The sequence below is a fragment of the Lathamus discolor genome, chromosome Z (genome assembly GCF_037157495.1).
Source record: "Lathamus discolor isolate bLatDis1 chromosome Z, bLatDis1.hap1, whole genome shotgun sequence".
Lineage (NCBI taxonomy): Eukaryota > Metazoa > Chordata > Aves > Psittaciformes > Psittacidae > Lathamus > Lathamus discolor.
Genome location: NC_088909.1, coordinates 93,263,511 through 93,551,868, shown reverse-complemented (window position 1 = coordinate 93,551,868; position 288,358 = coordinate 93,263,511). Strand labels below are relative to the sequence as shown.

At 39.2% G+C, this 288,358-nt stretch overlaps 4 protein-coding genes and 1 long non-coding RNA gene across 17 annotated transcripts in view; 3 read left to right on the top strand and 2 right to left on the bottom strand.

Moving 5' to 3' along the window:
* Nucleotides 1–84,594: 84,594 nt before the first annotated feature.
* Nucleotides 84,595–165,457, top strand: LOC136004617 (integrin alpha-1-like). 4 transcript variants are annotated; one of them, XM_065661236.1, is made up of 31 exons: nt 84,595–84,974; nt 113,474–113,594; nt 116,486–116,598; nt 117,543–117,631; nt 117,724–117,838; nt 118,452–118,579; nt 124,566–124,714; nt 126,438–126,588; nt 128,552–128,717; nt 132,918–132,991; nt 134,185–134,329; nt 135,505–135,647; nt 136,141–136,284; nt 137,724–137,978; nt 138,399–138,529; nt 139,300–139,463; nt 139,655–139,791; nt 140,748–140,858; nt 141,424–141,509; nt 141,711–141,846; nt 142,805–142,885; nt 144,549–144,625; nt 145,293–145,382; nt 146,429–146,531; nt 147,655–147,768; nt 149,401–149,505; nt 150,882–150,986; nt 151,561–151,653; nt 153,090–153,206; nt 153,842–153,920; nt 165,397–165,457. In XM_065661236.1, the coding sequence occupies exons 1-30, from the start codon at nt 84,800–84,802 to the stop codon at nt 153,884–153,886; spliced, it is 3,663 nt and encodes a 1,220-aa protein (XP_065517308.1). In that variant the 5' UTR covers nt 84,595–84,799; the 3' UTR covers nt 153,887–153,920; nt 165,397–165,457. The 4 variants fall into 4 exon arrangements, with proteins under 4 accessions (XP_065517308.1, XP_065517307.1, XP_065517306.1 ...); XM_065661235.1 differs by lacking the exon at nt 165,397–165,457 and adding an exon at nt 164,465–164,593; XM_065661237.1 differs by lacking the exons at nt 84,595–84,974; nt 165,397–165,457 and adding exons at nt 90,680–91,537; nt 92,708–92,798 and having other exon boundaries at nt 153,842–158,012.
* Nucleotides 165,458–166,429: 972 nt separating this feature from the next.
* On the top strand, nt 166,430–234,837 carry ITGA2 (integrin subunit alpha 2). Of its 2 annotated transcripts, XM_065663197.1 has the most exons (30): nt 166,430–166,591; nt 186,030–186,153; nt 195,164–195,273; nt 196,394–196,485; nt 200,127–200,241; nt 200,651–200,778; nt 201,878–202,026; nt 203,022–203,172; nt 203,585–203,750; nt 204,938–205,011; nt 206,364–206,502; nt 208,352–208,497; nt 209,194–209,337; nt 211,397–211,600; nt 212,385–212,521; nt 215,044–215,183; nt 216,161–216,309; nt 217,352–217,462; nt 218,022–218,104; nt 218,916–219,057; nt 220,807–220,899; nt 221,443–221,519; nt 221,619–221,702; nt 224,537–224,639; nt 225,470–225,580; nt 226,099–226,203; nt 226,492–226,605; nt 228,840–228,929; nt 232,391–232,507; nt 233,266–234,837. In XM_065663197.1, the coding sequence occupies exons 1-30, from the start codon at nt 166,546–166,548 to the stop codon at nt 233,353–233,355; spliced, it is 3,534 nt and encodes a 1,177-aa protein (XP_065519269.1). In that variant the 5' UTR covers nt 166,430–166,545; the 3' UTR covers nt 233,356–234,837. The 2 variants fall into 2 exon arrangements, with proteins under 2 accessions (XP_065519269.1, XP_065519267.1); XM_065663195.1 differs by lacking the exon at nt 166,430–166,591 and having other exon boundaries at nt 185,954–186,153.
* LOC136005591 (molybdopterin synthase catalytic subunit) lies at nt 206,327–246,682 on the bottom strand. 8 transcript variants are annotated; one of them, XR_010608805.1, is made up of 10 exons: nt 246,593–246,682; nt 245,589–245,724; nt 244,583–244,736; nt 243,050–243,173; nt 222,161–222,261; nt 214,673–215,104; nt 212,838–212,990; nt 211,588–211,647; nt 210,397–210,545; nt 206,327–206,471 (listed from the first exon to the last, which is right to left on the bottom strand). XR_010608805.1 is itself a non-coding variant. In XM_065663198.1 (5 exons), exons 2-5 carry the CDS (start codon nt 245,707–245,709, stop codon nt 241,805–241,807), a joined length of 468 nt encoding a protein of 155 aa, XP_065519270.1. In that variant the 5' UTR covers nt 245,710–245,724; nt 246,593–246,682; the 3' UTR covers nt 241,766–241,804. The 8 variants fall into 8 exon arrangements, 2 of the variants coding, with proteins under 2 accessions (XP_065519270.1, XP_065519271.1); XR_010608807.1 differs by having other exon boundaries at nt 211,588–211,644; XR_010608804.1 differs by lacking the exon at nt 212,838–212,990.
* Nucleotides 246,666–250,125, bottom strand: MOCS2 (molybdenum cofactor synthesis 2). Of its 2 annotated transcripts, none has more exons than XM_065663200.1 (4): nt 250,022–250,125; nt 249,502–249,623; nt 246,864–247,010; nt 246,666–246,753 (listed from the first exon to the last, which is right to left on the bottom strand). In XM_065663200.1, exons 1-3 carry the CDS (start codon nt 250,031–250,033, stop codon nt 246,884–246,886), a joined length of 261 nt encoding a protein of 86 aa, XP_065519272.1. In that variant the 5' UTR covers nt 250,034–250,125; the 3' UTR covers nt 246,666–246,753; nt 246,864–246,883. The 2 variants fall into 2 exon arrangements, with proteins under 2 accessions (XP_065519272.1, XP_065519273.1); XM_065663201.1 differs by having other exon boundaries at nt 246,864–246,967.
* A 26,117-nt stretch (nt 250,126–276,242) lies between these two features.
* Nucleotides 276,243–288,358, top strand: part of LOC136005593 (uncharacterized) — an 18,022-nt gene continuing 5,906 nt past the window's right edge. The window contains exon 1 of the long non-coding RNA XR_010608810.1: nt 276,243–276,324. This is a non-coding gene — a long non-coding RNA (uncharacterized LOC136005593). The remainder of the gene's footprint in view (nt 276,325–288,358) is intronic.

Sequence of the window (288,358 nt, the reverse complement as noted above, 5' to 3'; positions counted from 1 at the left end):
AGAAGTTATGATGAAAATTCAATAAAATGTGGTGTTTCTTGGTCATAAACATAGCATACTACTGTTCATTTGCAGAGATAGGAAGCTAGATTGATGAGGAAATAAAGAAATCCAGCCACAAAACGAAGCCCATGATTTCCCTCCTTTGCAGATGATACTAATATCAGAAATAGGAACTCAGAAATAATAGCTATATTATCATAAAGCTAAAGACCTATAATATCAGAATATCTGTATATTAATTTTTAGATGGAAAGAGTAATATTACAGTTAACATTTCTTTTATTCTTAAGGTTATGTGAATTATTGAAAATGAAAATATATAAAAATAATAATAGAACAAGCCTAAAATGGTGTAATTACATGGTAATGGACACCAGTGGAACATACTTGTCCTTCTGGGACTTATTCCCAAACCCTTTTCTCACGATATCTCACAGGTCTCCAGTTCTGTGCCCGCCTGTGCAAATTTAGCCTAGTTAATAAAAAATTTAGTCTACTCAGTGATGGATGGCATAGATCCTGCACATTTCATTTGCTAGTGCTAGTATAAGAATGAAAAGGGGTGATCCAATAATCTGGGAAAGACTGATCAAGAGAAGGCTAATATCATTACTATCTGTTGCACGGCCTACATCAGAGTTCAAAATTTCCCAGGAAACAAACTTTGGAAAGTAGATGATAGAGCACATGAATTTTCCTGGCAAATTGCCTGAGGATCTCATCCTGTAAACTGAGAATCCCCACTTCAAAGAGCAATCCCTTTTCTAAAACAATGTATTTTCAGAGTTCATGAAGTTTTCTGTTATCTGCAAGTATAACTATTTCTCTGCTACCCTATCTGCAGACCTGCTTAGAGCCTCGCGAACATACGGTGAAGCTTATCCACACCTGCAAATTTTTATGCTGCACAAGCATAGGTGTTGGGACCATGTGACAATTGGCCAAATGTCTTTTAAATTTTGCTCATGTTTTGATAAACTTCAGATACAGATTGCCCTGGCACATTTGATAGATAGCTATGTATCAGCAGAACAGAAGTGATTAGAAGGAACTAATGATGCAGTAGGTTAAATCCTGCCTCTTTCCTCAGGTTAGCTTGTGTAGTTTCTATTGTGACCACCCAAGAAGTGCAAAAATAAATTTAAATAAACCCCCTATATACTCCCTACATATTTAGGTCGTATAATGAGGACATTTCTGAGATCTTTTTATCTGAGTAGATTGGTCAAATGATACTTTAATGAAGTTATGTACATATTTTGAAGGAAATCGCACACTGTGAATACACTATTATATGTTCCATCCAGCTAAAATAAAAAGTGCAAAAAAAGAAACATGCATTTCCTTGATGCATCAAACATCAGAACACACACACACAGAACATGAGCATGATCACAGAAATTAAGACAATGTGATTATGTTCAAAGTTGCTGACTATTGATGGTCTGATCCACCTTATACTATCTCGTATTTTTACACCATACTTGTATTTTGTAATTGCAAATAAGAGTAAACTGTAGTAAAATTAAAGACTGGACTGACATAAATTTAGAAGCATAGTCATGCACCAAAAAAAAACCCAAAAAAAACAAAAAAACAATATTTAAACTTTGTGTATACTTTCTACATTATTTACATTTCAGGATATTAATATTTGCTTATGCTCTAAAATCCTTTACTGTCTTTTGTTATGTACTCAGGTGCAGCTATCATTGATTTCAGCAGAACAGAGAAACGATTGAGATATTCCTCCCTCTATTAGCTTCCACTTTCTGTTCTATGCCAAAGCAAGACTTCAGGATTTGGCTTATTAAAACTGTTCTACTAATGCACAGGAATGTGTTAGGAGCTCAAAGTACTACTGTGTGAAATTATAAGGCTTATATACACAGAAGGTCAGCCTGAATTATCATAATGGTCCCTTCTGGGTCTTAAAATCTATGAATAATAGGTGTCTCCATCCTAGCATAGACTGCTACTTCATCTAGTCATCATCACATTTTCAGTAGAGGCGCGCACCTGACATTTCAGTGGAAATCTAATCCCCTTTCACCCTTCTAATTCAACTCATTACATAATTACACAGGAGAAGAAAAATTTCCTTCTAACTTTTGTAAGCTATAATACTATAAATGAAAGTAAGACACTTGTTTCCTTTATGCTGTAATCATATTTTAATCCATTAAAAATGTATCATTAAAGTATTGTACTTCATAAGTTATTAGCACATGCGGCTGCGTTTAGTAACAATGTGGTTAATACTAGCAGCACATTTATGAATCAAACCTTAATTGGGCTTTTTGTGATGGAGGAAAATTTTTAGCAGCTAGGTAGCCAAGAAATGTTCATCCACAGTTCATATAACCTTTCCACAAACTGATATTACAGCACGGCTGCACAGAAATACGAGACTGAATCTGAAGGATATCTTCTCTGGTACATCAGAGTATCAGGAAAGCCTACACCAAGTCAGAATGCAAAGCTTTGCTATAAATACTTCTGTGTTCCAGGATTTCTTTTGTTTTCATTCTGTTTTTCCCAGTGTTGGAATGCTGCCATATCACACTCTCAAAATTAAGTATAAAAGAGCCATGAGCTGAAGTGAATTTTAGCATTTACAAAGATGCAAAGAGGGCAGTGACACAGTGAGATGCATACCCTTAGAAAAGTTTAGGGAAAAGTATGCGATGAAGTACCAGACTAGTCAATGAAACAGGGACAGAAGTGGTCAGCCAAATTAACCACATCTTCACCCTTCTGCATCCTTCTACCATTATTTCAAGACAAATTCAGGAAGGGTGATGAGCTGTGCAAACTTCTTAGTTAATTCTCTCAGCACACCTTAACCCAAGGAATTAAAAATTATGTGAACTCAGCAAGCTGGTTTGCACAGCCCTAAATATTAGAGATGAACTGTAGCAGCTCCTATTTTCCTCTGTATGGAGCCTTCTTATAGTATACTGATCCACTCAAACCACTGCTGTTGTGTGAGGGAGAATCCATCTTCTGTGATACAGCAGGAACTTATGCCACAACATTCTCTGTTAGAAACTCTGGTTTTGTTATTCTTTGTTTTCTTGTTTCTCATAACACAGTACTATTCAGAGCAAAAGTATTCTCCTTACATCTAGAAGGCAAACTTTGGGTATAACTGAAATTACTGCTTTCACTTCCCTACCATTTTTGCTGAATCCACTGAAAAAAGCATGCTAAACACATATATCAGGTGTCAGGAAATGTAATTGGACTGACACCTGCAAACAAAAGGGACTGTAGGTATGTATGAGATGCAGGCAGCCATCTGGACAGGGACTGCAATTCCATTCTTTATATAAAAGCCTTTGCACTAAGTTCCATAACAGCTCCTCAATTCATAAAGCTTGGTGACATCTGACTTCTAATTTCTAAAGAATGTTTATAATTACCACAAAGAAAGCATCTCATTTCTAGAGAATCTGCAGAATCCCTTCGCATCAGGAGCCAGCTCTGAGAATTCACTGGGCTACAGGCTCCTTTAACACATCTATACTGCCTTCCCTGTGCAATTCCAAATCAAGGTAAAGCACTCTAACCACACCTTTCCTTTGTGCAAAAGGCTGATTGTTACTAAAGAAAGAATATCACAAGAAAACGTATCTATAAACCTAAACCTGCATTTCATTAACTTTCAGCAATATGCATACTATTCATATCCTAAATGTGGGCTTATATAATCCAATTACTTTTTTATTTTTTTCCCAAAGAGCTCTTAAGCTAAACATTTATCTTCAGATGTCAATGACAGTAAAAGGTCTCATTTGCTCCCAAAGTCTATTAAGAACTGTGAAATTATTACCATTTAAATGGACAGGTTTGACAGCCTCTCTTTGTTTTCCCTTGGACAGTACAGTCCCCTTACTGTCCCCTTGGACAGTACAATCCCCCATGGATTTCTACTTTTATTTATAGAAAAAAAAACCTTGGATTAACCACCTAAAAAATTGTATTGTCTCTGTGTTTGTATCATTTCTCTATCTGATAGATATCCTGATAGTGATTTAACATCTTTCTGGAATTTATATTGCAAAGACTGGTTGTGAGTTATCATAATTACTTTTATATTTTGAAAAAAATATATATGAAAGCATCAGCACTTTCTCTGTATGCACATATGCGTGAAAATACATATATGTACTGACACACATACATACCGTCACACAGATGAAATCCATTCTTCCACAATCTCCTTGGCAGAGCCCAAAAGTGAACATATTTAAAGGTGATTTAATAGTGATGTTAACAGTTTGGATATTGACAGATTAGTGCATTTTAGCATGAAAAGCTGCCTACCAATATTCAAAAAGACATAAAATGAAAGCACCTTTTCTTTCCAATGGCAAGCAACGTCATCCTGCAATCTAATACACCCAAACTGAATTAGACTACTTCACTGCAAAGCACCACCGAAATTATGTCATCTAACAAATGCGTACAATGAGCAATTGACCTGATCATCTTAGAAATCCATATGTGCTAATGGAGAAAAAAAACCTGGGATTTAACTGGGGAAGTAAGAGAGATAGCCAAAAAAGCACAGCTGCATGAAGTATGTACTAAGGAGCCTTGGTCTCTTCTGGAAACCACAGAATCAGCGTGGTTTCTGCTTTCAGCCCACCACTCTGGGAGAACTGCCAAAGGCAAAAAGAACTGTAGGATGATAGTGAGGCTGACTGGAAAGGAGGAAGACAGTTAAAATGAAATAGGTTTTCTCTCTGAGAGGGAAATCTGCCAAGCACAAAACTTGCTGGTAGGGTCATCAAATGACGAAGGAAATTTCATGGGCCAATCACACCTCTCCTCCCAGATGGAAACTGGGGAAAGGATCCCATTTCCTCTGCAGTAAACAATGGCTAGAACTGTTGATTTTCTGGGCTCTGTCCTGGAACCAGGATTTGGCAAAATATAGTTTTTTGCAAAGGCAAAGCTTAGGATAAGGGTCTGGAATAAAGATAGCCAGGTGTTGGGAGGAGTAGTTCAGGAAAAAGAGAAAACCTGAACTTAGGGTGAACAGCTACATCATAACTGATCATGAAGACTCAGGCAGCATGTGTGATGGACAGACCTCTTGGCTGTTGCTGGGGGGGAGGTGGGGTGGGGTGTGCACTGCTCTGAACACACACCCCATGTTAGAGATGGTAAATTTGTGCGTAGAAAAGGAGTTGATAATTAAATGCTCAGGGAGGCTGTAGCTCCAAAACAGGCAGAAAAAAATCTGTGTAACTGGAATTAACCACTGCAAGACAGGTGATTATTTCAAGTAGAGGAATGTAGGCAAAGTGCCTGAAACAAGTAGAACAAGATTCAGGCCATGACACTACTGCAACTTCTACATCACTCCTCTTCCCAAAAGGCAAACTGGGAAGGTACTGTGCTTCCATGCTAAGCAGTGTCACTTGGGGTCTCCTGGAACCAGGACTGGACAAAAATAGGACACTAAAGCAACAATGGAAAATGTTATTAAATAGTCATGCTGTTATGTCTAATAAAGAGATTACTAGATTCTAGTGGGGGATTTAGAAAACATGTTAAATGCTAATTTATTTTATAACTTTTGTATATATGAGGGAGAAGGATCTCCTATTTTTTTTTTTTCTTTTATTTCATTCCTTACTATGAAGCCAAGGGCTGAATCACAGCTCTGTAACAAATTGTGCAGCACTGTAAGATTGAATCTGCAAACTCTATTCCAGAAGCACTTAGTACGTGCATAAATCAATTTTTTCTCTTAAACAAAAACAACCTTTTATGCTTCACTTGCAGAAGTTACATTTGAATAAATTCTGCTGAGTGGGATTTGGAGGAGAATTCAGCTGCTAATAAACACAAGAAATATCTTAAAATAAAAAATAATGCAAAGTACATTTTATTGACTCATGCTGTGTAGACCATAGGTACTATTCAAAGAAAAAAACAGATAAATTTTAAGTAATACTTTTAAAACAAACATACCAAAAATGATACCAAAACCAGGAACCTGATTTTTGAAATGTAGATACTGGAAGGGTATGACTATGGAAAAAAGAAATAAATAAAAAAACCCTGTAAACTGTAAAGTGAAAACTCTGACTTAAACAATATTAAAGGAAATTAATAGCTGTACCATTATAGCTGATATTAAAAATGACCATAAGAAGTTTTCCTTGTTCATAATTTCTAGCATTTGTACCACAGTGGCAGCACCACTAAGAGCAGAATTACTGTCAGCGTGACAGAGGAGGAAGTACAACAGATCTGCAGGTGACCTTGAATATGCGGGTTTTTCTGATCCAAGTACTTCTGACTATACTTCTTTGCTATGAGACTTCTCTAAAGCCAAGAGGCTCTCTTTTTCTATAGTGCTTGTCAGAGGAAAACGAATACACAGTTTTAGCAGTCACATAGGCTAAATTAACAATTTTAAAGCATCTCTTTAAAAATTAAAAACTTCCTTGGTCCCAACAATACAGTACCCCATTAATTTCAGTCACCAATCTCAGTTATTTATTTCCAATTTTATAACTGCCAGTGCTCTTATCTTTGCTTAATTAGCTTCGATTTCTAATGTTAAATTCCTGCATTAGATTAAAAAGGCCACAGTAAGCCACATGCTGTCTGTAAATAAGATGAGTCTGTTGTGAAAGGTTCATATTCAAATGCACACTGTTGATGACTAGGAAAGCTACGGGTAATCAAGGCTGTAAATCTGTCATTGTGACATACAAGTAGTGCTTAGCACAACACTTCTTAGTACAAGGGCAAATATGAAAGTGGAAAACTTGAAGATGAGCATTGTGAGGAAAACAAGCAAAAGATTTCAGGCACTCATTGGAGATCTGTGTTTAGCTTAGGGGAGTTAAACCCTGCATCTGAAAATTTCCAGCTTGGATTCACTACAGATACTGTGATAAACCATTTGTCTGTTGAGAATCACTGTCAAAATTGATACGGCTTGATAATTATCTCATCAGAATGAGCAAGCATTTTAGTTGGACAGATAGGACAGATACTGAAAGGTATTTTGTATCTGAAAATCTCTGCAAACGGACAAAGTGAATTTGATATGATGATATTCATGAGTCCTTTTTATTTATGACATATGCACACCTGGCTGGGAGAATTTTGCTATTTGCTCCATTTTTGTGCTTGAAATAAGTGCTATCTTCTGCCAATCCTACTAGTTTTTAAAGACATGAATACATATTCCCAAACGGCTCAACAGATTTGAATTTTATTAGAGTTTCTGCAATATACATAGGGCTGAGTAGGGATAACTGGAAAGGCCAGATCAGGTTCTGTATATGCCACGTAACCACTTTTATACATTTATAGGAACTCATGTTCAGTGGCTGAACAAACCACATGTCTTATGTTAAAGAAAGTAGAGAAAACAGATTTGTGCAGAGTGAAAATCTGTTGTCCTCCAGCATGCTGCTGTATTTTATTACATGCCTTACACAAAAGATGTTATGATTTTGTATTTCATGACTACAGTGAAATTCCTAGCAGCAATACCCACTCAATCACGCTTTCAAAGCTGAAGTTTTATGACACCACAAGAATCGCCTGTAGTAAGGTAAATCACTGAGAAAGGCTGAATTACGGGGACTTAATAAAATGCTTTAATGTCGAGCTACCTATGGCCACCATATTCTTTGAGGGCAATCTCCACTTTAATTTTACTTTCCAGCACCCTTCAGCTTCTTCACAGGTTCACACAGGACTTTTTGCTGCCCATCCAGAAGCAGTATAAAGTATAAAACAGAGGCAATACAAGCTACCTACAAAATGACTTATGAACAAAAACATTAATAAAAAAATTCATTCTCCTGTTTGTCATACATTGTCTATACACATACAGGAAAAAATACTGTGGAGTACAAGCTGAAATCCCCATGATGAGTAGTATCTCACGCCTCAACTGATTTTACTGATCTCAGTGTAACTGAAGGTCACAGTATCAAACTACTTTTTGCTACTGCTATTTCACATAGACAGTTTTCACAGCAACTTGGATGATAATGTGCCCACATTGGGTTTTTTGTTCAAATTAGTGGTCCCCTCCTAATTCGGCAAGAAAAAGAGTATGACACAGCTGTGAGTCATTTTGCATTTGCAATTTTATAGACAGAAAGAAGAAGGGTCCATCTAACATTCACTATCCATCACTTGATTTACCTGAGAAGTGGAACAGACATATCTGGACTTTTAATAAGAATGCCAACATGATCTGAATACCACATCCCACATGATTCTCTAAAATTGCAGGATTGGTATTCACACTGAAGAGAGTGTGTGGAAATACTTGCCGTGGAAATACTTGCCATAGAAATACTGTGAAAAAATACTTCTGCGGTGACTCAGTTTTGACTGTCTCTAATGATTCAATACATTGTTGAATATGTAGAGGACAAGAAATAAGTCCAGGTTAAAGCGGCCTGTTCCAAGGACAGACTCCTGCATGGACAAGGCAGAATAAATTTCTTCTTCAGACCAGAGAAGCTTATGAGATTTATACATACTGACCATCTGAACTAATCCAATTATAAATTTTACGCCTATTTCTAAAAGCAGTGGTATTGTAGGCTGAGCTCTTGGGGCAGCCATATGGAGATTAATGCTTTAACCAAATTATCTCAAATCTGGCAATTCAATGATAAGGCGTTCTTGTCTCTGCATATCTGCCTGAGGAAGACACATTATCACCAAATGTTATCTTAGACCTGTCCTGAGACTCTGAGTGTACTGAAATTATACGGGTGTTTACAGTGTAGTTGCACCCATAAGATATCTGCTAAGGAGCGACATGACAGCTCAAAGCTCTGTGGAAGTTCTTGAGTTAATGCTCCCAATCACAGCCTAATAAAAGAAGCAAAATCTTCTTTGATTCATGGAGCAAGTGACCAGTAGGTGATGGTGCCTCACGAACTCTATGGACAGTTCTGTTTGCCATACACCTTTTGCTTCAGAAAATTTAGGTCAACTAGATTTTCATTTTTTTTTTCTAGCAGACTAAATTGGGTCATGTTCCTAGAGAAGTGGGTCATTTTTTCCTGTAAATAAACAGTTTCATGCCTGCACATCTTTAGTTCAAAGGCTCCATTGTTTGTACTCAAAACTGCACAATTCTTTTGCTTAGCCAAGAGGCAGTGATTTTTTATTTATTTATTTATTTATTTATTTTTATCCAAAGGGCAGTCTTTAGCCTGACCCAGTAAGACACATGATGTTTTTCAGTACATGACAGTGAAAAGTGTCCCTCTTCTGTCTTCCTATCAAAACACTGACTGGGGACAAAACCCTTAGCCAGTATTGATTGATTTGCTCCACTGACTTCAACAGAGCTGTTCTGATTTGTATCATGTGGGAATCCATGCTAAAAAAGATCAGTGTCCAGTGCATAAGCAGAAAACTTTTTGCTAATTTTTAAACACGCCACAAAATATTTTTCACAGATCTGTTCAGGTGAAAGTAAGAACCATTATGGGGAGAGCACTGCAAATCTCTTGACAGGGTATTCTACCTGTAAAGCTTCAAGCCAGACTAATGATTCAGCAGGCAGGGCTTGCTTGATTTATATAGGATGGTTCAGTTAATTTTTATAACAACTAATCTAACTGATATCATCTTCTCTCCTAGTTTTGGGGTTTTTTTTAAGATCCAGGCTTAACAGTGTTATAATTTACATCATCATGAATGAAAACATGAGTACTCCCATATTGCATAGATAAGTTTACAATGAATTGTTTACTTGTCTAATACCCATAAATACAGTCAGCATTTGAAGTTCACATATACGAATGCTATGTAAGGGCCTTCTTAAGCCAACCTTTTCCCAATCCTTGGCATTCTTTTAAACAATATTGTCTAACGTACACAAGAATTTTTTCTCTGTGTCTCTTAGCGTTCCACTTTATGTCTCACAGAAAACCCAAGGACTGAAACATTTTTTTTTAACACACGGCTCCCTTGCTCTCAAACTAATGTTTTTTTCTCACATGTATGTGCCTAACAAACCCCAGAACATCTACTGTCTTTACAAGTTAAATTTCTCTACGCTATTATTTTTTTTTATTATTAAGAGAAATTAGTTTATGTTAGATACGAACAATTCCAAATGTATTACTATCTCAAATTTCAGCAAAGATTAGCAAATTAAGCATTTTAAAAGAGCATCAATTATTGAACAGGTAACTTATTTTTTTATCATAGGAATAATGTTAATTTTTATTTTGTGAGAAATCTAGTGCTACATTATTGATATAATTTTTTTATCTTCTGTACTACTTTACATGCTTCAGGACAGACTACATAATATATTTAATGTGTAACAGCAACCAACACAAATATTATTCTTACTCTTTAGTCATAAATTTAGTCTGGTTTTAATGTCCAATATAATTTCTCTATATATTACAAGCTTGCAGAGAGTCCTTCCAATCTGATTTTTTTGTGGGTTTTGGAATCTGCATTTGAATAGAGACATGCCAACACACATTGATTTGGAAAGTCCTTCCTTTATGTCCCAGAATTTCTCAGCTTCAGAGATACTCCAGAGGTGATTTACCATATTTTCAAGAAAAATGAAAACTACATCTGATTAATGGCATTTCAGTTTGCTAAGATTCTGTCATTGGTATCTTGGTAATTTTGGTAAACAATAAAAAAACCTCTACTGTTGGCAATGTTTTCTAAATTAATTAAAAAAACCCAAACAAACAACCCAAAACCTTCCAGCAACTTCACTGTGTCTCTTTAGTGATTTTACTCTTAAAATATTTATTTAGCTACTGTAATGAATAGGAACACAATAACTAACATCAGTGAATCTCTATTTCAGAAATGCTTCTGCACCAACATTAAGCTTTTTTCTTTGCCAAATAGCAAAATATCCAGTGTATCTTTCAATCAGTAAATTACTCCTTTTCAGATTTCTTTTATGGTATTGATAAACTTATGATTTTTACTACATTTACTTATATGTAAAAGAGGATATATGGCAACATATGAACGTGTATATGTTCATATCTTATGGATATGAACATAAGTGGCATGTGTGGATTAGAGTGAAGGGGAGTAAATCCTCAAAAGGAGCACAGCTCATCCTCCAGATATTTGTAATGTACAGCCTCCAGCCTCAGATGATCACCCACACAGACCAGGGCAACGTGTTCTCAGATGAAATCCTCTGGCAAGCGTTTTCATGACGTATGTTTTTTACTTTGAAAACATGGTTCTGTATTAGTTTAAAATGGATTTTTCAGGTTTCTCATAATGGTATTGGACATTCTCATAACATGGCTAGATTAGACATCAGATGTATGACAAACTAAATGACCAGACCTCATTCCAAAAGTATATGAATCAGTATTTTTATCAGAAAACTGATAGCACCACTAGGAGAAACCAAAGTAACAAATATCTGCACATATAAAAGACAAAGAAGGAAGCTGCACAGCCCTAAAATTCAGCACTGGATTGTTTTCCAAAATTAGGCATTGTACGCATCTATTTGCCTAACTCACAACTAGGAGATTGAAAAGGTATTAATATGAAGGTACCAGCTCTTCAACTGGATGCAGTGAAACAGAACATAAATAAAGTAGAGGAAGGAGATGTAAAGCCAAAATGTGTCAAAATGACTACCCAAAATTTTGCTTACATTTCCTTCCATTTTTTTGGTGGTGATTTACCAGAAAGAGGAATATAAATTCTGAGACACTCTTCAGAATGAAAGTAGCTAGATGTGAAAAGAAAACAATAGTGGGAGAGAAAAGAACTAAAATGAAGGACTCTACTAGAGATAATTATGAAACTTTTAAAGTTCATAATTATAAGTTCTCAGAATTCCATTTAAATGCAGGATAATGTGAGATAGGAAACAACCAGTATGGGACTACATTCACAAAAAATTAAATCATTACCTTGTTTTCCCTCGTTCTTTCAAAACTGGAACAAGAAAGACAGCAACCAACGTCGTCTCAGGATATGAGAAAAGGAAAAAAGGAAGAAAAAGTAGAATTGTGTAAAAAATTACCAACAATTTTAAGGTGGACTCAGCATGGAACAAAAATTCCAAAATGTTAGTTTAAAAGACAAGAATACTACTGGCAGCTTAAGTTGAAAAAATGGTATAGGAAAGATTTTGTACTTATGTAACTACATTTCCAATTCTGAAAACACACCAGGACTATTCATCAGCTTTGGTAAATTTGTGAGGTTTATGCCTCTATCAACACTATACAGTCCAGTGTTGATCAAGACCACTATTAACCAAAATCAAGTTATGAAATTAATACTAAATATCTATTTAACAGCCTGCCACAAAATATATTGTAATAGTACTTTTGGTCAACAGTCTTATCATGCTTTTACCAACAGTGTGATCAATATGAGCATTATATCTAGCCTACATTTTCACCCACCACTTCAAAAGCTTCATAAATCATCAACTTTTATAACTTCTTGATTACCTCCTAATGTTCATACAAAACAAGGATAAAAACAAAAATCACCCTCTGATGAAAGCATGCTGAGCACTTGAAAAACTTTTATTAAATGATATCCAGTTAGCAACACCCTGTTGGGCCATCACTGTGTAGTGATGATTATGGAGTGCTCTTTCGCATAAACTGAATAAATCTCATAAATTCTTGATGGAGGTGCTTTAAAATATCAGCTATTGACCAACTTTACCCCAGCAACAGAAGAGAATTGATTTAGTTTCCCTCTCTTCTAAGAAATTTTATCCCTAGCCTGGGGCTTGGGGATTGTACAGCAAACAGATCAATCCCATGTACTTTCAAGGGCTGAAGAAAACTGTTCACTCTATGTCTGGGTTTCCTGAAAGGTCTGCATCTTGCTACCTGATTTAGTGATACTTGCCCACAATATGACAAGAAAGGGGGATGAGAGTAACCCATATTTAACATCAAAGAGAGTTCAGATAGGGATGATTAAAGCTGAAATCATCAGGCCAGTTTTTATGATGAGGCTAGGCCTACAGTGGACATGTTAATAGAATTCCAGTTCCACTCCAGCCACAATTCTCCCTATTGCTTCCCTGCTCTGCCTGGACTGTTCAGCGAGTGTGCAGAGACAACAGACAATGCTGCACATAACACACGTGATCTCTATGCATACAGACAGGCTTCTTGGGCAGTGCAGCTGCACCCAGATTGCAACCTGAAGACAGAACAAAAACAAAACACCATTGTAAAGGAGACACTAACATAAAAAATGCCTTATGTTGCTGTTCCGCCTCTACAAGGTTTACATTGTAGATTTATTCCACAATACTCTCTAAACTTGCACAAGGTGTGAGAAATACTTTAGTTTGCCCACAGCCCTCAGTGAATTAAAAATGTTAACAGCATTTTACCCAGTGCAAAATTTATTTACCAATAAAGATATTTATTTTGCTACATTTAATTACTATTTCAAATGAAAAACTGAAATACCTCTAGAGCTCGTCATGCTATTATGTCTCTCTCTTTCACATCTCTACAATGCTGCTTTGTTAACATACTCTGTCACCACACTGAAAGAAAAAAATCCGTAGACAAATGCTACTCAAAAAAAGTACATTGTGGTAAGATAACTAAACAAAACCAGGTGAATTCAACTGCAGTAAGAAATCTCATATCTCATAAATGTTGTCCTTGCCATAATACGATCTCTCACATTTGGGTAACATCTCAGGAATACAGAAAGCTTTTTTAGACACTAAGTCTACAAGCACATGTGACCACATGAGAAGGACTTCTGGCTTCCTTGGGACTGACAGTACATCTGAAATTAATGGACTTGTAAATGAGACAGGGCAAAAAGATGCAAGTTGTCTAACACCTGACTGAATAGTCCAATGAACTCTGAGGCAGGTGCTGAGGGGCATTTATAAAATGCTTGTGTGGAATTGTTTTTCCTTATAATAGAGTCCACAAAAGTCAACTTATCCAGTGGAAAGTCTCCTACATGAGCAATGAGAAACACCTTGATAAAGCCCCAAATGAATGAGGTGCACACTGAAGCCTCTCATGGCTGTTTATTGATCCAGAGACCATTGCCCAGAGACATGCAACTCCTGTCTCACAGAGCTTGTTATTTCCCTTTCACTCCCATCTTACCACAGAGGATGGAAATAAACTTAAATGCAGGCTTTCAGGCCTGTGAGCATATACAAACACGATTCTCATTATTCCCTTCAATTTTACTGAATACAGAAAACATTGAACCTACTTGAAACTGTTACAGAAGTAACACAGTCTGGTACTCTAAGGTGGTTCTTTCACTCAGAAAACACTTTTTAATAAAGTGGCATCTCCAATATTATACTGTCTAATTCATTCTTTCTACATGGGAGGAGTTCTCATTTAATCAAAACTATTCATAGCTGACAAAGGTCTTTGGCTGTCTTCCTACCAGGCATCCATACCCCCCAACTTCCCATCAAAATATACTGGGAAAGGAAAGAAAACTAGCTCTATTTTGATTCAGCAGTCCCCAGCTGAGGGTGTAACCCAGCAGACAATTAGTTTTAAATTTTCTGTACTCCTTGTACTTTGTACTGCCTCCCACCTGGGGATTAATCCTTCTTCTCCTCCATAAATATGCATCAGGTGGCTTAAAATGGCCTGGAGAGGTCTGGAAGGGCATATGCCAAAAGAGCTGTAGTGTCACATTCAGGAGGCACTGACTAGTCCTTTGTGAAACCTACCATCTCTGGGCTTTTCCTCCAGAAACAACCTCAATGCTGTGTAGAAGACTGTATAGGATTAAATTAACTGCAAGTCAGTAAACTGTGTTGTGAGTGGACATTAAGGGGAAGATTCTCACATAGTTACAAGGTTACACTGTGAACAGAAATGGAGAAAAAAATGAATGTAAAACATTTTTCATAATACCACTGCACTCAGGTAGAAAACAGACAACTAAAGAACAGTGGCAGAAAGCATATTCTTCCAAGCTCACTTCTGCCAAGGGAACAGCACCCTATTTTGCCACAGAAATGCTGCACTTCTTTTGCTTCTCTCTTAATGAGACATCTTTTTATTTCTTTAAATGTAGCACTATGTATAACATGTATTTCCTCAGCTATTTGTTCGAGTCTATGACTAGTCTCTTTTATCCTTGGAGAGGCCATAATATCAAGTTCCTAGCAGGATCACCGCGAGGGAAGACAAGGTTTCAAGTTTAACAAGAGGCCCAGGCATATGGGGAGAGCATAAATATATCTGCTGCGTTTTTGTTACTGCTTGCCACAAGTCGGCTCAGACTTTCTGTGGGCATGGAAGAAGCAGAAACCTAGAAGTTTTCAGTATGCCTGCAATATGGTAGGAAGAAGATTCAAGCTTTCTGCTTGTTAAAATGTAGCTAATAATTTACAGCCAGGGACAGTCAACAAACCCTGAAAAGATGGGGGGGAGGGATTTACCAGTGCAAAATCTAACGGCTAATAAATTTTTTACTACTATCATCTACACCAAATAAAGGTATCAATAAACTAGTTTAAATACAGCATCAGTTTTAAGAATTCTTCATGGAAAAGAACAAAACAGAATGAAACTTTAGCACACAGCTTTAAAAAATCAACAGGGCACAATATAGTCTGAACTAAAATTTCTCAATGCCATGTAGTGGGCTTCTGATAAAATCTGCTTTTCAGTATCTGAATAAAAGCCAGATTCTCTGGAAAATATATTAGGATATTATCTTTCAAAATCTTTAATTAATTCTTGTTTATAAAATTCATTTAACAAGCTAAAATGGAAATTTTATTTTGTCTGAATACTCTTGTTTTAATACTTGCACGCACGAGGTAATGGTTAAGTCATTCCCTCTCTTCTTTGCACCAGCTGGTTACACTCCACAATTTTTCAAAGCTATTCACATATAGAAACTCCATTAACAGGTAACAATGCGTGGAAGAACATCCTACACCCTCCTTTGTAAAATGCTTCTCTCTTCAACTGAAGGAGAAGGGGAGAGCTGCTGTGACAAAGAAAAAAAATAAAAACCCCACAAGAATAAACAAAAAAGGGCAGCTCATGAGATGCTGTGTTTCAGATGTAAAAGGGGTATGGGTCACACAGATTATGTGTGGATAGGATTCTCCCAAAAGTTATGAATGCTTTGAGTACAGGCCAAGGAGGTTCATATCTGAACTTCCTCAATAAGCAGGAATTCTAGAATCAATAGTTTGGGATTGGTACATTTTCTTTTAGCGCCTTCATAGGCACTATCTGTCACAAGACAAACAGTCATCACCGCATGCTCACATCTTTCAGAAACAGGAAGTAGTCCTCCAAATGCCCATGTAGTAAAATTTGACTGTGGGATTTTCTATTACTTAATGTTGACTTAACATGAGTTCTCATTCCCAGAATTACTCAAAGCTGGTCATTTTATCACAATAAGCTGTGTTCTACCAGACTTGCAGATGGTGACCTGTAAATGAGCATGAAGTGTTTTGGTCTGTTACTCCACTTACCCTTACAGCCTAGTGAGAGTACTAAAGAGAAACCATTATCTGAAAAGGTGCCAGGTCAGTGCAGAAATGAAAAAGAACTGCTCTAAAACTTGTGTCAGAGAAATGTGATGCTTAGTCACAAGAATTTCTTTCAATGTACACATGACATTTGCCCCCTGGATTCATATTGGGAACAAGGCTGACTAACGTTTTCTAAACATCCCAGAAACCCTCTCCAGTTTAATTCATTGCAGAGGACTCGTTCAGGAGGAAACAAAACATTTTCTCAAAGTCTATGCCTGGCACAGCATAACGGGAAAAAAAAAAGGAAAAGACGATTTAAAAAAAAACCCAACCCGCTAAAACACAGCGGTAAAGGTCAATACTCCCATCTTGTGGCTGGCGAAGAAAATGCACATATCTAAATGAAAAATTGTGTTTCACGCAGATAGTTTATAAATAAAAATTACTTACACAGAATTTTTCTTCTAGGACATAATTAATTTTGGTTCTTAGAACTCTCAATTTTCCACTGAGAGAAGGAAAGATGTGAAATTTTTCATCTATTTTTAGCCACAAGACATGGAACTTTAGTAGTAGTAGCAAACACTTAATTGCAGGAAGTTAAAAGGGTGAAATACACTTTTGCCATACTTTGAATTCAGTGTCTCCTGAATAAAGGCAGGGATGTGGTGGAAGTCCACAGGCCAGTGGTGCTACTGATACGTGACAGAGCAGAAAGAAATTAATTCACAGCACCTGTATGCAATTTATACAAGTCTGATTTCTGCAATTCTATATGTCTCAGAAGCAGGGACAAGTCTCACTTTTCCTATTTCTTCCAAAACATTTTTCTTGATTTGTTAGCTATCTGCATAAGGCTGAAATGAAGAGCATGCGGCTGATGCACCTCATTAAAGGTCCTGTGTTAGGTATCCATGTATTCTACCTACTTCCAGGAATTACTGCTGAATAAACTTGTTTACTGTATGACTTCAATGCGTCCATACAAGTCCTAAGATAGTATGTAACCTGATCCCAGATTAGCATCTCAAAGCAAAAATACCAGTAACTTATAATGTGTGCTAACAATGTGCGTAACAGTGTGGGAGTGTTTCTGCTCTGTTTGGAAGGCACTGACACTGAGCTCTTTATTTAATGTCTGGACACAGCCAATTCCTGACAAATGCCAAACATAAAGTTTCAGAAGATAATGATCGTGGTGGAAGCACAGCTGGAAGCGTGGTCGTAAATTTGACAGTTACAGAAGTGATGAGAGAGGTAGTATCATCTTAATGAGAAGAATCAAATATGGATGTAAAAAGCTTTCTAAAGAAGCTTGAACATTATTTAAATATGCTGGGTCATGTAATAAAACTAAACATATGGAATGGGAAAATTTAGGGAACATTAAGACTCCAGCTATCATCTATCTCCCCATGTGATTGAAATGAGTCCAGGGCCCAGCCCACTGACTTAGAAATGGGACTACTTGGAAATATGTGAACTGTGCATGTAGTAAGGGGCTCTGTCTTACCAAAGTGAAAACAGTGAACCATAGCAAGCTCTCCTACAGGTTAACAGCACTGACAGCAGATGAAGCTGACCCTGAGAGTAAGATCAGTGCTCAACAGACATGGTAGATGTAACATTTCAAAGCAGAAGGTCATGAAGTACATTTTCAAGGACAGCACCAACCAATCAGGATGGCACTAACTGTTCACTAACAAGCCTGCTGGCAAAATATCTCAGCAAAACTGCTCGGCTAAAGTTTCTAAACCAGGAATTACAGCTCCTCAGATGAATGAAGTCCTCTGAGGGTAAATTTCTTCATAAAACAGACACCCAAAGCAGTGTAAATTTAAGAGAGAGGGAGGACAAGACTGCAGTCAGGGCATCTGAGGATAAGACGAGTAAAATGCCGTATTCATAGGATACAGACTGTAAAGAGAAGACACATGAAGAGAATGACAACATCTTCAATTCTCTGAGCTACCCTGTAAGTGAACAGACCAAAACTCCTCAAAAGCATTAGCAATTTTGGTTAGTGTTTCAGTTTGTTGGTATACTTTAGTTTGAATAGTACAGGTTGGGGGTTGACCTGCTGGAAAGTAGTGAAGGCGAAAGGGACCTGGGGGTCCTGGTGGATAGGAGGATGACCATGAGCCAGCAATGTGCTCTTGTGGCCAAGAAGGCAAATGGCATCTTAGGGTGCATTAGAAAGGGAGCGGTTAGTAGGTCAAGAGAGGTTCTCCTCCCCCTCTACTCAGCCTTGGTGAGGCCGCATCTGGAATATTGCGTCCAGTTCTGGGCCCCTCTGTTCAAGAAGGACAGGGAATTGCTTGAAGGAGTCCAGCGCAGAGCCACAAAGATGATTAAGGGAGTGGAACATCTCCCTTATGAGGAGAGGCTGAGGGAGCTGGGTCTCTTTAGCTTGCAAAAGAGGAGACTGAGGGGTGACCTCATCAATGTTTACAAATATGTGAAGGGTAGGTGTCAGGATGATGGAGCTAGGCTTTTTTCAGTGATATCCAGTGATAGGACAAGGGGCAATGGGTGTAAACTGGAGCATAGGAAGTTCCACGTTAACATCAGGAAGAACTTCTTTACTGTAAGAGTGACAGAGCACTGGAACAGGTTGCCCAGGGGGGTTGTGGAGTCTCCTACACTGGAGATATTCAAGGCCCGCCTGGACAAGTTCCTGTGTGATGTACTGTAGGTTACCCTGCTCTTGCAGGGGGGTTGGACTAGATGATCTTTTTAGGTCCCTTCCAACCCTTGGGATTCTGTGATTCTGTGATTCTGTGAGACAGAAGCTGTTCAGTGCTTATCGAAAATTGTGTCTGATAACAAGTAAACGGTATGAGAAATGTTCAGTATATTTAAACATGAGTGAGGAGTGTATCTTACAGTATGAAGGTGAAACATATGCTGGGCTGTACTAACAACAGTGTGACAAACAAACATGGAAATGGCCATGCTGCTGTACTATACACTTGTGAGGCTAAATGTAGAATACTGGGGTTAGTTTTAGACATATCACCCTATACAAAGAGATACTCATAGACCTGAGAGAATCTAGAAGACAGCCAGCCACTGTGATCAGGTACTAGAAAACACGCAGTTAGAGTAGCTGTGGGGACTATGTGTGTATGTGCCTGAAGAAGAGGAAACCTAATTCCAGATTCTACTACTGGAAGGTGCATTCTGAAAGATACGAAAGGAGAAAAAATAATGGTCAAAAGGTGCAACAAGGGAAATTGTAATTGCAAAGAAAAAAAGTTGTCCATGATGTCCATGCTGAAGCACTGGAAGAGGTTGTTTACAAAGGGTGTGGAGCACTCATACTTGGCATCAAAAAAATCAATCCGACAAGGCCCTGAACAACCTGATCTAACCTTGATATGTCCTGCATTGAGCATGAGCTTTAAGTGACAGGAGTCTTGCACTGAGTCTTGCACTAAGCCTAACATGATTTCTGTTCTAAAAGCTTGCAGTAGAATACCTTCAGAGGTTACTATCATCTGTTTTTTTCCGTGGCTGAATATTTTAAGAGCTTAGGCATAATGCTGTAAGAAATATTGTTAATAAAGCTTAAGTCAGGAAACGTTGTAAATAGAAGTCATTGATTTTTCCACAGTATAGATACAGCACTCTGAAAAGCAATTTGCACAGCTTCTCTGGCAGTCTGGTCTAGCCTCACAAAAGATCACATCAACTGTACCCCAATCCAACACGATAGCCTTTGTCCAACATGGTAGATGTCAAAGATAAACTGAAGCTAATCATTTACTTGTTGACTATAGGCTAAGGAGGCTACCTGAAAAATTAAAAACTGATTTTGTCATCAGCAGAATTAGAGAAGCTTTGTTTCAGAAGAATTTGTGTTCTTTGTTCCCCCATATTATGCAACACACATCTTCTATACCCTCACCAGGGAAAGAATCAGCAGTAATGTGGCTCATCTGAAGGACCAGTCAGCAGCCATCTGCTGCCAGATAAAAAGTGTAACAGTTGAGTTCTGCCTCCACTTTGTTCTGGGAACACAACAACTTGTGTTCCACCTTCCTATCCAGCTGATGTATTTGTAAAATCTATAGAAAAACGCTTATTGTTGAGACTTCTTCCCTTCTCTTGATGTGATTGAAATTAGCTAGCAATTTCAAATTCTAGGGTGTCGATACATAATCCTTGTCTTCTAGGCTCAATACAAATATTTATATTGCTATATATTTATTTATTTTAATCACAGCATTCATTGAATAGAGACAGGCAAAAGACACCTGAGAAGAAATTCTGACCGTTTTGGGGGGGTTCTTTGTTGTTGGGGTTGGTTTTTTTTTTCCATTATAAGTCAGAACAAAAAAAAAAACAATTCTGACATGAAACAGAATTTTTCAAAATGCTACTTTGGGTCAGACAAGCTGTATTTATCGCTTGTCACTTATTTCAAGTGACAAGTAATTTGAGCTGAAGACTGTTTCATTTTCATATAGCTAGGAAATGCTGAAAGACCAGAAAAGGTCAGAACACTTTAACTCTCTTCAAGAAATTTTTACAATTTTTTTTTCAGATTAAGATTTTTTATATAAATAGATTTTCTTGGAGAGTTCTTCCCATACAAAGTTTTACATCAGAAAAATAATGCACAACTGTAATGTGCTACAGTTAAATAGATCTTTTAATACATAACTGTTATTAGAGGTAGTAAGTGTGCTACCTTTGTAACAGTGCAATTGACATAATAGTCTTCAACCTGAGGCAGATCCTGAGGTCATATCTTCAAAATTTATGTGCATGACTTTCTACTGCAGGTATTGTTGAACTATAGACATCAAGTGGGGATATAGATAATCACCAAATTAGCTCACAACTGCTTCCTACAAGTACAGAATTCCAAAAGGCTTCCTGCTTATTGAACTGTGTTATTAACTTCTTATGGTAAGAACAGAAATTAAATTTAATTGCTAAGGAACACCATAAAGTTTCAGATCTTCAAATGCAATGTGAATCCTGCGTTGCTAACCAGGAGTGTTGATAATGATACATAGTAACTGTATTACAAAAGTTCACATTGGTCATATAGAGGTAGATTATGCTTCTATGCAACACATGGAAGCAAACTGCCATCTGCCTTCTGCTTATCAGGTATGGAATCAGAGCCTTAATATTTTGGGTTTGGTGAAATCTTCATGTCTATGTTCGCATGGGGGTGTTTTTATTTTTGCTTTGTTTGAGTTTTTTTCTCCAGTGGAACAAAGGTATTCTGTAAAACTGGAATGGGCAGCTGACAATGTTTGCTCCTGCCCAACATGCTACTGGGGATTTCCAGACTTGGTCACTGTTTGGACTGACATTTCAGAAAATAAAAAAAAATAAAAATAAAAAAATATGTAAAACTGTATGCCTGTGTTCTTCTGTGAGACAAGGTATTTTTGGTGCTGAGAGCATAGAGATACCATTCCTCTCTCTTTCATAATCTCACTAGGTCAGTGTTCAATGGGTCAAGAAGTTTCACTCCATCAGAAATCAAGTATTCAGCAACTCATTTTTAAGTACACCACTCACAGTGGCAGGGTCAACAACAAAAATGCAAGCAGTTTTCCACTATTCCTAAGTCTACTTAGGAAGATATTTCTTGGAAAGTCACGAGACTTCAGGCAATGGACATAACTGAAATGAGCATCCTAAAGTGGTGTCTTCCTAATGATTGATTATTGCGTATTTTAGATTTGTTTTCATATCTAATCATGATTGTAGCTTCTCTTTTGCCTTTTGTTTGTTTGCTTGTTTTGTTCTGTTTTGTTTGGCGTTTTTTATGAGAGATATCTAAATTTAGCTTTTCATCTCATGGCTTTGTGTTTGTTAAAATTAATGGAAATAGAAACAAAATCTTTAAATCTTTCAGGTGTGACTTACTTCACCTCACTTCAGATTTCTATAACATGGATTTTACATCTGAGCCTATCCTTGTAAGCTCTCTCTACAGTCAGTGAAAAGAAACAGATACCTTAAAGACATTATTCATCTGACCAGTTTTTTAGAATGGCATTACTGCATTACATTGTGGTCATCTCACAGAGCTTAGGGTAGCTTAGGCAAAAATATATCTACCTGTACCCAGATGAACCCTTCACAGTAAGGAAACTTTCACTAATAATTTTCTATTATCTATGTGAACACAATGCTATTCCTGGGGTAATATTATCTGGTGTAGTAAAGGGGTTACTATTATTGTTCACTGGTTTATTTTATTACTGCCCAACTGAGCCTTTAAAGTGAAATAATTACAGTTTTCCCACAGCATCCTCATAGATAAGCTAAGGAAGTGTGGGCTTGACGATCAAGTAGTGAGGTGGATCGAGAACTGGTTGAAAGGAAGAAGGCAGAGAGTTGTGGTCAATGGCGCAGAATCTAGCTGGAGGTCTGTGACTAGTGGAGTTCCTCAGGGGTCGGTGCTGGGACCGGTGCTGTTTAATATTTTCATCAATGACCTGGATGAGGGAACTGAGTGCACCCTCAGCAAGTTTGCTGATGACACAAAACTGGGAGGAGTGGCTGACACACCAGAGGACTGTGCTGCCATTCAGCGAGACCTGGACAGGCTGGAGAGTTGGGCGGGGAGAAACTTGATGAAATTTAACAAGGGCAAGTGTAGAGTCTTGCATCTGGGGAAGAACAACCCCATGTACCAGTACAGGTTGGGGGTTGACCTGCTGGAAAGTAGTGAAGGGGAAAGGGACCTGGGGGTCCTGGTGGATAGGAGGATGACCATGAGCCAGCAATGTGCTCTTGTGGCCAAGAAGGCAAATGGCATCTTAGGGTGCATTAGAAAGGGAGTGGTTAGTAGGTCAAGAGAGGTTCTCCTCCCCCTCTACTCAGCCTTGGTGAGGCCGCATCTGGAATATTGTGTCCAGTTCTGGGCCCCTCAATTCAAGAAGGACAGGGAATTGCTTGAAGGAGTCCAGCGCAGAGCCACAAAGATGATTAAGGGAGTGGAACATCTCCCTTATGAGGAGAGGCTGAGGGAGCTGGGTCTCTTTAGCTTGGAGAAGAGGAGACTGAGGGGTGACCTCATCAATGTTTACAAATATGTAAAGGGTAGGTGTCAGGATGATGGAGCTAGGCTTTTTTCAGTGATATCCAGTGATAGGACAAGGGGCAATGGGTGTAAACTGGAGCATAGGAAGTTCCACGTTAACATCAGGAAGAACTTCTTTACTGTAAGAGTGACAGAGCACTGGAACAGGTTGCCCAGGGGGGTTGTGGAGTCTCCTACACTGGAGATATTCAAGGCCCGCCTGGACAAGTTCCTGTGTGATGTACTGTAGGTTACCCTGCTCTTGCAGGGGGGTTGGACTAGATGATCTTTTTAGGTCCCTTCCAACCCTTGGGATTCTGTGATTCTGTGATTCTAACTTTAGGTGATTTGTGGGCTATCATACTGTCTGATTTCTGCATTAATTGTATTTATGGCAGCATGTTCCTATGTAGGAACAAGAACAGGATTGTCCATAGTGAAAACAACAGTCTATAAAAACCACCTCTGCACAGGTAAGACAAGTGAAAAGCTGGAGAAAAAAACAAACAAATAAATGCAAACAATATGCACTGTAACACTGCAGACTGCATTACCCTTTACAGTTCAATGGTTAAGTACAGAAGGAAAAACCTAGACAACAGAAGGTGGACTAAACAGATGAAAGGAAAGAAAGGTATGAAGGAACCAGATCACTGAATCCCTGATCTGCTCAGGGGAAAAAGCTAGTCAGAATTCTAGAAAACACTGTTAGAATCTGTTTCTGCCCTGTTTAACCTATGTTAATAGTTGTTTCACCAGCTTCATTGTCTGCTTGGCTCCTCCCTCCTGTTTCTCTCCAATAGCTTATCTGCCAGACTGAGAGAATTGCCTGGGTCCTGACTTCACAATGCTGTCCAAGACTGACCAGACAACGACTGTATCTGAGCCTGGGATATTACAGAGCAGTGGGATGGAATAATTTTCAGGTTTTTCTCCCAAACTCAGCAGCACAGACTCACCAATTCTAGCAGTAACTTCAACAAATTTGTTTTTTAATTTCAGAGTGTATCACAAAATGACCAAAACTCGAATAGTTGCAGTCAATCCTATATACAACAGAAAAAAGCTGTATCCTGGTCAAGAATTGACTAGCCAATTCTTAGCCATTGTTGGTACCATGGCAAAGGAGGAAAGTGACCCTTTTTGCCTACTATCAGCTTAAAAAAGGGGTAGAGACTTCATATATAAAAAAACCTGCATACATTCTTTCAGAGAGCAAATGGCCATAGCTGTAAAAACACCTAGAAACAGGAGTTTGCCCCTGCAGTAGTGACATAACACTGCAGTACCATAGACTTATGGAAAATCTTTTCAGATTGTTCTCTTCCTTATCCTACACAGCCAAGGAACTCAATTCAGCAACAGTTTCCTCCATCTTTCATGGGAGCAGGAGAGGGATGGGATTTGTTTGGAGCAGTTGTGGTTTTTTCCCTGCTGAAGAATGAGAACTAACTGTAGAAGCCCATGACCTAGACAAAGAGCCTAGAGTCTGAAATGAATGCACCCTTTACATTGAAGTATGATTACAATCAAATCCCTTCCATCTGGAAAACTTTGGATCTTACTTGATTTTAGCTGCTTTAGCGGATCCACTGATGAAAATACAAAAATCAAAGAAAATGCTCCAGCACCAGACAGTCCCAAAGATGCAATAAATAAACCCAATTTTCATGACAGACTACATACACAATTAAAAAAATGGGAGGTAAAATTAAAGGAGCTTTCACTCAACCATGTAAAAATGATTCTATGTATGAAGGAACAGCTGAAGGCAACTGCTATTCAGCCACTTAAAACAGGTTGCATCGGAAAGTCTGGTAAGAGCATTTCTAGGTCTCTCTTTTATGGTGGCAAAACTTCAATCACGATTTGAGATTTGCATCCAAAGAAAAAGCATTTGGTCTTCTCTTTTGGCATACACAACTTTCATACCTAGTTCTCACACTTAAGCTTTGTCCTATTATAGTCCAATGCCATCCATACAAAAATTATTAAATTATTTTGTGTCTCCCCTCTAAGGAACTCCTGCTGTTGACTGAAGACAGAAATTTATAATTCCATGTCAAAAACTAATAAGGCATATCAGCTTCTGTACTAACATATTGCATCAACCTAAATGGGATTAACATACTTAGTAAGCAGCTTTTAACCCAAGCCACCCAGCAGCCATGTTTTAAGGAACACATTTATTTTGACAGTTTTGAAGAAACAGTTTCAGATTCATGGATTTGCTCTGTTATCATTCTTGTCTGAATATTTCTGGTACCCTGCCATTATGAATAAATTTAGAGGGTTTTCTGATCGTAGAGTTGTGGTTACTTTCAATGTTAGTTATGATAAATAATTTTGGTTTTTACATGATGTAGCTATTTGGAAAAACTTGGCATGTAATTGAATCAATGGTGGTAAACAGAGAAAAAAAAGGGTTTTGGGGCAGGAGTTAGCAGGGCTTATTGACAGGGCTTTAAACTAGTTAGGAAGGGGGGAGGGGATTTAACTGGGCCTGTTGGGGACAAGCCCAAGAGGAACATGCTAGGGATTGAAGGATGGCGGGCTAAGGAGGACTATCAATCTCTTGTTTCACTTGTGGGAAAGGATAGCTCTTTAGACCCTGTCCCCCAGGGGAAAAAGGGTACTAGGACTGGCTCCCTGAAATGCCTGTACACCAATGCACGCAGCATGGGGAATAAACAGGAGAAGTTAGAAGTCTGTGTGCGGGCTAAAGGTTATGATCTAGTGGCGATTACAGAGACATGGTGGGACAGTTCACATGACTGGAATGTGGTCATGGATGGCTATGTCCTTTTTAGGAAAGATAGGTCAGCAAAGCGAGGTGGTGGAGTGGCTCTTTACGTGAGAGAGCAACTAGAATGTATTGAGTTCTGTCCGGGGTCGGATGAGGAGCAAGTGGAATGTCTGTGGGTACGAATCAAGGGGCTGACTGGCACGGGTGATACAGTTGTGGGGGTCTATTACAGACCTCCTGATCAGCACGAAGGAGTTGATGAGGCTTTCTACAGGCAACTGGAAGTAGCCTCGCGACTACATGCCTTAGTCGTCGTGGGGGACTTTAATTACCCCGATATTTGCTGGAAGACTCACACAGCCAGTCATTCACAGTCTAGGAGGTTCCTCGAGTGCATTGATGATAATTTCTTAATGCAAATGGTGGACGTACCAACTAGGGGAGCAGCGCTGCTAGATTTAGTACTCGCCAACAAGGAGGGTTTGGTCGAAGTGGTGACGGTCAATGGCAGCCTTGGCTGCAGTGACCATGAGATGGTGGAGTTTAGGATCCTGTGTGGGAGGAATAGAATACCTAGCAAAGCCACAGTTCTGGATTTCCGAAGGGCCAACTTTGGCCTCTTCAGTCAACTGCTAAGGGAAGTCTCATGGGAAAGTGTACTAGGCGGTAAAGGGGCTCAAGATAGTTGGTTAGCATTCAAGGACCGCTTCTTCCAAGCTCAGGATCGGAGCGTCCCAATGAGTAGGAAGTCAAGTAAGGGATCTAGACCGGCGTGGTTAAACAAGGAGCTGCTGGGCAAACTCAAGTGGAAAAGGAGAATCTATGGATTATGGAAGGAGGGGCTGGCCGCTTGGGAGGAATATAGGACAGTTGTTAGAGGATGTAGGGAGGCAATTAGGACAGCTAAGGCCTCCTTGGAACTCAATCTTGCTAGTCGGGTTAAAGACAATAGAAAGGGCTTCTTCAAATACATAGCAAATAAAACTAAAACAAGAGGCAATATAGGCCCACTGCTGAACGAAGTGGGTGCCCTGGAGACAGAGGATATAAAGAAGGCAGAGGTGCTGAATGCCTTCTTTGCCTCTGTCTTTACTCCTGCAGACTCTCCCCGAGGGCCCCGGATTTCTATAGCCCCAGAAGGAGTCAGGACAAAGGAGGAGTTTGCTTTGGTAGATGAGGATTGGGTTAGGGATCAGCTATGCAAACTGGACATCTGTAAATCGATGGGTCCGGATGGAATGCACCCACGGGTGCTGAGGGAGCTGGCGGAGGTCATTGCTAGGCCACTTTCCATCATCTTTGGTAAGTCGTGGGAAATGGGCGAGGTGCCTGAGGATTGGCGGATGGCAAAGGTCACACCAATCTATAAGAAGGGCAAGAAGGAGGACCCGGGTAATTATAGACCGGTCAGCCTTACCTCCATCCCTGGAAAGATGATGGAACAACTTATTCTTGACTCCATCACTAGGCATATCAAGGATGAGGGGGTCATTAAGAACAGCCAACATGGTTTTATGAGGGGGAAGTCATGTATGACCAACCTTATAGCCTTCTATGAGGAAGTGACTAGGTGGAGGGATGATGGTAGAGCGGTAGATGTGGTTTTTCTTGATTTCAGTAAGGCATTTGATACTGTCTCCCACAGCATCCTCATAGATAAGCTGAGGAAGTGTGGGCTTGACGATCAAGTAGTGAGGTGGATCGAGAACTGGTTGAAAGGAAGAAGGCAGAGAGTTGTGGTCAATGGCGCAGAATCTAGCTGGAGGTCTGTGACTAGTGGAGTTCCTCAGGGGTCGGTGCTGGGACCGGTGCTGTTTAATATTTTCACCAATGACCTGGATGAGGGAACTGAGTGCACCCTCAGCAAGTTTGCTGATGACACAAAACTGGGAGGAGTGGCTGACACACCAGAGGACTGTGCTGCCATTCAGCGAGACCTGGACAGGCTGGAGAGTTGGGCGGGGAGAAACTTGATGAAATTTAACAAGGGCAAGTGTAGAGTCTTGCATCTGGGGAAGAACAACCCCATGTACCAGTACAGGTTGGGGGTTGACCTGCTGGAAAGTAGTGAAGGGGAAAGGGACCTGGGGGTCCTGGTGGATAGGAGGATGACCATGAGCCAGCAATGTGCTCTTGTGGCCAAGAAGGCAAATGGCATCTTAGGGTGCATTAGAAAGGGAGTGGTTAGTAGGTCAAGAGAGGTTCTCCTCCCCCTCTACTCAGCCTTGGTGAGGCCGCATCTGGAATATTGCGTCCAGTTCTGGGCCCCTCTGTTCAAGAAGGACAGGGAATTGCTTGAAGGAGTCCAGCGCAGAGCCACAAAGATGATTAAGGGAGTGGAACATCTCCCTTATGAGGAGAGGCTGAGGGAGCTGGGTCTCTTTAGCTTGCAAAAGAGGAGACTGAGGGGTGACCTCATCAATGTTTACAAATATGTGAAGGGTAGGTGTCAGGATGATGGAGCTAGGCTTTTTTCAGTGATATCCAGTGATAGGACAAGGGGCAATGGGTGTAAACTGGAACATAGGAAGTTCCACGTTAACATCAGGAAGAACTTCTTTACTGTGAGAGTGACAGGGCACTGGAACGGGCTGCCCAGGGGGGTTGTGGAGTCTCCTACACTGGAGATATTCAAGGCCCGCCTGGACAAGTTCCTGTGTGACGTACTGTAGGTTACCCTGCTCTTGCAGGGGGGTTGGACTAGATGATCTTTTTAGGTCCCTTCCAACCCTTGGGATTCTGTGATTCTGTGATTCTGTGATTTCATGCTAAATAACATATATGCCCCTTCCCTGTATGAAGATTTGTTTTCTATATTGCAGAAGTATCTATCTTGACACCAAAAGTAAACAGTGAGTTAAACCATGAATGAGCTTCCATAGCAAGATATAGCCTATCCTGCGTGTTTCTCTTCTACAGTAAGATGAGACAATGGTTTTTATGCCAGCTGAAGATCTCCTTGGTAAAAAAATATAAGAAAATATTTACAAATTTATGTTCTTGCACAAATACTGTGTTCCATGTCTGCCCATACAAATCCATGATTATTTGGCTTCTGGTTTACATGTTATTGCCATTCCATACAAAAATGCCTTAGTTGTAACATGAAAGTTTCTTTCTTTTCTATCTGCAGCGTCCCCAGACACAGCCACTTCCTGAAACAACTTCTGCTAATTAATGTTTTCTAAATTTTTCACTATCTGACATTGATCTGTACTTACTTCTGGGTTAGATATTCTTCCGTCATTAGAGAGTGGGACTTTGCCTTTCAGGTTAAAAATAAAAAAAAATTGTTCAACTTTTAAAGTGCAAAATAGTAGTGATGAATATTTTGGGCTTCCAACAGGATTTTGAGTTGGTAATCCAATAATTAAGGTTTTTTCTTCTCTTATGTAAAACAGACACCTTCTAAAGCTCTCTTTTTTCCCAGCGTGATCCTTGATATTTTTTAATATAATAAAAAAAACACTTGAAGGAAAACACTGTTCAAAAGTTTAGTTAATCTGTGTTGTGTTTTAAGACCAGTCGGCAACTCAGCCACGCAGCCCTCGCTCACTCCCCCCACTTCCTCCCCCAGCTCTCAGGGGGATGGGGAGAAGAATCGAAAGAATGTAACTCTAACGGGTTGAGATAAGAACAGTCCAGTAACTAAAGTATAACACAAAACCACTACTGCTACCACCAACAATAAGAATGATAAGGGAAATAACAAGGGAAGAGAATACAATACCACCCACCGAAACGAGCCCGACCAAGAAGAGAATGTCCTTCCGGGTAACTCCCAGTTACCTCCCCGGGCATGATGTGTTGTGGTATGGAATAGCTCTTTGGCTAGCTTGGGTCAGGTGCCCCATCTCCGCCTTCCCCCCAGCCCCGTCAGAGCACGAGACCCACAAAGTTCTATGGCCAGTCTAAACATTTGATGTCATCAGCTCTGCTCCCAGGCCAAAAGCCAAAAACACAGCGCCACACCAGCCACCAAGAAGGAGAAAAAATTACTACTACTGCTAAACCCAAGACAGTATCCACCCCTTATTCGATACCATTCATGTCATGCTCAGATCCCACATTTTCAATACCATGGCTGCTATATACATACATCCACATACACACACAGACAGAGAGAAAGAGATCATTTCTTAGTGCATGGACCAATCCCTATAATGCCGCTGAGTCCATTCGGTCCATGATGTCAGGTTCCATCCCTTGTAACAGCCTTTCAGGGCAGGAAAAGCTATGTGCAGTGTTGGATCGTTGTTTGCAGATGCTGATCGTTCCTTTACCGTAGAACTCGTCTGGTTCTATCAAAGTTCACTCTCTGTTGGGATTCTGGTCAGAGGGAAGTCAGGGCCAGTCGCTGGTGACCTTAAGACATCTAGTTGATGGGCTATAAAAGTATTACAAAGCAGGCAACAGCATACAATTGAGTTAATTTTCTGTTTTCCCCTAAAGTCAAATTCCCTTGAGGTATACATCAGACTTCCCCATCTTCCCGCATTACCCACCAAGTATATCCGGGTCCCTGAGCAAAAGCAATCCCACGAGTGGGTTTGCCTTTACCTGAAGCAGGAATAACCCAGACTGTCTTCCCCAGCAAATCCTTCATGTGCACCACAGGAACTTTGTCCCCCTCTACAATATGTAAAAGTTCTGACCGGGCTGGGCCAGCCCTGTTGGCAGATCCTCTAGTATTGACCAACCAGGTGGCCTTTGGTGTGTATCCCAACGCTTTAAAGTTCCCCCACCCATTGCTCTCAGTGTGGTTTTTAACAGCCCATTTTACCATTTGATTTTCCCTGAGGCTGGTGCATGGTAGAGGATGTGATATACCCACTCAATGCCATGCTCTTTGGCCCAAGTGTCTATAAGGTTATTCCGGAAATGAGTCCCATTGTCTGACTCGATTCTCTCTGGGGTGCCGTGTGGCCACAAAATCTGTTTCTCAAGGCCCAGGACAGTGTTCTGGGCAGTGGCGTGGGGCACAGCGTATGTTTCCAGCCTGGTTTCCAGTGGTTGCTTCCACTATGGTAAGCACATGGCGCTTGCCTTGGCGGACTGATGGAAGTGTGATATAATCAATCTGACAGGCCTCCCCATATTTATACTTCAGCCATCGTCCTCCGTACCAAAGAGGTTTTAACCGTTTGGCTTGTTTAATTGCAGCGCATGTTTCACACTCATGAATAACCTGGGCAACAGTGTCCATTATTAAGCCCACCCCTCGATCACGGGCCCACGTATACGTTGCATCTCTGCCCTGATGGCCTGAAGTGTCATGGGCCCACCGGGCCAAAAATAATTCACCTTTATGTTGCTAATCTAAGTCCATCTGAGCCACTTCAATCTTAGCAGCTTTATCCACTTCTTGGTTGTTCTGGTGTTCCTCAGTGGCCTGACTTTTGGGTACATGGGCATCTACATGGTGAACCTTCACCACCAGGTTCTGCACCCTGGCAGTGATATCTTGCCACAGTGCAGCGGCCCAGATGGGTTTACCTCTGCGTTGCCAGTTGCTCTGCTCTCATTGCTGCAACCACCCCCACAGGGCATTTGCCACCATCCATGAGTCAGTGTAGAGATAAAGTACTGGCCACTTTTCTCATTCAGCAGTGTCCAAGGCCAGCTGGATGGCTTTCACCTCGGCAAACTGACTCGATTCACCCTCTCCTTCAGCAGTTTCTGCAACTTGTCATTGAGGACTCCATATGGCTGCCTTCCATCTCCGATGCTTTCCCACAATACGGCAGGACCCATCAGTAAACAAGGCATACTGTTTTTCACTTTCTGACAGTCTGTTATATGGTGGTGCCTCTTCAGCACGCATCACCTCCTCCTCTGGTTACATTCCAAAATCTTTGCCCTCTGGCCAGTCCATGATGACTTCTAGAATACCTGGACGACTGGGATTTCCTGTTCAAGCTCATCGTGTAACTAGTGCAGCCCACTTACTCCATGTAGCATCAGTTGCATGATGTGTAGAGACCCTGCCTTTGAACATCCAGCCCAGCATGGGCAACCAGGGTGGCCAGGAGGAGCTGTGCTTCAGTGCCAATCACTTCCAAAGCAGCTCGAACACCTTCATAGGCTGCCAGTATCTTTCTCAGTTGGGGTATACCTGGCCTCAGATCTTTTGTATCCCCAACTCCAAAAGCCGAGGGGGTGACCTCGAGTCTCCCCTGGAGCTTTCTGCCAGAGGCTCCAGGTAGGACCATTCTCGCCAGCTGCGGTGTACAGTACATTTCTTACATCTGGCCCTGTCCAGACTGGTCCAAGGGCCACTGCATGAACTATCTCGCATTTAATTTGCTCAAAGGCTTGTTGTTGCTCAGGGCCCCATTTAAAATCATTCCTCTTCCAGGTCACATGATAGACAGGGCTTACAACTGAACTGTAATTTGGGATGTGCATTCTCCAGCACCCCACAGCAACCAAGAAAGCTTGTGTTTCTTTCTTATTAGTTGGTGGAGACATTGCTGTTATCTTGTTGATCACATCTGTGGAGATCTGGTGACATCCATCTTACCATTTTATTCCCAAAAATTGAATCTCCTGTGCAGCTCCCTTGACCTTACTCTGTTTTATGGCAAAACTGGCTTTTAGCAGGATTTGGATTATTTTCCTCCCTTTCTCAAAGACTTCTTCCGCTGTATCGCCCCACACAATAATGTCATCAATGTATTACAGGTGTTCTGGAGCTTGCCCCCATTCCAGTGCAGTCTGGATCAGTCCATGGCAGATGGTAGGACTGTGTTTCCACCCCCAGGGCAGTCAGTTCCAAACGTCCTGGACACCCTTCACAGAATCACAGAATCACAGAATCCCAAGGGTTGGAAGGGACCTAAAAAGATCATCTAGTCCAACCCCCCTGCAAGAGCAGGGTAACCTACAGTACATCACACAGGAACTTGTCCAGGCGGGCCTTGAATATCTCCAGTGTAGGAGACTCCACAACCCCCCTGGGCAACCTGTTCCAGTGCTCTGTCACTCTTACAGTAAAGAAGTTCTTCCTGATGTTAACGTGGAACTTCCTATGTTCCAGTTTACACCCATTGCCCCTTGTCCTATCACTGGATATCACTGAAAAAAGCCTAGCTCCATCATCCTGACACCTACCCTTTACATATTTGTAAACATTGATGAGGTCACCCCTCAGTCTCCTCTTTTGCAAGCTAAAGAGACCCAGCTCCCTCAGCCTCTCCTCATAAGGGAGATGTTCCACTCCCTTAATCATCTTTGTGGCTCTGCGCTGGACTCCTTCAAGCAATTCCCTGTCCTTCTTGAACAGAGGGGCCCAGAACTGGACGCAATATTCCAGATGCGGCCTCACCAAGGCTGAGTAGAGGGGGAGGAGAACCTCTCTTGACCTACTAACCACTCCCTTTCTAATGCACCCTAAGATGCCATTTGCCTTCTTGGCCACAAGAGCACATTGCTGGCTCATGGTCATTCTCCTATCCACCAGGACCCCCAGGTCCCTTTCCCCTTCACTACTTTCCAGCAGGTCAACCCCCAACCTGTACTGGTACATGGGGTTGTTCTTCCCCAGATGCAAGACTCTACACTTGCCCTTGTTAAATTTCATCAAGTTTCTCCCCGCCCAACTCTCCAGCCTGTCCAGGTCTCGCTGAATGGCAGCACAGTCCTCTGGTGTGTCAGCCACTCCTCCCAGTTTTGTGTCATCAGCAAACTTGCTGAGGGTGCACTCAGTTCCCTCATCCAGGTCATTGATGAAAATATTAAACAGCACCAGTCCCAGCACCGACCCCTGAGGAACTCCACTAGTCACAGACCTCCAGCTAGATTCTGCGCCATTGACCACAACTCTCTGCCTTCTTCCTTTCAACCAGTTCTCGATCCACCTCACTACTTGATCATCAAGCCCACACTTCCTTAGCTTATCTATGAGGATGCTGTGGGAGACAGTATCAAATGCCTTACTGAAATCAAGAAAAACTACATCTACCGCTCTACCATCATCCCTCCACCTAGTCACTTCCTCATAGAAGGCTATAAGGTTGGTCATACATGACTTCCCCCTCATAAAACCATGTTGGCTGTTCTTAATGACCCCCTCATCCTTGATATGCCTAGTGATGGAGTCAAGAATAAGTTGTTCCATCATCTTTCCAGGGATGGAGGTAAGGCTGACCGGTCTATAATTACCCGGGTCCTCCTTCTTGCCCTTCTTATAGATTGGTGTGACCTTTGCCATCCGCCAATCCTCAGGCACCTCGCCCATTTCCCACGACTTACCAAAGATGATGGAAAGTGGCCTAGCAATGACCTCCGCCAGCTCCCTCAGCACCCGTGGGTGCATTCCATCCGGACCCATCGATTTACAGATGTCCAGTTTGCATAGCTGATCCCTAACCCAATCCTCATCTACCAAAGCAAACTCCTCCTTTGTCCTGACTCCTTCTGGGGCTAAAGAAATCCGGGGCCCTCGGGGAGAGTCTGCAGGAGTAAAGCAGAGGCAAAGAAGGCATTCAGCACCTCTGCCTTCTTTATATCCTCTGTCTCCAGGGTACCCACTTCGTTCAGCAGTGGGCCTATATTGCCTCTTGTTTTAGTTTTATTTGCTATGTATTTGAAGAAGCCCTTTCTATTGTCTTTAACCCGACTAGCAAGATTGAGTTCCAAGGAGGCCTTAGCTGTCCTAATTGCCTCCCTACATCCTCTAACAACTGTCCTATATTCCTCCCAAGCGGCCAGCCCCTCCTTCCATAATCCATAGATTCTCCTTTTCCACTTGAGTTTGCCCAGCAGCTCCTTGTTTAACCACGCCGGTCTCCTAGATCCCTTACTTGACTTCCTACTCATTGGGACGCTCCGATCCTGAGCTTGGAAGAAGCGGTCCTTGAATGCTAACCAACTATCTTGAGCCCCTTTACCGCCTAGTACACTTTCCCATGAGACTTCCCTTAGCAGTTGACTGAAGAGGCCAAAGTTGGCCCTTCGGAAATCCAGAACTGTGGCTTTGCTAGGTATTCTATTCCTCCCACACAGGATCCTAAACTCCACCATCTCATGGTCACTGCAGCCAAGGCTGCCATTGACCGTCACCACTTCGACCAAACCCTCCTTGTTGGCGAGTACTAAATCTAGCAGCGCTGCTCCCCTAGTTGGTACGTCCACCATTTGCATTAAGAAATTATCATCAATGCACTCGAGGAACCTCCTAGACTGTGAATGACTGGCTGTGTGAGTCTTCCAGCAAATATCGGGGTAATTAAAGTCCCCCACGACGACTAAGGCATGTAGTCGCGAGGCTACTTCCAGTTGCCTGTAGAAAGCCTCATCAACTCCTTCGTCCTGATCAGGAGGTCTGTAATAGACCCCCACAACTGTATCACCCGTGCCAGTCAGCCCCTTGATTCGTACCCACAGACATTCCACTTGCTCCTCATCCGACCCCGGTCAGAACTCAATACATTCTAGTTGCTCTCTCACGTAAAGAGCAACTCCACCACCTCGCTTCGCTGACCTATCTTTCCTAAAAAGGACATAGCCATCCATGACCACATTCCAGTCATGTGAACTGTCCCACCATGTCTCTGTAATCGCCACTAGATCATAACCTTTAGCCCGCACACAGACTTCTAACTCCTCCTGTTTATTCCCCATGCTGCGTGCATTGGTGTACAGGCATTTCAGGGAGCCAGTCCTAGTACCCTTTTTCCCCTGGGGGACAGGGTCTAAAGACCTATCCTTTCCCACAAGTGAAACAAGAGATTGATAGTCCTCCTTAGCCTGCCATCCTTCAATCCCTAGCATGTTCCTCTTGGGCTTGTCCCCAACAGGCCCAGTTAAATCCCCTCCCCCCTTCATAACTAGTTTAAAGCCCTGTCAATAAGCCCTGCTAACTCCTGCCCCAAAACCCTTTTTTTTCTCTGGGACTGGTGTATCCCGCCTGTCACCAGCAAACCAGGTGTCCCATACAGCAGCCCGTGACTGAAAAACCCAAACCCCTGCCTTTGGCACCAGTCACGTAGCCATACATTAACCTGCAGAGTCTTCTTATATATCCCTTCACCCTCGCTTGCAACAGGTATGGAGGCAAACACCACTTGCGCTCCAGACCCTTTAACCAGCCGTCCCAGGGCCCTGTAGTCTCTCTTCATTGCCCTTACGTTCCTCGTAATAATTTCGTCACTGCCAACCAGAAAAACCAGCAGTGGGTAGTAGTCAGACGGCTGCACCAGTTCAGAGAGCTTCTTTTTAACATCTCTAATCCGAGCCCCACAAGTCATTACCATAAAGTACAATGAGACAAGCACCTTAGCCCAAGGCCCCCAGCTGATAAACACTAACACAGCAAATACCAGCTTTAAGTAAGGTACAATATGCTGAAACTGTGAGATCAAGAGAAACAACTTTGAGAGCCAATATATCAGCATTGTGACGAGAGACTATTAATCCAAAACAATGAATGCTTATTCCAAATACGATTAGACACACTCTGGTCAGATCTGTCGTTATCTTAACCCTTTGTGCCCCACGCTGGGCGCCAAAAAGAACTGTCATGGTTTAAACCCAGTCAGCCACACAGTTTCTACTCCCCTATCCCTCATTCTTTCCTTTCCACACTGCCCCCCCCCCCCCCCCCCCCCACCGCAAGGAGAATCGAAAGAATCTAACTCCCATGGGTTGAGATAAGAACAATCCAGTAACTAAGGTATAACACAAACCACTACTGCTGCCACCAATAATAATAATGATAAGGGAAATAACAAGAGAAGAGAATACAACCACTCACCACCCACCAACTGATATCCAGCCCAACCGAGCAGGGATCTTCCCCTTCCAGGTAACTGCCCCCAGTTTATATAGTGTGCATGATGTGCTGTGCTATGGAATACCTCTTTGGTTAGTTTGGTTCAGGGGCCCTGTCTCTGCTTCCTCCCAGCTTCCCCTCCTCCCTGACAGAGCATGAGACTCACAAAGTCCTTGGTCAGACTAAACATTACTTAGCAGCAACTAAAAACATCGGTGTTACCAGCGCTGTTCCCAGGCTGAAAGTCAAAAACACAGCACTGCACCAGCTACTAAGAAGGAGAAAAATGACTGCTACTGCTGAACCCAGGACAATCTGTTTCTACATAAAATACAAAATGAAGAAATTCCATCCAGGAAATCTGATTTGGTGCAGCACAGTTTGGAGATTATGAAATAACTTCTCTGCATATTTGGCATATCATAAATAATGAGTCATTGTAGTAATTTATTATTATTGTCAATATTAGCATGAATAAAATATTGCTCTAGAATATGGCTTGAATGTTAATTTAATTAAGATGCTGTTCTGTCACTATTTTACACAATTTAAAAAACTAAGTAAGTTATTGAAACTGTTTCTGCTAAGAATAGCTGCAAATACTGGGATTGAACTAAAGCTGGTTTCAATGAAATTAGGTCTCTTGAGGTGGACTAGCAAATAGAGCTACATATTTTTCAAAATATCTGCAATAGAATAGGACCCTGGATATTTCAGTTATCTTATTGTTACTATTATGGTCAGACTGAGCTACACACTATCTCACTATTACTATGCTATTTAAGTATCAAGTCAGCAATGCTTTAATGTCAGCATATCTACAGTCAAACACTACAAATCAGGAATTCTGAACACTTAGGAATTTAAATAACATTGGCCGTAATCTGTTAAATTAGTTAATTATAAAAGCACAGAGATCCTGACATTTATACTCATGTTAATTAAGTCATGATAGGAAAAATTTCAGTTAAGATGGGTTATATACTCTCTTTTTACTACTACACAAATATCTGGGCACAGGATGGACATCACAGTACAAAGCCCTCAGGAAAAGAGAGAAGCTAATGGAAGAGTTCTGCTTTCCAAAATCGGATATTTGTCCTATCTAAAGGTCCACAAGAAGGTCTTTCTAGTGTCTTTGAGAGAGCTATGGGCCAGTTGTTCCCATAGACTGGACAAAAGCTTTAGGCTGTGCATTGCCCACCAGTAACAAAGAAGTATGACACGCATGGTAACTTCAAGTGCCTAGAAGGTGATTCCTTTGAACTAAAATGCCATTTTAATTTGAAGAAAAGTAAAAATAAAAAATAAAAAAAAAAATCACAAGTAGGATATGTAAGAAGAGCTACAAAAGGATATCTAAGGATCTACACATCACTGATACACTTAAAATTCTGATCCTGAAGACATATAGTATCTGTGTCATCAAAATATTAAAGTCACATTTTTTAGTTCTTCAGGATTGTGTATGACATTCTCAATTGTCCTTGACTGCTCTCACCAAAGTCTGAAATATGCTTAGGCACAAGAACAGCACTAGTGCAAATTTCCCCTCAGTATTCTGTTTCTATGCTTCAAAGGTGAGACAGAGAAAGGTGAGGAAAAAAGAACTTATCATCTCTGACACTCAGCCTCTGGTACGGGAGAACTATCTCTTCTGCTCGGAAGGGGTCTAAAACTGAACAGTATGCTGGATGCAGTTTAACAAATGCCAAGTGGAATGAGTATTAATATAATGGAGAATTTTATAAATTAAAACACTGAGGATATGGTACTTCAAGTTACAACCACAAGGTAGCAGAATAACTTTAATTTGAGCTATTTATAGGATGTAATGGATGACTGAACAGATAAGAAAAGCATATATTAAAAAAAAAAAGAAACCACCACACATAGCTCTCTCCTCCCACCCTTAAAAAACAGCCCCCAGACATTCCTTACTGACATAAATGGTAACATTCAGCTGTGCCTAGGAAGTTCAGTGATGGGAAAATCTGAGTAATGTGTAACGCAATCTCATTAAAGACAAAGATGTAAAATTTGTATTTCATAACCCATGAACTGCAGTAATCTTTTTCTCCTTAAAATTTTAAGAGGGAAACAAAGATTTTGGAGATTAATATCATAATCAATCAATTCTGCTCTAGACTTCTAAGGAATACTAGCTGCCTTACTGTCTATGTGGGTGCAATATATTGCAAAGTGAAAAATACTACTATTTGGCGCTTTTTTTTTCTATTTTAGCTTGTACTTCACCTCATGTTACTTTTGCACTTCAAAGTTAGGTTTCCTCAAGGGTCTAAGCTCTGAGGCACATTAGATCTTAGGAATCATCTTCTATAAGTATTTAGAAACAGATTTTAGCTGCCATACAGAACACTTTAAAATCCTTCACTTTCATGGACAGTGGACAGTTCCACAACAGATCTCTTAAAATCATAACATTTGGTACAGGATTCTGAGCTTTTAACTTGTTAAACATTTATTTCCATATTTTACTAATTGCTTAAAATCTTTCCCAGTTCCCGTGATCTGGAAGTGAACAGGCAATTAGCTTCTGTCTGGTATCAATCTGCACAGGGTCACACAAAACCTTCACCTACAGGAAGTAAGAATTGCTAAGATTATATTACTGATTATTTCTTATCTTCAAATTCTGGACATAGCCAGATGGGCCCATCCGATCTGATCCTTGGGGTGATGATATTTTATATGCATTATATTTAGCATAAAAATCCTTGCATAGCATTTGGGCATGATGGCAATCAAAGACATGGGAAGCAGAAGGGCAACAGAATGTAGTTACAAATCTCATGTGAGATTAGCTCAAAGAAAACTAATAGGGAATTAATTTTTAATTTATTAACTGCCTAATACAAATTAAACCTGCTGCGGATTTTCATGCAAGCGATCATTTTAAAAGATATTTTATCCATCTTTGCTTTCAGTATAACCAAACTCACTCATGTCTGGTGCCTGATTACAAAACCAAACACACACACAAAAAAAAAAAACAAAAAAGGAAGAAAATTAGATTTCTACTTTCTAAAGAATTATGCGCATTTGAATGTGATTGACAACTGTTTTTACGGCTATAAACCTTATGCACAAAAAGGAAGGCTTCTTTTCTTTAAAAACAGGGGGAAATTTTCTTTCATCTTTATGTAGTTAAATTGTTGTTTCCTCCTGTGATTGTCCTTGAACATGAACATGAATTGCTCTTGATCCACGGCTTACATGGAAGAGCAGATTAAACAGTTTTGTCCAGGGCAGGCAGGGGAATATTCAAGGCTGAGGATTCCTTAACGCAAACTTGTGAGTCGTGATATGTGGTAAATGTCACTGATATGCTAGAAACCAGGAAAAGAGTTATCTTGTCACCTTTAATTACCATAAACTGAAATGAATACTTGAACTTAAATTTAAATGTAGGTAATTATTTACACATTTTCATCCTATTCTGTGTTCCTGAGTCACTCCTGCATGGTACTGTCCAAAAACTTCAGAAAGATTTGAAAAGTTTTGTCATTTACTGGACTTTTGTTATCATTTCTTTGCAGAAAATCAGATATTTAAGTTTTATCAAGGTTAGGGAAAAAAAAAAACAAAACAAATAAAAAATAAATCAGGAGAGAGTTAGACACCCTTATTTTATTGGTTGGCAGGTAAGAGAGGTGAAGTGGTGAAGTGTTACATTAAGCAGTCTAGGAAATGGGGAAATAACTTCTGATTAAATGCAGGTGCTGAACTAAAAGTTGCTGCTAATCACACCCACTGGATCCTGCTTTAAAGAAGGAAAGAGTAAAGACATGACCTCCATCCACTCACCATTTACTTTTACCATTTATTGCACATACATAATTCCTTATGCATAAATACTACAGTGAAATAACTTCAGTCTTCTACAGATGTTTCTACACATAAGCAGGGTATTATAAGGAAAAAATAGAATGTCTATTTGTAAGAAGAGCATAAATCAGAAACAGCAGAATTAGGGTCATGAAGCAGCAGAACCCTAGTAGACATTAGAGATAAATAATTGAAAAAAGGATAAAAGGAATCCATTTAAACATGCAGAATGCAGAATAAGCATTAAAATAAAATATATTTTTAAGATATCAATATAATGCTAAGTGAAGGGTTAAATATGAAGTTTTGTGCTATGATGGCCTGACTGTAAAAGAATCTGTCTTTGTTTTGTGATGACTAAAAGGCTGATCCAATACCAACAAAAATCAAATAAAGGTTCCCCTTAACTTCAAGGAGTTAGGACCAGGCTTCAGAAAATAATCAGGTACCGCATTATTTTTTTCCTGTAAGTTTTAAATATTAAAATTTGATTTTGTAATATTTCAGCAAAACAAACCAAAGCAAAAGATACAAGAGCTTTTCTAGAATTTGTTCTTGCATATATACTAAATGAACAATTACACATTGCTCCTTTGAAATGCTCATAAATCAAAGAGTTCTTACCCCATAACACAGGCACTGTTTATCATATCAAGGAAGAAAAATTGCTAAAGGGGTTATGGGATGCTATCAGAAAGGCATCCAAAATTATATATTACTGACCACGTTTCATGTTTGTGAAACCTTCAGTGTGTTACACCTGGAGCCAGTAGGGTTATATATTTGGAATCCAGTCTCACAACTGAGTGGGCTGTTTGGTTGAACCCTTTTGCCTGCACTGATTTTCACTGTAAGGCACTTGGGGTTTATCCATACGTATTTTGTTTTAGGCTGAATAAATGTTTTCTTTTAGAAAAAGCACACATCATGTCACCAAAATTCTCTAATGCTTTTGTTTTAAATATCCCAGTGAAGACACCTTGTATTCAGAGAACTCTGATTACCTACTCTGGGTAAATGAAGCCACTACAAAGCAGCACATTCAAATTCCTATACAAAAATCTTACTTCTAAGCACCTTCACTTTAAGTTTTCATGTGAATTAAATTGTGGTTCACAGGGAGACAGACAGTGATACAATGAAGATCACTATTATTTCATGGAATATTACATCAGAAGAAAATGAAAGACTATGAATATTTGTGGTGTAAATTTCTTTTTCAGGCATGAAGTATTTTATGTATATATATTATATATATATATGTATAAAGTATGGTAAATGAAAATTACTTACTGTATTCAATAAACATTAAACTTTGATTCCTAAAACATAAGAACATTCAGAAGCCATTGTGGATGACAGCAAAAGTCTGTCAAGAACACAGCCTGGTCTCTCTTAGGGTTCACAGGCAGATGCCTAAGTACGAGTAAAAACAGGGCAAGGATATACATCATGTTTCCCTAAAACCTTCCAGCCTTCAAGCATTTTCAGCTCTTCAAGAGCTTGAAATGGTTTCTGCACATTTAGTAATCTCCAGTAAATTTCTATTCCATTAAATTTTCCATTTTCCTCTTAGACCCATGTTGATTTTTAATATATGTAATATCCTTGCAGGGAGTTGTATTAATCAGCTACTTATTGCGTGAAGAACTACCTCTTTTGCTTGTTTTGAAACTGATTCCAACTGGTTTTCATTTGATCTTCTCTCACTCCTTCCATCATCCCACCTACAGCATTATAGAAAGTGAATCAATAATACGTAACATAGCTGCAGCACAGGATCTTATTACAAGTCAGCTGCTAAGGACAGATTGCTCTCATCTTTCAGAAGCAGAAAACAGGATAGCTGAACTTTATGCTAATGTAAATATATGAGCACTATAACGAACTCTAAAATTGGCTGCTTCTTAATTTATGAGTATATACCAATTGGTAAAGTCTATACTGAAGAAATTACACATCCCCTTTGTCAGAAAACCTCCCAACTCTTTGTCACTTATTTCAACAGAAATACAACTGAAAATACCAAGAATTCATTCTGCAAAAATAAAAAAAGCATAGGTTCTGTGAATTATTATCTTACTCCTCCACCTCAATCATTCCTAGCAATAGCACTATAGGAAACAGAAGCTTGAGAAACATGAAGTGCAAAAATCTCCAAACTCAAATTACAGAGCTTGATAGCCACTGCAAAGGTTGGACTCTGCAAACAGTAGGACACTGCCCCAAAGGGTAAAAGCATCTATAACCATTTGATTTGCTTACCCATAATTTTGTGTCGCTACTTGACTCAAGGTTTTACAGTATTTTTGTACAACAAATAAATGACCTGAGCCCATTTCAACTACAATATGTGTTTAATATATAATCTTCCTAATGTCTGGAAATATACTCCATGGCTGTGAAGGCAAACAAGTCCAGGGGATATTTTTTATTAAAAGAGAACAGCAGTAAGTATAAGTGGGTAAACGACAGCATTATAGACAAGAACTGAAGGGAGAGTAACAAAAAGGACACACCACAAGAGTGATCCTCCCTGTTTCACTGCATTAAAATTCCTCACCTAGAACCAATAGAAATCAATTTTCATTAACATCTGCTAAAGTGCTATTTTAAACAACAGCAAGATATGATTTGAGTCTAACACTTTTTTGGATTTATCTTATTTCACTTTGTTCAGTTTTGTCTCTGTGTTACTATATGTTGCTACTTAAACCAGTTTGCCTTGTTCTAGCACATTGAGTTTAGAAATCTCTTGGTTTGAAAGCATTTTTAACAACTGCAATTGCTTGATCTGGCAGTGCTAGAAAACTTAATTTAAAAAGCAGCAAAGAAGAGTTAGTCTGCTATTACATATATTATAATTATATATAAACATTTATATATATAAACATTTAAATATTTTTTTTATATTTTATATATATTTATATATATGTATCTATATATATCAGGGGCTACCTTCTTACACATAGCCTGTTCCAGCTCCAATCTGGAGTCTATGGAAAACTTTCAAATTGCTTTAGCTGGAGGTAGATAAATTTTTCTCTTGAGCAGATCATCAGCTTGGGAATCTGTGGCTAAATATGGAGAGCATGACAAGAAGAATGTCTCTGAAGCTGAAATCTGACCAAATTCTCCCCACAGATAGAAACGCACAATTCTCAGCAGTCATTAAAAGGCTTCATTTCTGAGACAGAATTACTGTCATTCAAAAGCTTTTGTATTTCTATTGATTCTGCTACTTTTTTCATTAGCATGTAGTTACTTTCAAAGAGATTTTTTTTTCTTCACCTGTCCCAAGCCCACTAAAGCTAATGAAACAAACACCCAAGTTCACATTTCACTTTTTAGTTACTTTCGCATTACTAAATATTACTGTATTATTCAGGCTTATATAGTTCTTCCTATTGTCTTGTGGAAACATTTCAGTTTGTTTGCTACCTTCATATATTGCTGAGCAATTTTGAAACATGTTCCTGTGAAAATAAGAAACGTGAAGCCACCTGCAACAGTGCCACATGTTCACAATGCACCTATCTCTTTTATAAGTGGAAGTCACCCCTCAATTAGTTAGCAGAAATGTTGATGTATCTCCAGAAACTCAACTCCAATATAACTTCTAAATGTTCTCTGAGACACCACAGATCCTTATTTCACCTAAACAGTTTTCAATAAATCATCTTATTACTCATATTCACCTTCTGCATTTGTTTGTCTCCAGCATGCTCCTTTTTCATTTACTTATTTTGCTTTTTCACTAACTGTAGCTGTTCCAGCTTCCCTTGCAGAAAACTAATCATAAGCTACCATGTGTCATCTCAGTGATACTAATTGTAATAAGTTTTTCTTTATCATCTGCCCTCTGTTACTTTCCCCAGGATCTTCTGTCTTCTTCAATAATTCAACACATGCAGATGCTACAGGTTTTTGTTATCCCAAAATGTAATACAATTAGATTATTAACCTCTGCTTTAAGACTACTCTATAGCTCCAAATAATCGTATTATTCAAAAAAGAAGGGGCCATTCAGCCTCAGGCCAATTTGTCTCTTGGGTAATGTTAATTGGGTCAACAAGGTTGTGTCCCAGCTATAACTGAGAGCAGAATTTGTCCCTTTGCAAATGTACAAATTACCCTGGCTTTATATCCCTATTTTCTTTGTATGTGTAAACATTTTTTCATGTACAATTGACCATGCTAAAGCTTCATTTGAGCTTTTCAGCTGCAAAAGTCAAGGTAAGGGAGCAAAACTCTTTGAAGTATATCCTCCACAGCTGTTTCATCGAGAAAGCAAGAATAGGCACTACATGGTAGACCACAGGAACACTTCACAAACTGCATATACTTATTGTGATCTTGCCAGCATTGTGCCACACAAAGTGCACCTTCCACATAATAAGCCTGCTGGATTCACTCCCACTTCTTGGCAGCCCTTTGTCACAAACTATTAAAAAGGTTTTATATAAAAACCAAAACAAAATGAAAAAAAAAAACACAAACACACACACACAAAAAAGAAAACCCACAAAAAAAAAAAAAACAGCAACAAACACACAAAAACCACAAAACCAGCCAGGAGTATTCTATGAGGATCTTCTTGAAGCTACTGAAGGAAATAAGAGGCATCCCTATTGGGACTGTTCATTGCCCAATTCTTCCTAAGAGTGTCCAGGAAAAAGCAGCTGGCCTTTCAATTACCACTTACTGGTAAGAAAAGAGAGCTACACATTTAAATTCTCTGAAAAATGTCTATTTAAAGGTTGGCTGAGTCATGAAATAAAATTAAAAAACAAACAAACAAACAAAACAAACACACAACAAAAACAAAACAGCAACAACAAACAAATAATAAAAAAAAAGGAAAGAAATTGAGAGTAAAGGAGAAGCATTATTATGTTAGTGAATAAATGAAAGCTGCATCTATATACAAAAACTATCACTCAGTGCTTGCTTTAGTTAGAATATTCCTGAACTACATGTCTTTGGTGCCCAGATGGAGAAATCTGGGTTAGATGGATCATGGTCTTGACGGAGAGTATCAGTGCTGTCATAACCGTCCCATTACATACTACGTTAAGATCACTCACAGAAATGCTTGAACAAATCTCAAATAAATGTTTCAAAGGAGGGTATTTGAGCAACTGCATCTTAATACATGTGCCAACAAATTGGATAATTTTATAACTTGAAAAACAGCCCTCGTGTAACACAGTTCCTACTTGTTCAGTGTGCTTTAGCTCTCACCAATATTTTACCATCTTTATATCTTTTAAATTTAGCTGCTGAACATGGTTTTCAAGATTACAATGCTGTAAAACATTACCAGTTTGTTTCTTTTATTTTCAATACCAAGTTACAGTAATAATGGTTTAAATCTTTGGGGTTTCTGCTTTTTGATTTGCAAACTCTTTTGATTGTTTTGTTAAAAGAAAAAAAAAAAAAAGCGTGCTCTATTATTATTTATGCTACTTTTTAAGTGACTGCTAAAGTAGTCCATGTTCAATTTATTTAATTTTGCAGATTTTCTTTTGAAAGACAGCCATCAGCATCAAACTTTTTTTCAAATATTGAGGCTCTTAATTGCCTAATTATTGTTTCTACTTTCTCATTGTTCTTGACATAGAATCATAGAATGTTTAAGGTGGGAAAGGACCTGAAGATTACCTAGTTCCAACCACCCCCCCACCCCCCCGTGGGCAAGGACATTTCACACTAGACCATGTTGCCAAAGGCCTGTCCAGCCTGACCTTGAAAACTGCCAGGGACGGAGCATTTACCACTTCTCTGGGCAACCTGTGCCAGTGACTCACCACTCTCACAGTAAAGAACTTCCTCCTTATATATAACATGAATCTTCCCTCTTTAAGCTTAAACCCATTATCCTTTGTCCTATTGCTACAGTCCCTAAAAAAACCAAAAAACAAAACTCATCTTTTTTTTTCTTCCTAGATCTTTCTGTTTCACTACTTAATATAATTTTCTTTCTGTCAACCATCTGCTTACTTTAGTGAATTCTTCCTTCCTGTATTCACCCATTGTATACATATTACCCCCTTGTGTCTTCACTTTCTTTCCCATTCATTAGACTACATGCATAAATTCCACCTACAAGTACAAAAAACACAATTTCCATTTAGCTATTTCCCTTAAAATAATTCAAGCAACTCCTGTGATATCAGGTTAGCCATAAATCCTTTTGATGTTCTCATATTGATAGAGCCATTCACTTCATTAAAAAAAAAAAAAAAAAAAAAAGAAAGAAAGAAAGAAATGAAAGTTAAGAAAAATATTTACAGCATTCTTCATTAAACATATAGTCATCAACAAAAGTATTTCTACCACACGTTTTATTTTGCTGTTGCTTGGTGCTGTTGCTGTTTACCAGGGCTCTTAAGAGCCCTGCTGGAGTCCCATCTCTACGTTATTTACAAACATAACAGAAAATTATGATCCTGGCTGAAAAATTCTGCAGTCTACAAAAATCAACAGATGGGAAGAGCCAGATGAAGCAGTACAGCCATCAAGGATACCGTCTTATCATCCTAAGCAACCATCTGCATGTCAGTAACACAACAATTGCAGAAGCTTTTGTAGACATTATAGGGATAAAAAATAAGAAGGATTTGGCTGGAAATAGAGGCCTTTTTATCTTCCAAACATAAATGGCAGAATTGGGAAAGCTCTAACAGGCTTGTTTGGAAAGTCAACAACAATAGCAGCTGAAATCCTGGGGCAACCAAAGGTAGCGAAAAGCACTGCAACTGCAAAACATAAAATAAAAGATAAATTGCTGTAATTTAGATTATTTTTTTTTTTTTTTTAGTATTTGTAAATTGCCAAATAATTGCTGTGTTGTAGGTGGATCAGTCTACCACTCTAACAGCAGAAATCCAAATACCTATATTTCTGGGTTTTTTTTTCTGGAGGATAAAAGTGCTAGTTAAATAAAAAAAGGTAATAATTAGATAGGCTATTGACAATTCATGTTTCAGATCAACACATTCAAAATTAACAGTCTCACGGCATATACCACAGCTTGAAGAACTCAGTTGTCTATAAACTTCATGTATACATCAGAAAGGCAGAAACAATATTGGTAAATAACACTGGGTTTGGTTTATCATATCCCAGAGCTGCATATTATGAAAGGACAAGTCTTCACATTGCAGCCAGCCTTTTCTTTATTCACTTTCACTTGTTGCACACAGTGTTGGCATGTTTCTCATGTCTACCCTTTTAAAGCATTTTTGTGTTTCCTCTTTCTTTTTGAACTGCCTGCCACACTGCAGTATTTTTTATTTCATTCTAAACAAAGACATCCAATTTCACCCTGCTTAGAGACACACTGTGGTGGGTTGCCCCTGGATGGCAAATGCCCACCAAAGCCACTCCATCACTCCTCTCCAAAGCTTTATAGCAGAGAGTAAATATAATGAAAGGCTTGTGGATCAAGATAAAGGCAGGCAGAGATCACTCGTAATTACTGTTATGGCCAAATCATACTCAACTTGGAAACTAGTTTAATTCATTACTAAACAAGTCAGAGAAGCATAATTCTTAGGGGAAAAAAAAATAATTAGGGAAATAAACCTTTAATTTTAAAACAACTTTCCCCCACCTCTCACTTCTTCCTGGGCTCAACTTTGTCCCCATTTTTCTCTACCGCCTCACCCCCAGCAGTGCAAGAGGACAGGGAATGGGGGCTGTGCTCACTTCATCACATGTCTCTACCACTCCGTCCTGCTCAGGGGAGGGCTCCTCACACTCTTCCCATTCTCCAGAAAAGAGATCCTCCCACAGGAGACAGCTCTCCATTAACTTCTCCAATGTAAATCCTTCCCACAGGCTACAGTGTGGGTCCCTTCCATGGGTTGTAGCCCTTCAGGAACAGACTGCTCCAGTGTGGGTCCCTTCCATGAGCACAGTCCTTCAGGAAGAGACTCTCCAGTGTGGGTATCCCCCTGTTCTGCTGTGGGGTTCTCAACATGCTGCAGGTGAATATCTGCTCCACCATGGACCTCCATGGGCTGCAGGCAGATATCTGCTCCACTGTGGACCTCCATGGGCTGCAGGGGCACAGCCTGCCTCACCATGGGCCACACCACAGGCTGCAGGGGAGTCTCTGCTCCAGTGTTTGGAGCACTTCTGCCCCTCCTTCATTGACCATGGTGTTTCTCTCACATACCTTCACTTCTCTCTTTAAACTGCTGCTGCCACTGTTGCACAGGGTTTTTTCCCCTTCTGAAATGCGTTCTCCCAGAGGCATTACCACCATCACTGATGGGCTCAGCCTTGGCCAGCAGTGGGTCCACCTTGTAGCCAGCAGACATTGGCGTTATTAGACATGGGGGAAGCTTCCAGAAGCTTCTCACAGAAGTCGCTCCTGTAACCCACCTGCTGTCAAAACTTTGCCATGAAACCCAATTAACACACACACCAAACCATGACTGGTTAGGAATACCATGAGTACTCTTCACTCTTGGGAACCTGTGAAGTATGTACCTGAAACTCTAACAGGTCTTAGAAATATACACACCTCTTGCAGTCTAATGCAGAAAAGAAATTATCTTTTTGTGACCCATAGTTCCACAGAATTCAGTTCATTTGCTCAGTTTTCTGCCTGCAATCCTATGGTGTTCTTTTCATGGCAATTTTTGTATTTCCCTTCCTCATGTCCCCTGCATAGGCAGTTAGACACCAGCTTGCTGTGTGTGCAGGTCATTGTCCAAGGAACCGTATCATACAGTTTCTCAGACAGTCTTTTAGAATGTTTGAACTGGCAACATTGTTCTGATATTCTAACAATAAGAAACGATTTCCCTGATGATCTGTTTTGTTTTTATTTTGGGAGGGCCTTGATGTCATTTAACCTTTAAAGCTTACAAGGGACTTCTTTCATAATAGGATTTTGTGCGTGATTACTCCCAAGGCTTCTCCCCAGGGATTATCTTTTGTGCAAGTTTGTTAGATACATCCATGTCTGAATGGTTTCGCTCTGCAATTGATTGCCTGGTCTCACTCTGATGTCAGACTGTAGCTGATACACATAGGAGTTTGCTGTGTCCCTTTACAGAAAACAAAACTTGTCTCCTCACCATTTAGAATGACTGAGAAGAGCCCTCTATTAGAGTTTGCAGAGACTTCTTTGCTCACTATGCTGCACTGCAGGTTTTCCTGGAGGAGAGGTATTCACACTCCTCTCTGGTTTTAGTCAAACCATCTGTAACAATAGAAGAAAGCTGATTAAAAAGATGGGAGTGGGGAATGACTGCTGTTTGTTTAGCTTTCCAGCCTGTCTCAGTATTTCCTGCACATTAATCTTGTGTTTTCAAGATGCAGAATACACAGAGCAGCATGATCATGTAAGCACAAACCGTTTTCCCACAAGATGTTCAGCTGGTATCTTCAAAAGGTCCAATCTGCATGCTTTCAACTTTTGCTGTGTTTGGTTGCAGCTGAAAGAATTCAGCACCTTCTAATTCTGGCCTCTAAAATCTCAAATACAGTAGAGAAAGTATTAAACAAAAATAACCTTGAACCTCACGCCAGCTGCTGCTAGGTCTTAGAAACATATATGAGGTGGCCATATGGCAGCTGCAACTAGAACTTATTTGTCTGACCAGTAACTGTAAAAGACTGATACTCCACAATTCCAAACTTAAGAGGCTCCATTTCATTCATTCTGCTTTCCACATGTTTATCTAAAGTACAGCCATACCATCCACAAATGTAAATGGAGCTTCCAAGCCTCTCTTTACTTCCTGTGGATTGGCACCTAAAATATAACCTACCATTAAGCTAATACTGGGAATGTCTTTTCTACCACTGTCCACATTTTAAAATCCATCCAATAAATTTAGGTGCTTCACATGGTTTCAGAGCTTTGTTTTCTCGTAAAGTTGCTACCTAAATAGTAAGGTCTTTGGTATCATGCACAGAAGAACAAGAAAGAACATTTCTTTCATTTGCCCTCCCTTTTCCCTGAGATCATTTTATGGCCACACAGTGGAGCATTCTAGACTAAGAAGTACTTTTCTTTTGAGATGAATTTAATTTCTAACACACTTTTTTCCCATCTTTTTCTTATGACACAGCCTTATTAATATTGATCCCTACCCTTACTACAGTAGCTGATGCACTATCAAGAAGAAAAGAGTTCTTAGGCAGCCATGACAAAAATCAATCTCTGTTTTTAAGCCACATTCATTGTCCCAGGTTCTGAAGTTCAAAGAAAATGGCTAGACCAGATGAAGGTAAAATCTTGATCATAAAGTCTATAGCACAGTCTGTGAAGAACAGTATTGTGCCTCCTTATTTTGAAGTAGTCATTTTATACTGCCTGCAGGGTTATCTGAAGAACTATTTTATAGCACCATCTCTTGATGTATTACTACAATAAAACATTTGTTTAGTTTATGAAGTAATACCATTTGTTAGGTTTAGCAGTGTCACACAATCTAAACACAGTAAACTCACAGCATTTCTTAATTTGCCAGGTGCAGTTTGGAAGGAATCTTCTCATGAAAATGAAAGCTTCTTTCATTAAAGTCCTGATTACTAAGATGGGCTGAAATTTTCCTTCAGCAACGTGAAGTATGTGGAGCACACTGACATCTCTACTGAGAAAATAGCTGAGCCAGTTGGAGGCATGTCCTCACTCGCAAAGGTCAGCCAATGTGAAGTGTAACAGCTATTATTTTGGGCTTTCAAAGACTGGGAAGTCTGTACACTGTTTTTTCCCTTCTCTCCCTAGAGAAAGGATAAATACCAAATGGGCCCAGCTGAGATCTGTAAACTTCACAGCTAGAGATGGGGAATAAATGAGCTCACATCAGTGGTCACCACAGATTTTTGCTTCAAGATTAATTTAAGGACACCTCTTAATGTGGGCCTGTTTTCCTTTCTCTTTTTCCCCTCAGGAATATTCAGCTATGGGATTGTTTGTGGCTTCTTGCCCTGCATTTGATATCATCTTGCTTTCTTAATTTTTATCAGAGAACTAGCTTTAAATTCTTTTTATATCTCCATTGCAGCCTTACTTGTAGAGAAACTTTCTACCTATTATACTGAATTAATATATGTCCTACCCCAGCCAGCCCAGAGTCTGGCCCCAGTCTGGGTTGGTAGCTGTGACTGTTCTTAAGACTTAATGCACATCAGAACACAAGAAGTGTTGTCTTAGATTCATACTGTACTTAATCTTAAAATATGGTGATCCTTCAAGTGCTCCTGTCATCAGACAGATCTTGAAAGGTATAGTAGAGGCTTTAATCATCCCCTTGGTATTCAAGCAAAATGCTATAGTAGATGGTCCTGACTCATCATTTTGTCATGCCTTGATGCAGATATTCTCATAATCCTTGCAACAGTAGTTTATTATGGAGACATTATTCTAGTAGTATGTTTGCTTGTAAACTCAGCTAAATATGTGTAATGTTGAAGCAGGTTTGCAGGCAGAGTGGAGAGGTTTTTTGTTTTCTCTATCCAGTAAACAATCCAGATGCAGAAGGTTTAATTTTGTGTCATTACTTAGACACAACTTCCAACAAAATGAATAAGAAATTAAGATTTTGCTGTATAAACTACATCTGCAAAATCCAACAAAGTGCTCTGAAGAAAAAAATCAAACTGTTCTGTCCAGCTAAGCAAGGTAGCAGGGTATATTTGAGCAGTTGATGTCATCTCCCTGGACTTGCGCAAAGTGTTCAACACTGTCCCACATGACATCCTTGTCTTTAAACTGGTGAGACATTAATTTGATGGATGGACCACTCGGTGAATAAAGAACTGAGTGGATGGCCACACACAAAGCGTTGTGGTCAATGGCTCGATGTCCGGCTGGAGACCGGTAACAAGTGGTGTCCCTCAGGGATCGGTGTTGGGACCGGTCTTGTTTAACATCTTTGTCAGTGACATGGACAGTGGGATTGAGTGCGCCCTCAGCAAGTTTGCCGATGACACCAAGCTGTGCGGTCCGGTTGATACACTGGAGGGAAGGGATGCCATCCAGAGGGACCTTAACACACTTGTAAGGTGGGCTGATGCCATCCTTATGAAGTTCAACCATGACAAGTGCAAGGTCCTACACCTGGGTCGGAGCAATACCACGCACAGCTACAGGTTGGTCAAAGAAGAGATTCAGAGCAGCCCTGTGGAGAAGGACTTGGGGGTGTTGGTGGAAGAGAAAATGAACATGAGCCAGGTTCAGTGTGTGCTCGCAGCCCAGAAAGCCAACCCTATCCTGGGCTGCATCAAAAGGAGTGTGACCAGCAGGTCGAAGGAGGTGATCCTGCCCCTCTACTCTGCTCTTGTGAGACCTCACCTGGAGTATTGTGTGCAGTTCTGGTGTCCTCAACACAAAAAGGACATGGAACTGCTGGAACAAGTCCAGAGGAGGGCCACGAGGATGATCAGGGGACTGGAGCACCTCCCGTATGAAGATAGGCTGAGAAAGTTGGGGCTGTTCAGCTTGGAGAAGAGAAGGCTGCGTGGGGACCTCATAGCAGCCTTCCAGTACCTGAAGGGGGCCTATAAGGATGCTGGGGAGGGACTCTTTATCAGGGACTGTAGTGACAGGACAAGGGGTAGTGGGTTAAAACTTACACAGGGGAAGTTTAGCCTGGATATAAGGACAAAATTCTTTACTGTGAGTGTGGTGAGGCACTGGAATCGGTTGCCCAAGGAAGCTGTGAATGGTCCACCCCTGGCGGTGTTCAAGGACAGGTTGAACAGAGCCTCGGGTGTCATGATGTAGTGTGGAGTGTCCCTGCCCATGGCAGGGGGGTTGGAACTGGATGATCTTAAGGTCCTTTCCAAATCTAACTACTCTATGATTCTATTCTATATTCAGTCTAAGAGAATGAACACATTAATGAGTTTAGCCTGCTGCCAATACTCCTGTTTAGCTGTGTTCAGAATGCTCCAAATGGAAAACTGACTTGCAGCACTGCTTTCTTCCATTGAATACCTGTGTTTTGTTCAATACCAGCCTTCTTAAGGTCTGACCTTCAAACTTGTCCCTTTGCCAGCACAGAGCTAAATAAAAAAAAAAAATTCAAGGAAGGTATTTCTAGGAGAGAAAGAAAATTCACGTTTCAGTCTGTAGTGGAAAAGGTGTTACTGATTTAGTGGCTGAACACTATGGTTTTCATTCCATTATTCAGCATTTTGCCTGCATAGCCATACCTGCTTTCGACCTTTACCTGAAAAGTATGAAAAGTATGAAAAGTATGACATGAAGATCATTGTTGACTTGGTAGAATTACCAGCAATACTTAACATTAATTCTATCACTGCTGTTTTGGGTAGGGACCTTAATATCTTAGGACTTCAAGACAAGCTTTCAACCAGAAGCACACAGTAAGAGGTAACCAAAGGCTTAACTGCTACTTGCCTATGATATGGTGTTTCTATCCTATGTCACCACCAAGCTGGCATTTCATTCCGTATTTTTTAGGTTTTGCCACATAGGCCTCTTGGTAACTTTTATTTTCTATGACCTAGAAGCCGTTCCATAAAAGACATTTATTCTGGGAATGTCATCTTGTGAAGGGAGCAGATGTTATTGATGGTAGCAAAGATAGCTTCCAAAAGAGCAGGAAAGAAAGACAGCTGTGGTTTTCAAGTCCCTCACAACCATCCCTAAAATGGTTTGACATGTTGAGGGAAATAGCACACACTTTTCAAAGGTATAGAGACACATACTGCAGCAGTGGAAAATTTCTCTCTGCATAGTGCACAGATAGTCATTATGAAGCTAAATATTCATAACAGCTTCATAAAACAATTACATTGTGTACCGTTACCAAATTACTTCAAGGATTGCAAAGAAGAATGAAAAAACTTTACTCAAATGCAGGCTAAATCGCTTTTTCTACAGAAAGCACCCTCAGGAAGAACACAATTTATATTCATATGTATTTTTTACCTGTCACTCTTTCAGCTTGATAGATGTCAAAATACCACATTTTTAGTAGACTTGCAAATGCTGGGGAACTTACATACACCCTGTGATTATACGCCGCAGAATCGACAGCTGAAATGCCAAGTGGCCATTACAATGCTCCTGGAAACACTATTCTGCCTTTGTGGCAAAAATTCAGGTGCTTGTCTTCAGCTGCAATTAGCATTTAATGTTCAGAATAGGTTTTGGTTTCTCTCCCTCGCTCCTTCTTTTGCTCTCTTTTTAGGCCTATTGATACAGCCAGAACACCGAATAGGTTATAATTTCAGACAGGCCAGCAAGCAGGTGTCCTGGTATATTATTTCATGTTATGGAATTTCTAATCCCTTTTCTGTTAAGAAAGGGCATGGTAAACTTTCCAAACTCATAACCTTATAAAGATATTTAGGAAGTACTGGCAATGTATCAATAAGAGAGAGTGAAATTAATATTTATTTGAGTAGCAGGGCTCCATTATAATTACTGATAATGGAGTGACTAAAATGTTGCAAAATCTTTTAGCCCAGATTAAGCATATATTATAGATAAAAATTATAGATAAAGTGACAACTGTTTTCTACTTACAATGCCTGAAAATTATTACATAGAAAATGTACATTAAAAAAAAACGATTTTTTTTTTTGTTTTTCATAAGTGAAAAGAGAGCCAGTAGATGGCAAAATCAGCATCTGTATTATCTGTAGCTTTGTCTGTGGAGATATTACGTGGACCCTGATGTCTAAAAAAATAATCTTAATTTAATCTTTTAAATCAACTCTGGAGATATACTAATTACCTGCTGGTCTAGTGTCCTGGGTTCAGCAGTAGCAGTTATTTTTCTCCTTCTTAGTAGCTAGTGCAGTGCTGTGTTTTTGATTTTTGGCCAGGGAACAGTGCTGATAACACCAATGTTTTTAGCTGCTGCTCAAATGTTTGGTCTGGCCAAGGACTTTCTGAGCCTCATGCTCTGCCAGGGAGGAGGGGAGGCCGGGAGGAAGCAGAGACAGGGCACCTGACCCAAACTGTGGGCTTTCCGTACCACAGGACGTCATGCCCAGGTTGTAATGGAGAGTTACCCGGAAGTGCTGGGACTGCAGGGTTGGAGGAGGTATCAGACAGTGCTCGGCTGGGGGGAGTGGGGTGAGTTATCAGTCAGCTGGTGTTGAGGTGTTGTATACTTTCCCCTTGTTATTTCCTTTATCATTATTATTAATGGTGGTAGCAGTAGTGATTTGTGTTATACTTTAGTTACTAAACTGTTCTTATCTCAACCCGTGGGAGTTGCATTCTTTTTGATTCTCCTCTCCGTCCCTCCGGGAGCAGGGGGAGGGCAAGAAGGGGGAGAGTGAGTGAACGAGGTTTGTGGTTGGGTTTAAACCACGACATCTAGGAAGATCTGACATACCACTTCAGGGTGACCAAAATTGCCAGCTGCAGTTCTGCTACATAAGGTGTTTTGTACTACAGTGGTATATATTATAACAAGCTATACCATGTACATGGATTTTAGAGGTGTTCAGTTACCATTTAGGTAGGCAGTAACTCTAGAAGTTCCATTTAAAATGTTGTACATCTTCTTGGAAGTTTTGTATCATACATCAGCGTACTCAAACTTTAACAAAATCAGTGATGTATCTAATTGTTTGTAAGTCACCTAAAGCACTTTAGCTAGATGACACTTTACTGTAGTCAGGAAAGAATATGTCTAATCAGAAACTCATCACTGTGTTTTATTGTTCACAGGTCTGACAGCATAGTTTAGAATATTTTACCGTTCCCGAGAGTACCTGTACTTGATAACTAATGATTTCCTAAGTCTAGGCAAAACACCATAAACTTAATACCATCTTGATTTCTTCATCACTTCAGTTCTCACTTTATTTTTAATGGCTCACATTTTGGAAAAGCTGAAGTAAGAAACCAGTGCTTTATAGAGAGTGAGTGTTTGAAATACAGCTGACAGATGTGAATGAGTTTTAAGTTGTGATCAGACCTAAACAGTCAGGAAGATGAGGACAGATTTAATCACCAAACTTCTGTAGGTTTTATGTATCCTACTCTGAGCCATTTGGTTTTGGTTAGAGATCAGACAATGACATGGATTCAGTGGAGCGATAGTCTGATTTAGCGTGATGGTTCCTACATCCATTTTCCTGGTTTATTGAAAGGCTGAGAATAAAAATTGCAATAGTTCCTTGGGATCTGTATAAAAGCAAACACAATGATGTAGGACATGAAAAATCAGGGCCTCCTCTAACATCTCAAAAATAATTGCATTGTTGTCATTTTTCTTGCCAAATTGGATTCTTGTGTAAAATACAAGAGATCTGACAGAATCTAAGCAATATTAGGGTATTTTTAAAGAAATTTAAAAATAATTTTAAAAAAGAAAAAAGAAACAATACAGTAATAATAATGGTCTAGCGTTGGTATTGGATCAATAAGAGATTTTATGTTACATTCTAAAGCTCTCATCAAAAAAAAAACAAACCACAACCCTGTTGAAACTGATATCAGTATGAATAAGAACTACTTCAAGGTCACTAGTGATAGTTCCACTATATTTAGTCTGTTAGATACTTACTGTGTATCATTATGAAACCTAGATATAGTCAATAGTTGCCAAGATTATTTCTATTCATTTATTATTTCTATTTATTCTATACCCTGTTCAAGGTTGCAAGTATCTAGACAATCATGTAAAGTTTGCTTTGCTTGGTCTGGCTTTTAAATCTACAACTCAGGCAGTTTCTTGCAAAAGGTAAAGAAGAGGAAGCACAACTACTGTAACTGCAGGCAGCTTCTCTGATGTAAAGTGTGAAAGAAAAGAATAAGCATACTTCTGAACATTTTTCTGCTGCAGATTGTAGAGGAACTGACATGAAAAAACTAACTGGCTGGCTATTTACAATATAGCTCTCCGTCTTCATGTTACACTTTAATACACACTTTCTCAAGGAGATATGTTTTCATGTGGCTACAGTGAAGAAAATGTCAAATAATTCCATGAATTTCCAGTTATTTTAATAAGATTTAGAACAGTTACCAAGAACATAGGAGAGATGACAGACCATTGCTTAAACAAAATGCACATCATCCCAGACAAACTTTAGACATGTTGCTTTGATTTAGCATCATGATGCCTGTTAGAACAGTGAAATCAATTGACCTTTTCACATGCAGATTTTTTTTTAATTCAGATTGTATATTATTTCCTGCCAACACAGACTTCTGAGAATCAAACTGTTACCGTACCACCAGTCAAGATTCTAGGAAATCACAGAATCATAGAATCATAGAATAGTTAAGGTTGGAAAGGACCTCAAGATCATCCAGTTCCAACCCCCCTGCCATGGACAGGGACACCTCACACTAAACCATCCCACACAAGGCTTCGTCCAACCTGGCCTTGAACACCGCCAGGGATGGAGCATTCACAGCCTCCCTGGGCAACCCATTCCAGTGTCTCACCACCCTGACAGTAAAGAATTTCCTCCTTATATCCAATTTAAACTTCCCCTGTTTAAGTTTTAACCCATTACCCCTTGTCCTGTCACTACAGTCCCTGATGAAGAGTCCCTCCCCAGCATTCCTATAGGCCCCCTTCAGATACTGGAAAGCTGCTATTAGGTCCCCACGCAGCCTTCTCTTCTCCAGGCTGAACAGCCCCAACTTCCTCAGCCTGTCTTCATACAGGAGGTGCTCCAGTCCCCTGATCATTCTCGTGGCCCTCCTCTGGACTTGTTCCAGCAGTTCCAGGTCCTTTTTGTGTTGAGGACACCAGAACTGCACACAATACTCCAGGTGAGGTCTCACAAGAGCAGAGTAGAGGGGCAGGATCACCTCCTTCGACCTGTTGGTCACGCTCCTTTTGATGCAGCCCAGGATAGGGCTGGCTTTCTGGGCTGTGAGCGCACACTGCCGGCTCATGTTCATTTTCTCATTGACCAGCACCCCCAATTCCTTTTCTGCAGGGCCGCTCTGAATCTCTTCTTTGACCAACCTGTAGCTGTGCGTGGTATTGCTCCGACCCAGGTGTAGGACCTTGCACTTGTCATGGTTGAACTTCATAAGGATGGCATCAGCCCACCTTACAAGTGTGTCAAGGTCCCTCTGGAAGGCATCCCTTCCCTCCAGCATATCAACCGGACCACACAGCTTGGTGTCATCGGCAAACTTGCTGAGGGCGCACTCAATCCTACTGTCCATGTCAGCGACGAAGATGTTAAACAAGACCGGTCCCAACACCGATCCCTGAGGGACACCACTCGTTACCAGTCTCCAGCCGGACATCGAGCCATTGACAACAACTCTTTGTGTGCGGCTATCCAGCCAGTTCTTTATCCACCGAGTGTTCCATCCATCAAATTGATGTCTCTCCAATTTAGAGAGAAGGATGTCATGTGGGACAGTGTCAAACGCTTTGCACAAGTCCAGGTAGATGACGTCAACTGCTTTACCCTTATCCATCAATTCTTTAGCCCCATCATAGAAGGCCACCAAATTGGTCAGGCAGAATTTCCCCTTAGTGAAGCCATGCTGGCTGTCACCAAGCACCTTGTTGTTTTTCATGTGCCTTAGCATGCCATCCAGGAGAATATGCTCCAAGATTTTACCAGGCACAGAGATGAGACTGACTGGTCTGTAATTCCCCGGGTCTTCCATTTTCCCCTTCTTGAAAACGGGGGTTATATTTCCCTTTTTCCAGTTGTCGGGGACTTCACCTGACTGCCATGATTTTTCAAATATGATGGCCAGTGGCTTAGCAACTTCATTCGCCAGCTCCTTCAGGACCCGTGGATGGATTCCATCAGGTCCCACGGACTTGTGTGCGTTCAGATTTTTAAGATGGTCTCGAACCAGATCCTCTCCTACAGTGGGCCCAAGGTCTTCATTCTCACAGTCCCTGCATCTACCTTCTAAGAACTGGGTGGTGCAGTCAGAGCCTTTGCCAGTGAATACCGAGGCGAAGAAGTCATTCAGAACCTCAGCCTTCTCCAAATCCTGTGTAGCCAGTTCTCCCAAGAGCTTCCTCAGGGGGCCTATTTTGTCCCTAGTCTGTTTTTTGTTTGCTACGTACCTGTAGAATCCCTTCCTATTAACATCCCTGGCTAGGTTTAATTCTAACTGGGCCTTAGCCTTCCTAACCTGGTCCCTAGCTTCCCGGACAACATCCCTGTACTCTACCCAGGCCGCCTGTCCTTGCCTCCATTTTTTATAAGCCTCTTTTTTCCTTTGAATTTTCCTCAGCAGCTCCTTATCCATCCAAGGAGGTCTCCTGGCCCTCCTGCCGCACTTCCTTCTAGTTGGGATGCAGCACTCCTGAGCTTGTAGCAGGTGATCCTTGAATATCAACCAACAGTCTTGGGCCCCCCTGCCCTCCAGGGCTATATCCCATGGAACCTTACTAAGCAGGCTCCTGAAGAGGCCAAAGTCTGCTCTTTTGAAGTCCAGGGCAGTGAGCTTGCTACACGCTCTTCTCACTGTCCTGGGGATCTCAAATTCGACCATCTCATGATCGCTGCATCCAAGGCTGCCCTGGAGTACCACATTCTCAACAAGCCCTTCCCTGTTGGTGAGCACAAGGTCAAGCATGGCACCTCTCCTTGTCGGCTCCTCTATTACTTGCAGAAGGAAGTCCACACAAGTCTTCCACACAATCGAGGAACCTCCTGGATTGCTTGTGCCGTGCAGTGCCATCGTTCCAACAGATGTCAGGGTGGTTGAAATCCCCCATGAGAACAAGGGCCTGCGAGCGTGAGGCTGTTCCTATCTGTCTGTAGAGTGCTTCATCCACAGGTTCTCCTTGATCAGGCGGCCTGTAACAGATCCCCACAGTAATGTCTCCCACAGCTGTTTTCCCTTTAACCCTGACCCACAAACTCTCTATTGACTGCTCAGCGGTCCCCAGACAGAGTTCCACACTCTCCAGCCTATCCCTAACATAAAGGGCAACTCCCCCTCCCCGCCTGCCAGGCCTGTCCTTTCTACAGAGCCTGTAACCCTCCATTCCAACAGTCCAGTCATAGGAGCCATCCCACCACGTTTCTGTGATGCCTATTATACCATACCCCGTAGATGTGCACACATCTCTAATTCCTCTTGTTTGTTCCCCATGCTACGGGCGTTTGTATAGAGGCATCTGAGACGAGCTCCAATTGAAGCCGGCTCGTTGGCTGGAGCAGCTGGAATATCTCTACATTGTTCCAAGCATTTATTATAGGTGCTGGCAACTGACTGGGTGTGTTGGGATGGAATGATGAACCCTCCCCCAACACATCTAGTTTAAAGCCTCCTTGACCAGTCTGGCAAGCCTCCTACCAAAACTGTTCTTCCCCTTCTTTACCAGAGCAGCTCCACCAGCCCCCAGTAGATCTGGCCTACTAACTTCAGTCTTATGTTCAAGACAAATAATATTCAATAGTACTAAAGACAGACAAAATGACTCAGTTTCTCTGGACTAGAGTCATAGCTGAGTCTGTCTCTGAAGCAGGACAAATTTACATGCACTAAAACCATAAAACCAATATATTTTCATTAAATATAGGCAAAATATTAATTCAAGTAACTTGAACAGCCTGTTGATTGTTTTCTTCCTCCTCAAATGGAAATGCCCATTAGGATGATGTTCTTTGTTAGCTGATACTTCTCTTCCATTCTTCTTCATGCTGAAGTTCATTCATAGCTCATTCTAATTGACAAGCACAGTCCTAAACTTCCATAGCATGCATTGCCTCCCTTATAGTGTTATGTTTCTCTGTACTTCTTTTCCTTGTCATTTTGTAAAATGAAAGTGAAAAGTCTTTGGATCCATCATGGTGAAAAATTCAGCTTTTGCATGCATCTGTTGACCTCTTCAAAGCCCAGATAATACCAAACAACTGTGCCCATATAGACTTGAATAATGTAATACATAATGCATTTCAAAAGATAATGGAAGACACTAAGTATCTTTGCTTGCCTACTTTGGCTGCTGTGCAAAGGTGATCATGTGTGGCAAAGCTGATCATACTTATTTTGGAGTGGTTAGCAGACCATGAATAAATGTTAAGAGCAATCCTGACCTTTTCATGTTAAAAGAAAAATTCTCAATAAACTATTTAAAATAACACCAGCAGCTCAGCAATAAGAATTTGTATTTTGAAGTTCATGTGTACACCACTACTGTAGGTTCATCATAGTTCAAAATGACAATGAAGGAACAGCATGATATGAAGTTTTGGAAATTACATGAGCTAGGATTTTATGTCAGTGTTTTAACATTATTCTTGATTCTCAAATCTGTGGTAACATGCCCTACTTCTCAATTAGCAAAGAATTATGGGTGGAGGAATATATGAAGGACTGCTCTCACTCACCACAGAAATGCAGCAAACTCTCTGCTTTTAGCAGCTTTTAAATGACACAGAGGAACACTGTACTATATTGCCTCTTTCAGGTTTTTTTTCATCTATTCATCTGTTGTAAATGGAAAAGCTTTGCTTTATCCACTGTCAGTGTATAATCTCATGTATGATTAATATCCAAGCAAGATCTATTTTTCAGTCACTCATTTACTCTACTTTTTAGGTTAGGGAGACAGCAGAAATAAGGGGATGCTGCTGGAGTGTTTTCATATATATAAAAATATTTTACTCAATACTCTAGATCTGTTTAATTTTTACACACCTTTTTAATTTTAAAACACCTATTCTGCCTGTGCTTCATTATCTCACCTTCTGTTATTTTATCTTGTTCTCATGCTGGTTTAAATGAAGCCTTTACTATTCCTCTCCTTATCTATCAATCTATTTGACAATTTAATATTTGGATAATTTTATCAACTACAAATAAAAAATGGCTGATTTTATTACTGGTATATATCTTGAAGACAGAGATTTTGTATCTTGAAAAAAGAAATAAAATTTCTCTATTAAGGCCAATATTTATACATGTGCTCAAAAGACTTTACTGTCCAGCTGATGCATAGTTCCTGATCACCATTATATTTCTTCCTCTTTTCTCATTCTCTACAGGGTGCAAATGGTTGTCTTCTAAAGAAATTCCATTAGTGTTCCCATATCTGTATTAGTACTGCAGTGAGCTAGCGTTCAGCTTGACACAGCACATACCAGAGCTTTAAGGGCTCTTTGACAATCACTATTCTTCCACGTAAGGAAGACTTCTTAGCTTCTACATTAAAAGAAGTTCTGCAGTTACTTTATGTAGTCATGTCAGAGACTGGAAACCTGACCCAAAAGTGACTGCTTCTTAGGAAAAGTATTTTGAAGGTTGTATTGCTGGGGTATTGACTTCTACTCCTTAGAATGATTCTGGCTATGAATCCTAAGTCATGCATGGAGTTAAAATATTTAAGTTGAGGAGTCTTTACTGGTGCAGAGAAATGTATATGTTCCATTGAACACGAAAACAAATTCTATCTTTTAGATTTGAGGTATGCCAGTGGCTGTTACAACTCCTCACAGAATTCCCTTGGTTTACGCTTTCTAGTTAATGGAAGCCAGAAAGCACTTGTAAAAACTGTAGCATTTCTTGCAGTCTGTGAACTGTTACTGAATCCAAGCTTTACATTGTAGTATACTGCTGTTCAAATCATAGTAATGGTCTATCCTGAACAAAGCCAGTCTCCCGCTCAGCAGCACAGTATTTTTGTACGAGTAGTTGGGAGGGGTCCAGGAAGTTCTGGAGGTGGGAAGGAGCCTGGGAAATGTCAGTGAGAGTTTTAGCTGGTTGGAATAGTTCAATGAAGGTCAGGATAAAGAAAAGGGCTAGGAAAGCTTGAGGGAGCTTCTCGGTGCTCAAGACACTGACAGGAAAGTAGGATTTCAGAATGTCCCCCCTGGAAGGATGGGAAAAAGCAGAAAAAAGTGACTTGGAGTTTCAGAGAAAAAAAGTGGGCTTTGTTAGGGGCTTCAAAGCATACTGCAGGTATTTTTCATTGTTCAGCACTACTCACCTGTGCTTCAGCCTATCCTTCAGAGGGACAAAAGGTGTGAATTAGGTAAAACATTACTATGAACAATAATGCATTAAAACTAATACTGGTGTTTATAATATATCCTGATTTTTTTTTTTTTCCTAACAAATTTGTTGTTCATACTTGCATTGAACATTATCTAGCAAATGAGCATAGAAACTCACAGATTGTATAATTAAGGCTAAAGGAAAAGAAGCTGTATGTGAAAATGAAGACAATTAATTAATGAAAAACATTTTTCTTTACAAAAAAAAACCTCTCCTGCTAGAAACCAAAATGAGAGTTAGTACAACTCAGCAGGTACTCACAGTTACGTTGTATTCCTCCAAGTTACTCTTACATCCAAAAGCCAGCTGAGGAGGTGGGGGAGAGAAAAGGGACAGATTTGCTGTACGTCAGCAATCTTGGTCTCAGGCCTCCTGTATTGTTTTATTTTTATGGAAATCCTAATGACAACAGAGAGTGAAGACGAAATACTGAACGAAAAACTCTGGCTACTGTGTTAGTTTACATGAAGACACACTCAGATTTTCATATATATATGAAAATGGGGGCTATAGCCCCCATTCATGTTATTGATTATTAAAGCTGAGAATCTGGTCTGAGAACCTGGTCTAAGAATCTGGATACACCTAAAAGTGTCAAAAATATGTGACTTGCTGTAGACACCATTTTCATTCTAACAGCAATGATAATAGAGCCATTTCCCTCAATTAATTTAATGGATTTTTGTCCCTTAACTCTGATTCCTTAGCATCTACATTTTAAATTACAGTATGTATTATTACACTCAGCTAGTATATGTACGTTTTAAACCAGCTAAAAATAAACAGATACTTCTATTGATGACAGAAACAAAAGCCCAGCATTCAGTACTAAATCCTGACACTCCAGCCTATGTGTGCTGTCATTACTCTTATTAGCATCAGTGGTCCTGCTCAGGTTAAAAGATCTTGTCCTTCTGACAGCTTAAAGCACTTTCTACATTTCTCCTGCTGCATGTTCCACACATTGGCTTTCTTTTCCATCCTTTTTCTTTCCTTGGCCCAGGAAGGAAGCATTACTGTTTCTCCTAGCAGTCTGGCACATGAGCCTTCACAGAGCAGGCACTCCACAGCCCTCAGTCAGTGCTTGCCTCCCCAGTCAACTGAAACATGCCCTTCACCATACAGTTCACTGTGCTAGCTCTTTGCATTTAGAATGTAATGAGAACGGGCATGAGGTAAGTATAGAGCAAACTTTGTTTATGATTTTAAAACAAAAGTATATTTATACTTTATTTACATTATACCCACATTTTAAAAATCTCACAGTCACCTATTTCTCTGTATTCTTTCCACAGCATGCTAAAAAAACCTTCTCCCCAGAAGTCTGCTGGGTCCCCCCTCTTTCTCCCTCCCCTCACCTTCCCACCCCACACTTTCCCTTCCCTGTTTCTCATTCCTCATCTCTCCATCTGTCAAACAGGAACTTCTGCACATTTGCATCATATAACATCCCCACCTCTTCCTGACCTAAGCATGTACTAGCGATCACTGTCGTTGCTGACCCAAACAGTCTCTGGTTCAGAAAGTCTTTTTTGCCTGACATGGGGATTTTCCATGCTGTAAAACTGCAAAATTGTCTTTGGAGAAAAACATGGTTGGCCTAGTTCACCAAATCTGTAGCCATCTATTGTCCCAAGGCATTTCCTTTAGATTAAACAATTATAAGGCTTAACGATTGATTTTTGTAGGCACATATAATAGCCTTGTCATTTCATCGTACATTTAGGCATTGAGGCACTTCTTACTATCTCTGCGTCATAATATCAAACAGAAATTCGTGACAGAGTTGCTGAACTGTAACAGGTTACTTTAGGCTATAGGACAAAGGATGGAACCACTACTCCTCTGAGCTGCAGGAGAGACAAGGAGAGGGCACAAACAGCCTTTCTAACAGCTACCCAGAAGTATGGTGAAAATTCTGCAAGACAAACTCCACCCAAAGGAATGTATGTGCACTTCCACCACTATTGATACAACGGCTGTCCTCAGGCTTGGTACCTTGGTATCTCTCACAAGAGAACATGTGAGACAAAACACTCTCGCCTTTATTCAGAATAGTACTTCCTTGACAGATACTTGGCAAAGAAAAGAGGTAGACTAGCTTTACATTTTTATTTTCTGTTACAGTTAGCTAAACTAGAAACAGCCTGGTGGTCTTTTAGCTCCTGATCTGTTTCCTTGGCAGAAAATTCCTAGATTTATGATTTCTTCTCATTAAAATGACCCTCTGTTTTTTTATCAGCATTATCTAGAGCTGTGTATCCAGATCTGAAAAGTTTTACAATTCTATGAGAAGGCAATTAGGAAGATAGGAATTACTACCTTATTTCCAGATATTGCACAGCCTTGGGAAGTAAATATAAATTGTACATTTCATATTTCTTGATTTAATATGTCTTCTTCACTAAGATGCTGCTACCTGCCCTTGTAGTGGATTTCAGAAATATTTTAATTACAGCTTCCATCATTCCAGCTGCTGCTGTTATTCTTGCCAGTGTCTTGCCAGAAATAAAATTGAGTGTTAAAACAGCAAACAGCATTACCAATGAAGCAAATCACTCACAGAAACACCCTAGCAAGTATATTACTCTCAGAATAAACAAAGAGAAATCAGCATCCTGCATTACAAAGCTGTCACATAAAGAGAACTCCAGCAAGCTTACTTTCTCTATTCTTCTTCCAGCAACCAATTTGTAAACACAAATTAGAGTTTCATGCACTTTTGTGGTATGCATCCCTCATGCAGATTTTGTGGTGAACCTGGCTCAGGCAACAATTGTATCAGTTCTGTACATTACTACATTATATGTCTATACAAATTTGGTTAGAATTGCACAGCTAGCAAAATCCACCAGTTCTGTCTCTTGGAGGAGTCACCATCTCTCCTGGTACTTAGACTGCTCCTTGTTCACAGTGCCTACAGCAAGAAGTAGAGCTGAAGGTTCAGAATTGATCTCCCAGATGAAATACCTGCTTCCATTATCTCAACCTCACTCTCTAGCTTCTCTGTATACCTGCATCAGGACTAATATATACTTGCCTACATCTTGTACGCGCAGAAGGCAAGGTTTTGGTGGAATTGGAGAAGCCTTATAGTGGAAGGTTTACTCTTACTCCATGTCCACAAGCTACTCCAGGTCTGTCTGTGTCTGACGAAGGCTTCACTCAGAGAGAAATTCTGCTCTGTATCAGCCAGGAACATCTGTGCTTCCACTTGCTTCCTCTTACTTGCTACTGTGTGACCTGGGTATTATATCAGAGGTGACTAGAGAGCTCCAGGAAGCAAAATGCAAGAAAATGACTGACAAAGTTCAGTTTCCAAGGAACACAGACTGGAATTACACTCCCATCAAAAAAGTTTTGTACAAAAAAAAAAAAAATAGAAGAATGTACTATTTTACCTTATCAGTGCCAGAAAAATCTTTTCCCAGCTATGCAAGAATGAAAACCGAAGACAATATTGCAATTTTTCCATGTTAAATGAGGAAACTCAAAAATCACAGAATGGTTACAGTTGGAAGGGTCCCTAAATTCCACCCAGTTCCAAACCCCCACCACAGGCAGAGACACCTACCACTAGATCACGTTGCTCAAAGCCCTTTCCAACCTGGCCTTGAACACTTCCAAGGATGGGGTAGCCACAGCTTCTCTGCTGTGTCTCACCACCCTCATAGTAAAGAATTTCTTCCTAATATCTAATCTATATCTACCCTCTTTCAATTTAAAACCATTACCCTTTGTTCTATTTCTTTCATTCCAGTTCAGATCTCCTGCTTAGCTGCTTGAAAAACTCTCAGGCTCCTACAGTACACCATTCTAGGGCAGTTCGGTTTCTAACCACCCATGGATTAAATTATAGCTGCAGGCAAAGCCTTAGCAGATACACTTTTTGTGTTGCCTCATCTTTCGTCTATTTGCCCAGTGAAAAATCTGACAGTAAATAAGAACTCTGCTTTTATTTTAGAAATCACTGCAGCTCTCCTCCTAGAAGACAAACAATGGAATGCCTTTTTGCATCCCAGAATGTTGAAGCACCTGGGAAAAGGTGAAAAATGTTTTTATCCTGAATGATCAAATATGTAGTTATTCATGCGGTGCTTTTTTAACAGTTAACAGCATGTATTGTATCATTTCAAGAACTTACCACAGTGTTTATTTTGGATGCAGCTTCACTCTCATTGTCTTAAAATCATGTTAGTTTACTCAAGGTCTGGCATTGTTTGGCTACTTTCACTTCCAATTTAATTAACTTGAATGAAAAAGAAACACACCCAAACTCATGAACAATTTCCAAGAAAACATCCATCAAATATTGATACTGGAAAAAAAGGATTTAACGAGTAAAAAAAAAGAAGTACTCCAAAGCTAGGGAACTAGAGGAATAGGAGACAATGCCCATACATATGAAATCATGGTCTAGCTGATACTAATGGATATCTTCCTAATAATAACAATGGTAATGCTTTGATACTATATATAGGCATAGAAAGATAACAGAAGGTAGGCTTCAAGTCCCCTACCTTTAACCATTTCAATATAATACTCTTAGCCTAAAAGGGCAGGTAGGCTCCCTCTAGAGTTGATGGAGAAAAGGTACAGGAGAGCTACAGTAGCTGCTGGGAAAAGTAGACTAGATATGGCTAAGGGGTACTTCATCTCACTGACTGTGAAATGAGCCTTGACAAATGGTTTAGACCAGACAGACATATATTAAATGCAAAAGAGATATCTTACCACAAAATGCAGTGGCATGACTTAGTAAAGAATCCTCTCCAAGACCAAATTTCAGGGTCACAGTTGTTTAGAAATGTAAGAGAAATGAAGATCCAAAACCCCTGTATCAGATATGCGCTGCATTGGCACTAGATTTCATCCAAGCGTGAGTGTAATTTATTTGTGCCTGACTTTCAGATTTAATGCCCCTTTTCCAGCCTTCAAAGGACCACATTTTTATTTCACTTGCTTGCATATGAGAATTATGATTTTTGTCCTATAATTTTATCCTGTCAGATGAAATTTAACTTAGATGAAACTTTATAATATTTGTGCACATTTTAAAGATCATTTATTCTTTAAAGGTAAAGAATTACTTAAATATTCAATAGAATGAGGGGTTTTACAAGCTAAACTCATTTTTAGGAAAAAAGATAAAAAATGTTGTCTGACTCAGTAAAAAGCAGATCCAGGGAAATTTAATTAAACTGATTTTATCTCTTAATTCAGAGAATTAGTTTTCACATTCCAAGCAGTATGAAAAGCTTAAGCTATCCACTATATGAGGAGCTTGAGATGCAGATACAATCATTCAGTGATCAAAAATTCAAATTCCACCAAACTTCAATGCACTCTCTGCCTTTACACATTCTTTTTAATCCACCTATCTTTCATGTAAAATTCTTCAGTGATTTTTATTTAAACAAAAACGACTAAACTTCGACCCTTCATTTGTCTAAGATAACTAAAATCCTTGTAAGTGTTAGACCTGGGAAAAAGAACTGTGGTTTTAGAGATATCATACAATGTACTGCCAGGAAAAGGCGTGGATGGCTCGCATACGAAATTTCCTGAAAACTATGTTTACAAGGAATTTGCTTTGTTATAAAGCTTTTAAATCCATTCCACTTCCTACTCACCACTGTTCTTTTGGGAAGATACATCTGCCAATAGTTCTGCTTCCTATGGCAAAATGTAGCATATGGTTTTCCCTCAGGTAGTTCTGATCTAGGTAGAATTTAAGCTGGTATGAAAATCTGCATTGCCTTTCACAGCTGGGAAAATATAATCCATTAATTATTATACCATCTGCTTTTATACTGACCTCTATAACAGGAAATAGCACAAGTGACCCAATAAAGCTGATAATAAAAAATATAAATAGCATCTTGCTTTATTGCTATTGTGTTGGCTTTTCTGCAACTCTGAATTGCCTGTGTCACAATATAACTCACATAGTCCCACTGCAGAAAGACACTGGAGGAAATCTGTGTGTTTATGTGTAAATTGCTGAAAAAAGAAGCTGTTAAACTGGACCTGAAAATTAACTTCACAAAACTACTTCATCAGCCTGTTTTGGTAAGCAAACAGTACACAAATATTTTTAGAAATATGATAAAACCCTTCACACTATATGTAACTATGTGACTCTCAACAAAAAATACATATTACAATTATGCTTCTAATTATTGATGTGGTGCTTCAATAATAAAAAGTACTTTGAATTCAAATTGTGTAAGTATTAAAAAAACCCATACTATAATCATACTATTGAAATTATCCTAGTCTTTTAATTCTAGATTCTGTCTTGTATTTTTTTACTTCATATTGTTTCACTCTCTATTTCATGGTAAAGAGCACCCCACCAATAGACAAAGCCAGAAAAAAAGATCGTATCTCATACATCAATTACTGACTGTTATTTCAAAATAGTATCTTTAATTGAGCATTAAAACTATCAGATTTTTCTTCAGTATCATATGCATAAAGAACAGGATGTCAACATTTCTTAAAAATTTTACAATATATTCTCATTTTTACAACAGTGACTGGAAAGTCACACCTTTTTTTCATCAGTCTACCAAACTATTTGGTAACTTTGAATAGATAGCTGTGCCAAGTCAATTCATAGATGTTGCCGCAGAATTCCAGAAAATTTGCCACAAGTTTCAGTCTTTTAATTTGGTTTCTTGTCAAGGGAACAAAATTCTTTGACTTTCAATATCTAACTGAAAGTTGATTTAAGCCCAAAAGAGTTTACTAGTTTTTGACTAAATTTTTAAATATAAATCAGGTGAATAACTTGTAATCTAAATAAATAAATAAACAAATACATAAATAAAAATTTCTATGACTAACATAATGAAAAATAGCTATCTTTTCGTGAGCGTGTCCTGTAAATCTCTTCCCCTATCATGACTACCTCAATTTCTGCTTCCTTCCATTTGCCCACATCTGCATTTTCCATGCATGAGACAACCGTGATGTTGCTACACTGAACTTTTCAGCATGAAAATTAGCTATCTGGTATAATACATACTGCTTGATGAGGCTGTAATTTACCCCTATTCATGTGACTAATGCCCACACTTTCCCAGACTTATGAGACCATGTTCAGTCCTTTGCTTCTCCCTCAAATGGAATCAGCTGAAACTGACTGCTAGGTTCAGAGATTACTCAGGAAAATGGCACATATGCAATTGAACTGACAGCATAATTGCACAATCTTCAACTCTAGAATGGTGATTAAAATCAGCAAATTAAAAGCTGAAAAAGGAATATGTTTGTCATCTTTTGAAAATACCATTTTCTTGACCAAATGGGGTTGCCGCAGTTAATAAAAATTATTCTCTCGCATTTTAGCAGGGCCCTTGTAAGGAAAAAGAAATGAAAATTAAGAACATTTCCTTTAAGTGATACAACAAAAGATTAGTTACTGTGACCATGAATTCTGTCTGCCATGTATTTCATCTAGCAATACAGACAAATAAACATGTAAGAGAAGCTGAAAGGAAAATCTGATGGATTTCCAATGTTTCTTTTCCATGTCATGACACACTTTATTCCTTTTAATACCAGGGTGGTTTTTTTTCTTTCTCTCTTTCCCTAACAGGAGAGCTCACTGTAAAACATTTAAACACGTAGCCAATACCCATGTATTCCAAACAATGAACACTGATGCTATCAACCATCACAAAGATATGTGAAAACAGTAGTTTTTGTAATCTATCTTGAAGCAAGTGGATTTTTTTTTCCCCTCTTTCCTTAATTATGGTGATAATTCTTCCTTTGCCATCAAAATATGCAGGAAAGATTGGTAAGTACTATAAATACACATCGAGCACACTTTTAACTTATCTCTCTGAATACACCCACTGGCATTCTTTGAATAAATCATGTCAGAAGTGGTTTCTCTCTCTTTTCACTATTCTTTAACAAGGAAATCTCCATGCATTTATTGTGTGGGCCACAAAGTAATAGAAAGATTTTCTCCCTAGCAATGAATGTATAATGAACGTTTGGCAGTTGCATCAATTGTGTGGGTGGAAAATTAGAAGTAGAAAACCAGTCTTTGTAATCCTAGCTATCTTTCATATATGTGTATGCCCCTGTCAGAACGCGTGTTGACATTCCCTCCTTAATGAAGGCATCAAAATTTTTTGTCATCAATATTTCTAAATATATGATTTCATTCCCAGAATAGATTTACCTCTTTAGACTATATTTCTTACTATAGACCATATTTCAGCTATCCGCCACAGAGCCTTACAGATAGCAAAGAGAAAAAGGGTGTTTCTGATCATAATCTTTTTCAGACGTTTTAAATGTTACATCTTTCACACACTGTGAAAGCCTGTTTCTCTTCACTGATTATAAGAAAAGCTAAAATTACTAGTTCAGGTAAAGATACCTCCATCTGCTCAGCTAAATATTACTCACAGGACTCAGTTCAGCTATAAGTAAAGATAGTCAGTACTACTAAGTAAGTTCTTTGTGAAGTTCTTAGTTCAGGTAGTAGTATCAACGTAAAGTGTATACTTTGTAACTGGCTTTCCCTTCTTTGGGTAAAATGGTCACAGTTTTCCTCATCACATCGTTTTAACTGTCAATCCTAAGTAAACTTTGTAATTCAAACAAAACGATAAAAAGAAAAATTAAATGGAATTCTAGTTCACAGGCAATAAGAAGGACCCCTTCTGTTGGATGCAATGACTTTGTCGATGTTCACATTCCATTATTTAGGAACTCATTTTGAGACACTATAATAGGAGAAATTGCCAGAACTATTCACTCTCTGTTACATTCATGTCTGCTAATCTATTTCCTCTGCTGCTTTAATAGAGTTCTTTTACATGTGGAAATGATAAACATTAAATCAGGTTAAGTTATTGCTTACAGTTGTGGTTTGTTTTATTTTTTATACTGACAAGTTGATAGAAAACAGTTTGATAACAGGAAACTAGGTTGAGTTCATAATAAACACGGGACTAATGATGTTACTATTTATAGCTTAACTCTTTACATCTTGCTATGTCAAAGTATACTGCTTTGCCCTTTTTCTTCACAATAATTCTTATATTTTTAAGATATTCTGAAACTTATCTTTTAAACCCTTCTCAACTTCCCTCTTGAAATCCCTAAGACATACTCCAATCCAATCAATTTACACTTGTAGTCCAAAATATATTGTCTATCCACTGTTTCTGTAAATTCTGATTTTGCATCATACCTCCTAAACCAGACAAAATACAGTCGTAACTGAACTCAGTTGTTAATAATAGCATGAAACATGACGAGGTAACTTGTGGACTGACTGTAATATTTTCATGCAAAAAGCTGCATTTGAACAAGAACATACCATGCCTTGTTGTACTTTTAAGCACATATTTGCTTTCATAAACTGGCTGCTTGCCTTCTGAAGTCCATGAAGAAGTTGCAAAATAGACCTAAATCAAGCTTGCCCACTGCTTCCTTAGACAAAGTTTTTGCCAATATTCGGAGCAAGGATTTTAATGAATGGATAACAGCTCTAATTCTGTTTCTTTGTTGGTTCTCTAACTCTTCTTCAACCCTCTTGGCTTGACTTGAACCCCCATCTGAAAATTCTCAGCTTTGTTGGAAAAAGGAAGCGTTAATGAGTTGTGTAGATCTAAGATGAAAGAATTAATATTTTTTTATTAAATTGGTATAATTGTATTTTGTTTAATAATACATAAAAGTATTTCATAATTTTATCTGACCTAAAGGGAATATTAAGCCAGCAATCTATGCTCTACAGTAGGTCAGACTAAACAATCATAATAATAACCTTAGCCTTTAGGTTCTGTTCACTAGGAAATATATTTTTGGCTACCCCACTGGAAATGCAAGTATGGCAGGTGTACACACTTTGACAAGTTTTCTTTTGTATTTTTCAGGCCTAGAGATTTGGACAAAGTCAACAAAATATATCTAGTAACACATACAGTAAATTACTCATGTAATGTAAAATAACAGCATCTCATGACTGCAGATAACATGATATGCAAAATATCAAATAAAACTGACTGAGCAGCTTGAATCCTCATGTGAGTGAAAGAGGAGCCAACAAGGACAGACACCATTCTGTACCTCTTGCTCACCGATGGGGAGGGGTAGGAGGGAATGTGATGCTCTAAGGCAGCCTTGGCTGTAGCTATCATGAGATAGTAGAGTTTGAGATCCTCAGGGCAGTGAGAAGGGCACTCGGCAAGCTCACTGCCCAGGACTTCAAGAGAGCAGTCTTTGGCCTCTTCAGGAATCATAGAATCATAGAATAGTTAGGGTTGGAAAGGACCTTAAGATCACATAGTTCCAAGCCCTCTGCCATGGGCAGGGACATCTCACACTAAACCACGTAACCCAAGGCTCTGTTCAACCTGGACTTGAACATCGCCGGGGATGGAGCATTCACAGCCTGGCTGGGCAACCCATTCCAGTGCCTCACCACACTCACAGTAAAGAATTTCTTCCTTATATACAATGTAAACTTCCCCTGTTTAAGTTTTAACCCATTACCCCTTGTCTTATCACTACAGTCCCTAACGAAAAGTCACTCCCCAGCATCCCTATAGGCCTCCTTCAGATACTGGAAGAGGGGAGAGGTCTATGAAGTCTCCAAGCAGCCTTTTCTTCTCCAGGCTGAACAGCCACAACTTTCTCAGCCTGTCTTCATACGGGAGGTGCTCCAGCCCCCTGATCATCTCCGTGGCCCTCCTCTGGAATTGTTCTAACAGTTCCATGTCCTTTTTATGTTGAGGACACCAGAACTGCACACAATGCTCAAAGTGAGGTCTCACGAGAGCAGAGTAGAGGGGCAGGATCACCTCCTTCGACCTGCTGGCCACGCTTCTTTTGATGCAGCCCAGGATACGTTTGGCTTTCTGGGCTGCGGGCGCACACTGCCAACGCATGTTCAGTACCTCTTCAGGAACCTGTTCAGTAGGGTCCTGTAGGATAGAGCCTTAGAGGGCAGGGGTGCCAAGACTGCTGGTTGATATTCAAGAATCACCTGTTCCAAGCTCAGGAGGGTTGTGTCCCAACAAGAAGAAAATGGAGCAAAAATGCCAAGAGGCTTCCATGGATGGACAAAGAGCTGCTGACAAAACTTAGAGGGAAAAAAAAGGCTTGCAGAAGGTGGAACTGGGGACAAACTGCCTGGGAGGAATACAGGGGTATTGTCTGGGAAGCTAAGTATGAGGTGAGGAAAGCTAAGGCCCAATGAGAATTGAGCCTGGCCAGGAATGTCAAGGATAACAGGAAAGGCTACTACAGGTATGGTGCCACTAAACTGCACATTTGCCTGAATTTTAAATCTTTTTTTTTTCCCCCATCAAAATAGTCTCTGAAATCCAAACAGTACTAAAAATATGTAAAGATTTAACCTAATATAATGTATTGATAAGGGTTAAGTCAAATTATAAGAAGCCAGTCTTATTATATAATGTTATCATTACAGTGCTTGTAGCATTATACATCTTAACATCATTATACTATTGCTCTAATTCTAATTCAACTAAATGCATAAATTTATCATCAATCTGATTCATAAAACAATCCCTTGCTAATTTGCCAATCAAGCTCTGTATGCAGACAAATTTTGGAAAAATCAGTAACAGAAAAAAAAAAAAATCACAAAATTCAGAATGTTCTTGACATTAATTCATGGCTTTATTGGTTCACAAAAAAGAACATACACCTATATCATGTACAAAATTTCAAACAGCAAACAGGCTTTCATTAACTGGAAAACTCATGCTTCTTAGAAAATCTCCCTATGTACCTATACTACTAGTATGTACCCAGGTGCATAAATCCCTTCGGCATTGTACATATGACTAATAACAGTAATAAAAAATTTTGCTCTCAAAGTTTCTTTCTCTTTTAGTTTGAGTAACTTTGTTCTGACAGCTAGAAATCCTGTGACTTTTCAGGGCCCTCTTCTCCACAGCTTTGCTATTTCTCACATGAAACACAGTGCTGAATCAGCCTTGTAATCCTTACTCTGAATTTTGTTGCCATAGCTGCAGCTAAGGTAGCCATTTATTGTTAGATATTTTGACTACAAGGCACAGCAGCATGGTGATCACTGTGATCTAAATTGCTGTCTTTCTGTACTCCTTTCTTTAGCTTACCTTTTAGGAGGGTTTCCGTGCTGCTCTAAGTACTAGCTGCCTACAGGGCTAAAACACACCAACATACCTAGTTTAAATGCAACTATAAAACTAGCTATTAAATGATTCCATGTGCTACACGAGTTACAGGAATTGTTACAGTATAGACAATGTAATCCACTTACCCTATATAATTTGTTCTTGTTAAAATTCACCACCCAGATCTTATGGTCCTCCAAGAAGCTATGTCATTCAAGAAATTATAAACCTGGAAACTGGAATATACAAGATACAGCTCCTGAAGCTTTGTGATGGCTGGCTCCAAACCAGCTTACAAAGTGGGCTGCACATGCCAACTTTGGCCCATTCCCGGAAAAAGTCTCATTTGCAGAATACTTCAAAATCTCAGCAAAGACCTACCAAAAATATTTTTCTCCTAGCCTTTTCAATCAGCTTCACAGCAACCATGACTTAGCTGAGAACTGAGGCAACATCTGTAAAAACATGAGATCTGTGTTCTGCCCCAGCTGAGTAAAATACTTTCATGAAAGGCCATGAGACTTTAAACAGGAAAAGAGATGGGAATGAGAATAAACATGGTCAAGGATATAACCATTCATGTCACTTTATGAGAGTACTCATATCTTTAATAAGAGAAATCATCAAAGCAAACAAATGCTGTTCTTGCAGTCAAAACTACAGTATGCCGTGGTAACACAAGACCATACATTAGAGCCATAGACAATTTTCATAGACAGTAAATGCAAATTAATCCAGGCATAATACTCATATTCACTGACTCACCAATAAGCATACTATTATTAATAAAACTAACCTGGCCTCTGGCAGATATGTTAGTTATTTTAACAACCCCACTGTGATCACTTGATGCTTGGACTCTGCTTTAATAAACCATCTTTGATGAAAGTGATATTTTTTTTTTTTAATAGAAAGCATATTACATAGTATGGAGAAAGAGGTTGATTTCTTTTTATGGTTGTTACACTGGAGAATATCTTTAAGATTAAGAAAAATTTTTTTCTTTACACCTTACAAATGTGTATGAAATAAGATATTAAATTTTAGTTCCACCTATGTACAAAAGCCAGGTCACACTGAAGCTGCATCTATTAACGTTGTGTCATCTGAGTCCACATTAACCTGAAGCAGAACATCTGTCCATGGGATTCCTGGTTTATGACAGTTGTAACCATCCGTTCTGAAAATTTCAATCTAAGAGATAATTTTCCTCTTACCCCTTGTGTTTTGAGTTAGTTCTCATCTCTAAAACCTGTTACAGTTTCCTGCAAGGTAGAGGAAATATTTGCATCTTTCTTTTTTCCCAGATTATACCTTCACAGCAAACAGAAAATATTTGGATATCACACAAATGTCATAAAAATGCATAGTATAACTTCTATTAATCTCTACCTCTGTTGCTGGTAAGCTACAAAGGAGAATAAGATAGCACGAGCAGCTTTGTTGTATTTCAAAGAAGATGAGTTTTCAGACTAAGAAAAAGCTACTCATCACAAACGCGTGTTGTCAAAGCAGAACTTCCTCTTTCATTTTGACTATATAAACAATTTATAGGAAGTTCTAAAGTTGCATCGGATATACCCATGGATCATTTTACAGAAATGAAACGCAGCTTCTTAATGTTTGTTTCACCAAATATTGCCACCATTTGATTAAAATATTGTAAGAAATCTCTCTTTAAATGAAACCCAAAGATATGCTTGCCCCATGACCTAGGTCCACTAGTACTAGTGAAGAAAATCCTAAATGAAACTGGGTACTTAAATCCAAAATTCTGATATGAAAATTATTCTTTCACCTCTTCTTTATACTTGGCCATAGCTACTCTGTTTGGGGGCTAACATGTTTCAGTCCATAAGGTTCTCCAGATACTTAACATTTCGGTTTTGCATGGCTAGAACTGTGCTTCAAAGCAGTTTGGTGTCTGATCTCCAGACCAGGCATTTCCCCTCAATTTTACTAAGAGCAGACCCTGTAGATACTCGGAGCACACTTAGCACAAATTGATAGGATTGATTTCCTCGCAAAATGCAGTTGCCACTAGTTCTTTTAAGGCATGGATAGAAGAAAAAACTGTCTGCCTTTCTTGTAATAGCTTGATGTTAACAGCATTCATTGGATTCATTTCCCTTCACATTGTGAATCTAGACAGATTCACAATGTCTCACACCACAAGGGAAATGTCCCAGCTCTTGAGCAGTTTGACAAGATGACTAAGTTGTCATCATGGTGATAAGACAGTTCCTTGTTCTAGGACCACATGCATTCTGTATGATGCTCAGAACTCTACTATGTAAGTGAACTAACCTAAAATGACTGAGTGGATCCAGAGCACCAGAACAATTCAGTCGCATTTAAAGCCCTCCTTCTGCATACCTGAAGGCTGTTTCGATGTGGTAACAACCAGAGTAGGCAGCATATTAAATGCACTCTAGCCTGCAGTCAGCTAGAGGTGCCTATATCTGTGTCCCACACTAAAATACCTAGGCTTGAAAATGAGGCTGGATTTCAGACTCATGCATGTTTTTTATAATCATCTTACTTCTGGAAAACCCAATATGGGATAATATATATGGGATATAGAAGGTCTGTCTTCTTACCAGAGTGACCTAACCACTCAGATAAAATCATCAAAGGGTTTGAAACAACAAAATCAAATTATTCACATTGACAGGCAGGTGGAGCAGTGGGATCTAGAGTACAGGTTTCAGTAGGTAAAAATTACCATTGCACCCCTGAAACAAAGAGTTATAGCAATCTACAGAAGCTGGAATCCCAGCAGAAGTCTGGTTTGCAACATTCACTAAAAAAGTAGCAATGTGTTGTTTGAGGTTTTTGGGGGGTTGGCTTGGTTTGTTGGGTTTTTGAGGTTTTGTTAATCCATGCCATAAAACATACACTGGCATCATGACCAGGCTCATGTTCCTGCAAAAAAAAAAATCAAGATTTTTTTTCTATCTTTTTATGATCATGAAGATAAAAGGAAAGTCTGGGCAGCGATCTATATTTACATGTTGCTTTTGTTCTAACTGAGCAAAATAATAGAAATTGAAGAGGAATGTGTGCATGCATCAAGGAAAAATGGGAGAGTAAACATTTTTATCTATGTAGAAGAGAAAAAAGAATAGACCAAGAGTTTTTACCATAGTTATTGCAGTCACAACTAAGTTTTTTCTGTAACCAATCAGTAATAAGTAATTATACTATGCAGACAAGCTGCGAGGGCAATGAATGCTGTGCAATGCAATACAATGTAAAACTGCAGACTATGTAATTATTTTGAGAAATTACTGTCATATACTAGTCTCCATCCACAGCAGGCTCACAGTAAGTTATTCTTTATACAGTTTCATAGTTTAAATCTATCTGAACAATAAATAATATTGGTTATGCAACATAGCAGGAGAAGCATGTTAAAAGACACTTAATTGTTAAGAAGCTGTAATGAAAAGAAGAGCAGGTGGAGTGCAGAAAGCCCAGGGTAATAATAAGAATCTATTAATCCTCCACCCCTAAATTCTCACTTCATTTAAAATAATTTCGGTTCTATAATGCAGTGGAACTAATGCATGGACCAACATCCCAAGCTGGGATGTTATGTGAACCTTTAGTCAAAAACCTTATAAAAAGATTTCGATTTCCAGTTCAGACCCTTGATTTTGTACAAGAAAATATTTATTTATTTCCTTCATCTCCCAAACTTGCAGTTACCAGCTCCATTCTCCTCAGACTCAATGCTATAGCTCCAATGACTTCAGTGCTGGAGCTATGAAATCCTGAAGACTGCAATACTCAGGACAGAGAGATCAGTATCTCATTCAGGTGGAATAGACTGTTTTTTCTAGCCTTATTTATAGCGTATACTTTGAAGAAATACATATTAATGTTAAAGTATGGAAATATACTACAGGGCTCAAAGATGCATTGTTGACATAGTAAGTAGATAAATAGGCAAGTAAACAAGCAAGTAGACAATCTTCTCATGTTGCAGGAGAAAACTGAATCAGGATGTAAATTGCAAGGAGCTGGCTCAAATAAATAGCAAGAGCCTAAAAAATTCTGAAAAGAGTAGAGGTATCATGTGCAGGAATCTTAAATTCTATTATAATAAAAAAATTCCTTCTACATGAGTATAAAGCAACAATCATAAAATAAAGAGATTGGTGGAAGAGTTATAACAGTAAATTATGCCATAAAAATTAATCTCTTCAAGGTCTTCCTGTATTTTTGTGATACAGCCGGTTTTGATCTCTACCAACTTAGGATGAATACTGAAAAAAAGGTATCTGGAGAAAATGAGGAAAGAAAAGCAGCATGAGTGAGGATGTGAGATACTTGAAATCTGTTAAGGAGGAAAATCAGACTATTTTATTTCAGTAAGAACACAGACTGTATATTAATTTGGTTCATAGCTACTTTACGATAGTTGGCACATAATCCAAAAAAGACCAACGAAGAAGACACAAAAGATATCGCAGAGAACATATTTAACACAGAACATAAAGGGCATTTTTCATAATGTTTTCTACCAACATTAATTAAATTAACACAGGCTGCAAAACAAAATTTTTATGAAGATTCCATTGTATAGTAAAAAGGATTTTTGGCACATTTGTACCACTGGTTAATACAGATGGAGCAGAAACATGGGCATTCTCCAAGAATATCAAGTATCAGCTAAAAGCTGAGCTGTAAAACATGAAAAGATTTATGCGTAGAGTATTACTGGAACCATACCAATTCCTGCTAAGTCTTAGTTCTGGTACTTGAAGAAGGAGCCCTTGAGTATCTCAGACATAATAAAAATAAGACTACAGCCCCACAAGTACTGCCAAATGAATTCTAGCATGGTCCTAGAATCAGATAGGAAAAAATAGAGACTATGAAAATGAAAAACAGAGTAATCAAGGTGAAAGACATCTTGGAGACTGTGAATAAGCAAGTGTAAGAAAAAATGTAAATTATCACTGATCTACAGCACAATGTGAACCATCAAAGATGAAAATAAGAGCTTTCACTGATAGATCTTCACTTAGAAGACATATGAACAAAATCTGCAGTATTTTCCATGCAGTGCATAATACAGTGCAATAACAATGAACATTGCAGAAACATGTTACGTCTCTATTGCAATTATTGTTGTCATACTATTCCTTTAATGGAAGTAAGTTAAGCATGCTTCTGGCTATTTGAAGTCAAAGTCTTGCATTACTCATTGCTCTTTTGTGCTACAGGTTGGAGAACCTTTTTACCTCACAATCAAAATGAATCAAAATTGCTCATATCCTCCATAAGAATAGAGGAAACATTTCCATGGAAAATGAGTCCTATGTACATTATAGTCATATTATTTAGAAGACTGCCTGTCATTGAAACTACTTGCAAAGCTCTGGTTCCTGTTTCTTCACCCTTACCTTTGGGACAGAACACATTTCCACAGTTTTTTGGGGGAACAATGCCCTCTTGAAGACAGAATTGGGTCTTCATGCTATCTTAAATTTCTGTTGTCTTTTCAAAGTCTAATCTTTCAAAGTCTTTAACTTAATCTTTAACCACAAATAGTTCTATCAGATTCCACGGAATTACTAGCGTACTTATTCTACAACGTGTTTTCTTCAGTACCTCACTGAAACTGAATTGGGAGGCAAAGTTCAAAATGACAAATCATGTTTAATTTATAGCACTAATTAAAGCAATCTTATCTTTTTGTTTTATTTTTCATTATTGCTAATGAGCAGCAAGCCCTGAAGAGGGCCTCAGAAATGATCAGAGGGCTGGATCACCTCTCCTAGGAAGACAGGCTGAGAGAGCCTAGAGAAGGCTCCAGAGCAGAGGTTACAGGAGCTTGCAATACCTAAACAGGGACTGCAAGAAATCTGGAGAGGGACTTTTTGCAAAGGCATGTAGGGATAGGGAAAGGGGTAGTGGATTTAAACAGAAAGCGGGCAGATTCAGATTAGGTATTAGGAAGAAATTCTTTACTGTGAGGGTGGTGAGGCACTGGCACAGGTTGCCCAGAGAAGCTGCCCATGGCAGGGGGTTTGGAACTAGATGAGATTTAAGGTCCATTACAACCCTAACCATTCCAATCATTCTATGATTCAGTGATTTTCTATACTATTACAATCCACTGAAACTAATATTTGTTATGTAGATACTGATATTACCTACTATCTACTTGTGGGCCTAAGAGCACCTCATCTAGGTATTCCTGCTTAATACACACAGGTTCCTCACTACAAATGTATAAAACTTCAAACTTTGAGAAGAGCATTTAGCCATATGTTATGAATAGTTGCCTGAATGAATACACCCAGAGCAACACAGACTTTGAAAAGGTGCAGCACATATTCTACAAGCAATAGCAGTTGGCTTTTTTCTGAATTAGTTTGGCATTCCAAAATAAATAATGGCCTGTAAGTCTATAACATACTTTACTTTTCTGAATGTGTGCAAACTAATAAGAAATGCTAGCTCAGTTCAGCAGTTCATCTTTTCTCATGTCTACCATTTTGCACTGCCTGATGCAGGATGCAAAGGACACCACCACAAACAAAACAAACAAACCAAAAAAAAAAGCACAAACCCACAGCAAAACCAAAAGACCACAACCCAAACACCACAAAAATCAAAGAAGAACAAAACAAACAAAAAACCCAAACAAAAGCAAAGCACCACAAGAATAATTTGGAAGACATTAGGAATAACCCCACATCAGAAATGTTTCCCTTATTCTCAAAAAGTCTTATTCTTCAACATGATGTACATTCCCCACATACGTACTAAGTATCACATATACTTCAAACAGGTTTGCACATTATTTTAATCCATGTGAAAGTCCTTAGCTTCCCTGTAAAAACTAGCAGCAGTAACACACTCGCAAATAAAAAAAAAAAATAAAAATGAAATGTGTCTAGTCTTTTAAAATGGTACCAACAGAGCTCAGATCCTCATTCAGCAAAGGTTACACGGGCTTAATTTCACCAACTTCAAGTAGTCCCAGTGTGGTAATTAAATGTATTTTATACTGTGTAAAGGCAAGCATATATGCGTAAATTATTACTGAATAACGACCTTTGCTCTTAAACCTGGCTTTGAAATGTGCACTGTTTTCTAAAATTTCCACAGATCTACAAGTAAAGGTGTACGCAAAATGTTCTCATAAACTTAAGACGTGAGTTGGAAGATGTATTGAACTATTATAGTGATGATTAGCAGCTGTAGTTTATTAGCCTCAGAGGAATTTATGTTGAGGTGTCCTCAACATAAAAAGGACATGGAACTGCTGGAACAAGTCCAGAGGAGGGCCACGAGGATGATCGGGGGACTGGAGCACCTCCCATATGAAGACAGGCTGAGGAAGTTGGGGCTGTTCAGCCTGGAAAAGAGAAGGCTGCGTGGAGACCTAATAGCAGCCTTCCAGTACCTGAAGGGGGCCTATAGGAGTGCTGGGGAGGGACTCTTCGTCAGGGATTGTAGTGACAGTATAAGGGGCAACAGGTTAAAACTTAAATGGGGGAAGTTTAGATTGGATATAAGAGGAAATTCTTTCCTGTCAGGGTGGTGAGACACTGGAATGGGGTGCCCAGGGAGGTTGTGAGTGCTCCACCCCTGGCAGTGTTCAAGGCCAGGTTGGATGAAACATTTGGCGGGATGGTTTAGTGTGAGGTGTCGCTGCCTATGGCAGGGGGGTTGAAACTAGATGATCTTGAGGTCCTTTCCAACCCTAACTATTCTATGATTCTATGAACTTATAAAAATTCCACTAACTTCCACTTATTCACCAAATTCTTAGCTCCAATTCAAAGAAAAAAAAAGTGATTTTCCCAGTAGCACCACAATCTCCAAATCCTTATAGAGTATTCTGGTTTCTTTTTAACTTGTTTGATGGACTGTGGGTTCTCTTGTTTTATTAACAATAAAACGATACTTCATCGATCCAGTGCAAGACCTCATACATTGCTGAAGGGAAGTCACCTTGAGCATCACTTTGTTAAGAACAAAAAAGTCCTGCAAACTGCTCTTTTACTGGGTGTAATGAATGCTGAAAATCCCTGCTCACAGGCCTGAATCTGGCTGATTATTACCCTTGTGATTTATTCAGTTATTTATTAGTGAAGTCATTCAGGGGCAGTGAAAGAGGGGGGAGGGATGCCATGCAAATGTTCAGTAGATGAGGGCAAAGGCTGGCATTTCCTGTACGCAGCGAAACACAGGGAGACTCAAAGACGTGAGAAAATCGTCCACTGTCTGAACAGTTACTGCACCCCTGGACCCGTAGAGAACGGGGAGAGGGTGGCTGGCTTCCTCCTGCAGGCAAATGACCGGCCGTAGAGTGCATTTTTAAGGGGTGATGTAAGAGAAATTAAACCTGGCCAGCCAAACACGCTCCCTACCTCAACGATGTGCTTCTCCTGCCGAGAAGGGCAAGAGAGGTAGCCATGGAGCACCGCCCAGCTTTCTCCAGCCCTACTGGGAGTGGGGCTGGGCGGCGGGAGACACGTATTAATTAGTTATGAGCGGGCAGATGTCCCTTTAAGGTCTGCTGTGCTCGCCGAAGGTTGAAGCCAGAGGTTTGAAGGGAGAGATTTAACTTTATTTGTACATCTTAGCGCTAGGCTAGTTCTACGGGGAGGTTTCCAAAGCTCACAAGTCTTTGGGGGGCGTGTGGGAGGAAGCTAAATTCTTCGTGATGAGAATAAGCAACGTAAAGACTTGAATAACAAACAGGAAATGCCTGACTCGGCCGTGAGGCGGACTGGAGGGCAGAGCACCGAAATCTACTCGCAGCGAGCACCGCCGAGCGCGCCGGCGGCAGGACCGCTCCCGCCCCTCCGGCTCGAGCCCCGGGTTGCGGCCCCGGCCCGCAGGAGCCCAGGCATGGCCATCTTCTACTGGATGCTGACAGGTGAGGAAATCCCCCTTTCTGCCTTGAAGACACAGGTCCCAAGAGTGGCTCTGCTCGCTGAGGGAGGGGGGTAAAGCTGTTGGGGGCCGGCACCCGCGGGACCGCCATCACCCTCCCCAGGCCCCCCACCTTCACCTGCTAGGGAATGCACTCCTCGGAGCTGCCTTGCCGCCGGAGCCCGGGAGGGGCTTCCTCGGTTTGCTTCCCTCCGGAAACCTCAATCCCTAAAGCAACCCTAGAACCCATGGGGTAGCGGGAGGCTGCCAGGTGGGGATGAATGGGTGAGAATTAAAAATGCAGTTGAATTTGGCTTGGGAAAAGAAACTTCTTCTAAACTAGGGTACCTCTTCTGTTTCGCTCCATTCGGCTTTCAGATGTACTGAGTGGTAAAAGCAGAAGTGAGGAAGCAGTTAACTGCACCCAAGTAACTTCAGAAAGATGAGTTCATCCGGACTTGCAATATGTAATATTTCCTTTTAGTGTTTCATTTATTGTTATGAACTTGCTGTTTGGTAAACAAATACAGTAAGTAACAACCCCCCTAGCTAGTCAATCTGCAGGAACAGTTTGGATCTGAAATCAGGGGAATCTAAGAAGTGGGAAAGAGGCTAATGCAATGCTGGGATTCATGTGCTTGCAAACTTGGACACAGGGCTCTCCAGCAGCTCTTGCGCTGGCAATTGGGACACAGAGAACCTAAGGCAGTACAGAGGAAGAAATCAATTTCATAAGAATCGTCAAAATGCAGGCGACAGCAAGTGGGGAAAAGGCAAAAGTAGGGTTTTTCTCTCTTCACTCTGTGCTTACTGTGCAAGAAAGAATAGATACAGGAAAATGTGAAAATCTGAATGTAGTACTTGGTGTGCCACACTTAAGTCATTTTTCACAGATTACTTTATTACTCTTACTACACTGTGATATTCTCCAAAATATGCTTTTGTTTCTGTTCCTTCATAAAAGGAGGCTTTGTAAAGTGGCAACAACTTAGTGTACCACAGCTTCCCCTCAGAGTTGCAAAGTTGCCACTGGTACTGCTGACAGATAACTTCATCAGTAATGACAAAAAGGTTTACTATCGGATAGAAAAACGTCTAAAGGGTGGGTTCCATCCAGATCTGTCAGGAGCTTACTAGCTTTTTGTTTGTTTTTGGTTTTTGCTTTTTTGTCTATATACTTGTTTTCTTTTTTAAAAAGTTGTTGTGAAATACAATACACTAAGAAGTATGAGGAGGCATTACAGACATCAGGAACAGGATTCAAATTGTTGCAGATAAATAAGAGAAACAGTCCTGCATAAACAAGTCAAAATGTCATAAAATAAGGACAATGAGTTTTAAAATTACTATGGAAAATTAAATAAATGTAAACTAATTACATGCTCCTCTCTTAAAAAGAAAAAAAGGCAAATAATCTGGCATGTACTAGCAGACAAAAGCAAACTAGAATAAAGGAGGTGCACAGAGGTGTATGTTTGTGTATTCATAGAGTTGTGTATTTTTTTAATTCAACTTGGTGAGACCTCTGAGAATCTTGAGTACAGGAAGTTTGACAGATGCAGACAAACAGTCAGATGTGCACAGAGAAGTGACAAGCCTGATAAGGGCTGATAAAAATGATGTATGAAGAAAGACTGAATGAATTAGGCTTCTTTATCTACAAGAGAAAAAACTACGTGCAAAATGTTGAGATTTAAAATGCATATTTTTACCACAGTATTATTAGTGAGAATATTCTTCCAATGTCAATGTTTTCTTTCTTTGCTTTGTGAAAGCACTTGATTGTGACTTTCTCTATCGCATATATTAGTTTATCAAGAGACTGAGAAATAGTTGGCTCTCCATGTCCAACAAAGGGCAAGAGAAAATCAATGCAACTCACTGTGAAAAAAAGACAAAAAAAAAGAAAAAACAAAAAAACTTGGCTAATATTTAGAAGAACTTTATTACTCTTCATGTAATGAACTGCTAGAACAGGCTACCAAAAAAAAAACCCATCCCTGCATAATCTCCTTCACTGAAAGTTTTGATGGAGTTGGATAAACACCTATGAGGGGTGGTTCAGGTTTACTTCACCTTGCCTCAGTGTAAGTGGTTTGCCTAGGGATCCAGCCCTCTGTTTCAACAGAAAAGGAAGGAAGAAACCAGTTCAAATGGTTCCATTAGTTTTTAATGTTTCTTTACTTTTAGTTTTACACATAGCCTGTCCCCTCCTGGAACTTTTTCTTCATTGCTGATGATCACATTGTTGGTACTGATTGAGAGCACTTGTCTTTATAATAGAAAAGACCAGTAATCACAGAAACAGAACTGTATGCAGAAAATGAAGTGGTCTCTGTCCAGAGTCTGCAAGGCAGAACAGACACATAAAGTGATAAAGGGGAAAACCACACTTTCACCAGTTTCTCTCCCCATCTTTATCTCTTCTGTTGCTCCTGCAACATTATGCACAACATTTCTCAGCAAATTTCCACCTATATTTGAAACTCTTTCCCACTTCCCACTAGTCTTTCTTATCTAGGACTTCAGTGTGTTTGCATGAATTCTACCTAAATTACTTATAATGTGGATGAGAGAGGGTTTCTTATGAACATGACCTCTTCTTGTTTAAAATCTGTACACAACCCATCTTCATAAAGCAACTGATTAAGACTGGGAGATGTATGGCAGTCTGTCTCACATGTTTTCAAAATAATCTCACAAAACCAGCATGGCTCAAAAATCTCTGTGAATGTATGCTATCACCATTTTTGTCTTCTACTGTGCTTAAGAGGGGCCGAAAATGAATGCCAAATTGCTGCAATAATTACACCTATAACACTGTTTTAAAAAAGTGATACAAGGCAAGATATCACACAGTTAAGACTATGGCACTTAGTCTTAAACTTTTACCAAGACTGGAACAGACAATGCAATTTTGAATTGTCATATTAAAACTGTATTTAGAGTTAAAAGTATCTACTTGTTTTGGCTCTGCTGGGGTCAAATTCATCTCTCTTCGTGACATTAGCAAAATTAGTTATGTTACATGGTTCTTGAAATGTTCTTTTTTGTCTACTGCTCATTCTTTGACATAATCAAAAAAGTACAATATCCACTACTTACTTTTTACCAGAGCAGGCAAGTACCATCACTAGTAAATGTTTTCCTTTGTAAGTTGACAATGGTCTTGCTAATTGTGAATACATTGTTGAAGTTCACAGTTGCCACTAAATACTTGTGGATCACTGTTCATAACTGGATAAAATCTCATGGTGATGTGTTGGAGAAGGAGCTTCTCAAACAAAGCCCAGAAAGCCATCTCAAAATGTGTGTCCTTCTCTATATGTTGATTGGCAACTTTATTGCAAAGTGGTGGCTCTTTGTTCTGGGTTGCGCTTTTTTTTTTTTTTTTTTTTTTTTTATGGTTGGGTGGGTTTTTTGTAATGCAGCAAGTCACCTACTTTTATGAACTGAATGTTTATTTCCCACTGGATGATACTGGATGCCAACTTGCAAACTTTATCTTAAACATATGGCTTCTTCAGGTTTGTGAGGCTGCTTGTAAAAATTTGACTGGAACCAACAGGCAGAGAACAGTTTGTAAATATGTAGCAGCAAAACGCGGGGAGGGGGCGAATAACATGGAAGATAAATAAGCACTACAGCTAATTTTTCTTGAAAGAATAGCATGAGGTCAACCCTTGTGACATTATATTTGTGAATAAGAAAATTCACCGTAAATTCACCATGCAACATTTACATAGATAAGTGAAAGGAAGTCTTAAAGAAAAGCTGAATGCATGCTCTCTGCCTAAGCCACATAGTACTAATACAACATTATAAGTATGTACAAGCCTAAATTAAACAAACAGTTATTTATACATGTGCTTATGTTATATCCCCTTGGGTGGTCCAGCTTCCTTCTGTGAAACTATTCATACTAACAGAGTTAAGCATGTGTACTCACAGGAAGAAAGTCTGAGGTCTGATATGTAATCCTATTATGTAATATCTGATAAAATTGTTTTTACATCAGTATCAAGCTTAGAAACAAGGAACACACACTACAGGGCCAGATCTGAGTTCAATGTCCTGTCACAATTGACTAGTGCTACATACTTGAGGGAAAATTTTATGTACGCCATAATGGGAGATATGAGATTTTTGCTCACAGTAGCCTTGTATCTCATTAAATCCTTGACTCTGAAGGCTTTCCAATTCAGCAAATTCCATAATCCACAGTGGGGTGGGTTTTTTTGTTTGTTTGTGGGTTTTGATTTTTGGTTGGGTTTTGTTGGGGTTTCTTTCGGGGTGGTGGTTTATTTTTCAGAAAAAAGAGAAGTAACTAGAAGAAACCAGAAACTTCCTTTTAACAATTCTGAATTTGCCACTTTCTCATCTCTGAGAGGATGTCCTCTTGCTTTTTGGTTATCATACTAAGTGTGTAGACACTCCAAACTTACTATATCTGTTCCTTGATACAGTCAGTCATCACGGCATGTTAGATTGCCTACTTTCTCAATTTATTTTTGTTGCTGTTGTTTTGAATCATTCTTTTTCTTCCATTCTCCATTATCTTCCTCATTCTTTCTGAATTTGCAACATTCATTCTGAAATGGTGCTTTCAGTGTCATACACAAAATAAGCTGCACTACTTGCACAATGATGTTACATTTATTATTATTCCTAGTTTGTTAAATTTGTCTAGGCTGTAAATGGAGCTGTGTAGTTATTGGTCACGTCTCTTTTTCGTGCAAGTATCACTGAACTAATCTGTGTGGTTTTTCAAGGCATACTACTTATATCTGTCATCACCAAACTCTGTTTGAAATGTGCCTATCTACTCCTGAAGCTTCTCAAACTGTCTCATTCTAAGTAACTAGTAGACACAGGAAGCAGTTGGACGTTTCAGTACAGGATAAAAAGTGTAACTTGGAAGTTTAACCGGAAACTTTTAAGACGAAGTTCAGTTCAAGAGTAATGTCAAAGTAATAGCTCAGGCGGTGGCTTTGCTCTCCCCGCTGGCCACGCACCAACCGCTGTCCGGCACGACGCCGGACCTGCCCGGCTCTGAGGCACCGAGGCTGCACTGCTGCGCCCTCTTACCCGTCCCGTCGTTCGCGGTCTGTAACAATCACTTTCCACAAATACTTAGCTTTGGGGATTTTCCTCTCTTCTCCAACGTGAGGGGCCTCGGAAATAGGGGAAACACCACTGCAGGCTCCGACACACCCCCTACCCCCGCCTCCCTCACGGGAGAACACCGCAATGCACAGCCCGCCCCACGGCAGCATCTCGACTACCCCGAGTCCCGCCCGCACAAAGCTCCCCGCGGACCTCCCCGCGGACCTCCCCGCGGACCTCCCCGCGGACCTCCCCGCGCCTGCGCGATCCCGGCTTGCAGCACCCCCCACCTGCCCCAGGCCCCACTCCTACTCACACTCACAAGCTCCGGGGGGGGGGGACAGCCGTGCGCATGCGTGCCGAGCGCAAACGGTAAGCGGCTGGACCGATGCGCGGCTGGCCGGCGCTCATGGGGACTGACTGTGCGCATGCGCCGTGGGACGGCGAAGTGCTGCGCACGCGCGCCGGGAGACCGGCTGTTCGTGTGGTGAGGGGCCGCTGCACCTCGGGGGCGGCCTAGGCTTTGCGGCGGGTGTGTGGCGGGCCGGTGCATCTCGCGGGTGGAGGGAGGCCGGCTGGCCGCCCGCCCGCCAGCCAGCCAGCCAGCCAGCTAGCTAGCTAGCTGGAGCGTGCGGCTGTCGCCGGCTCCCGCTGTCAGGCCTCCCGGGACAGGACCGCTGGCCGCTGCTGCTGAGGAAAAGTCGTGGGGCTGTGTCGGCTCAAGGAACCGCCAGGATGAAGCTGGTGAGGAAGGACCTGGAAAAGGACAATGCGGGACAAGTGACTCTTATCCCCGAGGAGCCTGAGGACATGTGGCACACTTACAACCTGCTGCAGGTGGGTGACAGTCTGCGGGCCTCCACCATCCGGAAGGTGCAGACCGAGTCGTCCACGGGCAGCGTGGGCAGCAACCGCATCCGCACCACCCTTACCCTCTGTGTGGAGGCCATCGACTTTGACTCGCAGGCTTGCCAGCTGCGGGTCAAGGGCACTAACATCCAAGAGAATGAGTATGTGAAGATGGGGGCCTACCACACCATCGAGCTAGAGCCAAACCGGCAGTTCACTTTGGCAAAGAAGCAGTGGGACAGTGTGGTGCTGGAGCGCATCGAGCAGGCCTGCGACCCAGCGTGGAGCGCTGATGTGGCAGCTGTGGTTATGCAGGAGGGGTTGGCAAACGTCTGCCTGGTCACTCCAAGCATGACGCTTACCCGTGCCAAGGTGGAGGTGAACATCCCTCGCAAGCGGAAAGGGAACTGCAGTCAGCACGACCGAGCCCTGGAGAGGTTTTACGAGCAGGTGGTGCAAGCCATCCAGCGGCATATCAACTTTGAGGTGGTGAAGTGTGTACTGGTGGCTAGCCCAGGCTTCGTGCGGGAGCAGTTTTGTGACTACATGTTCCAGCAGGCAGTCAAGACTGACAACAAGCTTCTTCTGGAGAACAGGTCCAAGTTCTTACAGGTAAGGAGCTAAACAGTTTTCAGAGTGGATAGAAAGAGGCTTAAGAGCTGTCTTTCATAATAGAAGATCATTACAAGGTTGATGGGAAATAATAAATTTGAGAAAACAAATTTATGTCTGAGCATCATAAGGAAATTATTCTCATGCCTCCCAAACTTACAAGGTAGTTATGCAAGATACAGGGATGGATCTAGGATACCTTAGGATATCTTAAGATGAAGTACAGAAAGTATTAAATATTTTGCACACTGTATGAAGGCATATTTAATTTTCAACTAAGAGTGAAATAAAAGTTGGGAAACAGTTTAACTGTGGTGTTAAAATGTCATACTGCATATCATACAGATTTTTTGCTTTTTGACAAAGCAAAATGACAGCTTTTTTTAAACCTTTTTCTTTAAAAAGTACACGAATGTGGTATAGTTTAGTAGTTGTGTTGTTACTTTTATACTGCATGGTTTAATGTTCTGCAGACCATAGCATTTCTTCCTGTTCCTTAGTCATCTCATTGGCTGAGTGGGGTTTTTTGCCTTTCACTGGAATAGGCAAACTTGGAGCCTAAAATAAGTTTTCCTTTTCATAAGGATACTTGAATAATTTCTTGAGTTGGCTTGTAATTTACATTCGCAAAAGGCTGGCAGGGGAGGGTGGAGTGAGCTGTGTCCTAGTGCTCAATGGTCACAGTATGTAGAAGACACATTGCTCCGAGAAGCCTCCTTTTGCATTTGTAGCAAAGTGATAATAGTAAGTGTGAAAAGTTTTAATGTACTTCACAGCTTTACAAGCATAGTAGCTATGCAGTTTTGTAAAACTTGATGCTTTTGTACTTACGTCAGTAGTGTTAAGAGGTCTTCCTCTTCTTGAATGCTCTAAAAAGGGGGTCCTTAATTCTTAATTTCATAGTAGTTTCAAGTAGCTTGGGGACTGTCTGTAATAGCTTGCATATTTAACCCAGTCTTTGAATAAGAGAAGTAGCTTCCCTGCACTTCTTAAAATATGTTTTAAGGGATTAGACATATGCTTTGGGTTGCAGGAAAGATCCTTTAAGAAAAGAATCAGGTAGGTTTCAAGAAAGAGATATAGTGGAAGTTGTTTGATTGGCTAATAAAAATGTCATTTATATTTAAAAAAACCCAAACAACCAAACCTTTGACTTTTTTTTTACCTTAGGTCCATTCTTCCTCAGGACACAAATACGCATTGAAGGAAGCCCTCTGTGACCCAGCTGTAACTAGCCGTCTGTCTGACACTAAGGCAGCTGGTGAGGTCAAAGCCTTAGATGACTTCTATAAAATGCTGCAGCATGAGCCTGACCGGGCTTTTTATGGTCTGAAACAAGTGGAGAAGGCCAATGAAGCTATGGCCATCGACACCTTGCTGATCAGTGATGAGCTTTTTCGTCACCAAGATGTGGCTACACGTGCTCGATATGTTAAGTTGGTAGATAGCGTACGGGAAAATATGGGCACAGTACGCATTTTCTCCAGTCTTCATGTGTCTGGAGAGCAGCTTGGTCAGCTGACAGGAGTGGCAGCCATCCTGCGCTTTCCTGTTGCTGAGCTCTCTGACCAGGAAGATGAATCTAGCTCTGAAGAGGATTGATAACAGTGACTTCATTTCCAAGTCATGTTGAAATGACATTAAAGGCCCTCCCTTCCTAAATATGGTGTGCAGATGTGTAATGACATGTAATTTAAGTTTTTGATGGTATTTTGTACAGTACATAGCTCTGCTCAGTACCCTAGTAGGTAATGATTATTGGTCCTATGGTAATGATTATTGGTATACTGTGCATTAGAGCTGACTATTTTTGCAAGCTACACCTTGGACCTCCAGCAGTACAAGAAACTGATTTGGCTCCCCAGAGTTTCTGTATGTTGAGGCAGATTGGCAGCTTAGTGTTTTGGAATGTGTATGAAAAGATAATAAACTAAGAGGAAGAAAATATGTCAGACTGTCTATTTCTGTTCAAGTGCTTGAAAAAGTGTATTGCAGAACAAATATAAACTTCATGCAAGACCTAGCAAAACTGTGCTTGATCTTCTTGGGAATTCACCGTTCTTCCTAAGATGTGGCAAAGGAATGAGATCAACAAAATCTGTAGGGGGTTTTGTGGTGTTATGAGTCTAACCATTTAAATATTTCTGTGAAACACTTGAAACAATCTTTCACAAACCAGACCCTTTAAATTAACCACTTCCTTCCTAATATCATAGTAAATGCAAGACAAAGTGTGAAGCTCAGTGCACTGATTTTGATTATCTTTCTGAATGCTGTTTGTTACCCTTGGAGATTGTCTTGGAAGCTAGCAAGGTATGGTGTATCTTGTAATTGACTGTATTCTCATAAATGTGCATTTTAGCACCTAGTTCTAACAAGGTACATGAAAAGGCTTACAAAATCAGAGCCTTAGTTTACATGAGGAATCTTCTGATAGCAAGTAGTTCATACTCTGATATTTTTCTATTTGTGTACCTCTTTAAAAACACATGTAAGCTGTGATACAGAGGTAAAGATTTATGCATTTAACTTCAGCTTAAGGTAATGAGAACTGGAAAAATCAAAATTATTTTTCCAGTTATTTGATCTGTTCAAATTACTGAGCTAGTGTGAGTTTTGTTTCTTTACTGGACCATAAATTTTAGACTGAGGAAGCATAAATCTACTTTCAGATTCTGAAATATCTTCAGCTTAAGACAATGCTTCATGGTGTAGGTTGTGTGTGTAGCTAGGCATTCCTTTTTTAAATGTGATGGGAGAGAGGGAACAGGAGAAACTTGCCAAAATTCAACTTCATTTAAGCAAGCTGTGGAATACTTGCAGAATATGGAAATGGACATAACAATGGAAGATGAAAAACACTTAAGACTTTCATTCTGGGTGGAATAATTTTAGGAAAAGCATTTCTAATGGTACTCCCATATGCTGATGGGTGCCAGCCGTGTGAATTTGATATTATCTATTGCTAGCTGAAACATCCACCTACACTTCTTTATAGAGAAGTACTTTTGAGTTAAAAGCTATCTTCCCGTCATACAGAGAGTCTGTAAGGAATGAATGAGCAGAACTTAAATTAGAGCTGGACTTTGTTACCACTTGGATTCTTCTCTCCCTGAAGACAAGGCCAGTAAGATGGTTGTTTAGAGTCAGCTTGTGCAGATAAATTGTATTATTTAGTTTTATGTTTTTTATCTGGAATGGTGTTGAATGCCAGAAGTCATAAGGTGCTCAGGTAGGCTTCCTTCAGCAGTTAGGACTGGTTAAATTTTTTTTTTTTTTTTATTTTTTAAATACGCCTAAGTAGATTTGCCAGCTAGAAATTCCGGTTCCTGCTATGTACAGAGTTAAATGTAAAGAACATATGAAACAGGTAAAATAATATGACCTTCAATAAATGTTACTTAGGTGCAGCAAATTATGGCTTTAGTCAGACTCATAATGTCTAAACTATGGGTTTAATTTCTTTAAAATAGACGGGTATGCTAGTATTTCCTTTCTTTTAAGTAATGCACATTTGTTGCAATTGCACACAAATTGTACTTACATTCAAAATTGTAGTACACCAAGAGATTCTTGGTTTTAATTTTCAGTAAACTGAGAGGCAAATTGAACTGTTCCTTGGTTGTAGAATGTTTTGCTATTTTATGAGATGATAATTACAATTTAAACAAAAAATTCTGAAGATTTTTTTGCAGTGCACTATGATAAGGTTACAATGGAAATTCTGCAAGTCTTGTTTTGTGCTTGTGGTAGTATCTCCAAGGAAAAAAGCAGCCATTTTGCTGCTTTTTGGGTTCGATTTTTTTTTTTTTTTTTTTTTAGGTGTAGTAGCAAACATCTGTAAAAAAAGTATGTTCAGAGTGATTCTTTGAATTATTTACACTAAGAATTAAAATCCTGCACTGAGATTACTTTTTTTTTTTTTTTTTTTATTTATTTTTTTTTTTAGCTGTTGCCATCATGGCATTAAGCCTCTGAAAGAAAAAAAAAAAAAAAAACATTTAGTTGCCCATAGTATGGAAGGGTGGGATTTTCTTTTCTGGTAAGCATTTTTGTAGTAAAATAAATATAAAGTCACTAGGTAGACAAATGCTTCCTGTTTCAGGAAACAGCTTAGGGGCTTGGTATTGAAAGTGTTCAGTAGTTGCAGATGCTTGACCTGGCAAAGTTCCAGGGTTGCTGGTATATTTTACATTTAAAGTAATTTTGAATAGTTAAGTCCGTATTGCCAAAAATGCTTGCTTAAGAAAGCCCTTAATATCTGTGTGTAGGTAACACCTACACAGAAGATGGATGTTATCTGCAGATCAAATGTGGAAGTGCTGAAGCCATGGGATTTTTTTTTCTTGTGTGTGTCTTTGGAAGTAAAGTTGCATGAACTAAAAGCTGTTCACAATATGAAAATTGTTCACTTGCGCCATGAATTGTTTAGTAATTTTGAGCAGTGTCTCAACATATTTTCTGATTATGTTCTGACAAATTTTGTGAATTAGTAGCATGGCTTACCTTTCAATTTTTCATTTTTCAAAGTAAATGAATACATCCTGAGGAAGAAAGCTATGAAATCAGCCTGATCCTCAACCCTGCTGTGCTCTTCCAAGATTCAAATAAATTTATTAATTTAGGTCATAAGGCTCCTCTTGCAAACTCATACTTTGGAGCAGGCCCCAATTGGTTAGTTTTGTCATCTTTTTGATTTAAGTTCTGTTACTATATAATATTTTTGATGGTTTATCAACTTTGTTGCAAAACATGAAATCAGCTTCAGCAAGAAACCAAAATAATCCTACTACTTACAAAGCAAAACTAAAAAACCTTTCAGTAAAACTGTGAAGCATTTTACAGTATCTAACCTAGGGAATTCCTCATTTCCCTCCTCCTGCCTTTACCCTCTTACTGGTAATAAATGATTTTTTGGCCACTACCTCACCACCAGTGTAACAAGAGCCCATAGCTCTTCAGCTTAATTTGGTAGGTAACTAGCATGATGTTTTTAAAATCATATGAATGTCTTAAATAATTTTCCTTTACTACTTTTCTCTCAAAAGTTAAGTAGGCCTGAATATTAAGCCTGTCTTACTTGCCCTTTTTAAATTTCTCAGTTTCACTTCTGAGCTGCTGACTTTGGTTTTCCATTTTTTGTGAAGGTGTGTTATAGCAACATTCTCGTTTGATTTGTGGCTTAAGCTTCTCTAATTTCTTTCTGAGGCTGCCTTATCTATGCAGCAAATGTGCCCAGTTTCGTAAAGACAAAGTGGGAATAAATGGTGCACTCATGCATGTGATCTTTTCTAGTCACCCAGTCCAGTAATTTTTTCCTCAGATTTTCGTATCTCTAGCTTTGTAATGAAAACAAGCCTGTTTTGCAAAGGAATAGATGTCTAGTTTTGCAGGAAGCAATGTTCTTGGAATGTTTACGCTATTGTTTTACTTGAAGCCACATTTGTGCCGTGTGTGGTCCATTGCTTTTACAAAAAAAAATCCAAGAATGCAGTTTTTAAAATGCGAAACTGCAATTAGGTGTCCTTGTTTATAACCCAAAATTGGAATTCCTGCAAGACATATAGTAGCAAAGAAATGAAGGAGGGACTTCAGAAAACTACTTATCTATGTCCTTTTTAGATCTGGCAAAACTTCAGACTTTTTTTTTTTTCCCTTGCTCCCTGATATGCCAGTTGCTTTTATCAGCTCCCTTTTTTATTTAAACATAAGTTAAAATGTTTGTCTTAGAATGAAGTTCTTAAAATGTAGTGGTAGGTGCAACTGAGGTGGTTCAGATTGATGACTATTAATAAACAAAATATGTCTTCTTCAAGCTCTGCTAATGTGGGGAATGATAGAGATCTGGGATTCTCAGTTGTTCAGTATGTAATAACATATTGAACAAGTGAATGATTAAAGTTTTCATGCAGTTAGAACTTAGGATTTCTCAGTTTTGATTCAGTAAATGGTGGAAACAGAAGAGAGACGTGGCATTGTACTAGATTATTTTGTAGTGTTTCTCATATAATGGCCACAGCTTGCTTTCAGAGACTGTTGTATTCAGGTTTCATACAGGAAAATCGTATTTTCAAACTCATTATTTTGCCAATTTAGACTTAAGAAAATACGTAACCATTGTTTGAATTCTTAATTCAGGGTCTGACGTGGATTGAGCCTGGTCTTTTTCAGAAGTGGAAAGAGTAAACATAGGCTGTGGAGCTTCTTGTGTTACAGTTGCCCGAAGACTTGCTTAATAAGTGTAATGTTTAGTCCTGCCACATTTTTTATGCTTGACTCAAGCAGGGCATTGACACCAATTTGAGGATGAATGCTTGCATGGTACAGAATATAAAGGAAATAAATATCTCCAGTGTAAGAACCAAATTGTAGTGCATATTCTCTGTGAACTTCTGAACTTGACTGGTTTATAAATGCCATATAGCTTTTCTGTGAAAAAAGTCTCTTAAGGTGTCTCAGCCTAAAATAGAGTGTGAGGAAAAGGTCTCTGAAATAATGTTTGTTTATTCTGTTGTCTAAAAAGAGTTCTTCCTCTTGTCCTACTTGAGGGCTGTACAAGAAACAGAGAGGGGACTGATACCAGAGCAGTTCTTGCTTCCAAGTCAGTCTCTTCTGGGACATGCAACATGAAGCAGGAGCTTTCACGCTCTGCCAACTCTTGTCAGATTTTGCTATATTGATCTCTAATTCATTGCCCTCTTTTTGGGAAATGCTGTGTTCACAGCTAATGTAATTACTGTCATGTTGCTCTAATAACGACTTAGAAGTCAGATTAGAGCTGATCATGAATCCTCTGACAAAATAGCTGCTCCATTACAGAATGTTAAATTAGTTGAAACCAATCCTCCTTTTTAGGAATGTACATACCAGACTTGATGGGAAATTTTTTCTCTGATCCAAAGTGGAATTTCTAATCAAAGCCAAGCCTAGAATAGTGAAAAAAGTCTAGGAGTTTAAGGAGTCATATGGGAGAGAAGAAGATAAAAAGCTTAAGACTATTTTCTGTTTCGTTGTTAACACTAGGCTAAAGTTGCTTGCTTTCTGTCAGCGTCTTTGGTAAGTGCAGTTCCACATTGTATAAGCAAAGATATTTACATTTTGGATGAGACAGGTAAACAGAAAATGACTCGGATACGAAGTCTCTTGGGATGTGAGAGAGAACTTTCAGATTTCTGATCTGAATGAGACAGCACAGTGATTGAAATGTGGGACTGTTCTTAGCTAACACACTCCAGCTGTGTTCTTCATGTTTCAGAAGAAAGCCCTTGAATAAGGTTCCATGATTCAAGAAGATTTTGGACATGGTGGCAGCCAAGCTAATCTACTTTTGAAGAAAGGGAGATTATTTCCCATGCAGCCTTAATACAAATCCTTAAGACTTTTAGTTAGAACAAACGTTTTTAGCTGATTTTTTACTGGAAGGACTTCAAAACAAAGAAATGAAACACAAGATGTCTGTAAAGATATATGTGTATGTTTGTGCATGCGTGTGTGTATAAAGATGCTGTATCCTCAAAGAATGTATATTCATGTGAAAGAAAAAAGCTAATTTAACTCCTCTTATAATTGCTTTGGTAGTTGAAGGAATGACTCAGGAGTCAAGCTCATAGTTGTCTTCTGGTCTCCAGAAGGAGGGTCTTGGTAGCAAGTACTACATGTAGGATGCCTAATAGTTGGTTGTTGAATGCTCATGAGAGTCGTCTTTAGTGATTTCTGAAAGCTCTAGTAGGTTTTGCAGAAGAGAACTGCCTTTTTGTTGACCTGCAGTGTTCAGCCTAGTGACTTCCAAGTCACCAGGTGTGGGTGACCTATATATACTTGTATAGGTATTTCAGTTCTGGTGTGAGATAAATTAATTAATTGCATTTGTTTATCTTACCAGAATAGTTGTCATGAGACTACTTCCACTCCCTTTGGTAAAGAGAGCTGGTTTATTGCATATAATTTATTCCTTTCCTGAATGGAAATCACTGTTCTGTGACAGGGTGGCAAAGAGATGCTGAAATGGACTTTCTTCAGATATGGTGCTGGGAGAACATGGGGCACCAGCTCTACTTGCTGGAAGGCTGTACCTAGGAGCAGCTGGGATGGCAGTGATGAGAGGCAGAAAAGGAGCAGCTGCCTCATGAAGGAGCTTTTCCAAGTTCCAGAGCCATGAGGAAAGATGAAAAGCTATGGTTCAATGGAAAACATGAGATGATGTGCTGGGCATGTGACTTTCCACAATAAGAGCTGCAGTGGATGTTTGAAGTATCTGTACTCAGTTCTAACAATTCATCTTCAGCTGAGGGCAAGATGCCAGCTGATGTGGTTAAGCTGGTATCCGAGAGGAGGGAGCCCTGAGGCCGTGGCTTGAAATTGAGATATTGAGGTCTTGCTAATCTTGTCAATATGGAGAAACTAATTTCTGACAGGCCTGCTACACAAGTGTCACATGTGGAGTCACTGGTGTGCCTTGAGGCTTAAGAAAGATAATCTTCCTTTCATACCTGTCTGAAAGCTGCCTTCTTTTCCAAAAGTACTGTGAAACAAACATCTTGATGTGCTAGGTTACAGTCAGTGTGGTAAGCAAAGGAAAAATTTCTAGTCAGACAGTAAAAAAATAAACCTACCAAAACCAACAAAAGCTGTTAGAAATAAACCTTCCAGTTTTTGAGGGGATGTTTAGTAAGAAGAAACAGTAAGAGAAAGCCAGAAAAGTTAATGTTAAAAGGTTTTTTTGGGGTTGTAAGTGTTTCAGATTGTTTCAACTAAAGCATTTTAGGTTGTTTAACTAAGGCATTGGTTTTTAATATAACCAGATTAGTAAAACAAGTCAGTCACATGGCAAGTTTTTAGACTCTCTTGAAGGCCTCAGAAATCAGTTCTTAAAACTGATTTCTATTAATACAAATAAATTTTTTGATTTATTAATACAGTCAGGCATTGTTATCATGGTAAGGAAGTCTGATTTATGGCTGCTTAAACAATTGCAAGCTGTCTGCATATGTTTTATCCAAGTCTACTTGCACAGTCGTGTGCATTTTTGTTGTGAGACAAAAGTCCTATGAAGTGTTCAGAAAGTTTCAACAAAATTAATGTTAACAATTAATACTGACAATGGTAAATCTGACCTTTCCTAATCTCGAAGACTTGTCTTTCTAGCCTTTTTTGGTTTTTTTGTTTGTTTGTTTGGTTGGATTTTTTTGTGCCGGGGAGAGTACTGTAATTGTCACTGGAAAAATGTTTAGGGCTTTAGGCAGTAGTATTTTGAAAATGAAGTTTTCACTTTTACGTCTAAAACACTTTAAAAACTACTTTTTTCTAGCTTAACCACTTTTATTTTGACATAAGAACTGGCACGAAATAACTGTATGTTGGAGAGCAGAAAGTTCCTACTACTGGAAAAATGAGAAGTTGGAACACCCTGCTAGTCAGAAAAATCAGAGCAAAAGGTCGCTTTTATATGGAATTTGTTAACCCTGAGAAATATGATGGAGTTGCCAGCAATAGATAGGAATCAGTTCAGCAATCCTGTACCCTATGCTCTGAACAGAAGCAGAGCGTTTACTGCTCCTACTCTAGTGAAGCATTGTGTTGTCCTGTTTATATCAGTCCAATTCTTAGTACATACGCTTGCGCCACATCTCCACAGGCACACCAGATTGCACTGCAGTACTGACTATGTCAAACAGGGATTAACCAGTGCAGAGGTGCTTAGGTTAGGTACCTGATACGGGTTTAACTAATACTTTTCCTTCATTCTCTGCAAGTTTGATGTCCTTCAGGAGCTTAACAGATCTATTTAAAAAATAATTTTTCAGTGTTCTATTTGTAAACAAGTATCATACTCAAGTCATTGATCATTAAATGTGTTTCCTTTACAAAGCACGTTTTCTCCAGCAATTCTGAAGTGACCTGCTCTCAGCTGGTCCTCTTGGTATATCGGCTCAGCCTAGAAAAGTGTTTCGAAAGCAACTGTAGTATCCAAAGAGCTATAAACCAAAGAATAAAAGGAGAGTGCAGCATCAGCACTGCTATGCTGCCTCATAGCTGGGCTGGAAGCAAAAGCTGTAAGTGATCTGTTGCCACTCTCTCTGCTGAAACTGTAGTTAAGGTGCTACTTGCATAAAGCCTGATGTTAAATCTATGATACGGTTGCATGTATTTGCAAAAGGAGTATTGCTGGATATAAGGTACTGGCATGAGGTTCTTTAGTGACCTTTTAGGAGGTCTTTTTTTAACATTTGCAGCTCACTTTGACTTCAGAAGACTGAGTCACTCTTAAATAACACCGAAATTGACCTTAGCTTTGCAAACTTCAATTTAGCCTGGAGAAGTCACATCTGCATAGAAAAATAAAATTTGCTCAGTGTTAAGCTTCTGTGGTACTTTTGTGAAGTTGATGCAGACATTTGAAGAAAAGAGTAGCAGGGTCTTTATGAAACTCCTGGTAGTACCAGAATACTTTCTGAACAGGCCTGAACTGGACTGATATCTTAAAATCATGAGTGTACTTCATATGCTGTGGGTGGGAAATGTTAAGTTATTAGCGCCAGTAATTCATGTAGAAAGCCTTATCTTAAACTGCATCGAAAAAACAGGATGTTTTTCTACCTCTAGAGCCCAGCTTAAGTTTGGGTGTGTGTGTGTGGGGGGGGAACTCTACACCTTCCTTTTATGCTTTTCATGGCTACTTCCAAATTTCCCTGAATTGTTTATTGACCAGTAGAAAAGAACAGTTGTAGTAAAAAGACTTGGGATTAATTCCGTACTGCTTTCAAGTGGTTTACCAGTAAAATCCTTACATTAATGGTGCAGCAAAAGAGGTGGTTATGCTTTTACTGGCACTTAAGTGTCAGGCTTTAAAAATTAGTAGATATAGTTGATGATGCGTATTATTATTATGCTTAAGTTTTCAGTACATTGGTATTCAATATTATAAGATCATAGAATCATAGAATAGTTAGGGTTTGAAAGGACCTTAAGATCATCTAGTTCCACCTCCCCCTGCCCATGGGCAGGGACACCTGACACTAAACCATGCCACCCAAGGCTCTGTCCAGCCTGGACAGCTGTCACCAAGCAACTTGTTGTTTTTCATGTGCATTAGCATGCCTTCCAGGAGAATCTGCTCCAAGATTTTGCCAGGCACAGAGGTGAGACTGACTGGTCTGTAGTTCCCTGAATCATCCGTTTTTCCCCTTCTTGAAAATGGGGGTTATGTTTCCCTTTTTTTTTTTAATTTTGATAATTCATGGTGATATATGGGCTTTTTGGATATTTTTTTTTTAATTGAAGAAAAAGAATCTTGATTATGAAAATATGCAACATAGAAGAAGAATATTAAATCCCCATGAAATTGTACTGCAATTTTAAAAATCATCTTGTTTTCCAAACTGTACTGTGAAATGACAATGGTGGATCACATTGCGTATGAAATGCGACACATCTGATTATTTGATGGATTAAGGTTCTAACATACACTAGAGGGTTATATTTCATTCTCATTTCAACTGAGTGATGCTAGTGTGAAGCTGGCATTTTAGCTTTGTCAATTTTTCTGATGGTCTTCGGTGGACACTGTCACTTCCTGACTTGCTGGTACAGGAGTGCATTTGCAGGAAGTTCAGTTTTAATTTGTTGCCTGTAAATTATGTTCACCTCACAGCTAGACTGGAGTTTACCTACTAACATATAAAATGGCAAGCCTGTGAACGTCCCTGTGATTTTCTTAGACAGTGAAATGAATAAAGCTGATTAAAGTAAATCAATGCACATAGCAGCAGTCTATGAATTGCCTAGTGCAATACCAGTTGTTCTTGTCGGGTTTTGTTGTCCAAATGAACAAACTTTTGCATTCCCAATCTCTAGTTTTTCTTAGAGTGCAGCGTCTTTTATGATGTGTATGTGGTGGTAGGTGTTGTAGCCCTTCCTGGTTTAGGCGTCTATTTTATGGTTGTTTATGTTCATGGAAGATTGGATTTAATGACCACTGTGGTCATTTTCAGTTCCTTCCACATTTTTGTCTACTTGGGTTTCCTAGGTAAAAATGTAAAATATTTAAATATTTATTTACTTATATTTAAACTGTCCAGTGCAACAAAACCCCAGATTTCTTACCACAGTTAACAATTTCATCAGTGGAGACGAGTAAGGAGACATGCCAGCTGGGGATTATCTTCTCTTTTAGCAGTGACCACTCATAATTTCAAACCAGAAACGCTATGTGTGTCTTGGTAGAGAACTGATACCGTGATTATCCATGCGGGCACATACATGCTTGAGACAAGTTCAGGGTTTTGCTGTTGAGCAGGTCAGAGGTGATCTGTAGAAACAGGCAATGTCGGCTACCCAGTGCTACTGCAGGACAGAGCTGGTGTTCCCTGCAGGCATTTTGCTGCTGTGCAGTTGGGGACGAAGAGGCACTTCCTTTTGACCTTGTAGTGTGAGAGCGCTAGCATCTGGGGACCATTCATGGTGGAATTCCAGCATTTCAACAGATACGCGACTTATTTTCCATTACTGCCTGTGGCAATCTCTTATCAACTATATTCTCATGGGAGGCATATTTCTAGTTACTGATAGGAGGAAAAAAAAATTAAAAACATCTTGAAAAGTATTATTGACAATACAATTGATTCATTGCAAAAAAATGAACATATGCAATGGGAAAGAGGAATTGTTAGGACAGTGGTTCCTTTTTTTTTTTCAGTCTAAACTCAAGCATTTTTAAACCATTCAAAATTTGCTTTTAGCAACAGTGGGTTTCATCCCTTATTCTCCAGTTCTGCTGTCAGAAAACTGCTAGTTTAAACTTTACTAGGATACTTATGTTTGTGAAAGTGTTTTCTATCTTAGACTATTGTAGCCTGTCCCTATGTCATTTAAATGGAGTTCAGTTTTGTAAATATCCTGATTTACATTTTGCTGGAACCTGTTAGATTTATATAATGAGTTTGCCTGAAAAATAACATTGTCTTTGTGCTAAGAAGCAGTTCAAAGTTTAAGAGTTTTCAAGTCTCTTATGTATGGGAGTGCATATTGTAAACAGGAAAATATGGAGTTTGTCTTTATCTAGCCATGACATAAGAAGCTGGAGCAAAATAATGGTTCCCTTTTTACTCTACTACAAGATGGCTCAGGTACAGAAAATACATGTTTTATTGTGTTCCAGTGAAAATTATTATAGATGCTTGTTTTGTTTTGTTTTGTTTTTTTCCCAGATCACTGCATAGCTGAGTATGTTTGGGATTAAAGGACAAGCTAGATATTTGCAAGCTTCCATCTTTTCCCTTCCACTGCACTTACTACAGTTTCTTGGATCACAGCTGAATTGATATGCCCTCATTTTATAGACATAAAATATGAACTATTGGCTTTTAGCATGCATGTTGACTGCGTATGTTTTTGATGTACTACATAGAAAGTGGCTTGGATTTAAATTCTGTGGTGGTCTGGCTAGCTGGGTGTGAGAGGGTCATATCAGGATATTTGCACTTCCTTTCGGAGGATTTCATCTCTTCCTGAAGCCTTAAATGGTTTGGTTGAGAGTGAGCCAATGATTATACTCAGTATAAGGTGATGAAAGACAGCAGTTTATAGCCATTGTGTAGTAAAGAAATGGAAAAAGTTGCTGCTTTTCAGAAAGCCTTTATTGCCACCAAAGCATTTCCACTCTGATACTAGCCTGACTAGGACTGCTGACCTTTGAGAAAATTGCCTAACAATCCCTGAAAACAATTGGGGGGAAAATTAATGAATAATGATACCAAGTCAGGAAGGAGAAAAAAAAATTGTTGTCATTCATCCTTGTAGGCATATAATAGCATGAGTTTTCAGCTGGGCATTTTTTCATCAGTTCTCAGGTTACTGCATTTCCCAGAATATTCAGGAGTTTCTGTCCTGGGGTGTTTTATAGATTGTTGATTTTAGCTTTGCTGGGGTAGACTGAGAAGTCTCGACAGACCAGATAGTCTCTTTGAGGTTATTGGTGCTATGCTTCACACTCTTAAAAGAAACTAGACTATTTTATGTGTAAATAGCAGTGTAGTGGCGTATATCCCCTCTAAGAAGTACTTTACTTTGCAGCGATTGGCAGTTTTCTCTGATTTTTAGACAGAATATTTGTATTCTATTCTTTGAAGATAGCTTGTTAGCTGACCAGGAGAAAACAAAGTGCAAAGCATGGATTTAAAAGAAACTTAAAATTATGTAGACAGTGGCATTTGCAATTCACATTTGAATACTGACAGGTAGTAACTTTCTCCAGCTCACAGGATTTGCCAGAGTGATGAGTATTCGGTGCTTTCTTTTTCCATAATCCTATATTATTATGGTGAAATTATGAAAGTGTAGGCCGTGTTCCATAATGACAAAAGTCACCAGTCTCCCTTTTCTCAAAAGAAACCTCCTTTGAATGGAGAGTAGGCATTATACTTACTATTGAACATTAATACACCTCTGCCTCAAAATCTCAGAAGGGATTTGTACAAGCTTTCACATGCTTTCATCATGAGCTTCAGCTCTGATATTGTAAAATACATCTCTGCTTCAAAGCTGCATCTAAGTTAACTGATTATTAACCATGATAGGGTGTCTCTACGTAAGGATGGTTATACTATTTTTTTTAAACCAGGTATTATTATTGATGGGCTGACCTTTTTAACCAGTTCTACTCCCTGTTGCACAATCCAGCTGTTTCTTTGGATTGAATTGTAGGCATAATGTTAAAGGAACTGTTGCTTGAAGTGGTTTATGTTGGTTACATGTACTAGAAAAAGTATGGGAGCTATTTGCTTAAGAATTGAAAAATGATTGGGTTTTCTTCCTCCCATTAAGCAAATGATACATAATTTAATTGCTTTGTAAATGTGAAAAGAATACTTAGAAATATTTAGGAATTAATTTGGATGATAAGAATGATAATGCTTTGGATACTCAGCTTCATGCTTGTTTAAAAGAAATTGTAAGATTCTCATGGGATCTACTTGGCCTTTCACTTAGCCTAAGAGAAACAAAATCAATTGGAAATATATAAAGTAGGTTAATTAGCTTAGGAAAAGCTGTCCAGTTAACAATGTGAAGTCAAATGAAAAATCAGCACTGAAGAAATGGTTTTGGGGCTTGCTAAGGGTTTTACGGTGTTGGTAGGTACAGCAGTAGCTGTACCTGGCTTCCCATGCTGGTTTCACTAAGTCTGCATGGTGAAAGCTTACAGTGGCAGGATGTCAGCCTGCAAAACCGGCATCCAGTATATTTGAGCAAGTAGAAAACAACTGAAACATACCTGACTCTTCTTATCATCCTAGAGGAATTTTGTGCAGCGTTAAACCTACAGTTCCATGAGCAGTTTTGGAGAGAATTGTGAAGAACTTCTTTTTCTTTAGGTTAAAGAGTCCTTGTTTATTCACTTTTTGTATGAAGTTAATCTCACTCCTTCTTAAGCTTCTAGGTTTTATTTAAGAAAATAATGTAAAGGTTCATTTTAGCAATGCGTTCTGTGTGGAATCTGAGTTAATTATAGATGACTATAAATATCTTCTGTCTCAAAAAAAAGGTCAAGAGGTGAAGCCTCCTGGGGGCTTATAGATAAAGCTAGATGGTAGGAAACAACAGTTACAGTGGGATGTTAAGGAGGAAATGGTCTTTGATAGCAAAGGAAGGTGGACCTAGATGGGAAGATTGTAGTTAAATTGATTGTAGTTAAAATGTAGGCTTGATTGGAGTTAAATGTTGATAGAAGAACTACATCCAAAATGTGGACTGGAGATCACTGAAGACAAGCTGAAACATTTTCTAGGAGTTGTTTCACTTCCATCAAGCCGCTAAATTTGCTAAGCCTCTGTATATCTGTACAAGTCAAGTAGCTGACCTCACAGTTTTTTGTATGTTACTGAATATTTCTAAGGCTTTTTCTCCCTTCTGTGAGAAACTGAAGAGTGCTAAGAATTGTGCTGATGAGAGGACTACTTTCCAATCTTTGAACAAAGTAGTTATATTCTGATGGCTGTGAACTGAGAGGGGCATATATTCTTGGTCTCTGCTATTGTATTTCCAAAAGTTTTGCCTATTGCGTTGTGTTACTCATTTGGAACCACATTACAAAGCGTTGATTCAGTATATTTTCAGGCTTGACACTGCATTATAAAGCTGTTTTCTAGTATAAATTATTTAGTACAAAACCAGCAAAGACAGCTTTCTTTAATGGGTTGTACAAAACACTTAATTGGGTTTGAAAAGCATGTGGCTACTGAATCTGGAACGTATTTCTTGGTCTATTGGGGATATTTATCTACTTTTAATAAGAAATCTTTTTTTTTTTTTCTTAGTTATTTGGTCTTGTGCCAGAAAGTCAATCTTTGTTCTTCAAAGGTTAAAGATTAAGGAAAAAATGCTGGAGGGAAAATTACACAAAGGTTCTTTTGTAGCCCTGAAAAATAAAAGGCTTGATTTAAGTAGTAATGTTTCAGAAGTTGAAACTTTTTTTTAATATACAGCTTGACTTCAGATACGCTGATATTTAGCCAAGCAGGACTGAATGCAGCAGCAACTCCTACCACAGGCTCCATGGCCTTCCGCAATAAGGCCAGAGCACTGTGGCCCCCAAGCTCACAGATGGCAATTGTACCATGCTGTCGTATTTTCTTCCACTGGGGATGTCTGTGACTAAATCTCTTTCTCTCAAGACAAGACTGTCTGATTCTGCAGTGACAAATGAAGCAAAAAATAAAATGTGAAGAAAATCCACTTTCACGTGTTTGAGCCATGATTTCATAAATAGCATTTTTAAAGGTACATCTTTGCAACCAGATGCATGTTTAATCTTCCCTTGCTACCATCCAGATGCAGTCCTGAACCAAAATCCATGGTGTATCTAAACGATACACATTTCAGGAGGTTTTATTTGCTGAGGCTCAGTGCTGCACTTGCTGAAGGACACAGTTTGTTCTCTGGTGCAGGCTTGATTCCAGCTAGGCTTGCAAGGGCCAGCATGCAGTGGTATCAGTTTACTGAAGTGAAAGAGTTTTCTGATTGAAGAGGATGATAGTGTTTGTCACCATTTTGAAAATACGTTTTTGTGGGAGACCAACCCAATGCTCCCAGTCCTGCTCCCCTCAGTGAGTAACTGTCACCAGCATCCCAATTGCTTACATTCATGATGTTTGCTTCCTTCTAAGATCACAACAGAGGCAGGTAGTCTTTTACAATATAAACATAAAAGACTTAAAGGCAATCAGTTATTGCCTTTTAAACTAGGACATCCTTCCTAGTACCATGTAGCTTTCAGTACATTTTGATCAGATTCACTGTTCCGTGTTGCTGTATTGCACTCCTTTGTCATTTGCAGGTCTTTAAAATATCCTTATGGCATCATTGGTTGTAATATGTGCTGTACAAGACATTTTTTAAAATTTATTTTTGCAAGAGATCCATCTGTATGAGAACTCCATTTGATAGTTTTATTTTATATTAGTCTTCAGCTTCAGTTTCTCTGTCCTCTTTTATTTTCCTGGATAGAAGCAGGGTTTTTTGAGTTTTCCAATGTTTTCCAGTTGTGCATACTTTTGCAAGACATTTCTACTTGGTTTGTTGTCTTCCTTGATTGCACTTAGACCTCGTTTGCTTCAGTCTCTGTCTTGCAAGTTGCAGAGGAAATTGGTAAGGACATCTGAAATGCTAGAGCAGTAGGTGTGAAATGGAACAAAAAATACCACTTTGACCACATGCTGCTGGGGAGAAGTGTGATGCAGCCAGCATGTGCGACCTCTTCAATACAAAGTGCAAATTTGTCCTTTCACATTTTTTGCAAAAAACTGTTGTATTCGGGATAACCAGAATTTGTAGAGGTTGCAATTATTTGCTACAGACCATGTACATATAAAACATCCTAACTGAATTTACTCTCTTGGCTAAATCAATCTTCATTATGTCATTTATTGTTGTGATTTGTGGTGACTATTTTCTATCAGTGACGAGCCAGGTGTTCAGCTTTGTTCTCCATTTTGGGTTATGTTTATACCCATCTGTTTTAGGAAAGTGAGGAAGTCTATTCTACAGTTCTCTGTTTGCAAATGTTAGAGTAGCCAGGCAATACTCATGGTTGAATCCCAGGGAAATCTAGTTTTGCCTGAAGAATAACAAGGCAGACAGCATGAACGTTTGGTTTAAAGATCTCATTAAATAAAACAGAAAAAATTTATTAGTGGCTACTGGACAAGTATGAGCTACTACTCTGAGTCTGTAATAGAAATATTTGGGTTGTTGTCTTGGTGACTGAGTGTCAACCTTTGACGTATAGGTACAAACTGTGCTCAACAAAGAGTGCCGCATACGTATCAGCTAGCGTTCTACTCAGTTTAAATTGGTAGTGAGAGGGACGTTGTCCCAGGTTTTCCACAGTGCCTTATTTTTTGTAGAACATGAAGTTAAAAGCTGGAATTTCAGTTTTATCCTTTGTTAAACCTTCATATTCTGCATTTTTGATCTGTATTTTAGTCATTCTGTTCTTTTTAGTCATCCATATCTGAAAAAATAGTGTTAATTTATCTACATAAATTGTGATTAAGTATATGGTCAAATACTATGTACCTTACAAAAAAAAAAAAAAAAAGGGGGGGTCTTTTTCTCCTTAATCCACATAAATCTCAATAGAAACTTCTCTAACTTCCTTGTAGCTCTTTTTTTTTTTTTCCACTGCTTTTGCCAATAGTCTTTAATTCATATACACAAGTTTCCTAGAAACACATGAGGATGCGTGTATTTTCATAAGTGGAAGTTTGGAAGAGTGTAAGCTAGATATTGTTATTAATACAAACTATTATTTACATAGTCACAGTCAGTGATCTTTTTAAATGTTCTGAATCATCAGCTTATGTGTACAATGTTCTTCAGTACTGAAGAATGAAAGAAAATGTAAAAGCCAGGTTTGCCATAAACCAGTAGATTACTGTTAGTTACCAGTGTAACGTGGGTCACTGTAATCTCCACTGACTCCACTTACCACCTGCAGATCTAAATTTGCAGATATGACTAGCAATATTTCCTTTTACAGAATCTGTGAAAAATGTAGTATGTTATCTTTAAATCTGCTACTTATAAGAAGTTAATCTTAACACTGCTTATCATGGCCCTTACTTTTATTCAAAAGCTTTATGCTTAATGTTTCATAGCACATGGAAGCTACAGAAGGTCATGTAATACATTTTCTTATTAAAATATGCCCCACAGTTTGTGTATGAAGTCAAACTTCAAAGCATCTGATTTGCAGCTAAGATAGAATGAGAAGATGAGACAGCAAAAGGATACCCATACTGGATCATATCAAAGCTGTTTTTTGTTCAGTATCATGTCTGCAGGAGTACATGTAAGCTGATACCTGGAGACAAAAAATAACTGAGCAAGCACATATTTGTTTCCCAGCTTCCAAATAATTTCAGCTGAGGGGATTTCCTGAACCAGATGTGCTCTCTGCATAGTTTGTAACCTGCAGTGGTTTTGTCTTCAACTAACTTACTCAGTTATCCACTGAATATGTAATGTGCAGCATCCAAAACAACCTTGTTGATGAAGAATGTTGACAATACTTGTCAACAAGCTCTACTGGTATGTTCCTTACTGTATGGAGTCACCTCTTTTTTATTTCTGACTAGTCTGGTCCATCTAGCTTCTTTTGATTCCTCTAGCTTTATTTTTTACGACGTGTTATTATTGCTGGTTCTAATTCGACCTTCCTCAGAAGCACAAGGATTTGGATGGTTAGTAGCAAAGAACTGGCATTTTTTATTTCTCTTCTTGTTTTCTCGTTTTAGCATTTCATATTTTCAAACTTTATTTTATAACTATAAGGATTATCTTTTCAATTTTAATGAAGTGTAGTCATTAAATGACAAAATTCTAGTATATTGCATAACAGATTCAGGAAACTTTGAGACCATTTAGATCTGCAAATCCGAAGAGTTGTCAATATTGCATCATTGTGACAAAACTTCTTGTCTATGAGCAGATGGTGGAATGATGATGAAGGCTGTTGTGCTGAAGTGTGCAAAACACTAAGTGCACGTCTAACCTTCTGTGGCTTTATGGGAAAGTAAATTGGAACAGATGAGCTGGAATCTGTGGCCTTTAATATTTCATATCATAATAATTTACAAATATCATTGTAAGGTGAGAAAAGGGGAAAAATTTGAACCAGTGATGAGTGATTTTTTTTTTATTTATTTTATTGATTTTAGTTATGCTTTGATGACCAAGAGTAGGGGATGAAAACACCTATTGCAAATGAACAAGTATGGCAGAATTTCTTTAAACATGAATGTTTAAGGAAGACAAAAGATGTATGGATTACTTTTCTGGCAAATTATTTCCAAGTAGACTAACAGCCATGAATTTTTTCTTATCACTTGCAATGAATCTTTTCTGAAGCATAAAAATATACTCTGTTTTAGTTTGTTCACTTCTTTATATTTCCTGACTCTGTCTAGAGGAAGAAAACCTCCATTTGTGTTATTTTTAACACAAAGGAAACTTTTCCTTTTTTTGCTGTCCAGTGAAACTGGAAATGCCTACTGAGTGATAAATAGTCTTCTGTGATAATTTTGCTGCATTAAGCAGGAAGTAAGATGCTGAGAGAGACGGATTAGCATTGACCACTTGGGAGCTTAATTATAGTAACAAGCTTTCTGTGAGAATATCATTTCAATGGTGAATAACACAGATGTATTTTAGTAACTGGACATTATTTAGGATCTTTGACATGCAGCAAGTGCTATGGATTTGTCTATTTTTATGTAACTTTTAAATGTCAGCCTGGACATTATTTAGGATCTTTGACATACAGCAAGTGCTATGGATTTGTCTATTTTTATGTAACTTTTAAATGTCAGCCAACTATCATAAAATGCTTCTTTGAAATGAAGTGGAATTTGTGTATAATTGTGTAAGTAGTCATGGTGTTCTACAAATTTAAATAATTTTTGGCTCTTGTGAATTAAATACACAGCTCTGCAGCAGCAGTCAGTGGTGGCTTTTGAATCTGACTTCAACAAGACAAAGATGGAAGAGATCACTATAACAAAAAAAATAAGGATGATTAGCTTATTTTTATGCATAAATAGTAATTTTGGCCTCTTAATGAGCCTCACAGTGGGTTATGATTATCACTTCAAACTGAAGCTTTCACCCCTGATACCTCATTTTTTCTGAAACTTGCTATACAGCCATATTTTTACAGTATTTTCATTGATGATGGTCACTGAGCTTTAGAGTATGGGAAATCAGTCTGAAGAAGCAACTGCTCTCATGACTGATCTTATCATAGTCCAACACCACTGTTGCAGAGCAACTTTTCGTAAGAGGGTGAATGTTGGGTTTCTGCAAGTACTCACATACAGGTGTATTTGAGATAACATCTGGTTGCTTTAAAAATTTATTCTAATCTTTTCCAAATATGAAAGATCTACAGGTACTCTAGAATAGAATAAAGACAAAACTATATATTTTTTTATCCAATATAGGTTAAATACATCTGAAAGTTTTTCCACATTCTTTTCCTGGGTATGTCTTCTGCAAGCAGTTGAAAATTAGTTAATTCTCAAATTTATTAAAATTTGAGAACTACTACCTTGAGTGAGGGAAGGAACATTTTGTGTATAATACTTGCATTAGAAATGTGTGGAGCTAAAAGGAGTAAAAGTAACAAAAAAAATTTACTGTTAAAGGTAATAATGCTTTACTTAATATTATTTGAATTGTGATTTGCAAATGAGTGATGGACTTTGCAAAATAGGTTTTGGGTACAGAAGTCCAGTTTCTAACATTTCTGAATTTAGCTGCATATGTATGTATATGCCACTTTCAACCCCTGTCTTGTACCCTCACTTAAGTTATAACTGAACACTGATTTCTGAAAAGTCGGGGGTTTTATGTGCATTGCTGCATATTACTTTTTCTTTAAAGCTCTCTTTCACCTCGTTGGCTCTTCCAATGTTGATGTGAAAAATGCAATGACCTTCAGTGGGCCTCTGGAAGACATGTTCGGGTACACAGTCCAACAGTATGAAAACGAGGAAGGGAAATGGTAAGCTGTTTTTATTTTCTTAAATGGAAACTCCAAATTATCAGGTATTCACTGACTCAGACATTGTACTATTATTTATAAGTATGCCTGACACATAAGGGTCAGATTTTGACAGTCGTATTTCTTAAATACACAGTAGTAAGGAAACGTAAAAACATTGGGAGGCTGAAAGATCCAAATTTATTTCCTCAAAGACATAAATAAGTTCACAAGATGGGTAAATTCCCTCCTTGATGGAGCTGAGAAAGTTCTGTGTTTTGCCTGAGCCCTCTTTTTTCCATTTCCCAAATAAAACCATTATCTTTTCCTTGTATTAATGTATTGCCAGTGAAATTGCCATTCTGTTTTACTCAACTGATTCTTCTTCTGTTTTACCTAACTAGCCTGTGTGATGTACTTTTTTTTGAAGTTTTCTGTTAGAGGTTGTCTGAACTGAGATTTTAACTGGTGGGAAGATTTCCCTGTCAAAATATTCATTAATACCGTAGTCTACCCTTCCTTTTGGAGAGCTAATTATATTTTGCAATTAATAATACATTCATATTTGGGACTTGGAGCCTTCTTAATCTGTCTTTTCCTTCTTGTTGTCCTCCTGAACTATAAATTACATTTTGGCATGCTTACTGGTATCATTTCTTCTTGGCCTTCTGATAAATACCTGCTTATGCTTTTCTCTTGTAAAAATAAACTTCACAGGCTAACCACTGGGCCTAACCACAATTTCATGGTAAAAGGTTTGGGTATCCTGAGGTCTCCATGATTATTTGAAGATTGCTCTGTTTTTCACAAAGCTTTGCCAGTAATTTGATATTCTTGGTAAATCCAAGGACTCCCATGGGCAGCCTGGGATGACATGAACTTGGCTGTGTGACAGCCAGGTTGGACTGTTCTTCGGCACCCAAGCAATTCCTCACACAAGTGCAGGGGCTGCCTGACGCCAAGAGTCTGGCCACTACTGTGACTTAGTGTTAACCATTAGCCATAGGGAATGTTCATAGAATTTAAACTGCAGAGCCTGCTTTTGAAAATACTGGCTCTTGTTTCCGTCCTTGTTGTAGGACGAGAGCCATGGGAGCATAATAATGACTTTATTTGAGCTAATTTCGACCTTCAGGAAATGGTATCTCTCCTAGGAGCTGCAATTTTGCAGAGTTAGCTATATTGTTGTAAACTGTCCTGAAACCGTTCAAGACCAAAAAATAATATGAGCTGGAAATGGTAGCTCCTCCAGTAGCTGAAGGAAGACAGGAATCTAAACCAGTGTACTTGAACATCTCTGAAATTAACTCCAGAGCTGCTGTTAAGTTGTCAGGCTTCAAAGTTGCTTTCAGCATAGCAACATCCAGAGCAGGAAATCTGAAGGTTGAGAGTTTAATATACAAAAGAGCTTTGTGGTGCTTTGTCAACTGCTATAATGCTACCTAGATACCACAGATAGGGCTTTTCAGCAACAGAAGTTCTGTGAACCTGGCTGCGGTTGTTTCTCTATATAACTGTGGTCCCCTAAAAATATCCCCACCGCCAAATGTCAAAATGGCCTTTCATATCTCTTCTGTCTTTTCATGGCACCCTTTTCTTCTGAGAAAAGAGCAGCACAGGGACATGATCCTGTTCAGCACTAACCAACTGCCATAGGATGTCAAGCTCACTCAGCTTCTCTTCACTTTAATGGAAGGCTGTGGCGCCCATTTCTAAGTTTGGTGTAAAAAATGAACACATTACAGCATATAGTTGAAAGAGCAGTAAGATCTAGTATACACTCAGAGTATGTAATTTTTCTTTAGAGTTAGTAAATTTAGTATTATTATTTTAAACCTGGATTGTGTACTGGGTTAAAATTGTCCTGTCTTTTTTTTTTTTTTTTTTTTCCCTGGGTTTTTTTTTGTTTGTTTGTTTTTTGTTTTTTGGTTGTTTTTTTTTTTGTAGGCTACATTTTACATATTGTGTCATTCTATTCGAGTGTCTTCTGTCTGGACTCATTAATTTATGATTAAATGTTGAAATGGTTCTGTCAATAACTCTTCGCCCTTAGGACACTTATGTCCAGGAGCAAAACTTAACCCTAAAGTACACACTCTTTCCTGTTTATGCTGTGGTTTCTAATTTAATCCAAGTTCTTTGTTACATATTTAATGGAGCCAGTTGTTATCTGCTGGGTAATGCTGGACTATTTAGTGTAGCCAATGAAGATTTGGGAACAAAAGCAGTGTTCACCTCTAAACAGTGTTTCCTACTGAAAACTGGATTTAAGAGTGGATGCTAATTTGTGTTGCTTACAAAGTGCTATATGAGACTAATGATGTTTTATCACAGCAAATTTTGAAAAAAATAAAAAAAATGCACAAGATAAAAATCCTTATAATTTTTAATAATAAAAATTTCTTTTAATAACACTTTTACTAACATTATTTTTTATTAAGGAGAGTAAAACCATTGTATTTTACACTCCTGGCTCACATTACTTTAGACTGAATTCTTCTGGATGCTTGTGAGCCTCTCCTTTTACATTTGGTCTCTCAGCGTTGAAAATACAATTTCTTCTAAAATATATTAAAGATCAAGGAGCTATTAAATGAAAAAGCACTTTCTTTTTGTATTACTTTTAATACTTGTAATCCACTCACCAGTATTGCATTCATTTTCCAGTGGAATTTTTCAAATTGTTATTCTATTATGTAAGTTGTTTTATAGACACATTTATTTCTGTGTCCTTATTAAAGAGAAGAATGTCTGCTTTTGCTTGTATCTGGAGTAAAAGATACTTTTCTTGCTCTCCATCCTGTACTCCTAGTACAGCAGCTTACTGCAGCTGTGCTCTCTAAGTTTTATTTTCTGACTTTCATGCCTTTCTTAAGAAAAAAGAAATTTCAGGTAACTTATTTCATTTCCAGGGTACTTATTGGCTCACCATTAGTTGGCCAGCCTGAAAAAAGAACAGGAGATGTATACAAATGCCCTGTAGGAAGGGACAACCAATCACCCTGCACAAAACTAAACTTACCAGGTATGAAAAAAAAATAACGGGGTGTGTGTGGAGGGATAATAGGGGTCAGATCTTAGGAGATTTTTAGCTAGTAAATATGCATTAGAATTGTTTCTACAGAGAAAATTTACTTAGGACTCCAGAGCTAAATGTGAAGGAAGTTGTGTTTGCAACATCAAAAATAAATGTATTTTAAAGCTTCTCATTGTCCTATGGAAAACATGCTCATAATTTTAGAATGGGCATTTGGCTGTGGTTTGAAAACTTTATTATGACCAGCATTAATTGACTGTGGTTGGTAGTCCTGGCCATGGAGCAAGAAAGGCCATGGAGCGTAGACTCATGGGTTACCCTTTCCAAAGAGCCTTTATTAATGACATCAGTAAACTTTTAACAAGATGTAACCAGGCTGATGCATCTTACTATGATGCAGGTAAATATTAATCATTTTCATGCTCATGTCAAGAGATACACTATGTAGACCGGAATATCCCCAATCAATATGAATTTCACTAACTATATTTGTTGTGGTATTTTTTGTCTCCTCTTTTCCCTTGAAAGCCTAAATGTCAATAATGTAACCTAACAGTAACAAATATAAAGCTGCTAATCATTTATAGCAGGACAGGGTAAAAAATAAATGTTTGTTTTCTAATTAACAAAACTGTGGTAACAGTAATCTCTTGCTTTCATTGTGCTGTTATTTTAACTTCCTTCTTTTTTGCAGTTCAAGAAAACCATTTGAGACAGCAACCCAGACAAATTTTCTGGGATAAAAGCCAGAATCAGAATTTTTTCTTGATTGTTGTAGTTGAAGAAGGAGGAGGAAGGGTGCTAAAATATTTGATGAAACCAGTGTCAGTCTGGGTTTTATTTTAGAAGCTAGAAGCTCCATGCTAGGGGATATATACTTTAATATTTTGTTTTCATGTTCCCAAATACTTAACATTTTAATCTATTTATAGCTGCTACTTCAGTTCCTAACGTCGTGGAAGTAAAAGAAAACATGACACTTGGAACAACCTTAGTGACTAACCCAAAAGGAGGCTTTCTGGTAAGAAACGACTTTTTCCCAACTTTAAAAGAAGTCTGTTTTTTCCTCAGGTACCATAACAAAAACCTTTCACCCTTTTTCATCTTTTAAAGGCATGTGGACCACTTTATGCGTATAAATGTGGGCGTTTACATTACACAACTGGAGTTTGCTCTAATGTCAGTTCGACTTTTGAAACCATAAAGGCAATTGCTCCGTCTGTGCAAGGTATGCATGCCACAGGAATTCTTTTGTGTATCCAGAAATATAAAGTGCCAAGCAAGACAAATGTATACACATAGGCATACCAAAAAATATGAACTGTTTAACTTAGCTACCAGCATTACCAAGTTAAGTAAATGTTTTCATTGTCCGTATATAACCTAAATTCTTGCTACTTTTGGAATTTATCTCAGTATAAACAATCATTAGAGCACTATGTAACATCCAAACACAATTGCTAAAAATAGTTGCTTATGCTTTTTACTTATGGCCAAAGGTCTTTTTAAATAATGACAGCATCTTAAGATCTCATACAAGCCCAGTTTAATAGTATAGATAAAAATCTTAAAGACCTGGTCCTTTGGAAAAATCTAAGAGGAACAGATTGACATTGAAGAAGGTAGGCATCACTGGTGAGTACTTCAGTTATGTGATCTTCTAATCCCATTCTTAAATTTCTGCTTACAAAGTGCCTTACTGGCAAGGGGAACACAAAAAATATAAGTTCAGCCCAGCCAAGAAGGATATGCATTTGTTACTGATCACAAAAGTAGCTGGAGCTGTGAGATATAATTGATCTTTGTTAGTATCAATTCTTATGTGGCAATTTGCGTTGCAGAGTGTAAAAACCAGTTGGACATTGTCATCGTCCTTGATGGGTCCAATAGCATTTATCCATGGGAGAGTGTCACAGCCTTCCTCAACAGCCTCCTGAAAAACATGGATATAGGTCCTCAGCAAACACAGGTACCACCGTAGATATTTTATGGTTGTTTAATTTGCAAATTGAAAAGGATACGCAGGAGATGGGATGAGAGCATCCTCTATCATCCTCTTCAATTCCAAGAGCTTACAGCAATGGGGTCCTAAAACAAAATAGCTGAAACCACAACAAGGTCAGTGTCTGCCGCCACGTAGCAATGTCAGGGAGGCTATCCCTCCCCCCACTGCTCAGGCAATCTGCAGAAGCAGACTTTCTAACCTAAAGACAGAAGTTAAGTATGTTAAGTGAGGCCATTTGAATGCTGTCCTTTCCCACTTCCTTCCTCTCCAAAACCACTTCTTGTCTCTTTTTGTACTTCACAGCGCAAAGGTCATTTCTGCTCCTCCAGAGCACACATGCGTAGTTCAGACAGCCTTTAATTGTAAGCTTTTTGGACTCAATAGTTTGTACTGTGGAACATTGAGTATACATGATTAAACATTTGAAATCATAGTTAATGAGTGGCTGTTAAACTACGTGTTATTAATGACAGAAGCTGCATTTATATAATAAGTGGAGAGAGCCAAATTCCCAGCTGCTATAAGTCAGGATGGTTCCACCAGAATTAACAGAGCTACAATCAGTTACCCCAGCTGAGGATCTCAGATATGTTTCACAGTCCGCTAAAGAGAGTATGTAAATAGCAGTATCAGCAGAACTCAGGGAAGGGGGAAACGTGGACACTGGGATACGTTTTGACACAGAAAGTTGTCTTAACAACATCAGAAGAAACCAGGTCTTCCTTTCACTTTTCCCTTTTCCCCCTCTCAAAACCAAGGATTTTATGGGATCCTGTATAGTATTTGATATGCTGCAGGACAATACTTACAGGGTTTGCTACTTCAAGTTCCTTACATTCAGTTACTACATTCACAAAGGAGACTGTGAGAAGGTGTAAAGAATACATTTGTCTGCAGAGAGTATTCCTGTCATTTTCCAAATTAATTGGGATTTGCTAGTTAACTACCCAGCTCCCCTGTTGGCTGTACTGAACAGTAGCTGATAAAATTATTTTTTATAAACTGTCAACTTTACAATCATGTCCTGTTATTTTAAACATGCTGTTCTTCCAGATATTGTGAGGAAGAAGCAAAAACACTTTGTCAAATTTAATAGAAAGGAAAAAAAAATTCTTCCTGGTCCCTCAAGCTGGTCATTACTCAAATATGTGCCATCTTGGGAAAATACTTAAACCTGTACTTCCCAGTACAGAACAATGGCTGCATGGAAATCATCACTACCCACAGGGCTTCTTGGGAGTAGTACACAGGGCAATCAACTGTACTACACCTTCACCCATCTTTCTCACCCTGCAATTCCTAAATTTTTACATTGCCACACCTCTGTTATGTTTGATTTTGGAATCCTGCCTCATGTGTGACACTCAGCTTGTGCACAAAAGGTCTCTTGCTGGCCTGCAGTCCAGAAGCCTCCCATCTCCACCTACAAAATCTGTTCTACCCACAGTTTGGCATAGCTGCCCCTCTTCTCACACGTACACTTATTCAGTTGAGAATGTCAGCTTTGGCATCTGATTGCTACAGAGCAGAAACACTTGAGAGGAAGATAAGAAAGGGATAAGGGGGAGAGAGGCTGAAAAACTGGAAATGGAAGGCAAAAACTAGGTGGAATTTTCTTGGTTCCTCTTTCCTTCCCCCTTTGCTTAGAATGCATCACATCGCTCTCTTCTCCTCTAAGCCCTTTGCTTGGGAAGGCTGGCACAGCCCAAGATAGTAATGAGTTTCTACCATCTCCTCCACCCACACTGTCTCCTTTTTCAGACACTGTGTTTAAGTGACTGTTGAATGGGGAAGAGGAGAAAGGACAGAACAGGGCATATTTCTCCCCTGTCCTCTGAGAGCACAGAAAAGAAATATGGGAAATGCTGTTTTCTTTCTGTCAGTTTAAATTGATTTTTCCATGTTCATCTTTCGGGGATTGTCAAGCACATAGAAATCAGTGGATTTTCACGGACTTCAGATTGTTTTCCTCTTTCACGGGAAAGGAATGAGGTTATTACAGAATAACTCCTTAGCAGCTTGGGTGTGACTTGTTTAAAACCATGTTTTGATTAGACGCTTGCAAGATATTTTTTTCCCACTTACCCCTTCCATGAACAATGGTCATTAGATTTGTGGTAAGTCAGGAGTGAAATTTCTCAGTGTCCCATGTTTGACAATTTTGAAAGTGAAAGCCAGGAGATTCAGATGCAAACAACGAAAGTTTTTGGTATATTTTTTCCCGAAGTATTTCCTTCCCTTCCTTTTTCTGTTCTCCAGAAAATCCCAACACCATACTTGTAGTTTAGCTACATACCCTGAGCTTAAGAATAAAAGAAGTAAATGGAAAGTGATGGCAGAAAAGTAGACATGGAAGAAGGAATTAAATTGGGGGGAAAAAAATGTATAAGTGGGAACAAAATATTTCTCCTGGCCTTATTCCACATTTTAATGTAGCTGCATAGAAGACTGGTTTTTTCCTCCTTTTTTTTTAACATTTGTAGAGGTAATTGTCTTTTTAATACAAGAGTATGGTTTCTAATTCTCTACATATGAACATTCTGTGGTAAGAGAATATCAAAAGAGCAGAATGCTTCCAGATATGTTCAATTCCAGCTTTAAAGCTATGTTGGAATGACCTTCAGAAATTTCCAGACAGGTTTTATTTTTCCATTAATATAGGACATAGGCAGTTATAGGTGTTTGGTCCGTACCTGATTTTATCTCCAAAGGGACTGTATGAGTGGATGAATAAGTCATGCCATGTCATATCTCATGATCAGTTTTGTCTTCAGAAGAACAGAAGAGTGTTAAAAAGGTGTTAAGAAGATTTGGGCTAAGAAAGATGTTTGCAATAGTTTACAAGTGATTTCTGTCTGAGTCCTTGCAAGGAAACAAAATGTAGCAGAATTAATTCAATTTTCTTTGATTCAGGTATCTTTAGCACATTCTCTGTATGATAAAATGCATTATCCACCAGTGCTTCCCAAGGCATCTATGCTTTTCTTTTTTCTCAAATACAGCCAAAAATATTTCTTATTTTCCTCCACATCCTAGTGATGAAAGTCCCAGAATATCATTTCCGTGTACTAAATGGTTTTCCTTTCTTTCTTTTTTTTTTTTTTTTTTTGTGTGTGTGTGTGTGTGGTGATGTTGTTTTTTACCAAATAGATCAGCTTAGTAATTTATTGAGAAAGCCAGAATGTACTTTCCAAATAAGGGGCGGTATTCACTTATAGAACAAGAATAAATACTTGCCCTCAGAAATGTTTTGTTCAAAGTAGAACAGCCCTTCACTTGCCTGTTCTCTTGTACAACACTTTTTCACAGGAACTGGGGACAATTAATGAATTATTCCCTTGTGTAATGTAAAAGCCATGGAATGCTAGGGAAGGGAACATTAGTTTAGGCATTACAAAGATGTTCAATAGATTATGGTCAGTAATGCTGGGAAAAATACTGGGTTTTCTGGAGTAGAGCAGAATGATGTCCTTCTGTATAGTACTATTGCATTTTCAAGGTTTAATATAAACAAGCAAATCAACACATACAAAGCCTGCAAGCATCATTCTTAGGGGCTTGCTGAAGTTACATAGTGTGAAGAGGTTTATTGTCCCATAAAAGCACATTTGCATCATGTAGATGCGTCATTTAGAGTTTTCCGTTAGATTAAAAGGCTGCAAAAGCTTAAAATTTCATTGCTATCTGGTAGAATATAGTTCTAATTTCACAAGGTGGATTTGATTCTGTGATCCTATAGGAAACTGGAACATGCAGCCTAGTAGTATTTTATCAATTCTGGGAAGTTTTTCATTACTGTTTTTGAGGAATGGGCCATCTTTGATGCCATGAAATATGTAGAACATGATGAGCAGTGTTTTCAAAACTAGTACTAAGGAAGGGTCCCTCAGAACAACAATTGTATCCCATAAGATAACCACATGCCCCCCTTCCTTCCTGATTTACAAGCTAAGCAACACAGTGCAGTTTTCCAGACTCAGATGTTCTTCCCATTCACTTCCTGAGAAGGAAATGCTCAAAATGTTTACTTACTGTGATCATGGACAATGTTTCCTTTCAAATAGGAAATGATACAACTCAATGTCAGCCTGTAATCTTTTTTAAGATAAAGACAACACCAACATGGATCTCTAGAATCAAGACTGGCAGGTACTTTTCACACTGGTATCAGTTAATAGTTGATTTAATCCTTGATACCAATAAAATCCTCTTAGTTGTAGGATTAGGGACCCAGGATAAGGAACCTAGGAATCCACAGCACTGGGCTCCCTTGCTTACAATAGTTTCTGGCCACACTTGTGCGTGGTCCTGGAATACTAAGGCACTCCTCCTGCACCAAAAAGTCAAAAATAATGAAAGTCCCTTGTTTATCACCAGTTAATGGCATTCTTTTTAAATGACTAGCAACATCCTGTTCAGGTTATACTGTATGTCACTTTTGATGCGTGCCACAGAATTGTTGCCTTGGAGGGAATGAGTTAAAAATGTCATCTTTAGCTTGGGGTTTAGTCAGTGCCACATGACTGCTCTGAGTGGTAATAACAGCATGTGCCCCAGCCTGTTGTGTAAACATTGTGCAGGATTAATAGGCTGCTGCCCGCGAGAGCATGCAGTATCTGGATGCTCTCAGCTGCAGGTGGAAGAGGGCATGCCTTCAAGAGAGAATTAAAATATCTTAAAGGGAGCAACTTGTCATAGCTTTAAACTTAAATCTGTTCCTGCAGATTTGATAGTATTTTCAAAAGGGTACAGAAATTGAGTGGGATAGATTTTGCTGCCGCATACCATTGTGATTATAGTCCCACATTCTTACGTAACTAGCTCTTCATAATGGTCATGATATTGATGTTTAGTATCAAATATTTATCCAACTCTAACCCTTCTATACCAATAAAGCAGTTGCAAAGCCAGTTCTAAAATAATATAATCTCATAAATATCCCAGAGATTGTATTGATCTCCAGTACCTAAATGCTAGAGTGCTTTTAATAATAGATGAATGAGACATAAATGCCACATAATACTGCATTATCCTAAATAACGCCTATAAATTGCCATGTGTAACATAAAATTGAAATATGCTAATGGAACATTGTGTGGATTCTTCCCAGTAAAAGCTGTCAGGAACCTGCCAAAACATTAAAACTGACAGAGATGAATGAGAGAAATTAATTTATATTTAAGAATATTGCTCATCCTTTTATTTCACACATGCTTTTGCAGCAGGTTCCCTCAGGCATTTGTGGTTGGATTTCAATCCCATGCATTGATATTTTTCGCAAAGACTTGTCTTGCTGAGATCATCTAAAGTGTTTACATCATCCTACCCCATTCCAAAAACCACCATTTTTTTCGTTTTCCTCTCTGGCACTTGTCTTACTTCAGCTCTCCTCCTGCTGGGAGAACAGCCATGTCTTAGACTGCCCTGCTATCTTCACATCAAGAGAAGGGTACTTGAGTCTTCCTCTCACCCGAGGGCCTGAATTTGTCATTGCAGTGCTATTTCTAGGCTATGTTTATGGTAAATAAAGTATCAGCTATAGGAATAGTGTATTTGGAGGGAATGAACAGAGTTGTGAGTGAACCATGGCCTCGTATGCTATAAGGAAAACTATTCTGAGAAGTTGTGGCTGGTGATCAGGGTATTGGTCTGCTTTGGCCTAGAGTTGAGCAGAGCTGCAACGCAGATTACTTAACTCGGGAAAAGCAAGGAGGTGGGCCTGCTTTTGGCTTTGCTCCTATGTTTAATAAAACAATTCAGAGACTTCAAAATGTTCCATGTGATTCAGTTTTCAAGCCAGACTTTATCAAATGCTTATAGGTGTTTCATACTGAGGAAAACATACAGATTTAAATTCTTTTGTAGGTACAGAGGAGCATTTACCACAGTGAGGAGATATAGACATTTTCTCTAAGGGTAGCTGGTTTTTAATATGAACTGTGTGTTTCAGGTTGGAGTTGTTCAGTACGGACAGACTGTAGTCCATGAATTTTTCCTGAATACATACTCATCAACAGAAGATGTGATGGCTGCAGCCACAAGGATACGCCAACGGGGTGGTACACAAACTATGACAGCCCTGGGAATAGATACTGCAAGGTACGCTTACAAAATGTTGTCCTGCATATGGCAAAAATAAACATAAGTAGATATGGTGACAGTTCTGATTTTATAAATTAAAAATGTGATGTGGCTGACATCTGACTTCAGTTTAGCTGAGCAAACAAAATTTAAGAGGAGGGTGGATAAACAGACCCTGTCTGGCATCTAGAGCAGTTGTATATGGCACCCTGGAAGAGCAGCTGTTTTTTGAACACAGGAAATAGAGAAAGAAAAGAGACATGGAGCAAGGCTGTAGTCCTAAGCAAAGAGCTGGCAATCTTTGATGTCCACTCAGAACGGGTAGGAACTATATGTGTAGAAGGATGAAGGAAATAAAGTTTTTAGAAAAAATGAAAAAAAAATTAAATTTTTTAATGTTGAATTGTCTTCATTCTAAAGTTAAGATTAGTACAGGCTTTGAGCAGTTTTCAGAAAGCCAATGAATTTTATGTCTGAAGTTTTTGAAGCTTCTGGATCACTAGGAGGTTGAAGATCTGTTGTAGCAATAGCATTATTTAGAAATGCTTCCTTTATGAGAAAAACTAAGGCTGAATTTTGTAAAAGAGGCAGTAAATGCAAAATCTCTTAACACTTTAAAACTGCACAGGGTTGTATCTTTTTTGTTTTCTACTGGTTTTTTCTGGCACCACACCTTTACTTCTATAAAAGATTGCATTAGCCATTTCTAAACAGTCATTTACTGAAATATGCAGCACCTTTTTGATAAACTATTTGATTATCTGATTATCTGAGTAAAGTTTTGTTGAGATAATGTCTGAAATCCAGTGAAATTCTTACATTTTCACCAATAATGATTTCCTTAGAAACAAGTAGAAGCTTGAGAGAGTCTGAAAAATTTGTGAAAACAGCCAGTTGAGAATTGCCAAATACTCAGAAACCACATGTGGTTCAGAAAGTCCCTGTGCACCACAAACTGCTGCACACTTCTATATACAGAAACTATCAGGAAAAGCTTCCTCTGTTCTTGCAGTCTCTCTATGGATCCACTTTTGGCTGTCTTCAGTGGGACATCTCAGCTTTCACTCACGTGGCCAGTCTGAGAGTTCTGTGGTATTTTACTAAAAAGAGGAAGACCTGCTTCCTTCCTTCTCTTCCAGAGCCTTAATCCACCCTTGCCTAATTTTGGGTCCCTTGCAGAGTCTGGGGGCTCAGCAGCTGCCCAAAACTTCAGTGTCTGCTCATCTGCAGCCCTAGAATTCAACCAGTCATGCCAACCTGCCAATGCTCACCTGCAACCTACTTCTACAAACAATGAGTTTTATTGTAAATGCGAAGAGGTGTGCTGGTAGCTGAGTAAATACTTTGACCACCTGAAGTGCTGCTGTAGGGTGGAAATAGGTCTGGGGTGAGGGGGTATGTGGGTTTTAGGCTGGGGGATCTTCGCTGGGTTTTTTTTTTAAGCTACTAAAAGCTGGTTTAAGGTGCTAGAAATTTTTTGGAGAAGGGACGCGTTTTTCAGTCCCACATTGTATTTTTCACTCTCAAATAAATGAATAATGAATGAATGATTGGGAAACTCTTTGGCTGTGAGCTGTCCTCTAAGTTCCAACTGTTTGTATTTGTTCATGGTTAACATTAATCTCCTTTTCCTGCTCCTTTATTAATATAGAGTGCTTTAGTTAATGGTTGACTATGCAAATATGATGCATGTGCTAAATGCTGACATTGCCTTTCCCCAAACGCTTTATGCTCCCTTTAGAAAAGAGGCTTTTACTGAGGCTCATGGCGCAAGAAGAGGAGTACAAAAAGTAATGGTTATTGTGACTGATGGGGAATCACACGACAACTACAGATTAAAAGAAGTGATTGATGATTGTGAAGATGAAAACATTCAGAGATTTGCTATTGCTGTAAGTGAAATTTAATGGGAAAATGCAGAATCTTAAAAGTATGTTTCATCTTCCAAATATAATTTCTGTTTGAAAAGTTAATTTCATAGAATCTTTATGGAAATTCAATCATTTCAGAGAGGAAGAAAAGAAAGAGTCTGAAAAAAAGAAAAAAGATATTAAAAATTTGCTTTCTGATTTTATAGCACATAAGAAAAAGCAATCTATCTGTCTTCCTGGTGATGACAGGTCTGTATGTGTGTGAAGAAGTGCAGAAAGAGTTTGAGGGGAACTGTAAAATCAAATCTTTTTTGTTAAGAGCAATACTGAACAAAATGTGAGTTCAAATCTTCTGAGCAATTTCTATGAATGTTTTACCTACTTTGAAAGAAAAAAGGCAAATGTAAGCCATCAACAAAAACTAGGTTTATTACAGCTGTCCTGTGTGCTGGCAATCTGAAGTTGTCATTTCCATGCTGAGCAAACTTAGTAGCTGAATGAGAGGAACATGTCGAAGCTGTTCAGTCTGGAGAAGAGAAGGCTGCGTGGAGACCTCATAGCAGCCTTCAGATATCTGAAGGGGCCTACGAGGGTCTTGGAGAGGGACTTTTCATCAGGGATTGTAATGATATGACAAGGGGTAATGGGTTTAATCTTACACAGAGGAAGCTCAGGTTAGATACAAGGAAGAAGTTCTGTACTGTGAGGGTGGTGAGGCACTGGAATGGGTTGCCCAAAGAAGTGACAAATGCTCCATCCTTGGCAGTGTTTGAGGCCAGGTTAGACAGAGTCTTGGGTGACATAGTTTGGTGTGAGGCATCCCTGCCCGTGATGGGGGTTGGAACTAGATGACCTTAAGGTCCTTTCCAAACCAAACTATTCTATGATTCTGTGATTTGGTGTAAACCCTACATACCCTTCATGCTGTTTTTGAGTATTCTATTCTCAGTCTGTTTTCTCTCATTAATTTTGAAGATGTTTGGGATTGTTGCTTCTTTGTTCCTGTCTTTCATTGTTTTGATACAATGGGATGGTGTGGAACCATGCAACTTCAAGAAGATACTGTCTTAAATTTAAAGAAAGGCATAAATAAAAAGTTGAATCCAGCAGCACACAGATTTTCAATTATTTCCTTCATAAAGCTAGATATCTTTAAATAAAACTATCCTTGAAGCTGCAGTAATTTTTAGCAATAAAAGCCCTGTTTAGAACCAAATTTGAATTGCTCTAGTGTCCAGTTGGACAGCTGTCCAGCTCTAAACATGAGAGGGTTTTTTCTTTTTTTCCTCTAGGTAACTTAGTGTATAGAGCCCTTTTTCTTCTTAATGGTACTTCTTGGTCTGGGAATTGAGGAAGTGAGTCATTTTGTTCTGAGGCATCCTGAATTTTTACAGCAGTGGTGTTAAAACTGAAAATCAAATGTAAAGTCTCGTAGTGTGATGGTATTATTCATACTGAACTCAACTGTTATATAGGGTTCATAGAAAAAATCTGCACACCAAAAAAGAATTATTCTGCACCTTATTAACTTGTCAGTAATTGCTCATATACCAAGTTGTGAGGACAACTGGTGATATTTACACAGAAGCCAGTGCAGTTGTGTTTTGTTCTGGGGATTGTTGTGTTGTTTTTTTCCTAAATTAAGGCCTGCTTCAACAAATCATAGAATTGTAAAATAAATCATTCGAATTTTGTGAAGAAGGGAAAAAAGGGCAGTTGAAAATTGCAAATGTTATACAGTTGCTTTGTTTGCTATTGATTGTATTTTCAGAAAAACAACTGAGCCCTCATACAGTCGTGTTCTTATTGCAAAAGAATGGCTTGAAATCAATTTAAGGGAGGTTTTAACAGAGCAAATTAAGATTAGATATGATTTCCCAGTATTCTCTGACAACCTCCCTCGAAGGTATCTATTTTTTAAAAGAGGTTAAAACAGGTTATAAAATGTTTCCTTGACTACTTTTTTATTTTTAATTCTCTTTAGATTCTTGGAAGCTACAGCAGAGGAAATTTAAGTACTGAGAAATTTGTAGAGGAAATAAAATCAATTGCCAGTAAGCCTACAGAAAAGCATTTCTTCAATGTTTCAGATGAATTAGCTCTTGTAACTATTGTTGAAGCACTTGGAGAGAGAATATTTGCCCTAGAAGGTATGCTATTATTTAGAATTTTACTTCATGGCAGCATTATAACTGAAGCAAATAGAAGACCATCTGCTTTTATCTTCCTTTGCAATGTATTGTGCTGTATAAAATGTTTTGTGCAGTAATTTTTTCCTGCTGATCATAAGAATATTTTACAATTAACATCAAAACCATAGATAATGATGTAAAATATATTCAGATGGGTTAAAACCTATGGAGACAATAGCTTAAAAGGGTAACTACGCATCGCTGGTTTTGCTGGGGTAAACATGCATTTTCCATCCCTTAGATAAGAAAACATTGCCAGACGATATCCTGATTATAGGTTCATCTGGCTATACTTTCAGGTTGTCTTTTTGGTTAGTTGTTAGTTACAGCATATTACTTTGCCTTATAAGCTAATATGGACTTGGTGTATGTAGATGATAAGATATATTTTTCTTTTGGAAATATTCATGACACTCAGATTTTAGCACAGCAAAGTCATTCTCTCATAATGTTTGCTTACATCCTCCATTCAAATTAAGCAATGCTCTCCAAATCTCTGTTTGATTCAAGAGCTCTTTTGGCTATCTCTGAAGGGATTCATGGCATACAAAGAAGACACCCATCAATTTGGACTTTTTTTTTTTTCAGCATCTCAACTCTCCAAGTAGCTGGAATAGTGTAGCTTACAGCTGGAATAAAAAATAATGTTGGCTTGAATTTCAAGAGGTAGTACAAATATGAGAGAGTATTTTGAAGTGTTTTGGTTTTCATTTTTATTGGAGCTATATTTCTCAGACATATTTAGTTATTTTTTTTAGTGTATCATTTAGCTTGATCGACTATTTTCAGCAGATTAGTACTAGATATTACTTCCAGTTTATATTTTTTTAATCTTTTTATTTCTGGAAGGTTTTGTTTCCTCACTTATGAAGTAAATTAATTTGAGGAGAATTTAGTATCTCTAAAGCCCAAAGTTTAGCCTACTTAAACTCACTGAGTACAAAGTTCATTGACTAGGGGACCTTTTTGTTAAGTCTTTGTTTATTTCCAGTGGAAAAACAGATGTTCAAACAGAAATTGAAAACTTAGTCTTCAATTTCTGCTTTGTACTTCCAGAAAAGTGAAAAAAAAATAAGTTTTTCATTAGTAAAATTGAATGTTAGTTACATCTATTAAATATAAAGGATATAGAATAAAAAGTTAATCAACTGCTAGTCATGAAAGCTGAGGAAGTATGTAAGAGCTAGCATGACAGTTTATAGACATCTGTATTATCAAAGTCAAGGTTTCATGCCATTGCTTAACCTTTTGAACACCTGGATGCCAGTGGAAGAGATGGTCTCACTTTGTCAGAATCCACCTTGTCCCTTTTAGCAATCAGTAGCCGTTAGGTAGAGCCTGCCTGTCACACAAAACCCTAGCCTCCAAATAGTGGACTAAGTTGTGCTGGCTTGAAATCCCTGGTGAAGGGGAATGCTTTATATCATGACCTCTAATCATTCCATTGACTTTAGTCATTGATTCCTCTAATCATATGAAAAAATTACAAAGCATCTGAACATTAAAGAAGTTCTGAAGCTTAATAAAATATACGAAAAAATGTAGTTATGTTGATGGTGGCAAAACTAACATTAAATTATATAAATGTTTAAAAGGTATGAATATTATCTGTTTGTTTGACAGTCCACCCTTGAGATGACTAATCCTTATCATCATGTCCTTCAGTTTTTTGGTACTTTGAGCATATTGTACCTCTTCAAGTATCAACCAGTTTTGCAGTACTCTTTGAATTCAACTTTCATTTTCTGCAAAAGATGCAGTAATAAATATGTACTTCTAGGATATTCTAATTTTTTAACATAAACCTATTATAAACTGTTTGGATATTTGCACCTTTATATATTTTACTTATTTTCAATTTTTATTTAATGCAGACTAGCTTGTATTACAGAAATTGTATATTTGAAATGAAAAATTTGGAAAATTATTGTTAGCCACACTGGAAGAGACAAGCTAGGGGATTTCACCACTCCCAAAAGGCTTCTTGATTTCCAGATTTTTGGTAGGAACTCAGAGATGTGCCAAGATTTCTGTATAAAGACACCTGTGATGTAAGACAAGAAATGTTGCCTCCTCCACCTGTAAAAGTCCCAGAAATCACGTAATGTGGCTGCAAGGGAATAGAAATTGAAAATGGGATCTTAGCTTTTTGTCAAAGCATAGCAAGTTTGAGCTACTCAAGTTATATTGATTACTCCATCTCAATTTCCAAGGTTGAAATGCTAAGTCAATTTCTGGCATAGTTTCCTGTACCCTCACAAAGCATTGCAGGAGCTATTCTAGGTTTGCTGCTCTAGACTGTGTCTGTGGATGTATTTTTGTGGCAGGGGAGAAAAGCAGATTAGTTCTGTTACACCCAGCTTCTGGTGACAATCCAATTTATTGAATGGGTGCCACATGGAAAAGATTAGTTAAACCTCATACGTTGTAGCTGAATTAACTTATGTGCATAACATGGTGATCGCAGGAACCTTGATTTTTTACATTCTTTGTCTAAGTCTGTTTAAATTCTCAATCTAAATAGCCTCATGCTAGTATAGTAGTACATTTGGATTTTTTTCTTGGATTTCTTGTTTTCTTTTTGGTTTTGGCCTTTAAAAAATTGTAAAGTAAAATCTAGAGAGAATTGAAAAATGAAATCCAACGAAAACCCATACCTGACAGCCAGTGAATTTTTATACATAAGCTTTTCAATATGCCTATGTGTTTCATGGCATGGCCTTCAGGATTTAACAGCATTTTATGTTTTAACCAACCCGTAGGCAGGCACAAATATTTTTTCACAAAATATCCTTTGTAGGATGCTTGGCAGTTTGAAACTCAATGGAAAGTTAGACTGAGGACCACTATCTAAGCAGCATTCAAAGCTGCACACACCAACAGTACTGGCATTGTCCTCTGCCTTGAGCTGTGAGAGTCCTTTCTTTCTCAGCTCACCGAGGAACATCCTTTACTGTATGAAAATATTGCTTATCAGCAAATACGAAACTTAAGAGTTTTATAGTTAAAAGGGACTTTTTCAGACCTTGCAAAGCAGCTATGTCTTGTGAAACATGATGGCCCATATTTGTGTGTAAAACATTTTGTGTCTGAGATCATGTCTCCTTCCTATGACTGGCTATAAATCGAAGAAATTAGCAAAGACGTTGTGTCCCGGGGAGCAACCTCTGTGGTTTAGTTGCTGCGTATCCAAAGTTCAGTGTTATTTAATAGTTCAGATGCCTGAAATTCATGCAGCCATGGCTCCCTATGCCTCAGTTTCATTCACACAACTGGAGGTTCGTCTCAGCACTTAGCTGGTGGCAAATTGTGAACTCTTTCTGTACCATACAGCCTGTTGCCACATCTTGCTCTCAAGGAGGAATCAATGTGAAGAATATAGTTACCTTACTTGACCACTTAAAGTGGCAATATAGTGTCCTTGAGTACTGCTTTAAGTAGAGGAAGGGGCAGACCTCTCTCTTTCCTGATGATACTTCAGTGTACCTGGGAGCAAACCAGCCCATCAGAGTTTAATAACTAGCAAATGACTAGCTGACAAGAAACAAACTGGTACTAAATCAGCTGATACCCTCTTTATTCAAAGTCATCAAGAGAATCAGGAAGATTTTCATGTAACTTTCTGTTCAGGATTATAGTTCCCAAACTATTTCCTGAGCCTTATGAATCTGGAACAGCTGAGATTTTCCTATGTTATTTTTGTGAAGGTTCATACAAACATCAAGTGTTTTTCATTTAAAGTTCCTCCAGCTGCCTACAAATTTTTGGTTGCTTGAATACAAGACCAGGGCTACATGGCTGTTGTTTTATTGTTCACTTAGCTCAAGTGGAAAATGGCTTAACCATATTAATCAAACATTCCAAATAGATTTGCCATCAGCCTGAGGTCAAATTTCTTCAGTTTTAGCTTAGAAATATTTGTTGGACTAGTTCTGAGACATGATCTTGAAATGGAAACCTTTGTACTTAATGGTAGCAGTTAACACATCTTAATTTTTTTATTTGTTATAAAAATTTATGGCAAACTATATTCACCAAATATTCTAGTTAATTATGCTATCCTTTACTACCATATAAGCATATTTATTACACTATTCAGATACTTTTTTAGACTAAACCAAATTTATTTTTTAAACTTATTTTTTTTCTGTTTTGTAGCAACAACAGACCAGCAAGCCTCCTCTTTTGAAATGGAGATGTCTCAAGCTGGTTTCAGTGCTCATTACTCTCAGGTAAACAAACTGTTTGAAAATACAAGTTCTTTTACAAAGTAGATTTTTGTTGATGGTGGCATGAATTTGGATGACTGTTTCAGAATTCTCTTTACAGTCCTGTTTGCTGTTTACCTCATTTCTTAGAGGGTAAATATTTATTAAACTGGAATGCAGAAAAAAATTGGAATTTGTATTAGCAGAAAATCACTTCCTAAGTATTTTATTTATTCTTGAAAATCAAGAAGTATCCATTGACATTGATGATCTACTCAGTGTACCTGAATGAAATTAAAATTTAACATGAAATGAGAAGAACTGGGAAGAGTTAAGCTTTAAAGACACAAAAAAGCACTGACAGTGGAAAACAGCACAGAAGGAGAATAACTGAACAGAACTGAATAAATGCTAAGAAATCTGAGATAAATTCACATATATATTCAACATGGCTTTGTATAGAGCTCAACATATCACTGGGAAAAAAACAAAGAATAAAATACCTTGGTGTGATTTAATATAAATATATTATTGCAGAAGTACTCTGTTAATTTTTACTCTCTGCACTACATTACACATTATGCTCCAGATGGTGTATCATACCTTAGAAACAGGTATTATGCTGTTAAGGACTATGAGGATTATTTATAAGATTATCTGTTTGGTAGAACATATTCTTAAAGTTCACAAACTGACCTGCTGTCATCAGAAGCTCACTTCAGAACCTCTCTTCCGTCCTTGGTGTCTTAACAGACATGAGGTCTGTGAAGTTTGGCATGTCTAGAAGACTACATTCATGCCTTTAGGCAAGAAAGGTCAGCAAACCATTTCTCATGGACAAAAGGCTCCTGCATAATATGCAAGAGTCAGAGATTCAACAGAGTTCAAGTTTCTGAAAGTTTGTTTGGGAAACTTATTCTCTCATTAGCTTTTCTATATCCCTTTGCCTTTCTGTTTGTCCTGGAATGGTGGGATGAAGTTGAAGGAGCTACATTTCTTTCTGCTGCTTTTCCTGAATGTCCTGAATGACCCTTTTAAGTTGGGTGCATTTTTAACAAAAAGTACAAGGCATACTATGATTGTAGTAGCCATACTATGATAGAAAAAAACAGGGCAAGAGAAGCGAGTGTACAAGAAGCATTACCCAAATGTAAGCATTGTGATCAATGAATGTCTTAAAGATAGGTCACATAGCTTTTTGTTTTTCTCTGCATAAGGATTGGATAATGCTTGGAGCAGTTGGAGCATATGACTGGAATGGCACAGTGATCATGGTGAAGGACAGTGATATTTCAATGCCAACTAATGACACTTTTCGTGACAGGCATTCAGAAAAAAATGAACCCCTTGCAGCCTATCTAGGTGAGAGAAATAGCCCATCTTATAACACTTTTCAACGAATGCTACAAGACTTGTCTCAAATCTCATTTAGAAAGAGTGTCTTGCAGAATAATACCTTAGATTCTAGGAGTCTGGGAAAATTTCTAATGTATAAACTTGTCTACTGTATGATTTTCTTGTTATTAAAAAAAATAAATTGCTCCTTCTACAATAAAAAAAAAAGCTCAAACACTTACATACCTATGTATATCTATATTTTCGCCAATAGACATGTCTAATCTGTTCAGAGATATCACAGATTCCTCTAGTATTCTTATAAAGTTTTACTATGCCTTGATATTTAAAAAAAAATTATACAATATTAAGTCTAAATCTTTGTTTAAAGTTAAGCTAATTTCTGACACTCAATGGACAAGAACAACAATTCACCGCTATCTTTTTTTCACCAATTGGCAAGCTTTTGTTTTCCTCTCAGCCTTTTCTACGAAAAAGCACTGGTGGCCCTGCTCTCTCCTGTAGGGCTTGCTTTCTACACCTCATGGTTCTGTTCACTCTGCTATGTCATTTAGGTCACATTTTTACTGATGAAGAGTCAACACTAGATTTTTTTTTTTTTTTCCAAGCACTCTTATTTTTCTTCTTCGCAGAATGTGATTTGCTGGGTTTTTTATATCTCAAATTTGGTAAAGTAATTTTAAATTTAGATCCTATCCTCCATAATACTTACAACCCTGACACCGTTTTGATTGATACACAATTTTTTTAAGTCTTTCTTCACCCAAGTTGTTAAATTGTTGTTAATATTAAACAGAGGTTGTTTCAAAATGCCCTCAGAATCACATCTGGATGACACCATTAGTTTGACAGTGAGACGATGTCAGCTGTTCTTTGAAAGTAGCTTGTCAATCAGCTACTCACGAGTTATTTATCAGTACCATTATATTCCTTACACTGTGTGAGGATGGCAAAATGAACATGACTCACCAGCCTGCGAACAAGTTCAGTAACAGTTGTGCTCATAACTGAGACTGTAGGCAACTGCATATCCAGCCCCTTTGACAAACTCTGCTATTACTCTCTAGAATATTTAGGGTTAAACATCTAGTTGTACAATAACCCTTAAATCATTAATCAGAAGTTGTTTCTGATACACACATGCATTTTGTGTGCACTGCATCTTGAATTCTGCTTCCTAGGATATACTGTGAATTCAGCACTGACACCTGGAGGCGTGCTGTACATAGCAGGACAGCCACGATACAATCACACAGGCCAAGTTATCATTTATAAAATGGAAGGAAGAGAGGTACAAGTACTTCAGAGGTTAAATGGAGAACAGGTAAGTGTGCATTCATGATTAACTAGCAGTGGAGTATGGCATGAGAAGTAGATACTATGATTTCAAATGAGAACTCTGCACCAGGAGAGTAATTGAAACTGTGAGCTATCAACAAGATTAGAAGGAAAGATTAGGTAGATACTCCGGTATAATAAATAATGGCAAGTGGACTATAAAGTAGTCTTGGAAATTTTCCCATTGAGGGGAGAAGTCCAACTCCCCTTAGCACGTAGAAGGCACCATTTGTGACTTCCAAATTCAAGAGAGTTGAAAGTTGATTGGACCATTCTTAAATTAAAAAATCTGACAACAAAACCTAAAACAGAAAACGAGCTTCAACAGCAAACAGACCGAAAAGATCTTCTAAGTGACAAAGATTTCTGCTGAATGGTTTTCATTTGGCACAGTTGTAAGCAATTGTAGAACAGGTCTCTGAACAGGCAATGTTGCATGATGTTACTGACTCTGATTTATACCTTATATTTTGTCACAGATTGGGTCATACTTTGGGGGTGTTCTTACTACAATTGACATCAATAGAGACTCATTTACAGACCTTCTTCTTGTTGGAGCTCCTATGTATATGGGAACTGAGAAAGAGGAGCAAGGGAAAGTATATGTTTATAGTCTGAACAAGGTAAGGATGCTCCTTATTGCCTCATATCCTTATTTTAAAGATACATGATCATTTAAGCTGAGGAAGATGAGCTGTTGAAATCATCAGCATATGATTTTGTCAGTTGAAAGTATTACACAGATTGATTTTGAAAACTTCCTTCTCAAAGTCTGGTTTTCTCACCTTTTTTTGTTTTTGTAACAGAGTATATACATAGATAAGCAGGTAACATTGAACTATATACAGCATATATATATGTGACTATATAACATATAACAGCATAACTATATACATAGATAAAACATGCTGTAAGGTGCAATACAGCATAGACAGAAATTTATAGAATTACTTTTCTATCATGTTTTCTTTTTGCTTTCACATATTAGGGAACTGTAGGGCTCATCCATCCTAAAAGTGTGCTTCAGTATCCTTGTGACTTGCTTACCAACCTAAACATACATCCAACAGCTTTTAAGCATGTCACAACTAGACTGAGGAATATGTCAGCTACACCACAGCTTCTTCATTTGATAAGTCTCGCTTCCAATACACACTTTTTCTTCTTTTTTCTTCTTTTAAATTGGTGCCATTGTATATTGTTATAACAGTTATCAAAATATGGCCTAGCAATGGTGGTCTTCTAAAATGCTATTGCAAGAAAACGACCCGAGGAGGCTGGATCTATTTGACAAGGAACTCTTCCAGTTTCTACATGCACGTTGCTAACAACAAATTGCTGGTGAATAGGGTTGGCAAGAAAACAAGAATTCCATGTCCTCCAGTAATGTGAGGTTTGAAATTTGTTTTTCCTGTGTTTCCTTTTATCCATCTCCAAATAAAGGAGATGCAGCAACTGTTTGCTGCTGCTAACCTCTTAACATGGAACTCATGGGACCCATCTCTTGGAAAGATTGGTTACATAGCATACTGTCTATATGGTTTTAGCCTAGTGTGCACATGGGACCAGAAGGATATATAAGTTAGGCCATGGAGTATATGTCTACTGAGGACAGAATTTATTCTATGTAAGATAAATGCTGGGGTTTGTTCTGGAATAACAGTATTGCCATCTGTGTTTCATCGGAAACTTGGCTGACTTCTCAGATTAAGAGAATGCCTTTAGAAAAACTCTTCACACTGTCTTAAAATGAAGTAGTCTACTTGCAATGACAACCACATATTATGATACTATGCTTTCCTGCAAACCACTGACTTCAAGAAGTACATAGAAGCACCTAGATGCAGAAAGAGAGCAAAGATGTCTTTCCCACACACTTCTCAGAAAGAATATTTGAATTATATTTACAGAATCACAGTTTCACAGTGCACTCAATTGCTAGAATTAGGATGTAATTGTTTCATTTAATTCATCAATTTGTCATCCGGACAGGATCTCTTAAAAACCTGCATTGCTAAAATGTTGATGGAAATCCACAAACTTTAAATCTGCTCTTTCACAGACAAAGTTTGAATACCAGATGAGTCTTGAACCTGTAAAGCAAACATGCTGTTCGCCACTAAAACAAGACACCTGCAAAGTTCTTAAGAATGAGCCTTGTGGTGCACGCTTCGGGACTGCAATTGCTGCAGTGAAGGATCTCAATCTTGATGGATATAATGACATTGTAATAGGTTCTCCGTTAGAGGATGATCATCGGGGAGCTGTTTATATTTATCATGGCAGTGGCAACACAATCAGTAAAAAATATTCACAGGTATGAAATCAAACTTTAGATTGGCAGCTGCTGTAACCTAATCCTATTTTCATATGCCTTCCCAACATAGTGCCAAACTATGACTTGACCGGTCACAACAGCTTTTTTTTTTTAAAAGCTCTATACTTCTGAACTGTCACTGATTTAACTGAATTGCACTCGAATATGTTAGAAAATGTATTTGCTTGTTTTTATTAGAAACCTTATGAAATGTTCTGCACAGCCAGAAAAGTAAATATTTTGCAATTCTTAAAATTTACAGTGTTTTCATCACCATGGTAACTGTTTTAGGGTTATCATAATGAAAATGTAACATATTTTAAGAATCTAAAAGCCATCAAACTGCCAACAAGCGCATCTTGAATGTTCTTATAAAATTCCTCAATATACACTGCATAAACCTCTTAATGCTTTTCACAGCGTATTGCATCAGGTGGAGATGGGGAAAAGGTTAAATTTTTCGGCCAGTCTGTGCATGGAGAAATGGATTTAAACGATGATGGGCTGATTGATGTTACCATCGGAGGCCTTGGTGGGGCTGCCCTCTTCTGGTACGGATACTCACAGCAGCTGTCAGGCCAGAAAATAACCGTTTGTCTTAGGAGATCTGTGTAACTTGCATGCGCTACTGTTTGGACTGTTGTGAGGGTACTGGTTTCATCTCATGTTTTGACACTGGCTGTGAATCTTTGTCTTTTCATGTATCTCTGGAGGAAAAAGTAAAAAGCTTCATGGATAACAGTAATAAATACAGGAATGTTTTAGAAATCTTGTTAGCCTAGTATGACCTTGTTCTACTAGGCCATATTCAAAATAGAAGCTGATTCCACTTGTAGCACCAACTAAAAGAAGTAAAACCCAAGTTTTTTCTTTTTCATGCTTTATTGTATATTATCTTATTAGGAATATCAAGGACAGGTTCAAAGACTTGGGAGTACTGGCTGACAAGAAGTTCAACATGACACAGCAATGTGCACTCACAGCCCAGAAAGCCAACCATATCCTGGGCTGCATCAAAAGGAACGTGACCAGCAGGGCAAGGGAGGTGATTCTCCCCCTCTACTCTGCTGTCCTGATGCAGGAGATAGGAAAATAGGAAGATATTTTGCCAGCTAAATTTTCTGTTGGTTTAGAACCCTGGCACCTCAAGAGCAAAGAGCAAAATGTACAGAGTGTATAGTTAATTACTTACCTGTCTAGACCATCAAATATGTGTATTTTAATATTAAATGTTACATATTTTGTAAGTTCATTCTCAAAGTAAAAAAAAGTTGCTGCTATTATTTCCAAAGCACTTTCTCTGTGGGATGTTTTTTTTTAGGTCTCGTGATGTGGCTGAAGTAAATGTTTCCATGCAATTTACACCCAAAAGCATCAATATTCAACAACAAAATTGTCAGATAAATAAAAGAAAAACAATATGCATAAATGCCACAATTTGTTTTAAGACCAGACTAAAGTCAAAGGAATATACATTTGAATCCAGTAAGTAGATAAGTGCTAAGCTTGGAATCTTTATGTTATAAAACTCTAATGCTTGCTTTTGTGCATTTTTGCACATATGGAATGCACCCTCTTCTAAATTTACCATTCAAAGTGCATTTAAGATACATTAGGAAAAAAAGAATGTGTAAAGACAAACTGCTCCATAATATTGATCTCAACTTCCTTTGCAGGTTTGCAGTATTGGATTACTCTTGACTCACAAAGACAAATTTCTCGAAGCTTGTTCACAGAAAGCCATGAGAGGAAAATGCAAAAAAATATAACTATCAAAGGGTCAGAATGTATTAAACATAACTTCTACATGTTGGCAAGTAAATCATTTAAAGTGTTTGACATTATATTAGCCAAAAAATATTCCATTAATTGTAAATTGCAGCCAGAATTAATCTTAAGAAGCGTACATAAAATCTGTTTACTACTTGAGAATTTATATGTTTGTATATGTATAGAGATGTAAGTTATTTACTTAAATATACAGTCTATTTACCTTTGTCTCTTTGTGTCTGTCTTAAGAAAGAGCATAACACACCTAGTGGAACAAGCAGCTATCCTGGTTAGTAGTTTAGATGCATTCAAAACCCAGCAGAAGCATGTGAGCTGAAAGTCTAATTTGCATATTAGTGCAATTCCTCCTACTGAAATATAGTAGAAAAACATACAAATTATATTTGGGATAGAGAATACTTAGTGCAAAACAGAAACGTAATTAACAACTGTGAGTATGAAATTGCCTAGATTGTAAGTAATGTGCAGAGTAGATGGACATGTACCCACATTTAAGATGTTTAGTGACTTCACAGTTGTACCATAATGAAAATGAACGACAAATGGTGCCCAAAATTTGCTTGAATATGCAATACATCTACTAACAACAGGCCTCAGTTGACTTAACGCAAGGTGATACTGCTGCTGTTGCTACCTTGACACAAGGTGATACTGATCCTTTAAACATGACTAAAAGAGGAAAGTCTCAGAGTAGGTTGTTCTGAGACATTTTTAAATGCAACTGTGTTGGATATGCTCAGGCTATGTGATATTTTATGATGAGATGAGATACACAAAAATATTAATGAGTATTTATAAGGATTGGCTTGCACATTAAATGCTTTATCATCGATTGCAAGCATTTGATTGCTTCTCTAGCAAGGACAGCAACAGTGTGACTGAAAAAATATTCTGTCTCAGCATTGTTTGGGATTTTTAACCTCCTTAGATATTAAAGTGCGTGTCCATAACTGCAATTTTGTTTTCTTTATGTTCTAGGATAAGCCTGACTTTCAGGACTCTGTAAAGGTTTTGCTGGAGTTCAATTTTTCTGATCCAGAGAGTGGACCTGTTCTTGATAGCAACCTGCCAAGCTCAATATCTGAATATGTAAGTCAGCAAGACTGTATTAATAACCAAAGTTTTTAAGGTAAAATTCATAGTGCACACAAGATCTCAAAGTATTGGCCACAAATTGGCTAAAGAGGGAGGGTCCTTGAGCTTGTCCAGAAGATGTTTCCTCTAAATGAGTCTTCAGGGGTGAAGAGCTTGATTCAGTATGCTCGGGAAACAGCCTGGGGTTTTAAACCGTCCAGAGTTAACTGAAGATAGAGCACAAGGAGTTTAATTATTTATTTTTAATTATTTTATTTTTTTTAGGTAGATAGAGCAGAGGAATGCTAGTCATTTACTTTGATGTTGTTTGGCATCATTCATGCTTCTGCTATTGCCTCTTTTTCTAGTCTAGATGAATCACTTAGAAGGTAATAGGTAGAAAGCTTATATTTTATCTGTGCATTTTACAGGATATTGGCATAATTAACTGATTAATGTTAGGGAAGATTGGTTGCCAAACAGAAGACCTTATATAAAATTAGATAATGAATTAAAATGCAAGTATTTAATCTTAATAATAATTATAATAAAATTGAGAATAAAAATACTATTGTTGCAGATTCCTTTCACAAAAGATTGTGGAGCCAAAAATAAATGCATTTCAGATCTTGTTCTGAATGTAAAAGCAAGCATAGCTGGAGACAGGTAACTACACTGGGTTTATTGTATCCATTGATATCTGTATAAAGTTTCTCTCTAAATTACATATTCTCTGGTCTAATAAGATAACACTGTGGCATAATTTCCAAATCAGAAACAATATAGTCTGGACAATGAAAGAAGTTCCTCTTTATGTCAAAACAGATTAAATGTTAAGGTGTCCAACATTCTTACTTTATTTTACAGCTCTTCTCCATTCATTGTAAAGTCACGCAATGATAAGTTCACCATCCAGCTCTCTGTGAAGAACAAAAAAGACAGTGCCTATAATACCAGAGTTTTGGTTCAGTATTCTCCAAATATTATTTTTGCTGGCATTGAGGTATGAATTTTTCACATCATCACGTTTATCATAACCTATATTGCTGGAGAGATCTGAGGAAACCTTTTTGTTACACCTGAATTCCACTACTCTGGCATCATTAATTTTTTGGAAAAATGCTGTCCTTGCTTATCTTTCAAAAAGAGTGTATTTATTTTGACCTGAGTGGACTTTTGCCTCATCTCTGTTAACTACAGACACAAGTTTCACAATGCCACTTAAGACAGTAAGTGCTCTTAGATGAACGTCAGCACCATGAACTATCTCTACATCTGCAGAGCCAGAAATGCTTTTTTATTCATCAGTACAGCTCCTGAGCCCCTAGAATTCTTGCATGTGCACAGAAAAATACCTGTCTTGGTAAAGCAGCATAGAGCAGAGCCTTCCTCATCCCTATCTCAGACAGCATTTCCAAAGTATTCCATTTCTGCCTGCCTCAGCTATGCTACACATGCACCTCATTGCAGGTAGGAAGCATTAAGAGAAGTTAGTTTTTCTGTCAACAATCCTGATGTTGCACATTAGGAAAAGTCAGGGATCCACAGCACTGTTGCTGACCCTGTTGCAGTAACTTACAGAGTAAGAATGTCACTATTATTGCCAAGTTAGAAACACATTTACAAAATTACTTGTAAAAACTGTAATAATGCATATGATGATCTGCTAGACCCTATGACTAATTTGAATGGTGTCCAGTTTGCATATAACTGTTAATGTTCCTAACAGTTTCACTGGAAGGAAATAATGGCTACTAATTTATGTAGATTTCTATAGGTGGAAATTATTTTCCAGAAGTTGCAGCTTCCTATTCCCATTCAAGTTCAATTAAGGCTATGACTCTTAAGACGTGATGATGAAAAGCAGCAATGGTGTATATGCTCAACAGCTCCTTGATGCGTAGTGAAGATTTAAAAAGAGTCTGCAAAAGACCATGATTTCACTTTCTTTTTTTCTATAGGATATACAGAAAGATAGCTGTGAATCTAATCACAACATCACCTGTAAAGTGGGATATCCATTTCTAAAAACTGCAGAAGAGGTAAAAGTCCCCCTGCATTCTCCTTGCTCAGTGTTGTTCTAAGGCCAAGACAGTCCCTATCAATTCTGAATTTCTTTTCTCTTGTGTTCACTCCAAAACCCATCCATGTATGTTTCCTAATCTACCATTAACATGAACTGCACAGACAGGAAAACATCAAATCTCGCCAGAAGGGTCTGACTCCAGGTATACAGAATATTGGTTAGGATATGCTGATACAATACTAGATACTGTGGCTTTCAATAGGTTGAAGCTTATGGCTTTAGTTACTTTGTACATGAAACTTAGTTGAAAAGAGAGTAGGCTGGTATATGGAAATGCTAAACTGATCTGCCACAGACAGGTATCAAGTGTTCACCCGTTAAGTGGGGAGTGAGAGGCGTTTCCAGTAAGCAGTCCACTTAAATTCAAGCTCCAGCTTCAACAGCTCCAGAAATAAGTCTGTATCTCCTGCTGGAATAGAGAGCGAGCTTTAGCTAAACTAAGCCTTTGAAAATACACATGTAAACCTAACTTAAATAGTTCTGGTATTGAACTGGAAAAGGTCAAATTGCATGCAAATGAGACCAACTGTCTTTTCTGGCAGTTTCTTGTCTATTCCTCTAGCGTATGAGGTCTGTGTTGCAGATACAAAACAGCAGGAGAGTTGTTCTCTTGCATTGCCTTCTGCATACACCTTCCAGCTTGTGTCTTGGACTTACTTGTAGGAATTAAGTTAGCTGTTAACTTTGTTGCAGCCAAATAAGCATAATACCCAAGGCCAGTGCTCACAGTGCTCCATTCCCAGCTTTACTGGATTTTTCACATTTTCCTTTCATGCTTTGTTGGTTAGTTTATGTGTAGCTATAGATCCCCAAATTTAGAAATGTTATATGCTTATTTGCATTCATAAATCAATCAATATCTGATTCACTGATAAGCTTCCCTAATAAATTCTTTTTTAAAGCCACTCCTGGCTCTTTTTGCTGTTTTTTAAATGTGAAGAAATACATAAGACAACTTTCCCTGGGTCCCTTTGTAGAAAAAATTTGTTAATATTAAAGAAAAAATGAAAGTCTGAGCAGAAAAATCCATTGCAGTAACAAATAGTAAAGCTTTTGCTTCATATAAAATTATCCTTAAGTGTCAGCATATGAAGGGCATGTTTAGGACAGTGTTCCCAGATTTTGTATACTGCCAAATTGTGGTAGATTTGTCCTAGTTATAGTGAATAGGGAATTTTTGTGAGACCTAGTAGTCATTTATTTCCATTGTGAACATTTCTGTTTGGTATTCTTGGTAGTTAACTATATATTAATTGAGATTCCAGTAGCCTTCTATAGAAAGCTCATCTTCACTGTAATGGTCAGGTGCGAAGCTTTGTTTCTTCCTCATTAGAGAAGGGGGAAAAAAGAAATATTTTTTTATATATATTGCTTGTAAGACCAGTTGGTTTCTATTAAGAATTATTTAGCCATGGATTTCTAATATACTATAGAGTAAGTTTTACTGAGGCATCTTAGTTCTAAAAATTTGAGGATTCCTTTACAGAAAACTTAAAATATGAATACAGATTCTATAGATAAATGTAGCAAAAATGTGCCCATTTTTCATCAGATCAAACCATACCAGTGTGCTTTTTTTCTCTCTTCTTTTAAAATGTGTAATGTATTTCCCTAAACAGATTTCTTTCAAAATATCATTCCAATTCAATGCATCGTATCTGCTGGAAAATGCTACCATTCATGTATACGCAACAAGGTTAGTTGCAACCCTTACTTCTTCACCTTCTGATTTTTTTTTAAATTTCTTCTTTTTTTTTTTTTTTTTTTGTATTTCATTATAAAGCAAGGATGACTTTTCTGAACTCAGAAGTAGAGTTAGTACCTTTACAGAAATACTCAGTCCAGCAGTAGAATAATGGAGTAAATGAATGGCGGTTTGTCTCTAGAGACTGAGAGTCACAAAGAAGGCATAATTTCCAGTATGTTTATCTTCAGAAAAGGTTTATTCTCTTAAAAAATTACTACCTATTTTAGCATGAATCACAGTTCATGCTAAACAAAAAGATCTGGCCTTCAAAGGGGAAGAGCATTGCAGTTGTCTGTGATACAGGAATGCACTTGCCCTCAATGTTTATTTTCCCTGCAAAATCCAGCAATGGTGTGAGATTAGTGGCCCTTACTTGGCCCATTTTCAGTCAACTGCAGTCTGTAATTTTAACAAACAGCTGGGATGCAGGATTTAACTTTTCAGTTACTAGAAATATTATTTTGAATTTATTGTTAGGAGATACTAATTAACTGGAAAGGAGTAGTGTGGTTTTATACCTAGAGATGTAGGTATTTGTTTCTTAAGATCCCTTTGCACTCAGTAGTCATTTTGTGTCTGCATAGTCTGATCTCAGTGGCATGTGTTGTTTTTTTAGTGACAGTGAAGAACCACCCGAGACCTTGAGTGACAACAGAGGACACATAACAATTCCTATAAAATACGAAGTAGGATTAATATTTGTAAGGTATGCTTCTGTGTGCTTTATTTGCTAGCACAGTAAATAGCAGATGTTCAAAGAGAATATAGGATTGTTGTTGAGCTGTGCCAAATATCTACTGATGACAGCTTCTAGTCTCTTGAAGAGGAAGCTCAGGCTACATTGAAAAGAGCAGTTACATGAAATAATGGAGCAGTTACTGTCCCTATCTTGCTGCATCTCCATTTTATCTATTTAGATTTGATCTGCTGTTTCCAAGTACAACAGCAGCTTTTGTTGATTCTTGTACTTTGCTCTCTTCTTTCAAAGGCGTTTCAGGTATGTAAGAGAGCAAATATTCGCAGCTTCCTGATGGCCATGAGTTCCTGTCACTGTAATATTGCATGGTGTGGTGTTTGATTTCCAGCTTCAAAAATTACCTTTAATTTTAGATTCTCAGGAGCTTGGTTTTATCAATTCAAACATAAACTTTAATGCACATCTTGTAATACACTTTATTTTTAGAAATATCTAGAATGCAGTTAAATTCCATCCCAGAAAAACATTATTAATATTATCAGTAGACTACATTGCATGGGGAACAGGTGTAAATAATTAAGTCAGATTAATTTCGGATGCATTTCATGGTTCAAATCTAGACTTCTTTTGTATTCCTGTAGGGAATAAGGTTGAATTCAGAAACTGGTTTTGTTCTCTTCTTATTCGGTTCTGTCTTTCTTATGACCCTCCCTATTTCACATAGCAATACCTAGGATAAGGGATTGCACAGCTAGAATAGCAACAGCAAAATTGGGCCCTGTATATTCTTAGGAGCAATGTTTGTTTATTTTATAGTTTCATCAGAACACAACATTTAAATGTGCATAATAAAAAGTTAATACTATTCAAAAAAATGGGGGGGGGCTTAAACTCCAGTGGAAGTAGTAGTGCACTCTTCATTGCGAGAGTAGTCCTGGGGGTTTCATGAAATAATGAAAATATCTATATTATTAAGTGCTGCAGTTTTTATGAAGATTGTGTGCTTACTGGGTTTTTTTTTTTTGTTATGTTGTTGTTTTTTTTTTAATCCACAGTGTTTTCAAAGAGCACCATGTTATAATTGCAGCAAATGATACTGTCCCTACTGCTATTAACACAACAGAGCAGATTGGAGATGAAGTTACCCTACATTATAGGGTAAGAAACCATAAAAACCATAAAAAAATAGTTTGCATTGCTTAATGTGATAGCCTATTACTTAAATAGAAGATGTGTATTATGTTAAACCTTCTACATGGGTAATTTGTGTTCAACACCTTCTTTTCTTTTTGCTTGCTTTGGAATAAGTGAGTCAGAAGTTTTCAGAGTGGTCCATCCCTGTAGAGCAGTTCTAGTGGGGTTTAGAGCTGTTACCCTCAGCAGGAGAAAGACAACATGCCCTGGTAAATGAGAACTTGACCTATGTACATTGCAGTTTAGAAAAGGTATTTTCAAAATCCAGTCAGCTTTGAAAAAGGCAAGTGCCATGCTTGAAGAATGTTGTCTTCCCAATGGAATGAATACTGTAAACTAAAATCACTTGTGAAAGATACTTAATGGATTAGAAGCCCAGCCTCAAGTTGAAATAGGATTGAATTCAATTATCTTTAGAGCTACCAGCAGCTTATCACAAATGATGGCGGAAGAAAAAGGTTCTTTATCTTTACTGAGCTTGTCCACTTCAGAGTCAGGATCACCGGTTACCCCTGCCAGCAATTCCACCTAGGATTTTTCTCCACCTTTGGCCACAGCAGCGTGTTCAAAAGGCACAGCAGCCTACAGGTACATTGCATGATCTTCTCAGGGAAAGCAGAAGAGAGGAGCAGGTGAGCAGGAGGGCTGCTGTCTAAACACACCTGAGGGGTACCTGGCAGGAGCCTTCGCTGGTACAGTGACTCCTATCACATCTTAAAGCATTTTGGGTCTTTATTAAAAATTAAAATGAAAATGCTTTAGGTAGAAATCCCAAATGATAAAGAGGATGCAGTAAGCAAGATAACAAGAAGGAATTTATTTCAAAATTGCCTCTTTCATCCTGTTCCTTTGATTTTCTTCAATAATGCATTTTATTATAAAGACCACGGAAGAATACATTTGCTAGTTCACAACAGGCTGTTCTCAGGGAAAAGAGTTCATCACAACACATTTTGCATAACTGACTAAGGGAACGAAAAAAAAAAAATCACAAAAGGAAAGGAAAACCAGGAAAGGAAGAAAATTCACAATTGAATACCATCAAAATAAGGAAAATACTTATCAAAACCTTTTTTTTTTTTTATAGGTTGAAAAAGGTGAACATTTTCCAATGCCAAACCTCACACTGCAGATCTTATTTCCCAATGTAACTGCAGCCAAGAACACTCTTCTCTACCTTACTGCATTGTCACATTCCCAAGTAAGCTAGGAATTTATATTTTTATAATTAATTTACATTTGAATTTTTTCTTGTAAGGAATTCCGTAATGCAAACATTTGAGGTTATGCCTTGCTTCAAAGTAGATACAGCTTTTAGTCTAAAAGACAAGATGGTGGTGGTGTTTTAAGCATAGGTACAGATATGTATAAGACAGAAATTTCTTTAAAAGAAGCAAGTGATTTTAAAATGATGTTGAACAATAACTGCACTATAGCTAGGTTAATCTGATATATTGCCAAGTGATTAAAGGTTCAGACTGAGATAAGAACGCCAGGAGTTTCTTTCTTAGTTTTGCCTACTGAGCCTCAGATTATCTCTGTTGCAGTCGATGCTTATTGCAGTGCTCATTGCTTATTGCTGCTGCGTACATCTTGAGCTCAATCTCCTGTTCAGTCTTCTTCTTTCTGTTACTGAAATTAGCCTTCTTGCACGTCTCCTCTCCAGCACTAGCAGTCCTCTGGCTTCTTCCTCCTCTGGGGCACTGAGACATCTTGAAGGGGATGGTAGGTCATGTCTTTCAAATGCTCTTCACTGCAGCCCTCATTTGAGTTTTTCCATTTCACTCCTCCAGAGCAACTGAAGGAGATCCCAACTCCAGCAAGTCACATAATTTCAGTTCTGTATATACTAAAACTAGAGCTATACGAGTGACTGGATGGCTGAAGAACCCAAATATCAATAAGTGATGACCTAAACCTCTTTTTTTTTTTAATCTTTCCCTCAGAAACACACACATGTCTCTCTCCAAAGAAATTCATTTTTGAGATGTTGCACCACTGAAAACTAAATCACATGATCAAAATGAAAGTTCACGCTTCATTTTAAGAAAAAAAATCCCTCAACCCCAAAATATTTCATGTTTAGACTACAAAAATCGTGTCTGTTCTTAAATTCCTTTCCCATTACTTTCGTTGCTACAAAATCACACATTTGACCCATTTTTGCACACAAACTCAACAAATCTGTACTTTTCCTGTGGGTATAATTCATCTGCAACTAGTTATACTGTAGTGAGAGTAGTTTGCCAAAGTGCTCTGCAGGGGGTTGCAATCCTCTTCATGTTAGCAATCTGAAGGTGAATGACCTGACTAAGAAAACAAATTCCCCTATTCCAAAGACACCAAAGGATTTTCTAGCTGCCTTTGAAGGAGCCATGGAGGTCTAGCAGTACTCCAGCACCTGCTCCCCCTCCATGGAGGCTCCTGAACCTTGCACTTAACCTGCCTGTCTGCTTGCTAAGGCAGAACCTCTGTGGATTCCTATACAAAAGGTATTTAGCTTTTCTAACAGCCAGTTCTTGCTGGTTCATGTAGAAGTCATCTTGCAGGAAGCTCTGGTTTGCTTCTGCATATGTCTAGGTAGCTGGGTAGAGTTTAAATTAAATTATCTCATAAAAAGCTCTTTTGTTGTTTGAATAGAGATTCTTTAGTATCTACACCATCTGAGTTTCCTATTTTGCAATCTTGAAATATGCAGTTTTATTACATTTAGCAGTTTGTAAATATTATTGATATTATTAAATATTATTAATATTGTCCTGTTTGCAGAATATTTTTTGTAATAGGTTGTATATTCAGACAATAAGAATAATATTTGTATTTCTGCTGACAGAATACCATCTGCCAAGCTAGTTACCCTGTAGATCCCTTAAGGATCAGCGCTGGGAAATCATTCGTGGTGCCAAAAATAAAAGAACCTACAAAGGATACAATTATGGTAAGCCTACATATAGTATACATATTAATTCCAGATATTAACCTAGATCTTGGAGCTGATTATTTGTGCAATAAATATATAAAAGCTTCTCTCAAACTGTATACTACGGAAACATTTTGTCTCAATGACCTATTTTTAGCTCAGCTAAAATAGCTCAAACAGCTATTTTTATGCAGACTAGCTGTAGATTTTACTCGGCAACAAAACTGTATGTGGAACTGAATTGTTTTGTGGTTTTGTTTTTTTTTTAATTTAGCAAATGTGTAAACAACGGTAGCACATTTGACAGCTGACTAAATCTCTACCTTCTATGTTCCCATGGTAATTACTAAATAGTAGTATTTTAAAAGCTTCTCATCTCCCTTGCAATATTTCTAGATATCCAGTTGAAAATATTTTCAAATGCTGGCACTCTGATCTGACAGATTTTCTGTGCAACTGGTAGAAATATAATTAATGATCTCATCTGGAAAAGATTAGCCTTTCACGTTTAAATGGGAGAGTTGCAAAGTGATTTTCCTGCCAGAATTGTGTTGGCATGTCGGAGGGAAACCTTCATACTACCTCCTCAACATAGAGGTACAGGTTGAATTTCTTATGTAAATGAAACCATGCCATAAGAAGAATATTTTGCCAGCTTATCATAGTCCTTTACAGTGGTGATAAAAGTCTAGGCTGTGCAAATGTTTCCAACTATTGAAAGTAATTCTGCTGCCCTCCCATCAAGCAAGTGATGATGGGAGGTAAAGATACTTACATTTTCACTCACATATCCTGCCCTGCTTGAAAGATTCATGTGTAACATGACTTGAAAGGATCAAGAAACACTGCAGAGAAGCCATAGGCGTGTTAGCAGAAAAACACTGGCTGTTACAAACTACGCCTTCTTTAGGAGCCTTGCTGTTGCCTTTTCCTATGTACATACAGTAACAAAGCTTTCTCAAGGCTAAGCAAGCTTGCAATAGCTGAGTGTATTCTATATTATATACTGCAGTTTCATTTTTACATAAAAAGTTTTACATAAATTTTTTTACATAAAAATTTTTACATGTAATTCATATCAGGTTAGTACTGGTGTCATAGCAAGTCTATGATCTGTATATATTCATTTCTGTGAGGGTGCTGAGGCACTGGTACAAGTTACCCAGAGAAGCTGTGGATGCTCAGTTCCTGGAAGTATTCAAGGCTGGATGGGGCTTTTAGCGAGCTTGTGGAAGGTGTCCCTGCCTGTGGCATGGAGCTGGAACGAGATTTTCTCTAAGGTCGCTTTTAACCCAAACCATTCTCTGATTCTGTGATATATAGTAGTTTACATGTTTTTGTTTTAGTAATGTGAAGTCTCTTGCTATTGATTCTTGCCGGTGCCTTTTAAACAGGACTGTGATACATACAGCTGTGCATCTATTAATTGTGCCCTGGTCCCGTCTGACATGTATCAAGTGAACATTTCACTAAGAGTTTGGAAACCTACCATCATAAAAGTAAGCAAATACTATTTGTATTCAGAATACTCGTGGGTTTAAGAAACTTGAGTTTCTGATGTCTATTAAAATTACGCATTTCATTTTCTTAAGTCTCCACAGTCCCCTAGTATTTGAAATCATTTCTCTTGCTATTTTAAGATTTCCTCAAATCTGAGTTACATGTATTTTGCTATCCTTAAAGAAAGTGCTTAGAACCTAACAGGAATTTCAAAACACGGTAAGAAGGCACCTTATTCTGTATTAATGGTACTTTTTTAAATAGTTATTTATACACCCACAAATTCTAATTCAGCAGATATAAGGAGGGGTATACAGAAGAGTATAATTTTAAAATTATTTCTAATCTGGAAAGATTTCTCAAGTCTTAAAAATCTCTGTAATCTACTCTTTCAAATCTTCATCGCTGTCTTGTAAACAGTGGTGTATGTGCTGAAGGTGACACACATAAGCAGCTTCACTGGCTTTCACATTTTTCAGCATATCCAAAAATGCAGCATAAAGTTTTGCTTTCACCTTTCTGTACTTCTAAATACCTAATTATAAGCCATAGCCATTTCTTATTTTTTTCCAGGCCAGTATTCACAGCTTAACCCTTGTTGTGAAAGCATTACTTAGGAGTGAGAACTCATCTCTGATTCTGAGAAATGACCATCAAAAACTGGAGGTAAGAACATGATAATCCCTGGGTTTACTTTACATTTCTACTGAATCATTCCTTTTCATTCATTACTAGTGAACTGATTGTTACCTGTTTTATTGTATTATCCCAGTCTGAATAGGAGTGTTTTCATTATTATCGTAGAAATGTCAGAATCAGTCAGATAATGATACCAAAATCCCATTACCCATCAATATACATGGGGGAGAAGTACTGTCTGAAGTATTTCTGCCTGCTGCAGTATAAATTCTTCCTGCATCCATGTAAATTAAAAGCAATTCGAATTTTGTTAAGGAATCAATAGTATTTTAGAAGTTGTCCTGGGTCATTTAAGAGTGATCTTACTTTGTGCACTGTATTTTCTTTATTATTTCTTTGTTTGTTATTACTTTCTACTTCAGCAGCCTGGTTATATATTTGAAACAGGATCTTTTATTTTTTGGAAGTTCCCTGTCATTTTCTTAGGAAAGAAAACATTATAGTAGTGGTGTCAAGTATAAAGAGAAACATCTTTAATTTTGTTGGAGTTGTTATATATCCTTTAATATTTGTTATTCCAAGACATTTATAGTGGTTAATGCATTGCTTTTCTTCAATAACTTATACATGCAGCAGCTTATTTACTAAAATGTACATTTTTAAGAAAAGGACTTATTATGTTAATACCCCAAAATTTAGAGCAAAGTAATAATGTGAATTGTGCAAAATATTTTCAAAAATACAGATATCACAGGTCAACTAATAGCTGACATTGTATTTGAGCATTTCTTTTAAGCAATAGATTAAAATTCAATCCAGGAGTGAAACACAGCTGAGAGACCTGTAGATCATGAGACTTGGGTTTACACACTAAGGAATTTCAGAATTAACTTTTTTAAGACATAATTTCAAGTTAAATGTTTAGTGTTCTACTCTTCAACTTTTTTGAACTTTTTTGAACTCTGAAGTTGTGTCTCTAATAAATTCTTAAAATAATTCAAACTCCTGTATGGTCACATTTATTTAAATGTGAATATTCCTTATTTCAGTTTAGTTTGAAGCAGATGTGCCTTGTGTAAAATCAAATTAATATCTACACAGCTTTCTGCACTTATTCAGTTTAATTGGTTTAGGGAGGCTGGCAGTGAGGGATCAAGAATATCCTAAAGAAAATCCTCAACATACACTTCATGTATTCATTCTTTTGCCCTGTATCATTTATAACAATGATTACTGACTTACAGCACAGCTGGCTCTCAGGAAATGCGTGCACTTAAAAAGTGCAAGATACTGTGTAAATATAGGGGTTTGTGTTGCAGATTATTTTCCCAATTCCCTCCTACAAATTCCTGTGCTTAAATGAAGTACCCATGAAAATCACTGCATGCTGCTAAAAGTCATGCTCTTTGTTGATATTTTAGAAAGAAAAGTTATTTACTGCTTATATTCTCAACAATTTGCAGACCATGATTAAGATTTCCAAAGAGCTTCCACCAGGTACAGTCCCCTTGTGGGTTATCCTCCTGAGTATCTTTGCTGGACTCCTGATTCTTGCCCTGCTTATATTTGCTTTGTGGAAGGTAAGCTGCATGTTCTTGTCTTTTTATAAAAAAATATAGTTAAATTTTCTGCTCACAGATACCACTTGAAACCTATATTTCCAATATGTTCTGAAAAGGAAAATAAAAGATATTTTAATATGATTAAGGATTTATTAAGGACAGCTCTTTTAGCTTTGGCTGTGGCCTTTGATGACCAGGTTTTTAGTTTGTGCAAGAGATGCTAGGCCTGTAGTGTAAGTATTGCCACAAGTGGGCACTCCAAGCTAAACATTTAGCATAGGAAGGTTACAGTTTATAAATGTCAACGTGCATAACCTCTTGAAAAATTTGACAAGTATAAAATAAAGCATTATTTATTCAAATGAATATCAAATATTATTAAGCATTTTAGCTTTTGACATTATGTGAGCATAGCAATGGTTCAACAGTCACTCGCTGTGTATTAACTGTTTCCTTTTGTCTGCTTTTGCTACATATCACTTTAGTTTTTCCATTCTAGGAAAAGTAATGCTGTATTAAAGTGACAAAATATTAAATTACTTTCTAACTGCACTGAAAGTATTAGAAAAGTATTAAGAACCAGCACATGAATGATACCAATATGGGTTATATGCTTGAGCATTTTTTAGTCACTTTTTTTTTCTTTCCTTCAGGCTGGGTTTTTCAAGAGACCACTAAAGAAGAAAATGGAGAAATGAATTAAAAACAAAAAAAGCAGAAATTTTTGCTCAGGTCTGCCTCTAAAATGTTACTGTAAAATTATAAACTTAGATGCAGTGGTCAAAGTTTTCTAAACTCTAAACAAGAAGCAGAACAAGAAGCAAATCAAGCACACATGTGCAAAGGAATGATGCGAAGAAAGAATAAACACCATTATGGCATTTTGTGATACTCAAGGACAAGCTGTAAGTGTTACTCATTTTTGGAGAGTAACTGAGTTCAAAGATTCTAACATTTTTTAATATTAAAAATGCATAATCATATTTTTATATACCAATGTATATAGAACAATTTTTCACTCCAAATTATGCAAAAGTCAGCTTTTATATAGCAATCCCAATCTTTTTTATCAACTTACAATTTTCAAAAGGAAAAAACATCATTTTCCAAATTTCCTCCTTATCAGTTCTGTGAAAGCAAACTGTTAGTTCACAAAGCCAGACATACCAACTTTGAGAATGCACCAACTACTGTATCGTAAGCGATGTAATAACAATTGAGAAGATAGAAGCACATGCTGAATTTTGGGTGAAAATTACTGAAATACTTTGGCTTTCTTTTTCTGCTTGTTTTAGAGTGTCCAGCTGAACCCAGGATACTTCAAAATAGAGAATTTTGTGGTCAAGTGGGCCATAAAGGATTGATCCATTAAATTATGTAACTGTTTGAACTTGAAAGAGATTTTTTGGCAGGCCTAAAAATGTATGCACAAAACATTCAAACCCATCTGATTGCACACTGTACTCAAATAAGCAGGGCACAATTGTATCTGCAAATTGAAATATCCATATTTATGCAGAAAATGTTTAGAGGTATACCCTGAAAGTTTGACTCTTGCTGTATATCTTGGAGTAGCCAGGAGGGTACTTCATAAACTGTCACTGTAAATTTATCATGTAGCTATTTAATCCAATGAGTTTAATGTGTACAAAGTTATAATTAACAAAAGAGCACAGACAGGAAATTCAGCACTGGCAAGCTTCTAGTAAATTAAGTCGCACCTCATCTTTGTTACTTACGAGTTTAAGAAGTAGTGAAGAATTTGCATACTAAATAAGCACTTAACAAATGATGTTTATTTTGTGTCAAAGATTAAAAGTTTATATGAGACCACACTGAAATGTAGATAGCAAAAGATTTCTTTAAGAAATGTTTTCTTTCTATTTAGACTATTCAGTTTTCTCCTTTCTTTCACACACTTGTCTTCCTTCCATGAGGATCTCTCACCAGGGCTCTGTCTATACCTTGTCGTTAAGAGCTTCCTATATTACTTACAGCCACACAAAATTTACAGAAGAAAATGGAAGCATGCTGGCAAAGTGCAGTGTTGCCTCAGCGAGAGATGGCTTTCTATTGATTGCCAATAGCTCAGATAATGTTGAGGCGACATCCTGAGTTTTATAAGACATACTGGTTTGTAGAAGAGCTTTGCCTTGCCAAGGAACCGAGGAATAATTGTTCCTTCTCTTGATACAAATGTCACTGAAATGAAACCAAAATCATTGTAGGTTTCCAAAAGGTTTTAACCTAGCACTGACTTTATAGCTTAAAAAGCAGTAAGATATTTTATGAAGAGGGGTTGGGTTTTTTTTCTGTAAGAAGAGACCATAGCTTGGTTTGAACATGCTGGCAAGCACAGCTCTGGAAGTGTGCCATAAGGTGCTTTACTGTTTGAAAGATGCTGTCACTCTTAAGTTACTTCTGTTTAGTTCTTAGAGAGTAGTTCTTTTTAAGAAGAAGTAGTTCTTTTTAAGGAAAAGGCTGAGACTATGTGGATGCAGCAAGTAGGATTAAGTTTGAAAGTGTTTGCAGTTTCTCCTCGTGTCTGTGGGAAAGGTGGTTATTTCCAGCAACAGTCAGCTGAAGGTAGCAGCATGACTCAGAGAGGGCAAAGCCCTCCATGGGAACACTGTGGGTGGCTGTGCTTTGTGAAGCCTGCGAGAGCCACTGAGTCGGCAGACTCACTGGCTGTGCTCATCTGAGCGCCTGGAAGTGCTCCCTATCTGGAGGGACATGAGGTGAGTTGTCCGGGTTCTGAGCAGAGAAGGAAGACTTGAATGGAAGAAAAAAGATGACATAGAGGAGTTACGTATAGAATCCTTGTTTCATTCCTTGCTTGAGTTTAACTGTCCCTAAAGGAAAGCAAAAATCCATTTGTTGAACAGTGAAGATAAATTAATATTGGTGGAGGTGTTTTCAGTCCCATGTGAGATGCAGGTTTATTTTAAGTCAATGTATGGTTTTTCCAATTTGGTTTAAAGATCTAAATGGCATTTGTCACTGTAGTATCTGAATGCCTCAGAATTGTAAATTTTTTCCTTACAGTATCTTTGTAAAGGCATAAAAGTGCTGTTACCCTATTATGATTTGTAAAGGAACAGAATTATGAAGGAATTGTGACTCACCTATGCACACATAGAAAGCCTGTGGTAGCAGAGGAAATACTTATATTTATTATTATTCAGCCAGTTTGTTAACCATGAGGTCATTTTTCCTGGCTTCATAAAATTACTCACAGGTTGTGTAAGCCATACATCATTTTTATGCAGCGTACTTTTATTTTAAGTATTTTACTTTTCAGTTGTGATAAGCTGTTAACCAGAGCTTTTTACTTTTCTGATGACACTTCATGTCTTAAAGCATCAGCCTAACTGAAAAAATATGTCAATAAGACAGTCTTTTTCCCTAAATAAAGGCTACATGAAAATACATATTTTATCAATGCAAAGTGTATTTGAGATCAGTGTTACATTCTTTTTAGACTTGCTTTACACTGTAAAGACAGTAATAAGCTTCATATAACCACACTGCTTCCCTCTTTGTCATGATGCTTTCTCCCTTTTCACATTTGTCCTTTTATCAGATTTTCATTTATAATATCTATTTAAAATGTAAGTATCTAAAGGGGATAGCACTATAGCACATTATTCTTACACACGCTAAATTAGTAAAATTGGGGATATCACTACAGCATGTTATTCTTACACAGGCTAAATTAGTAAAATTGCTATTTTTATTCATAAGAGCCTTTCTACAGAGCACTGCAAGAGGAGTATTTTACTACTTTTCACTATATCCAACAGAAAAGTTTATTGAAAGCAATACTGCAGACATAGGGAACATCTCACTGAAATTTGGCAGGCACAAAATATATCAGAACAGCGTGTAATCTATTTTGTTCCTATAAAAGGACACATTAGGGTTGCAATGTGATTTCTAATAACTAACAAGCTAAACATTTTTTTTCATTCAAATTAAAGCCTATAGTAAGTAAGTAAATAAATAACAAAATATATATATATAGGGTTTATAGTCAGAGCGTAAGCAATGGAGGGACTCTGGCCCAGCTCAGTTCCTAATTTCAGCACTGACCTAATCTTAAAAGGAATGGACAAGCTACATTTATAGCATAGAACTTCTCTGCAAAGGAGCAAAAGCTTTAAACCATCACTCCTGCTTCAATTTGAGACAGTTCTAGAGGTTGTTGATCCCTTATGTAATTTTGGAAGGCTTAGAAAACAGCATGTACATTGGAGCAGTCTCCCTGGGCAGCTGCTTATGTTCCTATGCTTGTCTGGTGTCAAAGTCTGTACTATGAGCCCTTGCTGCAGATGCAACCCACCTACCCTGATAGCTTACCTGAGCCCTTTAGTACATCTGTTCTGAGTCATTTTGAGCATGGTGTTCCTCTTCTGCAGAGCTTGAGTCAGGGGAATCTACCTTAAACTGGAGCCAAGGGGTTTCGGCTCACTTGGCACCCAGAGGCTGGAGTTAGGGTCATACTCGTGTAATGAATTCCACATAATCTGATTGTTTTAATTCTTGATGTAACTATTTTATAGATCATGAGCCATTCAAAAGTTAAAGCAGAGCAAGAGAATCAGACTGTACCATCATTAATTATACTGCTTAACTGTAATATAAGGGAATTTGCATCTTATTTAAGAAAATCACAACTTCTGCACAGCAGTTTCTTTTTCATGTAAAATTATTCCATGTGTTTTACTGATTAAAAAAAATAAAAAACTTAAGAGTTCCTGTAAAATTATTCCATGTGTTTTATCGATTTAAAAAATTATATAATTAAAAAGTCTAGCAAGCCTCTTTTGTAGTTTTTTTTGCTTCTGTTGATATAAAAATAATATAAAGGCATCTTGGTGCCTAAAACTGAATCCATGTACCTGCCTATTGTAGAAATCAGCATTCTTGCGCAGCGTAACAGCAAGGAAATCTTAAATGGGGTCAAGCTATCAGAAATACATTGCCATTAATTGTATGGGTTCTGTAGTTATAGTCACATTTGAAAGCTTTTCAGAGGACCATATGACTTCCTGACATTACATTAAAAAATGTTGAAGGCACATTTATTCATCTAACCATTCCTTCTATCCAGTGATTTTTATGTACAACTTATTCCTGTGACCCAGAATCCATTGTCCTGTATAGTTGTAAATGAGTCACATTTTCTTAAAGGCTAGTAAACATTTGTATCAAAACTTCCTAGAAGACAAAGATTACACCTTTTGTATCACAATTAACTTTTAGAAAACATTGCAAACCATGTAATTACCTAAAACTGTTACCTCATCAGAGACTACTTTGATGGTGAATCACAATTCTGTAAGAGCAACATCCTGTTTAGTCATAAGGGAGTGCTCACCAAAAGTCGTGCTCTGTATGTATCTGAGTTTGCTGGACATTTTCTGTGGAACTGTTCCAATGAAAATCAGAAAAAAAAGCCAATTCTATTTTTTGTTTCTTTTAATTGCTTTTCAGTTAAATTTACACAAAACCCCAAAAACTAGAATCTTTTCTCACAGCAAGGAGTGTAATATGTGTCATTTTTACAAAACTGGATTATAATTCATTGCATTTAGCAGAAGCAGCCCTAACGCTTTAAAGGCAATAGCAGTTCGTACAGTGAGTGTGGTTTGAGCCCTGTAAAAATGAAGAGTCATAAAGATTAAAGCACTGATGAAGTTTTAGTAACAACTGACTGATACCACAGTTTAGACAGCACAACTGAATTTTGTTTAAAGAAGCAGATGATAAGCTGAGCTGTGTTCAATGTAATCATGTTTTAATTACAAAGACTGAGGACTGACACCCCAGAGATACTGGACTTTGCTCATTCAGTCAAAAAAGAAAGGGTGAGTAAAAGACCCTCAGGCAGATTTTACTTCTGACTCTAGTACAGTGGGGCATTGCGCTTCTTTACTGCTTTTCCTCTCTCATGCACTTACCCTCCTGCCCTTCTTTTCTCAGTGTTCTGTCTTCTCAGAAAAGACAGACATTCCTCAAGAGCTCACTGAATGTTGCACCCCCTAGGGATTTTCATAGATAGGAGAAGGGAAGCAGAAGTATGCAAAGTGGATTGCACATTTAGATCTACTGGGCCACTTGTCTTGGCATGCTTTGTCCAAACCCTTTGCACACTCTCACTTCAGCAGTGGCCATGGTTCTCAGTTATGGTTCAACTTGATTTGGTATATGGAAAGCTAATACATATTGCAAAGTTTCACGTAGCTGATTCAGATATAGTCCTTAAGGTTTATTCATGTTTATTCACTCGTTCTCCCTTCTGGAGTACAGAAAAAGGATCTCTCTCTCTAGTGAAAGTTTCTTCATACCATCTTCCATTACAGAGCCTTTCCATCTTATCAGAGAGGATAAGACAAAAAAACAGAGGATCTCCTCAATTTTCCCTCAAAAGCATTTGAAGTTTTGCAATTCTGTGACAGTAGACATAGTCTGAGAAAAGTAATTCATATTCATTCATTCTGGGGAATTGTATACACAAACATTGCTGAATATTCTCATCTCATGGCCCAAACTATTAGCCATTAATAGCTCATCATCTTTTTTGTCAGCTCATAAAATCTCACTGACAAGAGCCTCTGTCATTTTTACGCTATGGTGCAACAGATGCTGTTACATCTCAGAACTTCTGGGATTCAGCTGAAATTTTGCACGACCCCGTTAGCCAGACAAGAAAAGTTCTGGTGGTATTGATATTGTAGATTTTGAGACTAATGAGTTGCTTTTTCCTGCTTATTTGAGTGATCTGACAAAAATAATTCACAGTCTCTGACCTCCTTAATGTCATGAGTTTCCAGTATTTGGAAAGATGCCTATAGCTCTCAGCAAACAGCCATTGGCAGATACATTTAGAGAGCAATATGTCTTATAATATACTGCTGCAACATAGGTCATACTTTCATGTAAAGAACTTTCAGGTTTCATTCCTGAGATCTGGCCTGTTTGCTCCCTCAAGAGAATTTTTTCTTATACAATAAGATTTCTGCAACCTGATAAGGAACACTTTTGTACCTCCAGTCAACTAGATGATACTTGATCCCATACCATATTTTATCCCCTAGCCACCTGCCTCATTTCATTTGTAACTCAAGGTTTAGTTAGCTACTGGTAAATATTATAGCAAATGATCAGTTGAGAATAGGTCGAATTCAGCAGCTATGTATATTCAGTATTATTTTTCATTAGCTTATTACATTTAGGTTGCAAACAATATGAGAAAATAAAAAAAGAAGGCAGCACATTATCACAAATTTCTCTCACACAATTAACTTAAAATTCAGTGTCATTCAGTGGTGAAGGGAGTTAGGTTTGCTAAAAAAATGCCTACCAAATAATTGAGCAACTTTTTGTTACAGGCAAGCAACAAAGAAGAATGGATAGGTCTTAAATCCATGACACCAGAAAACAACCACTATGTTTTCAAAATAGAAATGGTCAAAAATGTAAATAAAGGCATATTTTGAGGAAATGAAGGTTCTCATACTTACAGCTCCTATCTGAGAAATATTTTCAAGATGATACCCACTATTTTTCTGAGTTCAAGTGATTACTGGCGCTTTAGCAAGGCTAATGCTTTGATAAAGGGGCTGAAGTTGCTGGATTAGCACATCGGCAGCTCTAGAGGGTATGAAATTACATAGGCTGCATTATCAGGCTCCCCTATAAGGCCTCACATTTGGGGATCAGAGGTGAGTGGGAACATTTCTTCACTGACTGCCTTATTTCCTTATTAATATAATTTCCCCATGACAGCCACAAGCTTTGTTCACCCGGGAAAAAAAATATCCATAGAAACATATATATATGCTCTGTGGTAGGTAGGACATAGTTCAGAGAAAATAGCATGAAATAGCTGAATGTGTTCTGGTACATATAGAGTACGAAGCAATGCTGTGCATCAGGAGCAAGACTGGAGAGTGGTATAGCGATTGCTGAGGACATGACACCCATACTATATGCCTTTTGAAGGTTTTACTTTGAACCCTGTCCTGGATATCAGTTTCATATTTATTTATCAGGGGACATGAGGACATGAAGTATTATTCCTGCAGGACTGCTCTTCAGGTCAGAAAAGTGGCATACTTGTCTTCGCCTGTAGTGAAAAGGAGCATTAAACTGCCTATGGCTGCTGTGTTTCTCCCTGAAATCTTAACTTCTTAAATGTTCAATCCCATTTAGTCCTCAGAGGTTCATATTACCTGGTTAAGAAACAGAGTGTGTGCTGACCCAGATGGACTTTCAAATGTTTTGCCATGGTTTAGGTTGAGTATCTTCTCTACCAGCCCTTTTTTGTTCATTTTTAAGTCTTTGTGGAAAACAGGTTATTTGCTTTAAAAATTGTACTCTAAGATGTAACAAGGTAGGTTACTTTTGATCACCATGTGAGAAAAGGAGCTTCCAAAGTGAATTTGAATTCTCAGAGGAAGCGGGGGGGGGGGGGGGGGGGGGGGGGGGTAATGCAGGCAACTCAATGGCTTTTAAACTCATCTGCTTTTGTCTGCTTCTGTAACCCATCTGCAATTTTTGTGTCCTTTTGTGTGTGTGTTAGTTTTTAGCCACAGTTGCCCCAGCTGCCTCATTACCACCTTGTGCAAGTGCTTAGAGCTGGAGTAGGGAATGCACAGGCACAGCCAGGCAAAGAGGAGGCTGAGCCCAGACTTCGTTTGGCTTAAAAGCACAGCCAAAGAGTGAGACAGAAAGAATACATCAGCTACGGAAGGTGCATCCAGTAACTGCTGTTCCTTGTTAACTTCAATCATGAACACTAAGCTTGAGAACAGGCACAAAATGTGGGGCTCAGTTTGCCTCACAGGGGGAGTGTGTACGTACATGTGTGTGTGCACCTGGGGAAGGAGCTCAACATACCACTTTACATACTACTCCATGTATTACACACTACTTCAGTTGTCTGACATGCCAAGCCTCCTGAACTACATGACTGCTTTTGCCTTCAAGTCAGCAGTATAGATGTTTCTGAAACTTACACAGAAGTGTTCTTTCTGCCTATGTTAGCTGTCCACCCTTTGCATGCAGCGGCTTTCAAAGCTCAGCGAGACTACAGAGTATTTTCAGGTGTCACTGACATCTTTTCCCTCAATGCAGATTCCCAGTAGGGGAAAGCATCTATCTTGTTAATAATACAATGTTAAGACTACAGAAATATAAAGTCAAATCAGAAATCATATTTTCAATAATGGCTTAAAAATTAAATCACAGAATGACCTAAATATTAAAACTAACCAATCCTTACACGCTAAGTCTGTCTTCCGGATTATTTGCTGTAATTAAGTCAATTGAATAGAAAACTAAAATTGGACCAATAGCAGAAACAAGTAAGAGAACCAATACTGTGTCAGACATGCAGTTCCAAGTCCTGTGTCATGTCAGCCAAAGCAGAAACATGAAACATAAGATTAAGGCGCACAGGTGACCAGCATCCCACAAGAACTCTTCAAGCCTCCTGCCTTTCGGCAGCTCAAGATCTTTGTCACCTGGGAAGACTCAATGTGTTTAGTAATCGTAGGTGGATTCTCTTCTCTGACCTTGATGTGGAATTCAGGTTAGCTTTAAGCATCCACCACCCTACAGCACTGCAATCTTCACCTCCATGCTCTCTGGGAGAAGAATCTTCTCCTGTTTGTGCTGACCTTGCTATGTGGTAGCTTCATCAGACATCTCTTTCTCCCTTACTGTAAAGACCAAGAGTACAACTGACCCCATCAGCCTGATCGATGCCCCTTCTAGTACATATTTACTATGTCCTTTTAGAGGCATCTCTTTTGAGAGCAAACACTGCTGATCTAATTGATTAGTCTTGGTATCGAAGCCATACTCCACCTTCCTTACTTTGTCTTAATTTTTTCTACTTCTACTGTAGTATTTAGAGATGATTGAACCCAAATTGTACAAAGTGATAAAAAAGAGTGGTGTGGACGGAAGTATAGAGAAGTGCCCTTTTATTCTCTACTTGCTGCCTAAAAAAATTCCTGAAATCTCATTTGTGTATTATTTTTTGACCTTTTCCAGCTTCATACAAAACTGAATTATTACTAATGTCTAAACTACATCCTCGCAGCTAATTTTAACATTTCCTTTTTAGTTTGGTTGGGGTTTTGTTTTTGGGTTGGTTTTTTTTTTTTTTTTTGGCAGCTTATTCTTTTTTCCTTCAGTGCAGCCCTTAACGTAACAGCTTTGTTACAGACATCATGTGTCTGCCAAAAATAATAACTGATACTTGGTAGCCCTTCCCTCCAAAATCTTCAGACAAATCATGTCAAATGAATGGCCTGGAACCATGCACCTTGTCCTTTTGTGTGTAAATTACATCACCTTCACAAAACCTCCTCCCGGAAATGCACTAACAGAAATCTCCCCAGTTTTGCATACCACAAAAACTCTGATTCTGGGGCCACTCCTCACAAGTGACAAAAATATAAATACCTGAATATAATTCCAATGAAGTTGGCATTAATTGTACTTTGTATCATCACATTAAAAAGCTAGGATAACACACATCGTTTGTAAAATTCCAGAATAAAATTGATTATTATGTGTTCACCAGAATATCTGTTCAAAATTTGCTCAGTACCTTCCCTCTGCTACTTGTTAGTTTTTCTTGAAAATGCAAAAAATTATCCTTTTTGTAATAGAACTGACCAAGCAATTTGCTTCCCACAGTCCTTGCTGTGAAGAGGAATGTTTGTTGGCTCTTGCCAACAAAACAGTTTCTCTAATGTGCAAGTTATCTATGTTCGCATAGAACTGAGCCTGAAACTTTGTAAACCAGTTCAGGCAGACATGGCGTTTTTGGCAAGTGTCCGTGTGATCACTAACAAGCAGACACAAAGGGTGCTGTAAAAAAACAAAGACAACAAAGACAATGTAGACCAAAGGGTGTGTATCAAGGCCTCAATTTAAATTGCAAAGATAGAGAGCACTAACCAAACTGTTCCCTGAGTTCCCTATTTTTTAATCAGTGTAGGTAAACTATAATAAGGAATAATTTTTCTGAATAATTTTAATACCTATAAAATAGCTGAAGAGAGTAAAAAAGATGAAATACTGCAAAATACAGAAAATCTTGTTTTCTATAATATACAGTAGCAGTTCAGGATTATATGAATTGTTATCAAATGCCTTATAATCTGTTTGAAACAGAAGTATTCATCTAATGGAATATTGTCAAAGAACACAATAATTCTCACAGTATTTATTCTTCTCTGACCCATTCTTTGTAGGTATAGACAAATGTTGGTCTGAGAAGCAATACCCTGGGAGACAGCCTTTGTGTGTGAGAAACTATTTTTCAACATTGTGTCTGGATGAGGAAGAAAGTTTCGTATCCTCAGGGTATATTTATAATTAGAATGATGGTAACTGATCAAAGACATTGTTTCTTAGGAAACTGAGACATCTTAGTCTGGGAGGTTATTTTAGGGTGTGGCACAGGGGATTCTAGGTTTATTTCAACATATTAAGAAACCATTTTCCTCTATGCTGTGGATTTTTCTTGTTGTTATTGTCCTTTCATTAGTATCCATTAATTAGGGTTCTTCTTCCTCCTTATGGAGGCATAGATTTTCCTCCTTGTCCCAGAGTGGCACACATATTTGTACACTCAGTGCAGATGGGAAAAGAAGTGGCTAGAGCTTCTCTGCCGATCACAAATTGCCTACTGGTCACTGGATCACAGTTGGTACTGAAGCTGACATTTCTGCCTCAGGAAGCTGCTCCTTGAAAAGTCCGTTTACAGGGCTTCTATGACATCCTGAGCAGGAAACCCAAGGACTGCTCTAACAGACATGTCAGTCATTTCTGGTAATGCTTGACCAAGAGCTTCAGAGTCCAGCACCGACAGTGTCTTAGGAAATGCTCATAAGTGCAAGTTCATATGTTAGGGTGAGTAACATGTCCGTACGTCTTAAAAGAGTAAAGACATGAAAGAAATCAACATGAGTTATACTGGGACAGCTCCCTGCTGTACTTCTATCAATGGTTTTAATGTCCTAGAGGAACTTCTTGAACTACGTGATGTCCATAAAGAACCAATGTCCAAATAAATACCTGTTAAACAACCCCACCTATTGAAAGGCTTCTTCATTTTAACTTACAATTTTGATTCTGAATGTTAAAAAGAAATAAGAATCAGAGCACACATGTACTTTTACAGGACTGCTGAAATGAATGATACAGTCTGTCTCACACCTAAAGGACCGTGACCTAAATGCTGAGAAGGGGAAGTATTTCTACTTCAATTTTCCAGGCAAACTGTCTTTTTCATTACACAGTGTTAATGCCAAGAGCTAAGAATTATTCAGCATAAATCGTTGCTACAAAATAGAATACACTCTGTATGAAAAGGTAGTGCCACATATTTTGATGTTTACCAGAACTGTGGGATGGAGAAAATGAATGTTTCTCAAATCAATATACAGTGCTGACAAGACAGGATAGGCTGGAAGTTGTACAGCACACAGGTACCCTGCACTTTACACTTCTTCCTGATTTCTTAGCAAGTTGAAATCTTCAGTTTTTACTGGCTTTGATTCACATTGTCTCTCTGGATATTGGCATGACACCTCAGCCAATGTAGGCAGCTATTCTGCATAGGCAATACATCCTCTCCACCACTGCCAACTCTGGATCAGTTTTGCAGCATGGCTCCTGGATCCTGTTGCACTCCTGCATAGCTGAGGACATATTCTGCAGGAATTTCATTTAAAGGAGAAGATACAGAGTCAATATGATTAAATGTGCAATTTAATACTGGCGGAAGACAGAGACTTTATGATGTTACATAAGCCCCACGTCTTACCGTGGTCCTTCACTTTCCTGACTTCCAAACACGGACAGAAGCATCCCCACCCCCCCAAAGCACTGTCTCAGGACACCCTGGCCCGGCTCCCTCGCCCCGGAGCCGTTCTTCCCCCGCGGCGCAGAGCAGCGAGCGGGCAGCCCTGCTCGGGGCAGCCCCAGCGGGAAGACCGCTGGTGTCTCCTCTAGGGACTGAGACTGGGGAGAGCCGAGGGGCACAACCCGCAGAGGAACCCGCAGGGTACCGCAGGCCCCTCCCGCCCAGCGCCTGGGGGGGTACTGGGTGGGGGGGGGGGGGAAGCGGGGGAGCTGCCTCCGGCCGCAGGGGGGCGTGGAGGGGAGGAGGAGGAGGAGGAAGAGGAGGAGGAGTATTTCGGGGCGGCAGGAGCAGGTGGCGCTCAGTGACGCGCTGGGAAACGGCCGCTCGGAAGCAGCAACAGCGTGACTCCCGCACCGCACCGCTCCGCACCGCTCCGCTCCGCTCCGCACCGCTCCGCAGCGCGCCATGGGCTCCGCGGGCGCGGCGCTTCCGCCGCTGCTCGTTGCTCTGGGTAGGTCGGTCTCCCCGCCCCGGGAAGGTCGGTGTCCCCGCGAGCGCGGGGCGGGGGTCGTGTGGGACTGGCTCCGGCTGCGGCCGCCGCCTCTCACCGCGGTGTCGGGGATGGAGTAAAGCCGCGTGGTGGGTGCCCGGCTGCCAGTGCCTCTGGAGTTTCTGGGCCAGAGGCGTGTGCGGCTGTGGCTGCGTGTGGAGTGCAATGCATTGGCGGCGTTTTTAAAGCAGGTCAAACCTCGAAAATCCTGGAGAGGCGCGGAGTTCGCCTTCCCGTGAGATGGAGAGTGTGTGTGCTGGGGTGGAGGGAATGGGTGCAGTCCGATGTGTGAATTTTCGGCTACATGATGGCTATGCCCCTTTAGAAAGGAAGATGATGTTCTCGTCGTGAACGATGTTCCTGGTTTGCAAGAGTCCTCTAGTTCTGTTCCCACCCCATTGGGCAAATGTCACTCCTTGGAAGCGGACAGGGAAACTTCAACCATCTGCTCCGTCTCTTGGCTGACTAAATTACCATTACATACATTTTCCTGGGAACTATAAGCCATCATATTCACTTGCCATGAGCAAATTCCCAAGTACTTTTAGAGTTTTAATATTACTGTATACTCTCACAAACCCTTAATTACCATGTCACTGAAGAAGCAGCATGAAAATGAGTTTCACTCATGATGAGCTGTTCTAACTTGTTCTTTCGGTAAGTATAGCGAGCGCTGCAGTGGAATGTGCAGCTGCAGGGTATGAACTCAAATACAAAAATATTAACCTGTGAGGAGATATACAGTATACAAACAAGCTGGTAATTTGGTTTAGAAGAAAGAATCTTCAAAGTGTCAATGGGAAAACATTTACTCAGCATTGTGCTTAATTAGTCTTTTATTCTCCTGGTTACAGTCACACCAAGACTATTAACGTGCCCTGTAATTCGTGGGATTTTAGGATTTGCAAAGGTCTGTAGAGTGGTGCTGAAAGCAGAAGATAAGGACTGATAGTGAGAGGAGGATTCCCCTGGCAATGAGACTGACGGATGTGGGATAGGTCTGCTTTGTTCAGGCATTACCCATGATTTGTCTTCGTCTTTACAGTTGAAAGCTGTCATGAATTTGATTTCAGATGTGTTGTGACATTTGATGTTAGTGGATGTAATTGCTTAGTTAATACCGGCCTTTGTGATCTTGAAGTAGCAGTAGGGAAAAGAAGGTTCCAGGACAGGAGGGTTTTCCCTGAGTGACTTAAGAGTCCTGCTGTGGTGGTGCTGTTATAGCTCTCCCATAATAATTTTCAAATTGATTGAATTCTAATGGACTGTTTTACTTTCAAAGACAATATTCTTGAATTTAATTGGGCTAACTTGGCTGAACTAGTCAGGACTTAAAGAAAATATTCCAAGTTTATTTTAAACTTGGTTTTATGTCAGTATGTTTACTTTTGAATTATCAGCTGTATTAAGTGGACCACATGGGGTATTGTTCTGTTGTGTCTCCAAATTCAACTAAAAGTAATGCAATGGTTAGTAAAGGTCTGGGTTATTCATTGTTGTTCTGTGCTTTTGTATTTGGAAAGTCATTAAAACTTTGTAGATGCTACAAGAAGAAAGTAATAGAAATGCAATAGTACTACCATTTTTATAATATGATTTTGCTACCAGCCTTGTTCTTGTTGATCAAAGAGTATATAGCATACAGAAGTATATTATATTAAGAGGAATAAGAGAAGGCCTTAACAGGACAATCTATACAACTAAGCCTGATGCTTCTGTTGTAACCCACTGCTTATAGCTGCTTGTAGGTTTGCTATGTGTAGTTCGTTAATTACATTTTAAGCGTCCAGTTTTTTCCTTAGACTGTTCTTAAAAATCGGAGCCAAAATAGCCCAGCTCTTTCTGAGAGTGAGGCCAGTGGAAAATACAGTAGCTTTCCTGGGTTCAGTTCTAGTTAACATTTTCTTTGGAAAGCCCTCATGCTTCAGAAGAGATATTTGAAGTTTGGCAGGAAGGTGCTATTTGCATTGTCTTGAATATCTACCAAAATTTGGCCAAGTAACAAATCTTCGGAAAACTGAATTTCTCTGGAAAGAAACATGTTTTTATCAGCTTGATTTTAGCATACATTCTGGCTATCCTTGGTGCGGAGCTTGGTCAGACTGTTGGTGTTGTAGTGGGATGGAGCTGTTCCTGTGTGAGGCCTCTGTCTACACCTGCAAGCATAAAAACTCTCTCTCTTGTTTTCTCATGTTATTTGGTGTTTTTACAGCAATCTCCAATGTTGTTTGGGACACTCTGCTTTCCAGTTTGCTTCTGGATCCTGGTCTTCTGATTGCCCATTCTGGTTTGCTGATTCCTGGGCTCTGGGTGAATCTGCTTGTTCTCCCATTTATGAGATTAATTCACTTCAGTGTCAGTTCCCAAGTGGTAGTGTTGGAGGATCATGCCTAATGAAGGAAATCAAATTCAAGCCCTTCAAGCCACCACGCACCTTCCTCCCATAACCCAGGAAATTAAAACTCTGATATGTTTTAAAATCCCCACTGTGAAGCATGCATCCCTCATAGTATTTAACTCTGAAGTGAAAAATCACAGCTAAGTAAGGGTTATCCATTTTAGGTCACAGATATACCACCTGAGGACCACAAGTCCTCAAGCCTCCCTGTGGGATGCTGGCACCCTGGAGGAGAAAGCAGCTCTGTCTGAAATTGGGAGAGGAATTTCTCTGAAACTTTGGCTAGAATCTGGAATTTCCAAGTGTAACCCTTTTTCTGTTTGGTATGTATCTGACCCTTGCTGATGAAAAACATGTTGCCTTCACGACCGTCTTTACAATGGACTGTAGAACCGTACACAGGATTAAGAGAGGACCCCACTAACAGTCTTTTTCTTAAGATAATTTTTGTTAAAACTGGGATGGAAGTTGTGATAAAAGAACAGAGTTTAACATGCAAACTGTAGGAAGTGCCCGACGTAAGTTAAGAACCATTTGTTAAGATTTGTTCCTTCGGCACACCAGGGCATCATGCTATTGCTGCCTGTGGACAGGGTAAGGTAACGTGATCGGAGAAGAGTCTGAGACTCCTGCCTTGCTTCGTTTTGAAATTAGAAGGTGTTCTTTGAACAAGAAAGGTGTGATGAAGAGAGAGGAATATTTTGCCCCCCTTGCAAAATTGGATTCTTTCTCTCCATTTTTGTCACAAAAGCTGAGTGCAATTTCAGGCGAGTCATTTAAATCAGATCTTTGACACGTGGCTGGACCTATTGTGCTCTTCTCTTTCTCTTTGCTCAGCCAGGGGTTCTCAAAACTGAAGCTGCGTTTTCACGATCTGGTTAAGCTGACCTGAATGTGGGGCTGACGCTGCAAGGACATTTCGTCCATTCCTGATAGTATGTTCCCACCAGCTTCCTGTGCTGCCACTGCGTCTTGATCTGGGGAAGAGGTCAGGGACCCATTTGCCTGAATAATTTTTTCCCTTTTTTGGGCCAGGTCAATTTTGGAGATGAGCTAAACTGATCCTGTTCGTTTGAGCGATTTGTTTGTTAGCGCTGGTACAGGAGACAGTCAGAACTCATGGCCAGAGGAGGGAGGGAAGCTGGAAAAGTCCCTTTCACTGGATTAATCTGATTGTGGAAGTGCATCTTATCATTCAGAGCTGAATCAAAGCAATTATCAATGAAGTAAATGGAAAGTGCATTTTGAATGTGCTATGTATTCTGAAAAAATAAGGTTTTAGCTATGTGATTAGATAGCCAAAAGTGGTAAATACTTTTGACCTTTTTCTTTTTCTTTTTTTTTTTTTTTAATGGAGTTAAAGATGATCTCTTGTTTCACTTAAATGCTGAGAGTAGTTTCTCTAACATTTGCAAATACATGTTCATGGTCAAGATACGTAGAGGTGAATCCACAAGGAAGCTGCTAATTCAGTAGGTTGAAATAGCATATGTAAAAAGTACAAGGCCAAGTACTGAGCACCAAGCACTAAACTTATAACTGAATGGCAAGTGAAAATTGCACATTTGGTGCAATAAATGAAACCAGAAGTCCAGGTGAATGCAGTGGATAATTTAACACAAATGCACACGTATCAACTTGAAGTTGTACACCCATCTTAATTTCTTCCTTTCTCCATATTTGTGATCATCTTATGTTACCTTGCTGGTTAATTATTGTGTTTGTGAGTAGTGTTAATATTAACAAATAATTATAAAATCTGGAGATTGTTTGAAGGCAGGAGTCTAAAACATGAACTTTTCTTAAACTAAAACTTTCTCTAGTTTTCCCCACTCTAAGAGAGTTTGTCAGCTAGTAGGGGCGATATTGTATGTTATTTTTGGAGTTTTGCCTTCCACAGCATTGCACTTTGAAGTAAGGCTTCATTCATACTGTATTACAGGACTCGTATTTTACAAGTGATGTTTATTTTAGAAAGCATGCAGGGTATTACCATCACACTCCAAAACACATTAACAGTTAATATACATTTGTGCATAATTTAGGCAAAGTCAAAGTTTTAACTGTGTACTGTCTGGCTCTGGAACAGTTTTTGAATTGTTCTTTGCTTTTTCGATTCAGTGACAATTTTCATTTAAGAAGACAAAGAAGTAAAAGGACCAATACTACTTGATTTTATTGTGTTTCTTACCCACAATATATATGTTATTCATTGTGGTCTTTCTTCACTATTGTTAATTTTGAATGAGTGAAAGTGGGGTTTGCATATGCTTCATGTAATGTATTTTTATGAGGTCTTATAACTGCGATTGCCAATGGCTTAATATCAAAACAGCTAAATGTGAAAAAAATACTCTCAGGGTTAATGCAGGTAAAAGGGAGTTTCTGCATCTTCAGACGAGTAAAGCAAGTCATTTTCCCCAGCAGGAATCTTGGGCAGTCTCTATCCAGTGTTGTTATTTTCATTTGAAGGTTCCCTTTGTTAGGCTCTGTGCAGGCCAGTTCCCATTTCCATGGTGACCATGCCGAAATGCAGACGGGACACAGGCTGGATTCTCATCGGCATAGCCGTGCACTTGCATACCAACACATGTTATCTGCTTGGCTTAGGACATTTCCATTAGCAGTTTTAATGTTTAGGACTTCTTTTTCACATAGTGATCTCTGGCCCTTTGATACTGTGCTGTGTTAGGATTTCAGACCCTGCACAGTGAGGGAAAGCCAGTTGATAAGTTTAGTTTTGTGTAAATAAATTGGCTGTACTGTTCCCGTTGAAATTAGACCAGGACATCAGAGAACTGTCTCAGCCTTGGTTTCCATTTCTGTAGAAAAAGATAATGGAGAAGGATTTTTACTTATAAACTATTAGGTGAAAGACTGACACGTATCTGTGCTAAGCAGTTATATGAACATACCCTTTTCTCTAGGCACTGATAAAAGGATAATAAAAATAAATTAATGTGAATTACACAGGATAAATGATACCTTCTGCCTATATTAGCTGAGTGTAAGTGTGTATCCCTATAAAGCAATATGTGATAATGTTCTTCCTGCTCATGCTGCACTCATTTTCTGGAGGTGAAGAATACTAAAGACATCTAATGGAGTCAACATAAGCTGTGTGGGCCTTTCCATTGCTTCCAAATCAGGCTGGGAGTTCTGAATTACCAAATAACTCAATATTCTGAGTGCTAGTAATTGTTACTTTGAATTAGTTCCTGAACAGCATTATAGGACCTTCAGAGCACTAAGTTAGTTTATTTTTTCCTGGAGAGGCAGATTTTATTTTATTTTTTTTTTTTTAATCTAATAAGACTCACGTAGTATTCAGGACTTAAAGAAGGAATTATACAGGCAAAGAAGTAAGATCAACACAGGCTCTTTGAATGCAGGACGAGCAAAGACATCTTGTGTATAACCAAATGACATCTGCATGGTTGAATGTCACACATGATGAATGTCACGGATTCTTTTGTCCTTTTCACATTACTGGTAGACAGGATGAAGGGCTTGGAAGTTACGCACAGCCCTGGTGGAACTCTCTTGCTTTATTCCTGATCTATTTTGCCCTTTGTATCCTGCTTCCAAGTTCATCATTCTTTCTTTATTTCATACAGGATATTTTTTAATCATGCAAATTTCCTTGGCTAATACTGTTGGTTATTTCTGAAGAACAGACGAAAAAGAAATCTTGAGGAAAATTACTGTTAACAGACACTTTGGAAAGGAACATATTGCACGCTGGAAATACCACAGGAAATAATTGTGTTTGAGGGTGGTGGTGGTGAAGCATTGCATTATGTTTTTACCTTGTATCTATTTACCAGTCTAATTGTCTGCTTCTCTAGAGAACCATTCAAATATAAATATATAAATAAATAACTGTTAAAAAATTAAGATTAAAAATAAAAATAGATAAATATAATAGAAAAAATAATAAAACTATAATATAAAAATAAGGAAGCTGGCAGCAGTTGGTGCTGTGTTAAGGCTGCAACACAAAGCTGTGTGCAATAATAAGACTGCAGATGCTCAGGCTGCCTTACCCTTTGGATTATCCAGAAAATAACTGTATCAACTGATGGCAAGATCAGGTTTTTAACTGAATGAGGAATAGCCGACTCACGTTTGGCTCACGTGAGCTTACTGCAGTGATGGCTGCCATTATTAGAAGTAGTGAACTTTTTGGAGGAAGTGTTTGTGTCATGCTTTATGCTGCCAGCAGTAAGGCAGCTGCCCACAGGTAAGACAGCTGGATTAGCTAACAGCCTGTCTACCTTTTTTGCATACACAGCAGTCACTTCTCATAACTTCTCAGTTCTTGTGATTGTTGAGTTTATGTCTCCCTTCAACTGCAAAAGCGCATTGAGTAAAAAAAAAAAATAAAAATTCTAGTTCATTGCATAATTTGCTAAAACAACTTATCAGGAAATTCCTGTATTTTAAGCCTAAATTTACTCTTGGCTGGCCCTGTTCTGAAAGTTAGGTGAACATCTATGTAGGTGTCCAAATCAGGGCAACCTGTGTCAAGAGTTACTGGCTTCATTTCTTAATGTAGCAATTTGCTACAACAGGGAAAGTAAACCACAGAAGAACACCCTTTGTATACACCTCTCTGGACAGAAGCAAATGGGGTGTCTTGTCCCATGGCAACTAGTGTGACCTAGATGGTTATGATTGCAATGGAGAGTGTGTGACTCAAAAGTTTCTGTGCTTTTATTCTTATTTGCATTTCCTATTTGAGGAGAACGGTAATTGCTAACTGAAGAAAGCCACAACATTTTCTTAAATAGTTTTTCATTGATTCTGTTTTCTTAGGTGTAAAATATAAGACAATAAGAGTGGATTGATAGATGTTAAACTCAAGATTTAGCTGCAGGTTCTCAAGGGAAAGTTTTCTAAGTGGAAGAAAAGTTTAAGTGTCCTGACATGAAGTATGTCCACCAAATAGAGTTCCCATGTAAATATGCCTGAAATACATATAGGTCAAATTTAGAACAGTAGAAATTACTGAAAATAATGTAGCTCTTTTATTAAGATAGGCAAAACAATAAACAGAAAAAAGTACAAGCAGCACCGCTTGTATAGTAATCCTTTAGTAGCTCTGCTAATAATAGTTGTCCATTTGACTGTAGCAAAATATCCTTTCATTTCACTGTCACTACTCGCTCTTTTTTTTTTTCTTTTCCAAACTGCCCAAGGCCAGTTCATCATATTGAACAGTAAAAAAGCCCAGCAAACTTTATGAGTCTCTGGAGTTGTCTTTCTGAGAAGTTGACAGGTACAATAGGCTTCGCTTCTCTGAATACAAAAAGCAACTGTTCTGCTTTTGTGGAAGTAAGCATTATCTCCAGAAAGCTCTTCTTAAATGTACCTGGGTCCTTTTCTCCAACCCCAAAATGTACAATGGCTGCATTTTACAAAAAAAAGATAACTACTTTCCGTACCCTGACTAGAGATAGCTGGTCACTCACCTGACCACAAGCATGCAGTGAGCAGGCTGAGGGCTGTGAGGGTGCATGCTGCAGCCCTAGTGCACCTGAAACCTTATTCCCCTGCCCCACAGTGCAATTAGATGCCTTGGATGCAGCAGAGACATTCAGATTCTTTTAAAGTGCATGAAAAACATTTGCTTGCAAAGCAGGAAGGCTCATGCAGTTAAACAGTGGGTCGGGGAGGGGGGGGGGGGGTGTTTGAACTCCATCTGTCTCAGGCATCTGCATGAGGTGCCTCCTTCCCCTGAGGTCAAGGGTGGGGAAAGAATTCTGGGTGGTAGTTGTCTAGTTCAGCTTTTTCAGGAAGTAGCTGCCTTAGAAGTGATGGTAATAGTCACCTGGGAAACATGGGCTTAGTTCTCCCTTAACGCTAGTGGCGGTGGACCCTCACCTCCTAGACTTTCCCAGAAGCATCTCTGCTACAAGGCGATAAAGTAGTCAAGAGAAGCGCTCTCTAATATTGAAACGAGGTCTTGGCTCATCCTGGGGTGCACATTTATGTTTCCAGACAGACAAGCAAAACCAAATCTTGCCTGTGGCCTAATCATAGAATCATAGAATAGTTAGGGTTGGAAAGGACCTCAAGATCATCTAGTTCCAACCCCCGTGCCGTGGACAGGGACACCTCACACTAAACCATCCCACACAAGGCTTCATCCAGCCTGGCCTGGAACACTGATCTCTCCCCCGCTCTGGTGTTAAAGGCGTCCTCTCTCGAGCTACTCACCTCAGCAACTTAGCTGAGAGGATAGGGGTTCAGAGTTGGCCCTTTTGGACTGCTAATGCAATTCACATTTATTAAGTAGGCAGTGCATAAAAAGAAGTTATTTAGCTATTCAGTTAAATCACTTAGAGGAGAAATGATTTAATTGGGAAGTATTCATTACCTCTGGCCAGAGGAGGCAATGCTGCTACCAGTGAGTCTACAGTAGGGTAGGATACCTTGCTCTTAGACGGGGGTGCTTCTACAACTGTATCATATTCTAAATTTTTATGCACCTTTTCACTATGCAACCTATGTGTCAGATAATTTTAAATTCATTCTAGGTTAGGCAGCTACCGAAGCCTGGGTTTCTTGGATTATTTTCCTCATTGAGCCTAAATTCTGCCTATACACTACCTGGTGCCAGAATTGATCATTTCAATGTGTATTAAAAAGGAATTTCAGACCATCTATCTATCATTCAGGCTGCCAGGCCAAGGGCTCCCATTACAGTACGGGGGGGAGGAATAGTTGTTAAGCTGTTAAGTCTGCTATAGGAAAACAAAAGTTCTGATAATTATAGCTCTTCCAACTATTGTATTATATATCCTGTGGAGGTTTTCTTGTTGCAGGAAGCTGATGTAGCAAACTTTTTACAGCTGAGACTGTTCTTGTTTCTGGGGTTGTCTGAGCCTTTGAGGAGCTGTGAGGGAGGAACAGGGTCCTAAACACCATGTCCTAAACGGTGTGATGGTAGTCTCAATCTCGAGCTACTGCAGTCTTCATGCTGCAGGCTATGATACTGGAGTGGCAGAGGGGGCAATGGTGATGGCAGGTCCCTCAGCCTTTTTCTAGTTTAGCCTTTCCAGGTCACATTTAACAGTGATATAATATAATACAATATACTAATATGGTATAATACACTGAAATTTTCAAAAAGCCTAGAGTGTGATATGGGTAGGGAAATACAGATACCTTTGGCTGCCTTCCCATCTTCTTGAGACCTGTGCAAAGTATGCATTTTTGTCTGTGTACAAACATGATTTCGTAGAAGTTGAGTTGAGCAAATGTGGCAAATAAAGTATAGAGATAGCAGTCACGTTGGTTTCTGTGTGATGACATGCATTTCCTCCCTTACAGTTGTAATGTGGTGCATGATTCTCTGTGACTATATTTGGAAATAATGGTGGTTTAAAAGAAGGGTCAACAACTGATAATATGGACACAAGGGAAGAGAATTTGCTGGAGTGAAATGCCGGTTGAAAAGTCAGCTTTTATCATGGGGAAGCATGCAGAGTTTTTTAATCATCGTTACATGTGAAGTCAGTGGTGTAACTGCGTATATAACATGTGTGTACGGACTGTTAGCCTCATGTACTTCTAATCTCTTTGTGGTACTGTTGAGAACAAATTCTGGTACTCTAAGGACAAAGTTGAAATAATCCTGTTTGTTGTACCAAGATAAAAGAAAAGAAACACTGCAGATCATGTTAAAAAGATGCCATTTATGTGAGTTTTCTGTAAAAGAAAGTTTTTCCCACTGAAATTAATGATGGAAACATGCCAGCACAATAAATTTGAGTAGGCTTGAATACTTGCTGTCTATATTAAAAACATACAGGAAGTTGTCAGTCCTGCAGGAACTGCTCTGAAGCATTTCTTTGGAGTCAGCCCTTGTATGTACAGTAGATTGTTGAGATTTCTTAACTGCAGATGAAGAGCAGTTTGATTGTCTGCCCTAAGGAGAGCAATGTGTGGGCTACAAATAGGGAGTTTTCAGGAAAAGGACAAGTCTTTTGGAGTAACTAATGCAGTCATGGGTAAATTTAATTAGATCTCTTACTCTGCAGCAGTTCCAGAACAGTAAAATAGACAGCACCTAGTCATGTTATCCCAGTCTCTCCAACTTTTCATTCACAAGTTATGTGTCATATCATGTTTGGGTTGCTTTTAAAGCAGGTTATTGGTAACACTTCAGTGCAGCTTCTTGGATCATGAACAGTTGTAATTGAAAGGCAGTGACTCAGGCTCTCACATGCTTGGAGGCTTTCAGCCTGCAAGCTGACCTACTTCCAGGAAGAAGAAGTTGGCCAACTAAGCCAAGAAAACTTGATGGAGGGAGGGGAGTGGAGGAAAAGGGGCAGGAGGGAGTATTATTACTAAATGAGGCATTGTTTTTGCTTTCTTCTGGGTATGTGGGTTGGGTTTGGATATTTTTTTTTGTTTGGTTTGGGGTTTGTGGCATATAATCTCTGTTAATTATTAAATATCTTGAGATACTATTGCTGATGTGAAGAAAGTGTCGACCAAGATAAAAGAAAGTAAAACAAATAGGTGAAGCAGTAAAATGAAGACTTGCCTTTTAATGCTTCTGCAAACATGAAATATCAACAAAGTAACTGAAGTGAGTATTGTAAGAAACTCAGAGTTTTAGTACAAAAAGTCCTGAGTCTTGCCAATTGCATTCTCTGCTCCTTTTGATTCCTGTCAGAGGTTCCTTTTGTCTTTATTTAGAAGGTTGTTCTCAGTAAGAAAGCTGTTCGATTTAAAATAAAAACAGATTAACTGTGATTGTAAAACTGCTATTTCAGTACATGAGCTGAAGATACCTACTAGCCATTGTGTGTATATACTGAAGAAAAAATACCAAAAATAGAGAAGTAAACATACAGAAGAAAACTAATGAGAAAGTGTTTTTTACTTGTATTAGCCATATTGGGTAAAGGGTAATATACTTTCCCATTAAGTGGGTTGGATTCCATATAGCCCTGACCAAGTATACTAAAGATGTATCAAAAAGGTCTTTCATATTTATGCTTATTTACAGAAAAGCCCCAAACAGTGCAACCAATATAGAATTGTTTTACATGAAAAGAACTTGATTTTATGTCACTATCTGTGCATGCGCACAGTGCATGTACCACTACAGTAAAGCAGATCAGGCTCAAGACATATACATTGTAGGGGGGAGGGTGGGTTCCTTTTTTGGGTAGATTTGCTTCTTCCTTGAACAAGGTCATTGCAGTGAAAATTGCTCAGTGGCTTCTGAAAAAGCCTCAATGAAGAATATCTGTACTGCAGTTCAGCGGAATCAAGTAACAGCATGCTGTTTATTTTGTCTTCTATATATTTACAGTCTTGTCAGTAAAACCTTCAAAACACAATGGATTTATTAAAACAACCCATAATTTGAAAAGCTCATTCTGGAAGAACAGTTGACTAATTACAGTTGGATTATTGGTCTGATAACATAGGTTCTGAATAATGAATAATGAGAGTAACTTTACTCTTATACCAAAATGTTGTTGCTGTTAAAAAAAAAAAAAAAAAAAAAAAAAACGGAGAAAAGTAAGAGTAAATACATTTAAAATGAAGCAAATATTACTTGACTGCCCTCTTTCATAATTTAATTACTTTCCCTTCCTGCCTTCATTCCGCCTTCTGCCTAATATTTCAAGGGCAGGAGGTGATTATAGTGCAAATGGTATCTGTAAGTGCCTGTATTCCTTTGCTGACTTTAGAACCTGTGAGTTGCTTTCTGCAAATTTTTGCAGAGGGATGAAAAAAAATAAACAGTTGGGTACTGGAGAGAGGACAAAAGTATTTTTTAACAAGTTCCCAGACAACTGAGGAGATCCAGTGTGACCTTGTACAGCACAAACTACCAGAAAATCCACCTCAAAGGGAGCCCTTAGATATACTTCAGTTATGATGAAAGCTTGAGCCAGTGTGCACAATCTGTTGTGAGATGAAGCCAGTGGAAGGCAAGAGTTATGACTTTTCTCAGCCCTCCTACTCCTGTCTTTTCTGTGTCTCCAGCAGGGTCTGATAAGCTTCAGGGCCATGCTGATACATGTTATTTGGAGGAAGAAATCTTTGAGATCAAAGGGAAATTTTTCATTGTGGAACTTGTAGTGGCTCTCTAGGAGCATGCTAACATAAAGGTAAAGTAATGATACCTTCTTCTGGAAAGAATAGCTACTTTAAAAACACTAGACTGAGCAATTAAGGTAATGTAGGCTGTACACATTTCACTGGCTGCTAGTCTATGAAACTACTTCAGGAAGCAGATAATAATCCAGTCAGATTTTCTTGACACACTCCTCACAGCCCCTCCTCTTCCAAACCATTCATGGACTAAAAAATCCTGTGCAAGGATGTGTGTAATGCTATCTTGGTTTTGCCCTAATGCGAGGTCATGATCTTGCCCTTCTGCAGTGACTATATGCCTTCCCCTTCCACTGTCAAATCCCCTAGCATGCTGATGACTTTGGGTTTGTCAGGGTCTGCTGTCCTGTTAGAGATGGCACAAGGGGCAGTGGTTGTACCTGTGGCTGTGATACTGAGCTGAGGGGAGCTGACAACAGAGTCTCTTTCTTTTCCCTCTGCTGGCATCATTAGTGGTGTGAATGCTCACTCATAAAAGACAAATGGTTGCTTTGCTGCATTATATAACATTTTTTTTTTCTGTTCTGTTGCTAATACTTGTTGAAAGAAATGAACACCATACCTTTAGGGAAAAAAGGTGTTTCCTTAGAGACTCAGTGGTCAAATTCCATCGTGACTTCTTTTTTCTGTATACTGTGATTGCCAGACCTGTTTGATGCCAGCTGTAAATAGCAGCAGTGAATGCCTCTATTTGACCGGGTGTTTTCATGAGAGATGAGATGTGGCATAACTGGGTCTGTATGATTATGGGATTCTGTCATATATTGCCATCTGAAATTGGAGCATCACCTTCGCAAAGTAGTATAAAGTGATTGAAAAGTCGATTTTACTATTTAGACTGCAAACAAAATGATGTGTTCATTGTGACACTTATGACACAAAATGCAAACTAATAAAATTCTCAGCATATTTTGTTAAACTTTTATAAACTCATTTTACAAACCAAGTAATTAAACATGCAAAATCTGATTTCATTTTTTCTCATCCAATTAGATTAATCAGTATGACAAACAACTTCTTTGAATAAGGGATTACAAGCAGATAATTATTATAATTGTGACATTAAATGATTGATTACCCAACAGACATTTTCTGCTTGCTCACTTTAAGCTGTGAGCTTTGCTTACAAAATCAAACCAATTAGGAACCGTGTGTACCTAATACGAACTATTACTTCAATAAACTTGCTTGAGCTTGTACTTCAACGGCAGCAAACAGAAGGCATTAGAGCCATCATTAGACATGTCATTTATAGTTAAAGAAGAATTCCCACACGTTCAGGCTTAAAGGTGCACAGTCAGAACATGTATTGTTTTTTATCCTACTAAGAGCAATAAAATGGTGGTGCAGAAGTGTGTAAGCAGCTATACTCCTACATTGTAGCTCTGCAGGTATACACTGCAATAATGCAGTTGCTGAAACATGGGAATTCCCAGAAAAAAATACAATGCAAAGAGATAATGCAGTTTATTGGAAAGGTTATGGATCCTTTTATCTATCCCACTGACGATTTTTTCCTAACTTTTCATGTCTGAAGGTTGTTGGGAACTATTCTGCTTGATGAAGGTGTCCTCTTCAACCCAAAGCACCCAAACCCCCCTGCCCAGTCAGCGGAGGGAAACTGCTGCTTTTGAAGTCTTCAGGGGGGCCTTCAAAAGCTTTAAGCTTGTTTGTGGCTTCCTTTCTTCCACTCAGTCTGTTTATGTGACTGTAAATAAAGTGCCATTTACAGACAAAAGTTAGGAAGTGGATTTTTACTTGCCCGACTAATCTTATCATGATTGTTAGGTCACATAGAAGTCTGTCACCAAAAGCTATTAAAATCCAGAGAGTGAATTATTTTTCTTTATTTCAAGATTCTAAATTATCAAAGTTCATTGCCTGAAGGCAGCAACAGATACCGAATATTTCCAGCCTAGAATATACAGTACTTTGAATCTAGATGCTTCAATGATTGGCACTCTTTTAAGGCATAAGAGACCCTCTTATTCTGGCTCAGGCTTAAAATAGGTTTCAAGGAAACTTAGCATTTTCTCTGTTTTTGGCTACAAATGCTTGAATTTCTTGTTCTGAATACTGTATTTAGATAAATGTACAAAATGGATGAAAGATTTCCTTATAGTGCAAGCACTATATAAGACAGAGGAAAATGGCAGGAAAATGCCCAGTGTGTTATAGCAAGTATACACTAGCTAGGCCGAAGCTAAGTAAGATTTTTGTGGAGTAGGTCTAAATATTTAAAACCTGCTAATGATCATAAAAACGTGGAATATAAAACAATGTGACTGAAATATGCTGGAAGCATGGTGTATCTTATAATGTTCTTGGTGGGTCAGTGTATTTTCCAGCTTTTATACTTTGATTTTGCAAAGTGGTCATGAGCAAGAGACAAAGCTGATCCATAGGAATATTGTCAGTGACCTCCTGTCTTCAGAACTGTGTTTCCCTGGTTGCTTTTTAGCTGTTTCCTTTTTGCTGTGTTTGACTAGCTGGCTGGCCAGCAAGTGATGGTAGTAGAGGAAGTTTTGAGAAGAGAGCTGCCCAGCAGGCACTTTTGCCATTATTCTCTACAGAAATTCCTGCCCTCAAAGAACAGTGCTCTGATGTTGCGGTAGTGCAAATTGTTAAAAAGAATACAGTCAAGCCCCAGTGTAAGTTGGAAAGATGGGTGGAATGGCTCAGTGAGGAGACGTGATGAGAATCTGGGGAGAAAAAAACCAACATTGCTTCCCTAAGCCATAATGCAATCCTGAGGAGCTGCAAGGAGCTGAAGCATCCGCAGTCTGGGCCAGGCATTATCTTTGCTCCTTGGAATCAGCCCCCATCTTGAAGAAACCAGGACCAGAAGAGTGTCCCTGGAAGGCCCAGGGAGTGTTGCTGCAGTGCCTGCAGGAGGACAAGTGAAGAAGGGCGACAGGCAACCCACAGGCCAGCATGTGTTGTCTTGGCATTGTCTGACCTGTGACAACACCCTAAGCAATTTGAACCAGCAAGAGAGCTTCCCTTCAGGCCATTGGTTGTGATATCTATCTCTATAGTTTTATCCAGTTCTGGAAATTTCTGCCCTGGCTGTAACGTTCAAAAACCCCTCACCTCTGACACAATTCTAAAGGTCTTCCGTTCACTCACACTGAGGTTGCCCCATGCCTTTAGACAGAAGACATTTAGCAAAGTTACCAGTTGGCTAGCAGTGTGATTTGCTACTGACTGTAACAGTCCAGAGATTCGAGAATTTTTCCCTAGATGCCATTGGATTCGAGATCAGCCTAGAAATGTTTATCATTCTTGGATACTTCAGGCTTTTCATTCAAAAGCCAGCATTTATTTCATGTGCACCATATAACTTGGAGAGTTACTCTTTTTCTTTATTTGCATGTGGGATGGCATTGCAGTATATTCTCCTGTAGCCCCTGAGAATGGGGCACTGGTAAACTGTGCTTGATTTCTGACTGAAGATAATATAATTTGGAAACATCAGACCCAGAAATAAACCTAGGATATCACATAAGCAAAAGAGTTTGATAAAATACAAGTATATTAGATCACAAAACTCTTCCCTCCCCCCAAAATCCAGACACAAGCTATGAATATATGTGGTTGTGTTTAATGTCCAAAGTATTGCAAAACACAGGATGATATGTCTGCACACATTCTCTTCCCCAGTCTTAAATAACATGACTCAGGAAATGTATTTATCTCTAAGGATGTTTCTCAGGGAACCATACTTTTAGAAAAGGGTGATTTCTTGCTTCCCAGAGGCTAGCTGGAGATAATGGTTGTTTGAAATAGCTAATATGATTTCCTGTTATGAGTTTGTGGTAAAAAAGTAGTAACTGAGTGAGTAGTATTTAGTCTTCTGCTAGTAATGTTTGTGTTTTCTATTCTATGGGAAAAGGTACAGAATTCATGGAAATTTCTTTACGTGTTGTGAACTTTCCCTCAAAATTGCAGTTATGATTTTAATATTCACACTATTGTGAGATGTGATGTTATTATTGTTATTGCTATTACAGCTGAGCTACTTCTTAATGGGCTGGTTTATGCTGATATAATCCCATTTAACTTCTCTTCCAAAGCTGATGTTGGGACCTGGAAGAGAGTTAAGCCAACAACATCTTCTCTGCCCAGCAAAATTAGAGAAACGCTTCAAATTTTAGCTTACATTTTAGAGATGCCAAAGATCATAGAATCATAGAATAGTTTGGTTTGGAAAGGACCTTAAGATTATCTAGTTCCAACCCCCCTGCCATGGGTAGGGACACCTCACACTAAACCATCCCACCCAAGACTCCATCTAACCTGGCCTTGAACACTGCCAGGGATGGAGCACTTACCACTTCTTTGGGCAACCCATTCCAGTGCCTCACCACCTGCACAGTAAAGAACTTCTTCCTTATATCTAACCTGAACTTCCCCTGTTTAAGCTTTAACCTGTTACCTCTTGCCCTGTCACTACAGTTCCTTATGAAGAGTCCCTCCCCACAACCTTGTAAGCCCCCTTCAGATGCTGGAAGGTTGCTATGAGGTCTCCACACAGATTGGCACATGTCTCTTTAAAGGTCTCTGTTACAGGAATTACCATAAAGGCTGCCACTTTACTACAAAATGATTCGGACTAAATAACTATGGTGAGGCATATTTTGTGTGTAAACTCATTGTGACTGGGCACAGAGGAAGGGAGAGGAAACATGGAGGATGTTGTCTAACCAGTGAGCAACAGTGTGAACCTGCCTCACCTGTGAACCTTGGGCAGTAACTGCACATTGCACCACAGGTCATGTTTTCTTCCGCTGCTGATGTTTTTGAGGGGTTTTCAGGAGCCCTGAGATGTTCCTCAGCTGGGCTGTGTCTTGTTCCTGGGATCCCACTGTTGTCTCAGTCCTGGCACCTCCAAGCTGGGGGAGGACTTACCTACTCCTGGCTTTTAGGGACTGACTTTTTTCCTGTAGTTTCTGTAGTGGACATTCTCCTAGATGTTCACCTACGGCTCTTGATCAGAAGGAAATCAGGCCCTGCAACCTCATGATATTTAGGATCTTGTCCATAGCCAACACTTTCAGGACCGCCCCCCCCCCCCCCCCCCCCCCCAGAATAACATGAAGTGGCATAGCCTTATTCCCAGGAACGCAAGTGCCATGACAACAGCAAAGTGGAGTTTCAGTGTTAAGTGCCATGATTTATTACTGCAGTTATATCTTACATGTTTGTATTTCTAAGTTTTCCTGTTTAGACAACTGGTCAGACTGTTTGGACTGAAAACAAAGGCTTCTGGAGTGATAATAAAATTACTCAAAAGTGTAGGTTATCTGATGCAGTAGAAAATCTGGTTTTTGTTCCAGTCTTTCAAGCATTAAGTTGAAGATACTAGAATATAAAAATTATTAGCAGTTACAGTCAGTGCATTTTCATTTCAATGAAAACTAGCTGGATGTCCAGGCCCAAATAGTTATGGTGAATGGAGTTAAATCCAGTTGGCAGCCGGTTACAGGTGGTCTTCCCCAGGGCTCAGTACTGAGGCCAGTTCTGTTTAATGTCTTTATCAGTAACCTGGATGAGGGGATCAAGAGCACCCACAGTGAGTTTGCAGATGACACCAAGTTGGGCAGAAGTGTTGATCAGCTGGATAGGAAGGCTCTGCAGAGGGATCTGGACAGGCTGCATTGATGTGCTGTGGCTGATGGTATGAGGTTCAACAAAGCAAAGTGCTGGGTCCTGCATATGGGCCACAACAACCCCATGCAATGCTACAGGCTTGAGGTGGAGTGGCTGGAAAGCTGCTCATGGAAAAGGACCTGGGGATGCTGATTGATGGAGCTGGACATGATCCAGCTTGTGCCCAGGCAGCCAAGAAAGTCAACAGCATCCTGGCCTGTATCAGCAATAGTGTGGCCAGCAGGACCAGGGCAGCGATCATCCCCCTGTACTGGCACTGGTGAGGCTGCACCTTGAATCTTGTGTTCAGTTCTGGGCCCCTCAATACAAGAGAGACATTGAGGTGCTGGAGCAGGTCCAGAGAAGAGCAAGGAGCTGGTGCAGGTTCTGGAGCACAAGTGCGATGGGGAACAGCTGAGGGACCTGGAGGTGTTTAGTCTGGAGAAGAGAAGGCTCAGGTGAGACCTTATTGCCCTCTACAACTACCTGAAAAGAGGATGAAGCGATGTGGGTGTTGGATTCTTCTCCCAGGTAGCATGTGATAGGACAACATAAAGCAGCTTGAAGTTGTTCCAGGGGAGGTTTAGATTGGTTATTGGGAAAAATTTCTTCACTGAATGTGTTGTCAAGCATTGGAACAGGCTTCCCAGGGAAGTGGTTGAGTCACCATCCCTGGAGGTATTTAAAAGACATATAGATGTGGCACTTAGGGATGTGGTTTAGTGGTTGACTTGGCAGTGCTAGGTTAATGTTGGACTCAATGGTCTTAAAGGTCTTTTTCCAATTTATAACTCTTTGTACCTCTGATGTACCTCAGCAGGCTGATGATGTGTTTGCTGTGCCATAAGCGTAACTTATGCCTTAAGGTAAAAGAGGGTAACAGACCTCTGAATCATATTTCTTGCCTCCTGTCAGCTAAAACATTCCTGTTCGTAATGCTGCAACTTTTGTTAAGGCAAACAGTGAATGAGTCATTGATCTCTACCCACAATATTATAGTATGTGTAAAGAGTGCTAGACAAGCATTATGCATGGGCAGATGGGTGCTGTAGGAAAAAGGGCTGTGTTTTTTCTTGCATGTGTCAAAGGCTATGTTTTATTTTCTTGCACTGGGGGAGCTGGCACAGATGAAGAGCCTTTTTCACTGGGATCAAAATTCTTCTTTAATTGCTTCTGTGATAATCATAATGTTTCTGTTAACAGGCATTCTTCATAACTGCTGTGAAGCCTACAATGTTGGGATACTAGAAGCAAAAATATTTTCTGGTCCATCAAGAGAACAGTTTGGATATACAGTTCAACAGATTATAAATGAACAAGGCAAATGGTAAGCTTGAACAGCTTGTTATATGTCCAGTTAAAGGTTAAGGAAAAAACTGTTGCAACTTACTTTTCTTTTATTATTCTGCATTTCATTTAGATGTGTTCTGGTTAACTCATTTACATATTAGAATAAATACTTACATTATTAAAACAGAAGTTGAAATATTTTAAAGACAGGTGTATTTGAAGGTTCAGGCTTTTTCCCTTTACACTGTGCAATCTGAGGTCTTCTGTTAATCTTTTACTTTCATGTCCAATACACCGGTTTCCTCCGACTCCCGAATTCTGTAAAATTTTAACTCATTTCATTCCTTCCTGTTTTGTTACGCATCACATATACACAGGATATTTTTCCATTTTAACATTGCTGAGGTAATACAAATTATTAGGGCTGAGAAGTTCTAATTAACATTAATATTAATATTAAAATAAGTGAGCTTGTATCAGTTTGTGTCTGATACAGCATTAAATGTTCGCTTCTCAAGGGATGGCATGTTTGCTTGTATGTAATAACAAAATCTTAGTAAAGGCCTTGTCTGCTGCATCTCTTCAGCCGTAAAATTTGATGTGAAATCCACTGTTGTCACAACATTGGGCTTGATGAGCAATTAGTAAAATATTCTTAATAGTAATGTTGGTTTCAAAAAGAACTTGAAAATACTAACCCAGAGTAAGCCCATTTAGTGGAAGACACATTATTTTGTCCTCTGCAGTCTCAGCAACCACAAAGCTTAATGTGTCTTTCATGGCAAGGACTGCATTACTATAAATAGTTCAGTGGTACTTCACTACTTTGGGTGGTTATTTGTGTATCCACGGTATTAAGTCTATGGCGGAAAGTCGCACAAGGCATGTATATTATCATAAGCCCAGACAATATTTTGATGTATTATTCTCTGTCGTTTGAAACAGTGTCAGAACCAAAATGGCCACAAAGTGGTTGATGGGAGGATAGTAAGCAGCTGAACTTTTTTCAGTAAAAAGAAAGTAAGGTGTCAAAATCTGAAATTCATGGAAATGCATTTGAAAATGTATTTTACAGTTAAAGTTTGCAAAAGACCATACAATAATATTGAGCTAATAATATATAATAATAGCCATGCACAGAGACGCTGTGCAGTTGCAATTGATTGCATATGCAAAGATGTAAGACTACCTAGATGTCACTGCATCTCCGGCATTACTGTTTAACACCAGTGACCAGGAGAAAAAGTAAGAGGAGAGCAGAGCTGTGTCCTTTGAACTGAGAACTCATTGAGTAGGCTCTCAGCCTACCCCCACTCCTTGACTGATGTAGCAGCTTCTCACTGTGTTTCTGCCTGCTTTAATGATGTGTTTAGTCACCCATAGATCAGAGCTCTCTTCCTTTGAAACTTCTTTGTAAAGCCAGTGAAGGAGCTCAGGAATGTCTGCTGAAGTGAATTGAATGCTTTGGCTCATAGATGGAGAAATTACGTCCTGTGTTTTAGCCTTCTTGTATGTTTATCTACAAGCTTGCAACAGGAGAAATAGGTTCCAGGATTACTCTGGAACCTAGTTCTGTTTTGTATTTCCCTGTTTAATTTTTACTTCTAATAAAACGCCTCCACTACCACTTTCTCAGAGCATGTGTTATAGAGTTCAGGAAAGCAAATAACTTTTGGTTAACTTTTCCTATCATACAGAATCATAGAATCATTTAGGTTGGAAAAGACCTTTAAGATCATTGAGTCCAACCAATCTCTTCCCAAGCATGAAAATATTATGAATCTGGAAAACTTTTCTGTAGACAGGCACTTTATTATTTGTTCGTTCACTGCACAGTGTCTGATCATCGCTCCAAAAATCAGGGGAATTCTAGCAGCTCTTGTTTGAGTAACCGTGACTTGTTAGAGACTCTTCAGTGAAGAAAAGGTCTTTTCAGTCTCCCTCTCAAGAAATCACTGAACAACCTTAAAAAAAAGTCAGTCATGGTTTACTCTCTTGTTCTCTTCATTTCTAAGCTATTTTCCTTTTTCCTTTTCTATTTTTTTTTTTCCCTGGGACAATAGAGCTTTTTCTTGTGTGCAGTATTTAAATTTAAAAAGCCCAACACCACTCAAGCTATTCAGTGGAGCTGGTTTCTTCTACAAGCAATGCAGAGGCTGCAGTCTGTGTGCAAAGACCTTGTTGACATGGCTGAGTTAGGAGTGAGATAAACAGTCTGAGCTTTGCATGAGAACGGGATGCTGCTTTCTGTTAGAGGGAAGTGTTTATCACTGTATGCTTTTACGGGGACCACTGTTGTGCACCAAGAACGTGATGCACTTGAAAATATCGTTCAGGCACAGTGGGGCTGCTCACAACATCAAATGTTGCTGGAGTGGCATCTTCCTCCAAGGGAGAGGTTATCCAGAATCTGAGATCTGCCAGAAATTTCATCACTTCCTAGACTTTGCTTCTGTTAATAAAATCACATGCTGCTATATCAAATACAGCTTTAAAAATCCTCCTGTACTCTCTTAAAGATTACAAAGGAGAGATACAGAAAAAACAACAGACGCTAGTTACATTTTTCAGCTGTATTTCTGGGAGGTACATCTCCTGAGGCAATAAGAGCTATAGAAAATGATAAAGAGAGGAAAATCTTTGCAGAAGTTGGACTTCAGACAGTGGTATGTTACCACTTTTGCTTGAAGATGAGTTCAGAGAGAGAGGGAAGACAGTCAAACCAGCAGCACAGGGCTATAAAGGGGGCTTGTACATGTTGGAAAGCCATGACACAAACCAGCAAGGGAGCCCTTTTTGTTTAGAGTCAGATGATCCAGGATAATTGGACACTGAACTGCCGTGCACTGATGAGCATTGATGGCATGTGAGGCTCATAAGTAAGGACAAACTTGCAAGTCAAGTACAGCTCAAGCTTTTCACGGTGTCTGCTGGGATTTTCTAAACAAGCTCTTTAATGAACTCAAGGAAAATTCTGAACACCAAAGAAACTCATCAGTAAGAAAAGTTTAGGCAGCCGATCACACAAGTAATTACAGAAACATCATTCAGTTTACACTCTCTTTCTCCCTGTATTTGAGCCTTAAATTGAGATCAAGCTCTGTCATTTTATAAACACAATATCTTAGAAAGGCGGGTTGTACCCTGTCAAGTTTGTCTTGAACGTGCATGCCCTGAACAGAAGCTGGTACTACATTCTGCAAAGATAGCAGTACTTACTTCATGCTGATACTTGGTTTATAGCTGTCCCAGGTGAGGAAGATTGGATAACAGTATATAACTAAATGCATTGTTCTACACAAATGTGTCTTCAGTCTGTGGGTACGTCCCACAACAGTGCTAAAATCTCAGGCTGCTGCTGAGGAGCTGGTTGGTATCAAGTTGCAGTCACCCTGCTCAGTTGTGTCTGTGTGCTTAGGATTTGGATTTTTTAAATTTTGTTTTGGAATTTTTCCTGCGATTTTTCTGAAGTATCTTGTTTCATCCCATATCATGTCAGTAATGACACTTTACGCTGCCCTTACTGATATATCACATAATCACTGCACTACTAAATGATTTTAAAAATCACTGCATACTTCCCACTAGTCTTCACAGCCCAACAGCCTTTCTCCTGAGGTGGTGTGCTGCCTCTTCAGACAAATGAGATATTTTTGCTGAAAAGAAGCATTGTGTAGCAACTGTTGTTGAAATCAATACATTTTAAAGCCTTATAATTTTAATGAGGAGGGTAATTTCTGCCAATTTTTTTTTTTTTTCCTTTAAGAAAAAGCTGCTATTGTTACAGCTCTGTCTTTTCAGTGCCAGGACCACTGCTAACACTGAGCTCTTCGTCCAGTTTTTGCTTAGTCTGATTGCATGCCTTACAGTTTGCCTTTTCACTGCTTGGAGCAGCTCTGCCTTCTGTCTTCTAGACCTTTCAAGTTTGTCAATTAAACTGTCTTGCCATAGCTCACTGTAGTTTTTGAAGTTTTGAGTATTTTGTTCAAAAGATTGTGTAAGTTTTAGATGGTGAGAAGTGGTTTAGGGTATGCAGAGAAACATCTATGAGAGTGAAGAGTTTTCTGGTTTTCGTATCTATTCATCACTTCCTGTAATTGTAGGAGAAAGGGCCAGATTATTTAAGAGGTCCTTTCTACTTCTGTTTTCCTATTTCCTATTAGCCATCTTTGTGTTTAGAAAACACATGAAAGAGCAAATGCATGAAAAGAAAAGAAAAGAAAAGAAAAGAAAAGAAAAGAAAAGAAAAGAAAAGAAAAGAAAAGAAAAGAAAAGAAAAGAAAAGAAAAGAAAAGAAAAGAAAAGAAAAGAAAAGAAAAGAAAAGAAAAGAAAGAAAAGAAAAAAGAAAAGAAAAGAAAAGGGAAACAAAAAAATATAAAGCTTGCTCTGACAACAGCTGGGAATTCAGCCCTTCGCCATGAATTCTGATTTTGTTTTCTGCTACATCACACTTTGCCAGTTACTAGCTTTGTCATGGTGTAATTTCCCAGAAATAATTCCTGTTGCACTTTGATCTGCCACTCCTGCAGCCTGTGTGGTATGGCATTGCTGCTGAACTTTATTTGACTTCCTGTAGTTCCATTGCTTTGTGTACAGTGTTGGAGACTTATTAAGGAGCTGAATAGTAAAAACAGTGGCAGTGTTACACACTAGTCGCTATAATATTGTTTTAAGACAGTCTACAAGGACACGTAAGAAAGTTTTGTAAAAATAAATAAAATAAATAAATAAATAAAAATAAACTCATGGCTGAAAATGACCTTTAATTAATACACCATACATTATACAGTTTATTTGGAAACAAGCATTTTCAAGTATTTTAGTGTTCATTTCTTACATTCTTTCATCATCCATTCTGTTTCATTCTGCTTCATGTGCATCCTGTTTAATCACAGTAAAAAATACTTTGTAGTTAGCAGGATGCTAGCCAGATACTCTTCTGCTTTCCTCACTTCTGATGTTTCAGAAAGATACTCATGCATTTTCCCAGAGCGGTATTGTGTAACTCCCTACTGTAATATTTTATGTTAATTTCCAAAGGCAAAAAGAACTTGCTGATTTCTAATATAGATTAAGGCTAGTATTAAGCTTAAGTAAGGCTCAGGATATGAAAGAAATAATGATTAAGTTATTTCCTAGGACCTTTAAGTTTGACAGTTAATACCAAATATATAGGGCTAGGCTTTGCAAAAGTTGGTTAGTAACTTTTTCTCAGGAGCGTATTGATGGCAGGATAGGCTAATAAAGTCAAATAAGGGAAAGGGGTTAATAACTGTTCATTTCTGAAAATCACAGTGCCAGTAATAGTTCTAGAACAACCCCATGTACCAGTACAGGTTGGGGGTTGACCTGCTGGAAAATAGTGAAGGGGAAAGGGACCTGGGGGTCCTGGTGGATAGGAGGATGACCATGAGCCAGCAATGTGCTCTTGTGGCCAAGAAGGCAAATGGCATCTTAGGGTGCATTAGAAAGGGAGTGGTTAGTAGGTCAAGAGAGGTTCTCCTCCCCCTCTACTCAGCCTTGGTGAGGCCGCATCTGGAATATTGCGTCCAGTTCTGGGCCCCTCTGTTCAAGAAGGACAGGGAATTGCTTGAAGGAGTCCAGCGCAGAGCCACAAAGATGATTAAGGGAGTGGAACATCTCCCTTATGAGGAGAGGCTGAGGGAGCTGGGTCTCTTTAGCTTGGAGAAGAGGAGACTGAGGGGTGACCTCATCAATGTTTACAAATATGTAAAGGGTGGGTGTCAGGATGATGGAGCTAGGCTTTTTTCAGTGATATCCAGTGATAGGACAAGGGGCAATGGGTGTAAACTGGAACATAGGAAGTTCCACGTTAACATCAGGAAGAACTTCTTTACTGTAAGAGTGACAGAGCACTGGAACAGGTTGCCCAGGGGGGTTGTGGAGTCTCCTACACTGGAGATATTCAAGGCCCGCCTGGACAAGTTCCTGTGTGATGTACTGTAGGTTACCCTGCTCTTGCAGGGGGGTTGGACTAGATGATCTTTTTAGGTCCCTTCCAACCCTTGGGATTCTGTGATTCTGTGATTTTTTGGCTTACAGTATAGTTATAGCATTGAGATTTCTTCATGCTACAAATCTACAAAGAAAGCTAATACAACAAAGGGGAATACAGTATAATAACTTGTGGTAAAGTATGAGGAGTACAAGCTAAACAAAAGACAAAATTAAGTTTGCTTTGGACAGAGTTGGCATAGATTTAGGTTTGGGTTTAAGATTAGAAGATTTTGCCTTGTTTGGCTTACATTTTCCTGTCTGTACGACACAACAGCTACAAGGGTAGTTCTAACAAAAGTAAAATAGTTGTGAATATTGAGTCCTAGAAGTGGATTTGGTATAAAGAGTGATAATTCCTTGTTTTAAATAGATGTTTAGGTTGGAACTGAGGTTGGGGGAAACATGAGTTTCAGAGCTCCCATTACTGCTGAGCAGCTTAAGACCCACAGAGTGAGCGTAAGTGTGCATGCTGAAAGGGAGAGAATTGCTTTTTCTAAACTCTGTGGATGGCATTTGTCTCCAGACGGAGTGGTGCATGGGTATTTCCAAGATCTGTTAAGGTCATTCTTTGAACAGTAGCTGTCCTCAGGCAAGGACTCCGAAATACGTTTGCCTTCTGTGAAACTTAGAAAAAACATACAAGTATTTATAAATGTACAGTGCAATGTTCAGCTTGACAGTTAATGAGGAAAAACTGTTCCAGTTTCAGATATTACACATGCAGTGCTGCCATCCTTTTTGAAACTCTTTTGTGTTTCCATGAAAACTGTTAGTTCTTTCTCTCTCCAGTTAGCACAGTTAGTGTTTTATAACAGTAATTAACTCTATAGTCCCTAAGAAGGGGGAAGACTGTAGAGCATGTTTGCCTCCTGACAGTCACTACTGACCAGATCCAGTCCTCTGTGTCACTGTAGGTGTTTGCTGGTTGCATCATCTATTGGTACATGACAGATGGAATAGTTTCTCATGAGCCCTGGTTACTGGTTCCTCAGCTATGATGGTTCTGGTTTCCACTGTGCAGAAAAGACTATGCCTTAGAAAGCAGCAAGAATATAAGAAGCTACCTCACAGCTAGTGTAGCATACAGTGGTTTTATATAGGGAGTTTATATAGAGAATGGCATGTTTAGAGATGATGGAAGTACACAAAATCCTGTTCCTGCTACCTGTGTAATCACTGTTTATCGACAAAGTAATTGAGAAGGCAGTAGGTATTTTTAAAATATTCCGATACGCATGAAAGAGAATCTGAAGTTATCCCGAACAAGGCTTTAAGTGAAGTGGTGGACTTGGCAGTCCTGGGGTAGCAATTGGACGTTGTAATCTTGGTAATTGGTCTTTTCCAATCCAGCTGTTTCTATGAAGTAAACTAAAATATGCAACTAGCAGTATTTTCTTAGACAAAGCTAAGAAGGACACAAACTCTTACTTGTGCTTCTAAAACTATGTGTTTTTATCAAAACTGTTTTATCCAAACTAATTATAAAGTTGTAGCAGTAAAATCAGATGACTCCCGAAAAGTTTGTATGATATATAGCAAGTGCTTTGAAACATAACAATGTGTTCTTTTAATAGCGCAAGGTTCTTGCATTGGAATTATAGAATCACAGAATGGTTTGGGTTGGAATGGACCTTAAAGTTCATCCAGTTCCACCCCCCTTCCATGGGCAGGACACTTTCCACTAGCCCAGGTTGTTCAAAGCCTGTCCAGTCTGGCCTTGAACACTGCCAGGGATGGGTCAGCCACAACTTCTCTGGGCAGCCTGGGCCAGGGACTCACCACCCTTACAGAAAAAATCTTGTCCTGATACCTAATCTAAATCCACCCTCTCCCAGTTTAAAGCCATTCCCCCTTGTCCTGTCACCACCTGTCCCTGTAAAAACTCCCACTCCAGCTTTCTTGGCTTGTTATCTTGTAGCTACTTACAGAATTTCAGAGAACAACAACTGTGCTTTTAGCAACCTATTGACCTACTAGAAAAGATGTTTTCTTGTTATACTCCATATTCTGTGCTGGAGTCACATTGCTTGTCCTCTTACTGTCCCATAAATGAATTAAGTATAACCACAGACTAATCTGTATGAAAGCCATATTGCTGCTGGAGCAAAAAACCAGTCTCTGCTTTCTAATGAACTGTTTCACTTTTTTTTCTATGTATCTTGAGATCATCTTCTCATGATAATGTTTTTCCTTACCCTTATTTCACTAGACATTAGACTGTATAATGAATTGTCTTTGCCAGCTGTTTGTGGCCCTATACTGTCTGTTGGTTTTGCTCTCTCATAGACTTATGCTGAAAAATAGGTATTCAAGCAGTATTCCCAGCTTTGTGAAGGCTTTCAGGTAAAATTGAAGTGGTCTTGAGGAACAGATACTGGAGGGAAAACCTCATGGCAGACATAGAAAGGAGTCTGAGAAAATTAATCACTTTGTATTGTAGGCACAAATTACCGTAAATCTTAACTTTCTTGTTCAGGATTAAACACTTCATGAAGCAGACTGTTACCACCTGCAGTGTTTTCTTTCTGACTCAGTGTGGTCAAGGTGTGGTGGTGCTAAAGCTCAGACATAAGCATTTGGCTGTTGCTGAGCAGATCCTGCAGGAAATGCTTCTTACCAGCTAAAATAATAACTCAAAAGGAATAAACTAAAAATTAACTGACAGGACAGTAATTTTTTTTCGTGTCTCGATCACCAGTGTATGTAGTTCAAAACTTGTATGCATCTGTATGTATTAGTATCTCTGCTTTATTTCTTCTGACACTGTGACAAACTGTCGCAGAAACAACAGTACATGCATCTGAGGCAGCCTCACCCCCTTGCCTCCACCAGCAAAGTTGTCCCTGCTGAATCCACTGTATTTACATCAAGTAAAGCTTCTGAGCAGCTCTGGAGAAGACTCTTGAGTGCTTTAGGTGCTACATCTGGTGAAAGCCTTTTTATCTGTTAGCCTAAAGTGTGCTATGCAGTAGTGCTGCTGGGCTTTTCCAGTATTATTAAAGACCTAACGAAGTTCCTGTTACTTTAGGTTGTTGGTTGGTTCACCCTGGAGTGGCTATCCCTCTAACAGAACTGGGGATGTCTATGCATGTCCTGTTGGTACATCCAAAACCACATGTAAAAAACTGAATTTACAAGGTAAGTTGTAACAAATAATGCCTTGCTACAGTTGTTCAGTTTTTCCTTGGTTTTATACCAGGCCTATCTATCTTGTTAAAACTTTTCTTAACTATCTCTCTGTTTGTATGTGTGTGTGAATGCTTCAAGGACTCACTGCCAGCTGCAGGTGAGACCTGTGTGTATGTGAGCCAAAATTGGTGCCGGCTGCTGGAGTGAAGCTGGGCTATGCGTGTCCTGACCTCTGGTCTCAGCACCAGATACTGCAGCAACTGAGGTCTTTAACCTCGAGTATGGGCTGGGAACAGCGTGTGTCCCAAAACCAGCAGATGGCAGGAGGACCAGGGGTCTGTGTCATGGAGGGCCCCATGCTGGCAGCTGGAGCAGAGCCATGGGTCACAGCCCAAGGGACTAGTGGGGGCGCTGGGGCTGCAACTGTCTGCATCTTCCTCAAACCTGGCATCTGTGTGTATGTGCACTAGCAAACTGCTCAGGTGGACCAGCCAACTGAGGGGCGCCTGAAGTCCATCATGCAGATGCGAGGTCCATGCTGGGATGCCCAGGGGGACTTGCCAATGTGGAGTGCATGAGGGACGAGTGTGTGAGTGCACAGGAAGACTTTTCTGCCTCTGTGTGTTTGCAAACTGAGTATAAAATGGGACTCACTTTTGGATACAGTGAAAATATAGGGCAACAGCGTGTGCTGAGATGCCTGTTTTATGTTTATTTGTGGTGCGGGTCATTTCTGTCCTCCACCACTCCGTCCACGTTTTTGTCTGAAGCCTGTTACTGGATCAGAGAAGTCTGGTGTCCTGAGGCATGTAACAGTAGCTGCTCAGCTGCAGCAACTCAGCTAGTCAAACATACACAAAAATACCATTTCTTCCCCCCTGTTGCTCTTAGCTGCTTCAAGTGCCGGTCCTCTAAATGGACATACTGAATTCATATCTATAGTTAACGGTTAGTAAATTTTTTATGAGGATTAGCTTTTGTTCCTTTCATCTCAGAATCATAGGCAGCCATTTGGAAAAGGAATCTTAGATCCTGGGAAATCAAGATTTTGAAAATTAATTCTAACTTACTAAATTGCTTCTATGTCTTATTTACTATTCTGTCATTACTTAATCTTTTTTTCTTTCAGCCCTAATAAATATTCCAAATGTGACTGAGATAAAGGAAGTCATGAACCTTGGGTTAACTCTGATACAGAACTCAAAAACAGGAGGATTTTTGGTATGTATCAAGGACATATTCAATACACACAGAAATTCCTGAGGACAATGAAGAGACTAGCATTCTCCACATATTTTTTTATAAGTCCAAGCTGAATGTATTTTATTATGCAGCATAGATTAGTACATATTTTGCATATCTTAAAATATTCCATCTTATTGCCATTACCTGTTCAAAAGTCAGGAAAATTATGGAATCTTCCCATCATTTATATAAATATCCTGTGGAAGGGCACATAATTAAAGACTCTGTAATGAGTCAGACAACACAGACAAGAATATTTCCACCATGGACATCTCTAAGACAACCTTGTATAGTTATGGTTACACTTTCAAAAGACAGCATGGAGTCTGCCTCCCTCCATATGCACTTGCACAGAGGCTGTTACCCTGAGATATTAGCATTTCTAGTTCCACGGGTCTGCAATATGTTTTATTTGGTTGGTACGCTGGGGGATATACACAAAATATGTGTATGTTTTGCAAACCACTCTCCTTGGGGCCTATAAAACAGATTGCATAACAGAAAGGAGGTTGATGCCTTCTTAATAGGCTTTTCTATAATCCTAACCATAAGCATGAAAATTGTTGCAGTGTAAGTGTATTCCAGTTTGATGCATCATTGTAGGCATGTGCAGTAATTAAGTGAAACAACAAACTGCAGGCAGAAGAGCTTTGAGATTCACTTTAAGCTTCACATTTTTGTGTTGCATCTTCCTAATAGTTGCAAAAAATATTCAAATGTTTATTATATTCATTACCACCTAGCTCAGTTCACTGAAGTGCTTAAGTCTAATTCCAACCTTTCCAGCTGCATTCTTGGAGGTAGTAAAGTTAATCAGAACTTCAAATACAGCAAGTTTTCTTCTTGATGGTTGTTTTGAGAAGACACTGATTAAAAAAGTCTAATTCTGTCTCTTGGATAAAACCTTTGGTTGCTGTTAATGCAACCATCCCATGCATACCCACTTTTAACCAGTATCAGTAATTGCAGTGATTTTAAATCACATCTCATGCAGGAAAACTTGTATTTTCTAATAATACTTGAACTTCTCTTAGTTAAAAAGAATTTCCTGATCCATACATTATTGATTGACTCTCCTTAAATTTCATAAAGTAACAAAAAATTGCATTGAATGGTAAGACATGAACAGTTAGCCACGTCTTTGGCAACAGGAGCTCTTTCTGACATAAGGAAAACTGGTTACTAGACAGGTGCTTATTTGTGTCTCAGCCTCAACAAATATCAAAAGCTGCAGGACTTGCTGTGTAATTCTTGCCACAACTAAGAGGAGACCATCTGATTGTCACTGCAGGCTGCTGTCAGCTACAACTTCTCTCTGAGACACAGTCTCTGGCAGCTGGACTCTGTGATGGACTCTTTGGTTTAGCTCAGGGCTTCTTCCCCCCAGCTTACTGTGCTCCTTCCTCCTGTGGCTGCTTCTCAGCCTCCATCTCAGCTTGCACACGTCTGTGCTGCATCCCTGCACTGCTTGGCTGGAGCATGACCCAGCCTGGCATGTCTGTGCAATAGCTCATGAGTCCTGCTGGTTCAGCTAATTTGATGCCATGTGATTGCTTCCCACAGGTATCCTAAGTACAGGGCAGCAATTTCCAGATGCTTATTACATTTTTCTGAGGCATGCTTAGTCCTGTTGGAAAGGTGCTTAAGAATTTCACTGATGGTTAACAACTTCTTTCCAGATTTCTGATCTGCGTTTCTGTCAGTTTGGTTTTGGGGAAGTACTTTGTGTTTATTTGAAAGGAACAGCTCCTACCTCCTACATGTGAAATCTCCTTTCTGTACTTAACACCCCACGATTGCTCTTGTTTGTGCTTTGATTTGCTAAATAAACACATATTTTTTCTGTATTCCACATGAGTGTTTCTAGGGCAATATATAGTGTATTTTTTATTTCCCTGTCTCAGCTGCAGGTGCTTCTTTTCATATATCTTTAGGCCATATTTGGTTTGCATGCTGGCTGCAAGCTTACGTCACCCTGCAATCAACCAGTACCTGATCAGTCTGCTGTTCACTTTTCCACTCAATGAGCAACTAGCTTATGTCCACATTTCTTAACATTAGTCCTTAAGGACAAGTCTATGCCCTTTTCTACTATTCCAGTTTTCAACTTCCTCTGTTCTTCATATGTGATCACCCAGTTTTCCCCTGCATTAATGTTGCATCTTAAGTTTCTGTTACAACACTAGAACATTTGAACATGTCATTTTTAAGAACAGCAAAGCTTATTAGAACATTTTAGAACATTTCTATTTTTTCTTCACATTTTTGAGTTACCATTAATTAATACAGAAGGAAACTAGAAAATAGGCAAATGAGATTAATCTAAAAATAACTTTAAATTAAAAAACAGCTTTGATTTAAAGACTAGTAGCACTCTTCCAGCTTCACAGTTACCAATAAAGATGTTTTATGTTACCAGTGTTACCAATATAGACATTTTGTACCTCTCACCTCTCCAAATACCTATCTTTTCCAGTAAAACTAATCATGCCCCATGTAACAGCTAAAAAGAGCACTTATCTCAAGATCAGATTATGTAGATGTATTTCCTTTCTCTTGCATAGAAAATCTGCCATCTTGTCAAATATGTTAAGGTAGTTTGATGTGGCCCACCACTGGTAAACCAATATGTGATTTTCAATTTACTTCTGCCTTTAACTGTCTTTTTTCAATATTCTTGAGAAAAGGGTAATAGTGCCATTCACTCTCTCTTCTCTTCCTAAATAGAGATGGTGCATTTTCTGTTCCTAACATCTTTTTTATTCAAAAAGAAAATCCATCCTGGTCCCCCTGATATATCCTCATTAAAAAATACTGTCTCAGTGTTCATCTTTTTATCTAGGTACTTTTGCACCTATCCTTCTAATATCAGAGGTGTGGCTGTCGTGCAACCAGCTGGTTGATTGAGCTGAAACCGTTTCTTTTTACAGAGATTATTTTCAGCAAAGAAGCAAGATCATTTTCCCTGAAAGGCAGTGAAATATGTAGCTGAGGGCTAAACAGGACAGTGCATAACGTGAGGCTGCACCCTCCCTTGAGACGATTGAAACGTTTAGGTTATAACTATTTTCACAAAGTGAATTTCCCTTGGGAACAAGGCTTCTCAAACTAATAAATGTGTGTGTGCTCACTGATCACTAAACCCTTCAGTCTGCTCGCGACGTTGGAGGTAATCGGATTTACCGCAAGAAAAAGCTCTTGCATCGTCTCAGCGTCCTGCATGCTCGTGGCTCTGGTGCCACCTCCTGGTTAGTAGAGGAACTTCTCTGCAAATGTTCAAATACCAACCCAAGATTTACGGTTTGTAGAGCAGGTGGCTTAAGGCAGCGCAGACTGCTTGCAGACCAAGTCACACTCCCTAGTTGTTATAGCTGTGCATAGTCTGGAGGGGTCAATTTGCGGAAGGAGGCACTAAGATGATCATGAATAGAAAATCCATTCAGTGAGAAAGCCTGTGAGAGGGGTTACACTGTGATTGCAAGGGATTTTGCTTGATTACCCAAGAGGGCTCCTCTGATTCTATATGCCTGTAGTTCTGCTTATTGTGCTTTTGTGTATGGATAAAGTAAAACAAATATTTGTCATGTTCATAGTTTCTTTTTGTTGTTACTTTTAAGACTTGTGGTCCTTTGTGGGCACAGCAGTGTGGAAGCCAATACTATGCAACAGGAGTCTGTTCTGAAATCAGTCCAAGTTTCCAGCTCCTACGAAGCTTTATTCCTGCTATTCAAAGTAAGACAACATGTGCAAAACAGAGTCTATTAAGAAAGCATATCAAACAAAATCAAGATATGTTCTGTCATGGACTACTAATTTATGATTTTTTTGGTGGGTTTTTTTTTTAATATATGTGCAAGTAGCAAAGTCCTGTGATTCATACGTAAAGACTTACAAATCATGACCCAATGCCAGTATAAATATGGCATATTTATATATATATAAATATCACTCCTCTGAATTAAGAGGCACAGCACAAGTGCAGGCTCAAAATCTGCATATGCTTCTGTTGAGTCCCCTTTCTGGCAAAAGCTTCCTGATCTGAAGTGTTGCCTGTGTGAGACCTAAATGTGCACCTCTGAGTTTAGCCAAAGAATTGTATTGAGCCTGAAAGTGTATTTAACGTCTGTGTTTTACTTTTTAGAGTGTTCCTCCCTTATAGACATTGTGGTGGTTTGTGATGAGTCAAACAGCATTTATCCCTGGGATGCAGTGCGGGCATTTTTGAAAAAGTTTGTACAAGGCTTAGACATAGGCCTTAACAAAACCCAGGTAAGTCACAGACCTCTCAGAGAGAAACCAGAAAACAAAAAGACAATGGGTTTTGCTAGCAAATGTAAAGGAAACCAAGTGTAATACAGTACTCCCTCAAAGCCACAGGTTATGCTGTTGTCCTGTACCTTTCAGTATTGTTTTTGTTTCACAGCTAACCTGTTTCAAAAGGGATTAGTAATTTGATTCAAACATAAACCAACTTAAATAAAAGTCTAGGTTATAGCTAGGGGAGTCAGATCTCTTTCATGCCTTATGTGTAAAAGTAATTAAAATACGGCCCGTGGGCATGTGGTAAAAGTAGAATAGATTTTTTACAGGTTTTTCATATGGGTCTTACTTTCAACTGCTGCATCTTTAAAATAGTTTTTCCTGCTTGGTTACTCTATTTTTGATGATGGTAAGGAAAATTTTACTGCTTGCATTTTTTTTTTTTTAAACATTTTCTGTCTTTGCAGTTGTCCATTTTCCATAAACAGTTCTGGGAACAAAGACTGGGGCACTGGAAATCTCTCTCCCAAAGGCTGCCTTCTTCCTTGGGCTAGTTTGGAAGTGAGGTGCTTAAAAGCTAGGCTTCTTGCTCAGTCCTTTCTGAACCTCACCTTTAGCATCGTCTCTTTTTTTTCTTTCACATTAATTGTACTTAGCTTATGTCTTTAGCTTCACCTCTATTAAAAATAAACAGGGTTTGCAGTGCTGTCAAGTAACTAACCCTTAGGATTTTCTTAGAAGAGATCAGATTGAGGTGCTGTCAGCTGGTAGAATTTTTGCTATTTTCCCATTTTTCCCAGAGCTCTTCCTACTGTCGCTACCCATCAGCTCTTCCAGAAGTAACCAAGCAAACATTTAATGCCTACTATTTCAGATTGTTTGCATTAACATAATGTAGTCCACAATAAATGACATAAGGTGCAAGAGCATTATAGCTTTCTTTGCTTTCCAAACCTGTTAATATTAATTGGTTTTATATGTGTTGGAAGAAAATTATAACCCCATCCCATGTGCTCTGCAGATCTTTTACTCCAACATGATAAATAAGTATCATGATTATATGTAAATGTAATGCGTGATGATCTAACATAATTTCTTTATTGCATAGGTGGGTTTAATTCAGTATGCTAATAATCCCCGTGTAGTGTTCAACTTGAGTACATATGAAACAAAGGATCAGGTTGTTAAAGCAATGGCGAGAACGTATCAGAAGGGAGGAGATCTCACTAATACTTTCAAAGCCATTGACTATGCAAGGTAAAACACTGATGATTACTGTGCAACTGTTGTAACTTATCTTACAAGACAATGAGCACATCCTGAATTTCATTCCCATTGGGAGTGCATATGCTTGGAGCCTCTGAGGAGGTTCTCAGCACCAAGCAGAATCATTCAAGTACACTTACAGTGCCCCATGCAGAACAGTAGAAGGATACTTAAATTAAATTTGCTCAAAACTATTGGGTTAAACCCTACGGTAAAGTAGTTCTGGTACTCAAAAGAATTGTTTGAGCTGTCACAGGTGTCTAAATATGACAGTTCATTGAACACTGTGGACAAGATCTTAGGAAAGATACAAAACCATTGAAAGAAATAAAAAGTTTATCCAGGGATTCAGTGGGACCAGTAACATTGGTGTCCTGTTGTCAGTTTGTCATTGCAGCACCAGCAGCATGCAAAATGTGCTGTGACAGAGTACATACACAAACCAGGTCTGTTTCTCAGTAGGAAGATGCTATTTTGCAGGACAGAACTCTAGGCCAAAATACATAGTGAATCAAATGGCCTTGAAAAATTTGTTTAGGAACATACTCAGTCTTCAGTGGAGTTGATACTTGCAGTAGTATTGAGGAACCTTTTATTAATACTCTTCTTATATTTAAACTTGGTGGACCCAATTCCTGACTACTCTGGTGTTATAAAACATTAATAGCTCTGACAAAAAAAAAAACACCCTTTTTTACTTAGAAGCACTTTTACAGAAAAAAATATTGTTTTCCCTGGCATGTACATTTCTATCAGAAATAATGCCCAATCCTAGTTGGATTTTTGTCTACTTCCTTGATTACATTTCTAACTGCTCTTAAGGCTGTGCTTTGAGAAGAAGCTGTCAGGAGCATAACTGAAAATTCTTATTGCAGATTGTTAATTTACAAATTAAAAAGTCAGTGATGGGCATATTCATTACAGTATATATACTGAATTCTGTTCATTATAAATTGATATGTGATAAATCCAATATTTTATAACAGACAGCATGCCTTCTCACCTGAATCAGGAGGACGTCCAACAGCCACAAAAGTAATGGTTGTTGTGACTGATGGTGAATCACATGATGGCTCCAACTTGAAAACAGTGATAGGTAAATGCAATGAAGACAACATAACCAGATTTGGCATTGCTGTAAGTAATACTATAATTATATATATTATTGCAGTTTTTGAAAGATCATTTTGTTGTATATGTATGAAAGTACACGTGCTGTATAGATGCCGTATATAATGCATGCATTATTGCAGTGGTGAGACTGAAACTAAGGTAGCATCAATCTCCATGAACTAGTAAAATATTGGTTGTCATCAACTGATGAAAGTAAAATAAAAATTAAAAAAAAAATAAAATTACTTGAACAACTTCATTGGTTTTCTCCTTTACCTTGATTTATGTGTTTTTACTGTTTGAATGGTCCCTTATGTAGGAATACAGTCTGATAATCAATTCAGTAATATGAATGGAGGTAATCGAATTGAATTGAATTGAATGGAGTTAGCACCATGATTTCACTCTTCTTTCTGTGTTTCTTTTTTTACCCAAGGTTTTGGGATACTTAATCCGGCATGAGCTTGATACTAAAAACTTAATTAAAGAAATCAAAGGAATTGCTAGTTATCCAACAGACAAATATTTCTTTAATGTGTCTTCTGAGGCTGCACTACTGGAAGAAGCAGGAACACTTGGAGAGCGCATTTTTAGTATAGAAGGTAAATACTTCTCAATGTCTTTGAAAAATTAGATCAGATTTTCCCAACTGATGAGCTAAAGGTTTTATTTAGCTCCACCTTAGTGTAGTACTGTGAAAGCAAGGGACAGCTGGAACTGCAGGCTGATCCCTGCTCCCCAGGAGGACTCTGGTTTGCTCAGGTATCCCACCCCTAATAAGCTTGAGCTTCAAGTTAGTTTCTGCAGTTTGTGGAAAATACTTCTCAGTTGCTGAAAACTTCAGTCAAGTCATGGGCTTCAGGGATCCACTGGGGGCTTGTCCATATGGGTCCAAATGTATTCAGAGCTATTACCACTGGAGGAATAAAAGTAACTTTATGCCTGTCAGACTGACCTGTGTGAATTAAAGCAAGTGTAAATTTAAAACACAAATCAGAAGACTAGGTGTACTGTTTGGAGGAAGGTGCTGTAGAATTGACTCAGAGGCACTTTGTCACTCCTAAACTCAACTTTTTTAATGTAAAATTTAGACCTTCCTTGAAAGACTTGTGACCTGCTCTCAGTCCTCCCTAAGGAGCTTTTCCTGGCTGTGACCTTCCTGTGCTCAGGATAAAATCTTCCCTTCTTTCACCTCTGTCCTTTACTGTGCTCATGATGCAAATCAAGTCAAAGGGATTGGTTGAGCTCTTCCTCCTGAGTTTTGCTGAGTACTCCCATTGAATTCCCTTTACTTGAGACTCATTTGTCTGGTTTAGGAAATATTCCTGGATGTCAAAGTATTTTTCAAGACAATTACAACAGGTTTTTATAAGTTCTATATGACAGTAATAATTCATACTCTGTTTGAAAGTCATGAATATACCCGATATTAAAGCTGCTAATTTCAGTGTATTATTAGTGCTTCCTAGGAAACAGAGAGGTTATCTACAGTGACAAGACTGTGCAAGCAGATTCAAGGCATCTTTATCATGGTCTTCTGCCTTTTTTGGAAGGGACTCATAGTATTGTGGTTCTATCTTATCAATTTGCTATTAAATCCTCCAAATATTCTACAGTTTATCAGCTCTCACGTTTCTGTTGTTTGTAAGCATTGGAAATATTTTATCAGAATTGGTGTATTTGGAAAAAAATAATGTACAGCACTATGTAGCTATACTCAGAGCCAGCAAGATTGGTTCTCTTGTCTGGTTCTATAGGATTAACGATACATAAATATCTGTTTTACCAGGTACAGATCAAGGTGATACATTCCAAATGGAAATGTCACAGGTGGGCTTCAGTGCGTATTACTCACAAAAGCAGGTATGTGATTTTACTTATTTAATGATAAAATGTAATTATCTAGACATGAATGTTTAGAAGTGCAACAAAATAAAACACAAAAACCACACTGACACATTTTTTTACAAGCAGAGGAATGTCAAATTATCGTTTTTTTTCTCTTACTTGAATACCACAAAAACTACTTCTAGTAGCTTGTATATCTCTAAGATAAAATAAAAAAGTTAACATGTCAACTTGAGTAAGTTTCTTTTATGTAATGATTTTGAGAGGTGTTAATCCAATTATTTCAGTGATTTCTGAGTTCATGTAGCATCAAAAATTCAATTGCCCCAAGTTAATATTTTGCAGTTGAGTAACTCACAGAAATTGAAACCATATTTTAAAGCTGGTATATTTCTAGGCCGTCACCAAGATATAGATAAATCAAATCTGAAAAGAATTTGCCTAATATTTATAAAGTTAATAATAGTTTTTAAAAGAATTTTTTACTTAGAATAGTAAAGCAGATATATTTTTCATGCTAGTAAATTTTATCTTGACCAAATAGGACCTCTTTGTAAAATTCTAGTGTGGTTCAAGCAGCTTTCAACTGAAAATACAGGGAGGTTGTTTCTTTCTTGTATCTCTGTATTTGCACAGATTGAAGTTTTAATTTACCAAGCATTTGATGCTAGGAAATGGCAAATATTAAGACAGATTTGGGAGTTTCTTCAAAAAAATTATATATCCTATTTTCATTGCAGTTTGCTATAGCGACCTCTCAGTTCAGTGAAGAATTTTAATGTGAATAATCTAAACTATGTTTCTTTTCCACGTACAAGTCTTTCTGTATGAAGCATTCTGAATAAGAAGCCATAGTAATTTGGATTTTATCTTTAACCATTCTCTCAAGGACATCTGCTTACTTAAGGAATTAAAGTTTCTGTCTTTTTCCATCAGCTTTTGTGTCCTGTCATTGGCACTTATGTTGGCAAAAAGAGGGGGTTTGCTTTTTCTTACAGTTTTGTTTTTGTGATCCTCTGTCTCCTGAGGATCACCAGTGAATAAAAGCAAGATCAGCATCAAGATGGACATGTTTATGAAATTATCACTATTTAAATAAACCCACTTGATCTTGAATTGCAGTGCCATGGGAGCTAAAGCAGCCACTTACCTTCTTGCAGTAGAGGGGTAATAATCACTCTTAACAGGGCAGTAAAGTCATGCATGTAAGTTGTAACAATAAGCAGCTCCAGTAACCTGCTTGAATTAGATGGTAAATCGCTGCCTTAAAACATGGTGATGTAGGAAATTACGCATAATGACTTCAGCTTTGCTAAAACGTCTTCTAAAGTAGGCAGTTCTAAAACATTGATTTTTATTTTTTAAAGGATATTCTGATGCTGGGTGCTGTTGGGGCCTATGACTGGAGTGGAACAGTAGTACAGGAGTCTTCAGAGGCAGTCACCACCTTTCCAAGCCATGTGTTTGAGAAGATCCTACAGGACAGAAACCATAGTTCTTACCTAGGTAAGGAGCTGAAATACAAATCTGGACACATGTCAAACCTTCATTAAGATTCTGAATAACCTACAAAGTTCTGCTCTAGCCAGATTCCTGTTAAGAACTGATTTCAGAATTGACTGAACTGAATTGACTTGCTGTTGTTTCATCTGTTCTTATGTTTTTCTTGGCTTTATCCAGTTCAGTTTATAGCTTCAGGAGTATTGCTGCAGATTAACAGAGGTCTCATTTATAAGGTCCATATATTTTCTGACGTATTTTTGTGACCCAATAAAGCCAGTCAGTTTGTCTTCTCAGACCATTGAAATGTTTTCTGCAAACCTACAATGTGCCTGCTCATTATTCATCCCTGAATAATGCTGCTACATTAAGCACATATGACTAACTTATCCTTCGTGTTATTTAATGAGATGCTATTCTTGCAAATAACATGGTGTTTTCCCTATGGCTTAGCATTACTTGTATCCAGCATAATGAATAAATCTAAATGTAACCTAATGAGCAGTTGTTCTTCTGCCTGTCTGATCTCTCCAGAATTTCTGTTCCTCCCTCTTCTGGAATATTTTTTTGAAGATGAGGTCATTTCCTTTCATCACGACTCCACAAGGAACTTTTAGAATACTGTCCTTAGTCTTTTTGGAGCAAACAATGCTGTTGTCTTTTCTGTCTCTTCATTTTCCTTCCACCTCCTTGTATCCCCCACCAAGAGCTCTCCATACCAGGTCTCTCTCATGAGCTTGGGGAAGCCCATTCTAAATCATAGAATCATAGAATGATTTGGGTTGGAAGGGATCTTAAGAGATCATCTAGTTCCAACCCCTCTGCCGTGAGCAGGGACACCTTCCATTAGGGGAGCTAGCATATCACAGCTTGCTAGATTAGCCCCTGTTCTGCACTGAACCCTCTCACTTGAAATGGCTATATGCTGTCTTACTTAGGAGCATTTGGCCTTATCTTTCAGAATAAAATCTTGGCCTGTTATTGCTTGTTGAACTTCAAGTCTCCAGTGGTGTTCTCTCTGTAGAAAAACAGTGTCTGAACACACACCTGAATTAGACTGGTGTATGTAATGATGAAAACATAATCCTTTCAGACGGTGCTTCTCACATTGTCTCTAGCTTACTAAAGACCTGCACATTCTGCCCAGTTACTGGGATTTTGTTATTCAGTTTAACTATAGTCCTTATAAAGGATGACTTTGTTTTCTTCTGTTAAAATAAGTTTGCTGTAATTAAACCACAGAAATGTAAAATATGTATTAATGCTAGATTTATAGTGCTAATACATGTTTAAAATATTTGCAGGTATTAGAAGTTTCCTGAAAGTAAATAATGTTAGAATAATGGGAACAAGGATTAAAATGTTCAAAGTAGTTCAATCAGACTAAGCCCTTCAGCTGACAAGTACTAATATAGCCTGTTCTATTCAACCAAAGCACTGGGCTGTGGTCTGGGGAGTTGTGGGAAAATGCACTGAGAGCTTTGCAGAATCTACGTGTTCCTACTTTGAAGGCTGGCCCAAATGTTCATCTCATGTTTCCCCTTTTTTCTTCGTTCTTTGCACTCTTTTTCCTACCTCATTCACAAGCATGACATTTTTGTGGTCTATGTAGGCTGAACTATTGTCCAAGCTATTCTGCAAACCTGTATCAACTTGATCTGTGTGTCATTGTTCTCTCCAGAAGACTATTGCAAATTTTATGCATATGTGACAGCTTCACTTCTTGTCTGGAAGCATCAGTCTCTTTGATTTAATATACCAGATTGACTCATCCTCTGCACCTTTATGGCTAACCAACTGACAACTTGTAGTTAACGGTCTCCCACACATGTTGAATGTTGGCTTCTTTCCCTAGGTTATTCTGTTGCTGTTCTCTCAACTCAGAGCTCCGCCTATTTTGTTGCTGGTGCTCCAAGATCCAACTACACCGGCAGAATAGTGATTTATGATGTTGACAGTGATGGTAATATTGCAATTGTGCAGTCCAAGAGAGGCGAGCAGGCAAGTGTATTTTGGTCATGAACGTGGATTTTGGCAAGCATCTGTTTTTATTGACACAGCAGTAAACTGCAGTTTGTTTTGAAAATTCTTTTCTTGCAATGCATTTAGAATCCACTTGAACTTTTGTCTGCCTGTAGACTATTTCAATGAAGTTAACTGTAATTCTTAAACAGTATTTTAGGAAGTCATCCAATTAGTGGTAAAAGATAATGTACAAAGCTACTTAATGTCTTATTTGTCAACACTTCTGATTGGGAGAGGCTCAGTGAGCTCCACTTGACCCAAGAAGTTGTGAAACAGATGACATCAAAAGAGAGATTTAGAAACTCATTCTCTTTTTCTCCATCTGGAAAATAGCAGTGATTTTTTATTATTTTGGTTTTGTATGTTTGTAAAACAACTAGAAATCAGGTAGTTTCCTGCGCACAGTTTAATATAAAAAAAAACGTACTTCCCATAGCTTGTTCTCTGTTTGCATTCTTATTGCCAAGTAGTAAAGCCATAGCAGCCGCTACTGGGCAGAAACAGTGGACACATTGTAAGGATATGGTTCTTCAAACACTGAAGTATGTTATATAATAATTTCATTCCAATGGGCAGTTTCACTCATTAGTATTGCACTATTTCTGAGTGTAAATTTTCTGAGTCAGGTGTTAAAACATTATGCTTTTCAAAATCTCTTACTACTGATTTCAGATTGGCTCCTACTTTGGCAGTGTAGTGTGTTCAGTGGACGTTAACAGGGATTCTGTGACAGATGTGCTGCTTGTGGGTGCACCAATGTTTATGAATGACCTGAAGAAAGAGGAAGGGAGAGTATACATGTTTTCCATCACAAAGGTAAGTGGCACTGTAGCAAAGCCAGCATAAGCATCTTGCCTCTCCATCCATGGTAAGTGCAGATATTTTCATTTGCAGCTGGAAGGTTTTACTGCTTTTCCCTGGACTACAGTTTTATCGAGGAAAAAGCAGTCCAAATTGCCACAGTACTTAGTGGCAATATCTATTCTGTTAAATCAGGGCGTGAGCGGAAGAGTGATCTACACCGCAGTTACATGTTGCAGTAGACTGGCTCAAGCTGGCACTGATTCGGACTAGCTTCTTTCAAAGCAGACTGGCCACGTGCATGCTAAAAAGCCTCTTCAGGGCCTAAGTCACTATTTAGTGTATCTTTTTCAAAGCATTAGAAATATTGTAAGTGGCAGTTTTGTAACGAGAAAGGATCATGTGCTTTTCCCAGGCTGTGGCACAAGGGCAGGGGTAAATTGTGCCAAGCTTGCTTGGTTAGAGGACTGTGGATGGAGCCCTTCCAGTGCAATCTTGCCTATTCTTCTTTCCTTCCCCAGAACTGTTTGTGCACATAATCTGGGAACAAAGCAGCTGGCACAGGCCAAAATGGAGTCAATAAGCAAGTTAGTAGCTAAGCACTACTAGTGACCAGGGGGCTGCTGTTCTAGGTGGCTTTCTGGTCCTGATTTTAGGTGCTGTGAAAGGCACTGTACATAAATACAAGGTTGACCATTTCTCTGAAAAACTTAGCTCAAGCTTTTTGCTAATTAATCATTTTCTGTGTGACTTTGGCAAATCTGTTTAACACCTAACAGTATTCCCCAAACAGTTCTAATAAATGCTCTTTTGCCAGCTTCCGTATTGTTTGTAGACTTTCACACTGGATGGTTGCTATTACGTTGTCTCCTTTGTTCAGTGTTATTTGTCTGATGCTTGACTGACTGTATTTTTTATTCAGACCTGTAGTAAGTGTTTTCAGTATATCTGTACTAATAGTCCTCAAGCCTCTGGTACTTTTGAACAGTCTTTCAAGCAATCACTGGACATCTGGATATCAAAGTAAATTAATACCTGTCATCCATCAGAGAAAGCAGAACACGGTCTTTTTACCTAGGTAGATCATAATCAAATAAATAGAGAAGGACCGTCCTCTTCAGCAGCATCTCACAGAGCCATAGGAAACTGTATACGCTAAAGCAACTTCAGGGTAGATGGAGGTGCTGGAAGTAGCACTGCTGGCAGTTGATGTTGGTCTTTGACTGTGGAATTAGACACAAAATAGAGAAGAAAGATGAAAGGATTTTTTTCCATGTTTTGAAACTGAATAAATGGGAAGACTATCCTTACAACTTTTAGTCTTTGTCAAACATAAGGTTTAAGATTATTTAAAAGTATAATGAAAAAAATATTTTTTTATTATTTTTAAGGAACCTGGTTTTGTGTGCAACTTGTCTGTGTTGCGCAAATAATAGTTTTCTGGTCATTTTTCGTAAATAACTTGGCCTGTATTTCTAAAATTTTAAGCACAGTATGATAACTGAGGTTAAAGATGAGAATGATACTTGCCAGAGAGCGGAATTTAAGCTAGTGTAAATGTGATTATTTAACTATAAAGATCTCCAATCTTTCTTTCTTCATTTGTACTGCAGAGGTCAGGAGTTTAGCATTTGGACACATGTTTTTTGCATTAGTTTAGTTAGGAAATTCCATTTCTGTTTCAAAGAATTATGTCCAGTTACATAATTTCTATTCCCTCTGCATAAAAATTGGTAATCCAAAACTGGAAACTGTATTTTTCAATGTATTGTGAAACTTTCAGAACAGTCAGATGAGGACAGTGAGAGCATTTAAGCTTCATGCATATGGTTATATTTGCTGTTAGTGCTTTGCATAGCATGCTTTGATTTTGCTGTGTAACACTTGCCAAGATTCTGGGACATAATGCAAACTGAATGGACAATACAATGGGGAAGGAATTCAGGGTTGAGCAGTCCAGGGGGAATGTACTGGGAAACAGAAACAAGAAACAATGCACATAGATACTACTCCTTTGTCTAATCTGGTGCAATGATAGTGATTTTGCTGTTTCTTCTTTTTCCTTTTTTTAAAGGGAGTTTTGGATCAACAAGCACTCTTGGAAGGTCCACAGGGGTCAGAAAATGCTCGCTTTGGATCAGCAATCACAACACTTGCAGATATTGATTTGGATGGCTTTAATGATATTGTAATAGGTGCACCACTGGAAAACCAAAACTCTGGAGCAATTTACATTTACAATGGATTTCAAAAGACTATACGTACCAAGTACTCTCAGGTAAATAACTTTGTTGCATAATGCTGTACTCAGTGCCTTTAGATCTGCTAGAGGCAAACAGAAGGATTTTCTGTTAGTTGGCTATTGTTTCACCCTCTTAAAGGACTAGTGTTATTTTCCTGGCTTATTTCAAGTTTCGTGCCTCAGCCCATTCTGGTTGATGTTGTGGTGCTTATAACTGAAGCATATAGAGGAAAAGAACTTGCAAGATGCTCTATCTGAGCCTCTTACCACTTTTGGTGCCTATGTATGAAGTAACCTAATTTCCGATGCGGTTTTGGACATCCATTATTCAAGTCTTTGGAGCTGATTTACAGCAATGAAGAGTAAATAAGCCCCAGCTCTGTAAATTATACATATGTAGTATTAAATGAAAATACTTTCAAGAGTCTTTGCATATCCTATATGCTAATATAATGGCAATTTAATGTCACTTTTCCATGCAGACTTTCCAGTTGCAGAAAGCATTTGTTAGAAGTTCTGTTAAGCTTCCTATTCCTTGAGTTGCTCAATGTAAGATGAAAAAGTTTCCAGTAAGTACTAGCTGGCATACAGCAGTAAGTTAGTTGATCTACTCCCAAGACAGAAAAATCTAGTCCATTGTCTGCTCCAACAGGGGAGGAAAAAGCGCTTAAAAGCATTGGAGAAAACATCCACAAAAGCACTTCCTTTAAACAATACATTGTATATACAGGGAGTATGAGTGAAAATCTGTTGCTTAGGCTACTGTCTACAGACTTAAGCATGCTTGTGGCAAACTCAGTAACCAAACTTTCTTCCCCAGAAAATTTTAGGATCGGATTCTGCTTTTGGACAACGGCTCCAATTCTTCGGAAGATCAGTAGATGGCCATAGAGACTTAGATGACAATGACATTACTGACTTATCAGTTGGTGCTGATGGAAATGTGATTCTGCTATGGTTGGTAAACTTTTTAGAAAGGAAGTGCTTAACGATTCAGATGCAAGTTGAGCATTTAGTTAATTAAACAGCAAAACAAACAAAAAGTTCTTTTATTCCATGTGTTCAGAGCTAACACACTTATTGCCCCACCAGTGCTGTCATAGCTACCTGAAAACCACCATTAGACTAAACCTCTTTTAAGCATGTATCATCAAACCATTGAAAGCTGAGGCAGGATGTGGAGGCAGAGCTAGGGCATTCAGGGAAAGCCAGATGGCAGAGACTGCCAGGAGTGTCCTGGGCCCAGATGAGGAGGGCCAGGAGACACCACTACCTGCTGCCACTGCTGTGCAGACACATGGTCCATAGGGAAGGGGCAGCAGCAGGGAATCGGGCTTGCTTCAGAGTTATTTGTGGATCCACTTTGTGAGTAAGGAACTGGCTGTATGGTCACATTCAGAGTTGTGGTCAATTGCTCAATGTCCACCTGGAGACAAGAAATGAGTGGTGTCTTTCAGGAGTCAGTGCCAGGACTGATCCTGTTCAACATCTTTGTCAGCGACATGGCCACTGGGATTGATGTGCCCTTGGCAAGTCTGTCGACAGCATTAAGCTGTGTAGTGTGGTTGACACACTGCAAAGGATGCCATCCAGAGGGACCTTGACAGGCTCAAGATGTGGGCTGGTGCTAACCTCATGAAGTTCAGTAAGGCCAAGTGTGCAAGGTCCTGCACAAATACAGGCTGGGCAGAGAATGGATTGAGAGCAGCCCTAAGAAGGACTTGGTGTTTTCTGATGAAAAGCTGAACATGATCCAGCAGTGCACGCTTAGAGCCCAGAAAGCCAACTATATGCTGGGCTGTATCAAAAGGAATATGCGCAGCAGGTTGAAGGAGCTGATCCTGCCTCTACTCTGCTCTCGTGAGATCCCACCTGCAGCCCTGCATCCAGCTGTGGTGCCTCCGACACAAGGGGAACCTTGTGGACCAAGAACAACATGGGCCTGTTGGAGTGAGTCCAGAGGAGGGCCACAAAGATGACCAGAGAAGGCTGTAGTACCTCTCGTAGTAAGACCAGCTGAGGGAGTTCGGCTTGTTCAGCCTGAAGAGAAGGCTTCAGAGAGACCTTATAACAGTCTTCCAGTACATAAAGGGCCTACAAGAAATCTGGAGAGGGAACTTTTTACAAGGGCATGTGGTGCCAGGGAGAGGGTAGATTTAGATTAGGTATTAGGAAGAAGTTCTTCCTGTGAGGGTGCTGAGGCACTGGCAGAGGTTGCCCAGAGAAGCTGTGGCTGCCCCATCCCTGGCAGTGTTCAAGGCCAGGTTGGACAGGGCTTGGAGCAACCTGGACTAGTGGAAGGTGTCCCTGCACATGGCAGGGGGTTGAAACCAGGTGGTCTTTAATGTCCTTTCCAACCCAAACCATTCTGTGTTTCCTTGTAACAGCAGGTTGTACTTCAGTAGCCACAGTGGTTTTGATAGCAGAGCCTGAGACAGGTGTTACCACTTTCCAAGCAACCTGCATGACCTTTACCGGCTGGCAGGCTGATACGGGGGAGAGGTTTACCCTGTAGGGTAAGGACAGAAAGCAGTGACAGAGTTGGCATTTATTTCTAGCAAGAAGCCCATCTTTTCTGGCATGTGGCCTTTGCCAGAGCAATCTGAGTACTTTCAGAAAATAAAGAAAGGCTTCACAGAACCCAAATCTTCTGCCTCCCTAAGTACTGTGTGTTTTCTACTACTTGCTTGAGAAGCTAAATTAAAATACAGCTTGCTTTCCTATCTGTCACCTGTCTTTTCACCTGAGACTCCCCATTGTAAGAAGAAAAACATCACTGAATTGCTACTTGTTTCATAATGAAACAAGATTATTAAAAATGAATGGTTAGTTTGGACCTTCGGTCCACAATAAAGTGCTGCTGGTGGGCATTTAATTAAATAAAATGGTGCTCCTTGAAGTACCAGAATTTTTTTTTTTTAGATTCGATTAACGAAGATGTTCACTTTTCTTTCACACTAGCATTTGGTCTGATTAATGCATTTCACTTTTGATTAAAGTGTTTGTTTTTTACACGCAGGGTTCCTTTGACACTGTTTTTCAAAATCTTGATTAATTACATGAAAGATGTTTTTCTGAAAAAAAATCGTTTATTAATTAAAGAATTACCTTATTACCCTTCTTCACCCTCCCAGAAGAGGTCAGTAACTTCCCTAAAGGAGGAGAAAGTTGCTTGTTGGGAAAACAGGACAAGGGCTCTGTTCTCTGTTATCTTCAGGGAAGGATTAGAACATCAGGATAAACACATTGATTATCCATTAATTTGACATAATGAAGTATTTATTGTCATTACTGAAAGCTACTTTATTAAAAAAAAAAATCACTTATATGCAAAGAAAAATAATTCTACCAGTGCCATTAAAAAATGTTTACATTGGGAACCAAGAAATACTTACATTTAGAGATAGTAACAGACAACAGCTTCTACATTACCCAGTGCTCTTGGAAATGACATGCAACCTTTTAAAAATATTTTTCAGGTCACGAAGCATTGCAAATGTGTCCATAATTGCATCATTTAAACCTGAGAAAATCAGTCTGCTGAACAAGAACACAGAAATAACTGTCAAAATATGTTTTCAAGCTACATTTAGACCTGCTAAGAGAAATAATCAAGTGGGTAAGAGTATTTCAATGACTTGTCTTATTTTTTCTAAAGTCCATTATTCAAATGAGGAGTGGAAATTCTAAACACATATTTGAAGGTCAAATCAGTACCAAATGCTAGAGAAAGTGTTTTTAAGGCCTACTTTCATCACTGGCTCCATAATCTTTGAAAACTGAGGAATTAGCAGTATAAAGTAGAGCTGTATCCTTGCTGTTCAACAAACCCCAGAACAGATCATTAGTGAGAAGCCGATTTTTTTTCAACCTGCAGACTTTTCCTCTCTCTTTGGTAAAAAGGAAAAAAAAAAAAAAAAAAAAAGTAAAAAATCCATAGGCTCAGTGCAGATGTCAGTGGGGAGAAGCTCTTCTTTTCAGAGGACAGGAGAGCACTAAATATTTCTGAGACCAACACTGGCGTCTTACGAAGCTATTTATTTAAACGTCATGGATAACACCAGTTGGACTGCTTTGGTGCTATGTATAGTGCCTTTAGGAACTTATGATTTGAGCTATAACATAACAGTGAACTTCCACAGCATATTAGTCATAATATGAGCAGAAGAAGACAGAAATTATTATGTGATTGAGGAGAAGATGCAGATTCTTTACAGTCTCCTCAGAGTTCAGGGATATTGTTGCAAGTCCCCTTTATCTAGCATAATCCTGGCCCTGCTGCCTGGCTTCTTGCCACAGCTGCAGACTCAGACATCTGCACTGGAGACTGGATTGATTGTCATTTAATGTGCTCTCTCTGGATGAGAAGGATTTAAACCTGGTTGACTGCTTTGGAAAGCACAAGAGCTTTTTTTTATTTTTTTTTTTATTTTTTTTTTTTTTTCATTTTGAGACTGTTCTGTGTGTAGCAAGCTACGAAAAAAGTAAAATATTTAGTGTGGTTTGGATAGCCTGGTCACTCCGTAGCATTAAGTGTAGTAATGAGATCATGGGCAGTCGTACTCAGCAAAGTATGTACTGTTGTTCTTCTTGTAGCTATAAAGTACAATGCAACACTGGATGCAGATCTCCAGTCCTCCAGAGTGTCTTCTAGAGGATTGTTCAAAGAAACTAATGAAAGGTACATGCAGAGAGATCTTGTGGTACGCCACGAGACTTGTGTTCATGACATCTTCAATGTACAGGTAAGTACAATTGTGACAAAAATGATCAGAGGAAAATGATGATGAATTTTTTGCCTGTAAGATGAATTTCATGTGTGGCGTACTTAATGATTTACATTTCTGAAATCCCCCACAACTGAAAAAGACTTAGTAAGATTTTGATTTCAAAGAAATTAATAACTGTCAAATTCAGCACAGCTTCTTAGGATAGAAGAGGCAGTTCTTAATTATGTAGTTCAGCTCTGACATAACACAGAGCCCTTCGTCCATAGTTTCAATAGATTTTACTTTCCCTCTGTGGAGTGAATTCTTCTGTAAGAACTAAGACATACATGCAAAAGTTTTTTCTCAAACTAACAACTTTTCAGGCAGACTTCTGGTGAATTCTAGCTTCAGGCATATATCTAGGGAGAAAATACAAATAAGCAAGTCTCCATCTTTCTCTAGAACCAAAGACTGAACACAGCCCTGAAAGTTGCTTTGCACATCGTCTGCATAATGCTAGGTCCAGTAAAGGACTTCAATTCCTGCTTTTCTTTGCAATGCAAATGTCTTCAACTTGATCACATTTAGTGCTATTGTGGAGCCATAGGGCTAGGCAAGTATTCATTCAGTACTAAGAAACAGAGGAGACGAGGTAGATTGTGTTTTGGTGTTGCTCAGGCCCAGCTGCTCTCTGTGATAAGGCAGAATGGAACAGGTATTTGACTTCTGCAGCCAGGTGAGAATGGAATTCAGCTGGTGGTGGCTTCTGAGGACCAGCTTCTGCAGCGTAGAATCTACATGTTCCTTAGTTCTAAAAGTGATCATGCTGAATTGAGCCTCCAGGGATGATGCTAGAAAAATGAATTCTATCATGGAAGTGGCACTAAAAGCAGTTTAGCAAGACGAGCCCACACTTGGCTATCTCAGAAAATTATTTCAGTCAGGAAATGTAGCTTTGTATTGTTGCTTTTTGTTTAGAGCAAATATTTTACTGTGCATTCTCAATTTACAGTAAAATTACCAATTTTACTCTGTTTGCTGTGCTGACAGCTATCATTTGAACCATATGTTTTACCAGGAACCTTCTGATGCAGTGAATTCACTTAGTTTGCGCATTGACATTGGCCTTGCAAATCCTGTGTCCAGCCCTGTCCTTGATATATATTCTCCTGCATCTGTGGCCTACAGTGTAAGTATGCAATGTTACTATCAAAAAATGCATGGCTGTACACGTTAGTAATGTGTGAGCCCCACAAACACCCAAGAGGTACATGTAAGTGAAAACTGGTGTTCTAGTTAAGTCAGTGGTCTGACAACAGGCACCTGAGGGTGTTCCCTGGTTCATTTTGTACCTTTGTTTATATTGCTTGAGCTTGCTCACACACACATCAGCCACCATGGCTGATCAGCCACAAGCATGTTGGTTGAGCCATGTCACTCTTGATGTGCTCTTCCAGTTGATGGCAAAGATGAACTATTTTAGGTTAGCTTATCCTACAGTAAAGGAATACATAAAAGAGGGATGAAACCCCTTTGATTACATCCTGTTTGTCATGGGTTAACTGTTTTTATGGATCAGTTGATATGTAATAACATGTTAGTGTTAACTTGTTCCTGTGCCCTTCAGAGGCATTTTCTTATCTGCAAATCAAGAATGTGCTTCACCTGAAAAGTGTTTGCACTCTACTATCAGCACGTAATTTTGAGAGTTGAGCCCTGTCACTCAGGAAGTGTTTTGTTTCTCATAGATTCCTTTTATTAAAGACTGTGGTGAAGATGAACTTTGTATCTGTGATCTTGTTCTGAATGTTCAGCGGAAGGCAGATGATGGGTAAGAGCTGAATCAGTGGAATTGTGTCAGGTGTTAAGTTTTCATCAGCTGGTTTTCCTGTAGGCTCTCGATGAATTTCTAGATGAGAATGTCTTTCAACATCTACTTAGAAATGGCAGGGATAATAAAGCATTTCTGTCTGAATATCTAATCAAGGAAAAAGAGGTATGGCAGGAACACAAATACAGAAGCAGGATTCTTGTCAGCTTAGATAAATCCAAATTTTGCTGCCTTAGGTATGAGGACACAGTGAGCATTCAGAAGATTCATGGCTGGCTGGCTGCTGCTGGAACAGGGACCACACTCGGAGAGCAGCAGTGATTGCTGCAGGTATCTTGGTCCCTTCTGTGGGGAGCAGAGAAGATCCTGCAGCAGGCTGTGCCACTGGGGAGCTGAGGTCAGCCATTCAGTTGGCACATTTTCCAAGTCCATATGCAGATACATGTGTACATATGCAGCATGCAGAAAGACAGGGCTGGCTTTTCCTGGAGCTGCCATCCTAGTCTGACACCCGCCCTCTAGAAACTTTCCCATGAGGGCAGAGCCCTTGAAAATTCAGCAAAGTGATTTTGGCCATACATAGTCAAGGTCCTGCACTTTGAGAAGACACGAATTCTATTTGGTTTTAAGAAACACCATCACAGAGTCTCTTATGTCAACGGGTTTAGAAAGCAGAGTGTTTAAGTGTGTAGAATGGAGGAAATGTCCTGTTGTGCTTGTTATTTGTTGTTGGCTACAGGCAACACATTTTTCATGATCCACAGCTGTTCTAGTATCTCTGTTTACAACAATGGACTTTATTTTCCAACAGCAAACAGCAGTTTGTTGTCAGCAGCAAAAACAGAAGGCTAACGTTCAGTGTAAAATTGAGAAATAAAAAGGAAAATGCATATAACACCAGAATCCAGGCTACATTTTCAGACAACTTGTTTTTTGCTTCATCGTCTTTACCGGTACGTCACACCCAACCTCACTGTTTCTCCTATTTACACTGATTTTTGAGGTTCTCAGAGAATTATTTCTTTTTTATTTCTTGTAGTGTCTATACCAGGAAAGAATGTGTGTGCAAACCTCTCTCCCAATTTATTTTCTTGGACACAGAATTATTCCCTTCAGCATATCAGTTTATTTAGGTCAAGGACAGACACTGCCAACTCAGCATGAAAGTTGGCGACTTGTTGAGTTTGACCTCACCTCAGTATTTCAGTCATCTTTTCCTCACTTCAGGCCTTGGCACCCACGTCTTCTACTTGACTCCCAATAACATGCCTGAATGCAGTTGCTGTGCCACAGGGAATTTGTATTTGATAAATCAAATATGCAGCATCGATGATGCGGCCTTAAAGCACAGACTTTGGATCTAGAAATAGTGTTATTGCCAAGGCCACATGTTCCAGCCATACAGTGAATCATATTGAAATGATTGCTGTACCAGAAGCTCTTCTTCTAATGAATTTTGTTTTAGAAAAGGGAAGAGAAAGGCATTATACATACTATTTTGGGAAATGCAGTAAATCTATAATCTCAACTGTTGCTTCCAAACAGTTAATGAAGGATGAAGTCTGGACTTCAGTCCTTGGTTTAATCTATAATTTCAACTGTTGCTTCCAAACAATTAACGAAGGATGAAGTCTGGACTTCAGTCCTTGGTTTATGTGGTCAGGCCACTACTGGAGGAGTGCGTGATGATCCTAGGGGTGAAATCCAGAGCTATCCCTATAGTAAAGAGAGAGGAGGGATAGGAACATTCATCACTGCCCCAGAGCAGCATTCTCCTGAACAATGAACTGGCAGAAGTACTCCATGCAGCACTGAGGGTGCCCCTCTATCTTCTCATCCTGTTATGCAGCAATATTGCTTGTTCCAGTCATGCCAAAAGACCACACTGGAGCTAGGATTTTCTTTTGCTTTAAAATCACTTTTTAGAAGTATTTCAGCCTGCAAGTGAGGACCAGAAATGTGCCTGCTTCAAAGCAGGAATAAAAGCATAAATTGGGAATGTATGGGTGGGTTTTGGGTTTGCTGGTTTTGGGGGTTAGTTTTTTGTTTGGTTGGTTTTTGGTTTTTTTTTGTTTTGTGTTGCTTTTTGTAGTGTAATTCATGAATGGGAAATGTCTGCTAGGGACGCTCCTAACAAAAGACAGTGCATTTTAATGAATTATTTTTAAAGTGATGGTAACTGGTCAGGTCTACAAGTTTGTCTTTGATGTAGGATGATGACATGCTAAACGTTCTGCAAAGTAATAAATAAAATTTTATGTATTGTAGGTTCCCCTGCAAAAGGTATGATAGGGTCCCCCTCTGCACACCAACTTCTACAGTGAGAGTACTTAAGTAGCTCTCAGGTCATGTAAATATGTCTGGAAAAGTTTTGTGAAAATGCTGTAAAAAACCACGGTAGGAGTTAATGCTAGAGTTGAGTTGTACTCTCTAGCCAGTACTCCTTCTTCGAAGCCCAGAACAAAAGTCTAAGAGCTAACAAGAAATCACATGGGACTGGCCCCACCTTTCTCCAGCCTCTCTCCTAGTACTGGTTATGCCCAACCCATCTGCTGCATCTCAGGAATTACTGTCACAACACCTGTTCGTACTGCTACTACTTAGCATCATACATGCCCTGTTGAAAACACAGACTGGCAACTTCCTCTCTGCTTTATCAAAACCTGATACTAAGATGACTTTTCTGTCTGTTTCTTCTGCAGAATGATGGGACTGAAGTCTCGTGTCATACAGGACCAGCACAAAGTACAGTCATTTGCCAAATAAGCTATCCTGTTTTCAGAACAGGGCAACAGGTACATCTAGCATGTTTAAATAACCTTGAATGATACCAAAAGCTTTTTTGTTGTTTCCCCCTAAATCTGCATTTACTGCTGGTGAGGCTTTCTTAGATATGGCAACACTTAATTTCCATTTGGGTTTCAGAGGCATTAAAAGAAGCAAAATAAGGGCCAAGCTTTTGTGACTCTTGCCAGACCAAAGGAAAAAGCACATCTGTCACTGCCCACAGCTTTCAAATGCTGTGGTAGCTTTGTAACTCTTGAAAGGTGAGGGTTGAGGGCAAAAACAGACAGCATCACGCATAGCTGTCTGATCATTCCCATCAAACCCGTCCTGTTGCATGAACCTGGGGTAGCTCCTTCTGCTCTGTGAATCTCATCTCTTCAAGAAGGCAGTATACTTTGACAGGAGATGGGTGGCTTACACAACAGAGAATTCAGATACAGATGATAAAATTCTAGATTGTTGCACATACAAATAATTATGTTGCTATTGGAGAGTCCTTTGGATGTTGTACCACCAACTCATTTACTGTGTGTTCCTTGCCTCTTCCATAGGTATCCTTTGATATTAGTTTTGATTTTAACCTGAAAAATCTTCAGAATGTGGCAGTTCTAAGTTTTCATGCATTGAGGTAAAGTATATAATGATATGAAAGCAAGTTAGTTATTTATGTCTCTTTTGTATAAAATAGTATTATAAAACCTGGCTTTAAATGTGTTTTGATGAACAGTGAAAGCAAGGAAGAGCAAGAAGTGGACAACTGGATTAGCTTATCAATTCCTTTGCGATATGATGCAGAAATTCACTTCACAAGGTATGCTGAATAATGCAGAATCACTGTCATTTTTGCTAAGGCATTTGAATAAGGTAACAGTATTGAAAGTCCACTAAAAAGATAGCAAAACTTTGTTTTAATTTTGAAATTCATAAGCAATTCCCAAGTCATCAACAGCAGCAGAATTTTATGCTCTTCCAATAAACTTATATGTCAAAAAAATGGAATGCGTAGTAAGAAATCATAGAACCATGTTTATCTCTGCACAATTATTACAATATTTATGCAACTAGAACTGGTATAAAACCCAAACAGTACTTGTAGTTTTGATAATTAGTATAAACTACATAATAAGGTTGGGCCTCTGGGCGCAAATGTAGTGACATCAGATCAAATCTGGAGTTAAAATGATCAAAAGAAACAAAAGAACAACTGCAAAAAGAAAAAAATGCCCTGGGAAAAAAAAATTAAAAAATTATGCCCTTGAAACCTCTTACCTTCAGCCCTGGAAATCCCTGGTGATTTGGGATGCACTGAAACAGTAATTAGCCTGTTACTGTTCCAAACAAGAATGACTTCAGTTACAGTTAAACCAGAACTGAAACAGAAAATACACCAGTTTGACTCTCAGATCAAGAGAAAATATTTTTCTTTTCATCAAAGAAAACATGTGTTTCTCTTTCCCAGTTACTGAATTTCTGGGATAAACTACCCATAGTTACATTTGATACACTTGGTCACCAATTCTTGGTGAAAAATTGCTTTACATTCCAAAATCTGTAACCATGAACTGACAGAAAATAAATAGCAATTATTCAAAGAATGACAAAATTGAAAAAGAGAAAGCTGCTCAAAAATGTACAGCAACAATAAATTCAGGAAATTAATATTCAAAGATCACCATAAGTACAACAACTGTTGGCTGCATAGGATGACCTGAGCTGGAATAGGGACCATAGTATGGATTAGTTTAATAACCTGCTTTGCAGCAGCAGTTTCAAAATATTCAAGGCCCAGCATTCATCACAGCTAGGTACACACCAATTCAGCAGTCATGCAGAATTTCTCAGATTATTTACCTTGCAGAGAAGCATTTGTGTCAGCAGTGCAAATTATTTCAGCTCCCTGAGAAAGCTGCACAGAACTTCAGTAGAAAGAGAGTATTTGTTACTGAAGTTCACAGCAGTACGAAAGAATACACATCTTCTGTACAGGAGAATAGCACAGCAACTTAAGCACCCTCCTAGGAAACCGAGGTGGTGCAAACTTGAATCAGCACATTTAATTAGCTGAGAAATATGAACAGAAACTCAATGCTTCAGAAGAGGCCAGGCATGGAATTTATAAAAGAGTTACTCAAAGAAAAACAGGGGTTTGAATTTGGGTGCATCTCCTGAGTAAGAGAAAATGCAATTTCATATGCAAGTCAAAGCATGAAGGAATTCTTACTGCCAGAAAAGGATTGTTATTCTTGGAGATGAACCAATTTAGAAGAATTAAAGGAAATGCACATTAACCCAAGGTATAATTTTAAATGCGTCCCTTAGAGTTAGCTCATTTTTATACTCTCCCACTAGGAAATCACGATCTGTAGATAGTTCCTTCTTAAGGCAGGTAATGTAGCCAAAGACCAATCTCTTAAAACACATGGGCTGAGAAAAAAGTGCTGTCTTGCTGAAGTGAAGCTCTTCTGGGGAAAATTTCCTAATCTGAGTTTCCAGTAGAAGGGGGTAGGAATCAGTCTTACCAGTGACTTCTGCAAGGACGAGGAAGCTGATACTGTGCAGTCCTGAAAGGACTGGAGATTTGAGCCATAAGGAGGCCTTGTGCAAGTCCTTTCAAGGAAAAGACCCCTTGGAGGAAGTATGGAGGATTGAAAAGGATCCACAGTGCAGTATGGAGGAGCACATTAGATGGGGAAGTACATCTGAGACTGCAACACATGTTAATTTGGGACTGTACGCACAGATGTTACCCAGGTTAAACAGGGAGAGCAGCACTGGTAAAGAGTATGGATGTGCACCTTGTGCTACAGAAAGAGCCCATGTAGCAATCATGATAGCCCCTGCTCCTTGTTAACTCACACCTCAGCTGGCTTTTTGACTGATCAAATTAGCCTCCTAATGAAAGCTAATGATGAAGACCTGGCACAGTTCTGGGATGGTCCAGTGGAAAAGCTGCTCACAGGTAGCAAGCACATGGGTCAGATGCACTACACAGGGATGCTTTCATTGTCATTGAGAATGATGCCAGCTGGCTGAGTCTCTCAATCATCCACGGGCCCTCACACACTTGCAATTTCATGCTGTGGTGGGCTGCAACCGCCTTCACATTACTTTGGAAATTGTGTATTTTGAAACCCATAAATACTATAGAAAGTGGCCCAAAGGAGACCAAGGGCTATGGAATGTATACCATGCACACAAGCAGGGTGCTGTATGTGTGTACATATCCAGGCAGTGTGGAAACAAGCACTGGAGACCAGGATCTCCCTCGGGATCTGCAGGTATCTGCTGTTACAGATGTACCAAGAGGGACAGTCACGAGGCCCTGAGGAGGGAGACTACTGCAAGTGTGAAAGTCAGAGTGTGTGCCAGGGTTTGCTGTATGGCACTGAAACACTACAGGATGCAGGAAGCAGACCCTACATCTCACACAAACCTCCTGTCTTACCTTCACATGCCTCCTCCAACTCCAGGCTTCACTACATCATGTAATTTCTCACCCAACTTTGTGAAATTCAAACAACAGTACAAGTGACTGATTTTTCTTTTGACTGTACTTCTAACCTGTTCCATGAAGGCACATCCAGTAACATATGTTTTCGAAGCAGCTGCCAAACTGAAATGTATTGTTTTACGGTTGTTAACTAGGCTTGCCAACATCAACTATTATGAAGTATATTCTGGTCATAACATTCCTTCCACTGTGAATAATTTTGAAGATATTGGCCCCACGTTCAACTTCTCAGTTAAGGTTAGTAAATGTTTCTGGTTCAAGAAGCTGCCTTACCTCCTCCTGTAGCCTGCTCCAAACATGTAATTGAATGTAATTGAAAAAACTTTCCTGATTTCATTGCCTGATTTTGATGTTTTTTAATCAGTTAAAGAAAAAAAAAATAGCTGGGGGATAAATACTTACAGTCTTTATGAGGTTAAGGATGAAGTTTGCACTTACTGCACAAGCAGAATGGAGGAGGGATTGGTTCTGCACTGTTTACATACTTAGGAGATGGTTAATGCTTAACTTTAAGCCAACTTGGACTGTTTTTTTCACAGAGTGTATTTGTCTTCTGCCAACTTCATGAGGAAAAGCAAGTCTTCTCAGGCTTGGACTTTGAAACTTTGGAAGTTTAGCAAGGGTTAAGTCCTCAAACCAGATACAGGAACTAGCTAGATCACAGCTTTTATTGCATAAGTCAGAAAAACTTAGATCTGCCACGTGGAAGAAACTTAAATTACGTTCCATTTACATTCCTGTAACTGCTACTCTAAAGGACTAAATAACAGGTCTGTTTGCTGTGGCAGAGTATTTGCTTTTCAAAACATATTTCATGCCATTAACACGAGCTCTGTATTAAGGAAATGGTCAGGGACCTGAAGTTATACAATATACTTTCTGCTTTACTGTTGGCATAATGTAATTACTACCCTAGTAAGTGTCATAGTACAAAAAACACTGATGTGCAAAAGAAGTCCAGTTCTTCCATACTTATCCATGATTTCTGATTTCCTTGCTGTATCAAGTAATTTATGCATATGCAAGTATAGCTATCTGAATTTAACTGTGAGTTATTTTCTTTACAGGTAACAACAGGAAGTATCCCAGTAAAGATGGCATCTATAAATATCTATCTTCCAGAATTCACCAGCAAAGACAATCCACTGATGTACATAACTGCAGTCACCACTGATGAAGTAAAGAAATTAATTACATAAACTGCTGTGTTTGGGGGTTTAATCAATACCATGAATATCAGTTACTTCCCTCATGATGTGGTTGAGCTCCAGAAAATCTATGCTCTTTTCTCTTTGTTTCTTCCTCATAAAGGGGTAGGACCACAGTGTCAGCAGTATCCTAATCTATTACGTGGATTGTCTTTACGGTCCACAGCTGACTTTTCATTTTATTCTGGAACTCTTCAGCTAAGTCCTTCTCCAAGTTCCTGGGAACGTTATAGTAAAAATGGAATTTTTAGACTGAGATAAATCCTACAGGTCAGCCTACGGGGGGGGGGAGGGGTGGGGAATGGTGGTGGAAATTACCGTAAAAGCCATTTAATTCTGTCCAAACCCACATACAGTCTCTTTGTTTCCTTAAGTATCCAGTATTATATAATTCATAATCTAGCCTTATCTCATTCCACAAATGTATATGATGACTACAAACCCCTGAGTATGATGTCATCCAATTTAACTCTTGATGTCTTTCCTAGGCCAGAGGTGTTACTTGTCAAGCTCAGAAAAATCCACTCCAGATAGGGAAAAGACCTTATTCTGCATCCTTCACAAAAGAGAACTTCAGAACTTCCAAAGAACTGGTAAGACTAAGCGCTGCAGCACCACTGGTCGGGCACAGAGCCAATCCTTAAGAGCCTGCTGCTGTACCTGTGGGTACAGCTGTTGTGGGGGGTGGCCTTCCTCATTCACACTGCAGGAGTGCAGCCTATGGGTGGTCTCACACATACTCATCTACCTTAAATAGAAGGTGTTCTTCACATCCAAGCACTTTGTATGCAGCACAGAATGGCGAAGTGCAAAAGATATTAAAAGAACATTTGTTAAAGTGTATTTTTAACACATGCTCTCCTTGCTATTTCCCGTGGAAGAACTGTAAGAATGTGAAGTGCAGTACCATCACATGCAAACTGGAAGATATTATGCTGAAGGGAGAGTACTTTGTGAACGTGTCCACCAGAATCTGGAACGGAACATTTGCTGCTGTAAGTGTTACCTGCATCTTCATGATGGATCCAACACCTGATATTTTTCAAAGTGCAATAAGGAGACCTTCCGATCTAGAAAGACCCTCCTTTACTTTACTTGTGTGTGTCTTTCCAGATTGAAGACTTGAATCTTAAAGTAAGTATTGAGGCTGCATAATGGAGCTGTTAACCTTCCAGCATAAAACCTAAGAAAATACTGTGAGAATGCAATCTTAACAGCAAAAAAAAAACATTCTCTGCATCTGTTAATTTCATTCAAGGGCAACTGCAGTTTCCACAAAACTCAACATATGACAGCAGAGTACAGTATCGTAGCCTGGAAAATAATGTTGCTGTTAGCTTTTGAACATCACAGCCTACATACTGATCATTTTAAGTCGTATCAAAATACCAAAAGCCTATTAGTGTGGCCAGTTATATCTGTAAGTAAAGGTGTTGAAATTTTTTTAATTGATTTTTTGGTTTTATTAGAGTTGCTGTCAAGTAAACAGTCCTTGCTTAAAGACCTACAGGATGCTTAAAAATATCCATCAATAATATCTTGACTTTCCCAATTCAAATTACCATGTGTCCGCCAGGGTATAACTCATGAATTACCAGACTTTTGAAATGAGACCATGTTTGCTTCTTAGCTAGGCAACCAACCAAACTGTCTTGGAGTTCTGGGTTTGCCTAGAGCATCAGGAACATGACACAGTCTTCTTAGTTCGTCTGGCGAGTCTCATGGCAGGTATTAACATTTAACAGCAGGGCTGTGGTCAGCTTTAGCATTCAGCTCTTAAAAGGAAAAAGTCAGCTTGATAATGTAATACACTTATGCAAGAGTGTGAAAGAAAGCATCTGTCTGTCTTTAAAATTCATAGTTTTCAAATTAGTTGGGTCAAGACTACTTGTTAGTGCTGTCAGGTACACAGAAGGTGGAGACTGAACGAAAGGTTGCTAACGTCACATAAAGGTGAGTGGAAACTCTTTACCACTGTGAGACTGGAAGAAAAAATCATGACACGGTTTCCTCTCATCTTACATGTTCTTGGTTTCGATTTGATTGTCAATATTCAGTGCAAATAATAATGCAAGCGCTCTAAAATGCATGTAATCATCCTTTTTATTTAGTGTCAGTTGGTCACTGTCCAAGAAGGGGATAGCAGGCTTGCTGGTACCAGCTAAGCAAAGCAGAGAAAGATGTGTTTAGGAATTAATGAGGTGCTTTAAATAGTGCTTGGGCAGGTTTCTAAACGTTTAGGAGTGCAGAACAGACCACCTGGACAGATGGCCACAGTGCAGGATGATCTATTCAGTCAGTGTGCATTGGCTCCTGCAGACCCACTGTTGTGCACATCCTTTGTGTCAAGCCCACTGTACCTAGTCCTGCCAAAGAAAAATGGCTGAGGAGGCAAAATGACTGAGGAGGCAAAATGACTGAGCAGGCTCTGCATTTGGTATGGCTGGTGAGTGCTGCTGGACTCCCACAAACCTGAGGCTATTCCTGTTGGTGGTGTAGGAAATGGGGCTCTCCATTCCTGCTGCATGGGGAGAAGAGCATGACTGAGCTGGCAGCGTGCACAGCTGTGCTTCTCTCCTCTTGACACATGCACAGAGGGCAGTAGGATCTGGCACAAGGTCCCTTTTCAAATGGGAATAAGATGGCTTAAGATTTTTGTCATCATCTTTGTTTAAGCTGAGGGAGTGATGTCAGAATTTGGGCAGTGGAGAGGACCAGATAATGATAGGAAAAAATAAATGGGGAAAAACAGAAGCATTGGATGGAGGAGTGGGGGGGAGGAGGAAGGGAAAGAACATTCAGTTTCCATTTCAAAGGCCAGAGATATATCCCCATCTGTCTTTTGCTGCTGAGCTCTTTCTCCCTTTTTCCCTGTTACTTCACCCCCTGTCTCTTCTGAGCTATCAGCAGTGACAGCTTTGAAATAACTAAAAAAATGGATATAGAATCAAGTCCTCCTGTTTTGCATGAACAGTACATTAAAGAAGAAAAGCCAATTCCCTAATTTCATTGGAAGTAAGAACAGCAAAATTAAACCTGGATTACTTTCATTGACATGTTATCGTGGGACCAATAAAAAGACCATTTTAGTTTTCTTAATACTGTTTTTTTTTTTTTTTTCTGATTCTGAAGTCTTCACTTAAAGGTAGAGAATTATTTTAGGACGTCTACATTCTAATTGATTTGCCCTGTAATACAGCTTCACATTTTTTATAATTTTCCCTTTCAGTTAACTTTCCAGACATTACAACTGTCTGCAGAGGCAACAATCAATACACATAACCCTGACTTATTTGTAATTGGAGAGAATACTCTAACTGTAAGTGATACATATTTTTTTCAAGTTCTCTATATTTTACTGGTTTAAAGTGATAATATTTAATTTTCAGTGTCCTTTAGGATTACATGGGAAATTACAGACTCTGATGACATTTGATTACATTGAAGTAATGTATCCTTTTGGCTATAAACAACCTCCCTTAAGTTACTAAAATATTTTATATATAGCCAACTGCTATATAAACCAGACTTAGAATCTGCAGATTTCAGATAGCTTGTACAACTATCAGCAAAATTCAGAAACTTCTGAAATTCACTTAGCTTCCTGTTCATGGAAAGATCAAAATTTGGACTTCTTTCCGAAACAGAATTAATTTTTGTACATAAGTGAGTTCTGGGAAACATTTTCACAAATCTGATTTGTAGTCTTACTTCTGTAAGTGTATTTAGTTTGATATTTGTAGACAGATGTTTGGCACAGGTCTCCAGCAAATATCCTTAACCTCATTTGTAAAAGAACGTGGAGTATTTTTTCGCATTTGGAATGGCTGTCATATGGACACAGCTAATCTCAAAAATGTCTCCAAACAACTGCTTTATTAGTGTAGAATTCTTCTTCCAAGGTTTCCATCTACCATATACAAACATAAACAATACGTGAAGAACACATTAGTGCTATGGTGCTGTTGTAATATAAAGATAACATTGTTCTCTTGGCCTACCTAGGAAGGAGTGTTCTAGAGGAACTCCACATTTGCAATATGGAGTTTAGATTTATTTTTACAGGATTTACCAGCCTGCTTTATCCATACAGATAACCAAGGCCACTGAAGACCAAAATGCAAGTTAGTGAGTCAAATCTGTGAGAATGTGGAGCAATTCATAGGCAATGGAAAAATCGTTAAATATGTACACAGGCAGTTATTGATTGATCTAGGTTAATGCAGAAATAAGAAATTGTTCAGTACTATTTTTGACATTGTTTCCTCATGGATCACACAATTTCTTGTGAAGAACCTCTCAACAGATCTATCTGTATTCAGGGAAACATCCAATGCCTGAAGAAGAAAAAATATGTGTGTAGCTCTGGAAATAATGCCATGGTTTTTGCAGAAAAATTATATGCATGCATTTGAAGTGTCCTGAGTATCTCAGATTTGTGGCATGGTATTATTTCTGCTAAAGGATGAAACTCATTAACACACAATGCACAATACACAATTAATATTCCAATTAATTGCACAGAATGTTTGGGTCATAAACTATGTATTACTAGGTATTTTTCCACACTTGATGCTGCCAAATTTACATTACCAGCAGCTCTGTTAGTGATTTCAGGAAAACCAGAATTTAATTATTCAAATGACCGTTGATTAATTCACTTGACAAATAAAAGGCAATTCCTCAGCCAGCCATTGAAACATCTGCAGCTGGGACTTCTAGAGCTCTGAGCTGAACAGATCCTGAAAGTTATCCACAGGGCTCTTAAGAAACACAGTGGCTTTTGGTGAGTTTTACAGCCTGATTCTTACTCAAATGCTTCTTCCCATGGAGAAGTCCTGGACAATGTGCCAGCTGGTGGAGATACGCTCTCCCTAGGGCAGACAGTTCGCTTTGACACTGCAGTAATGGAGTCAGTACCCAGCACTGCATATAAGTCTTGTGACAACAGTGATACCCGATCTTTGCCCTTCACACTTTCTTGGGAATAGGACAGTGCAGAAGCAATCTGAGTTTATTTCCCTCCTTACACCATTATTTCAGACCAGGGTGGTAGGATTCATTGAAGTTAGAATCTACATTAGTCATCCACATCAGAGTTAGCCCTTCCATAAACCCTAATCTTTAGAAAGAATAGTTATTTCTGAGATGCAGTTCCTCTTATCCTAAAGACAATTTTGAAAAGAGTAAGTAGGGTGAATTAAGCCCTAAAAAAGCACATCCTTCTCCATTGGAAGCTAAGGATCCATACTGTGTACATATAAAAAACAGCAGATGAGGTAAATTGCAGCCATGATGTCTTACTGACCATGCTTTAACTTCACGAAAGATACTTGTTCTTGGGCATTGACTTACCTCTCCAATAGTACCACTTCACTATTAATCTAATGGAGAAAGCATTACTAGGCAAACTGCACATACATATGATATTGGCTGTCTAGTTTGGATGAGCTGGGTTGCTGTGTAGCCAAATGAATTAATATTGCCTTGTTATGCTATGTGGGGAAGCTGTTTAGGTGTCTTTGCGTAAAAGCTTTCAGATTTTTTCCAAGTTGGAAAGGACTGCCAGCTGGAGGACAGAACGTTAACCTGCTATAATCATCATTATGGCCATTCGCTTAGAAAATACACAAAGCCATCCTGCCTCAGTGAAATGAATACACATAGCCACGCCTAGCACAACACTGGAGCCTTCCAGCAGAAATGACTTAAATCACTGAGATGTCAGTCCAGTGCAAGTTTCCCAGAAAGCTTAAGATTAAATTACACCAGACAAATGAACTGAGCAAGCAACCCTGAGAAAGTAAACCAGTATGACTTCTTTTATCATGTTTCAGGAAGGAAAAAACCTTCATGCTAAATGCATGTCATTCCAAGATTAAATCCAAAGATTTGACAGTTCATAAATATTACAGCAATGTGTCCCTGAGCAACTATGTTATACGCAACTATGTAGTTGGTCATACCCAATACAACTAGATAGGGTAACACCTGAAAACTAACTTCCAGACATCTTATGCTGTCCTGGGAGCTCTCTGGTATTGCTTGTTCAGGAAGCATATGTGTTCTAGAAACACTCCTGACTTGTTTGACCCATACATCTTAACAGAAAATTCATGCAGTTGTCTCAGGAGAACATGGATTAACATGAAAAGACCTAACAAGTTGTTAGTGGCTACCCAGAACGTAGGAACAGCAGGCAAAGGAGACACTTGCCCAGCAGGAGGGGAGAAATTTCAGCAGTTGCAGTGAGTGTATGATGGTGTCTAGCCTCCATAATTAGTGTTGCCTTCTGCAGCTGCCCACCACAGGTAATAGGCTCTGACAATGCTCCACTGGAAGTAGGTCTTCTCCACGTGATGCAGCAGAAGTCTGTTTTGAGCAGATGGGGCTTCATACCAGTCTATTCCCCGCCTGCATGTAAGCATGTCTGGCTTACCTAGTGATGGTGTGTCTGGGCAGTATAGAAACATCTCTGAAAGACCTCCCACTACTGGAGAGGCAGAAAGCTTGTAGGAAGATATTGATTCTTTGCCTGTTGTTTATTGCCAGGAGTGATGAGGGTCCCTAATCCTTAACTGGCACTGCCATGTGCCATGGTGGTGCAACCAGGTACCTGCAGACACCAGTGAAAGGGCTGTAACTGCCTGTTGTGTTCCAGTCGTTGATCCTGGAATGTGTGCAGTCCAGCTATTCTTGATTAGTGAAGTATTTGATTTACAAATCCTACTTTATATGCAATTAACATTAACCCCTAATGCACAATCCTTCTGTTTTCAGATCCCAGTTACAATAATGAAGCCAGATGAGAAAGCTGAGATACCAGTTGGTGTTGTTATTGGCAGTATATTGGCTGGACTTCTTCTGCTGTTAGCATTGGTTGCCGTTTTGTGGAAAGTAAGTAGGTGTTTATATTATTAAAAAGAAAAGCAGAGAGGGACAAACACATTTGGGCTATTTTCTTTGGAACCTCTGGTTGCTGGAACAAAACTGCAGATGCAGCTTGGTGGTATGAATAATACTGCATTGGCATCACACCCTTGATGGGAGCATTTAGAAGCGCTTTAAACATAAAAATTCTGAAATGGGCCCCCATAGAAATTGGCAACATGAAGGTGATAAATGATTTTTCAATAGTTCAAAATGGGGGCTGTGGCATTGTTATTTCTTTTTGACACCGCCTGCCTCCTTCCATAAGTTCCCAGCTGGGGTCTGAACTCCCATGATATTCCCAGTGGGCAAGGCTGGGGAACAGAAGCAAGGAAGGAGAAGATATACACTGGGCAGAGGAAAAAGACAACAAAGAAGGGTGAGGACAAAAGGTCATTTACAAAGGATACCAAGATCAGGAGGAGAAAGAAGTTCTATGTGCCAGGGCACTGGTGTTTGAAGGGCTTCTTGGTGCTCCAAGGAGATGCTGGCACCTTGGCAGGGAGTCAACTGGCTAATCAGCACTGCTGTTTTGACATTTAGTTTCACCAGGCAGGAGTTTTAGGGCAGCTCCTTTTTAGAGTTAGGAATTGTCTACAAATCAAACACTGTATGTGTGTGCATGTACACATATGCATTTCTACCACCACACTGTTTAGCTTAGTTAAGTAAAGTAACTATCAATGACTTACTGTGATGTGGTGTTATTTTAATACTTCTCACAGCTTGGCTTCTTCAAGAGACAGTATGAGAAAATGACACAGGATATAGAAGATGTTGATGAAATTACAGAACTAACAAAAGACAAAGACTGAAGAAGATGAGTTACATGGATAAAGAGATCTGAGCCACCAACATTAATTGTGATCCAGTTGATTCTTCAGCTGGAGTGCCTTAAAGCTTAGTAACATTTAAACATTTTTCATGAAAAGTGTCTTTTTATAGATGAAAATATTTTACAAATTCTACTCTATTATAAGAGTAACTGCAGGACAGTTTGTTGGGGTTTTTTTGGTTTGGTTTTTTTTTTCTGTTTCTTCCCCCAAAATGATTTATAGTGCCTTTTCTTGGAAATTTTTGCCTTTTAAACAAACTTAGCCCTTAGAACTGGCAGGTCTGGAGTTTACAGTAACATATTGTGCCAGCAGTCCTTCTCCTGATCCACTGCAGAGTGAAACAGAGCAATTTATTTCAGATTATTGTGGAATGGCATCAGTTCGTAATTCAGTTGACAAGTACCATATGTGTAAAGGACATTTTCTATTAAGTTGATGATGAATGTGTGGTGAATACTGCTTCCAGACTGGGAGAAGAAAAGTAATTTTTTTCATTGACTAGCTCCATCCTTATTGTCTTAGAGAAATAATTTGCACCAGCAACCCTTTGTTTTAACTAATCTATAAAGTGGGAACTGCATATGAAGATGCCTGTCTGGGTGCTACAGGACAACTGGATGGGCAAACTCTTCCAAAAGTTCATCATATTCCTTGCACTAAGGTCACAACTAAATTACTGAAGTATATTGTTTGGGGGAAATACTGCCAAATAGTATGTATAGCTGCCTTCTGCATACTTTCTCTCTGAGAAAAAAAATATGAATTTCATAATCACAGCATGTTTTCTGAATGTTGTGACTGGTTTTCAGACTTAAGCTTGGGAAGCACTACCACTACTGTTACACTGGGCTTTAAGCTCACAGTCCCTCTGACGTGAGTTTGGTTAGGTATACATAAATAGGGAAGACAGTCAGGATTCTGCATTTCAATTCTGTAATGAAAGATTCTGCAGGACTTGACTTAAAGCATGGAGTGAATTAAAGGGGATGATCACTGAGGAAGTATGTGCATTAGGACAGGGGATACTGAAGATCTAAGCTCTGTAAATTGTTTACTGCACTTGTTTCTTTAGCATCTCAGTGCCCTCCAGGAGACCAAAGTTCAGTATAACCTTCTTACCTGTCACATTTTATTTGGTCCCTCATGTTCATGCCATGATGAAGTTAACTTATGTTTTGTACATTAAAGTACTGTAGTGCTCTGGAAGGAGCTCTGAACACATTTGGGTGACTGTGTTGGTTACACACCTCAAGTTTATCAGGTGCCATTAATGCTGCCTGGTTTTAATGAAAGTTCAGTCTTAAAGAGGCACATGCTGTAAGACTGGTAAGTCAGGGGAATTGGCATTTTGGCTGCCTGTCTCTCTCATGGCTGGCAGTTACGCTTATAATTGATTCTGAGAGAAGATGTGTGTTTTGCCTATATGTACACTGCCATGGAAGTGAGATTGTTTCTAAATTACCTGAAAACATTTAAATGTGCCTGAATCAGAATCCAAAGTCATGTTTTCTTTCCCCCAAAGCTAGATTGTAATTATGCTTAGGCACCTTTCAGATTATTTTCTGAGGGACTCTTCAAAAACTAGTCTTGCGATTGTTTCAAAGTTTTACTCAGTCTTTTGTGATTGGTAATCAGTTGGGAGCCAACCACCTCTTTGGCAAACAATGGCTTCATTTGCAGTGACAGCTGGATTGTGACCAGTGTACTTTTATAAGAGTTTACGATTTGTATTGTAGCTATGAAATGTTACGTTTTGGGATGTTTTGTTGTTTGGGTTTTTTCTAACATTTTGAAAAACAATCCAGATTCTAATCTTGACTGTCAAGCAAGATTGTTGCCATCAGCTGAGTTTATGCCCAAAACAATTATTTTAAAAGTAAAAAAAAAAAAAGTATGTAGCAATTTCATACAACTAAAAAATAAGCTCCTGACTTTATAATTATAAACCCTGAGGGCAGATGCTCTGAAAGAAAACATAAAAAATTGTCTGCCTCAGTTCTTGTATAAACTTGTGTGGAAGAAAACACCCCACACCCGTATGTGTGGGAAGCTCCTTCATAACCAAGGTCATGCACTGCAGGCCCAGAGGGGGAATTTCACAACACAGCACATGGCAGCATCCTTCATTTCTGGTGCTGTCTGCAAGGGAAATGGAGGTATCCACCCAGATTTCCTTCTTCCACCTTCAGCAGGAGGTACAGGTCAGTATCTGACATCCAGCTTTTTTGGGGATTTTACAGTTTGTTAGGTAGCAATGACGCTGCAATTCACCAGTCTTCACTGGGTTTTGCTTTGTCCCAGACACGAATTTTCCCCCAGCCTGAACACAATACTTTTTTCCCAAAATAAAGGGAAGGCATAGAAATAGGTAAGGTTTTTGTATCCTAACCACTTCAAGTTACTAGTTTTTCTTTTACAATTAATACTTAAATGGCTAGTTCAGTTTATGTAATGGGTGAGTTTATTGCACTTTTAACTTGGCACAGCCACAAATAATGCTGGAAATATTATGTATATTTTGTACTATGTGCAAGGGGTTGGTTGTTGGGGTTTTTGTTGGTTTTCTTTTTAGGTCTACTTTTCTAAATCAGCATTTTACAGGTGAAAAAATATTCTAAAATGCTGAGCTTTGGCATGTGCTTCCGTTTGTGCTTGCAGCAAGAAAAGTCAGGAACACCTTCAGCAAACTCAAGTTGGATCTGATTCTGGTCTTGAAATCTAGTTGCTGACTTCTTGAAGTACTAATCAAGTCCAAATCAGACTTAGTTCCATATGAGCACATGTACAGATTTGGGATGTACAACAGAGTTTGTAGTGAACTGACTTCTGAAAGCTAGCATGTAAGCTCTATGAGAGCAGGGACTGTACCACTGCAGTGCCCACCTGAGGGCCCAACAGTGTTACTACAATAAAACCAAGAATACTGCTTAACACAGAGTCGTTTATTTTTCAAACAGCACCCTAAAGAGAAGCACTGCATAAAATGGGGCCAAATACGTATTTGTTCCAGTAGCACATAATGAAAACCCTAAGGGGATGACTCTGCTAGATATACAAAGAAGCTGCACTTCATGCCTTGATTGTTATAGCCACGAGTATAACACTACTGGTCAGCTATACTGTAGTCTAAGTTCACAGTAGTGCAAACTATCTATATTTGAATAGGTCTGGTTGAATAGTTGGGTGTTGAAACCTTAATGTGGTCAGGTCTTCCTATATACATGGGGTTATCATCACTGGAATCTAAAATGACACTGTATTTTGCCATTCTTATGCCCTGCACTTTATACTGTGTACAGAATTGGTCAGCACTGGCATGTTCTGACACCAGCTCTAGCTACTCCCCAGCATACAATGGAAAAGATGAATGCAACATTTCAACAGAAGTATGGTGGGAAAGGAAGATAAGAAGACAATAGTAAAAGAATCATGGCAGTAACTATGACCTGAAAACTAGCCACTTTCACAGAGCTTTCTTTTTTTCTTCCCCCACAACTCCTCCATGCTTTTAACTGTGGTACATAAATGAGGCTACCAACACTTCTATAACACAGAACCAGACTACCCTAATCTTAAGGCACAAAACTCCATCTTTCACCAGCTCGCACTGTTCTGTAGAACTGAAATTCAGAGTGTATGTGCTGGTTTTGGCTGGGGTAGAACTAATTTTCTTCACAGTAGCTGGTGTGGGGCTGTGTTTTGGATTTCTGCTAGAAATAGTGTTGGTAACACAGGGATGTTTTAATTACTGCTGAGCAGTACTTAGAGTCAAGGGCTTTTGTGCTCATCACAAAAACCCACCAGCAAGCAGGCTGGGGGTGCAGAAGGAGTTGGGAGGGGACACAGCCAGGACAGCTAACCCCCACTGACTCAAGGAATATCCTACACCATATGACATCACACTCTGTATATAAAACTGAGGGAAGAGGAAGGAAGTGGAGACATTTGGAGTGATGGTATTTGTCTTCCCAAATAACTGTTATGCATGACAGAGCCCTACTTTCTGGAGATAGCTGAACATCTGTCTGACCATGGGAAGCGGTGAATGAACACACTGGTTTGCTTTGCATGTGTGGCTTTTGCTTTATCCATTAAACTATCTTTATCTCAGCCCAAGGTTTCTTGCTTTTACTAGACCAGTTCCCTTCCCCATCCCACCAGGGGGGACTGAGTGAGCAGCTGTGTGGGGCTTCATTGCTGGCTGGAGTTAAACCACGACAATGTAGTACCCTTTATATCCAAAACTGAGGTACAACAAAAACTTCAAAATCAAAGACTAAAGAAAATGAAGTATGAAAATGAATCTCAAAATCTGTAGCTAATTGCCACAACTTTTTATTGCCTTTAGGGGTAATAAAGTATACATAGTTTTAACAGCCTCAGAATAGCCAAATTCTATCTTGTAAGTCAACATTTCTGCCCTCACTTATGATCAGTTATTAATATGCAATCACAGGCTTTGCTGTGCTAACAGTCTTTAAAATGTATTTGTATCTTTCTCTTAAAGCAGTCAAAATAGAAGTTTTAAAACAGACCTGCATTAGGATGCTAACTTTCGTCCCACTTGGTAAGATGAAATTGTATGGTTGGTTTGACTATTTTGTTTTTAAAGACAGGCCTTAGCTACTCAAACTTCTGATTTATAGTCATCAACCTATTCTTAACTCTCCCTCCTTAAGTACCTCCACAGGTACTTAGTGGAACTAAGGACACTTAGTGGAAGAGCTCCAGTGAGATTCCAGAACTTTTTAAGAGGCAAGGGTTTGCACTTTCTGCTTTCACAGACAGTTTCACTTCGTTAATAATTAGTTCTAGAAGTTTTTTCCTTTAATGTTTTTGATGGAGCAAATGAATGCATTAGTTTATAAAAGTACAGATTCCTTGAACGGCTGTGGGAAAAACGAGGTAAGGGAAGAGCCGAAAATCTCATTTGAAGCTGAGCAATAGAAAGGCTTCATTCCTGAGTGCGACAGTGACACTTAAGATGAGTGACAGCCGAAGCCAACGCCTGTATTTCCCAGCAGAGGCAGCACCTGGGCAGACTGGGAGCGGCTCCTCCCGCACAGCCGTCTCTTGGCTGCCATCTCCTGGGTAGGCTCCTCATAACACAATCCCGTCCCACTCCCAATTTCCTGACAATCCATCAGTAACTGTTTTCATAGTATGCATCAGGCTGAGTTTCTCTTGAGAACAGAGCAGTATAAAAGATCAAAATCAGGAAAGGCAATTCTTAAAATTAAGCAATGTTGGTATATGGACGTTCTCTCAGACAAAGGGATGGCTCAGTGCATTCATATTTTGCCAGCAAAGATCAAGACATCTCTTCAGAAAGAAACATTCTCATTCTGAAGACATGCTCTTCCTTTCCACAAACACCCCCCATCTGGGAGATCTCTACAGGAATCACAGGATGATCCTCTGGTCTTAAGCGTCTGGTCTCGGGAACATCTGTCTGCACCTGGAGCCACCACCACACTGTGGCACACCTGGGAGAGCCCCAGAGGAGCTGGGATTACCCCTACCCCTCCCCTCCCCCATAGCCAAGGCAGAGAAACAGCTCTCATCCCAGAAAGCCAGGACTACATTCATTATATATAGATTTGCAGCTGCCTACCCAGAACACAAGGTAGCCATCATCTGCAGCCTAGTCCTGCATGTATGGAAACCAGGACATGTGCAGCTGCATCTTTCCCTGACACGCAGTCAGACACAGCTGGGATTCATCCCCTGGCCTGGAAATTTGGAAGCACTTCTGGGTCGCTCCAGACACAGCCTTAGGCAGCTATCTTAAGAGTAACTTGCTTTCTTACAATAATACCCTAGCAGAGACGGTAGCCCTACAGAGGGAGCCACAACACTGAGCTGGGGGCATGGACTTGAAATTTCAGTGAGATACATTTTACCTCTGATTATGCACACCACCCCTCCTAAGGGTATTTCCATTTCGCTTTTAGATGCCAGATGAAGAACCCAAAGTTACACAAGACTGATACATCATTGTTCCAGAACAAAGCAGTACTTGCCTCATGCACAGCTAGGGACACAAAATGACATTTCATTGTTTTGACCATGGCAGTGTACACACATTGTAACACTCAGCTGTGACTCAGTACAACATGTCTTCCATTCATTGTTGCTGGTCACTGCGGGGAAGTACACAATTATTCTTTCCCTTCTTTTCTGCACCCTCCTTCCCAGCTGCACTGCTGATGGGGAAGGTGCACTTAAGGTCACCCTGGAGAAATACTCCAGGAAGCTGCAGCAGTAGAGAGACACTAGTGCAGCACAAGAACTGCCCTTGGTCACAGGGGCCTGAGTACAATTTAACTGTTTTAATACCACTATTTTTCTGTATAAGAGCACAGCACCAGTATGCAAGCACTGCATAGGTTTTACTTCATTCATAAACCATCCACTACAAGGCAAGCTAGCCATTTATTTTTGTGAAGTTCGTATGCTAATTCATTGCATGGTAACAACAAACATGAACATGGGAAAATGAATACCAAAAAATTGAAAAGTTTGTGTATTTCTTTCTTTCCTAAAACCAGAAAGAATTACTTGATAGTCATGTCCTGAAATCAGGACATACAAGAACTGATGTGTATTCAGGATTCTGTACAAATGTCATTCAAATAGCAGAGGGCTTCTCTCCAGCCTCCAAAGCAAAGGAATATTCAACTTTGAATTTGCTCAGCTATGCTTAGATAATAGGGCCCACACTGTCTGGAGGCTGCACATGTGTAAGCACGCAAGGAGCAGCTGCTGTCCTGCAGAGGAAAGACTCTCTCACTTCACTGAGGAAAGTGCATCAATAAGTTAATAAGCACTATTAACCATGCTTCTGCCTGAAGTTGTATGTTTCATTGGGGTTTACTTATTTAATTCAGATACAGTAACCATCACTAAATATTAAGACTGATTGAAATCACTGGGGAGAAAAAAGATCATCGACTATTTTTCTCATTTTATTTTGTACAGCTAGCAGCTGTTTGTAGATTTTTACTGCAGACAAAATGAAATGGGTTACTCAGCTGAGATTTAAGTGTCATGTGATGTAACCATATATAAACTTGAGCAGATTATTTTACTTTTCTTTACCTCATTTCCCTTATTTTGTATCTATGTTGTCTACACTGATAATGACGAATAGATAAAACTGTCTCTCAACATCAGTAAAAATGACATACATAATGGGACTTTGAACTCTCAGCACTGAAACACTATCATGGCACATTAAAATAATATACAATCCTGAGTAATGTGCTCTAGGTGACCCTGCTTGAGCAGGAAGGCTGGACTAGATGGCCTCCAGAGGTCCCTTCGAACTATAACCATTCTGTCATTCTGTAAATAATGTAAATAAAATTCTCTTACTCAGATGAGCAGCCCATTGTTTCCAGTGGAAGCACAGGCATATTATGTCAGTCTCTAACTTTTAACTAGGTTTCAAAACAGTAACAAGAGGAAAACTCTATTAAAATCCTAAATGTGAATATAAATGCATATATAAACTGCAAGAAGTTCAGTAGACTTCCTTTCCTTTGAAAAAATAATCCACTTTTGATGACTTTGAATCCTAACATGTCTAAAGTTGAGCTACTACAACTAATTAAACTTATACTTGTCTATTTATCATAATAGCTTGGGGATCTTTATTTCTGCAGCACCATACAATTACACAGCCAAAAAAGCTCCTTCAAAATTAATCATGTCTAGACATCATTAAGTAGTTACAAGTTTGCATGTTACTGCTAACGCAAGTTTGCTGTTGGTAGAATATTTGATCTAACATTGAATCAAGGTCTATCCATATTTTTTTAATGCAACGGACTTGTAGGATCTGCTGCATAGTAAAAATGCTGCTGTGAGACAGAGCTACTGGAATGCACCCACTACTAAAAAGTTAATAACTCTTGAGAATAGTTTGTATTTGCTTCTCTGTACCAAAATGTTTCATCTACTTCAAGTAGCTTTCATGTTACAAGAATGTCAAAACAGCACAGAGCTTGCAAAATGACTCTACAGTCATATAAAATTTAACTACTAGTGAATTTCTTTAAGATTAAAAAAAACCCAAAACCCACGATTGTCCTGTTTTGACCTCCCATACAGTCAGTGAACAAAGACTACCAATGTAAATCCACTAAAGTAGTATGTATCACAGAAGACAAAACAATTCACGATCAAGAACTTTAGGTAAATTCTATTAAAAAATTACTCCGTGTCAAAAATGCACTGAGATGATTTCAAAGGAGAGTTAAGAACACCTAATTATTACTCATTTATTTCACTTAGTCTTAATCAAATTACTGATTGAAATGTCTAGTACACCTGTTTAAAAATATATAGATTCTTCGTAAAAACAACTCAAAGCTAAACCATTACGCTCATTAGAAACAGTAACACTTTATTTTTAAGAGTTGAGCTATTTTCCTGAATTTGCCCAAAAGCATTCCTTGTTCTCTTTCCAAGAATATTCGTCCTCATAAATCTCCTGCAAATATAAACAAAGAATGGGAAATATTGTGGAGTCTGCTACATACAGCCACAAGCCAGGCCAAACAACTCAACAGCCATCCTGCTATTATTTACTGATCACAACAGGACTATACAGCACTTGGATAGCAAACAGAAAAGAGGGCAGCACCCTTAGAACATACTGACTTACATGTGAGTAGATTATAACTCTCAGGCTGAGCCCTATTAAATTTAGAAGAGCCCATCCATACTGAAGTCAATTCAAGAAAGAGATCTAGAAGAAATTACATATAAAAGCTGTACAGTCTACAGCACTCATATCTGAAACTGCCCTTTTTGCATGTTGCCATGTTACTGTATCATCATTTATAGGGATCAAGTCTATATAACATGTCAGTATTAAAAAAATAAAAATTACAATACACAAAATACAGTGAGTGTTTAACCTCCAGGACTACCCAGCAGCAGTCCAGTCCTATCCAGCACATTCAGCAGAGCTCTGAGACCCTGCTTATTCTTTCTGGAACCACAGAACTCCCAGTCTCCTGAAAGAAGTGTCAGAAAAGTGGAGTAATGAGGAGAACATCACACTTTCCACATGGCAAATTCTGCCTGGGACAGAAGCAGAGGTAAGACTCATTATTTGCATGCAACACTGTGGTTATACAAGGAGGCTCTTCTAGACCCAGGCTGGTCTCTTCACACATTGTTGTGTGCCCATACTAGCTTTGGGACCTCTGGTCATCCCTTCATTATGTGCTGTTGCTTAATGCTTTGTGCTTTCTCAAAGCCATAGGGATGAGGAGAAAACAGAAATACAAGAAAGCCACTTTTACTTGCAAACTATAATGCTGCCCAAAGCAAATCTGACTCAAAGCTCTTCCAGAAGCCTGTGCGGAACTGTTCTGCCACTCAGAAAGCCTCAGGGCTCCTTTGCTTTGATCCCAGGATGGCATTAAAGGAAGATGAGCTGGATGGTACAGGCAAGGGAGGGCCTTCTAGATGCCCTACCTGCCACAGGTGCGCCTGGCTGAATTAGAGAAAATCCACTGGTGCTAGACATTTAACATCCATCAGGAGCAACTGCTGCCCGCAATGCTTCAGCAGATTCCCTTAAAAGCAGCAGCAGCCTTCAGACCAACTGTCCAAGACTCCGGCACAGGCCTAAAATCAAGTTTGTCCCCAAACATACCTTTTTCCATATTGGGACGGATGCTTTTAAGCTATTGATGCAGTACATTACAGCTTCAAGGGATTCTGCTCTATGTGGAGAGGAGACTGCAATAATTACACTTGCTTCAGTTATTGGAACCACACTAGGGAGAGAAGAGGAACAACAGCAGCTTTAGCTAATGCTTAACATCAAGAGCACCCAAAAGTTGTGGCCATGTCACGTCAGTATTCTGGCCACACACTCTCCTGACTCATTCATACTGAGCAAGTGTCAAGCCATGTTCAAGATTATACACTTTTTAAAAGAAAGAAAACCACAACCAAAATCAGTACCAGATGTGAGAATTCCACAATTCAGAATAAATAAACCCACCAGACATAGGCTTTTTTTCTTCCATTCTTTCTTTTTTTTTTTTTTAATAATAAAACTTATGGAATTAAAAGGGGAAAATCACTAACTTGCAACAGCACATAGGAAACTCACTGGATACTGGCTTAATAATGAACCATAAGTTAGGAACAGCCAGTTCTTATCTAAAAACCTAAGAAATCACCTCAGTTTGCACAAGAATTTGTGAAAGAAGAAATTAAGCGCTTCAAACTATGCAGATTTTGCAACGAAAACTTTTTGACAAATTTGAGTTTAAAATTATGAAGTTTTTCCTGTTTGGTGTGTTATTAACAGAAGTAGCACAAGGTTTTGTTTTGTGCCTCACAAGAGTAATATCCCCAAGAGTTGTCTACCAACCATCCCTTTATAGTAATACTCCTTTGGCAATGAGGTCGTATGAAAATCTAAGTTTAAATGCTTTCAGCCCTCAAGAGAAGCACTCCCGCTGTTGCCTATAGAGGAAATCTAAGGAAACTACCCCTCAGAGCTAATATTACTCTTTATTATCACCTCCTTGAGTTCCTTCTGCTGAGAGAAAAGGAAACAAGTGGTTGCAACATACTCTGCATACCCTGCTAGTTTCAGTGAGAAATCTGATGAACCATGAAGGTTCAAAACTATGTCAGACACTAGCATTACGTGTTCTGAAACCAAGAGAAAATGCTTATCCAAGACTCAAGGAACAACAGGAGGTTCTCCAGCAAACATGGCTGGCAATTACCATGCCTCTCCCCTTCCCACAATCTTAAAACTTTCCCTATGGCATAATTTAACTTAAATCTGACAATAAGAACATTCTGTGGTACCTCAATGGAAAAGAGGGGGGAAAAAAAGTGCTGCCAACTTCACATCTTTAAAAAAATAAACAAATAAACCAACAGCCTCCCCTTTCCTAGAATGAAATCTCAGTCCCTTCTCCCCACTTGCAAACTATCACACCAGCATCAAGGATCCTGCTGGCTAAACATGCACTCCAACAAACGCTACCTATATATACATCTTTGAAAAGACAATTTCTAAAACTTAGCTCCACAGTGCAAGCTTTGCTGCATCACAGTTTATAAAAGACTCCTGCACATCCTGCAACTATGTAAGCACAGCCATGCACCAGACAAGGATTAATATTCCACATGCAAAAGGATGGGGTCTGGCCATACATACCCAAGTCTATGGTGCACTGCAATATGTCTGACTGATGGCCATTTTTGTCTAACATCTCTGCAGATTTTCTTTATTTCGGTCTCTGCCATTGACATATATGCTTCGTATTCTAAGTGGATCACTTTTTTCCCTTCAAAATTATTTCTTGTAGTACCTAAAATGATTTATCAACCAAAATCACTAATAAATATATACTATATGTTTATAATATATTACATTACACATTTATTATATAATAATATGTTACATATAAATACCAAATAAAACCCTGGATCTTCTGTTACAGTCAAGGTCACCACTGTGCAAGTACAAAAAACCTCCCCTAATCATGGCTGTGTAAACGGATTCTTTGAACAAGAGAAATCTTTGATAGACAAGGAAGAATTTAGTTTATACAAGTCTGCAGTCTGTAATGCCCAAGGCTGAGACATCTCCTGTGGTAACAGCTAAGGTGCTATTACTGCATTTGCCCATGTAACATTTAAGTGTTCAGTAGTTAGAAGACCAGTAGCACTACGGCTTAAACACAAAAGGGTTTCTAGATGAGTACCATGTACATTAAGCAACAGGACAGAGCTAGCACCAAAGCTTAACCTTCACCCTCCCATGGGTAAAACAGTACTTTACATTCAACAAAGGCCTGAGTTGCAGGAGCTTTCATACAGGCACAGACCTGTGATTTGCTTAGCCACAACATCCCACTTCACACCTTGAACAAGTTATGGCCAAGGGTGTGGGGAAAACAGCTCCCAGGCAATCCTGTATTCCAGAGCTGTTGTTCTGTCAGCCCTAGGACAGCTGAAACAGCAAGGAAGCTTCTCACCACTTTGTTCCAGTGCAACTGTTCAAGAGCTGCCATGGTCTTGTTCTAAATAATTCAGAATGTGTTTTCTAAACATCTTGGGTTTGGTCCAGGAATTTTTTTATTTGAGAAGCATGAGTTTGGGGTGTGCACAATCAGACTATTTACACATCCAAAGATCCAGCTCAGAAATATTAAACTCACCAATGAACAGAGACACTGCCCCACAGCATGGTGAAATGACCAGCTCTGACACTTCTTCTACAGAGAGCTTTTCAGACTTGAGCTTGATAAAATCTTTTGGCACATCTTCGCTTTCATCCATAGCTCACTAGAAAAGCTGAAACCAGACAAACTCTGTTGTTGGTTTTGGCAATACTAGCACTGGCCAACTGCTTTATATTCAGTGCTGATGCCTCAATTTATACAGAAAACATGCACCATCTACTTCCTTGCCTCAAGAGACCAGTCTCCATTACAAATTCACTTCTCGGCAGCCTTGCCTCAACTGCAAATTATCAAGCAGTGACCTGGTTTTTAAGGCAAACAGGTTTATTTCCTAGTAAGAAAGCCTGTTCCAGTAGAACAAAACTAGACCTAGTCTGAGGGCTCAGTTTAACAGTACAATCAACCAGCATGGACCACTGTGCTAGTAAATTTGTGGCAAGACTATCAGCCCCTCCTCCCCATCTTATCCAGAAATCAAACAAAACTTAAAATAGAGATTTCTGATAAACATGAATTCAACTTCTAATCCTCTCTGGGACATTTATAACCTCATATTATCAGTCTGTTGCAGTGACACAGGAGACACTTCTAATTTCTCTGAGCAGAAACCGGTCATCAGTTCATGTAAGAATGAGAAGGACACAAAGTATTTTGAGGAGCAGGAAAGGAACGAGCTGTAGTAAATCACAGATTGTTAGAGTTAGAATGGACTTCAAAAATACATGGACTGCCACTTCAACACATGCAAAGAAATGAAGTTCTTCTAAGGCTACCTGTTCCTTTGACAGCAAATTCTAAAAAAAAAATAAATTAAAAAAAAAAAATGCAGCAGTCACTTCTTTTTCTGTATCATCTGTTAAAAAAGTGGCATGAGGTTTTTCATTATTATCTTACTTGGTAAGCTGCATATCCACTGGCAGACAGAAACAACTGCGAAAGAGTAACAAGACCCAAAACCCAAATTCAAAATGATGACTGACCTCTCTGGCAATTTTCTTTGAATTACCGTTTATGCATTAATCATTTACTGGTGCACTAACTTGTAGTTTCTGGTCAACGTTTTCTGCAGCAGGAAAAACAAGTTATGTTCTCTCAAAAGAGTATCAATATGGAGGGGAGAACTGCAATCACATCTCTGGACCTAAACAAAAATAAAAATTAAATAAATTACTGGAATATTACACAGAATCCATGAAATATCTTAGCACAGGATGACACTCCATAGGAAACTAAGCAAGAAGTGATACTTACCTAACAGAACTTGGGTAGATTCATCCTCCACTAATTGGTGGGATAATGGCAACCTCGTCTCCAGGCTGCAGAACCAGGAGCTGATCTCCAAGAAGCACGTACTCCTGCCGAACAGCAAAAACTACTTGATCCCGGATGACAGCAAGCCTGAAGGGAATTGGCAGGAGCACAAACAGATTTCTAAATAGAGTGTTTGCATTTAAACATGAGATTTGATTAAACAGCAAAGTGCTGCACTATCTAGTGCAGCTGAGGTAAACAGCATTGAGACTTATGCAATCCTGTTTGCAATACCCTTACAAAAATACAACAAACACCCACCTCCTACTCAGGTCCTCCTGTGGTGGTTATGCAGAAACCAAGTCAGTGTAACTTTCAGAAGTCAAGAACTGCATCTGTCACAGGCCTGCATCAGAATGAACCAATGCATACCAAACCCACTTTAGCACTTCAGCAGCTTCTAACAAAGTAGGTAACTCAAGAGGTAGCAACCATCCGATCTGGGATTAGAAAGAAATGTTCCCTTGATTCAGCCTGGCTGGACTACAGCAATTTTCTTACACGGCAAGAGGCATTATGGGATGCTGTTTGCGAGATCTCATGAAGATTCACTAGTCAGACAGTTGCTCTAGTATAACCTCACAGTTTATGAGGCTTTAGGTCTTTTGTACTTACAGGTCTGAAATTTACTATTAATAAGGACTGGCTATAGAACTAAGAAGGCAGATATGGTGTGTTTTCTGGCAGATCTTCTACATAATTTTGGATTTCACATCTGTGAGACCTTGCTGTGAGAGTCCACAGCTCTGGATACCATGAGACAGGGACTCACTTTCATGACTAAGTGCAATCAAATGGTGAGTATGAGGGCAACGCCAGTAATACACCAGAAAAAGAATGCAAATGCTTTTTTTAGAAGGTACAGGTGGGGTAACTGCTACTGTGTGAGGCTCCAGAATCTGGCACTGCCGGCAGAGAGCTCTATCACCTAGAAACAAGTAGGCATGCCAAAAGGGTGAAAGCAAAAATTATCTTATTTCCTACCAGCCAGATAAACAAAAGTAGGCAAGGCACAGGCTGCGCAAAACACAGTAGCACTGTCTCAGAGGGCAGCATGAAGTGTAGGACTGTATGGAAGCAAAGCAAGCCACTAAGGAACTGAGCAGAGCTATGAAACTGAAGTGCCCATTAGAAGGATGGGCTCTAATTAATGTCATTTGTGAGTTAATTCACTGGGGAAAATGGGTGGAACAGAAGAGCATTGTCAAGTATGCTCAAGCTGCAGTCTGAATATCCATTAGCAATGTGAATAGAAGTCTGTGGTCAATGCCCTACAGTTAAGTTGAGGTTTTCCAGAAAAGCTAGAAGCAGAAGCATTTTCCAAGAAGGCCACTGTGAAGTATATGCACATGCAAAATGTACTGCCCCAAGTCATCATTCATAAAAGGACAAAGTTGACAAACTATGGCAAACTGACAAACGGTGCTGCTGCGGCTTCTGCCACAAAGTAAAATACACAGGATGCAAAGTAAAATACATACACTCCCTACTGCCTCCTCCCCCAAAACACACTTAGTCTCAGTTTTTTGTAAGAAAAAGGTCCCTGGTCCAACATTTGGTTAGAGCATGACACTTGAAAACAGATGGCATTGATAAATGGTTAATTTTATTCATTGCCTTTGAGAGCAGGCCAAATAAAAAATGGTGGTGCCTAAAGGAAGACTCTGGCACCTAAATCCAAAGTTTTGGAAATTCCAAGGCATTAAACACTAAATCCTGAGAACCTCAACCTCTGTTATACCATGCCTTTATTGCTTTTTTTTTTTTTTTTTTCTCCACCTTCCAGAACAGTGTTGCACCTTTGTCCCTTTGTCTATCAGAGTCATTCTTGACAGGACTGAGCACCTTCTCTCAGCCTTAACCTGAGGGGGAATTTGTGCTGACACCTCCAGAGAGCAGCAGTGCTACATGGGTCCTTACAGTGCACAACTGCACACTCCCAGGACCAGACTTGCTATGAAATGCCATCAGCAGTCGGTGTTTGTGCATTTTTTTCAAAGCAAAGGAGACAGAAAGTGGCCAAGCCTATTTACTGTGTAAGTGGCTGAGTGGCTGGAAACCTGTGGCAGAGCTTCAGCTCCTTTCCTGACTTGCCTTCTAGAGCATGCTGTAAGCTCTGATCAACGGCTAACAGTACCATTAAATGTAAGTGATCAAAAACACCTGCTTGCTATTATTCTTATTTATTGCCCTGGCTATGTTTGATTCCTCCTTGAGCCATCTCACCTTTTCCACAGGTTAGTAACACAGCTCAGTCCTCACATGCAGCATGTTTACCACACTGTGGCCCTCCTAGACAACAGGCCACGTCTCAAGGTACCCCTCAGGCTTAACTTTAGTGTACATTTATTGAACCTAGCCTTTCCCTGTTTATACCTAAAGCTACAGCACTTCCAACTGGCCAAAACAGAGAACACTTGCTGCAGGTTACAAGAACAAGGTACTAATGCTGGGTTTATGGTACCAAAGTAGCGATATATGTTCCAGCTCAACTCCAGATGCTGAACCTGTGTTTATCAAAGAAGCCCCGGTGCCACTGAACTTTCTGCGTCACGGCGGCAGCAGCTCTGCCGAGTACCTGGGGTGCACCTTGACGATCTCCTCCCAGAGCTGGAGCGCGGTGATCCGCCGCGGCACCGAGAGGGTCTCACTCCGAAGCCCTGCCAGCTCCGCGCTCCGGGCAAAATACAGCACCGAGACCTGCCCGGGAACAAACGGCGTCAGGGGAGCGGGGCCTACCGAAGGAAAACAACGCTACTGCACGTTAACTTCTCCGATAATACCAAAACAAACAACCGAAACCAAACGGGAGTGAGGAAAAGCTTTCCCTGGGTTTTGTTTTGCCGGTTTGGGTTGCCTTAACGCCGATAAAGCTCTGTGGCGCTCCCCGGCTGCCAGGAGAGCAGGGAGAGGAGCCGAAGGGGGGTGTCTGTCAGCGCGGATCCGTGCACTGCTCCCGCCGCCCAGGCCTCGCCCGCCGGGCACCTCTGCTCGCTAAAGAGCGGGGCTGACGACGCCCCGCCGTCCACCCTTCCCCGGCACCCGCCTCGCCTGCAGCCGGGGCCCGCTCCCCAGAGGCGCCGGCCGGCTGCACGTACCTGGCAGCGCATGGAGCCCCGTCCGCGGGCGGGGAGCCCTCCGCCGCGGGCTCACGGTGCGCCTGCGCCCGGCCGAGAAGCGTCGTGCCCGGACCGCCCCTTGCGGCCTAGGCTGGGAGCGCGGCGGCTCCTCGCTCCGGTAGGGTCGGGATGGGCAGGCCTGGGCTGCTGTAGCCCGGAGGCGGGCACCTTCTGTTGCCCCGGCGGTAATGGAGGTGTGAGGCGGCTGTGGGAGATGGTGGGAGAACAGAAGGTGAGAGGCTGTGCGTTTATGGCCCAAACGCAGCCTCTAGTTTTTGCTTAAAAGGCGGATTATCACATGGGCTCAGTCTGCAGAGTGCATAGGGATTGCAAGTGGTTTCAAACGTGTCCACTGCCCTGCAGATATTATACATCCACTATACAGGCACTTAATAGGTATACATAACATGTAAAAGCTAAAGACCCTCCAAAATGCTGATACAGGATTCTGGGTTAGGCTCTGTTTCAGTGTGGAGGTTGTTGGGGCGTCTGCCTCTCCCTGGCCAGCCATAAACCGTCAGGAACTCCCTGTATGGAAAGATGTGGTGGAGGAATGATGGCCAATCTCCTGCCGTTGTGCGCCGGGCAGGAGGAGAACACAGCATGGGGTATGTGCCAGATGCTGCGGCCAGGCCCACAGCAGTTGTACCCCAAAACTGCATTTTTGTGGGTGGCCAGGGTTATTTCTGTGCTTGCCTGGTAACGTTTGTAACCCCGTAACAGTAAAGGAAAAGCTGCTCCTACCAGGTCAGCCAGGGAAACTGTGGTTTTTATCAGTGACATGGAGTTTGCCATTGGTGGCTGTGATTCAGACAGGTGGAAAAAACATCCGTCCTAGATGGATACAATAATGTCAGAAAAAAAAAGGGGGGGGGGGAATAAAGCACCTTCAAATACATGATTACTATCCATTTAAAATAATGACTGAGAAAAGAAACAGACTTTTCTATGTAATAATTCTTGCCTCTGAAGTACAAAGTCAGCGAAAGTTACAGTGATAAATTTTTCCAGAAAAATATGCAGTAGAAATACTGTTATTTCCATGGAGTTTGTACACCATGTGCTAATCTTCTGCTGTGTGGAACAAGTAAGTGATTTAAACTGTATTCTTTTTTTGTAAATGATTTACTACTATTGCAGATTGAACTCTCCCCAAGACAGCATGTGTCATGTGAGTAAAATGATTGATTTTTTTCTTCTCTGGGCTGTTTAATTTTGGATCTATAAGTCTTAAATAACTTACTTTGAAAAGGTATATATGACCCAGCTAGCAAGTGGCTGGCATGTTTTTCCTGTGCAAAAGATGTGCCACAGTTGGCTGTCCTTAAGGTGAGGTGACTGAGTGCTGGGCTCATCTGGAGCAAATTAGCCTCTAAGCCTAGAAAACAGTGAGTTTTGAAAGATTTATCCTTATATTCCGGGTTGAATTTAGAGTTAGGTCCACTATGAAATAAGGAGAGAGGAGCTACTGGCAGTGAATTTCTGGGTTTTCTTTATTTGAGCTCCAATTAGTGACTCACCTAAGCTAATTCTTGAGTATTTTTCAGATGATGGCTCAGTCTTCAGCCCTTCGTTAAAGGCAGAATTTGTGCCTAGAAAGGACAGCAGTAGAGTAGGATAATCTATTAGCTAGGTTCTAGAACCTATACAAAGAAATTAAATGTTCTTAAACAACAGTATGAATTAAGCTGAGGTGTAAAATGAATGTGTAAACCAAAACTCTTCCTAGATTCCTCTTCATTCTGGAGGTCTCTTCTTCCAGGAATACTAGCCTCAGTGAGAGGTGTAACTACTACAGTGCTCAGTTTGCAAAAGTGAATTTTGGTTCATATTGCTTTCCTTTATTTGTGTGGGTTTTTTGAGGAGTAGACACCGGCGCCAGGCAAAATGGAAGCTGTTTCTATAGTTCTGGAGGAGATACATTAGGTCTTTAGAGACTGGGATTCAAAACCCTCTCTTCTCTATAATTTCTATAGGCTATCTCCACATGATTTTCTCTCAAAATATTTTCTGGTTTGGGTCCTTCTTTCAGACGCCATTTTCTTCCTGCAACTTTTGGTGTAATTGTGAGTAGCTACAATGTATATCATCTAGTTCTAAGTGTTATTTACTGAGTCTTATGTTTTGAATTAAATCTTGTTCTGAGCCATGGGGCCTTTGCTTTATCTAACAGGTGTGTATTCGTTCTCCCACACCCCTGTATGTGTTAGCCTCTCAGAATGCTGAGATGAAGCTGTGATGAAGCCCTCCAAAGCAGACATTTCCTATTCTGCTTTTCAACCTTCCTTTATTGTAATAACGTTTAATACTGAAAAAGTGCAAATCTGACTGTATGGAATTCTCTTACACCACCCAAATAGACTACGACTTAAAGAAATTCAATTCTAGTAATACTAAAGAGAGTCAAATGGTTAGGATTCCTATTAACTTATTTTTTACTTACCAGCAGCAAACTTCGAACTCCACTATCTAGCTGGAGTATACACAACACTAAGCTTACGGTTACACTGTTTCTGCAGGGTGCTGTTGAATGGATAGAACCACAGCGAAGTCAACAAAACTTAGGTGAGCTAGTCTGCAAGTCCTAAGCTGTTTTTAAAATAACTTACTGCAAAAATTGGTATAAAACATGACTCTATGTAATGGGGGAAAAAAAAAAAAAAAGAAAAAGAGAGGAATGAACTGGAGACATACTGTTAATCTTTTTTTCCTTTTTACCAATGATTTACTTAATGTCACTGCAGCAAAAGTGACTCTCTGGGACTGCAAAAGATTGTGATTGTCTAACCTCTAGTAGATTTTCTGTTTCCTTTTGTTTTCATTTTAGACTTTTTCTCAGGACTGTTTGGTATAAATCATTAGTTACTGCTCTAATGTTCAGATTTATGCTTAGGAAGTCTTAAGAGAACTTCTTTTACTTCAGTTTTACTGTTGTGAGGAATTTAAGTTATGTTGATGCTAGACATGCATCTTTGTTATACACCCGAGATGTAGATATTGATGTATAACAGTATTCAGAAGACAGACACCATTTCTTTCCTTCCAGCTTCCTGAAATAACCAGGAAAAATTAAATAAAAATTACTATGATGTGGAATAACCCTTCATTACCTGTTGCACTCTTTATTTATCTTGGGCAACCAGCCAGATCTGAAGTCAGTTCAGCATTATTCTTCTGCTAGTGAGTTCATTAGGAAAAAAAAAAAAAGGAAAGGAGGGAAAAACAAAGCTGTTCAGAGTAATCTACAAAGATCCAAAAGTGTGGCAGGTATAAGAGATATGTCACCATGAATTCCAGTCATTCCACTGAATTCAGATCTGAATTTGGCCTCATCTTATGTCAACGCTGGTAGTAATCTGGAAAACATCTCCCTCCTATTTTGGGAGGAAGGAGAGCTGTTCCTTTAGTTTTCATGGTGGAACAATGGAGAGAAAAATGTGAAAATATGAATCTGTCTGAGGCACTATGACCTTTAGGATTCCTGTGTGCGAGGTATATGTGGCCATTTGACCAATGATTTTAACATTCCCCTTGGCACTCTTTGAAATTGTCTATTACAAAACAGATGGTGCAGTAGTTACTTTTTGAAGGGCTAGAAGAGCATGACCACATCTGGAATTAATTGTTAGCTCCCTAAGCCAATAGATCACCCAGTTTAAGAAGGCCTTCCAGTACAAATTCATTGCACAAGTACAGAGAAAGAATACAGAGTATAAGCAGTCTGAAACTATAATTCATAGGCACACAACTCTTTCTGTTCAACTGTCTCATTTATGGGCAAGTCTTTCCTACAAGAATTTCTTTTATTTTTGTTATGCAACAGCAGTAAGTGAAATATGTAACTTCTTAAGTAAGGTTTTTAAAAATCCATAAATTTTCAGGTTTTGCATAAAGTATTTTCCTTTTCCATTGACAGCTACATTATTACTAAAGAGATGACCTCTTTTCATTTCCATACTGTCCTTTACCCCGAAGGATAGCTAAAGGTTATATTAAACCAACATGCACAACAGCATCATTCAAATAAAGCTACCTATGGGAGTTTGGATGATCATTAAGCATGCTCTGAATAATGCAGGGAAACGGCATTAGGGCATTCAAAAATGAATGGTAAAAACTATTTCTGCAACATTCAATACCAAAGGAAAACACAAGTTTTAACCCATAGCATCTCATATTTTAAAGTGCCTTTTACTGATCTACTCAGCTATCATTTGATCTGGATAATCTAAATGCTAAAAATATCAAATGTGTTATCTGTCATTATAAAGAAAAAAACTGTAATTCCAAAAGTTCATTATTAACTACAAAAGCCCCAAATTCATGTAACAAAGTAGTTGCAAAGGCAAAGAGTTTTGAATGTTACCCAATCTACAAGTTATATCTTTGATACTACATTTAAAAAGTTGAAATTTCTTGTCTGTAGTATTTCACTTGGCTTCTGTGCTCTTCTGTGCTCCTTTTACAAAGCACAGGGAGAAGTACAGTTTTAGTTTACATTCCCAGATTAAATTGTTGGCCTTTTAATTATCATGATGTTTAAGGATTTGAAACACTGCACAAGGTAAGAAACATTTTATAATATGAATTTGCTGAAACTGGTGAAATTCCACAGGAATTCCACAGGAGTTACCTGATCACTGGGTGGCTGATGAAAATAAAACTAACCTCTTTACTCACCAGTTTACAATTTGGGTTTTGTCATACCAGATTACACATTGTGGGTACCCTCCTTCGTAGTTTTTTATAACCATTGTAGTTGCTTTGCTGAACTTGAAAATGGAAGTTGCATTGAAGTTTTAGCAGTATTTCATATACTGGGAGCACACACAGCATAATTGTGATAGGATATTCTGCAAATGGTAGTCTACCTTAGATTTGGTTTCTGGTTGTATTACCTGCTGAATTCTTTTGATATATGTTGAAGTGTTCTATGTGGTTTGTCTTCAGTCTTTTCATGATTCTGTAGAATGCTGGGCTTGTATTTAAACATGCTGATTAATTCAACACTTAAACTTTAGCATTAATAGAGTGAAAAATGCATACACTTTTGTAAGCACCTCTACCACAAGAGGTACTAGGAGATCTGCACTGACCCTTCCTCAGGCATTGGCTGCAGTTTGCCTCATGCTGTGTTCCCATGCCTCCCATACCTCTCATACCTACTTTCTATGTAGTAGCCTTGCTGACAGTCTGCAGATGTTAATCATCATATAGTCAATGTGTTGAGCTGACTGAATTAGTCATTACAAACTGAATTAGTATTCCTGTTGGACATGTTTTATGCTCTTCATTCACCTGTTCCACACATTTCCAGAAAAACATGGCTGGGTCCTGACTTAAAATGTCTTCCACTAAGGTTGATCAAACAGGAATAATTTCCATCAGCCTGTGTGGCCTGTGTTTATTCAATTCTTCTCTTTATGTTCCTTTGTGTTCCTATATGACTGGAATGCTTTGTTTGTAAGTAATAAAGACTTTTTTTTTTTTTTTTTGAGAAAGATTTTAGTCTGAATTTTTTTCGAGACCCTGGAAAAAAAAATTGTGTGATTAGTTCTGAAAGCCAGTCAACTGATAATTTTTACTTTTTAATATGAATCAGTAGTTCTTGTAGGGGAGGTAAGTTGTGACTGCACAGTTAAGAATGAATTCAGTTTTGTACTTCATATTAATGTTAAAAGCCATGCTACAATCTGCCATCCAACTAGGAAATTCTCCTTACAACTAAGAAAAACGGGATAGACTGCATTGCTAGCAAATAGAGAAAGCATATCTTAATCAAACCATCCAAATTCTGTGTGCAAAACTGAGATCCTAAAATTTTTATGGCATTGTTTTGACTAAAAGTTTCATTTTCTATTATACATAACAGCACACATATCCACATGAGGGCACCAGCTGACATCTTATTTTCAGACCAATGTGTAATCTGTTTCTGAAATGAACATCTCAATAAATGGTCACTCTGTCATTACACTTACAGAGCTAGAGTAAAGAGTGAACCGTTCAGTGTTATAGTTCTCAAATTATGTCTTATTCTTTTTCTATTCTTAGGGCAAAAGTATTTTTACTTTCCCTAAACTCTGCATTCAACAGAAGATCACATAGAGATCTGGGGATGTTAAGATTTCAAAAGAAAAAAAAATAATCTGTCTGCATAATGGAATGTAAGTGAACTCTCATTAAAGTTGGTGAAGTTTATTATTATTTCTTAGCTTTGAAAGGAGAACAAAAATCCAAAGGTTTTATCCTCATTTTTATTAAATACACAAAAATATGCAGTCAACACCCATTCCATTTGTAGAAGTTATACAATATTTTTTAAAAAGCAAAGAGTTCTCTACTGTGGGTTAGGCTGAGGATTCAGGACCAAGATTGTCCACTTCCTTTCCCTGCTGAGCTCCAAGGACATTGACCAACATAAATACAGTACAGGAACAATTATCAACTGAAAAGCCTAATGCCTTGGAAACACTGGAAGATATCTTAAGTGTTTTGGCTAAGTGATTTTAACATAGGGCAGACCTCAATTTGGCTCAGTGTAGCTGATAACATGGGAGAAAAGAAAATTTCCATGTCCTGAGAGATGACAAAGCTAATGATGCATAACAGGGAACCTGAGACTGCAGCATGCACACTGAGACAACAGAAATAATGCAGGAAATGTAGCTTTGTTGCTGAGTAAAACCCAGAGAGGTACTCTAAGTGCTATAGGTGTGCGAATACCTGAGGGGAATTGTGAAGCTGTTGACAGTCTGCATGCCAGGATCCATTTGGTGCATTTGAGTCGCAGTCTCTTTAAGTCTAAGTGGTACTGACAACTCAGAGGAGATTTCAAAGGCATCACAGGAACTACAAGAACTAAGATAAAGATGAAAAATAAAAGACTAAACTGGAGCTTTAGTGGAGAGCAGTGGCAAAGCTGCTACAGTAGCAGCTGTTTCTGTGAGAAGGTTCTGATCTGAGGTCTGTCAGAAAGGATGGAAGTACTTTGACCTAATTTTAGCTGTCCAGGGGTTATTTAATGAGTCCTAATTTGTTGGCTAGGCATGTCCTATAGCTAATGAAGAGGTAGAGTCATCTTTAGAAAGCAGATTAGATCTTACACCAGCCTAATTTTGATACTTATCCTAAGATATCTGCTGTCTAGAGGCAGCTGTAGAGCTTCACTGACTATAGGGGGACCATCTGGGACTAGATTAGACACCTAAATCTTATCAAAACTTAACTGAAATTGTCCCATCAATTTATAGGTGTATTATGCATTTGCTGCTCATGTCTGAATAATGATCATTTCTGCATATTTTAAAACTCTAAATAAGAAAGTTTTAATAGTTGAACTCTTTCTTTTATTTAGTACATGGAGACCCAGATACTAAAAACAACACTGAAATAGTGACACCAGTGTGGCACAGGAGAAAGCAGTGATGTAGACAATCAGTCCAGACATATGGTCGTGCATGTGTGAACAGAATGCAGGCTTTGAATACACAAGAGTCCTTGTACTGGGAAGTGGCAACCCTGGAAAAAATTTAGAACTACAGAGGTCATGTGTGGTATTTTCCTCATCAACTTTCTCTTGCTAATAGATATCAGTGAGAGCACGGATTTTAAAAGACTTTCTTTTCCTTAGCCCTTCAGTATATACATGGAGTAAATTGGTTCAAATGGACGATTTCACAAACAATCTGAATGTGTTAATAACATGAAAGTTGTGTGATATAAGCCTTAAAGTCTCCTAAAAGGCTTCTGCTTTTCCACTACTGTATTTGGCATAAGGCTATTCAATAATTAACATGAAAATTAACAGAACAGTATAATCCTTCCATGAGCAGAAGCACTAACATGTTTCTGTGGATTAACTCAGATGACTTACCAGGTATCACTACCATGGAGGTTGAGTAATGGTATGCTTGGTAAAGATATTAGGGAAAACTGCAGTTGTGGCAAGCTTTTTCCAGCTAGCAGCTAAAGACAAACATTTACTAGTATAAATCTTATTTGAGGAGAATTATGGTGTTACCCTTTTGTGGGTTTTTTGTTTGTTTGTTTGTTTTGTTTTGTTGTTTTGGGGTTTTTTTTTTTTTGGTTAAGCACGTGGCATATCCCAGTTGTTTTACCCCAGCACATTTCAGCCTCAAGGCTACTCTCTGGCCTCCTCCTCTTACTTAGTCAGGCCTTCTCCTGTCCTCAGATTTTTATTTTTAATAAGTATTTTTTATTTTTGAAATTTTGTTTAATAAATATACATACCCACAGCCAGGGATCTGTAGCCACTTTTTCCAGGCAGCAGTAGGACCTGCACATACTTGCTCCTGGTTGGCGTTTACTTTGAAGGACAGACATCAACAGCCCTTCTTTTCCTCACCTTTGCAATGAGTCTAGATACTCTGTAGAATGCATTCAGAGTGTGTGGTAAATGTGCTGCTCGTAGCAGCTTGAGAGAAGCGTACTCTGTACCCATGTACAGCAACTTCGTAGGGCTCTGGGAATTGCAAACCTTGGTCTTTTTTAGAGAGCTGATGTCCCTTACTCAAATTCTGCAGGATTCATACAAATGGAAATTAAATGTTAATTAAAATAAAGGTATGTCTCTTTGCCTTTCTGTTGTAGATGGAGGGGTAAAACCACTACTGAAATTCAGGTTTTCCTGGCTGGCAGGAATATATAGCTAATCCTAAAAATAATCTTGTCAGTTCCTCTTAAACCTATATAGCTGAGCAGTGAGAAGTAATAATAGCTGGGAAGTTTGAAGCATATCATGTCTACTTAATACATGCAGTGTGGTATCTGCAGGCTTGAGTTTCATGCAGCTTTATGTGCTTTCTGCAGTGAGGACATTATAATCTCTTTTGAAGAATTTACACTTAACAGGTCTTGCAAAAATTCATAATGCCCATAAAGTATTGCAGATAATGAGTTATCAATTACCTCTTTTTATTCATAATGAAACAATAAACTTCAATAAACCTGATCCTAATGATTACTGGCCTTGTATTAAAAGACTAACAAAAGCATTTGTTGCCATAGCATGTACATGTGTAACGTTTTTAATTCTGCAAGGCTTTCAGCTAGTGTAGCCAGCCTTGCCATCAAATGTGGTAACTGTTGAAAGCTGTCTAGCAGCAGCCAAAAAAAACTTTACAAAGAAAGTGTATGGGTTCACCATGCAGCTGCACCGACATTGATGCCAGCTCAGGAGAGAAGGTGCGGGTGGGAGCAAGCAGTGGGAAAGTGGAATCATTTATTTCAGAAGCAGTGTGGGGTTTATGCCAAAATAAACTGCTCATGGCTCTACTAACTAGGGGCTGACAATATAACAATGATACGTAAGTAGAAACTCAGATTGATCAAGTCTTTTGTTAGCCATTTATAAATTTAAGAACAGACAAGTGAACCCAGATTTCCAAAAAACTTCAGGTGTCCAATTACAGAGTATAATTGTTCTCTCAATATAAACATAAAAATATTTTAAAAGTTGTGCATAAATATGGGCATGCTTTTGTCAAAGAAATGAAGGTACAAGTTAATTAAGTCGTGCATTTCATGTGCTGTCCATGTACATCATCAGCTGACCTATATAGCTGGGGTCAGGGTGCTGGTACCCCCATACACAGACCACGATTGTGGGCAGACCTAGAGGTGATTCCTAGGAAGTAAAATTGTCCTGTACTTTGAGAATAAGTCTAGACCCTGTGATTAGTTTATCAAATTAAAAACTCACAAGTGATTAGTTGAACTAAAGAACTGGTATTTGAAGTTATGAGAAGAAATCTCTTGAATACCCAATAACCTCCTACCATGAAGTGAGGGCCTATGGATTACTCAACTAATCTGGAATAAAACTTCCCTGTAAAAGTAAACTCTCCAAAGTAGAAATTGATATGGAATTTCCTTTGGGCTCAGTACTCAGGTCTCAGACCTGGGAAATTAATGTGATCTGTAACAAACCTAATAGGGGTTCAAATGCTACACAGCCTCCTCCAGTGACCCCAAGGTAATCATTCTTTTCTTCAGTGCTTCTGTAGTTACTTTTCATTTGGTAAAAGCATCTTGGGAATGCTTCTCAGGACTGAGGGAAATGCCTGTTTTCAGACCTCTCTTCCTGAACTCCCATCCCAGTTTCACACAGCTCCCACATCCGTCCATTCAAAACTGGTTTTGTCCAGTTTTAGCCTCTTTATTACAAAGATTGAATGAAGCACATACTCATCTGCACAGAAATAAATGGGGTTAGTGGGACCCTGTAGCTTACAAGCCAGTAGTAGATCTGAGCTTTTGCTTTGGATCTTTTCTTTGGATTTGAACAAAGAGAAAATGGAGCAATCTGTGATAGCTTTTTCCAGAAGTTGTTGTTTAATCTAGGAATGCTTTTTCTATGCAGCAAGATGCATAGAAGTTGTTAGTTAAAAGTTATTTTTACAACCCAGCATATGTATGACAAGGAGTATAATGTACATGAGGAACTCTGGTTTGGGAATCACTTCTACTGTCTTGTCCATTTTGTACTCTCTTGATATATGATAATCCTGGTTTGCACACTCTCTTGGGATCTCAGAGATTGTGAAACTGAAGGTAACAGGGCCAGAATTAACTTCGAGTAATTACTGACCTGTCTTAATCTAATTTTTACCTCATGTATACCTGTTTTAGCTTTTCGCAATTCTCTTTGACCCAGCAGAGATACAGAAAATATAACGCTTGATGCAAATTACAGCACCACTTTAGCTATACATGCAAGCTGTGAAGACTTCTCATCTTTAACATTGCCTTTGTATGTGGCTGAGCAGAGATTTGTCATTTTGCCTCTTGCAACTATGGATTATTATTCTTTTTTTGTCTCTTCAGGAGGCCACCGCAAATTGTAGCACACTGCTTTTAGCAGCCCTGAAAGAAAATTCATGTACTCACATTCAAAGACTGGTATTTGAAAGGACTGTATATAGATCTGCCACTCATAACCAACACATGAATGAGATAGAGCAACACTTTCAAAAAGCAGGACCTGGTATGGAATAGTAGAATATCCTCCAAAGACTTTGCATTACCACTGGTTCTACTTACTCATCTTGGAACATCTTCAGTTCTGTCTTGACTACTGTCAAAATGTTTTATAGAGTCATAGAATAGTTAGGGTTGGAAAGGACCTCAAGGTCATCTAGTTCTAACCCCTGCCATGGGCAGGGACACCTCTCACTAAACCATCCCACCCAAGGCTTCGTCCAACCTGGCCTTGAACACTGCCAGGGATGCAGTACTCACAGCCTCCCTGGGCAACCCATTCCAGTGCCTCACCACCCTAACAGGAAAGACCTTCCTCCTTATATCCAATCTAAACTTCCCCTGTTTAAGTTTTAACCCATTACACCTTGTCCTGTCACTACAGTCCCTGATTAAGAGTCCCTCCCCAGCATCCCTATAAGCCCTCTTCAGACACTGGAAGGCTGCTATCACAGAATCACAGAATCCCAAGGGTTGGAAGGGACCTCAAAAGATCATCTAGTCCAACCCCCCTGCAAGAGCAGGGTAACCTACAGTACATCACACAGGAACTTGTCCAGGCGGGCCTTGAATATCTCCAGTGTAGGAGACTCCACAACCCCCCTGGGCAACCTGTTCCAGTGCTCTGTCACTCTTACAGTAAAGAAGTTCTTCCTGATGTTAACGTGGAACTTCCTATGTTCCAGTTTACACCCATTGCCCCTTGTCCTATCACTGGATATCACTGAAAAAAGCCTAGCTCCATCATCCTGACACCTACCCTTTACATATTTGTAAACATTGATGAGGTCACCCCTCAGTCTCCTCTTTTGCAAGCTAAAGAGACCCAGCTCCCTCAGCCTCTCCTCATAAGGGAGATGTTCCACTCCCTTAATCATCTTTGTGGCTCTGTGCTGGACTCCTTCAAGCAATTCCCTGTCCTTCTTGAACAGAGGGGCCCAGAACTGGACGCAATATTCCAGATGCGGCCTCACCAAGGCTGAGTAGAGGAAGAGGAGAACCTCTCTTGACCTACTAACCACTCCCTTTCTAATGCACCCTAAGATGCCATTTGCCTTCTTGGCCACAAGAGCACATTGCTGGCTCATGGTCATCCTCCTATCCACCAGGACCCCCAGGTCCCTTTCCCCTTCACTACTTTCCAGCAGGTCAACCCCCAACCTGTACTGGTACATGGGGTTGTTCTTCCCCAGATGCAAGACTCTACACTTGCCCTTGTTAAATTTCATCAAGTTTCTCCCCGCCCAACTCTCCAGCCTGTCCAGGTCTCGCTGAATGGCAGCACAGTCCTCTGGTGTGTCAGCCACTCCTCCCAGTTTTGTGTCATCAGCGAACTTGCTGAGGGTGCACTCAGTTCCCTCATCCAGGTCATTGATGAAAATATTAAACAGCACCGGTCCCAGCACCAACCCCTGAGGAACTCCACTAGTCACAGACCTCCAGCTAGATTCTGTGCCATTGACCACAACTCTCTGCCTTCTTCCTTTCAACCAGTTCTCGATCCACCTCACTACTTGATCGTCAAGCCCACACTTCCTTAGCTTATCTATGAGGATGCTGTGGGAGACAGTATCAAATGCCTTACTGAAATCAAGAAAAACTACATCTACCGCTCTACCATCATCCCTCCACCTAGTCACTTGCTATGAGGTCTCCACGCAGCCTTCTCTTCTCCAGGCTGAACAGCCCCAACTTCCTCAGCCTATCTTCATACGGGAGGTGCTCCAGGCCCCTGATCATCCTCGTGGCCCTCCTCTGGACTTGTTCCAACAGTTCCATGTCTTTTTTATGCTGAGGACACCAGAACTGCACACAATACTCCAGGTGAGGTCTCACAAGAGCAGAGTAGAGGGGCAGGGTCACCTCCTTCGACCTGCTGGTCACGCTCCTTTTGATGCAGCCCAGGATACGGTTGGCTTTCTGGGCTGCAAGCGCACACTGAAGCCGGCTCATGTTCATTTTCTCATCGACCAGCACCCCCAAGTCTTTCTCCGCAGGGCCACTCTGAATCTCTTCTTTGCCCAGTCTGTAGCTGTGCCTGGGATTGCTCCCACCCACCTTGCACTTGTCATGGTTGAACTTCATAAGGTTGGCATCAGCCCACCTCACAAGCGTGTCAAGGTCCCTCTGGATGTCATCCCTTCCTGCCAGCATATCAACCGACCACAACCAAACTTATTGTTGAAGTCAGACTACTGAGGTTTCAGAGACATTGCTACAGTTTAGTAAACGTGCGGGAAGGTATCTCAGCTTTAACTATTAGAATATAAAGGGGAAAAGTTACATAAATTATCAAGAACAGATTGTGTTTCTATTCTGTAGGAGCTGAGGTACTTCAAATAGAGTAACAATATTTAAACTAAGTATTTCCCAGCGTATGAGAGCTGTCAGAGTACTCTGAAACCCAAAGAAGAAACTTTAAATATGGTTAGAATACATACTATTACTCTAGCTTTTTAAGACCAGTTTATATAATTTCATCCCCACACAGACTAAAGTGTACTAGATCACCATAACCTTAATGCTTAAAAACACGTCAAGGTGGAAAGAGGGCATGGCAGGGCAAAAGTCTCAGGCAACAGAGCCACTTAGCATTCATGAAGGGTGTGGTTCTGGGAGGTGTTCTAAAGAAATAGAAATCACTTAGATGCCTTTGCCCACCCTATTACGTAAAGCATCTATATTTTTGCAGAAGAAACATAATACCACTCTGTCTGTAGGTGAGAAATCTGGATGGACTGGTGTGTGCCTGTCACTGACATCTGCTGCAAAACTCTCCCAGAGTTTGCCCACCTTGGTCATTGATGTGCTGGGAATTCGTGATATGTCTCTTGACTTTTCATGTTCTAATTCCAATACGCAATGCTGAGTGTAAAACATAAAACTGTAGGTTACTCTGCAACAGATTTGTCCAAAACCCCCCAAAATATTAGTAGTTCCATTATCTGCCCCTTTAAGTTTAATTTTGCTCTGGTATCTATAGAGTTTCCAGCTACACCAGGTTCCAGAGAGACTTCTCTTCCACGAACAACTTTCACAAGGGGTAAAAAGAAGGTGGCTAATTTTGTAGCTTTTTTTTTTTTTAAGTTTCCAGAAAACAATACTACTTTTTTCACCTCTTGCAAAGAAAGGCTTAGGAAAGACTTGATTTTCTTTAAATTCTCTCTCTCTTTTTTTTTTTTTTTTAATCTGGGGAGCAAGCATTCTACCTCTGAATCAGTTCGAGATAATTAGACACCTGCTGTGGGTGCTATAAAAAATATTTTCAGAATGGGATCAGGCAAGTACTGGAACAGGTTGCCCAGAAAGCATATGGAATCTCCATTCAAAGCTTACCAGGGCACTGAGCAGCTTTACCTGACGTTGGAAGTAATGCTTCTCTGAGGAAGTGCTCAGATTGTGTGATGTGTCAATTCCTCTATGAGTATATTATTTTGAGGATTTCCACAGGAACTGTAATTCTTCAACACTTCAGTTCTCAACATATCCCTGTGCTCAAGACCACACATTTATTGCCTGCCCGAACTTGTCAGCCAATAAATGGTCCCTCATTAATCAGTAGAATAAAATAACTGACTGTGGAAGAGAAAATGACAGAGCCAGAGGATTTTTACATATTAAATGGATATTTAAAAATGGGACACTTTAATAGGAAATTAAGTAAGATCTGAATAATCTTGGTCACCAATAATAGAAAGTGAATTTCTTTTCAGAAAAACTACCCTTATAGCAACCTAACACCATTTTCTTCAATGGGGTTAACACTAATATACATATTCGTGAGATCAGAACCAGGTCATTTTTTCTTAATGGTCTGGATGCCAAAACACTTCACTGTTCTGAGTGCAGTGGTATTAAGTGTTTTCAGTGAGCCCTAAAAAACCCCATCAACTTCATGTTTTTTCTCCAGCTGAGGCATAATCGGGTTTTTTTCCTTTCTGTTCAGGTATTGGGTTTGGAACACAAAATGCTGATCCACAACTGGAACTAGCCCAGTGTTCAGGGCTCTTCCTATCTGGAGTTTTTTTTCAACCCACTAGACTGCAAATTGCTCAGATGCAGAAAATTTCTGTATTTGTGTATGTTCCTTGAAAAGCAGGAGACCTGGTTCCACTATTTGACCCATTTTAGTGGGTTTCTTTCAGACATCTCAACGTTTGTGTCTTGCTGGCTGAGTCTCTGGGGATGCAAGAAACAAAGACCGGCACGTTTCTTGCCTGTAGCACTTAGCTGAGCTGTGGATTCTCTGGTTACCATATGTCCCAACAAGCAAATGCATGGTGCCAGCTCATGCAACAGCATGCACTATGTTACTGGCTGAATAAAAGCATCACATAGGATTCAGCTGCATCACTTTCTTTTCTGTAGGTCTACGCTTTTACCTTTCATTCTTCCTCAGTTTTATGGATGTAGACTTAAGGTCTGTGTGGCATAAGCTGAATGTGAAGGTCTGATTTACCCAGTTTATCTGAGGGACGTAAGTTAAGAGCATATTTACCATAGGCTACCTTAATGGTCTGTTAAGAAAGAGAGACATTTTTGAATGGGGTAGAGGGATGGGGGCTGCTAGAGCTCAAGGTGAGCTGAATAACACTCTGGAAAGATTTTCCCTTCTTTTCCAAAAGGGAGTTAAAAATGAATACATTCCTAGTTAAGGTACCTGGCCAGCTCCCTGGTTTTAGGTGGGGTGAAGCCAGCCAGAATGCAAATGCTAACAAGGCTAATCCTAGGCAGGCCAAGCAATAATTTTAGTTTCCTATCAGCCCCTCAGACCTGGTTTGTTTAGCCTGTCTTCTGTCCTTCAATTATCATATGCCAAAGCAATATGTGGGCTTCTACCCCACAATAATTCTTTCCTCTTTTATAGAGAGGTTGGCAACAGCAAGCTACCTGGCATGTCCGAGGGTCCAAGCCTGCCTGCAAACAGGTGCCACAGACCACAGAGAATGGAGCAGGTGCAGAGGCATGGAGCAGATTAGGGAGGCAGAACAGTAATGGAAAGAGGGGAGAGAAAATGAGGTGCTGAGCTGAGGGTGTGAAAAACAGGAAGATGAAGAGAGGAAGATGAAGAAATGGTAGAAAGTCTTGGGTAAGGACAATATGCATCTTTAGTGGAGAATGTAGAACCCCTAAATCCTGGCAGGAGCCAGAGCTGTGGGAGGTCTCCCTCTGTGGAAACAAGTGCTCTGCACATCACCCTGTGTTCCGGTCCTTCCAATCTCTTACAAAATCGGGTCCAGCAGTAGCTCAAGAATGATACATGAGATTCAGATCTTGATTTGGATTTGATCCCACCACCTCCAAACACTGAGCAATAAACTAGAAGTACAAAAAAGGTGAAGTATGAAAAACCGAAAAAGAGAGAAATGCAAAGTTGACTAAAGAGGAAAGGGGAATTACAGATGATGTGCCCTGGGTTCTATATGAATTTCTTTTTCCTCTCTTGGTTAAGTATTTCCAGATCATGTACCTAGCTGTCCTTTCGCCAGCATTTAGTAATTGTCCATTAGTCAATACCAAGTGCATCTTGCTAACCTCCCACACTTTTGGGGTCAAAGAGAGCTTTCTTTAGCTCCTGTCAGCTTTAACAGGTGTTGCCCAATTATTTTCTAGGAAAAGACTTCAATCTGCTGCAAAACAAGTCCTGCAGTGGTTTAGTACTCTCTCTGTCCCACTGAAGATTGTGTGCATGAAGAAGTGCAGTGCATCTGGTGCACTTATAACTGCTGAGCCCACATTCAGGGCCATCTTTTATCTCATTAGAGACAGACAGAATCTTTTAGCATTTAAAACTTCAGTGTTTTCTAGAAGACTTTCTGCTTCATCCATAAAATGCAATGAAATTAATATCCTGGCTTTATGTGCCAGACTGGCTTATAGAAGAGGGAACAGGGTCTAGCAGCACTGTTCCAGAAATTAGAGGGTTCCTAGTTTTTCACTGATCATCTATGTTTCCTATGATTATTCCACTATTAACCCTGTTTGATACCAGATTAATTTTATAAATATGCAGCTAAAGTTGACCCGTCTAGCCTGAACATTTGTGTGTACGTTTGTGTGTTTATCTTTGCCTCTGTGTGTGAGGCATTTCCAAGGAATCCAAACCTGGATCCAAATCCAAAGTCCTCAGATGATTCCTGTCGCTGCAGAAGGCTAAAACAAAACAGCTGAGCACAACTTTGAAGACATTTAGATTCTAAATCCTGGTCCAGATGATTTGAATTCCTCTCCTTCTCCCATCCCTTTAATCTAGGTTAAAGATAAGATCTTGGGAGCACGGGAAAAATAGAAGAGAACGTCAACAGTTCATATTAATTGCCCTCTATCAATCCCTGAAGAGTTCGCAAAATATTTAGGCAATCTGATGTAACAACATTAATAAACAAAACGTGAGAAAGAAGAAAAGCTGTAATTACAGCAGAGTTTGAACATCACATCTGATAAGTAACAAAGACCTCTAAATATAACATAAAAAAGGTAAAACAGAAAGCACAGTAAAGAAAAAAAATTAAAGCATTGTCTTCAATGCTATAGAGGTCACATGGATTAAATAACTCTTAATGTCTTTCCAGAAAGAAAATATCATTAAAAGCCTGGAAGAACTGAGTTCTGAATTAATTCTGTATCAACATTCAAAGCACTTCCCCCTCTCTTCCATCCAGCATTTTTCCTAAGGCCTCCTGCTTGACCCATAATAAGCGTGTAATTGTCATAAACAAAAAATAACTTCTGACCATTAATGGAAGATTAAAATTTTGTAAGAAGTAGTGTGGATTAACCAAGCCTTAAACTAAGAGTACATTCAACATCTGAAAGAAGCTCTATGAATATGTGGAATTTATTGATTTAATTATTACCATTATACACTGTGTTTGCTAGTCAGTTATATTTAGTGTCAGTAACTAACAGATTTATTTGCTTTAAAGGTAAAATAGTTGTTAATTCTACAGAGTAGTGAAACCCAAATTATTACCAGCAAGAACACAGTGCAATTTGCAAAAGCTTAACCAAGCTTTTCAGAAAATAAAGTTCACCATACATGATTAGTCTCTTACTGGTCTTGAACAGACAGGTGTCTTAAAACCACCTTTATTCTGTCCATACAGGGCACTGGGGCCACACAAGGCACTAGGGCAAGCAGCTGTTCAAAATCCTCTGCCCAGCACTCCTCATTCCCCCTGGAACTTCCTCACCTTCTTTCTTATTGTGTTACATCTGTTGATCTTCTTCTCTTTCATCAGTCATTTCTAACAAAATGAATGAGTGGAGTTTAATATACTTCACTCTAGGGTGGCAAGTATGTTTTTTTCTGGTTTTGCTTGAATTTACTTATAAGAAACTATATTTCAGTGCAGCCCTACAGTATTTTCATTAAGATGAAACACTGGGGCATTTCCATGGAGATGGAGGATATGTCACAAAGACTGTTTCTCATGTGGTTCTTCACTGACATATATTTTTTCCTGTAAAGAAATAAAGACTAAAAAGAAAAACAAAACCCCAAACCACAACTCAACAAAGGGAATTGGCCTGGGGAAAATGCCACTGAGATACTGTTAAGAAGGCTGACTTAAAGCCAAGGGGCATAGTCAGAGCAAATGCCTCAGTCCACCCATTGTGCTTACAGCCACAGGGGGCTGAGAAGAATGCCCAGTAAGATTTTAGCAAAAGTGTGGCAAAAATATTCTGGTATAGCTGCCTTTGTTTCTGAAATCAGAAACCTTAGTTTTTAATTCAACCTATACTATACTGCTGTAACATAGATTTTTATTTCTATGTTAAAACTGCATTATTATGCATTTAAAGAAGAGCTGTGAAGAGAGCGCAGCCTGCCCTATAGTGTCCAGCAACAATAGCTTTAACCCAGGTGACACTCTTATGCCAATGACTATGATGAGCTGCTGATAAGGAGTTCACAGCTGCAGAGGTTATGGCCATGGTGCGTTTGCTAGCTAGTTCCTTCCCCAGAAAGCAGTCTGGGAAAAGTTATTTCAGTCTAGTCTAATTTCAAGCAATTTTTTTGACTTTTGGAAAGTGAGAAATTCTGCTTTTCAGGCAGACTTACCCCAGGACTGCCAAGACCACTGCTAAACCATGTCACTAAGGCCCTTATCTACACAGTTTTTGAGCACTTCCAGGGACAGTGATTCCACCACTTCCCTGGGAAGCCTGTTCCAATGCCTGAACACCCATTCAATGAAGAAATTCTTCCTAATATCCAATCTAAATCTCTTCTTGGGCAGGTTGAGGTAATTTCCTCTTGTCCTATCACTTGTTCCTTGGGAGAAGAGAGTGGTCACCTACTAGCTCCATCCTCTTTTCAGGTAGTTGTTGAGATGAATAAGGTCCTCCCTGAGCCTTCTCTTCTCCACACTAAACACCCCCAGGTCCTCAGCCATTCCTCATCACGCTTGTGCTCCAGACCCTTTGCCAGCTCTGTTGCCCTTCTGTGACCTGCTCCAGCACCTTAATGTCTCTCCTGTAGTGAAGTGCCCAGAACTGAACACAGGATTTGAGGTGCGGCCTCACCAGTGCCCAGTGCAGGGGGATGATCACTGCCCTGTCACTGCTGGCTGCACTGTTGCTGATACAGACCAGGATGCAGTTGGCTTTCTTGGCTGCCTGGGTACAAGCTGGATCATGTTCAGCATCCTCAGGTCCTTTTCCACCAAGCAGCTTTCCAGCCACTCTTCCCCAAGCCTGTAGCACTACATGGGGTTGGTGTGGCCCGTATGCAGGATCTGTCACTGCCTTGTTGAACCTCATTCCACTGGCCACAGCCCATCAATACAGTCTGTCCACATCCCTCTGTAAAGCCTTACTACCCTCAAGCAGATCAACAGTTCTGCCCAAAGAAAAATCACCTTTGTTAAGTTTTAACTCCCCTGTGCCCAGAAAAGCATGCTTTACAAAACAACCTGGTCCATCTCTGACAGGTTTGCTTTTCCTTTCAGTTAAAATAAGAAAAGTAATTTAGGTCCATCTGATAGCTTGGAAGTGTGAAAAGTGCAAAGAGAAGAGGAGAGAGCATGCTGTGCTGGCCAGTCTTCCATAGAACACACCCTTTAAGGGGCAGAGAGCTGGTGTAATCACTGCCTCCTCACATCATCAAGGTACCCAGAGCAGAAAGTGGTCCTCAAAATTGCAAGCACATCCCTGGTCTTTGCTAGTGGCAGTGCAACAATGCACTGCCTTTTTCTTAGGGCGTGGAACAAATCTGCAGTTCAGCCTTAAGGAAAGGAAAGTTTGTTAGATGGACTATTAGCTACAACCTTCAAAACAAAACTTGTTATTATATTGTCACAGAATGCCTGTAGATTTATGAGGCTTTGCAAATACAATAAGTTCATCACAGTAGTGCTTGTTTGTTTGTGTAAGGATTTGTAAAACCAGTAATAAAGCATTGATGTGAGTTCCTTTTTTTTAACTTGAAAATCCATTAGACCTGGTTTTGGGTTTAGCTTCCTTCTTTAAAATGACCTGTTCTGGAATACATTCAAGAAGCTAGAAGCTGGCTATATGTGATTAAGACTTTAGGAGTCACAGTCACAAGTGTTATCAAAAATCATCCAGATACTAATTTTGACCTTCATTGTATTTGTTCTTTAGCTGCAATGGTCTTCCATAATTTTTACAAAAACTACATGATAAAATCTATAGCATTACAGAGAGCTAGCTAGGGGGAAAAAAAAAAAGAGGATTATTAAAGGAAAAAGGCACTGACTTTCCAGTAAAATAAATGAAAATAACAAATGGTTTTATTTTATCTCTTAAAGTAATGAAAAATTGAATAGAAGCTTTCCATTTAGGAAGACTCAGATGTTTTCTATTAAAGCTGCTAAAAAGCTTAAACAACTGTTTCAGAACTTGCCAAATGACATCCATCTGCATAAACTAATGAAATATAAATGATCATTTCCAGTAGTTCTAAAGAGGTATTAATTCAAAAGTTGATATAAGCATTCTTCATAATCAATTCTTACCCTTCATCCTTCACAATTCAGTTGATATCCTTCATTTCACTGTACGTTATAACACATAGTGTTTCACACCTAACGCATGCTGAAACTGCAGATGTCCCTACATGCTCTGGCAATGCCAGCCTGAACTCCTGGGGAGTTCCATGCTACCTGCATGCTACATTGCCTCTTGAAGGAGTCTGTTTTCTCAATTGATGAAATTACACAGCTTTTTTTTTTTTTTTTTTTTTTGCAAAGCTTTTTCAGTAGGGTGACATGATGTGAAATAGAATAACCTGATGAAATACAATAAGTTAATAATAGTGTTGTACACAGAGCACCTTTCATCATGACAGATCCCAAAGAGTTTTACAGACTGTACCTATAAAAATAATTCTTCACTCACCATTGAAATGCAGTTACTGCTGGAGAAGAATAGGGTAGCCATGCCATGCCAGGAACAACAGCTTTTTTGAGTAAGGGAAGTTAAGAAAAATGTCTTCATCTGAAACAATAATGGAAATATTTAGGAAGGCCAAATATAATTACTAGCATTTGCATTTGGGCAACATGTTTAAAGGATTTCTTGTAAATACATGAATCAATAATAGGGGTATGGGTGTCCATAATTATTTCATTTGCCACAAGGTCTTATGGCTTCATTTTGCCTTTTCTCAGAAACAGCACCTTACCCAGTAAAAGAGAAAAGAAAAAAATATTATTTAAGGATTATTTCAAAATTTACTCAGAGGAGAGAATGCCATTTAATCACTAAAACCTGCCTTTAAAATACTCATTTTTTGCTCCAGAATACTGAACAATTCTAGCTTTTCCATTAGTGTATTTCAAACAAAAACGTATTTTGAGTAAGTCCAAGTAGAATTATGTCAGATCAGAATCTGAATCAGAGTTTCACTCAGAGCGTACAACTCAGAGGCAAGACTGGTGTTTTATTTGTTCTCAGTGGTTCATGATAAATATGCATATGTCATATGTATCAGAATATCAGAGACAATGGAACTGTGAGTTATAAGCATTTGTGTGAGTTATAAGCATTTACAGTATAGTTCTATCACTCTCAATTTCAAAAATACAATTAAATTACCGTAAGTCATCCAAGCCATGGCAATTGACTGCATGTATTCTCTAAGCCTTTACTAGTTGCAAAATCATTGAAAAGAACTTAAACTTTTTCCTTTGTAGATTTAAGTGTATTTGCTGTGGACTAATAGCACTTACCATTAATGAGTCATTTGATGTGATGCGCACTTTGCAACCTGAGCATGTGCTCTTGCATCCTATGCTTGCATCATCACATATAATTCGTGTGCAAAGAATTACTGAAAAACAGTCCTATCAGGACAGGTAAGGAGAGATAGAATAGCATCCTCTGTTTATTGGTACTGACTGCAGTATGTAAATCAGCATCGGTGATTTGTTTGATACCATCTATGGAGTAAATCTAGCCATATATGAGAGAGGAATTTGTTCATTTCTTCTTGAAAACTTGGAAAATTGTTGTAAACTTACTGGGAAGTAAATAAGCACATGATTGGTGCATTCATTACCTGAAGGTTTATAAATGAAGAGTAACAGTTAAGGGCAGTAGGTTAAACTGGCAGTGAATTATCCATACACAGGGATTATCCCACTGCTTGTCAATATTGATTCAATGGAAAAGGAAAGTAAACCTACAGTAATTAGGTTTGTGAAGTGAGTGTGAAGGCGGCCAGACATAACAATAAGAAACTCCACACTGAGAGGTAAAGAATACGGGTTGGAAGTACTAAACTGACTCAGCCAGAAAAAAATGCAACCTAATATGACTGGAGATTCTAGAATTTCTGGAAATTAGCAAATCTGAAAGGCAGTAACTATGGGCAGTGGTTTAGATACATGTAATGTGATCTAGTACCTAAATAAAAGGTATGTTTCAGGCTTAGAAACTTGCAGAAGAACAGAAAGCAATAAGGGGCAGCAGGGTCTGAGTTACAAATCAAGCTGAAAAACTAAACTGATCTGAAGCTCATACAGGACAGCTGACTGTGCTGGGTAATAGCCACATAGTGCTCTTAAGTTTGATACAATCTGAAAAGTGAAGAGCATCAGTCCTGTGGATTTATTTTTTCCCGCTGCTATAAGGAAATTCTCCCATCCCCTCCCTTCTTGAGGCCTCGCTTCAATTCCTTATCTTACTGGTATCATGGAAGTTATCTTCACGCTATGGTTGTAAACCTATTCCACTTGTGTCAGATTTCACTCTCCAGCACCTTCCAGTCTTCCAATCTGAGAAAAAGCCCTATAGACTGTGAAAAAGGAAATAAATCTTTTCCATAGAATTTTTGCCAACTCTATAGAATTTCCGAGCTTGAAAAAGCTCCCATCAAAGACAGTACTTGGGGGGAAACATGCAGTAATTAAGGCTTTAGTCTATGATCATGAAAGCTTCAATTCATACCCTCCTCAAGCTCAGATCACCTGCTTGATCCCAGCATTGTTCTGGCTCTCATTCCTCATCCTTAAGATGGATTTAATCGTCCCTCTTTACATCAGAGAGGTCTTGTGAGAATAAATATTCTACAGATGGTAAAGTACTCAGACATTAGAGTCCTGAGGGCCAGAGGAAATCAAAAGTTATATCCATATGTCTGTCTTTGGAATAATTTGAAATTGAATGGACAAAGCTTTCAGAGAACACACTAGAGACAATTGCTTAACAGCACATATTTTAGTCAATTAATTTTAATCCTCATTATGCTTATGAATTGTTCTTGAGTGCTTTAGGAACACAAGAATTCCCACCCTATAGGAATGTTTAGTAGAAGGCAGCCATTGTGGCACTGCAGCAGGGCGAGCAGTACAGCGCATAGCCTCCCCCAGTACCAACCTCCCAGCTCTTCCCTGTCCATGCAAGGCTGCCTTCCACACCTAGTGGGTTTTGCGTGTATACATTGTTCAGCTGATCGCATATGAAGCTTATATCTGAAATGTAATTTTCTGGATTGTTTTCCCTTTTTTAGATGTCTCCAGGTATGCCCTGGGACTTACTAGAGGGTTGAAGATCCCAATGGGAAGGATGGGATGTTTTTTTCAGAATAAGAACCAAAATGAGCCCATTACCATAAAGCTGTGCAAACATGGATGGAATTAATGAGTATGTCATCCCACAAGAAGTATCTCACCATCAGCCTGCCCATCTAATATATTTTAGCAGTGATGCTCTGTGTGTGGTGGTGCTTATCCATATGTTAGCTAGTACATTTATACACTTAACCTATTTTCTAAGACTAGACAGTATCTGTGTTTTAGTGGGTTTTGGATTTGGTGAAACTATTTGCAAATATTTACAAACAGGGGCTTGCTTTCTTCCAGTGAATACTATGTCTGCATTTCTAATCTGGAGCTTATTTTTTCGGTAATAGACTTTCTATTTTTCAACACTCTGGTTTGACCAAAAGGCAATTTTTTCTTGATTAAATCTGTTTTCTTTAAACCAGCTTTTCATCAGGAAAAGACTTATTCATGCTCAAGATCACTTTCTTGTTGCAAAGCTGCTAGTTGACCTTATCAACACGCTTATTATTGTTAATTAATTCTTACAACAGCTTTGAGATCGTTATCCTCTTACTGAGCAGCTAGGATGTGGAAGCAAAGGCAGACAGAATATATGATACTCAAAGAAATCCACTAGCAGAAGGCAGATTAAAATCCAGATTCCTTGTCACATATTTAGATTATGCCTTTTCCTTGCTAATTTACCCTGTTGTTTAGTATGCTAATGCGGTACAGTGCTTCTTACAGCACTTGAGTTTTGGTCCAGCATTTCAGAGGAACCTAACTATAATAATTATGGCTGATCCTTCTTGAGTTTTGTGCAGAGGCCAAGAGAAGAAGTGAAAAGACGGATAAAGCACAGCCCTGGGAGCAGTGCATGGGTTTGATCCTCAGTAAAGTGAAGGTGCCCAAACAGATCACCAGGCAGTAGCTAACTAAGCTTAAACCTGTCTTATTTTACAGAAATAATCTTAAATTATCCCCCTTTAATTTGAATGCTGGTTTGTTTTTTTTTTCCTAGGAGAATTGGGGTTGACTTCTGTAGAGAGTTATCTGCAAAACTCGACAATGTGGTATAGAATCCTTTTTTTATTCTTATTCTTTATGGGGAAAAAAAAAAAAAAGAAAGAAAGAACAGCTTTAGTCTTGGCTACTCTTTTTCTAGTAAATATGTCTTGGCACTTGCCTAGGTTATGGGGTAATCACTTGTACAACATCATCCTTTAAACAGGTCAGCCAAAACTCTATATATTGCTCAGATCTCAGTTTTACAGTTGGGTTCTGTCTCTCTAATGGTCAGAATCAAAACTCTGGATACATCCAAATACCCTGAAGCAAGGGTATTGCAAATGCAGATCTAGTCTATCTGGTACAATTGTTTCATTTTCAGCTAAGGCTTCTTTCTTCCTTTCGTTTTTTTCCCCCATTCAATTAAAGCAAAAGCACATTGTTATTTCATGAATTCTAGAAGAGTTTATTTTCCAGGATACTCATATGTGGGTGATACTCATATGCGAAAAACGATAAAGTGATTAACTTGCAATGCACCTTGAGTGAAACCAACAGAGAAGAGCAAAACATGTAAATTAAGCATGAGTGTTTTGTAAAGAAAACTCATTTTCCTCTCTGTGTGGTTTTATTTCCCCAGGTTTATAGGTAATGCTTTGCTGGCCCATAAATCAATGCAGACAAGGTCCTAGTGATCAAGCCTATTTTATGAGCTACAGTTATGGAAGGTTTTTATGTGTAGAAGGATGAGCACCAAGGGTTTGAAAGAGATCCCTCGGGAAGTACAGTAGTTGTGACTATTTGAGGTTATCACATTATGTACAATGCTTATTGTTTTGCTGTGACTGATATTTGGCTTTCTATCTTGAAAACAGAGTCAGAACTCTAATTAATCCTGAACCATCACAGTGATAAATTTTCCAGAGGATATGCAAACTGAGAATAATTTTTCCATGGTTTTTTAAAGTCTCCCCTTTACTTAATTTCTTTTTTAAGTCTGTGTTGTTGCCACAGACAAGTATAGGATAAGATCTTAGTATTTGTTATGTCTTGCCCTCCAGGATATAATTTTTCATAACTATCTTTAATTGAATGAAATTAACTTTCCTTTATAAGTCTACAAAATATGAGGTGTGCTCTGATGCCTAAGTATGTACACTAACGCTTGTGTTAACCCAGGTCTAGTTTTGTGACTGAGCTGTCTGGAACAGCATACCAGAGCTTGATTTTGGCATACTGGAATCTGTCTTCTGGCCGCAGGTATTTACATTCTGGCATTTCCTTTCATGAAAAAATTAACTTCATATTTACAAATTATTCTGTGCGGAATGACAAAAAGGATTTATAGATACTTTCTTCTTCTATTGTTACCATTTTAATTGCCTATTGAGCACTTAAGTTTGCTCTTTTTGCATTGCTCTCTCCCTCTGTCGTTCCTTCAGTGGGAGCTTCGGCGTCCCATTCACCTCACAAAAAAAAGTTTCATGTTGCCACAGACCTCAGCTTCACCTTTTTCTCCACTGTGACATGATCCATCCTCATCACTGTGTCTACCAGGCTGACAAACATAGGCTGGAGTGACAGCTTTGTTTCTGTGAAGACTGGTGCCAGGAAATTATCCCAGGCTGGTCACACGTCTTCTCTAACATCCAGCAATCTCAGTGCTTCATCTCACTCTCTATCTTCTCTTTTCAGCACTTCTGCTTTCCCTTTTTTTCTCATCCCATCCAAACTCACAGAGCAAGGGGTTCATGCCAAAAGCAGCTTTCTCTGCTTTAGCTCTAGTGCACCTGTGGGGGTTGATAAATAAATCCTGTTCAGGCAGATAGGAAATCATGGTGCTGCCTAGAGGGCTGCACTGGCTGAGGGTTTTAACTGTTTTGCTGTCTGTGGCATGCTGGCAGAGTGCTGCTTTTCCCCACAGCTGAGCACTGACTCCCATGTCCGGGTTTGAAGACTCTCAAGCAAGGCTTAACCTTTCCATCTGATTTCATTGGTGTCAGAGTCACTTTTATACTGGGATAATGCCTGCAGTTCCCTCTGAGCTCCTGTGCACTAAGTACTCTACCTAAATTGCGATAGTAGATTTAGATTAGGTATCAGGAAGAAGTTCTTTCCTGTAAGGGTGACACTGCAACAGCTTGCCCAGAGAAGTTATGCCTGGCAGTCTTCAAGGCCAGGGCGGACGGGGCTTGGAGCAATCTGGTCTAGTGGAAAGCGTCCCTGCCCATGGCAGGGGTTTGGAAATGGGAGATCTTTAAGGTCCATTCCAACCCAAACCAGTCTATGATTCTATAATTCTATGAAGCACTGTACAAAAGTAGCTCTCACCCAAATAAATCAATCTTTGTTACTATGTGTTTTTTAATTTAGCCCAAGTATCAAAAAAAATTAGTACAGTCTGTGCATGAGACCATGAGAAAAGAGATACACTTCTTACATTCCCATCCTGGAAAAGCCAAAATATGACCATAAGTTCTGCTGCTTTTTTTTTAAGTCCTAGTTGTTATTTGCGTGATTCATTTTTTGTTTTGTAATAGTACCCAGATGTCCCAATCAGGGTCCTGCTGTGCTTAACACCATACAAGCATATAAGAAGAAACAGGCTTTGCTCTGCAGAACTTGAAATTTAATTTAGGAACCAAATGTAGGATCTTAAATAAGGTGAGATGGGCATCAGGATGACTGGTTACTGTAGGCTGGCACTGTCTACCAAAGAACAGAGGTAAATAATGCAGTGGGACTGCTATGATACAGGAGAGCATTGGTCAGTGCCCACTGTGGCTCTGTCATCAGCCATCAGGTTGATGTACTAGGAGTAAGTCCTGAACCAGAACTTGAACTTGGTAAGATTAATTCAGTAGACAAAGCCATGCAGACTGAATTGAAGGCATATAACTTGATTAGGTCTTTTTTGTCTATAGCCATAATGAAGGGACAAAGTAATGTTGATAGACGTGAGGAACAAAAGCTGTAGAAAAGCATTAAAAGGGAAGAAAAGGCTCCCTGGTGCAGCAATCAAGGGGTAAATCCTCATTCAGAGAGGAGATATTCAGCTTTCAGTGAGGACATAGTAATAAAGACTAGAACTTTATTCTAGAAAAAAATGAAAGAGAGGAATGGGGTTTCAAAAGTTTAGACATTTTTATTTAATCCAATAGTAATTCCCCTTTGGATCTGAAACACCTATTTTCCCATTTTCTATTCATGAAACACTAAGTACTGTATCAAGTTCATTATTTTATTAATAAAAACATGTTCTTCTAACAGACCACGTGAGTAATTTCTGGGAACGCATCGTTTTGACTAGTGTGTGGGGGAAAGTGGTGCTTTTCATTTAATCGACCATTTGGTGGCAGTACACGTTAGCAGCACTCTCTCATTTTTGGGATGATACCATGTTATTCATTAAGGGTTTATCTCAACTTTGTTCCTCTCAAATGTATCAAATGCAGGAGCCAAATCTTGGTATACACACTTTTCTTGTACTGGATCAATGCCTATTCTTAAAGCCCACTAAGAGAAACAGATAAATGGGACATTCATGTGAAGAAAATGCATGCTGAAATATTTGTTAACATTTCATAGTACAGCTTTCAGCTGCAATTAAAACAGTTCAGTTTTGCTTCCTACCATTGCTCCTTCTGAGGGATTGTGACATAGGAACTGTGCTTATCATGAAGAACTGACAGTATGCCTGAGCTGTTTTTTAATTAAAAAAAAAAAAAAAAGGCAAATTAAATAAAATTAAGGCATGCACACAAAGAATAAAGTCCACCTATATGGAAAAAGCCATGGCCAGGATTTTTTCAGGGGCTCCCTGCTGTCCTTGGTGAGAGTGTGTGTTACCACACTCCTGCAACACAAAGTACACTACACCCTGAGTGAACAGTTTTATCTGGTACAGTTTAGAGAGACGCACAATATCCTGTTTTTAATGCAGCACAGGTGTTGGCAGATCGAGTTACCAAGTCTCATTAAATCATATGTATATAGTCATGAAATCAATTTTCGATTTCTTATACTTGCATACTAGATCAAATTGTTAAAATTAAGAGGAGGGAGGTGAAAAGGGGCCAGCTATGGTGCTTGCAGGGGTTGATACTTGCTAATCTCTGTTTTGATCCAAGCAATATTTCATTTGACTGTTTATTTTCATTAAAATGCTTTTTGAACTTATTTATTGAGCTATGGTACTTCTTGGGAAGTGTTTCTGGCTGTGGACAAATACCATCTGCACTAAAGTAAACTTTTGTATAAAAAAGCTCATTAGTACAAACTGAAACCAGGAAAGGATCCTAGAAAGGGCCTGAGGAGGGAACCTGTAAGAGTAATGGTGGGATGGAAGGGCAGAAGGACACTGAGCTTCAAGATTTTTACAACAGTACAGCTTCAAACTAAACAACATGAAGTCAGCTTTTATTAACATTACTGTGTGCTCTGAAGCAAGCTGCAGCCACCTGCATATTATTCCTGGAAGCAAAAGAATTTCTGTAACACAGACATGGAGGAGCAGAATGCACAAATTGTGTATCGCATACATATATGTAAATATATAAGCACAGTAATACCTATATATGTATAAATATATATATATATAAAAGGAGAATATAAGCTCTGCATTTTCAAGTCTCTATGAATTTTAAAAATTTAATTCGATATATGAGCACACAAGTTAACAGTCCTTGGTTTGGAAGTCCCTCACTTTTCACCAAGAGCTACAGGTGCACACTGGTTTGCAGTAGCTGTTGGCGTAGCTAAGTGCTTGAATAAAGAACTTGTTGTTTAATTTGATCGTCTCTGGGTTGACAGTCTGGCTTCCTGTATTTTATAGTGTTTACGTTTTCTTAGTACAGTGCATTTATAAAACCTTACACCACCACTCTGCAGTAGACAAGTGTTATTACTCCTGGGTTTTGGGTTCTAGAAGTGAAAGAACTAAGCTGTTAAAAATACTGCAATGCCATACAATGGTCAGAAATCTCAAAACAGCCACAGTTGTAGGGTGGACGCTACAGTAATTTCTGAGTCACATTATCAATATCCTTCTTGCTTTTACATCCAGTTAGTATATTATACTGAGAACACCATCTGATTTGGTTCAGATTCTAGTCATTAATTTAAAGCATAGTTTTTTTTTCAGTAACAACACTATTCAAACTACTGGATATCCTTGAAAGTTGATCAGTGTTTTCTGAAGAGGTTTGGACATGCTTAGCTTTATTATCAGTAGTTGTGGTGTTTGAATACTACCTGAAAATACTTGTTACTACCATTGGGAATATCCAAGTTACTGCAAGTCAGAGAAGGCTTGGGAGTTTTCACTGAAGATTTCAACTACAGAACAAGTGGAGCTGCTACCTTCTCCTCAGCCTCAGCAGCTGCAAAAGAGCTCTCCTTTGTCTCCTAAAAATGAAAAGATTTCACTAGCTAAGGAAAGGTTATTAAAGATTACAGTTTCAACAGTTAAAAGTAAGATAAGCAATCTAGGAGGCGCTAATTTAATTTGAGCTGTTGTTTGTAATAGATGGTGCCTGATTTCTTAATATGCATGTACTTCAGTCAAAAGAGTGATTTGGGATGTAAACAGGGAGGTCACCCTGGAGGACAGATAGACCCATTGCACATTTACTCAGTTCTGCCTTCATAAGGAAGGTGTGTTCCCTGAGCTGGCCTATGCCAGGAATTTGTCACATGAACTCGTTATAACAGAGCCATGTGTTAGCTTGGCTGCTCTGTACTTGTTCCTTGCACACCATACTCTCCAATAAGTATGAAATTCTGCTCCATTAAGGAGTGAATTTCCTGAAGAGCAGGCACTAGGATAATCATAAGCAGCCCCCTACCCACATCGTGCTTGCAGTGGCTTGATCATGTGCCAAGAACCATAATAAACTTAAAATCCTGCTGAAGACAACCCGGCTTCTGCTTCTAGCATGAGGTGGTTTACCCATAGCCTTAGATTTTCCTGTTGTCTGCACAACCTACCAAAATGTAGGAAAACTTTAAGGTGCTTTATCTTCACTAAGATTTTGTATTGTGGTAGTCATAATGGTTAAGAACAAATTAATTTTCCTAGTAAAGAAGTACTTTATATCTGTTTCTCACCTTTACAATGATATAAACCAAAGAGTTTCATGCGTATTTTTGTCATTTTCACACTGCTGAAATACTGTAAATAATCATAGGGTTTGTTCGGGCTTTCTCAACCTTATCCCCCAGTTTTTCAAATTAGTGAGTCTGTCTATGAGAATTTGTAATTCCAACATGTATCTACTATTTGCTGAGTTGGGGCACAGGTGTCTTTAAGTTAACATGATTCTTGGTCAAGGGATAGAGAAACCACAAACTTTTACCTTGGAGGAATCCTGGTGAGCAAAATTATTTTGTGTTTTAAAGAAATCCTTGTCTTCTCACCTATAGTAGCCTCATAGGCTTGTACTGCTTCTGCTTTGCTCTTGCTCATGGTTATAAGATTGTTGGGATCAACGCTGTAAAGATCAGTTCCTACCACTGTCTCAGCAGTGAAAACCTGTGTTGGCTACTGCCTTTTCTGCTTAAAACCATCCACATCACATTGCTTTGATACATGGCAACATTGCTGTGATGAAATACATGTTCCTTTTGACTATGGAGGTCTCCTAACGGCCATGTTAAGGACTGCAGTTAATGATCAATGACAGAATGAAGTCAGTAGCACGGTCCTATGAGCTGTTATGCTGGTCTAAGCTTTTTCTGATCAGTCAGAAACCAGTCTGAAATAATGACTCGGCTGGACAAGAACAGCATGCATGCAAAGGCATGGGCTTAAGCTCCTATATTCTCTCCTTGGGGAGAGACACACTGTCTTTGTATGTGCCCAACTTTCAGCTTGAGCAAGCAGCTACGCCTAGTCACCAATGGGAGTATTGCATGGGGGAGTATACCACCCCATTTATGTCTACATGGGAAAAGAAACACAAGCACTAGGGTTTTCTCTTCTGCTACTGTTTCGTTTAACCTTGAAGCAGGATGTTGGGCCTCAGTTCAGAGATGATACCAGTGAGCAGAGCCAGAAAGTGCTCTGAATGACCCCATTTTATAATCAGTAATTAGATAGTTTTGACACTCCTGCTGGACCTTTGTTTGGCTAATACTGGCTTGACACGAAACAGAAAAAGAGGTTGTAATCCAATCTCTCTGCATGTACGTTTTAATCCTTTTCATTACTGTAAAGGGCATCCAGTACATCTGTCTCTCTACCCCTTCACTACTCAGCCAGGTGGGAGTGAAGGGCTTTTCTGGTGAACTCAGAACCCATCCAGAAGTGTTGCTGCTGTCTGTACACTTACAAGATTTGTGGAAGTCTTTAAGGTATCAAAAACTCTGGCTCTGCAGCAGCCAATGCAAGTGCACAGTGGGGTGGGGACATGTCTTCTCTGTGTGGCATCATTGTGGAAGCATTGTGTTTTAACCAACAGGAAGGGTAAACACAAATGAGGAGAGAGGAAAGTGGAGTTGCCCCTGTTGACGTGATCTCTGCTGCTTTTACTGAGTGGGAGGAGAGAGGTGAATAGGAAAATGAAGGAAAAATACTGGGACAGAGACCAAGGGACTTTTCCTGAAGGCCATTCATGCCTACATTCTCCCTCTCATTGGCCCATGGCGTGACAGGAACTGGAAAGGCTGGAGAGTCCAGGAAAGGGGAGAAATTTTAGCACTTACATACTGTAGGCTTAATCCATTTTAGATAATGGGTTTTCAAAACCTTTCAGATGTCTAGTACCTCAGTGACGTCTGGTATCCCAGCATGAAAACCAGAACCCCGAATTAGTTGTCTATTAATTGTCTGTGAAAATTTAGGCATCTTAGAGTGACAGCAAAAACCTAAGAGTAAGCTAAGCTAGGAGCTACCTTGTGTCAGTCAGTATACAGCTGCTAGGAGTCAGCCAAAAATGAAACCCCAAGGATATCGTGTATCTTGGATCTTGCCCTTTACTCAGGGCTGCAAGAAATTGCTTTTATGTACTTGATATGTGCAGCCAGGACCCTCTCTGAAAGGTATATGTCTCTAAAGAACAGGACAGGGCTTATTTGCTTCTTCTAAAATGTAGCCAGCACTTGTTCTGTGCCCTTCAATAGCGAGAGAGCTCAGGGGAAACAGTCTCAATTCTTTCCTCATTTTAAAATACTTCCGTTCCTCTTTTCCCACTTTACAGAAGATAGAGATCACCAGGAGTTTACCTAATCCTGATAGGCTGATGTGGGGGGTAGAAACAGGCTCATCTCACCTCTTTGGGAAAATGGGGGTTCTGTGCAGAAAATATGACCGACTATAGTCTAGTGGTTAGGCTTAGAGCTAGGGAGCATTAGGTATGGTGCCTGTTTCCATGATTGTTCCTGTATTTTATCTATTTCATTTACACAGACACTGTTTGGGGAGAAAGAACTCCAAACTTTTCCTACTGAGCTGAGCCACTTAACCACTTAACTACTGAATCATGTCTGATCCCACAGACCTTGAGGTCTTGTCAGTGCAGTGACATAGTGGTGGACAGTGTATCTGCCCAGACCAGTTTATAGTCTGGTGTCAGGACACTTCCCTCTAAAGAATGACTTATAGCCCTGAATCATCTCATAAAGAAGAGGGAACTAAACTTGATTGTCCATGTCAAGATGGGTCAATGTAGGTAGACAAACTGAGCAATTTTGGAGAAAAATTTAAATTGAAAAAAGTCAACTGCCTTTTAAGCTCAGGCTCCAGGTTAACCTACGTCTCCAGGGGTAGGCAGGTATTTTCAGTGTCATGTTTTAAGCTCCTAGATCCCAAATAAAGTGTGTAAGTCCTCTTTTGGATCTGGCCCAAAGTCAAGGTTAGATCTGAACATATCATTTACATTAAAAGTCACTGCTTTCTCACCTTAGTTTTAGGTGCAAAGTTCATCGAGTTCATGAATATAAGCCAATGATCATGAAAGTTTGGCACACACAAGCTAAGGTGGTTCAGAGAGCTGTGGATCTGGCAGACCTACAATGCTCAGTTTCTACAGTTCACACATCCTCAAAGCATCAGCCTGAGTGCAGCTCCGTGCGGAGAGCTGGGAGGAAAGTGAAAGACAGAGCTCACTGGTAACCGTGAGCCTGTAAATGCTCATCATAAGACTGAAGATCCACCTGCTAGCACTGCCTAAACCTCTGTACACAGGGAGCTGCACTTCAACCAACCTGCGAGATATTTGTGAGCACAGCATGTAATATCCTGGCACTGCAGGTAATGGCTTACAGGTGGTAGAGGAGACCCTAACATACACGTCGAAAGCACCCTTGCACAATATTAGCCACTGCAGTACACAGTGCAGACAGGTGACAGAAATGCACCTGCAGTTCTTACTTACATGTCTGTATGCATTTACGAGGAAGCTGTGAGGGTGAATGATAGAAACAGCAGCTCTAAGTGTTCTCTAGAGATCATCCAGTCACACCTCCCACCTGAATCTTGAAACTGTGGAGTTCTCTCCAGTGCCTCACCCTTACTGCTCCTTGCACGCTGACAGACTCAGACATGCGGAGTACCATTTGGGCTGCATGGTGCAAAAGCCAAATAAATGCCTAAACGAAAAAAAGAATAGAGAAGTCAAGAAAGAGCCTCAGTTTTAAAATGCATGCCAAGGTTCTCAGGTAGTCTTGCTGTGACTGGCCTATGTGGAGCTTTTTTGCTATTAACTGCAAGATGAATGGCTTGTTTTAAAGACAGTAAAAATGCCACATTGTGCAGGTGCCTGTATGTGTGGCTAGATTTCTCAGGAGGACGTCAAGGGCTGTAGCCACAGAGCTGACGCTCCCCGGTGCTCTGCGCTGTCTGCAGTGTGTGAGGGGGAAGCAGCTGCAGTCCTGTTCAGCCCTTTCCGCAGGTCCTCCTCCCCATTCCTGCCCTGTTCTCCTCCAGACCTCTGTACCTGAAACTGCAGACTGGAGGTTTTTAATCAAAATGCCAACTGAATAAAGCAGAAACTAGTAAATGAGCAATAAAGGAATCTGAACACCAGAGGGCAATTAGAAAAGAAGCTGAAATGGGAATAATTAGATAATATAATTCTACAGGAATAGTTGATCTCAGTTAATGCTATTGACTGTTTATGATAAACAGAACAAATGGCTTGTCAAAGTACTGCTTGTTTTTCTATGGTTTGATAGATCAAGGTTAGTTACTGTTAGAACCACAACATTATGCTTTGTTTCCAACTGATGAAGGAATAAGATTGATTTGAAACATATGGTGAAAAATACTGCAGCTCTTTGTTTGCATCTGTTATACTTTTACTTGTTAGTAATTGGTTCACAAGTTGCTTTTCTATTTTTTGCTGTATTTTTTTAAATATATTAAGTGAAAACAGAGACTTTTTAGCAGATGCACAAATGAGAGGATAAACATCTCAGAAAGCTTTGAAGCTGTGTTATGTTTTTTTTCTCCAGTTTGTTTTTTATCTCTTGGACTACACAGGATTTTCTGCTGGTGAACATGGGCGTAAAGACTTTTTATTGGGTCACCTGGACCTGGTGATACCTGACATCCTGCAATAGCATTTTTCAGAGAAACAGGCTTTTCAGAGACCCATAAGTAGTAGCAACTTTTCTGTAGCATGTCTGTATTTTCAGAAGGGTTTGAAGAAAGTCCCAGAGTGTTTGTTTAGTTAAAGCCAAGGCACTGTCACATGCTTAGCTCTCTTAAAGAGCCTTCAAACTATGAGCAGCCCAACACTTGAAGGCAATTCTTCAGGATGCAGTGCAGTGTATGCACAACATTTTCATGTCTTTATTGTCTCATTAGGCCATGAAGAACAGCTAATCACAACCCCATGATCTGTGAGTGTATACCGCAGCAGGCCTAAAAGACAGTGGAAATTACAATGTGTGTGCTTCAGTACAATCAATTTTGTTTGTTGTTTTAGAGGCATGATTCCTGTTTACGGCAATCAAGCCATCATATTACACAGAGTAAATCAATAGGGTGATAATGTAGATGTTTACTGTACTTAGAGATTTGCCTGTGACCATGTCTAGGACACACCATATCCTACAATTCAATGCTCTTCATTTTTATTTCCCTTTGGATCAAGGTTGACATAACTCATAGGTACTAGCAAATCCCACCATGCTACAAAATGCAACATTCTTAAGAGATACATCTGGTACATATTTATGGTGAGCAGAATAAGGACTTGTTTCAATTATGCATGTGGATTAGCTCTTTGAAGAAAAAAAAAAAAAAGTAGGTGTTACCTCATGCCCATATAAATCCAGTGGTAAAATGTGCCTAAACCAAGCCTCCCTTTATGTGCTGTTACTTGTACACGAACATTAACATGTTTCAAGCACAGTTCTGATCAAGACACGTAGACATATGTTGCTATGAATCTTGGAGAACGCACTGTGCTTACAGTTTTTAAGCTATATAACAATTCCTGTGACAGATTTATGTTGTGCCAGAAAGGGACAATATATGGATATCCTGTGGACACAAAACAATGTATTTTCATCAAACACAGAAAGGTAGACGAACAAGTTACTATTGGCTAACTTAGAATCATAGAATAGAATCACAGAATCATAGAATAGAATCAACTAGGTTGAAAATAGCTTTAAGATCATCAAGTCCAACTTCTACCCCAGGACTGACAAGACCACCACTAAACCATGTCACTGAGGGCTTCAACTATTCAGTTTTTGAACACTTCTAGGGATGGTGATTCCGCCACTCCCCGAGCAGCCTGTTCCAATGCCTGAGCACCTCTCGATGAAGAATTTTTTTCTAATATTCAATCTATATCTCCCTTGGGGCAGCTTGAGGCTGTTTCCCCTTCTCCTATTGTTTATTCCTTTGGAGAAGAGAGCACCCACCTCCTGTCTCCATCCTCCTTGCAGTAGGTGCAGAGAGCAATAAGGTCTCCCTGAGCCTTCTCTTCTCCAAACTAAACACCCCCAGGTCCCTCAGCCGTTCCCTATCACACTTGTGCTCCAGACCCTTTATCAGCTTCGTTGCCCTTCTCTGGATCTGCTTCAGTACCTCAATGACTCTCTTGTAGTGAAGCATCCAGAACTGAAGACAGGATTCAAGGTGCAGCCTCACCAGTGCCCAGTGCAGGGGGATGATCACTGCCTTGGCCCTGCTGGCCACACTATTGCTGATACAGGCCAGGATGCTGTTGGCTTTCTTGTGTGCCTGGGCACAAGCTGGATCATATTCAGCTCTGTCAGTCAGCACCCCCAGGTCCTTTTCCATGAGCAGCTTTCCAGCCACTCTGCCCCAAGTCTGTAGCGCTGCGTGGGGTTATGTGGCCTGTATGAAGGACTCAGCACACATCCTTGTTGAACCTCATTCCACTGGCCACAGCACATCGATCCAACCTGTTTAGATCCCTCTGCAGAGCCTTCCTATCCTTCAGCAGATCAACACTCTCACCCAGCTTGGTGTCATCTGCAAATTTACCAGGGCTGCACTCAATCTCATCCAGATCATCACTGAAGATATTAAACAACACTGGCCCTAACACCGAGCTCTGAAGGACACCATTAATGACTGTGCCAGCTAGATGTGACAACATTCACCACCACTCTTTGGGCTCACCCATCCAGCCAGTTTCCAACCCAGCAAAGAATACAGCTATCCAGGCCATGAGCAGCCAGTCTGACTAGGAGAACACTGTGAGAGACAGTGTCAAGTGCTTCACTAAAGTCCAAATACGCAATACCCACAGCTTTTCCCTCATCAACCAGGTTGGTCACCTTGTCATAGAAGATTAGGTTGGTCAAACAGGACCTGTACTTCATGAACCTGTGCTGACAGGGCCTGATCCCTCCATTTTCCTACACATGCTTTGTGATCTCTTTTAGGATCATCTGCTCCGCGACCTTCCCTGTCACCGAGGTCAGGCTGACAGTTTCTGGGGTTCCTTCCTGCCCTTTTTTGTCAAGAGGGATCACATTGGACAACCTCCAATCTTCTCGGACCTGCTCACTAGACTAGGGCTGCTGATAGATGATGGGGAGTGGCTTGGTAAGCTTCTTTGCCAGTTCCTTCAGCATGCGGGTGCAACCCATCTGGCCCCATAGACTTGCGTATATCTAACTGGAGCAGAAAGTCTCTAACCCTTTACTTCCTGAATTACAGGGACTTCAATCAGCTCCCATCTCTGCCATCCAGCTCAGGGAACTGAGTACCCTGGGAGTGGCTGGTGTGACTGTTGAAAACTGAGGCAAAGGCAGCATTAAGTACCTCAGCCTTTTCCTCGTGCTCAGTCACTAGGTTTCCTCTAGT

Coding starts and splice junctions, on each gene's coding strand:
- LOC136004617 (XM_065661237.1), top strand. CDS start 90,812: ATGAAGCTGGTGAGGAAGGACCTGGAAAAGGACAATGCGGGACAAGTG. Junction 138,530..139,299: donor GGTGGGGCTGCCCTCTTCTG/GTACGGATACTC, acceptor GTTTTTTTTTAG/GTCTCGTGATGTGGCTGAAG. Junction 141,510..141,710: donor GCAAGCATAGCTGGAGACAG/GTAACTACACTG, acceptor TTTATTTTACAG/CTCTTCTCCATTCATTGTAA.
- ITGA2 (XM_065663195.1), top strand. CDS start 185,954: ATGAAGAGCCTTTTTCACTGGGATCAAAATTCTTCTTTAATTGCTTCT. Junction 203,751..204,937: donor GCGCATTTTTAGTATAGAAG/GTAAATACTTCT, acceptor CTGTTTTACCAG/GTACAGATCAAGGTGATACA. Junction 226,606..228,839: donor GGAACGGAACATTTGCTGCT/GTAAGTGTTACC, acceptor TTTCCCTTTCAG/TTAACTTTCCAGACATTACA.
- LOC136005591 (XM_065663198.1), bottom strand. CDS start 245,709: ATGGATGAAAGCGAAGATGTGCCAAAAGATTTTATCAAGCTCAAGTCT. Junction 244,737..245,588: donor GGCAGTGTCTCTGTTCATTG/GTGAGTTTAATA, acceptor AAATCATTTTAG/GTACTACAAGAAATAATTTT. Junction 241,874..243,049: donor CCGTCCCAATATGGAAAAAG/GTATGTTTGGGG, acceptor TTATATTTGCAG/GAGATTTATGAGGACGAATA.
- MOCS2 (XM_065663200.1), bottom strand. Junction 247,011..249,501: donor ATCGTCAAGGTGCACCCCAG/GTACTCGGCAGA, acceptor AATTCCCTTCAG/GCTTGCTGTCATCCGGGATC.